This window comes from Callorhinus ursinus, unplaced genomic scaffold (genome assembly GCF_003265705.2).
Source record: "Callorhinus ursinus isolate GAN/ISIS: 27379988/994484 unplaced genomic scaffold, GSC_fseal_2.0 scaffold12, whole genome shotgun sequence".
Classification (NCBI taxonomy): Eukaryota; Metazoa; Chordata; class Mammalia; order Carnivora; family Otariidae; genus Callorhinus; species Callorhinus ursinus.
The window spans coordinates 45,189,128-45,477,485 of NW_027397074.1; the positions used below are offsets into that span (position 1 = coordinate 45,189,128).

A 288,358-nucleotide genomic window follows, 5' to 3' on the forward strand; every position below is an offset into this window, starting at 1 on the left:
TTAAATAAGTGGAAATGCTTCTGCCCGTGTCCTTGTTGAAACCCATCGAGGGGCACCAGTGCCGATGTAAGCCAGCCATTTTTCAGGGTTAGAAGGGCTCCTGAGGGTGATGGGACACAAAGGATACTCACACAGGACCCAAAGCATGCTGACACGCTGTGTTCGAAATGGGGCCTTTCTTTTCTGAGCTGACATTACTAACTAACCTACATAATGTTTTTCTAGTTTTGGGGCGCCTGGATGGCTCAGTCGGTTTTAAGCGGCTGCCTTTGTATCAGGTCGTGATCCCGGGGTCCTGCGATTGAGCTCCTTGCCCAGCGGGGAGTCTGCTTTTCCACCTCCTTCCCCTTCCCCTGCTTGTGTTCTCTCTCACTTACTCTCTCAAATAAATAAATCTAAAAAAAATAATAATAATGTTTTCCTAGTTTTTGTAGCTCAGCTGACTTGATGGGTATTTGGGAAAAACCGCCAAAGGAAAAATCTTTCTCAAATGCATTTTCTTAAAAAAAAAAAAGTAACACCATATTTTTCTATTCATAGAAAACAGGCAGAGAGTATTGCTTATAGAATGCCTCTAATTTGTGTTAAAATGAAACAGCTTTCGAGCTGAAGTGCAGTGATCACCTGCCCCAACTTAGCAAACCCCTCAAAACATCTATATGAGGCAGTATTCTCTCACTCTCCATTACAGTATTTTCAGGTGGCCTCTGTGGTATGTGGTGCAGGGGAAATGAGGATCACCTGCGAGCTAAGCTGGCTGAGGGGCAGACACAGAGCTGACTCTCTATTTTGCCTCTTACAAGTCTGGGGATGTAAATTACATAACCAGTCTGTGCCTCAGTTTCCTCACGTGTAAAACAGGGACACAAATATGGACCTAAGCATGTAGTAGTAAAGATGCAGTGACATAAGACCTAGACAAGCCCTTCACCCTTGCTGGGGTCCCCACAGACGCAGGTATGGGCGCACGCCGCACTCTAGGGTACAAGTTTGCTCATTACAGGCTGAGGACCCGAGGGCTCGCGCTGCCTGCACCCCCAGCATTCCACTTCGGTGGCTACGGAGCGGCTCAGAGTGCACACCACTGGCTCTGCTGCTGGAGAGCAGGGAGGGAACACTAATTACATTTCACAGATGTTCCCGAAGTCTCATCTAGAAACTAATTTCAAAGTGCACTGCCACACACTGCCTCCTATTTAGTGAAGGACCTGACTTGTTTTCTCTGCACTCTCGTTAGCAGAGGTAGAGAGAAGCTCTTTCACGACCGAAAGGGCCAGTCTGAGTGGAGAAGAAAAGCAGCGGCCCAAGATAATTGACGAAGGGGATGAAGGTCAAAGCCATGGACTGCGGAGCTGAAGGAGCCATACATTTAGGCACCCCTGGTGCAGTGAAGAAGGGGGGAAGGTGGTAGCTACAAGGCTGAAGGAAGCAGCTTCATGGGCAGGGCTGTGACCTGTGACCTCCAGGAGTGAATTCCAGTTTCTCCCAAGGGGCCCCAGAGGTTTGGGCGTCCTTCACGAAGCTGCTCTGTTACGGGTTGAATTACGTCTTCCAAAAATTTGTCTGTGGAAGTCCTAAGCCCACATCTCAGTGTAACCTTCTTTGAGAATAAGGTTGTTGCAGATGTAACTCGTTAAGATGAGGTCATAACGCAGTAGGGTGGGCCCTAATCCAGTCCGACTGGTGTCCTTTAAGAAGGGGGATTTGGACACGGACACAGGGACACTATGTGAAGATGACAGATCGGGGTGATGCTGCAGGCCAGCAAACCACCAGAAGCTAGGGGAGAGGCATAGGACAGATTCTCCCCCACAGCCCTCAGAGGGAACCAACCTCACGGACACCTTGGTTTTGGACTTCTCGCCTCCAGAACTGTGAGACAATCCATTTCTGTGGTTTGAGCCAAGCACTCTGTGGTATTTTACGATAGCAGCCCTAGCAAACGAATGCGTGCTCTGTCGCTGTGGAGCTTTGTGGGAGAATGTTATGTTTGTGAATAAAGAGTTGGAAATAGGTTTAAAGAGCTAGCTGTTCCTTGTCATATAAATGGGGCAGCTATCTTCTCAGACCTTGACATGAGTCACTTGTGACCCGTGACAAAGCCCTATCTTCATGAACAAGCTACTCAGTTGCCTTTTGCCTGTCACAGTGGAGACCGAATCATGGGAGCAATCTGGCATTTCTAGGTCACGAAAGTGGGGACAGCTGGTCTTTCTCTTTAGTGGCATCTTTAGTGGCCGTGCCATGGCTTTAACATAAAGATGCTTGGCATACATAGCACCAGCTGTTCTGAGGATCAAGACTTCCGTCTCTAGTGTGGTTTTTGTTTAACTGTGGTAAAATATATGTGATATAAAGTACTCACCATCATAAGCACGTTCAAGTGTACAGTTCAGTGTGGTTAAGTATATTCACGTGATGGTGCAACCAATCTCCAGAATTCTTTTATCCACTTGCAAAACTGAAACTCTCTATCGCCTTGACAGCAACTCCTCGTTCCCCATTCCCCCAGCCCCTGGCAACCACCATTCCACTTTCCAGCTACTACTCTTGGGACCTCATGTAAATGGAATCATACAATATTTGCTTTCTGGATACCGGCTTATTTCACTCAGAATAACATCAATGGACACTTGGGTTGTTTCCACCTTTTGGCTATTGTGAATAATGTTGCTATGAACAGGGGTGTAAAAATACATCTGAGGCCTTGCTTTCAGTTCTTTTGGGCATATACTCGGAAGTACAATTTCTGGGTTATATGCTAATTCTATCTTTCCAACTTTTTGGAGGAACAGCCATACCATTTTCCATACCACCTGCACCATTTATACTCCCACCAACACTGTACAAGGAAGGGCTCCAGTGTCTCCACATCCTCGTCAACACCGGTTATTTTCTGCTTTTTTGATAACAGCCATCCCAATGGGTATGAAGTGGTGTCTCATTGTGCTTCTGTGTTTATTTTTTTTTAAGTTTTATTTATTTATTCATGAGAGTCAGAGAGAGAGAGAGAGGCAGAGGCAGAGGGAGAAGCAGGCTCCCCGCCTAGCAGGGAGCCCGATGAGGGACTCGATCCCAGGACCCTGGGATCATGACCCGAGCCGAAGGCAGATGCTTAACCATCTGAGCCACCCAGGCACACCTGTGTGTATTTTTAAATATGAGTTTAATTCTGAGTTATCCACAGAACGGTACGCCGTTCGCCGAAACGCTGAGCTGATTGGGTTTTCTGAAGATGCCAGTCAGAAAAACATATCCCCCTTCGTACATTTTCTGTTTTGTGACTGATGCCCACATTTACTCATGAAACACAAGGACATTTATTTCAGTGGTTTTTTTTTTTTTTTATTGTATGCTTCATGTATTTAGAGACAATTCCAAAGGCAAGCACTGGATTGGGAAGTTATCTGGTTCATAGATATTTGTACAAAAGGCTGTTAAGACTACACGGTCAGTTCCCACTGCAGGAAACAGAAAGATTTTCTTTTTTATTATTCCCTGCCAATAGCATTTTCCAGCTCACACATTTAACTTCTCACAACATGATTGCAAACATGTACATATTCATTCCCATGAGAAATCTGCATGTGACATTTCGGAATGTTTGAAGTCAGTCAGATAAAGCACATTTGACACAAGCCATAGGAGGAGAGCTGGGACTTGGGACTGTGCAGAATAAAATGTCACAGCCACAGGGAGGCACAGGGTGGTGCTGGGACAGCACGTGCATGTGACCCGCCACACAATAATGGCCCAGGCTCCCCTCCCTCCTTCTTCCATGTGCTTCCTTCCTAAAGCTGAGAGCTCAGCTGAACACCTCCCCTACAAATGACTTAACTGTTCTTCAGACAAGAATGCAGTTTGTGGTTTCCTAGCAGACACCTTGGTCCCACCTGGCTTCCCTGCTGGGCCAGCCAGAGTGGTGTAACACCTGTACCAATGTGGGATGATGTAAGTTAAAGAGCAAAGTGGTTTGCCTGGTTGGTAATTATTTTTTATACCTAACAATTCACCCAGTAGTGAAGGAGCTTCACTGCTAATATCTAATAGGCATACACCTGCTCTGTTAGCTTGTAAGAAAGACTCTTCCTAATAATAACACTGTGTCTTATGTTACTGGGCACTAAAGAATCACCATAATTTCAAGTATATCCTTATTCTACCTAGAATTCTACCTAGAATTCCAAACCAACCTCCAAGAATGAAGAGCACTACTCTGCTTTGCTAATTTACTTTCATTGCAGCCTCTTTCCCCTTTAGGGGATGAGGGCTGTCTTCATCTATGGTAAATCCCATCTACTAAACAAGACTAAGTAGCTTATGTTTGGTCATGGGGCATAGGAATAGGGGAGAAATTCTATCCTGGCCATGTCTTCTTTCTGCACAAAGCATGCACAGCTCCCCTATCCAAGTCTTAATGGATACTCCAGGGGTATTTCAGGAAGCTTATTTACACACTGACCTTTAAACATTGCTTTCATAGTTCATCTTGAATATTCATTTCCCCACACTGCCTTTAGAAAAGCAATCCCTGGTAAAGAAATCATCCACATAATGATAAGCATTTTTCAAAAGCAGAGTCTGTTAGGAGCATTTAAAAAGAAACATCTTGCCAACAGCCTGCTCAAAATCCAACAACATATTTTAAGCAGTTGACGTAAGTAGATAAAAGTCACTAGAAGTGAGTCCAGCCACAGCAGCAGATTCCTTACTCTCTTCTTGTCTTTCCCTGCAACCCCCAAGGCATAAAGAATTTGTCCACTGCTATTATTGGGGGTTTGACTGTACACAGACCCCCTCCGAGCGGGAGGGAAGCCTCCCGGCCCCATTGAACTTCTGCCAGCCTGTGCCATGGAGGGCTGCCACACCCCCTGGTGGTAAGAGATGCTGGACAAATGTCCCCTAACAGAAGTAGCCATTGTATTTCCCACTTCACAGTGGCTAGGGAACGCATAGGCTGGATGGGTGATCCATGACCTTTGTTTGGCCCGTAACAATGAAAGCAGGCCTCTGTGTAATTTAGTCTCACTAGACTTCTTTTGATAAAACCCCGAATCACCTTGGTATCTCAGAGGTGTTAGGTCTGATGAAATGTTTCTGTAACAGGTGGAGGTGAAACCACGTGGTGAAATTTTAGGGTGGCTTTCCACATCACCTTGTCTTAAATAACCACCGAGCAGGTGGACTTAGGAGGGGCGAGGTACCTGTGTCACTAACCCCCCAAGTTTAGCATCTGTAAACTGATGCTCTGAGGATGGCCACTCCCTCTAAGAGGAGACCCTGCATTCATCAACAGAGAAAGCCCTGGATGAGACTCAGCAACTACAAGCCACCACAAACGGCTGTGGTAACTCTGTCAGCCCAAACATCCTTTCCATTCCCTACCACTCATCGTTTATGATTTCACATACAGAATTCACAAAACTGCTGGCCCAAAAGCTCGTGGCGCTCTGATACCCACACTCTTAAAGGAAAGTTGGTAGAACAAGATGTGTTCGGATAAGCCCCGTGGCCCTCCGTGCCCACATCCGTGTGTGGGACCACATTCCTTCCAGCCCGCCTGGCCTGTCGCGCATCGCTCTCAGTGCAGAGTCACTGACCCTAGGTCACTTCAAAGATTACTGACGCTCACAGTATTTCCACTTGCAAATTCCTACCAGTGACGAAGCGTGATTGGGCCCAACTGGTATGGGTGAGGCCGGAGTAAGGAAGGGGCCGTCCTTCCACTAGCGGCCACACCTGCTTACTCGTCTGTTCATCATCTCCTGCCCCCAGAGCATTTCACAGTGCTTGAGAGTTTCAATGGCTGGGGCGAAGCCCCCCTACACCTGCCCCCTTCAGCTACCTTCATTCCAAGAGCAGCTACTGGGAATAAAGGGAAGGGCGGGGAGAGCCAGCTGCATCCCACGCAGCTTTGTGGGATTGAACAAGCTGGGCAGGAAGGCTGGGGTTGGATCGCTACCCTGCAGCGAAATGCTTCTGCATCCATCTGTCACCTCCTTGCCCTCTGTCTTCCCAATGCTGAGCCCATCTGGTCCTCCTCACACGCCCGTCTATGCTCTGGTGGTAAGTCAAATCCTCCGTGTGAACACGACGTTGGAAACCGATCAGTTTAATTAAAGTCTCTGCTGAGATAATGTAGTCGCTGCTCAGATTCCAGCTACTTTAACAGAAATCTAAACAGTCAAGAGTTTCTCCTTTTCTTTCCCTCGCTAGCTGGGGAAATTCGCAGCCTTGTGGGGTGGAACTATGCCACGGGGCCATTTAATTAATTCTGAAGAAGTTGGCCATCACCAGGCCCGAAATCGTTTCTACACAAAGACATGTCCAAGGGGTGGGCATGCTTGCTGTGCAGGGAGAGCCAAGCGGTAATGCGGGGAAGCCACCGGTGTGGCTGCCTCCGAGTCTCTACCGTGGGTGCCTCTAGCTGACTCCCCTAACCAGCTCTCCCGCGCAGGGGCCGTCTGTGGGCCCCCCGCACACAAGCACGGTGTAGAGAAGACAGGCTCTTTGGGATCACGGGAATTGAGATGAGCTGGGGCCACGGAGGGGCCCCCTTTGTTCCTCCCCATTGGTTGTGTCCCTCAGCAGACACATCTGGAGAACTCTGCATGACAGGCATGCACCCATGTGGAAGGGAGGCCTGGAAGCTTCTCCCTCAAGTACACACACAAGAGCCCTGGGCCTTTTGTTAACCCAGAAGAAACCAGTACTGAAAGAAAGAATAAGACTTTCAAAGATTTTGCTTTTCCTGCACACTTAGCACTGTGGAGCCCCCTTCCAAGGCCTGATGAACCGTCGTCCTCCATGAGAAGGCTAATGTGTCCACGGTCACTGAGATGCAATGAGAGCAGCTGAAAATCCACAATTAGTCATACAATCGAACGACAGGCTAATGGAGACGCGTTACATTGCAAAAGAAGGGAAGCTACGTGGTAGGAGAAGGGGTCGTTGTTGAGCTTCAAGGCAGAACACAAGAGTGTGACTTTAACACATCTGAACTTTCTCATTTTACTCACACAGGAGAGTGGTTTGTTTTGCTGGTAATTTAGTAAGGTGGGAACGTTTAAATAAGAAGGGGAAAGGGAATGCTTACTTCACTTAAAGAACTTAATCTCCGTGTCAACACAGTCATAGAAAAGATCCCCCACTTCGGTGGGGTCCAGGGGGTCAGAGCTGGTCAGGATTTCTTCCATGGCCTCCAGGCCTTGCTTCTCTAGTTCCAGCATGGTCTTTCTCAGCTGGCGACCCTGCTCCTGAGGAAGGACGGAAACAGCGCGGGTCACTACAGTGGACAAGAAAGCCTCCCAGGGGCCCACCCACCCCATTCAATCTGTTTCCCCACAACTGCTACAGGGATCATTCTAGAATGCCAGGGTGGTTATGGTACTCCTCTGCTTGGCGTCCTTAAGTCCTCACTGCCTTCAGGATAAAATCCGGCCTCCTGAGACACACTCAGGAAAGGCCTGTTGTAACATACGAGGCTCTTGCTTGCCTCACCTCCTGCCATGGCCCCCGCCTCTCCTTTCCCTTCAGCCAGACTGAATTAACTGCATTCTTCCAACCCACAATACTGCACCCTGCTCTTCCTCAGCACTTGTCAACTTGTGCCCATCTCCAGGCTTCTTTGAACCTCTCTTCTGGGCTCCCTGTCAATGCCTTTACTTCGGCCATGGCTGTTCTTTTTCTGTCTTATACGGGTCAGTCGACTTGCCTGCGTCCGCCATTAGACCATGATCTCCTGAGAGAACTGAGCTCATCACTATGCTCCAATGCCTGGGTCACAGTAGACATTCCCAATAACTGTTTGTGGAATGAATAAATGGATCAGCGAATAAACACGTGCCACACCTATCCCCCAACTCACTTTCGTTCTGAGGTGGGGAGATTCCTTCCACTCACTCACAGTGGATGACCGTGAAAAGCTTTCATTTGCCCAATTTGTCCCAGAATGGAGAAGCTGCTGTCACCACAGTCACCACTTCCTAACAGGGCTTTGACTCAAACCAATGGTCATTTCTCAATGTCAAAGCCCACCCAACCTCATCAGTCTCATCTCTTTGACATTTTGACAAGGGCCGTTCAAGCACACGGCCCTTTCTCCCTCTGCCTTCTAGTTGCCAAACAGCCATAAAGCCATGCACCGAGGGGCATTTTTCTTCGGGGCTTGCTGTCCTCCGCCTAGAAAACACGCACAGTCGGGAAGCGAGGTGGACCGCCCTGAGCAAAACCCAGTGCAGCGTGGTGGCCGTGCTCACGCTTCCAGGGAAACATTCGGCAGGCAAGGTGGATGTGAAAACCCTTTGACTTTGACACGTCCAAATGGTCGTTTCTGTGGCACAGAAAGGCAAATTCTAGGAGTAGCGAGGCTGCCTTCTCTGAGATTCTTTCTGAATTCCCCTGGATTTACTGTTGATGTTGCCCTTCTTTCTGTGCTTTTCATAGAGTCCACCATGCTAAGCAGGAGAAAATAAGCTCGCCCAGTCCACACAAAGGCAGGCACCAATTTATCTACAAGGTGTCCCTTTCTTCAGGACAAACAGGACCTGTTTCAAGTTGTTAAATACCTGCGTGGGAGGCAGATGGGCATTTAACAACAGTGTTCCTTCCCCTGCCCTTCAGCAAAACAGAGGCTTGGGTTTTATAGGTGATCTATCACTAATGGCTGCCATGGGCAGAGATAGGGTGTGTGTCTCGTTTGAATTGATGTCTTATAAACTTCATTTACCAAAGCTTGGGCAAGGGGGGGTGGGGTGGGGAGTTGCACACTGAAGAATAACATTTTTAAAAAACTGGAAATTTGAGAATCTTTTTTTGAAACTTTTTAAAATTATAGTAAAATACACATAACATAAAATTTTCTGTTTTAGCCAGGTTTAAGTGTACAAGGTCAGTGGCATAAGGACATTCGCCTTGTTGAACACCCAACACCACCATCCATCTACAGAACTTTTTCAAAGGATTACTTTTTTTTTTAATAACACAGGATTGCACCTTTAAATAAAATTTTGCCATCCTGTACAACTTTCTACCCCCAAAAGTATACAAAGAATTTTAGACAGCAGGAAAGCAGTTATCCCTACTAGAACCGCACATTTCTGTTATTCCCAGGTCAACAGTAAACGAAAGAGGGATATTTCGAGCCCACTGAGTTCTGGAACAACGTCACAAGTGGAGGCTTTGTTTCATTTGGATTCAAGAGACTGGCTGGAAAAATTAACAGCAGCCTTCGAGGAAGGACCTTGGGTACCTGGATTTCTGGAAGGAGGCAAGCTGGCGAGGAGGAAAATGATGAGCTCCATAACCGCTCCCCTGCCTCCCCTCTCAAGGCCTTGCCCCTCCCCCCCCACCCCATCCCCGCGGGCCCGGTGCCAAGCTCACCTGGTCGCTTTCAATGACAGCACGTGCCCACTCGTGGGCCTTGTACAGCTCATGCCGGCGGTCTGGCTTCTCCAGGAACCGAGGCTCCTTCTTGGCAGGGTCGTTGTCCCCAAAACAAGGAGACTGTGCTTTGGGGACAAGTTTTACATCATCAACAAAGATGAAAGGCTTGAATATGGACCTGGAGAGAAAGGAGAGATGCTTCAGCCAAACTGAGCTTGAGGCTTGAGGACACCAGACTGTCCTTTCATTCAGCAAACACTGCCTGAGCCAGCTCATGGTGGGTGGTGGGTGGTGGGTGGTGGGTGGGTGCCAAGACAGAGACACCACTGCATATTTTAGTAAATATTTTAGTAAAACTGTCATTTACCAGCTGCAAGCTCTTCTATTAACAGCAAGGAGACATCAAAACAGACTTGCTTTGTTCTGGGAAGACCATTTGAGAGGCCCCTTTCAGTTATGTAAAGTAAGGCAAACAGACACATAGTGTCCAGAGAAAAGGGTGCAGTGGGCCATCTATCGGCATTGAAAGAGGTCTGCCTTTCTCTACCACGGCTCGCTGGACAGTGGCCTCCTGGAATGCAAGGCTCTGAGACCCCATCTCTCTCTCTCTCTCTCTCTCTCTCTCTCTCTCTTTTTTTAAGTTCTACCTGTTTTGCAGATGCCACAAAGGTTCCCAGAGTCCCCGGAGAGAACACACTGCAGAGAAACAGAAGCCCAGCTGTGTGAAAGAGGAGCTCTGGGCGTAGGAGGTGACTAATGCAAGGACCCATTCAGCTCTCTGCCACGATGGTGTGCCTTAGGAAAAATGGCTGTGTGCGTGCACACACATCTGTGCATGCCTGGGCACATGTACACACACACACACACACCCTGAAAGAGCCATGTTTCCAAAAAACTGCATCCTGGGATCCCAAGCCAACAGGGCACGTGGAGACCACAGCTGAGTGTAACATAGGGAGAGAGCCTTCTCCTCTCTGCACCCAGAGCAAACACTTGTGAATGAAAGCAGTGCTCCTGGGCCCTGAGGGTGGGCCGCGTTCGTTCAGCTGCACCGTGGGGCAGCGCCTGCAATAACAAGAGGAGAGAGAAGACTACACCCAGACTCCCGTGGGTACTGATCGGATTTGGGTTCTTTTCTCTCCCTTTAGCTGGTGCACCTCGGCCACTCCATGCCTCAGGTGGGATGTTGACCCCTGGGCCCTGAGGTGGCTGGGCCTGAGGTGGCCACAGCGGCCTTGCCAGTGTGCCACACAAACATTTCCAGGTGTGCCACGATCTGCAAAGAGCCAGGAACCAATGACCCTGACTACCCAAATTGTGTCCTTGGACGGGAAGCATCAGCATCCCCCTCAGGCCCCATCCCCATCCTGGCGAATCAGAATCTGCATGTGAACAAGATCCCCGAGGGACTCCTGACACCCTAAGTCTAAGGAGCACAGCTAGGTTTGCCCAGCTATTCGAAGGTAGAGCGTTCCTGAAGGTAGAACATTCCTCGGAGACCTCTCATAAGCCAAAGTGGTATAAGGCAAAGAAGCAATTACCATTTCCTAAAAGCAAAAATCCTTTTGGGATTTCTTGTGGTTAGTGAAAACAGGTACCATACTAAGTCCATCTTTCGTAAAAGTGAAGTGGGGTAAAGCTAACTTACGGATAGTGGGGGAAACCTATAATGAGAAGTGACCTCTTAGATTGGTTCCCTGAGGTTATCAAGGGAAGGAGGGCTCAGGAGAGGAAGGAAGAGCCTGAAGTCACTCTGCAAGACTGGGCTCCGGCTAAGGTAATGTGGATATTAAAAGCAGTGAGACCTTCATGCCTCCCGCTGGTAAAATGGATGGCACTGATGAGGGACAGGTGCCAGGTACCCTGTTCTCTGCAGGGCATGCAGACACTCACAGGAGACTAGACCCATCTCCTGGGAAGCACACAGCACGCCAGCCGGCCTACTTCCACCAGGCCAAGGCCGCCCAAGGACCCGCCCTGCCCAGGACGGAGTGGGGCTACCCTCCGCAGAGGGATCACAAACTGCCAATGGCCACCTCCTACAGCCTCCTGAACATACATCGGTCCTTTTCCCTTCTACTCAGTGTTGCATGGATGACCCTGAAGGTGAAAGCAATCGATGCAAAGCTTTAAAGGGTCTAAAGCAATTCTGATTACATAATGTTGAATTATCCAATGAGTCACGCGGTTGATTCTGCAGAAGGGCTGCTATGTGAGGGGGTCACTGGAAAAGGGTAACGGAAGGGGGAGAAGGAAGCAGGAGGGAAATGGCAGGAGGAAGGAGAGTCCCGCACAAAGCCATCCAGAACTAACTGCCTCTGGGTCCTTCTGGTCTCTGACCTCACAGCAGGCAAGCACCCCACCCTTCAGGGCTAACAGCACGCGGGGCTCTTGAAAAGTCCGTGTGCAGCATACCGTCCACCAGCCGACGTTCATCTGCAGCTTCCCCGGCCAGCGCAGACACCCTTCTGTGGGAGACGGGGTCTGGGCTCCTGCTGCACAGCCCGGAGCCTGTGCAGTGCACATCTCAGTTACAGGGCCTGGGCTGGCCAGAAAGGGCCAGAGCCATGACCTCCACAGGCTAACCCTGAGTGATGGGGCTGGCGGCAGGCCCGACCTCTGGCAGGGCTTTACTTGACCATGCCTCTCAGGACCATCTGGCACAGCGGCCCCGTGGGCGAGCACTGTGGCTCTGGGGACCCCGGGGGGCATAGTCTGGGAGATCCCAGATCTGCCTGACTCATGACAGTGAGGCCCCACTGGGACTGAGGATGGGCTGGGCTCAGGATGAGGGTGGGCATCCCCTCTCGACTCTGACCAACCATGGGGACACTTGTGTTGCCCCTCTGTCCCTCATCTGGACTAAAATGATCTCTAAGGTCCCTTCCAGCTTCTAAACCTGTTAACTTCTCTTTGTATGTCGTGCAGCCCATGAACTTGTGAGTCTGACTTCAAGAAGTTCATGGTAAGCACAGTCGTGGTCTTCCACATCCAATATCCAGGATAATAGTGTAGTAAAAATCAGGACATTCCATGTAACTTCAAACCCATTCCACACCTGCTGGATGGAGGTTAGTTTAACATCAGTAAGGGTGTCTGGTGGCTTTCTTAAGACAAGAGGCCCCATATGTGTATCCTTCCTATCTATCAGTTTTCCTTTTTAAGATAAGTAGTAAATATGGGGAGGTTCCCATAATACTCTAAAGCAGCCAAAGCTCTCCACGGATTTTTTTCCCCAAAGTCTGTGAGGAAGCTGGCATCCTCAACTGCTAAAAACATGAGGCATAGATTTGTCAAGTGGTCAAAGGGAGATATTTTGAGATTGAATAAAAATTACTGCTGATGACAAACTGCAATGATACTAATATTTCTTTAAGTCAGAATGTGGGAATTATAACTCAGTCTTGATTATTTGTGCCTACGTATCCAAAAAAAGCAGAATGTGGATAACTCAGTGGTCCCCAAACCTTCTGATTTCTTGCCAAGCCTATAGAAAATCACACTAAACTTCCAACTAGGTGAGGAGAGCCTCTGCCAATTTCCCACACTTAAAGCTCAAAGGGTAGCTTCTTAAATGTCCCTTGATCGAATGTATGTTCATTAATGGCCCAGAAAGTAAATGACGTGACCAAGGTCACATGTCCAGCCAGTGGCAAAGTTGAAACTGCCACAGGGGTCATGAGGCACCACCCCTCCCAGGCCACCTGGACAGGACAGGACCTACTTCGTCATACTTTGGAGCTCTGCCAGGCTGTCTCAGGGATGGCTCTGAGGCAGGACACAGCTGAGGGGGCTCCAGAAAGCCGGTTCTGCTCTGTCCTCGGTTTCAGAGAAGGCACCTACCCTGGAATTCGCTCCAGGCACTCAGCCCCTCCATGGTGCGCTGTGACAGGAACACAAGATAATAGGCCCAGAAGCAGGGGAGCGCTTCCAGTGGCAAAGGGCAGCCCAGCAGCCTGGTTAATGAGGAGGTTTATAGCTGGCTGAGCTGCTCTGAAGGGACAATCCAGCCTCATGAGGGACAATTAAACAAAGGAAGCCATGAGCAACACAAAAGAAACCACGTCACCACAGCCATCAGCTCTCCCTGAGACAAATCTCAGGTCTAAGACACAGTCTGATGACAGGAAACACAGCAGAGGCTTCCACCGTCTGGCTCAGAGGTCTGCAGAATGTTAGCCTTGGGTGACGCTTGGAGCCACAGCCAAGAAACACGCTCCCCTAGAGGCATCTTTGCCTTATCTGTCCTTTCTGTCTTCCAAAACCTCGTGAGAGATGCACTGAGCCAGTGTTTAAAAAAAAAAAAAAAATCTGTTTTCCTTTCAAAACACAATTACCATGAAAACCCCTACCATTTTGTAGTTTATCGTAATTTTCAAAGTGCTTGCATTCAGTTCTCCGGGTACTCCTATTTATCCATTCATTCACCAGTAAAAATGTGCTGAGTGATGACTGAGTAGCAGACACCTGTTCTAGGTGCTAAGGATATGGCAATGAACAAAGCAGGGCAAAAATTGCCATCCCATTTTACAGATGAGATGAATAAGGCTCACAGCAGCTAAGTGCTTGGTGCACAGGCACGTTCCCAATAAGTGGCAGATGGAGAACTAAATTCAGATGTCCAAAGCTGAGGTCAGTTTTTCCCCACTACTTCTCACCATTATATATCCTTCTGTTGGGTTTTTATACACATTGTGCAGAAAAACAGAACACTTTTTGTGCTTTGGGGTTTGGAATTTTATTATCAGTGGCCAGCCAGCAATTCTGACCTCAAACATGGTTCTGTTCTCACCGAAGGTGCAGAAAGTCCCTTAGCGACTAAGCCAGGCTTATGCGGCGCCTTGGAGTCCCCGGCAGATCCGCTGAGAGGAGTCTGGCACAGGGCAGGGAGAAGCACAGGCTCCTGCTCAGATGAGTCTGCTAAACTTTCAACCAAGCTCAGAAGAACCCAGAAGAGCCAGTTTTCTCTCAATTGCAGGTGTCCCTCTGGCTTTTCACTGTGAATCACTTTCATCACACAGTCACAGCCACATCTGGCTGAGAGGAGAACCTACCAGTGCAGAGCCTTTCTATTTAGAGGAAAAGCGAACTAGTACTTTTGGAGCATGGGACAAGCTTGGGGCTGGATCCAGATACTCTGGAAGGGTTTGAAGTCAAAATTGTAGGGTAGGAGAGAGATGGTGCTGGATGGATCTGGGATGAAATCATGGGGCGGGGGGGGGGGTTGCTATTTTGCGTGGGGCCCTCAGCTCTGTGGACGTCTGTGCCCTGCATGGCACAGAGCTGTATTTACATAGGCTGTGGTGTGTCTTCACCAACAAAGAGGTGCCACATTTGAATAAACCAGATGAGACAGTCTCAGTCAATCCAATTTAGCCTCTCAAGCTTAGTACACTGGGAGAAGAGGAGGAAACATGCCCGCACACACGCACACATACTCCAGGTCCCTTGCATCTCCCCTGCTCTTTGCCACTAGTTAAAAAAGGCCAAACACCGTATTTTCCTAGAACTTCCTCTCTATTTTATATTTCCTAGGCTTAAGTACACAGCCTAAAACAATGAGAGAAATGGGTTAGGAAATAGCCTTCTAATATTTAAAATGGAAAGGTTTTAAATTTTCTCCCCCTCTTGGTTTATCCATCCCGTACATTGAGTATTTGTGGGCTTTCTCAGAGCTGGGGGCCTCTGGGTGATGTGCTGGTTGGACAACTGTATCTGAAACAAATAAGCCCTGACCCATGATGTCTGCCAGTTTCTACGGTGTGACCCACGGCAAGTTCCCAGTGTGATGTCACTGAACACAGGGGTTGGCAGGAGAGGCACATAATCATCTCTCACTGGCTCCAGCACCCTGCAGGACTCTGAATGTCACGGTCTCAAAGGGCTAAGGTACCTCCCTACTCTTTCCTCCTCCAATTCTTCAGGTCGCTGAAGCTTTGGCAAGTGCCGGCTTCCACCGAGGAAAAGCCTTACAAAGGTCAGAACCAGAGCGCTAACGCCAGTTGGTGTCACGACGTGGGTGACAGAGGCACCGACTGACTCAGCAGAATATTAATATTATGGAATCTGCCTTCTCAGTAAAATTAACGAAAGGTCTTTTGCATCTCCCTGTATCTCTCAATCTCTGACTTCTGCATCTCCATCCAGCTCTCAAACTTGCATAGTACCTGGTGCATACTGGGAGGGAAGGAGAAAGAGAAAAAGAGAATGCGAGAACAAATTATCTCGAGAGAAGGATCTATAATGAATGCAGTGAGCAAAGGGCAGAGACGTGCTGAAGCAGACGGAACAATAGTCAGATCGCATCCTTTGGTTCCAAACATGAATTGGGAGGGATAAAGAACACAGTCTTGCTCTTGGATCATAATCTTCTGCAAGCCCCCTGCTCTGAAATGATTTCCTGAAATCATCTCTCTAATGTTTTTAGCGTCAGCAAAAGCCAGCTAAAATTTCCCCGATTTACCACCTAAAAGCCCAAGAGTAGGTAATTATGTTTCCTGCTGACAAAATACAAAATGTTAAACATGCCCAATTAGAGAGAAACATGGAAATGTTCAATGTGTGACAGTTCTCATGGTCACAGTAAGAAATGCCGCTCACTTAGCACTGGAAGATAGAAATCAATGTCTTCCGGAAAGCCCTTAATCGTCTTTAAGGTCTTTTCAATTAATTTAACCGTGAATAATTTTCTTTTAAAAATTACTTGAAATTTTCCATATTCAATAGAAGGCTATTTCCCAGCCCAAGTTTAGAACTGTACGAGACCATGTACTTCAGTCTAGGAAATGGCATTCCTTATATTAGTGTCCTGGCCTCACAGAGCCCTGTCTTCTAAGCACAGTTGGAGCAGGTGCCTGAGGCATCAGAAGCAGAAGGGGTGGTACAGGCCTTCTTCGGTTCAACCCACTCCCTCAAAGGCTCCTGCTCCCTAATGAACATGTCCAAATACGTTGGCAGAGCATTCCCGTCACTTTAAAGTAGGGCCCCAAGTGACCACATGGACCCCTGTGAGCCAGCAGAGTGTTCTCAAGATGCGGCTGAGCCACCAGCGATGGGGGCATGCTGAGTCAGAGTCCATGAGGGGAAGCCCAGACGACAGGGAAGGACACACCCCAGAGCTGGTGCACCACAAAGGGGGCGAGAGCCGGGCCATCCATGAGACCAAGCATCGAGCACTGGGAGGTAAGATCAAGAGGAGGCAGCTGGGATCAAACAGGAGCACATCCTGGGAGGCTGGCTGGAACACCGTGGGGCTGAGGCCAGCAGAGGGGCCACGCGACAGTGGCTGGGCTTGTTTACTGGAGGAGTGGGGGGTGGAGGAGAGACGGAAACCTACTCTACAACAGGACACTGCTTCAGGGCTCTCTGCATTTGTGCATGTTCCCTCTACCAAAATGTCATTCCTGCTTTTTGTACCCAACGAACTCTTCCTCTTCCCAGAACGCCTGGCACTCAAGGGATCCTTCCTCCGTTGAAGCTTGCTCCTTCAACATCTCCTCCAAGCCACCTGTTACCTTGTGCATACTTCATCCCTAGTACCCAACAAGCATGATATTTGGTATATAGTAGGTGCCTAATAAGTTTTGTTGAATGAATAAATGAAGGAAGGAAGAACTAAGAATAGCTTATACTGAATTTAATAGTCAGGTCCTGCTAAAATTGATATTGGCAGTAGTTTAAAGGTAAGGCTGAGAGGCGCCTGGGTGGCTCAGTCAGTTAAGCATCTGACTCTTGATTTCAGCTCCGGTCATGACTTCAAGGTCGTGAGATCACGCCCCGCGTTGGGCTCTCTGCTGGGTGTGGAGCCTGCCTAAGATTCTCTCTCTCCCTCTCCTGCTGCCCCTCCTCCGCACCCTACTTGCACACATGCTCTCTATCTCTCTCTAAACATAAAAAAAGAAAAAGTAAGGCCAAAAGATCAAGAGAGGTACTGGGCTTTCCCCTGAGTCATCTAAGAAACAGTCCCTAGCTAGACACCATCACTGTCTTATATTCCTGAAACAATAAGAGAAGAGTGAATATGTTCAGCTGGAAGGAATGAAATTGAATAGCTACAGACTTCCTGGTAGCAGTCAAAGATCTGACACCCAATATTCAAACAGTGATAATGGTTTTCAGCCAATGGAACCCTTAAAAATTACCAGGGAAACTACTGGAATAGAAAGTCTTCTAGAGTTTTCCAGGCTGAGGATCAGTCACAGTTGACAGATTCCTGAGCCCACCTTAAAGATTCTGACACAGGAGGTTTGGGTCAAGGCACCTATACTTTTCAAAAACTCCCCCAAGTGATTCTGCTAATGAACAGAATTAGAAACCACTGGATGGTTGTGTCTAAGCCACTGACGATGTGACTTGTGGTATATGGGACTGAACACTACCAGGGAGCGGGACTGCTGTTTGCCTGGCAAATCAGAGATAGTCTTAATAAAGAGAAGTTAAACCTACTGTGTATTTACTTGGATTATCTCATTTAATCCTCCCAACAAGCATACAAAGTAGGAGCCAGTGTTATCCTCATTGCACGGTACAGACACTCAAGCTTACGGAGGTTAAGTAACTTACCAGCCACTAAGTGAGACACATGGAATTCAAAATCCTGGCAACTTATTCTAGAGGTTGTGTTCTTAAACACTGAACAATACAAACCCTTTGCTGAAGTATGTGGGCAGAAAGCAACCCCCTGAAACACGGCGTCTTAAGGAAGTGGCCAGTGCACTTGACATTGCTTCCAACCGCATGGCCTCTGGACCATTTTGTCCTCTAATTTATAGGAATTGATTGCTTTGATAAATCTTGGGCATTTCTGCATCTGTCACACTGTGTGGTTATTTATGCTTGCATCCCTCAAATATAGCACAACACCTGGCCCATGATATCAACTCAATACATATTCGCTGAATTTAAAACAATTTGATTGCATGAATGTCATAAAAATGATGTGACTAAGGGCACTTGGGTGGCTCAGTCAGTTTAAGTGTCTGACTCTTGATCTCAGCACGGGTCTTGATCTCAAGGGGCATGAGTTCGAGCCCCGTGCTGGGCTGCATGCTGGGAATGGAGCCTACTTAAAAAAAAAAAAAAAAATTGATGTGACTAAAGCCAAGAGCTTCCCTTAGTCAAAGTTCTTTGTGCTGCATCGGCCACATTGGACCACGACTGAACAATGTGACCCAGCTACAGAAGGGGAGGTACAGTAACATAGTATATACTTATTGGATGAGCTTTCAAGGGAAGCACATACTTTCTGCCAGCACAGCTGTGTCTCAGACAAACCTGGAAGGATCTGGGGTCCCAGTGAAGTAGTGAATGCATGGCGAGCTTCTGTTCTGAGGCAGAACAGACACTACACTGGCTGTAGTAAGGAAAGACTCGGAGTCTACACAGACTCCACTGGCTTTGTCCCGTAAGATGTCAATCATAGTCTGCACAGTGATGCTTTCTGTAAAGAAAAAAAAAAAGACAGAGAGACAGAAAAAGAGAAGCTATAACAGTGGCAGGTTGTTAACCAAAATCCATTCATTCCTTTTCCATTTTAGTAACAGAACCCTTGAACGGATAGCTGGGAACATTAACTGCCCGGCTACAGACTACATTTCCCAGCTTCCCTTGCGGCTACGTGTGGCCACATGACAAATCTTGACCAATAGGAGATGAAATAATATGTGCAACTTCCTCATCACCCCCATAAAAAGGACAGTTTGCCCTTCACTTTTCCCCCGCTCTTGCTGCTGCCGAGGACATGCCTGCAAGTGGACCACAGATGGGAAGTCCTGTGTTCAAGCAGAATAACCCACCAGCTCTGGACTGTCCATATACATCTAGACTGTAACATGGGAGAAAAATAAGCTTCCATTGTCTTTAAGCCATATTATTTTGGAGTCTCTTTGTTAGAGCACTTAGCAATTCCTCAACAAATGCAGTATGCAATAGAATGATATCCATAGGAAAGTACATGCAATCTATGCACACCACTAAGCAAGCTCTCTCGTACACTCTTGCTGGTTAGAGTTAATACGATATTTGGAGAATGGCCTCTGCAATGGGAGAGATTCACATAGAGAAGTATTTAGAATAGTCAGAGCCATTATGACTATTGGCTCTGACTTCAATTAAATGTGTCAACAATTCCTTGACTACACAGGACCCCAGCTTTACATTTCTTCTCTCTGATTATAATTCATTAAAACACTATTCTTACGGTCTGTGTTCAGAAAGATGGAATCAAAGCATCACATAGGGAAAAGGTGTCTTAAACTTCACTAACACAACTCAAATCCTTTTTGTAAGTTTCTATTTATAATATATCATAACCTAAAAATATTAACTATAAAAGCCTTGATTTCTTCAACAACTTGATGCCTAGTGTTCAAATGTTCTCATTGTCTCATAAATGAGTTTATTGATTTAAATCAGGATCCAATAGGTTAATAATGTCTCAAATCTCCTCTAATCTGGGCCTCTCGTTTTACTCCCTTGCATTTTATTTGTTGGGCCGTTTCTCCTATAGAATTTCCCACAGTCTGAACTTTGCAGATGGCATCCCCTGGTGTTTTATTTAATGTTCCCCCATCCTCTGTATTTCCTGTAAACTAGTAGCTAGATCCAGAGGCTTCATCAGATTTAGGTTTGATGTTTTGGCGAGACTATGTCACATCTGGTATTATATACTTTTATCAAGCTGGTTTTCTTTTTAACTCTTAGGGTTTTTTTTTTTTAAGCCCTCATTTTAAAATGGATACTTTCTTACCTTCCTACCCATTGTATCCATTAATTAAGCTCCACAGCAAAAGTCCTTGAAGTGTTCTTCTATATTAAGCGTCAGCAAACTTTTTCTTAAAGAACCAGACAGTAAATATTTCAGGCTTATGAGCCACACCATCCCTGTTGTAACTTACTGTGAAACTGTGCCACTGTAGCATGGAAACAGCCATGACAATCCCTAAATAAGTGGGTATGTTCCAATAAAATTCTGGCTGCCAACAAGTCATAGTCTGCCAACCCCTGTTCTGAATGATCACAGGTTTAACTTACAAAACACAAATATCACTGGCAAATATAAAATGTGGCCACGGTGGCTTCTTTGGAAGGGTTTCCACTCAGACACCAAAGTAACAAGCTATCCAGTCACCACATTTACCTCAATTTGGATTCTGATTGAGTCAATAACTGGAAGGAAGACAGAGGGTTTGGGAAGAGAATTCAGGTCAACAGTTCAACTCAATAAATGTTCCCGGAGCAAAAGGCTGTAATGGGCACCACAGGGGGATCCCACAGTGAATAAAGGACAGCGCCCCGCCCTCAAGGCCCAGCAAGCTAATGAGAGAGGTAAACACAGAAGACAATAAGTCAAATATTCAAAGTCTGAGGTAGAAGGAAGGCTGCAACAAGTATCATGAAGACACCGATGTTTAAAGGAGAAATCACGTCAGAAGGAGAAGAACCTCCCATGGATAAGGAAGCGTCCTACAACAAGAGACACACGTCGTCACCCTGCCGGCTCCTCGGGGGCGTCAGCACAGGTCGGTCTCTATGTACAGGGTCTATTCTCATCTCCTCCTCTTGGCTCACCGTCCTAAGATCAGACAAGTTCTCTGAAACAGCTAGAGATGGCAGGTATGAGCAGGAGAGTCCCAGGGGTATGCAAACTCACCTTCTTTCTGGTCCATGCTGTCTTTGCCTGCACAGCAGTCTAGATGGTCATCAGCTGAAGAAAAAACTTCAGAAAAATTGAACTCATCCTCTGCCGTCCACCAGCCTTGACTCTGAGCATAACTCCTGAGTTCAGGGTGTTCCGCATCGATCTTAGTGGTGAGTGAAAGCTGATTGCAAATGCACTTCACTCCCTCTGTAGAGAGTACAAAGCCCCGTTAGCTGGAAATGTGCTTAGACTTAGTCAAGAAATGGAAATTCACCGGGAGTCCCTTCTCTGCAATTCAACTTTAACTACAGAGAGGAATCGATTCTATTTTTGAAGAGAGAAACACACAATCCTTGGTCCTCTTTTAAGGAGACCTCCCAGAAGGTGTGACCAGTCCTGACTGGGCATTACCACATTTTAAATGAGCAACGGTCACTTGATTTACAATTCGCATTCAAAGGGAAACATGTGAAGCCCTCATTATGGCTAAATAAGCCCCAAGCATTTATTACTTAAAAGAAAAGTGAACGGTTTCTTGAAAGAGACACGGCACGACTAACAAGACTTATGAATGTCACAACTATAGAGTCCTCCTCCCCAATTCAGCCTTCCTCCACTTGAAGGAACACTCTACACCACCACCCTCTGCCCAAATACATCATTTTTGGAAAATACAAATATGATACTTCTTCATTCGGCTTTTTTTTTCAAGCCCCAACATTTAGAAAAACACAGTGGCACTGATAATGAATGGTTCTAAACTACTGGAATACACCTGTCGATCATATGTGTTTGAGTCTATCAGTAGGGGGTGTGTGTGTGTGTGTGTGTGTGTGTATACATGTATAGCCATGTATATGAGTATGGAAACTCTATGGGAATATTTTTCTCATAAAAATGTAAGTGTGACTAAAGAAGTCTAGAATCAGAAACACCTGCACTCAGGAGGGGAAGAATGAAGGGGGGTAAATCGGAGGGGGAGACGAACCATGAGAGACGATGGACTCTGAGAAACAAACTGAGGGTTCTAGAGGGGAGGGGGTGGGGGGATGGGTTAGCCTGGTGACGGGTATTAAAGAGGGCACGTTCTGCGTGGAGCCCCGGGTGTTATGCACAGACAATGAATCATGGAACACTACATCACAAACTAATGATGTAATGTATGGTGATTAACATAACAATAAAAAATTTTAAGGAAAGAAACACCTGCACTCAGAGTACACTGGGCTTGATGGAGGAGGGTGAGGCCAGAAGTTCTCCCATCTGCTGACAGGCTCACTCTGGCTCCTCCCAAGCCTCAGCCACAAACACCCTGAGGACGACTTGGCCTTCAAGTTTCCAGATGCTGTCTAGAACACTAAGAAGTTATGAGTTGTAGTTCAAAAAGGCCCTCCATATTCGCTGCTTCCAGGGAGCATGTTGATCTTCTACATTCTTGGAGAATGAAATAGAGAGCTCAAACCACAAGCTGCAATAAAGCCGTTACTGCCTGAAAACCAGTTCCTACAGACAAGGCCAGTACTGGACTGAGTTCTTCCAGTATGTTCTACTTCACTGACTTATTCTTCCAAAACAAGTATTCCTAGCTGATGGGCATTGGCCCTCTGCCATTCATCTTTTCAGAGGACAACACAAGAATAAAACTACTTTAAAAAATTAAAAATAAAAAGTAGCTTTGGCCTAAATAAGTGATTTTGGCATTCTTCATACTAAGCTATCAAAAAAATATTGTGAACAACTCCACAGACAGTATTTTTTCCTCTAGGGCTGATTTATAGTAGATGTTTGCTTCCAGGAATGTGAGCATTCAGGGGCCAGATTCACAAACTCCTACGGCTATCACACTGCTGCAGGGAGCGAAGACATGAAATCAATGAGGCCGAGGAATGGCTGGGGTTTTATGTCAATAGTTGGTGAAAGACAACATGCATTTTGAGGAGATGGATTTTTTTAAGCTATATCTTGAAGGGAAACTAAGCTTTTGAAAGGCAGGTACAGATCATAAAGTTTTAAGTTCTACTGAAAAGCAACCTATGATGGCCTTATCAGCACGGACCCCTAGCCCTCTCGATGGAACCATTTGATAGTAAGGCTTCGTCCTAGGAGAACGTTTTTGGGAAAGGAGTTTGAAGCTCTTGCGCAGCAGGAGGCTTGGTGACCCAGCGGCCCACCCGGGCCCCAGCAGTCCTGAGGGCACACGTGGGTGGATGCTGGGCACGCAGCGGTGCAGAAACTCTCCGCGATCGTTGCAAGGGCTCCCTTGTGTGAATGAGGAGAAGCTGCCCTCCTCCAGGCAAGCACTGCAAGCCAGCCTCGTTCGGGACCCAACATACCCATCGTCCGCCGCAACCCTGATCACCGCACTGACTTAGGCCACAGAAAACAACGGGCTTGATTCTCAACTATTGCAGTAGCTCTTCTGCTTCTAACTCAGGTGTGAATTGGTTCCAATCCCTCCTAAGGCAGAGATGGAAAACAGGTTTCATCCCTAGCATCGATTCTGAGGAAACAGAAGAGACTTCCTTGCAAATTCAGTCGAGAAAAATACATAGGCCAAGTAGAGGTCCCAAACGGGAGAATGTTATGACCCACCAGCTGTGTCTGCCATGGGCACAGGTGGGGAGAAACGGCAGCGCCCGGTCCATGTGCTTGTCATTCAGTCCTAAGGAATGTCAGTGGGGCTTCACTGGCCAATGCTCTCCTCGAACTCCTTAGTCCTCTAGGAAACCCTCTAGCCCATTCTGGGACCTTAGCTGCTCCCCGATATGAGGGTGCTAAGTGATGAGACAGGACAACCACAGCCCCAACATGTCCTCCCTCAGAACCGTCTCAGAACAAATGCTGCAGGGAGCATGGAGCAACCACTGAATGGGCACTCCACACTTCCGAGTGCATTCCCTAGTCCTCTGCTTTTCTAGAAACACTGTGTCACAGAGAAATGAGCTTGTCGGCCCAGAGGCGGTCAATGGTCCCCACACGGATCCAAATTCCTCTTTCAGAGGAACATTCCAAGCACAAGATGCCACGGGGCTGGGGGTGACGAAGGGGCAGCACCCTGCCCTAGTGGTTCATTGACCGAATGGAATGGGAAAAATCACCATTCCTTTGGCCAAGTCAGAGTAACCATCTGGGTCATGAAACTGCTGGTAGTCAAAATTGGGTCCTGCCCAGAAAGCAAAAACAAAATAAGAAATGTCAAGGGTGTGTTTCCCAAGTGCTGACATCCCTGCGCCCCAGGTTCCTCCCCAGAAGCAGAGCCCAGAAGACAAGGTCTGGCACAGAGAGGGTGTGTGTCAGCGGCGGGATTCCTACGCGCCCCGGCAGCACCCGCCTCGGCCGCCCCACCCACGCGGGCTCACCTGTGATCTGCTCGGCCGCCCCACCCACGCGGGCTCACCTGTGATCTGCTCGGCCGCCCCACCCACGCGGGCTCACCTGTGATCTGCTCGGCCGCCCAGTACTTCCCCACGGTCTCCAGCACCCAGGCCTCCTCACGATCCACGATCAGATACGCACTTTGGAAGCTGTGGCAGGAGTCTGCGTCTTCATAGTAATTCCCACCTTGCCCGTGTTCTTGCAACAAGGCAACGATGACATCTAAGGCTTCTTTAGCTGTCGCTCCTCTTTCTAAACCAAGCCTGGAGCAAGAAAACCAGAGGTATACCTCAGTCCCTTCCTACCATGTGGTTTTTGCCACAGCAACCAAAGGCTGGGACGAAGCCGAGGGAGGAAGCACGCCGACACGCATCACACGTTCGGTCCGCGGGCCGAGACACAGATGCACGCCACTTGAACGCAGAATATCTCTCTCCCACGTTCGGCTCAAAATCATGGGAGTGTTTTCTGTCTTTGGGCACCTCCCTCCCACACAGACGGAAGAGTCAGGAACCCAGCGGCTTCTCCCTCCTGAAGGGCAGCTCAGCCCTCTCTCTCTGTTCCTTTTCTAACTCTGGCTCCCTTGGCACTGGCCAGCTCAGCTCCAGCCTTATCAAGACCCCCTTTCTGGGGCTTATCCTCCCTCCTGCCTCCGGGCAAAAGGAAATCTTCATACACCAGGTATGTGGGTTGGTAATAAAAGTGTTCCATAGCCAGCCTCTGTCCTCGGTGCATATAATTTACGCAGAGATCTCACCAGGAATGGGTGCCTGGTTGGGACATCCGTGCTTTTCAACATATCTCTCCTCCGACCTATCAGCCTCCCTCTACTGCTGTGGCTTACAGCTTCACTTATCAAAAAGTACATCCTTCTTCTGAAGTGACACAGCAATCTCCTCCCAGCCTTCCAATTAGTTGGCCCCCTAAAGAGGGCACAGATACTGCCCTCTGGTCGACTCTGGGCAAGTTGCATACTATATTTGAACTCAAATTTATGTCACCTATAAGTACCTACATCATCAGGTTGCTCTGAGGACAGGTTTATGAGATAATGAACGTGAAAATATAAGCACAACTCTCCAGGACCACGTAGGTGGTGGGTATGCTTGAGAGGCTGCCCCCTCTGGCAGAAAAACAGTGACTCAGAGAGAGAGAGGGAGCCAGCTTCCAATTCTGGTTGTGCCACCCACTGGCAGCATGACCTTTGGTAACCTAACCTTTCTGAAACCTGATTTTTTCATTTGTCAAGTCAAAAAGGCAGTACGTCCCTCTGGGGCTGATTCGAAAGAGGGTGGCACATAATATGTGCTTAGTACATGTCCATGTATCCATCTCTTCCTCCACATTGTAATTCTGGGGGCAGGAGCACAAGAACTTCGGAGCAGAGGCAGTGGTGCCTGCTAAGATGGTCATGTCAGCCAGTTCTTGGTGAATTTACAACAGACCAATCGTTACTAAAATTCACCCGCTTGATTCTTTTTGAAGAAACTTTCCCCGTGCTGCCAGGGAGAGGAAAAGATTATGCTACAGACGTATTCTTATAACAGGCTTATTTTCATAGTCAGATCATTATATATGAATTCATTGGGCATTTCTCAATTTTAGTTTATTTAGGAAGACTTGGTGACAAACCACTGATTTGGAAAGCTGAACCCTAAGACCTTAGGAGAGTGATAAAAAATAAACTCACTAGAAGATCGGATTAAGTAGACTTTTCTGTTGGTCAGTGTCATCTTCTCCAAAGAGGAATAGCAGAAGCAAGCACTCATCTGATCTTGAATATCCAGAGCAGATAAGTGTGCTATGAGCACCTCTATAGGTCTGCCCAAGCTGTGCCCCCAGGAGGGCCCCTTCCTCCCTCCACAGGTCCCTGGGAGCCTCTGGTCACATTGCCCCATGCATGCATTCCAAGCAGAAGCCTGTCCCCAGGGCTTCTGTAGGGCTCCAATCTGGCCATGCAAACATGTGCTAGGAGCATGTGATACCTAGCCAGGGGCACGCCGCCTTTGGAAGCTGTGACTTCTTTTGTGCGGTGTCTAGCTCCCTGTCCCGCTGTTCCGCCTGCTGCGTTCCACACTGAGACGCCCAGCACATGCACTTGCCCTCCCACGCTGACTTCTGTGCCCGCCGTGCACAGCACCTGCAGCGGGACCTCGACACTCATCCACAGACACGACTCTGATGTCACTCTCCTACGCCCTGTGCTGGGACCACGGGAAACGATACTCCTTTGTCCACCCTGCCCCGCCCACCTCGCCTCGGTGCCATGGGGCAAGGACAGGACAGCCTGCTCCACAGACTGTGAACAGCAGTGGGGTTATATGCTGTCCGGCCCCGATGGGGGAAAGAGGTGCTAGGGCCACAGCAGTCTAGGGCCACAAGTCACCCGATGTCAAGACGTCTGTTCCAAAGCCTTTCACGGTGGTCTGGCCTCTCAGATGGGGCAGATTAATGCGATTTAAAACCAGGACAGCATCTTTCTGGCCCTCGTGCCTACTTCCACACTGGCTGCTTCACCTCATTATGGGCATGACCAGGGCAGGCAAAGGGATGAAATTTCCTGGGCCAAGGTTAGAGTCTCACTCTGACATCTACCTTCAGTACAATTCAGATCCTTCAAAAGTGTGTGCTTGGTCCAGGTTTTTCTGCGTCTTGGAGTTAGCTGCTCCCAAATTCAAATTCTTGTTTCATGGTAAATCCTTGGAAGAATCCCTATTTGCGGCCCATGACTCTCACACAGGTATGTCAAGCTCACTGGGCCCTTTCCCGAAAGGTTAACAGACCTGTCCATCGGTTGGTGGAAGCTACAGACCACAGAGGTCTCAGCATAAATGTGCACTTCCTCCCTACACAGCCTACAAAGGGTCAAAACCTCTACTCCTTTGCATAGAATGTTGGCTTTGGGAGGTTCTTTAGAGGTCATCCAATCTAAGGCCTCCCTTCAAACAAATGTAGAGACTGTGGGCCAGAGATGTGTTACATCTTGATGTATTCACACTGAAAACCAAGGCCCCTGGCTCCCAGCCCAATATTTTTTCAACTCAGTCATGATTCTATTGCATTTCACGATCCCAGAAAAAAGAAAGTCGTTTCAGAATGTCATTTCACTCCAGCCCACCCTCTCCTTTGGTCATTCAGTCCAAACCCAGTCATTGATCAGCCAGCACAGGCCAGGCACACAACTCTTGAAGCTTGTGACGCAACAGAAAACAAGCAAAGATCCCCAACCCACCAAGCCTACACATCCGCTCCCACTGTAATGCGGAGCAAGGAAAGGGAAACAGACGACGGAAACGAAGGGGGGACAGGAGGGACATATGTCTCTTCTTTTTTCCTTTATATCTTATGTATTTTATATGACTCCTTTCTTCTTTCCTGTATTTTAGATGTATTTCAAACCATAAACTTCACCCACTTAAAACAGACAGTTCAGTGATTTTTAGTATATTCGCAAAGTTGCGCAGCTATCACTGCAATCTAAATTTGGGACATTTTCAACATCCCACAAAGAAGCCCCATATCCATTAGGAATCACTCCCCATTTTCCCAACCCCAACCCCAGGCAACCACTAATCGACTTTCTACTACTATGAACTCGCCTCTTCTGGACATTTCATGTAAATGCAATCATACACTATGTGACCTTTTGCATCTGGCTTCTTTCACTTAGTATAATGTTTTCAAAAATTCAAGCATGTAGCACTTGGTTCATTTTTATTGCTTTAATAATATTCCATTGTAATCTACTCTCTCTTTTTTTTCTCTATCACCTTGAACTTCATATCAAAAGGCACACGTCTTCTTTGGGAGGCTTATGTTACAAAATATGAGGTTTGGAGAAACATAAATCCTGTCCCCATTCCCCGCCTGTTGTGAGCAGTTGTTCCAAAGAACCACCTCGTACCTGACCAGATCCATCCCCAGTAAGGCTTCCGTCTCCGCGGCTGGTTCTCTGGCATTCATGGCTTCATTGGCTATGCACACTCCGTGCTCGTTGGCTCCCATTTCTGCCCCCCAAAGCCAGGCAGGCCTGCTTATCACAATGGCATGGGTCCTGGGGACTTGGTCGATTGAAATGTAAGTGCACTAAAAAACGAAGACAGGAAAGAAAAGACCATCACCTGCCAGGATCCACTTAGTTTCCACCCTGGTACTTACACTGAACCACCCCAGGAGTTACAAACAGAGCCAAAAAAAAAAAATGAAAGGCCTCAGGAACACCAGACTTAAAAAGCACCCCAAGTCTCAATGCAGCTCAGAGGTGTCTACTGGCGAGGGGCAGTTTTGTCGATCAGGTGTCAGATCTGCCTCAAGCCCAGTTTATCCACAGTGCTCACGGGTCCAGCAGTCACCTTCTCAAACCAGGTATTCAGCCAACCTCTGCCCCAAATATTCTGTCTGGTCATTTCAGTAGGCACAGAGGGCACCAGCGTTCCAAACATACATAGCTATTTATTCTCAGAGGCAAAAAAAATCCTTCTGGATCAGTGGTTTTCAAACTTCTTTAAAGTTATAGAGCCCTACTATAGAAGAAACTTTACCTGGAGGCCTAACATAGAAAGTGGATTAAAGGGAAAATGTGTTGCCTGAAGAACGGGGGTTCTTATGCCCCTGGCAATGATCCCAAGAGCTCCCTGGAACCCAGTTTGACAACCTCCACAATTGCTCTAGTGGTAGAAAAGGGAACATGATGATAATATTTAACATTTAATGAATGCATTAAATGCTCTCTTATACACTGTGCTTCCCTGTCTGTCTCATTTGACTCACACACTAAGCCTGTGCGGTGGACACACAAGGAGACTGTCCTGAAAGGGCATGTCTCTAACTGTTGTCAGGCCTGCAAGACATACCCCTTGGTGTTGTATACAACCTTCTCCAGGCCGCTGTGTCTGTACCTGGAAAACAAGTGAGCTACTCCGGATCAAACGATTTTTCGCCTCAGAAGCCTGCCTTCACACGACTTCTTACATGGAAGTGTGAAGACAATAAAAGTGGTCAAGGTGTGTTGAGGCAAATGGAAGATGGGGCATGGGACGAGCTCAGAGCCTGGCCTGCTGGTTCATCCCTCTGCCTCCCCACATTGGGCCCATGGGAGAGCTCCCTTGGAGAAACTGGAAAACCACTAAGCTAGGTTATCCGTAAGGAGCCTCCTGACTCTGGCACTCTTATCAGTCTCCGTGTGGTGGATGCAGCATGGAATTCAGGACTCTAAATTACACAGAGCTCTTTGGCTCTCGGGGGAGAATTTTATCAGCAGCAGCAACCGTTTACATTTTAAATTGGGCACTGAAAAGCCTTGGCTCAACTGGGGCCTTGGATCTTTTTCTGATTCAAGACCCAGTTATATCGACTGAATGCAGCCCAGAAAGTTATTCTGCATTGATTTTCCATAATCTCTAAACCTCAGGTAAGAGCTGAAACGAGTGTGGCATGCACACTCATTGATCAGGTGACACACGTATCCTCATAATCCCTGTGGGGTGTCGCTCTGCATTGGGATAATGTTATTTCACTTGATAAATATTGGTAAACTTACAGCTAATTAAATCCAGAGGCTGTCAAGAGACTTGAGTTTTTCATGGCAAACTGATAATAAAATACACTCTTGAAATGTTTTCCCCTATTCAGTTCCCAAAAGTTGTTTACTTTGAAAAATGATTCTGTTAGAGCAAAAACCTAGCCAAAGCAGCAAACTATGGTCCTCTGTGCTCTTCTAATTTGTAATTGAAATTTATATCTTATAATTGTGTTTTTTCATGTAAAAAGCAGTTCAGGCATTTGACCAACATTTTCCAAAACCCCTGTGCACACTGAGCTCCAGTGACAAATTCTGTCTTGAAAATAATGAGGAAATATGGACGGAATTTAAGATTTTTTTTTAAAGATTTTATTTATTTGTTTGAGAGAGCTCACGCACAAGCAGGGGGAGGGGCAATCGGAGAGGGAGAAGCAGGCTCTCCGCTGAGTGGGGAGCTTGACAAGGGGCTCGATCCCAGGACCCTGAGATCATGCCTGAGCCAAAGTTAGACGCTTAACCGACGGAGCCACCCAGGCGCCCCTTAAGATTCTTAAGTATAGATTTATCATAAAGGATTTTTTTTAAGGGAAGGAAAAAAGTAAAAATAAGAATGGGTTTATCTGGGGTGCCTGGGTGGCTCCGCCGGTTCAGCGTCCGACTCTTGCTTTCGGTTCAGTTTGTGATCTCAGGGTCCTGAGACTGAGCCCCACGTTGGGCACCATGCTCAGCAGGGAGTCTGCTTGAGGTTCTTTCCCCCTCCCTCTCCCTCCCCTTCTGGTCCTTCCCCTGCCCCTCAGGCACACACACACACACACTCTCTCTCTCTCTCTCTCTCAAATAAACAAATAAATAAAATCTTTTAAAAAAATAGAATGCATTTCCTTATTTGTCTTCAAATTCGTTTTTACACAATTCATTTCCATTTCACCATTTACAGAGCACTAACCACACACAAGGCATTTTGTGCTAAGTGCTACTGGCAGATAAGTCAGTAAGGATGCCCAATTCCTATCCTTCCAGTTGGGAAAGAAGGAGAAGGTACACATGCAAACTACCATGGCCACCAGGCCGACCTCAGTAGCTGTCACCGAGGCTATATCGTCTATGGCACCCAACATATACTGCATCTTCCCCTTCCTCCCACCTTGTACATCTGATCAACCTGATCCTGCTTTCTTTTTCACATTCCATTCCATTGATCCCTCTCCAAAATACTGTATAATTGACTCATGTACTGCATAAGCTGTTCATTATGTCATCTCCCCCAGCTACAAGGTAAGCTCCATAAGGGCAGGGAGACATCTCCGTGGTTTAGTTCACTGATATATCCGAAATCTGGCACATAGTAGGCATCAGTAGATCTTTTTTTGAAAGAATGAATGAAGGAATAAGTGAGTAGCAAAGATCAGAGGGACATAATACAGGTTCAAAGAAAGAGGGAAATTATCCGAGTGGGCAGAGGCTTTATCAAGTGGTAACATCTGAGTTGATCTTGAAAAACGGGCTAGACATCAAGGTATTCCAGAAAGAGGTAAGAGCCAGAGAAGAGAGAGAGATGGGGATGTCAAAGGTGTGTTCATGGTCCAGGGACACCCTTCTCTGTGACGCTCAGGGTAGCTACCGTGATGGCACTGAGTAATAGGACTGCAAGAGCTCAGTAAGTACTGACTGATAAAAATGTTGAAAACTGAATCCAAAAGACCATATGGTCTTCGTAGGAGTTCAAAATATTTGCAGCCAACTTGACACTTTTTGGCCAAACTCAGAATGAGGGGGAAGAAAGGAGATGCCCAACTAGCCAGATGGGCCAAATCAGCCCCTCCCAAGCACGTGGCTGAAAGCCAAAGCACCAGATCCCCTCATATGCTACAGAGTGGGTGGGTAGGGAGATGGGGAAATGGGGGGGGTTGCGCCCAAGCCTCAGTGAGCCTATTACACACACCCCTTAGGGCATCTCTGTCATGGACTGCAGCAGCCTGGGCCTAACAAGGACCCTTCTGTGGCTGCAATTCACACACATGCTATTGTGTTTGAAATGTGACTGATCACACCCAGGTCAAGGCAGATGGTCACGCTTGTCTCATATAGATTGGTTATTTAAGATCCTAGTCTGGGAGCAAACCTCATAAATAGGAAACGTTTACACAAGAGGTAATTAGCTAAAGTTTGTAAAGTCAGCCATCTAGAACGTGACCTGTGCAGGCAGTCATTTCTTTTTAAAATAAAATTCACCGACCTTCACAACTGCCACATCATTAATGAGGCAGATAGTAAGTGCGATTTGAGGCAGCAGGGAAGGTCTCACCAGGAAAAAGAAAAAAAAAAAAAATCCAAACAGCACCTGAAATCTTTCAGCATGACAAAAACAATTTAGTATCAAGTCAAAATTCATAGTCAGATTTCTATAGAAAACAAAAAGAAGAACACGTTTACCGCTCAAAAGATCAATCTTTGCAGGGATGGGTTCTGGCCTTGACTTTGGTGATGAAGCTGTTTAGGAGGTCTGCAGAGAAAGACAAGCAAACCTTCTTGCTGCCCTACAGCCTCTCCCAACCTGCCTTTAAGAAAATAAATCTGTCAGCTAGCACAACTTCCGGGTCCAAGGCCGCATAACAACATAAGAATGTCCACAGTGGGGCACATGGTTGAGGCATGCTTCTAAGTGTCGGCACTGCCTAATGCTAATCGTCAAGGTTTTAAAGGTGCCGCCTGCACTGAGCCTGTCACTCTCTCAGGTGGCTCCAGGGGACCCGTGCCAGGTTGGAAGATAGAAAAGATGAGCCTTGACAAAGCCCTAGAGACAGAGACAAAAGACAATTCTTCTGCAGAGCAAGCCCTTTCTTATTTTGTGTGACTGTGTCAAAAATGAAAAAGCAAAATCAGCTTCATGCTGTCGCCTACCCTTTGCACATTCCAGCACACTCTCTTTCTGGACATCACCCAGTGAAAGGGGAATAGAGACACTCACACAATAGATGTTTCAATTAAAGAAATGCAACCATTGTGCTTCCTACTGTACTCAGATGGTGAACACAACCCTGGCACCACCAGTGAAAACCACTCTGAAATGAGTTGATGAGTCAGCCAGACTTCCTAGGGTGGGGGAAAAAAAAAAAAAAAAAAAAGAGCAGGGAAAATGGGACGCTTTGGAGGAATATTTTTAGTTTTAGAAAATTTGCTCCTAAGGCAGCATTGCTAATTATCACTGAGGTTTTGGGGGGTTTGTTTTTGTCTTTTTTATCCCAATGTCTTGCCTGCTACTTGACTGGTTTTTGAAAATGTGCCCTTAAGGTTCATATGATTCCAAATAAAGACCAAAAAAAAAAAAAAAATGTCAGCCACATTTTAGAAGAGCTGCTTTTTTATTTCCCTGAAGCCACAAGATCTTTGAGAATGGGAGGTGCAAAGGCCTGGGGCCGGAAACAGGGTTGGAAAAGGGGACACCGGAAGGAAGGCCCCTGCTAAGCCATGCTCCCATGAGGCGAGGGAGACATGTCTGGCTCCACACAAGGCTGGAGGCTCCTGCCACTCCTGGGGCCAAAGAGAGCCGACAGGAAGACTAGGGCACAGTCTGCCCACAGCCGTGGAGCTCTGCTTGGCTCTCTTTTATTCCAGAATAACCTGTGCTCTCCTACTGTATAGGAGAATCTTCAGAATTAATATTCAGACACTCTCCCCTGCAAAACACATGTACATCCCAAAAAGCCACAAATATAGCTGCCATCTGGACGATGTGACTAACAATGTTACCAACTCTCATTAATGGGTAATTTTCTATTCTTCTTAGAAGTATTTTTATCCAGGAAGAAAAAGGAAGTGATCTACCAAAAGACTGCCCCAAACTCTGAAAGTTGTATAATCTCACTGGGGATACTGAACTCATACAGAACTTCATGTGGAGGAAAACATAAATAAATTAAAACTCACTTTCCAAAAAAAAAAAAAAAGGAAACAATGAAGACTTTAAACTTTAAAGGAAGGGGTAAAATGGAGATGGGGTTTATTATATAATAATAAGAGACTCTTTAAAAAAGCATTACGTGTCAAATCTGAGTTGGCTATCAAGAATTCCGTCTCGGGGCGCCTGGATGGCTCAGTCGTTAAGCGTCTGCTTCGGCTCAGGTCATGATCCCAGGGTCCTGGGATCGAGCCCCGCATCGGGCTCCCTGCTCGGCAGGAAGCCTGCTTCTCCCTCTCCCACTCCCCCTGCTGTGTTCCCTCTCTCGCTGTGTCTCTCTCTGTCAAATAAATAAATAAATAAAATCTTAAAAAAAAAAGAAAGAATTCTGTCTCAACTGAGGGTTGCTGGAGGGGTGGAGAGTGGGGGAATGGGCTAAGTGGGTGATGGGCATTAAGGAGGGCATGTGTTGGGATGAGCACTGAGTGTTGTATGGAAGTGATGACTCACTAAATTCTACTCCGGAAACCAATATTATACTATATCTTAACTAACTTGAATTTAAATTAAAAGAAAAAAAGAATTCTGTCTCCACAAATTGGGATATAATTATTCTCTGGGGGCACCAAGTATAAATGATGTCAACTTTACCTGAAATTCATTGTTTTCTGGAACAGTATTCTAATGTTGGATCCCTTGTTTCTTAAATAGAAGATTCAACCATATAAGAATAGAAACACATACCCATCTACAGGCATACGCACACACACACACACACACACGCACACGCACACGCACACCCTGCACTCACAGAACGTCATAATCCAGGAAATTATTCATCTGCTTCCTTGACACTCCTATCTATAGGAAGGAGCAGGGCTTGAGGAGAAGTTGAGATGAGTTCCGTGATGCACAGTGGTACAGCATCCTCAGAGAGGACAGAGGGCCCTTCACAAATGGATACGTGTTTATCTATCCTACCCCGCATCCAAAAGTGACGTTGTTAAAAAAAAAAACACCTCAGAATCCACGAGAGAAAAACTAAAGAACATAAAATAAAATGCTCCAATCTTCTAACTGTGCAGCTAAACAAAAATATGCAGTGTAATTTTAGAAACTGAGGAACTCTGTTAAAGGACCCTATTTCTTATTCTTCCAGCCTCAAGCAAAGAGAACTTGCCATAGAATAGAGGATCGATGGACAGACTGAGGGAAGGAGGAAGGGCGGGTGAGGGGACGACCTGAAAGGGAAGACTGCCTGGAAGGATGGGCCAGCTGGAAGGGGAGGCGGGTCGGTGGATGAGTAATCAGGATGACTTTTAGCACAGAGTTATTCCCAGAAAAAGAATTCCTGGAACCTCAAAGCTTAAGTACGAGGCTTCTAGGGAAACTGCAGAATATGTAAGTTTAAAATGTCGTGAAATGGCTGAGAAATAGATGGGGTTTTATGGGAACTTCTCAGTCTTCATGGTTTAGAAAAATAATTTCCATATGCTAATGAGAGCTTTTCTGAAAGTTACGTGATACTTGTTGTGGATCATAAGCCCAGCTGTGGAAAAGAATCCATCATTCTGTTCTTGGGAAAGTTACAGGTGTAACTGTGAGGGAACTAAAGGGGTAAGAGTGAATTTGAAAAGCAGATTTAGAACCATCTGCTAAAGACAGGAGTTTGGGAACTGAGACCCGGAGTCATAGAATCTCTCAACACTACTCAATTCTTTAAAAAAAAAAAAAAAAAGAAAAGAAAAAGAAAAAGAACTCTTCACAATGTTCTCCTTAGAGTTTACAAAGTACTTTCAAAAGTCAGTTCCCATGTGCTTCACAAAAAAACTCTGTAAGGCAGACACAGTGGGTTTTATGATTACCATCTGGCAAATGAGTAAACTGAGTCTCAAAGAGGCTCAAAGACCCAAGGTGCAGGAAATGGGGACAGCAAGACTGGAAGCCAGGACCTCTGCATCTGGGGCCAGATTCATTCCACTGGTTTCAGGCAACTGTAAATTTCCATTGATTTATAATGGCAGAACATGCATAAAGTACTACATGTTCATAGAAGGAGGGCAGTTTAAGGGCACCTGGGTGGTTTAGTCACTTAAGCATCCGACTCTTGTTTTTGGCTCAGGTCACGATCTCACAGGTCATGAGATAGAGCCCAAGTCAGGCTCCACATTCAGCAGGGAGTCTGCTTGAAGATTCTCTCCTTCTGCCTCTCCCCTTATGCTCCCGTTCTCTCTCTCTAAAATAAATGAATAGATCTTAAAAAAAGGGGGGGGCAGGGGGAGGACAGACTAGAGGGAGGTGAGGATATTGGTATTTAGGCCTTGAAGGATGCCTAAGAGTCCACCAAGTAGATGAGAAGAGGGGAGAGGAGGGACCTTCTTAGCAAAGGACAGAATGAACAAAAGCACAGAGAAATGCAAGTGTGTTATTTATTCAAGAAACGATGAGCAGCTCAGTGTAGCTGGAACCTATGGTACAAGCTGAGAGAGGAAAATTAAGAATGAGGATAGAAAAGTAAGCGGGAAATTGTACAACCCTACGGAGGGCAATTAGTACAAAAACTTTACCCCATGACCCAGCGATCCTGCATCTGGAAGTGTATCTAGCGACTATACTTGCACCGGTGCAGGATGACTCATGTTCAAGGTTCTTCAGGGCTGACTTTCTGGACCAGCAAACAGTCCCAGTGTCTACCAACAGAGGACTGACTGAAAAATTATGGGATAGCTCTACAATGGACTACTGTGCATCTGTAAAAAATAATAATAAGGACAATCTCTGTGTACAGATGTAGAAAATATCTTTAGAAAATATTATTAAACAAAAAAAACATTGTAGACCTTTTTCGTGAGTTTGAAATTTTCTATTTAAAAAATCAAGCTTCAGAATAGTATATATAATGTGTTACTTTCATGAAAAAAGTGAGAAAATAAGGCTAAGTATTCATATTTGTTTGCATTTGCATAAAACACTGGAAGGATGTGCAAAAAATTAATAAGAAGGGTTATATGGGATGGGAACCAGAGTGAACAGCAATAAGGGGGAGTAAGACTGCTCACAGTAAATCTTTTCAATATCACTTAATCTTTGGACCAAATGAATACATCACCTATTCACAATGTAAAATTACATTTAAAAGCATCTTTACTTTTTAAAAGTATTCCAAATGAGTTAATAACTATGTCCATACAAAGACCTGCACGTAGGAGGGAAGCAGGGCTAAGAAACAAAACAAAACAACAAACCAAAAAGAAAGCCAGAAGAAAAAAAAAAAACCTGCACACAAATGTTTACAGCAACTTGGTTCATAATTGCCAAATCTTGGGAACTCTGGTTCCCATCCCATATAACCATATATTTTAATAGGTGAACGGAAAACTAAACTGTGGTTCATCCAGACAGTGGGATATTTTTCAGCACTGAAAAGAAATGCACTACCAACCCGGAAAAGATATGGATGAACTCTGAAAACATAACTACTAAGTGAAAGAATCCAGTCTGAAAAGGCTACCCGCTATAGGATTCCAACTCCATGATGTTCTGGAAAAGGCAAACACCATAGAGACAGTGAAAAGATGAGGGGTTCCCAGGGGTTAGGAAGAGATAAATGAATAGGAAGAGCACAGAGGATTTTTTAGGATTTTAGGGCAGAGAAACTATTGCGTACGATGCTTATAGCATCGTGGATACATGTCATTATATACATCTGTCAAAATCCATTAAAATATACAACACAGAAAGCTGACCCTAATGTAAATGATGGATTTTAGTTAATAATAATGTATCAAGGTTGGCTCATGGATTGTAACAAATGTACCACATTAATGCCACATGTTAATAAAAGGTAAAGCTGGGAGGCCTCAGGATGAAGGGTTAATATGGGAACTCTCTGTACTTTCTGCTCATTTTTCTGTAAACATAAAACTGCGTTAAAAAAAAGGCTCTCAAACATTTTTGTAAAGATTTTATTTATTTATTTGACAGAGAGAGACACAGCGAGAGAGGGAACACAAGCAGGGGCAGAGGGAGACGGAGAAGCAGGCGTCCCGCGGAGCAGGGAGCCCGATGCGGGGCTCGATCCCAGGATCCCGGGATCATGACCTGAGCCGAAGGCAGATGCTTAACAACTGAGCCACCCAGGCGCCCCAGAAGCCTATCAATTTTTAAAAAAGAGAAAGGAAAAAGGAGCCCGGTGCCAGTCAGGACGGGTTCTGAATGGCATACAAATCAGCCCGGACTCTCCTCCTGTAAACACAACCATTTTTAAACAAGGCAGTGACAGAGTTGTGCTCTGAAAATTCTGGTGACCCCGCAGGCTGAAGGTTCTACGAAAAAGAGAGCCAGCGACCAATAAGCAGATGATAGCGGAAGGGAGACGGGGGTGGTTCTGAACGAGCAGGGGCCCTGGGAGGAGACAGGAACTCGGGAGCGTAAGCAACAGGACTTGGTGGCAGCCGTCCTCATGCATCCAGGGATGTGTGGGAAAATGAGGGTCAAAGTTTTCCTCTGGTTTCTAGATTAAACTATGTGGCAGACAATGGTGCTGACAGAGGCAGAAGAACAAACGAGATGGGGAAAATGAATCTGGTCTTTGACCTGTGACGCTATTTTATTACCTGCAGAATACGGATGTGGAAATGTACAGAGGCAGCTCCAAACACAGGTATAGGCAACTCAGAAAGGAGGTCAGGTTGCCTTGGAAACGAATTCCAGTAGGTATCAAACTGCACTTATTTATGCCAGGAGACGTCATTGAACCTCCCCAGTGTAGGGGAGTGATAATATAACATGGGTTAACAAGTGAAAGAAACCTAGTCTTTTTTTTCTACCCTGACTACCTGTGAAAGTAAAATACTGAGTTATTTAGCCTATCCCTCCCAAAAGAAAACACATTCTTCTAAAATATCTATTTCAGACATATTTATAAATGGCTTTTGTATGATGCTGTGGTCACTATGGCTACTAACAAGTGACCCCAAAATTTAGTGGTGTAAAACAACCATGTATTATGCTCATGAATTCGGCGGCTCAGGAGTTTGGACAGGGCACCACAGAGATGGCGTGTCTCCACTCCACAGTGTCTGAGGCCTGGAATTGTCTGAAGGGCCGTTCACTCACACATCCGGCAGTTGGCTATGGGTTGACACCGGTTGTTGGCTGAGGGACTTCGGTGCCTGTCCATGTGGGCCCCTCCCTATGTTCTTCATATGTGGGCTGGTTTGGGTTCCTTCCAACATAGTGCCTGGATGCTTAGGGTCAGATCCCGAGAGTGAGAGACTCCGTGCTGAATTCTTTTAGGACCCAGCCCTGGAGGTCACATCGCATCATTTCCACCAGGCTACACGGGTCAGAGCAAACACAAGCCCTCACCAAGATTCATGGGGGGGTGGGGGCATAACCCTCACCTCTCCACAGAGGAGTGTTCATCACACTGTAAGAAGTGCATGTAGGATGGGATTGGCTGCAGCTATCTTTGGGAAATTAAATCTGCCCACATGAAAATCAAAGTATTGTTTCAGTCGCTATGACTCTGAAAAAAAGCAACATTAAGGGAAGACAGACAGGGAAAGTCGAAATAACTCAAACCTGCAAACTTCACCTATGCCCAGTGCACTTGGTTCTGTGAAGAGAGAAACATTCAAATCCAAACAACATGGACATTGAAATATTAATGAATACCCATTTAAAAAGCAGCATGATCAAGCACCTGGGTGGCTCAGTCGGTTAATTGTCTGTCTTCTGCTCAGGTCATGATCCCAGGGTCGTGGGATCGAGTCCCGTGGCGGGCTCCCTGCTCAGCGGGGAGTCTGCTTCTCCCTCTGCCCCTCACCCCGCTTGTGCTCACTCTCTCACTTTCTCTCTCTCTCTCAAGTAAATAAATAAAATCTTAAAAACATGTATATTTAGGCGTTGCTTACAACATTAATAAATAAATAAAATAAAATAAAATAAAATAAAATAAAATAAAATAAAATAAAACCTAGCATGATCACCAGAGAACCTAGCACTCTTCTCTGCCTCTACAAAAGAAAAGTCCTGAAGTTTAGGGGCTCAGACCCAGTTAGTGGTGCAACACGAGAGGAGAGTGGTTCTGAGAAAGTCCTACGGGAGACAGGCTGTCACTGCCCCAACCGCACACAATCCATATGCCAAGTCATACTCCGTGCTGCCTGGCTGTGTCACCGCCTCTGCTCAATCCACCTAATGTCAGCAGCTCCTTACAGAGCTCTGTTGCTCTTTGGTGCTGCTTAGTTGCCTTTAAAAGACTGAAACAGATAAAGATTCAGATAAGAAAATAAAACACACGTTGATGAATACCCTTTTAAAACTTATCACAATTACCAGAAAAAAATCAGTTTATCTTAGAAAGTATAGAACACCAATGAATAGAGGTTTACATCAGTGGAAAGAGCTCATTAATTTACCCACCCCCAATTTTTTTCTCTATATTCTTCATCCTTTAACAAACAACTACCATTGAAACACACACACACAAATAAATACACCATAACCAAGAAGTTTATTCCATGAATGCAAAGATGGTTCAATTTATCAGATAAATTGAAAGAAAAAAAATCAAATGATTATCTCCATCTCACTAAAAAAAAAAAAAAAAAAACCTTTAACAAAATTTAACACCTATTCTTGAGGGTTTTTTTTTTTTAACCACAAAAAGTAAAAATTGATGTATACTTTTAACATGATAAAACTATATAAATCTCAGTCCTAAAGCCAATATCTGAGTGACTGGAGAATCACTAGAGGCTGCCCCACTCAGGTTAGGAACAAGACAAAGATAACCACTACCACCACTAAATATTAACACTGAATCCAAGCTATCGGCCAATCAGACAAGAAAACAGAGATGTAAGAACAATCAGACTATCTCTGTTTGCACGTGTTGATAACAACAAACCTGGAAAACCCAAAAGGATCAATGATAAAAGCTGACACAACCAATGAAAGAATTTAGTAAAATAGCAGACTATAGAATTGACATACAATAGCCATCACAAAAGTCTGACAGTACACTCTGGGAATACGGAAATACAGGCATTGTTCCATTGTTAGTAGAAATGCAAAAGTACACCACCTGTGTGAGGAAATAAGATAATATCCAAAAAATTACACACTTATTTACTCTGTGATCCAACAATCCCATTTTAGGTATCTATCCCAGAGAAGGACTGACAAAAACTGATTTGTAAGCACTCAGAATAGGAATTGATGGATAATTTTTTAACATGATACATTACATAAACCAAGGCCAGATACTGTAACAGATACACCAGGCTATCAGTCCCTTCAAAATACAACATATCTGTAATAACAAAAGACTGGAAAACAACCCAAATGTCCAGCAACGTGGGACTGATTAAACCATGATACATCCATAGAATGGAACACTCTGTAGCTCTAAATGAGGAATGAAGAATAGTACCTCTATTTACCATATGGAGTGATCTCTAAGATATGTTTTAAGTTGAAAAAAGCAAAGTGGACAAACGTGTACATGGCACACCACCATTCATCTAAGAAAAGGAAATGGGATAAATGTGTGTGTGTGTGTGTGTGTATAGTTTATTACATACATAGGTAACTCTTTAAATGGAAGGACAAACCAAAGGAACTTTCAAAACATGGAACATCTATCTACAGGAGAAAAAGTAAGTAGAGTAAATGAGACAAAGCTAGATACCAGACTTCTACGAATACACCTTATTTTGTACATTTGACTTTGGAACCATGTTAACATTTTACTTAATTATAAAACAAGGGCTATAGCCACGAGTAGTATTATTCCCCATGTGATCCTGTTTTTAAGGCCGTGAACAAACCTACGTGGGCTCAGGAATCAACAGAACCGACATGCCAGTTCTGGCCGGTGAGCCGACTTAGGGAGAGGTGCGCTGGGCCAAGCCGGAGGAAGGGAATGAGCGCCAAGGAGAGACTGTAACACGGGGCTTACCTCAACCTTGCTCTCAGGTTCATGATCAGCAGCTGAGAAATACAAGACCTCCTGAACTTCATCCCTGGGCCGAGCCGAATTTTTCCCAAACACCACCAGCCCATCCTTAGCACGCGGTGGGAAGGCCACGAAACAGTAACTTGGAGGAGGGGCAGCCATCCTGCAAAGAGAGAGAGAATGCCAGGGACGGCCTGGAAGCAGCCGTGACGTGGGACATTCCAATAGTGAGTTCTTCAAACACATTGCACCAGTGAACATCGTCTTCATATTGATCTCTGTGCAGCTAGCGCATTAAGAGAAGCCAGCTGGGGGGGCGCCTGGGGGGCTCAGATGGTTGAGCGTCTGACTTCGGCTCAGGTCATGATCCCAGGGTCCTGGGATCGAGCCCCGCATCTGGCTCCCTGCTCCACAGGAAGCCTGCTTCTCCCTCTCCCACTCCCCCTGCTTGTGTTCCTGCTCTCGCTTGCTCTCTCTGTGTCAAATAAATAAATAAAATCTTTAAAAAAATTTTAAAAAAAGAGAGATGCCAGCTGGCACATGAAGCTGGGCGCCCGGAGTAGAATTACAGAGCCACCGAGACCAGATAGTGTTCAGTACTCCATGGGAGTAAACGAGCTCAGGTTTGCCACAAACTGCAGTCAGGGGCAGCCCAAAGCTCCATGATGTAGGAGAAAAGAAAGGAGGTTACTGTTCCCGGCAGAAAACACAGACTGCAATCTGTCACAGTAATAGAAAAATAAATAAATACACTTGTAACAGTGTCCCACGCAAGTGTCTCGGATCTAGAGTTGTGTGGCTTCCACCTAATGGATTTGGGGGTAGTGATGGGGAAATGGGTCTAGAGAGAAAGTGAAAGATACTCCCCCTATTTTATGTATTTTTGCTCTACCTCAATGACACGACGCTCAGGGATCTCTTGGTTTTCCTCCAACCTCTTCAGTGCTCCTGGGCTGGCTCGTTCTCTTCGACGTGGCCACTGAGTTTCCTCACTGCTTTACTCCTCTTTCCTCATTTCACGTTCCTTTCTCTCTGGGAGAGCTCATCCATGCCCACTGGTCACTCATGTGGCCGTGACCTACACAGTCAATCCCAGCTCAGTTCTCTCCTGGAGCTCTGGACCCATAGATCCAAATGCCTTCCTGATACCCAAAGCTGATTTCATCTTCTCTCCCAAACATCCGGAACTCAAAAACTATCTTTATCATCCACTTCTCTGTTACCTAGCATACCACCAAATTCCACCTGTAGACTTGATTTCCTAAATCCCTTTGGAAACTTGCCACTTCTCCCCATCTCCACTACCACCACTCTGCACCAAGCCGCCATGTCTAGCCTGGATCCCCATGGCAGTCTCTTAAGGGGTTACTGCATACTCACTATTAATCCCCCTCCAAAACACTGGCACATGGCAGCCAAAGCGATCTTTTTAAAAGAAAGGTTTGATCATGTTAGTCTTGTCACTCTGCTTAAAATCCTTCAGAGGTTTCCCATGGTTCTTAAAATAAAGACCAAAATCTGACCAAGCTCGTGCCTCCTTCCCCAGCCTCACCTCCTGCCACTTACCATTCTGCACTCTCAACTGCAGCAACCAGGCCTTTTTCCAGCCCCTCTGATCCTCACAGGGCCTTTGCACATGCTTCACTTCTCTCTCTGAGCGCTCCTCTCTCTGTTCCCTATACCAAAACCATTTTTCCTAGTTAACTTCTACTCCTTCATGTACCAGCTCAAACATCAGTTGAATTTATGTTACCATACTGTATGCTCTCATAGAATCCCACCTTTTTCCTTTATAGCAAATCTCAATCGGAAATATTTGTGTAATGATTTTATTACCAACAATCAATACTTGGTCTTTCCCCCCAAAGTCTAAGTTATATGAAAGGGGGAGGACCATGTCTCTTTTGTATACCACTGTAAACCCAGCTATACACAAGGTCTTCTGCAGGGTAGCTTTTCAAAAAATAATAAACAAGTGCTTTTTTCTTCTTTCTTAAAACTGAAGCCAACCATGCCTCTGTACCTGGCTAGAATGCCCTGCCCGTAGTCTGTGCATAACCTTCAGGATCTGATTCAAAATCCCTTTCTTTCAGGATGCCTTCTATAAAGGAATCTGTCATTTTCTCAGCATCTATATGCACTAAAGCATCCAGTTTGTTCTAGGATGATGTGCATTCGTTTCTTGTAAATGTACTGCTTCAAATGTTTCAAATAAAGATCCCTGAGGGCAGGGCCCAGACCACCCAACTACAGCAGCCCCTTTCCCAACCCCCTATTATGGGCAGTCAACAAACATTATCTATTAAACCAAATATCATATTTGTGTCCTCAGTTATCCGACTTAGGTGTGTTTTATTTTACAATTCCAAAATATGAATGAGAAGGAAAGCAACATTCTCAGCAAAGCCAGTGGGATTCAAAACAGCCTCACCACCTACTGCTGTGTGACCCTGAGCAAGTCACTTCACCTCTCTGCGCCTAGGTTTTCTCTTCGGCAAATGTTTGGCCCCAGCCCGTAAGTTTATCATCAATATGAGAGGACATAATGCTTGAGAACAGATTTTGCAAACTGTGGAGGCTACATGAGTATAAGATATTCTATTTGGGTTTAGACTGTTCAAACAGAGCAGCATCTCAACATTTCTACAGGGCAGGCAACCAAAACCATCTCACTCATAACTGGAGCAGTTATCATTCTGAGTTTGCAACCATCTTTTTGAGGGGCCCTATTGCTATGTCTGCGTCCACGCTGCTTCACGTCAGTCTGTCCCTGCACACAAACATTGTGTGAACTCCCAGGGTCCTGAGAAGCAGGGGAGCCCATAGCTCTGAAAATCACTCCCCCCCTCAGCTCAGAAAAATCTCTCCCCGCCCTTTGTGAGAAAGAAAAGGCAGGAAGATAAAGAAACTCCAGTTCCTTCTCCCATTATCCTTTTCTATTTCCACAAAAACACCATTATCTTCAGACTTGAGGGGTAGGAAGCGATCAACCAAGACCCTGTATGTGTAAGAAAAACCTAGAATCATTGTAAGATAAAATGCATTAATAGCGAGTTTCTACATTTGAGGATGGGAAGAATTGCTGGCTGAGCGAGATAAAGTGAAAATCCAGACAACAAGATGGAGAAAGGGTACCTTCACCTGTGTCTGTCTGCCTCCCATGTGTGAGAGAACTTCCCTTCCTTCTCCAACATTGGGTCATTTCAAAAGTGCTGGTGTCTCATCTATGAGCCGAACCTTACTTTACTTGGCCCTTAAAAATAGTAACAATCCACTGGTCTCGCATTTATGAGATACATCTATAAAAAATAAATAAAACTCACAGGGTTTTTGACAAGCACCTATTCTATTCTTCAGCCAGGACATCTGCCTGGTTAGCAAGTCATACGAATCACGTGATCATGATCTGGATGTAGGCAATAGAAGCCCAGGGGTATGTGGGCCCAGAGAGGCTGGCTTTTCCATTGCATCTTGTGAAAGACTGGGAATACCAGAAGGGAGCAGAATTTTAATGTCTATTTTTTTTAATGCTAAATGAACCAGCAAACTGTGTAACAGATCCAGTAGCAAACTAGCCAAGGATAATTGTCCCTTTATTTTTCCTGGATCACCATTCTAGACACTGACTAGCCTCAGAGATGACTTAGCTGGATCCTTTTCTACTCTCTAGATCAGTGCTGAGCCAAAGAACTTTCTACCTTGATGGAAATGTTCGATCTCCACTGACCAATATGGTGGCCATTAGCCTCATGCAGCTATCAAAGTATAGTTATAATTAAGGAACTAAATTTTTATTACAAACTGTAACTAGTTTAAATTTAATTAGCCACACATAGGTAGCAGGAATGCTATTGGACAGAACAGCATTACAACTTCCCAATAAACCCAGAAATGAAGATTTTCACATGAAGCCTTCCAATAATCCCCAAAGTGTTTCTTTGTGAAGCCCTCCACATATTCTAATGACAAAATATGCTACCATCTATATAAACTGAATTAGCAAAGAGGAGGTAGTACACTTCCAGAAGACTGAAAACAAATGTTAGGAAGTAGCTACTAACTCACCAGGTGGACTGAGTTTAAGCAAGCTCTTTTCTCCAAAAGCTAAAGGTAATCATAGCCCTGGATGCCAATTCCATTTCTCTTGATGTGAGTCTCATATTCCTAACTCTGAATACACCATGAGCATGTTCCCCATCGCTGCCTGGAAATCTTGGGGGTACCTCTCCAGTCAATTCCACTCTTTACCTCCTGAATGAACTTTTGAGACCTTCACTTCTCGTCAAACCTCCACCTACCTCCTCTAAGTGGACATCTCACCTCCTCCTGCACAAAGAAGAAATGGCCAGGGGAGGGAGACTGTTTCAGAGGTACAATAAGCAGCTTTGAAGGTCCTGTGGCTGGAGGAAGGGCAAGCAGCCAATAAATCAAAAAGCCAATGCAGCTGAGGCCAGAGAGAATGGGGAAGAGGCTAGAGAAGCAGGTAGACAAGCCGGTCCACGTTAAGCCTCGCAGACCACGGCAGGGGTTGTACTGTCTATTCCGTGATAGACATGGAGGTCTACCCCACTGAAGGCTTTTAAGTCAAGTGTTAGGTAGGGGCTGGGGCCGGTGCACATAGACAACTTTTCAAAGAAGGCAGCTTTGAGAGAGAAGAGACAGCTCATTAGATGTAAATGAAGGGGTCAACAAGTAATTGTATTTCTATGTATCTACCCTAAGAAAAGATCAGGAACACGGACAAGTTTCATGCACAAAAATGTTTATCACAGTGGTATTTATACAGGTGGAAAACTGAAACCTAATTGTCCAGCATCAGAGTAATAGCTTAAAAATTCATGCTACATCAATGCTATAAAACCATTAAAAACGTTTGCAAAGAATTTTTAATGGCACAGAGAAATGACTGGGGAGGAAGATCCAAAATGAATTACTTTAATTATGTAAAAATACACATAGAAAAGGAAATGTGCCCAAAATATTAACAGTGGTAGCCTGACCACTGAATTCTAATTTTTTCATATTTTCCTTTGATTTCCAATTTCCCTACAAGTATTTATACAAACACAAAAATGATTTTTTTAAAATAAACGTAGTGGATAGCAACAATTTGGGAATTTTTTTTTTTAGATTTCTTTATTTGACAGAGAGAGAGAGGGAGGGAGGGGCAGAGAGAGAGAGGAAGAGAGAGAATCCTCAAGCAGACTCCCTGCTGAGAGCGAAGCCCAACGAGGGGCTGGATCCCACGACCCTGAGATCATGACCTGACCTGAAATCAAGAGTCAGACACTCAACCAACTGACACAGCCAGGCCCCTGGAATTTTATTTTAAAGAAAACACTTTGGCTCTACTTCTATGTCCTGATACATCTAAAGTTTCAAAACTGGCCAATTCTTTTTTTTTTTATTTTGGTGGCTCAGTTGGTTAAGTGACTGCCTTCCGCTCAGGTCATGATCCTGGAGTCCTGGGATCGAGTCCCACATCGGGCTCCCTGCTCAGCGGGGAGTCTGCTTCTCCCTCTGACCCTCTTCCCTCTCCTGCTCTCTATCTCTCATTCTCTCTCTCTCAAATAAATAAATAAAATCTTTAAAAAATAAAAAAAAACTGGCCAATTCTTATGAGTTATAGTTAGGATGACACTTGTTATTGAGGTCTAACTGACATACATTATATTAGCTTCAGGGGCATAATGATTCAGTATTTGGATACACTGATTCAGCATTTGGATACATTGCAAAATGATCACAGTATGTCTAGTTAACATCCATCACCACACATAGTTATAGAATGATTTTGCTTGTGATGAGAACTTTTAAGATCTACTCCGTTAGCAAGTTTCAAATATGCAATATAGTACTATTAACTATAGTCACCATGCAGTACATGACATCCCCAAGACTTACTTATTTTGTAAGCGGAAGTTTGTGCCTTTTGGCCACCTTCAGTCATTTTGTCCACCCCTCAGCCCCAAGGATGAAATTTTTTATTCAGCATTGTTACAGTTATTCTCTGATACTTTCTTCTACTTTTTTCTACAGCCTGCCTACTTCAGTGTTGCTCAAGGAGTAATTTTCATTACTATTATGCACACAAAGGGCGGGCAGGCCTCTTACAGTGCTATCTCCTCTATTAAGGTGAAAAAAAAAATAGGCCCTTCAGGAAGTCAATTCTCTGCTGACCCCAAGATGCAATGCTTCTGAAAGTGATTCAGGGAAATTCCATTTTGTTCCTATTATCTGTCAAAATACTAGTTACCATACCAGATAGTTACACTACAAAAGAAAAAAGAAATCTGACAAGTTGACACATCTATATACTGTATAAAACATGCATTTTGAAATCTTTGTTTACAAGATTTTTATAAATTATTAAATTGTTCGTGCATGACACCAGAAATTAAGATCTTTTTCCCCCCCTTTCCCTCAGTAACCTGATATAGTATTATGATGCAATATTCTCCTCTACAAAGAAAAGTAAGCTAAAATTCAATGAGCTCCCAAACGCACATGCTAATATAGAAACTTACTGCATGAAAAAGTGTTCACTGTTTATATTTGGCTTTGGAAAACACAGTATGACCATTTGATAACAGATTTTCTATCATAATACTCTCTACTTAAACCAGCATTAAAATGAGTACACAGAACTCACTCAGAAATAAAGCTATGATCGATGGCTTTTTAAAAAACTTCCTTGTTTTGGAGCACCTGGGTGGCTCAGTCATTTAAGCGTCTGCCTTCAGCTTAGGTCATGATCCTGGGGTCCTGGGCCCCGGCTCAGCGGGGAGACTGCTTCTCACCCGCCCTGCCATTGCTCGTGCTCTCTCTCGCGCTCTCTGGCTCTCTCTCTCTCTCAAATAAATAAAAATCTTAAAAGAAAAAAAAACCAAAACAAAAACTTGCTTGTTTTGAGATGTAATTCATAAGCCATTTTCTGAGTCATGGGGACCTGAAGAGGGGATGGGGAGCAGCATTACACTCCAGGCCTGAAATGGAACCTAGGTGGATTTAAAACCATGTTTTCCAAAATGCATGTTGTGGCCCTTTTGAGGGTTACGAAATCATTTTAGTGGATAGGATCAGCGGTTTTTTTTGAATAGGCAAGCATTTTTTTAATAAAAGAATATATGCATCACACTTAATAAGGGTAAGTGTTGTTACAAGAAACTTTAACTTCGGGTATATACATAATCACATATAAGCGTGTGCATGCGCTGGGTTGAGATACAACATCTCTCTTACTGTGGGTCTCATGCAAAAATCTTTAAAAGCAACAGCTTAAAGGGTAGGTCTACTGAATAAGGCTTCTTTGTGATAGATACCAATTAGGATTCTTGCCAAGTTAGCGATAAACTAATAGTTCCCATTAATGAAACACTCCAATTGAACTTCCGTAGATGGTTAAACTGACAGACACTTCCTAAGATGTACTTGCTAAGAATATTTTAAAGTACATTCATCTGTAACCTGTACTGTATATTTTCTCAAACTGGATTATTTTTCACGTTCTATGCTGCTGGAAGACTGGAGGCTGGGAGAAGGATGTGAGTGGCAATTATTAAAACATCAGGTAGCCAGTATTGTTTCTGTGGTGGAGAAAAGGAGTCAGATTATTCACCAGCTGGAATGGTAAGAAAAATTCCTTCTCCCAGCCCCCACCTCCAGCCACATCTCTGTATAAGCCGCCCGGCTTCCTTTAGATGAGCCCTGTCCAGGAGAAATTTCTTCAATAATGGAAATATTCTTTGTCTGTGCTGTCCAATACAGTGGCCACTAGCCCGATGGGGCTACTGAGTACTTCAAATATGGCTAGTGCACATGAGGAGCTGAATTTTTAATTAATTTAAAATTAAAGAGCCAACATTATACTAAGTGAAATAAGCCAACCACACAAAAACAAATACTGTATAATCTCACTTCTATGAGGCTCCTAGAGTAGTCACATTCATAGAGACAGAAAGTAGAAAGGTGGTTGCCAGGGGCCGGGGTGGGGAGGGGGAATGGGCATTGTTGCTTAATGGGGACAGAGTTTCAGCTTTGCAAGCCAAAAAAGTTCTGGAGGTTGGTTGCACAACAATGTGAATATACTTAACAAAACTAAACTGTGTACTTAAAAATTGTCGTTAAGATGATAAATTTATGTTATGTGAATTTCACCACACTTAAAAAAAATTTTTTTTAATTAAATAGCCACATATGGCTAGAGGCGGGGGAACCGCAACCCCACAGCTTTAGAGATGGTGCTGTCCGTTGTGGTGACGTCCCCCTACGCTGTTTCTAACCACCACTGTCCTCCTTATGAAGCTTCTTTCAGGAGTCGCAGCTCCTCATGGGAACAAGATGTTCAAGCATCCCCGGGGCTCCCTGCACAGAGGCTGCATCTTCACGCTCTGGCTGGTGACTGCAGGCGGGGTGCAGGCGTGCAGGGCTGGAGCATGGTACCCCGGTAACTAGGAGACCACTTACAGAATGTCTAGACAAGGAGGAAGGAAGCCGCAAGCGAGAGAAGGTCTTTGTCCTCAAGTCCAGTGAGTTGTTATTGCAGGGCATGAATGCTCTCAGCCTGAGTCGAGCAGGGGTTTTCTTTGCCTGACTGCCAAACCATCTTGCCCTTTTATCTCCGTGAAGCTCCCGAGGGTCTGTCCCTCATCAGTCACCTTACCCAATAAGAAGAAAGCCTTCAATTGCCTGAGAGGAAGAAAATGACTGTCTCTATAAGCTAGAGGCTTATTAACTGTCTTGCAAGGAACTGTGACAAAGTGCTTTTACTTGCACACAAAAATGAAACCCAAATGTCCAACAAGGTTTCCTTACTCTGCAAGCTCCCAGTTTTACCAAGCGGACCGGGTAAGCTTAAATCCAGGGTGTGTGAATTACCAGCTTCCAGAAAAGTCAGGGAGACATTATGTTATACTATTTATTGATAAATTCATTTAATTATTGACATTCCTGCTGAAGCGAAAATAGGATAAAGGGTAGTCACGAACTGGTTTTTCTGTCATAGATCTACTGTTGGGATTGTAAAGAATGTATAAGGTGTTTGGGAAAGGAATTATCTAACTAGAAATTGGATGTAAATGCTAACTGAAACCGATGAAAGGGTCCTCAAAGGGTGCCTGGGTGGCTCAGATGGTTAAGCGTCTGCCTTCAGCTCAGGTCATGATCCCAAGGTCCTGGGATCGAGCCCCACATCGGGCTCCTGGCTCAGTGGGGAGCCTGCTTCTCCCTTTCCCTCTGCCTCTCCCCCTGCTCATGCTCTCTCTCTCTCTCTCTCTGTATCTGTGTCTCAAATGAATAAATAAAATCTTAAAAAAAAGTGTTTAAAAAAAGGGTCCTCAAGCTCTGCCTCAAAGAAAGAAAGATCCTACTAAGTGTTTTGTTGAAAGCTCAAGATAGTAGAGCATAAGGCTTTGGGAGCCCACAGCCAGGGAATTCCAGTTTCTAATACTCAATGCCTTGAATGAGGAGCTATTTCACAGAAGAAAGACCACACAGGGTAGTAAGTAAGCAGGCTTTGGAGTCAACCTAGGTTCGAATCTCAGACCCCTGTCACCTTTCCATGACGGGGCTGTGGTGAGGCGAAAATGAGCTGAAATTTGCAAATATGTACCAACTATTCAGAATACCATCCGGAACACAGCAAGGACTCAGTCCTCAAGAGGATGAGAAAAGGTACGTGAGGAACGCTGTTCCTTTGTCAAGGTCTGATCTGTTCAGACTTCAGAAATTGGCTTTTTCCTTGACGTATCTAAATGCTCTGTCATCTTTTGAAGATTTGGTTCATTGTCACTTGATGTCTTGGCCCCTTCTCTAATTTCAGGGGCAACACCTCCCTGTGACAGTTAACTGCCTTGGTCATCAGCACAGTCTTCAGCTGACATACCTCTGAGGTGGGACGGGGGTGGCAGGCTGCACGCTGGTTTGGTTTGGCCCAGGATGTTGTCCTAGGTAGTGTTTTTTAAAATCTGAATTAGCAGCTAGCATTTTTAGATCTAGAGCTTTTTTATAGAAATTCAGATACTTGACTTCAGAAAATTCAAAAGATCTGGCAACACTGGGTCCACATACCTGCATGACATCAAGACTGGAGCTGAGTAGGGGCTCCTCCCTACAGTCCTCTCCACGCCCTGACACTGAGGCCAAAGAGAGTGCCCCCTAACCTCATCCTAGGGCTATTGCTTTTCTCGTTCTTTCGTTTTTCAGTGTTGGGTCAGCTGTACTCATTTACCATGCCTACTTGGCCCTGTATCCCCGTGTGTACAGAGGCAAGAGAATGACACACTTTAAGACAGACTCTTGCTCGTATCTGACTCCACCCGCCATCTGCAAGAAACAGGCAGGTTATGAACTCTCTGCACCAGAATTTCCACATGTGAAAATGGAACTAATCCCCCATACACAACGTAGCACTTGCATTTATGTGAGAGCATATGGAAAGCACCAGGTCCTGTGGCTGTATACAGTGGGCGATTAATAAATGTTTACTTTCTTCCCTCTTACTCACTGGTGATGGTTTGCCACCATTAACACCAATCCTTACTATGGCTCCTCACCCTTTCTCACCAACGGTTTACACCTGGCACATCAGACACATGGTCCAAAGTGTAACTACAACATGCATAAAGAATCAAACTGGAGTGATAGAGCCTCCAGATCTTAACCACTGGTTTACAGAGAATGCAGATGACACCAGAGGGAGGCAATCAGGAAAGTCTAGACTGGGAGAAACTATAGGACAAATCTGATTTCTTCAGTAACAACAACAAAACCTGCAAGGAAAGAAAGATTAAGAGACAAAGTTACTTAAGAGATATATCAGCCAACTGAATGGAATTTATTCGGATCCTGATTTAAACGATACAAAAACTTTATAAGACAATAGGGGAAATGTGAACACTGATTGAATATTTGATGATATGGAGGAATTCCTGTTTTAGATATTCTGACATTGTGGTTATGTCTGAAAAAAGAGCCCATATCTTTTAGAGATACATAGTGGAATATTTCCATGTGAAATGATATAATGAAAGTAATCCAGGGTGCGAAGAAACAGTGAAAGTTCAGATGAGACAAGTATGGCTATGTAATAAAAATGGCTGAAGTTGGGTAATGGGTACACAGTGGTTTAATATACTGTTCTATACTGTATATGCTTGTAATTTTCTATAACAAATAACTTTTTAAAGCAAAGCACACGAGGGGTGCCTGGATGGGTCAGTTGGTTAAGCGTCTGACTTTTGATTTCGGCTCAGGTCATGATCTCAGGGTCCCTCTCTCCTCCTCCGAGATTAAAAAATAAATTTTTAAAAAATAAATAAAATAAAATAAAGCATAGCACATGATGAGACGTTCAAATTTCTTTTAAGGTTAGAAATAGCACTGGACTGATCTAATATGGGGAATGTTTTCTTGGAGTTATTACTCGTAACTTGTTTGGGGCTTAGATACCTCTTTGAGGGAGGATTATTGGAGTAGGGGGATGGAGAAGGATCTTGGTTTGGTTTGGTATGTTAGTGCAATGGGAAAAAAGGTGAGCCCCTGGTTCGCACTACCCTGCTGTATCTCTTTCCCTCAAGTTTCAAGATACCTGTCTCTGCTCATCAGACTGTAATTCCCATGAAGGCAAGAACTCTTACATAAACCCTTACTTCCCTGGCACCTAGCACACAGACTGGCACATAATAAGACCCTGAAAAATGTTTGTTGAGCAAATGAGGGAGAAGGGACATATCTATATTTTACCTTCAATGAGAGAAAAAGAGCAGGAAAATCTCATTTTGCCAACGTGCTCCCATGCTGTGGTTCCATGCATGATACTCATATTTGACCACGCATCAAAATCATCTGGAGAGTTTGTTAAAATGGCAGATTCCTAGGCACACCCTCCTTGTAGATTCTGTTCTGTACATCTAGGCTGAGATTACAGACAGGAGATTTCTAACAAATGCCCAGGTGATTCTGACGCAGCCAGTTTAGACTGGTGTGCAATACCCACAGGTGCAGGTTATTTAACCTCTTTGCTCCTCAAAAGAATTACTCATTTTTTCTGCCTGGCTCTTTGTGGAAATTTGCAGCACACACGTAACAGTACTATAAACCCCCTTAAGGCATCCACCAGCCTCAAAGGCCATCAACTTTCTGCCTTCTTTCTCAATTTTATTTATTTTTTTTAAAGACTTATTTATTTATTTGAGAGAGCGAGAATGAGAGAGAGAGAGTACATGAGAGGGGGGAGGGTCAGAGGGAGAAGCAGGCTCCTCGCTGAGCAGGGAGCCTGATGTGGGACTCGATCCCGGGACTCCGGGATCATGACCTGAGCCGAAGGCAGTCCACCTAAGCAACTGAGCCACCCAGGTGCCCTCTCAATTTTATTTTTAAGGAAACCATTTAATTTTAATTGAATGTTGCTCCATTCAGCAAATACTCTCTGCCTTCAGGACGAAAGAGGGTGAAACCCATCTCTGGTTACTTGAGAAAGCAGGGTTTTCTTTTCCCTAATATAACAAATGGAGGTGTAGGAGGCTATGCATTCCTGGTCTCTAGCTTTAACACAGGGAAATCAGAGTGCATGATAATCAGGAAGATTTGGATTGTTAACCGTTATTTCAATGTTTTGCATTTTTACTACTTTAAAGAAGTAAAGTTTCATCCAATTCTTTAAAAATGCCTTAAAAAAAGAGAGAGTTCTTCATTGAACAGATCCAAGATTGGGCAACTATCATGAAGCCTCTGCCTTGGATAGAAAGTGAGAATTTGAGCCAGAAAAAAAAGAAGAGTTAAATATAATCTCAAGTAGCTGAATATTTCTAACTCAGTAAGACGGCTAAGAAATATCCTCTGTGTACTTTTTTCTTAATGATTGAAATGATTGCAAACTGTTGTCATTCATTCCAAAAATACTACAATAAAGGTTATTAGCTAGAAGAAATGAAGAGTGTCTATTTAAAAACTGCAAAACTGGCGTGCCTGGGTGGCTCAGTCAGTTAAGGGTCTGACTCTTGGTTTCGGCTCAGGTCATGATCTCAGGGTAATGAGATCGAGCCCAGTGTTGGGCATGGAGTCTGCTTGAGATTCTTTATCTCAGGGTGCCTGGGTGGCTCAGTCAGTTGGGCATCAGACTCTTGGTTTCAGCTGGGGTTGTGATCTCGAGGTTGTGGGATCGGGCCCCGCGTCAGGCTCTGCACTGGGCATGGAGACTCTCTCTCCCTCTCCCTCTGCCTCTCCTTCCACCCTGCCGCCCATTCTTGCACTCTATCTCTCTCAAATAATAAATAAATAAATATTTTTAAAAAAATTCTCTCCCACTGCCCCTCCCCACCCCACTCACAATTTTAAATAAATAAAAATTGTAAAACCAAAATTCCAGGCAATTAATGACTATTCAACTTCATCATAACCCCTGATAATTTAATGGAACACTGCTGCTTCATTCCCCTCCCCCAAAATACAGCATTTAGATGATAATAAGCATCAAAAAACAAAACAAAACAAACATATGATATGTAATTGGCTATCTATGCATATCATGGAAAGCTGGAAAATATATAAAACAGAGTCAACCTGGGGAAATGAAAAGAGGTCACACAAATTAAATATGGTATCATTCAAATTATGTATATTATCTAAACAGATGATGTAAAAAGATCATAAGGAAATGCAACAAAATTTTTAAAAGTGGTAGTATCTCTGGGTTGCAGAATCACAATTTCTTAACCTCCATATATTCAGGTATTTTCAAATTTCCCAAAGCACAGAATTTGTAATGAAAATATTAAAAAAAAAGAAAAAAGAAAAGGAAGAGTTGCAATCAAAATAACCTATTATCCTAACTCACCGCAGGTAATAAATATAGTCTTGCAATGGGGCAGAGACCCGGGAATTGGGGAGAACTGTAAAACTCAGTCATGGCAAATGAACTCACTTTTACCTTTGGGCCAAATCTGATTCTGCTTCATTTGCAATATATGGTCACAATGAGAAGTATGAATAAGGCCAAATGTCTAACTTAATGATTCATGTGATAAACTAAGGAAATGTAGAGCTTTCTAGATATGGTCAAATGGATTGCTGTACATCAAAATCTGCATTTATTCATAGAATAAGTTAAGTGGTAAATGGTCACTTCACAAAAGTATTCTTCAAATCACTCCAGGAATTTCTCTATAATGCAAAATATTCTAATATGATGTTTTCCAACTTATAAATGTCAAAAAATTTTCATGGAAACCCCCACATTAACAGTCATTGTAGTTGGCTTTGGTAACACTTCCAATGGATTTGTATGTACTAAATGGCAAGAGAGTCCTATACTATTTGAAAAACAGTAGTGCAGATATGTATGGCTCATTATTTAGTTTGTGTACATTCAAGGTTGGGACACATGTAAATTTCAGGACCATCTGCAAAAACTCCACCACACCCAGTGGTCTGTCCATCACTCTGGGGTATTTAAAATACGGTATCACTTACCAGAAAACTCATGGCTGCATGATTGGCAACTATCATGACTCCTCTACCTTGGATAGAAAGTGAGAATTTGAACCAGAAAAAAGAAGAGCCTTTTTAGGGATTTTATTAGAGTGAAGAAAGAGGAGAGATTAGTTGAATGGCCTCCATTTCTCATGGATATAACAAATTTTTTTAATTGCAGGAAAGAGTAGATAAATAGCACAAGCAAGATTAATTTTCCACTCAAACTTGCCAAATTAGAAAAATATAGTCATATCAAGTTCATTGTAAGGAAGATGTTTTCCAATATGTGGCAGGTTGGAAGACATTTTCCATCTTTCACAGTAACACAAAGAAAGCAAATGACTTGCATCATATTAATGATATAGGTTAGACTGTGCAGTTAAGTTAATCTCTCTAAGAGGTTACATTATAGCTTCTTAAGAAAGGATCTGGCAGGCCCCAATTCCATGTACAGTTGCTCCACTTACTAAGTTCTTCATCTATAAAGTGTAGACATGATGTCCACCAAGAACTATTATGGGGATTAAATGAGATAATATAGATAGCATATACAGAATACAGAAACACTCAAGGCTTGCTCCTTTAACTTGTTCTAAAAAAAACCAAAGTTCTTGAGACATAATGATAATGGAGATAAAGGAAGAATGTGTTTGAGGTAGGCAGGTACGTGGTTAGCTGCCAAAAGCATTCTCTGTGGGAAAGATCTGGAAGCTACTAAGTAAGCCACATCTAGGGCCCTTTCATTTCCTTCCGTTCTCATTTCTGACATTGCTGCCATGGTGTCCACTAATTTGGCAAGGTTGCTTTGAATTATGACCTTCCTATTCCCACCATCTGCTTTCGTCTCCCATCTAAATAATGCATTGTCTATTGTGATCTTTTCCCACTAATGTGATTTGATACATACCTGCTAACTCTGCAAACCGGGATTTCAAAAACTCTTCTCAATCATTCTTAAAACAGTGATTCACATTCTGTCCCTGTAAAAAAAATTGGCTAACTATTCATTTCCTACAGAAGAAATAAAGTAGTAAGACTAAATCTTGCTGGTAACCAAAGGATAACTTTATTACGTCTAGCGAAATTTGACTTAAGAACTACTTTGTAAATACCCATTAATGCTAGTGCCATTTGCTGTGCTTTACCATTAGAAAATGTATCCCATTTAATTATCAAAAGAAACCTGTATTCGTATATGTGAATATATGCATGTATATATGTATATACAAATGTACGTATATACATACATTTATGTAAATATAACTATATACAAAAGGGGGGGAGAAAGAGAAAAGAACCTTGAAGGATTAATATCTAACTGAGAATTGGCAGTGAAAGTAAGGATGGGATACAGAGACAGAAGCTTTAAATTTTACTTTATCTAGTTATGTCATTTTAAATTTATAGCAAGCTCATATTACTTTATTGGGTTTTTAATTATTTAAAAAATCCGATTCCTTTAGTGCTTAAGAAAGACATTTTAAGACATTTCCCTTAATTCTTTTAGGTCACTAGGGCACTTCTAAGTGCAATTTTAAAAATACACTAAGGTTTTACTTTGAGAGGAGAAAAAGATATTCAGAGGAGCCTCTGATCACTACTTTACTTTAATAGAATTTTTAAGAAGTTAGATCAATTACCAAAACGTATTTTGAGCCCCTAACCACCTACAAGCACCTTGTTCAACCCAAGAGAAAATGGAACTAAAACAATGTTTTCAAGGTCTTTACCACCTAGAAGAGGTGCTCATGAACACAACCAAGAGAGAAGGGCAGCAACCCAACTTAAAATAATGATTGGAAATGCTGATAGGAGCTTTCAAGGATATGTAGCTCACCTTAGGGGAGTATATTAAGCACTGGGAGATTTAGGCTATTAAGAACAGAAGAAGGGAACATTAACCTGTCTCTGCTTCAGGTGAGGCTCAAGCTGGTTAGCCCTCAGCCCCCTCCCCTCCGAGTCACCCTGACTGAGTGACCTGACATTTCATCCAGTTCAGCTCACCACCATCCTAAACGTGGGGAGCTTCTAGAAGAGGGTGTGATTAACACCTACATTACTCTTGCCTTCTTGGATGGCAGGTTGCTCCTCCGTCCCAAGGAAATGGGACATGTGATCTTAGCCATCTCTTTCACTACAAGAGCTTTGTAACCATCCTTAAGAGTTGCTCAGAAGACCATTCCATATAAGGCCCAGGCTGGGGGTAAGGATGACATTGAGGGTAGAAGAGACCCACAGAATGATGGTAAAGGATGTGCCTATCCCTAGTACAGGGCAGGAACAAAGTGCTAGAGGGTTGTGGCTGATCTACCTCAGAGACAAAGCAAGTACAGATCCTCCCTCACCCCCAATAACTATCTTTTACATTTCTTGGCTCTTCCATCCATTTCTTTCCCAAGTTCCATTGAACTTTTTAAAAATTTGGCAAAGTGTTTCCAGAGTCTCTCTGGACCTATGATCCAAAAATGATACTGGCTTTATAGATTCATTTGACAGGAGCAACTAAAATAATTAAAATCACAAAATCTTACATTATTATACATAATAATGTAAAACGTAAAATCTTACATGAGAGAGAGAGCACGTGCATGAGCGGGGAGAGGTGCAGAGGGAAAGGGAGAAGCAGGCTCCCCGCTGAGTGTGGAGCCCAACACAGGACTGGATCCCAGAACCCTGAGATAGTGACCTGAGCCCGTTTAACCGACTGAGCCACCCAGGAGCCGCTTATTATCCCCTTTTTAAAGATGAGAAAATTGAGATCAAGAGTGGTTAAGTCTTGTCCGGAGTCATATAACAAGAAAGTAGGAGAGAGAGAACCCAGACTCCAAGATGCCCTAATCATCCCAACTCTACCTGCCATCCAAAGGTAGGAAGCATGTCTGTTGGTGTGAGCTTCTAAGCCCATCATTGGAGTTCTGTAGTTTTCTTTATAGGGCTTCTGCCCATTTTCTGATAAGTTTACTAGAGAGAGATTTTCAATTCCTCAATGAAGAAAACTGTAAGGCTTTATGGGGACATAGGAGAAGATCTGAAGGGCAGGGAGAGATGACTGTGCTTTGCTGGGAAGATCCAATGCTATATGGAGGCGTCAGTCTTCCCTACAGTAATCCATGGAGGCACGAGGCAGCAATCAATCTTGGATACAACCTGACCAAAAATGATCCTGACGCTCATCTAGAAAGGATGTGGGACAAGCCAAGAAGCTTCATAAATGAAAACTAATGAGGGGCGCCTGGGTGGCTCAGTTGGTTAAGCGACAGCCTTCAGCTCAGGTCATGATCCCGGAGTCCCGGGATCAAATCCCACATCGGGCTCCCCGCTCAGCGGGGAGTCTGTTTCTCCCTCTGACCCTCTTCCCTCTCGTGCTCTCTGTCTCTCATTCCCTCTCTCTCAAATAAATAAATAAAATCTTTTTAAAATTTAAAAAAAAAATGAAAACTAATGAGGAAAAAGTAGCCCTGCATGGTATGAAACCATGTTATGAAGTTTCAGTAATTACAACAGTTCAATACTGACACAAGAATAGACAGATTAACAGAGTAGACACTACTGAAATATACCCATATAATGTAGGAAATTAGCGTATGATGAAGGCTGAATGTGAAGGCAAGGTGAAAGGATGTCTTGAACAATATATGTTGTTGGGATAATTAACTATTTGGGATAGGGAAAGCAGGCGAGAAATCTGTGCAGATCCCCAACTCAGTCCTAATCCCCCCCAAAATATTATTACTCAAAATTTTTACTTTTTAGAACACATATTGGTAGAACCAGAGGAAGGCTGGTCTTTTTGTTGTTGTTTCCTCGTATGCACATGTGTAGAAGTAAAAGTGATCTCAAGGTATAGTGTTGTAATAAAGCAATATAAATTCTAATAAACCCTTATGTTTTAATATGCCGTATCTCATTCCATGGAAATCACCTAGCAAGTTTGTGGACAGCTCTTGTTCATCCCATTTTAAAAAAGAAGGAGACTGAGAAGTATCTTGATGAATGACTTGCTCAAGGTCACACCCTTAATTAGAGGCAGAACCAGAGCTTGGACCCCGAATGAGATGTGTTCATCTCATTTTGATGTGTTAGATATATTTGTGAAACCAGACATCTCAGACTTGGAAGTTACTTTCCAGTGTGACATGTAGTTGTGTCCATGCTGACTTCCCACCACTCTGGTTCCTGTCCCACCACCACAACCCCTGCCAACCACAATTCCATTGACTTCAAACCCTGGATAACTGCACACTCTGCTTTTTCCACCTCAGAAGTCTCATAACTCAGCAACCCTAGCACACTTCATATTCATGCTCTCCAACTACCAAGGATCCCTGAGCACTCCCTCCTGGTAGTCCTTCTCCATCCACTCTGTCTCCCTCCAGCTTCTATTCAAGTGTCTCTCTCCTTACACACCCAGTTCTGTGCACAGTACCACACACCTCAACCAACCTCCACTCTCTGTTAATGACCTAGACCAATACAGTGTAATGAAGGATAGATGCAAACCACATCATGTAATCTTATGTTTTCTAGGAGCCACATCCAAAAAAATAAAGAGAAACGGGTGAAACTATTCTTACTAATATATTCTATGTAAACTGAATAGACCTAAAATATTACTTCAATATATAATCAATACACAAATTATTAATGAGGTATTTTAAACTATTTTTTATACAAATTTTGAAATCTGGGGTGTAGTTCACACATCTCAGCTGGACTAGCCACATTTCAAGTGCTCAAGAGCCACATGTGGGTAGTGGCTACTGGCTATTGAATTGGACAGCACAGACCTAGGCTCTCATTCCAATGAAAATGGCCCCAAACTTTCCTAAGGACTGATTATTGCTGGATGAAGAGATCATGGGTGACTTTCTAAAAATAACTTTGTTTTATTGTTCTCTAACAAACACAAATTGCACATGGGTAAGTATTTCCCAACCTTGTGATTTTAAATATCTTTGGCATATCAGGGGAGTTTAAGTGAATGAATCTTCACATTCATGTTCTAATGCAAGTTCTTTTTTAAACAGCATGTGCGGCATCATCATCAGTCTTCCCTTGCACATAATCATCCATACCTAGCTCCCATCCGCTTCACCACTGCAAATTATTCTTCTATTCCCTGCAACCCGCGTACCTTCTCCTTCTACAGATCATTGGGCTGAAGAAATGGAATGCCCAGAAGAAATATTTTGTAACCTCACCACTTCTGCGCAAATATTAACCCATGCACACTTTCCAGTTGGCTTTAGTAGATCTGTGGTTACTGGTATATGACCAAGAGAATTCAAATTAAATTCTAGAAAAAAGCCTCTCTATCCAATGCTGATTCAAAGTTATTTTAAAATAGGTTCCTTGTTTACCTTTTACTTATAATTCGACGAACTCAAAAGCTATTACATATCCCACTTGGTTTCTTTTAAAAAGAAATTGACCTAATGATTCTCCACAAACACAAGCCACCCATTTTTTAATCAAAGAATGTGTTTTTCACCTTAAAGGATATGACTAAAATTATGTTTTTGGTGCTTAAATATAGAAGCAGTCTAGTCACTGGAAAATGTGGACATGAGGTGCACACAGTTTAAGAAGTTAAATGGTTTTGGGGCGCCTGGGTGGCTCAGTCAGTTAAGCATCTGCCTTCGTGTCCTGGGATCCAGTCCCACATTTCATCAGGCTCCCTGCTCAACTGGGGGCATGCTTCTCACTCTCCCTCTGCTATTCCCTCTGCTTGTGCACACACTCTCTCTCTCTCTCAAATAAGTTAATTAATTAAATCTTTAAAAAAAAGAAGTTAAATGGTTCTGAATTTGGAAACTAAGATGTAGTCACTTACTTTAAATACCCATTGATTTTTAAATTCATGTTATAGTTTGTTTTTGAATTGCTCTGTTTGCCATCCTCATAATGACAGGTTTGTCCCTTTTACCCAGGCTGTGAAAGGTAACATGTAGAACCCTGACCTGGGCAGTTACGAGACCTGGATTTCGATCCTCACTGCCAGTTGCCAACCAGCTATATGACCTTGGGTGCAGCCCAGTCACCCTGCTGGATTCAGCCTCCCAGGCTGTAAAAAGGGAGTTGACAGCAGAGTGCTTCCAGCTCGCCATTCCTGACCATAGCACTCATCTTCCTCTATTCCATTATCCCTGAAACACTTGACTCCTCATGCATCTCCCCCTTCCTAAATGAGGAGATGGCTGGCAGACAGCAGCAAAACCAGAAAGAAAGGCTGTTAAAAAAAAAAAAATCCTAAAATGAGTCACCTTTCAAGAATTTATCATTCTCTGATGCCTGGGTGCTTGATCATGGAGCTCTATCAGTTCTTCCATTGAAACTTGCTCTAAGAACCTGGTATTTGTTATGTACTGTTCTCCGGTGATGTTTACACTAGACACGCATTTCTTTTTTTTTTTCTTTTTTAAGATTTTATTTATTTATTTGACACAGAGAGACACAGCGAGAGAGGAACCACAAGTAGGGGGAGGGGGAGAGGGAGAAGCAGGCTTCCCGCGGAGCAGGGAGCCCGATCCGGGGCTCGATCCCAGGACCCCGGGATCATGACCTGAGCTGAAGGCAGACGCTTAAGGACTGAGCCACCCAGGTGCCTGGACAATCATTTCTTTTAAGAGCCACTCGTAGGTATAAAATAAACAGAAGTCATAACTTCAAACATCAAACAGACACAAGCAGCCACATAAATCATCCTTAGTGGAGCCTGGAGAAAATCAGATCAAAATCACAGAGAATTCTAATTAGGTCTTACACCAGCTTTCAATAAATTAGAGAAGATAATTACAGCTCCCTAAACTTCCCACTTCACCTCCCCACGATCCTACTGTACCCTAAAATCTAGCCTGCTGCTAGAATCACTCCCTACCTCTTAGGACCAGCGGCAGCAACACCCAGGACAGCCTTCCTGCGGCCGATTTCCTCACCAAGGCTTAAGTCAGGGGGCAGCTGATGTCAGCTGTGGTTTGTACGGCTTCCGCCTGGCCTGGTTTTTTTCATGCTGCCATTTTGAATTAACATAGGTTTCCTCTGCAACCCATGGCATCTTCTGGTCAGGCTTGGAACACAGTTGGCACACACACACACACACACACACACACACACACACACCCCGGGGAAGCTGGACACAAGTGTAATTCAAGACAATCGCAAGTCAGAATTAAATAGCAAATCCAGAAAGCCCATATGTGAAACCCTACCAACTCAGTTTTGAGTCAGAGAGAATGACAGCTTCCTTTGATGCACTTGGGTTTAATGGACATTTTAAACCCCTAAATCCGAGTTCTCCTCAATTCCCTAAAAGTTCAAGCTTCCCCCCTGTTTTGCAGACCACACTAGTCTCAGACCTCAGCAGTGATGACGCCAAATAATCAGCGCTCGGACATTCAAGCGAACCGAGGACTGAAGTGCATAATCATAGGAGAAATGCACGAGTACCAGCAAGTGTCCTGGCGCCATGGCGTACCTGTCCTGACACCCCACACACACACCCAAGAACCTTCCCGTGTGTGGCTGGCGGCGGGGAGGGGGGGTGTTGTTGTGTCAAGTCCTGCAGCCCGCATAGACGGCAGCAACAGCCCTTAGGGGAGGGCAGTCCCCTGGACAGGATTCGCGATCGCAAACCGGTGGACGTAGGCGCCGAGCCAGGTCAAGGACAGCGGGCCCCACCAGGCAGCCATGTTCGCGCTACCCGGGTGGCAGGTGAGCTACCTCCCGGCAAGGTGTCAGGCCCACTCCATCACCAGCACTGCCACCACCGAGCGAGCTGCGAACCCCGGGAGCAGCCCGAGAGGTGGTGGGGTTGGGAGAGGGGCACAGGCACACACGCCAGCGGGGCAGCAACTTGGCTACCAGGAAATGGAAACACAGGAAAAGCACCCGGAGGTCAGGGCAAAGGACGGGGTTGGGGTGTAGAGCGGGGAGACAGGCTCAAACCAGGCGGCAGTGCCCGCGCCCCGGCGTGGGGCGTCCCTCTCCTGCGCCCCTTCAACCTACTAGCCCGAGTCACCCCCACCCGGGCCGAGGCCACCTCTCCCCCGTTCCCCCAGAGACGCCAGTCTGCCCTAGCCACCACCCGCCAGGTTTCGGCCCAGGGTAGCGCTACCCGCGGGTTCGGAGGGACAGGGGTTGGCAACGAGGCACAGGGGACCGCGATGGCGGACGCGGCTGAAACGCTCGGGGAGAAGTGGCTGCGGACGCGCTGCTGCGCTCCCAGCCGTGCCCGCCGCGGCTCACCTGCGGGGCGGCGGGCTCCGGGCTCGGCTCTGCGGTGCTGATGCTGCGGCCGCCGAAGGTGCGGATGCTGCCGCGGCGGCGATTACTGTGGCGACATCGGGGGCTGCAACTGCAGTGGCGGAGGCGACCGTCGGGCGCTTCCCCCTCCCCAGACTCCCGGCGCTCGGGCCCGCCGCCCCCCACCAACAGCTGGCCCGGCTCACGTGACCGCGGGGCCCACCCCCGCCTCCTCCACCCGGGCCCCTGGGCCGCGCCGCACCCGCAGCGTCTGGGCGCCGGGGCTGCAGCGCCGCCCTCGGCCTGGTAGGGGACCGCGCCTGGGAGCAGGGGAGCGGCCGAGAGGGTGACTGTCGCCGCGGAAGTAGCTCCCTCTTGGCTCGATTTTTAGTTCTTGGTCACGGCCCGGGATTGCGGCTCTCTCGAAAGGGAGAGCTCGGCCTTTACGGAGCCAGGCCCCACTTCCTCCCCGCGCACTCCCGAACTCCGCAGTAGACTTGCTACGTGCAGGCCTCGGTGCCTAAGCAAAATTTCCCCACGGAAAAACGTGTCCTGTACGTCGTTGACTCACAAGTCCAAGCCGACTCCCTGGTTTTAAAGGTGCTGTCCTGCGCCATGTTGCTAAGCGAGACCCTATGCTGGGTATGTGGACACTGAAGCCCAAAGAGGTTAAGAAACTCGCCCAAGGTCACACAGCAAATAGCAAAGCCAAGATTCCATACCTGGGTTAATAAATCCACAGACAGGTGACAGGTGTGTTGATGCTGGCATCAAGGTCATTGGTCAGAGCATGACCATCCGTCTGTTACCAGTTCACAGACTCTACCTCTTACAAATTGACAAGAAAAGACCCAACTCAAAGGATGTGAAGAGATAGTTCACAAGAAAACAAACGCAATACCGCTCAGGCACATGAAAAGATATTCAGGCTCGCTTAGCTGCAAATAAAATATACAACGCAGCATTTTCCATCTATAAGATTAGCAAAAGTAAAAAAGCTTTTATAACCTCCACGGGAGACAATTTTGCAATATGTCCTCAAATAACAAATACATATATAGTCTTTGATCCAAGGATTCCACTTCTGTAATTTTTCCTACGGACATACTGATCAAGGTGTGAAGTGATAGGAGTACAAGGTCATCCATTGCTACATTATTTGTGCTAGCGAAGACTGGAAGCAAATGTCCATCAATAAAGGACTGTTAAATATATTACAGCACATCAATACAATGGAATGCTATCCAGCTATAAAAATTTAAAAATGGGGAAGATCTAGCTCTATGTACTGATATGAAAGATTTCCAACCCATATTGAGGGAGATGAGGGGACAGAACCATGTGCACAATACTGTGTGTGTTATCATTTGTGGGGGAAAAATATGACCGTACTCATATTTGCAAATGCATGGGATATCTTCAGAAGAGTACAGAAGAAACTGTAATAATAGATGCCACCGGAAAGGAGAATTGGGAGACAGAATTCAGGGGAGGCAAGGAGGCTTTTTTTTTCATGTCTTTGGATGTTATCCCTGTGCTTGTGATTTGCCACGAGTGAATGGATAGTGGGAGAAGGCTGCGGGAATCAGTGGAATTCTGCAGGATGGAGCAGTGGTCATACACTCTTGGAGCACAAAAGGACCTTATTGTGCAAACAGTCCAACCATGGAAACTGCTCTTTTACTTTTAACCTATTTCTCTCTTTATGTTAGCATAGGTTTTTTTTTTTTTTTTTAAAGACTGAATATAATTGGATCCTGCTTTTCATTCAGACACTCTTTGCCTTTTAATTAGAGTGTTTAGATCAGCATCTCTTAACATTTGGCAATGTCTGGAGATATTTTTGTTGTCAAAATGGCAGAGGTGGGGGAGGTCTCTACTGGTATCCAGTGCACAGAGGCCAGGGATGCTATTAACGCCCTAGGATACAAAGCACAACCTCCCACACCAGGAATTATCTGGCCCTAAATGTCAATAGTACTGAGGTTGAGAAACTCTGGCTCAAACCATTGATATTTAATGGAATTATCAAGATGGTGGGTTATAAATGTAACATTTTCCTACTTCCATTTGTTCCATCTGTTCTTTGTATCTCTTTTTTTCCCCCTTTTTACTTGCCTTCTTTTGAAGAACTGAGGGGTTTTTAAGTATTCCATTTTATATCCATCATTGGTTTATTAATCATACTGTGTGTTTTACTTTTGATAACTCTAGGATTTACAATATGCATCTTAAACCTATCACTGTCTACCTTCAAATAATATAATTTCAGGTACAATGCAAAACACTGTCAACAGCATCCTTCAAACCTCCACCCCTCCTCACCTTCAATGTCATTGCTGTCATTTATTGTAGGTGCAATTTGATGGTAGTGAACTCTCACCAGTTTTGTTTGTAAAAGTCATTACATCCCTTTCATTTTTGAAACATTTTCATTGGGTTTATGATTTTTGGCTGAGAGTTTTTTTTCTCTCAGCACTTTAAAGGTACCATTCTGTTATCATAAAACATTGTCAAAAGACTTGCAAAGTTTCTGAAGAAAAGTCTGTGTTTGATTATCTTTCTTCCTTTGTATATAATCTATCCTTTCCTCCTATGACTGCTTTTAAGAGTTTTCTCTTTAACACGGGCTCTGGGGAAAAAAAAAAAACAGGCTTTGAGCGATAGGATTATGATGAACCTTAGTCTGTTTTGTTTTTTTTTTTATTGTGTTTACCCCACTAGGGTTCATTAAGCTTCTTGATCTGTAGGTTTAGTTTTCATCAAATTAGGAAAATTTTGGGCCATTATTTCTACACATATTTTACATACTGTACACTGCCCCTCACAAATTCAGGGACATATATATATATATATATATATATATATATATATATATATATATTAGACCACTTGATATTGCCCTACAGGTCACTAAGTTTCTGTTCTATGCCCCCGACCTCCATCAGTCTTTTTTCTCTCTGTGCTTTATTTTGAATATTTTATTTTAAATAATTAGTATTTCTTCGAGTTCACTTATCTTTTCTTCTGTAGGCTCTAATCTACTATTAATACCATCAGTGATTTTTTTTTAAGATTGTATTTATTTGAGAGACAGAGAGAGAGCACAAGTAGGCAGAGCGGCAGACAGAAGGAGAGGGAGAAGCAGACTCCCCACTGAGCAGGGAGCCCAATGTGCGGCTCGATCCCAAGACCCTGGGATCCTGACCTTTGCCAAAGGCAGATGCTTAACTGACTGAGCCACCCAGGCGCCCCAACCATCAGTAAAATTTTTATATTGGATATTTTATTTTTCATCGCTTGAAGTTCTATTTGGTTCTTTTTATTTATATCATTCATTTCTCTCATATATATTTTCCTTTAAGTCTCTGATCATACTTATATTTTAATAGCTGTTTTAAATTACCTTATACTAATTCCATCACCTGTCAGTTTTTAATCTATTTGTATGTATTGATTTATCTCCTGCCTCTTTGTGTCTCTTGCAATTATTCATTGGATGCCAGACTTTGTGAATTTTATGTTGTTGAGTAATGGGTTGTTTTTTTTTTTTTTTTGGTATTCCTTTAAAGGTTGTTGGACTTTGTTCTGGCAGTCAGTTATTTAAGGATCAGGTTGGCCCATTTAAGGCTTGTTTATAAACTTTAGGACAGGTCTAGGGTAGCTTTAACTCTACGGCTTCTTTAGCCCTTCTACTAAGGTATGACTCTGATAGGGGCTCTAATAACTGTTCCATGCAATCCATAAGTTGATCCTGGCTGGTAGAAATGTGAACAAGTACCAGTTTGCTTGAGCTCTGGAAAGTTTTGGGTGCCCAGCTCCCAACAGTTATTCTTTCCTCAACCTTGAGGAGATTCATCATCTGCATGCATAGACTGGTATTCAATCGCTGACTAAAATGCAAATGTCTGAATTTCTTTTCCATTTAGTTTTCTGCAGAATTCTGCCCCACAAACTCTAACTGCTTGGACCTTCCTGAACTCTGATCTGTTTCCTCAACCCCACAAGACAACTGGGCTCTGTTTTGTTCCCCTTCTCTTTGCTGTTTATGGTTCAGGAATTGCCTCCAAGCCAAAAGCTGAGGTAATTGTAGGTCTCATCTCATTGGTCTCCTTTCTCTTTAGAAACAGTCCTGTTCTGCCTGCTGTCCAATGTCTGACCCAAGTTGTCTTGTGTATTTTGCCCAGTTTTCCAGTTGCTTACAATAGGACGGCAAGTCTCATAGCAATTTTCCTTCATGGGCAGACGTGGAAGGCTAGCAACACTGATCTTAGTGCCTGTAAGGAACCAAATGTACTGATATAGAACCAGCTAGGCCCATTATTTTATGAACTACAAATGCATAGTTTACTTACAGAAGTTCTTCAACATGCCTAATTTAACAAGAGACATTTATGGAACACCTGTACCAGAAATTGCATTTTTGCTACAAAGATGTAAAAGGCATACCATAGCCTCTTCTCTCAGAAGTCAGAGGCAAGCAAGGAAATTAATTAAGTGTAAAGGTAATATATGCAGGGTGCCTGGGTGGCTCAGTTGGTTAAGCGACTGCCTTTGGCTGAGGTCATGATCCTGGAGTCCCGGGATCGAGTCCTGCATCGGGCTCCCTGCTCAGCAGAGAGTCTGCTTCTCTCTCTCTGACCCTCTTCCCTCTCATGCTCTCTATCTCTCATTCTCTCTCTCTCAAATAAATAAATAAAATCTTAAAAAAAAAAGGTAATATATGCATATATCCCATGTTCCTGTCAGGGTAACCTAAGAGCTATGCACAGATAAATATGTTGATCTAGCATACTGGGAAATGTGAACAAGTGTGAAAGACGGTCATAAATGAGGGTTATCCAAAGAGACCATTTAAGAAAATTATTGATGACAATGTTGCCTTTTCTTCTAACTGGAGTTATTGTCTAAAGAATCCTACCCTGGGCAATGATTTTGAGGAGCCGAAATACATGTGTAATTGAGAAATCTTTAACACATTACTCATGGAGGTATTTTCCACTTAGTGCTTCTTTTAGTGTATAATTGTAGCAGGAAGAAAAAGATCTGTCACTGGGCAGATCTCATGGGGATGAACAACAGACAGTATTATGTGAATGAGACACTCACAAACGGGTAAGAAAGCCTGTGTAATTGCTTTGTATGTAATCTTATGAGACCCAGAGAAAGAAGCTGAGAGAAAAGCCATGGAAAAATGAGAAAGAAAAGCACTAGTTAAGATTAGTCAGCCACCTGCTTTAATCCTATGACAACCATCTCTAAGAGGTTAGTTTTCTGAATTTGGTTGCCATAGAAACAAACCTTTAGAATGCCGTTAAATCAATTTACAGAATTACTGCCCATATTGAGTACAGGCAACACCAAGAGATTTTAAGTATTAAAATCCATTTTTAAATTATTTTTAGAATTTAAATAATCCATTAAGCCTTTTGAATATGTAATTTAGATAGCCATAAATTGTATTTTGGCGAAAGGTACAAAATCCTATTTATTATAATCAGGTGATGGGTTTTTAAGTTCAATTATTCAAATGTGTCATTTCAATGAATGGCTCCTATTTAATTTGAAATAACAGTTCATAAATGTTCTGGGCCTGGTTTTAAGAAGAAATGATTATGTATGTTTCACACTCATTGCTGTACCTCTAGCAGTCATTCATGGGTTTAGCCAACTGTACAGATAATTTAAAGGAGAATTGCTGAGACCTTGTCTTGTGATCATCAAAGAACAGACTAGAGGATTCTATGATCAGACTGGGAGTTTCAACCTAATCTTGTCTTGCTGATGTTTTCCCGGTTTATGTGTGTGGAAAAGGTCCGAGCTTGTTTTTCATATTCTAGTGACACCTGAGGCCACCTTTTAATAGGTGAAAGCTGATCCAGAATTATAGAAGTTGAGCCTCCTATATCTGCAATTTTAACACCACTGATCACTTGAGATAATATAGGACTTTAAACAGAATTTTTGTTATTTTCCAACCTTCCAAGAACTAAACAAAGTCTGGCTAAATTGCTGTAGAAATTTGGGGTTCAATTAAAGGAAGACTTCCTTCATGCTTCCAGTGATTAAACAATGATTTGAGACTGAGAGAATGTATAAAATTTCTGATTCCAGAGGAAGACTATTTTGTTTTGGACATGCTTCTATTTTCCATGAAAGAGCAGAAAATTGGTATCATTTTGTTTCCTGTTGGATTAATTACCTGGCTTTCAGAGAACTGCGAATAATCTAGGTATGTGGAGATGTTTTAGTTTTTAAATTCCTAATTATTCTTCACTCTCTTTTCCATTGACTTTCTACTATTCAGTCATAAACCAAGCTCTAGGTTTTTACTATTATTACATCCCTTATACCATTGGTTCCAGCTCTTACATGCACAAAAGATTTGACTTTTTGTGTACACAGAGTGATTTATTCCATGGAGTTGGAATCTGTGTCTGCTTCATTTTGATTTTCAAAAAACACCTATTTTTGAAACAAAAATTAAAAGCAGAAATGTTTTACTGTATGAATTTCTCAGATAATCAATTTTTCTTTACTATGAATATAAAGAAAGAATTGAGCTTTAAGAATTATTAGGAAATTTCTAGAATAGGCAAATAGATAAAGTAATTTGGTAGTTGTTTAGGGAGTTGGGGGAAAGGGGGGGATTGACCACTAATGGGTATGGGGATTTCTTTTTGATAAGAAAAATGTTCTTTTTTTTTTAAAGATTTTATTTATTTATTTGACAGAGAGAGACACAGCAAGAGAGGGAACACAGCAGGGGGAGTGGGAGAGGGAGAAGCAGGCTTCCCGCGGAGCAGGGAGCCGGATGCCGGGCTCGATCCCAGGACTCTGGGATCATGACCTGAGCTGAAGGCAGACGCTTAATGACTGAGCCACCCAGGTGCCCCAATAAGAAAAATCTTCTAAAATTAATTGTAATGGGGGCGCCTGGGTGGCTCAGTCGGTAAGTGTCCAACTCTTGATCTCAACTCAGGTTTTTATCTCAGGGTTGTTGAGTTCAAGCCCTGAGTTGGGCTCCATGCTGGGCATGCAGCCCACTTAAAAAAAAATATGTAAAATTAATTGTGATAGTTGTACAACTCTGTGAGTATACTAAAATTTATTGAACTGTACAATTATTGTATTACATACTAATTTAATTTTTTTAAAAGTACCCTACCTCAAAAAAAAAAAAAAAAGACAACCACTGGACATTGCCCAGCTTAGAAGAAATAGGTCAATGATAAAGAGTGAATACCTTTGAAGAATTATTGCCATAGTAATAAAATGTTAGGAAAAAGGAATCCGGGGAGCAGAGTTGATTTACTGTTCAGTCGTAATGTCAGTAAGAATCAACTTTAGTAGGCTGCTTAATTTTCTTAAAAATTATGATACAAAACAGAAAACCTTGAATACTAATGCATGTGGCAAGAAAAAAAAAGGCACGTGACATTTTGTAAAAGATTATATACCTTATAAAATTTAGCCAAAACAATGCATGGAAAAACAGGAGAGAACAACTATGTTGCGGGGAAATTTGACAATTCAAGTGGGGATTTCATAGAAAGATCCTTTTTAGTTCTTCCCTATTTTCCTGCAAGTAAAATGTTTCTTATTTTAAAGAAAATTTCCTTTATTTATAGTAGTCCTCTTCTTAGTTAGTCTACGCAAGTATATTACCCATTTAATTTAATTTAGCTCCTAACTTAAGAGCTACTTAAAAAAATTCTAGAATGTCTCAAGCTAAATGTGTTCTGCACAAAACAGCTGCTCAACAATTCAAGGAGATATGATCATAATAGGAAAAAAACCACCAGTATGTGGTTGAATGTTATATCTTAGTCTCCTGCCCAGAGGTAAAATTATAATGTTATATTTTTTTAAAAAGATTTTACTTACTTATTTGAGAGAGAGAGAGAGAGAGAGCACATGAGAGGGGGGAGGGTCAGAGGGAGAAGCAGACTCCCTGCTGAGCAGTGAGCCTGATGCGGGACTCGATCCCAGGACTCCAGGATCATGACCTGAGCCGAAGGCAGTTGCTTAACCAAGTGAGCCACCCAGGCGCCCTATAATCAGTTATGTTAACATAAGATACACTCTGGCAGAGTTAAGTCCAACAAATGAATGAGAAAGTGCTCTAAGAAATTGGAATTAAGGTCTAAAGGGTCTCCCTACCCTTACTTCATTCTTTATAGTAATGAGAACTGTCCCTCAATGCCTCAATTCACATCGTGTGTGACATTGTCTCTACTGCAACTGTTTACTAGGAAGGAAATTACTTTTATCCTATGGCAGTGTGGAAATTTAAATTAAAGAAATGACCTGTAAATTCCCTGAAATCCCCAAGTGGGATATAATTTAGCTGTTACTACAGACCAAGGGGACAGCATTCACTTTACTCTAGATTTTTAGAGTAAAACCTCAGCAAACATCTCATGCAATTTGTGTTTAGATCATAAAATAAATTTAATGTTAGTCTAGCTCCTAGGCACTTAGATTGGCTTTGTAAATTATCGGCTGACTCACACTCACTAAAGTCATCCATTTTATGCCAGACGCTCTATTAGCAGTACAGGACCACAGTGCACTGGTAAACAAAATAATCCATGGAGAGTGTGCTAGGTGTTGCAGATCTCCTGAATCTTCCAAATGATTGTATCTGTTTCTTTTCCTTAACAATAACCTACGTATATCAAAATGAGTCACTTAATCTCTTTGGTAAACCAAAGTTGAAGGGATTAAAAAAATTATTGTTGGTTTTACATGGAGAACTACTAAGAAATTTTCTCTAAATTGTAAGTGAAACATAGAAATGTAGGCAAAGTACAGAAAGGTTCCAAACTGACCAAATGGAAGTTTAACTGCATGGTAAAGATAAGTCTTCAGAGAGGGGAAATCATGTACTACAGAGAGCATGTCAATGACAATCTTCGATACAAAACTATATACATACATACACACATATGTATGTATACATATATAATCCATTCATTATATATGTATATATTATACACAGCACATAGTTTATACACTATACACACATACATACATATACGCATATTTACGTTTTTAGGAGAATAGTTTTATTTTTTCCTAAATCTTTTTTTAAAAAAAAGATTTTATTTATTTATTTGACAGAGAGAGAGACAGTGAGAAAGGGAACACAAGCAGGGGGAGTGGGAGAGGGAGAAGCAGGCTTCCCACTGAGCAGGGAGCCCAATGTGGCGCTCGATCCCAGGACCCTGGGATCATGACCTGAGCCGAAGGTAGATGCTTAATGACTGAGACACCCAGTTGCCCTTATTTTTTCCTAAATCTCTTGACCATAGATTCTTCCCAAGGGATAGGCTATAGATAATTCTGAAAAAATAATATAGAACAATAATTTTGGGAAAGTCTGGGACTCTCTTCTCTCTTCTAGTAGGAAAGATGTTCACAAAAACATATTTACTGATGATCTAACTTTTTGCTGTAAGAATTCAGAGTCATAAAAAAATTTCTAACTCTGGGGAAAATACTATCTCTACACAACTTATCCTTTTGACTGTATATTCAGTTTTAGGCACAATTAGTTGCCCCAATGACCAACACTTTACAGAAGACAGAAAAAGACTATTAAGGGAAAAATATAGGAGACTGTATATTCAAGGGCAGGGAAATAGTCAATTGTCTCTCAAATTAAGATTCTTAGACCACCTGCATCTGTATCATCTGGCAAGGGGGTTAAAATTCAGATTCTTGGGCCCAATCCAAGAATTAATCAGAATCTCTGGGGAAAGGGTTCAGGAATCTGCATTTTAAACACATATTCCATGCAATTCTGGTGTACACTAAATTTGAGTGACTGTACATTTCTGCAACATTTAGGAACCAAAGCATACCTCTCCTTGTATTTGAGGGTGGAACTATGAAACCAAGATTTGTAAGGGTCTTTCTCTGCTGTCAGCCTGGAGCTGGAGGTAGAAGAGGCAGGGCTGAAAGCAAAGGCAAAACAGTATTTTTTTTTTCAAAATTTTTTTATTTTAGAGCAAGAGAGTGAGAGCACAGGGTGGGGGTGGGGAGGCAGAGGGAGAGAGAGAATCTCAAGCAGACTCCCCACTGAGCATAGAGCCCCAAGACCCAGGGCTTGATCCCACGACCCAGAGACCTTGACCTGAGCTGAAATCAAGTCTGACTTAAGCCACCCTGAGTCCCAAAGCAAAATAATTTTTTTTTAAGATTTTATTTGTCAGGGAGAAAGAGAGCACAAGCAGGGGGAGCAAGGCAGAGCAGGCAGAGGGAGAAGTAGGCTCCCTGCTGAGCAAGGAGCCCAATGTGGGACTTAATCCCAGGACCCTGGGAGCATGACCTGAGCCAAAGGCAGCCGCTTAACCAACTGAGTCACCCAGGCATCCCCCAAAAAATATTTTAAAGAGATAAAAGAATTTACCTTCCAATAAAGACTCCAAAACCAGATGTAAGAATGTATGGATTTCATTGTACTGAAGGGAATATGCAAATCTTACTAAAAAGAATGCTACAGATATTAAGAGACATAAGTACTATAATTTTCATGTTTTCAAATGGGCATATGAATGTATAATCATGTCTTACATTTTAGATCTCAATTCAAACAAAAGTGGGTAAGAAACAAAAACTAAACAAAACACCCTTATGACAAAGTGCTCTGCATCTCTTGACAATAAATTCCTTGTTATTTTTCCCAGGGTGACTATTACAATGATAATTCATTTTTTTAATAAAAAGGTGAGAGACGTAGTTTTTCCCATAATACTCCACCAAGTTCCTTTTTCTCCTCTTGCAATTTCCAAACAACACTGAGAAATCATCCATACACTCAATTCAGTGGGGACAGATAGATAGCATGCTGATATCTAATAGCATTGTAGATATCCAGAATATCCTATAAATCATGAATGAGTATAAATTCATTTCCACAAGATTCAAATAGCTAATTCCCCATCTGAATCAGAAATCATTGTTTCTTGTTATTTTTATGGCAACCCAGCATTTCCTTTAATTACATAAGGTATTTTATAGTGCTCATTTACTCACCGGGCATTAATCATGATAATGTCCTCCTCTTACAAAATAAAATCCCAAACCAAAACAATAGTGATAACTACCACCAAAACCAAACCAAACAAAACCCAACACATACTCTTTCTCCAGTACCAAACATTCACTATTAACTACTGCCCATAATGCTCAATATTTAATGCTTATTTCAAAACAATTTTAAAAGAACCACAGCTTTCCTTCCAAATATATCTAAACGGGATAGATAATCAGAAGCACATTCAAAGTGTCAGTAGACCCCTCTCCTATGACAACTTGTCCATCTTGCCCATCTAGTTTCAACATAAAACCTAGAATAATAGGAACATCAATAAAGCTGCTAAGGAAACAGGCACTTGAAGAATTTTTCACAAAACCAATTATTCCCCAAATAAAGTTTATTTTGAAAATACAACATAGTCATATAAATTTAAATAGGACACATCTAGCAATATTAATGAGTCAAATTATATTACAAGTGAGGTCGCCATTCATGTCTGATTATTCCCATGAATGGAAAGATGTAAAGTTGCAGCTAAACCAAAGGCAGATACTTAAAAACAATCATAACTTATTTATTTACTTTCATTTCATACTTGTGTCTAAATATTTAGATGGGCATTGATATAAGTTCACATGAGATAAAGAAATATGCTCCCCGAATAATCAAAATTCTTTTGACTTTTCCTGCTCAGAGAGAGCATCGCAGTAATGTCTATACAAGGTAACACCACATGACAAGCTCATTCCTTCCCAATGAACACAGCATAAGGCTTTCAGCATTGTGGTTCCTAACTCCTCCAGGTTGAGGAAAATAGCAGTGACAATTTAAGAGTTTTCTACATATAGCTGACTTCATCAGAAAAAGGTGTTACATATGTTCTTCCCAAGACCTTTATGTTTTAGTGAGGAAAATGCAATATACAACTAGTGAAAATAGCCTGTATATGATATAATAATTATTTGTAATTCTCGAAACACACACACACACACACACACACACACACACACACACACACACACCTAGAGGTAAACAAGAATGAAAGAACTAAGACACACACCTGGACCCTCTCACAGTACAGGGTTTTTGAGGCAATTCAGTGCTAACCCCAACAATGAAACCAGAGCCATTTCTAGATCGGGGGAGCATTCAAAAGCACCCAAAATAGCCAGTAAACCATCTTCAAAGGATAAGGACCCAAAGACAAAAAACAGCATTGACTGGTAGAACACAACTGAAGAGAGAATTAAGCCCAATAAAGTCAAAGGAGGGCAATATAAGATACTGAACTTGGGGACTGTAATCTTGTTGCACGCATTAGCTGTTGACCTCGGGCAAAACAATCTCTTTGAAGAATAATTTCCTCATCTATAAAATAGGTACACTAAGATCCACCAGCTTTGTTCATAGGCTTCAGAACAATGAAAATCAAAGACAACGATGCACTTGAGATCACTCTGTAAACGATAAAGAACTATTCTTAATAAAGGGAGATTTGGGGGCTTTTTCAAAAGTAATAAGGATAAAAGCCAATTACAGGTAAAATTATAAAATCATCCACTTTTTTAACCCAGAACAGATTTCTATGTAATAGTAGCTGCTGTGGGTCTATGTCATATTTTGATAAGCAGAAATGGGAAATTTTGATTGGCTTAATAAATTTCGCTCATGATATAATGTTATTGTAGTATAATGCACTAGTTATAGATTTTGTTCATTAATAAACCAGGAAGGGTCATTGGCTAGACTTAAAAAGTAAGCACTGACTCAAAAACTAATGATGTAGTGTATGGTGATTAACATAACATAATAAAAAAAAAGAAAGAAATATTATGGAGATTAAAAAAAAAAGTAAGCATTGACTAAATACACTCTCTTCCTCAGTTACAAAATTTTGACACCTTATTACAAAGAACCAGACACATAAATAATTTGTCCTATTAATCATTATAGGTTATTAGTCACTAGGAACAGAACCTTATACACCTTAAGTCTTGGGCAGAAGGTTTCAATGTATACATATTTATAAGTCATTATTAACTTTGTTACTCACTTCAGCATTGCACATCTCCTCCGTAGAGCAGTAACTGTTAACAAGGCCAATTCAACAACCATTTCCTCTTTGCTTAAACAGACTCAAAGGCAGTTACAGACACACTGTCTCATTATAACATGAAAATAGTAAGCCTTGGGCTATTGCACAAATGTCAGTATCTAACTTGGAGAAAATAGAGGGAAGTAGAAAGAGAGGAAGCTGATTTGTGCTATAACCTGGTCTTATTTGGACATGCTCCCAGCTGCAATATTTTAAAGTTACAAGTAAACAAGTAAAACAGAAGGCTTCATATGTGAAAGTAGAAAATAGTCCAGAAGTCTTCTATTCAAAGACAAATTAATTTTTTCTTCCCAATAACTCACCAGAAAGAAATAGGCATTTAGGAATCCTAAGGGCTTCTTCAAATAATATTCAGAAAAATATATAAAAATAAAAAACAGAACAAGAACAGCACATTATTTAAAAGTAAGACTTTTTAAAAAAATGGTTGCCCTGTCTTTAAGGATGCATGCCATATAAAATGGGAACATGTATCTCTATAACTCGTCGTGTTTATATGTAAATTCTCTGGCAGATATAAATCCATCTTTGTCTTCATCTTCTTTATCAAAAATATCCTCCACCAAAACATCATGATGACTTTCATTCACCACTGCACCATGCTTTTCAAACTCCTTCTTTAAATACACTTTAACCTACAAAATAATGGGTCTCATTAATAATTCTAATTCATAAGATACCCACATCAAGCCAGTTAATATCACAGAGTGGACTGGTAGTTCATTTGATTATATAGCACAATGACTAAACAACTACAATATATTTCTAATGACAGTAAAAGAATTTTAAGGAATTTTTCCCCTTAAAAACAGTTGTTCTGCTACAGTAGAGACACAGAATATTGCTCAGAGGCAAAGATAAGGCTTATATTATCTGAAAAACACCTAATGAAAGCATATTATCTATTCTTAATCTGAGTCTAAATAAAGCCAAGCATTTGAAAGACCGTAGTCTTTCACTCCATTGAATTATCCAGATCTCATTTTCTAACTAGGGTCAGAATTCCAGATAGCTCTCTTAAAATAAGATTAAAGGATGGCATTTTTTAAACTTATATTTTAGAATTTTTTTAATTTTATTATTTAAAAAAAATCCAGTATGACATACAGTGTTACATTAGTTTCAGATGTACAATATAGTGAGTGATTCAATAATTCTATACATTACTCACGGCTCATCATGGTAAATGTACTCTTAATCCCCTTCACTTATTTCATCCATCCTCCACCTGCCTCCCCCCTCTCCTAACAGCATTTTTTAATTTAAGTAAGTGTCTGGTAATAGTACATGCCATGGACCTGACTATGATCATGCCTCATGACCTTCCAATCTCAGAAATTAAAGCAAAATCCAGCCTAGTGAGTGCTTAGACTGAAATTTTCCACTCTCGTTCAGACATTTAAAGATATAAACAAAATACTGCTCTTAATTACCCACTAGATTCACCATAATGCAGTTCAACCTGTACTTTCATTTTTAATCAGATCTCTAGTACTCCTTCTGTTAGATCAGTAATTTCAAATCCTTCCCCCCTTACGACCAATATGCAAACATATGACATACATTTACTTTTAAGATTCAGGAGACTTAATGAAGTTGTAAAAAAAAAAAAAAAAGGATGATTAAAGCTAAATGGATTAATATAGAATGTATCTCTAGGATATACTGTGTGAATAAAGCAAGATGCCAAATATTATGTATATCATGCTACTTTTTGTGTAAGAAAAGGGGAAATAGGAAAATGTATTCATGTTTGTTTGTATTTGCATAAAGAAACACTGGAAGGGTACATTAGAACCCAACAAAACAGCATGCAGAAGGGGGTAGATCACACAGTAGAAGAGGATGTGCGTGGGAAAAAGACTTATTAAACACCTTTTTTAATTGGATTGATTTTTTTTTGAACCATGTTAATGTGTTGTATATTTAAGATTTTTGTTTAATGAAAGGTAATTAAAATTTATCTTGGACAGAATAAAGTCCTATGACTGGTAATACTATGAGGTGTTATAAATTGAGTAACTGTAGATCATGACCCTGTGACTTCATAACAACTGCACTTATTTAAGACTTAATCATTTCCTGGCCATTATAATGAAATCGATCAAAACAGAAAAAGGGACTTGATTTCTGACCAGCCAAGGAGGACGGAGAACATGGACAAACAGAAAAACACAGAGTAGATGTCTACCTCCACTTCTTTCCCCACAGCAGCCAGACCAAGACAGGTATATGTAAAAATGGCTGCAAAAGCCTAAATAAATTATAGAGAAAAGACTTCTTGCTTTCTCCTTACTCAGACAACAGGACTAAGAGGGGGCTGGGAAAGTTCTCCTGCTCTGGAAAACCCAGCCTGGAGTCTCCTTTCTCCAGGTGTGAACCAGAACAAAACAGCATGTTGAGTTGTTTGCTGCTAATTGCTAGGAAATTACAAGTGCATTTAACAGACAGTTTACAGTTTACAGTTTTAAACAGAAACCTGAGATATTTCTCAGGACATCTATGTTTCTTATATAGCAACTCCAAAATGGGAATTGTCTTAGCAAAATGGATCTTTCAAAAACTCAGAGTGAGGACAAGATACAGTGAACCTTAAGCATGGTGGGGGTGAGGGGGGCAGGGGCAAAGGAATGAATGATGTTTCTTAAGTCTCAATATATTTCTCACCAAAACAAGGATTTCCTATTTAAAAAAAAAAAAGCCAACATTCAAAGCATCAGTATTTTAAGAAAATTTATAAATAATGTTTTATCCAAGTAAAAATACATTTTCTTTAAAAATATATTTTTTAAAAAGGGAGAAGAAAGAAACAAAGAAAGAAAGGAATATGAGGAAGGAAAGATCACCTCAGCTTTAGAGAGTTTCCAGTCATCATTAAGATCCATTTCTTGGAATGATTCATGAGATCTTGGTCCATTTCGAATCTCCAGGAGATCAATGTTGAATATCAGTGTACTCTCTGGGGGAATTTTACCTGACATGAGGAGAGGGAGGTTAAATTTTATTTAAACAATCCCAGAGTTTTTATGACACAAAACATGTGAAACTGAATAAAATATTCTTTTGATTGAATTAAATGAAGAGCCTTCCTAACATTATCACATGTAAATTACTTATAATTATATTTTACTCAAACAAATAGAATAGAGAAGGAATAATCCAAATTAGTAGATCAAAAGCAGTCTGTTTCTGGCTTTGCAATTACAAATTGCTTTGTACACACAAACACACACATACATACAGATATACCTAATGGCCGGGTATTAAATTTCAAATATAAGTAAGATAGTACATATTACATGCCAAGAATGACTTAAAGGGATTTAGATAATTCAGAGTTAATTACAGTACAAGTGATTTACTAACTTTGGGGTCGCCAAAAGTCCTGACCTAGAAATACATATAGTACTGCCATCTCTACCACTGGGAGGCAGCATCTAGCTGAGTGAGATCTAGTGTCATACCAGCTTCCTAGCTGGTTGGAGAGCTTACTCCTGCCCTTCTTTTAGCCTATTTCCTCATCTGTAAAATGCAGAATCTGTTGGGAGGATGAAGGAAGATAAATCCATGCAAAATATTTAGCATTATACTTGATAAATAGTGAGCTCTCAGTATATGTTAATAAGATATAACTCTCTTACAGGCTTTAAAAACAATACAGAAAGCTTCAACAATTTCAGAAAGTTAGGCAACACCCCCTCTGATATAGAACATTATACCTATTTTGAAGAAATTTCATTAGAGAAGAAATTAAAACAAATTTCTGAAAAGGGAGATAAAAATCTTTAAAAATGAAAAGAGCTTTGTTAAAGTCCCAGGGACCTTAAAAAAAAAAAAACTTTCTGGGAAGTATGAACAATTTTTTTTCAACTTGTTTTCTTATAACTATATTTAACATACAGGTCTAGGTAAACATTACAAATATTTCTTAGCCCCCACCACCACCACCCCACACCCAAATCCCACATATTTCCATGAAAGAGCGTTTGTTAAGTATTAAAGAGAAAAAACTTACACTGTGTGCCCAAGCTTACCGCTCCAGATCTAGACAGAGAAGGGCCATGCACTAGGTCGTTGACAAAACTGATTGTCTTTCCGCAGGAGGCATGCAAACATGATACCAAAGGACTACAAAATTAGTGTTTAATACATATTAGCAGAGTTAGTTTCATGGCTCTCAGTTTGGAGGAAATGACTCAAATTTAGATCTCTACTTGTTATAAAGTAAAACTGAGTTAAATACAGTAGGGAGAAAGAGTAATGGACTAATACTACATACATATTATAGGTGAGACAATACAGATACAGCAGAAAGATAAAAGAATACATTTGAACATCAGAGAAACATTTTCTCGATACTTGATTTTCTTCTCTAAAGAGATTATTAAAATAAGAATTGAATTTGGTTAGTAAATTCCATTCTGTGCATAAGATTTATATAGCAAGTTCCATTTTAGAATATACAATGCTTCACAGATGGCACTTACTTTTTTTTTTCAGAAAACTGGGGCTAGGATTCTCACTTTGTAAATGCTTAAGCTTAGACCTAGGGATACTGTGAAGTCTATATTTCTACAGAATCAGAGTGGTTCCCTGTCTGGTTCTGATGACTACTTAATAATTTTTTCAGGGCACCTGAGTGGCTCAGTCAACTAAGTGTCCCACTCTTGGTTTCGGCTCAGGTCATGATCCCCTGGGTCATGAGATTGACTCCTGGGGAGGGCTCTGCACTCAGCGGGGAGTCTGCTTGAGATTCTCTCCTTCTGCCCCTCCCCCCACTCACTCACCCATGTGTACTCTCTCTCTAAAATAAATAACTCTTTAAAAAATAATTTTTTTCTTCATTATGTAATACATGCCCATCATACAGAATTTGGAAGAGGCAGAACCAGAAATAAAAGTAAATTCCCAGTAGGGGCGCCTGAGTGGCTCAGTTGGTTGAGCGTCTGCCTTCAGCTCAGATCATGATCCCAGGGTTCTGGGATCGAGCCCCATATCAGGCTCCCTGCTCAGTGGGGACTCTGCTTCTCCTTCTCCCTCTGCTTCTCCCCTGCTTGTGCTCTTTCTCTGTCAAATAAATAAATAAAATCTTTAAAAGAAAAAACATATTTAAAAATAATTCCCAGCTGTCCATTGTTATCATTCTTAATTATATCCTTGCGATTCACTCTGTATGTGCATATACTTTTTTCTAATACTTACTCTTATATATTCTACAGCTTTATTTTCCAATTTTACATATAACATTATGTCATACACACTTGGATATAATTTTTTAATCTTTGAAATGCCATTTTTAAATAACTGGGCCCTATTTTATTTAGCTAAAGCCTTCTCATTATCCACTGAAGTTGGTTCCAATTATTTTTGCTATTAGGAACAATGTAGTAATGGACATCCCTGTTCATAAATCTTTCTCCTGATATCTGATTATTCCCTTAGGTTAAATAAGAGAAGAATTATAGGACACATACATATCCTATACAGGAAACATCATCTGGCCTCTTGTAAATAGCCCGAAGGAAAGCTACATGGCTTTCCACCCAAACAGCAGGTGTGCATGCCCGCCCTGCAACAAACTAGCACAAAGTCTCTTGGAAGCAGCTAGCCCATTTGCTTCTGTTTTATCAAACTCATTTCATGTCACTCCATTTATTTTTATAAATGAATGATAAAAAAAAGTTATAAAACAACTTTAAAACAAGAGTGGAAACAACCTCCAAAAAAAAGCTTTGTTGTAGAAAACTTCAGTTGTGAGTCACCAGCAGCCCACATCTAACCCTCATTCAGTGCCTTAATCATCTATATTTTACATGTTCAACTCATCAAAACACGTCTGTGGAATAAATTTCTTTTTGCATTGTTAAATTGATGAGTTTCAGCTGGGGAGGATGAAAAATTTCTGGAAGTGGATAGTGGTGATCCTTGTACAACATGTGAATGTTCAGTGTCACTGAACTGTACACTTAAAAAATGGTTAAAATAGTAAACATTATGTTATGGTTATTTTTTTTTTAATTTATTTTTATTTTTTATTTTTTTTAAAGATTTTATTTATTTATTTGAGAGAGAGAGAGAATGAGAGAGAGAAAGCACGAGAGGGAAGAGGGTCAGAGGGAGAAGCAGACTCCCCGCTGAGCAGGGAGTCCGATGTGGGACTCGATCCCGGGACTCCAGGATCATGACCTGAGCCGAAGGCAGTCGCTTAACCAACTGAGCCACCCAGGGGCCCTAAAAAATATTTTTTTTAAAAAAACCCATTATCTGGGTTAATATGGTGGTTAATTGTTAATGATAGAGTTGAAGGTTCCAGAACTTATCATTAGCTCAGTTGACTATTAAGATATGATGGCTTTAATTTGACCATTTCAAATGATAATCAAGACACAATCATACTTCCAAAAAAATTACACATCCTCTACTTACTTTTAGGGAAAAAAAACACATAGTAGTTACTCTGATTTCGGTCTCCTAATCCAGGGAAGAACTCCAACGCTATAGTAAAAATGTAGAGTTGTTATTACCTTTTCCTTCTTTTCCATAGCCCAGGGCGGGAGGAATGGTGAGCTTTCTCTTCTCTCCTACACACATTCCCTTCAAGCCCTGGTCCCAACCTTTGAGAGCCTCCAGGATGCCCAAGGTAAACCAAATGGGCTGACCATTGTTATGTTTGTGACTACAATAGAAAGAAAACACATTAGAACTGTTTAGAAACTCTATTTTTTTATTGCTGTGGTGTATTTTTTTTCCACCCATAAGTGATTCAGTTTGGAAATTAACAAAAACAGCTATATACATACACACAAAACCAAGTCAATTTTGTAATTCATTGCCCATATTTCTTGATGCAAACTTCACACAATTGACTCAGGTAGAGAAGAGCAGAGGGAGTAATAATAAAAACAGTTAATAGCTATTTGCGATTTATTGTGTACCAGGTATTCCCCTAAATGCTTTTCTTCTTTTAACTCTGACAATAATCATCTGAGGTAAGTACCATTATTTCCCTATTGTACAGAGGAGGAAACTGAGGTTAAGTGTGCCAGTATTTGATCCAACTCCAAAGTTCAAGGTCTTAACCACACTGATGCTGTCCCAGGAAAATCTTAAGGGGTCAGAAGAGGGAAAAAATAATGGAAAATGTGAGAGTTTGGGAAGGAAGATGAGAAGCTAAGGAGAATTTACTGCCAAGACATGTGGGTCCATACCCACATGGACACTGGACAGTCAGGGACACAGCACCTTCTAGCCTACCCACAAACTGTCCTGATGTACAGCCTGGTGATGGCTCTGATAGGTGGAAAAGGCTGTTCTTCAACCCTTAACCCTTAGATACTAGCTATAGGCATCTTCTGTGGGGCTCTGCAGGGAAGCCTGGAGGAGTGGCCCCTCAAGGACTGACAGAGAAGGAAATAGTCAAAGTATCCTGGCTCATGAGCTGGAGAGAGGCCAGCCTAAGAAACCTAGCTGGCAAGCTACTAGGGAACTTACAGGCTGAGTAGTGCCTGAGCCCCAAATAGCTCCCTTTCAGTGCAATAAGGGAAGTGTTCTCAAAGATATAGGTGAGAAAGAGAAATCACTCTGTTAGGTTTCATGGGCACCATTGTTACTAAATCCAAGTAAAGGCCATTACTTCTTCTTTTCCTTAATTTCCCCCCATGACTAAAGAAACAAATTACCAACTGTAAAAGACTTGGGAAGGCTAGAAAAGAATAAAGAAGGAAGAAAACAATCTGACACCCAGCGCTGACTACAGTTTTGACACATTTCTTTCTTGTCACAGCTAAAGGATTTAAGCTCTTTACCACACAGGCTAGCGTTCTAGAAATGGCAAACATGCTTTACAGTGGACCATTTGATGGTAATTCTTCACAATACTCAGGGTTAGCAGTTTCTAACCATTTACACTGAGGCCGCATGACAACAGTCCCCTCATCAGGTACTAGAACTTTAGTAGCCAACTGCCAAATAATGTCTTATGGCTACCACTAAAGTCCACATAGATTCTGAGACCTGAAAGGAATCAGGCTGTGTCAACATCGGACTAAAAATAAAGACGTGAGGGGCGCCTGGGTGGCTCAGTTGTTAAGTGTCTGTCTTCTGCTCACGTCATGATCCCAGGATTCTGGGATAGAGCCCAGAAGGAAGCCTGCTTTTCTCCCTCTCCCACTCCCCCTGCTTGTTTCCCTCTCTCTCTGTCTCTCTCTGTCAAATAAATAAATAAAATCTTAAAAAAAAAAAAAAGATGTGGTTGAAAATTTAAAACGCAAATCTTAATACTGTTTAACGTTCACTGTGGCACTGGCCTTGTTGATAAGGAGATAGAGCTGTTGAGAATTCTATGGCAAGCCACTGTTTTGGAAAGTTTTGGAAGGGCTAACAGAGTTCAGAGAAGGGTGCCATTCACTTCTCCAAAGACATACCAGGACTGAATGCTTAATGAAGGCAGGTCATCAAAAACCAGATCTAGGAGGGTCCACAAAGTTTCACTACTTTAGTTCATCCCATTCTCTCTACCTGGAATGTCCTCTCTGCCCCCATTCTCGACCGGAAGGAACCCTCCACCCATCTTTCAAGGCCCATCTCAATTATGATCTCTGGGAAGTCTTCTCTTTCTCCACCTCTCAGAGATAAATAATTCCAGACTCCATTATGCTTTGTGAACATTTGAACATTCTGTACTATACAGCATGAGTTATTGACTTTTCTTCCTCTGTAGATGATGGACTGCTGGAGGACAAGAATCCAGTCTTAATCACTTTTGCATCCTCAAGGCCTGACTTGTGGCCACTCAACAAGGGTTTGTTAGATGGACAAGGATGGAAAAGCCACAATTTTTCAATCTCCCTAGTATCAAGCACAGGGCCTAACATAAAAGAAATGCTCAATAAATACTTTTGGAATGGAATGAAGAGAATCAATGCCTAATTAGAAATCAGTACACTTGGTAGAACTTTTCCATGTTGCAATTTCTTTGTTTATAGAACAGAAAAAATGATAGTGTAACCACCTGAAAATCCTTCACTGTAGGTATTGGATTAATCTTCCATAACCACACCCACACCCATCAATGAAGTCTTTGAATTTCTAGAAAGAAACAAATAATGAAACAAATCATGGTACTGTGCCTTGACCAAAATGTCATCTGTAAGAACAATGATTAAATAGATCAATGGACTAGCATTAGCATACCCTACAACAAGCAAATAAATGATTGTGTAGTCTTCTCATGAAGTTGCTGTGAAAAGTTTTAAGTAAATTTCACCTACACCAAATAAAAAATGGAATTAGGTCATTTCCCTTGGGAATGGAGTTTGAAAAATGAGAATTCCTTTAAGTTTTTTTTCTACGTATTGCCTAACTATGCATCTAGATATTTCTGGAGTATTTCAACGATTCTAGCGCTAATTTTTATAATAAAAATTAACCCTTTATCCTTACCACATGTTTCCAATAAGAACTTCAAAGGCCCCGTTATATAAGATTGTCGTTAAACGATTTCCCTTCCCAAAGAAGGAAATAATATATTGCAGTTTTTTTTAAAAGAGAGGTAAACCCTGGTACAGGCTACCTTTCCTGCCCGAGAGCGGGCATAGGTGGGTGGGTTCTTCACTATTTTACCTTCAAGGTATAATTACTTACGTAGAGTGAAATAAGGAGCCATCCTTTTCTAAGTAGCCTTCATAATGGACCAACATCAAATCCCCCCCTTTGGTCTTGCGATGGCAGATGAAAGGCTTCTGAAGCACCTCAATCTTCACTTCTGGTTCAGGGATCAGAGCCCCACTCAAAGAAGTGACCAACAGCGTCAGCACTGCGTTGCACAAGAAAAGCCTCATGTTGCTGGAGCAGGAAAGAAGTTCCTACAAAAACAAAGAAAGGGCCCCCGACCTCATAGAGCTAAGAATGTAGTTGAAGCCTTAAGGACAAACACCTCTGGCACGTTCATAATTCTCTGTTCCTAGCAGACGTGGCACATTTACTACAACTTTCCCACGCACTGCGAACCCACCTATAAAGAGTTAAACTCCAAACCCGGGTCTGACTGGCTCTCACAGCTCGGCCGCCGGAGAAGGACGGCTTCCCATTGGCTTGCGGTGCTGTCCGCTGGAGCCTCTCAAACCAATGATGCTGCAATAATTACAGCTGGGCGGAGCCGGGCACCAATCCGGCTGCGAACCGCAGGGAGTGGTCCTAGAGTTCGGCGGATTAAAGTATTCCACAACCTCGGACTTCTGGGGACAGAGTGACGTGAGGACCTAACCGGAAACGCCTCCGGCAGATTTACATCTGTAAAATATGCAGGATTAGTTTGCGCGGAAGAGTCCTAGGCCAGGTGAAAGGGTAGCGGTTCCCGGAAACACTCGTTTACTCTGGCGGATGCTGAGAGGCCGCCCCCAGGATTCCACAATCCTGCTGCTGCGATTATTTAATTTACGGTATAAACGATAAAGACTTCAATAGTTTTGTAGGGTTCGCAAAGCGCGTTCCGTTCCCGTGCGTAAACCCCACAACACGGCCAGTAAAGCAGGGTCTTTAATCCCAGCTAAATGATAAGTGTATCTGGGCTAGGGGAGGTTAAGTGTCCTGCTTAAAGTTGCTCAGCCTCAAAGAAGTTGAGCTCCGCCTTCAAACCAGGTCTTTGATTCATTCTACAACACCGCATAATGTTATGGCTGCTAATAATTTATCACTTAGGTGGTGACCGTAGGGATAGCGTCTATCGTGAAAAAGGACGTACAGACCTCCACTTTAAAAAAGAAACAGTAATCACGCTTATAAGGTATATTGGTTCATCTTAGCTTAAAATTATTGGCTTTACCTTTTTTGCCTAATTTCAAAAGCAAAACATATTCATTATAGTATAGTAGATTTGGAAGAAACTGGAAAGCACGAAAGTAGGTTTTCTGGTTAAAATACAGGAGTCGAACTAAATACGAATTTCAGACAAACAACGAATTCATCGTTCTGTATTTTATTTGCTAAATCTGGCCATCTTATGCTAAAGAAAAAGAGAGAGAGAAAAAAGATCGTCTATAGCGCCACCATCTACAAAGAATCACCTTGACATTTTTGGTGCATGCTTCTGTGACATACGACTAAAATAATCTGGACCAGATTGTACACTTGGGTTTCGTAACCTGCTCTTTCCACTTAATCTGTTGTTAACATTTTCCCTGGTCAAATATCCTTAGCACAGTACCTTCTCCCACTTTAATATGCTTAGGAATCCCCCGGAGAATCTTGTTAAAATACAGATTTCGACTCAGGAAGCCTGGGCTTGGGGAGACATCCTGCAATTTCGACAAGCTCCTAGGTGATGCCAATGCTGCTGTCCATGGATCACACTTCCACTAGCGAGGCCTTAGGGTTTAGACATGTTTACTAGCCGCACAGTATCCTATCGTGAAATTCCTATCAACTCCGTAGGCTCTATTGCTGGCTACCTCGATTTTGTGGGATCAATTAGCCTTGAAATAAGAATTGGACCCTGTCTGGGAACTAGAACGCAGGAGGCACCCCCAAACATCGAGAGGTGGGTTCTTCCCAATCTACGGTACCATTAACAGTCAGGACTGTATCCCACACTGGTCCCCAAGGATCTCCCTCCTTCCCGCAGACCCGACGCCTACACCCAAGCCCGCCTCGCAGGACTCAATTACCCTGCCAGCCCCTCCCGCTGCGACAGCCCCGCCGCCGCCGCCAACGCCGCGGTTGCTGCCAAACCCCGGAGTAGATTTCGGGAACGTACGCGCGGACGGCGCATTGGGCATGCGCAAGGGGGCCCCGGGCCCGGCGGGCTGAGGACTCAGGTTGCTCGCTGTTGCGCCGCCAGCTCCCCTCGCCAGCGGCAACTCGGAGGTTGCAGCCACCACTCGGGCCCACCGGGGGCTTGGCCTCCTTGTGAACAGTGCGCCGGCTCCACAGCGTGGGCCCCCAGGCCGGCCGCGTCCTCACGTGCCGAGGCAGCCGCAGTGACCCCGCCCCCGGGCCGAGGATGTGAGACTGGCCGGGCGTCCCCGCACCGGGCCCGGGCGCCGGGAGTCGGCGGCTCGGCAGCGCTGGGCGATGGCCCTGCTGCCGGTGCTCCTCGCCTCCTGGGGCTTGGGGCAGTGAGGGGGCCGGCGGGCGAGGGGAAACGGCCCCGGCGCGGCGGGGACCAAAGGACCTCGGGCGCCATGGAGGGGGTTCTGTACAAGTGGACCAACTATCTGAGCGGTGAGTGGGGGGCGCGCCAGACGCCGGGTCCTTTGTTTGAGCGGCCGGAGGGCGGCGTCGGGACGCGAGCCCTTTGGGTCGGGGTTATGGTCCCTCCTGAAGCCAGAGAGGCCTGCACGGGCCGGGAATATTTCCCCAAAGCTATTCTTATGGGTGACCGTGTCACCCATGCTGTACGGACACAGCCCCTTGGTGCTGGGTGAGGGCCGTAGCTGCCCTTTCACTTCAAGGGAAGCTATGAAATACTGAGCTTTGCGGTGGCTTGAAAGGCAGGATGCCCTCGGTGTCAGAGGGAGGGGGGCGCTGACTCTCGCAGTGGGGTCTTCTGGGAGTCTGTCGAATTCTGGCGAAGGAACCGGTCTCGCCTGGCCCTCAGATAGGTTGGAGGGTTTCAAATGAATGCCAAAGGTGAGCTGGAATTCCAGAGGCGAAATGTCCTTTTTCAAACAAAGTCCCCAGTGCAAACACTTTCTTTTTGTCACCTTCGGAGTCATCTGTGCGGACCAACGTATCAGAGTTCCACCTCAACAGTTTCAAAGATCCAAAGCATGTACACAGTATTTGCTTTTCTCACTGAGCATTCTTTTTGTTTTACAGACTCAGAAATTACCATAAGATGAAACCGTAGCAACTGTTTCGTTGCACTTCTGAGCAGAATGGCTTAAAAAGAGTACCCCGCCCCCTTTCCAATGTGTGGAAGTACTTTATTTCGTATCTTGGAAGGTCATAACTATTCTCCAGCTGTGAATATGATTCAGAACGAGCATTTTTTTTCATTTGTGCAACTAGTGTTTAGTAAAAGCCGCCTGCTTGTTAGAAACTTGGGTTAGGCACCTTTTGGGAACTAAGCTTTATTATGGAAAATAAGCTGGACACTTTTAATTTTAATAGCAGTGTATTTGAAACCAGAATTATTCCCAGTATCTCTTATAGTGGGAGAGATATATTGTCCCATCCTTTCTTTGACAGAACAGTTTTTTAAATGTTGTGGTGATGCTCTGGAGTGGTTTAAGGACTGATGTATCTGGGAGCATCAGTTGGCATAATGACTTTGATGAGGTTATATAGCACAGCCAAAAGTGCACCTGTTGGGTGTACCCAGAATCTCTTCCTTATGCAAACTGTGGTTAGAAGTGAGTTTATGTATTTTTCTTATAATCATTAGTAGAGACTGAGAAGTGTTTTAGAAGATCTGGCCTTTGCTTTTGAGGATTAAATTGGATGTGGATAACTTGTGTCTGGGCTTTGCTGAATGTCTGATGCTGGTTAACACTCTACTAAGCTAAAGGGAACATGCTTGATTGGGTAATTTTTCCTTTGAGGTATCTCTAAGCCCCGAGATGTATGGACCTTATGCCCTAGAGTAAAATTTAGTTCCTGGTCTTTCACCCTGTTCCATCACACATGCTATTTAACTTTTTTTCTTTCAACCTGAACACTCATCGTTCTTTTCTTCTACCTACCCCCCCACCTTTTTTTTTTTTTTTTTTTTTTGCTTCACCTTTCTTACGCTCCTTCTCCTTTATATAGAAAGGTTAGTCTCTGGGTACAGTACCTGCTTCCTGTTGTGAAATGCCCTTTTTCCGCTCTGTTTTTATGTATCCTTCAATAAAGTAAAATTTCTCTAGAAGGATCTTTTGGAATTTTATCATGTGATGTCTGTACCATCTGTCCTGTTGGAAAAGTCTCTCTCTTTTTTTTTTTTTCCTGCCCCAAGTAAGAGAAGTCAATTCTGTGAGTGTGCCAGAGTGGAAGCCCTAAAAAAAGGCGGCTGGAGCCATTGCCAGAGCCAGCTGTCCTTATATCATGCTGCTTGTTCCCTTGACCCACGTGCCTCCTCATTGTGGGCACACTGTTCATAGAAGCCCATCACACCGCTGGGTATTTTTCCTGGATATACTTCCAGTTATGTTTCAGCACGTTGTCTTTCATTAGGAGATAAATTTACTTCAGAAAGGAGCAGTATAGCCTAGGAGGAACAAATGCATTCTTGTTTCTTTTACCCTCCTATGTGAGTTAGTCTCCCAAAAGAGCATAGCGTGACTGTTAATGACAAGCTTTGATGAAAACATTGTTACTTCTTTTCTGAAGCTTGTTTTTTTTTTGGTTGGTTTTTTAAAGATATTATTCATTCATTTGATAGAGAGAGAGCACAAGCAGGGGGAGCAGGAGAGAGAGAAGCAGGCTCCCCACTGAGCAGGGAGCCCAACACAACAGGGGGCAACATGGGGCTCGATCCCAGGACCCTGGGACCATGACCTGAGCCACCCAGGAGCCCCATGAAGCTTGTTTTTAAAAGTAATATTTTTTCTTAGGGTTTTGTATGTTATAATTTTAAAATATATATAATCTCAGCCCCAGTTTGTGTTCATCTGAATTTTTCTCTAAACCATACCTGTTTTTGTAATTTTGTCATGCCCACAGCTTGATATGGGAAGCCTTTTGTCAAATTTGAGTGGAGAAATTAGGAAATCAGTTTATTAGCTGATCCTTTGACTACTTGGAGGATATTGTTAATTTCACTTACCACCTACTGTGTCCTGGGCACTATGTTAGCCACGGGGCAAGCAACATTGAGTAAGACAGACACAGTCCCAGCCTTCCTTGAGCTTATAGTCTAGTGGGGGAGAAGACATTCTTTGAATAAGTACTTAGAAACATGCTCCAAGTGTGTGTGATTTGGGGGAAGGTGAAGGAGAAAAGCTAGTTTGGGTCACTGGGGACTGCTTCTCTGAAGAAAAGATTTAAGCAGAGCCTAAAGGATAAATAGAAGTGAGTGCGGCCAAGGCAGAGCTGCAACTGGAGGTTGCAACGAAGAATTTTTAGCTACAGGGAATGTCAGTATGAAGGCCCCAAGGCAGGATAGAGACAGGTGAGTGAGGACAGGAAAGAAGACCCACATGGCTGCAGAGTGTAGAGTGAGGCTAAGCCTCCAACAAGGCTGCAGGGGTGGGTAGGAAGCTTGATAGGCCCCTGCAGGGCCTCTTACGCTGTTAGAAACACCATGGAGTGGTCGGAGTGCGTGAGAGAGAGAGAAATGATGAGATTGTTTAAAAGCTTACTTTGATTGCATTTATTGTATTTTGCTAAATACTGTATTTATTTTGTGAGTTTCTCTTGCTTCTTGAATTAAACTGGTAGGTATCAATTACTGAAAGTTGGAAGCATCATCAAACCCCAAGAATAGCATCTTAATTGCTTGCATGAGTGTAGTGCTAAAATACAGAAATAGAAGCAGTCCCTTTTCCTAATACACTAGGTATTATACTCAGGTACCCTGTGCTCCTTAAAAGCAAAATGAAAAAAAAAAAAAAAGGAAGCGAGAGAGAAAGCAAGAGCTTATGTGTATTTTATTCAACAGCCCTGAGCCATCGCATTTTATAAGCATCAGAACATTGGACATTCTGGGATTTAGTGTCAAGCCCTCTCTTCAAATATTAGATTACACCTGGAATGAAACGGAAATGGATCAGATATTTCACAAATACCTGTATTGTGTGAGACCCAGAGCTAGGCATTGTATGTTTGTTGGTCCGGGAATATTATACATGCTTGGTTGTAAATTAATGCTCTACAGTAGAACCCTAGTTGAGGAGTCAGTTGATAGCAGCTCTATCACTGCCAGCTTCAGAGTCACTTTACCATTCTGAACTTAGCATCTTCCTCCATAAAAATGATGAGATTTACCAGTTAATTATGAAAGTAGTAACTCAGTAATGTTCCAGGCCCTATTCTAAACATTTTACATGGATTATCTCATTTAATCTTCACGGCAATTTTAAGAAGCAGTTGCCTTTATTATCCCATTTTCCAGATGAAGATATTGAGACACAGAAAGATGAAGGAACTGGCCCAAGGTCACACAGTTAGTAAGTGGCTTCAGAGTCATTGCTCCATTACATAATACTTTGAAAGGTCCTTCCTGCTTGATCATTATATAATTCTAGCTGATTCATCATGCACCTATATTTAAAGTATGTTGACCTAGAATAGCAGACTCTGTTTGGGGGTAGGAGGAAGGGAGGAGTTCAGGAGTGAGGAAGACTTTGCTCAGCTTTGTGCATATGTTTTGTCACAAGGAAATTTTCTGAGCTGTGCTGTGAGCTTTCTGCTTTGCAGTTTTAGGTCCCTTTCCTGCTCACTCAGCAAACAGGAGGACTGCTGCCCTGAGCTCTATCCAGCTGCAGGCTTCATGGGCCCAACCAGCAGGTTAGGGCACAAGCACATTGCAGTATGCATTCCAGAAATAACAGAAGCTTGCATAATATTGACCAGATGGTTGTCTGAGGAGGTGCTATAATTTTGCTTACTATCCCCCCCAACCCAGGTGGAGGAAGGTGACTCTTGCCCATATATGTTTGTGCTGTAGAAACAGTGCCAAGAGGACATCTAGAATGTGAGTGATCCAGAGCAAGATTCTCATGGTCTCATAACCACTGGCCAACCTTTTTTTGTTGTTTTAACATTTTTATTGAGATAATGATTCACTTATCGTAAATTTCACCATTTAAAATATACTAGTTAATAGTTTTTAGTGTATTTACGGAGTGTAACCATCGCCACAATTTTAAAACATTTGCATTATCCCCAAAAGAAATCCAGTTAGCAATCATTCCCACCCCACCCCCTCTTGCCTTTGACAACCACTAATCTATGTCTGTGTAAACTTGTCTATTCTAGACATTTCATATAAAGGGAATCATACATAATGTGGTCTTTTGTGACTGACTTCTTTTACCTAGTTTTACCTAGTATAATGTTTTTTGGGTTCATGAATGTATAACATGCATCAATACTTCATTTCTTTTTATTACAAATAATAGTCCAGTGTACGGATATACCATGCCATATTTTGTTTATCCATTCATCAATTGGAAATTTGAGTTGCTCTATTTGTTTTGGTTATGAGTAAAGGTGCTGTGAATATTTGTGTCAAGTTTTTGTGTGTACATGTTTTCATTTCTCTTGAATGTAAACCTAGGAGTCGAGTTGCTGGGTCATATGGTAACTCTGTTGAATAGTTTGGGGGAACTACCAAGCTGTTTTCCAAACTAGCTGTACCATTTTACGTTCTTAACGGTAATGAAAGAATGTTCCTATTTCTGCACATTCTCACCAACACTCATTATTGTCTGTCTTTTTTATTATATCCATTCCTGTGAGTGTGAAGTAGTATCTCATTGTGGTTTTGATTTCTCTTTCTCTGATGACTAACTGTGTTGATCATTTTTTCATGAGCTTATGAGCCATTTGTATATCTTCTTTGGAGAAATGTCTATTTACATTCATTGCCCACTTCTTGACTGAGTTATTTTGTCATTATGGAATTGTAAGAGTTCTTTATTCTGGATACAGTTTCCTTATCAAATATATGATTTGCAAATATTTTTTCCTGTTCTGTAGATTACCTTTCACTTTCTTGATGGTATCATTTGCCGCACAAAAGTTTTTAATTTTGATGCCCAGTTTATCAATTTTTTTTCTTTTTTTGCTTGTGCTTTTACTGTCGTAGCTTAAGAAACTATTGCCTAACTTAACCCAAAGTTATGAAGATTTACTCCTGGTTCTTTCTAAGTTTTTATAGTTTGAGCTCCTGCATTTAGGTCTGTGGTCCATTTTGAGTTAATTTTTTTGTGTGATGTGGGAGTTAAGGGTCACTTTTATTCTTCACATTCTCTGTGGTATCCATTGTTCAACTCTTTATTCATGATTTCAGTAACAGAACCATGGGCCAGTACATTTGAATGTTTTAAATGCAAAGGTTTGAAGTCAGAAAGCCCTGAGTTCAAAGTTCTGCTCTGCTTACTAGTGCTGACACCTTGAGCAAGTTACTTACTCTCCCTGACCCTCGGTTTTAAGATGACAGCAAGAATAATAGCCATACTAGGTTTATTATGAAGATGAGATGGATAACATATATGAACCTGCCTGGTACATAGTTCACTTACTGTTAGGTTAATTGGACAGCTGTTTTGATTAACGATGCCAGAAAAATTCAGTTGTTTATTTTGTCTTTGTGCAAACTGTGGCTCCTCATGGCTTCTGAGAGTATATGTATCCTGAATTCTTTCAATCCTCCTTTTGGAAGCTGGAGTGGTATAATTTATAAAGGAAAATATTCAAATGAACCATCAGAATCTTGGAATTGACTGTGTAGTCTTATGACAGTCATTCTTTTAAATGAATGCTGATTACAGGTCATGTAATTTTGTGTACTACTTTACTTTTGCTTCTAGCAAAAATGAATAATCTGGTAAGGAACATAAGAGATGTTAGACCATTGCCTCATTGGCACTCCATCAAAAGCAGCACCAGTCTTTCCATTGATTCTAATGTGTGATGTGGTTAGCGATGTTAGGGGTGACCGTGGAATCTTATGTCATTGAAGTGGTCTGTAGATTGAAGAGGGTTGGGGACCATTTCTGTCGGACTATACTCTCAGTGTTTAATCTTTGCCAAATCCTGTTACCATTACTTTCATCTTGTTTAGAATTGAGCAAAAGCCAGTTAAATTCCATTAGGAAAAGATTTGAGACAGATAAGAAAACAGGCAATGGAGCTCTGTTGGACACAAGACAGATGAATGAGACAACAGGAAGGGTAAGTCCAAAAAAATACCATGATGCTTGGGCATTTCTCTCCCTGGATCTATTTTTCAGGTTCGTGGAGGGTATGACAGTACCAGGAGAGATGGAAAAATGGATAACTTAACGAGTTAGCCAGAGAGGGCTGACCTTTCTCAGTATTCCTGTTACATCAAAGAAGGCAAAATATCATTTGCTTGAGAATCCATTCCACATCCTTTGGATAGAATTGTTCCTGTATAATCCAAGACAAGGGTGGCTCTGTCTTGATTTTTAAATACCGGAGGAATGGTCTCAACAATCTACTTAACACAGTCTAATAGCCAGTCAATCATTCATTCTCTGAGAATGAATGAAACACTAAGTATCAGCTTCTTACTAGACCCTATGTGGGTATTAGGGATGCTGTTTTGAGTAAAACATGATCCTGTTCTCAAGGAGATCATAGTCTAGGGGATATCCTTCTTAACTATGAAAAATGCCCTTCTAAATTCATGATGTTGACCCTTAAGCTTTTACATGGTTGTTTCAAGGCTGTGGCTTGACAAGGCTTAGAAGAACCGCATTGCATATAGCTGGTCCCTAGGTGTAGTTAGCTATTACCTATCACCCTCCAGTGTCTTTATTGGAATTTTAAAGGCAAATTTGGGGCAACCCTGACAGGGTGGAATGTTGAAGTCTTTGGTTGTCCAGGCTGACATCACACATGTCCTTTTGCTTTTCTGCCTCTACTGGCCAATATATGCAACTTGGGTGGAGACCAGCCCCTAATCTTCTGAGGCCCTTGTAAGCAGCAAGAAATGATATAGAGAAGAAAGAATATGAGTAAGGTGTAAAACTGGTCCAAGGAGACAGGCATACCTTTGTTAAGAAAAATGTAAGAATCCTAAAAAGAGGGAAGGAAGGAAGGAAAGGTGAAACTAAGAGAGGGAAGAAGGAAGGGGGAGGGAGGGGTGGGAAGGGAAGGGAAAGGAAAGGAAAACGTAGGAATCCTTTTTCAGGAGTGGTCGGGGAAAACTTTCTTCAAGAGGTGGGATGAACGGGTGGGTGAAATTTACCTGGACAGAAGGGGAAGGGGAGTGACCCTCAGTGAGGAAACCAGCAGTACTAATAAGGAGAGTTCTGTCCTGACCCTCAGTGAGGAAACCAGCAGTACTAATAAGGAGAGTTCTGTCCTGAGAGCAGGAGGTATTACTGGGTTAAGCCAGGTCAAGCCTGAGAGTTTTTAATTAGTAGGGAGTCACTTAGGGTTTCTGAATAGGAGGGAAGAACAGGTAAAAACAGCACATAAGGAAGATAGAGCTGGCTAAAACATGATAAGGGAGGAGGGAAAGCTGAAATACATGACAAGATGATGATGGAAGGGGAAAAGGGAGGCACCCTTTCACAAATGAATAAACCAAGGCTTTTAAGGTAAATAATTAACTTAGAATCACACAGCATGGGCGCCTGGGTGGCATAGTCAGTTGAGAGTCCAACTCTTGGTTTTGGCTCAGGTCTGATCGCAGGGTCATGAGATTGTGTTCTGCGTCAGGTTCTGCGCTCAGCGAGAAGTCTGCTTGGGTTTCTCTCTCTCTCAAATAAAGAAATCTTAAAGAATAAAAAAAAGAATTGCACAGCAAATAAGTCTTGAGCCAGGCCTGCCTGACTTCATGTCCTTCCCATGATTTTACACCATATACCTCTGTGGGCACGGTATACTGTTGAAGCCAAGAGTGAAAATGAGGGCAATTGGGAAAGACGTAGGGACTGACCTGGAGGGATGGGGCCCACAGGTTTGGAGCTAGGATAGTAAGGGATGCTGGGTTTGTAAAAAGTGACATTATAGTCAGAAGGAAGATGACGTGTTAAACCTTAGATATTCAGTTTAGTCCATCTCTCTCATTTATAAGTTGGAAAATAATGCCCAGAGGAATTAAGTAACATGGTCAAGATGACACATCTAGATGTTATAAGTCTGAACTTGAACCAGTTACCTGACTGTTTTCTTGAGTAAGGTGATGGTGGGACGTATATGAGAAGCATTGCCCAGAACAAGTAAATGTGACAAATATCCAGTTTGATAACAGCAGAGGTGACTTACAGCAGGCTCAACAGAAGGGAATTTGATATGATATATTGTAATTATGGTCTCACCATCTGCATGCCTGACTCCCCAGTAGACTATTACTCTTTGAAGGCTGGGATCTTCTTCTCTAAATCTCTAAGCCTGGCAAATTATAAGTGCTCAAAAAATGCTTTGTGAATCAATTAATGGTAAATTGAGGAACCTATCCTTTAGTTAATGCTTGGTTATTATCTCTTACCATTAGGGATGTCTCTTCCTCCCTCCTTCCCAGCTGCCACAAAACTCTTAGGACTGACCTGGCAGAGGCGCCCACAGCCTTGTTATCCCCTGTCGTGTCTGAAGCTCCCAGACGGAAGCTGAGTTATGGGGGAGGGCTCTGATGAGGTGGAATATGGCTGCGTACCCACAGCTGGACATGGAAAACACCAAGACTGTAGAGGTCAGGGGTCAGTAACTGTGCTTTCCTTCTGTGTAAAAATGGTAGGCTTTCTCACCTTTAACATATCTATAAAACATCCATAATATACTGTATGGTAACCATCATATAATATATATGGATTATGACTACAGCAACCATAATTTATGGTGAATAAATTAAGTCTTGACTCACCACTTCAGAAAGATTGTTGCTCCTATGAAGAAATTTAGTCTCCCTTTATTTTCTTGACATTAGTTAACTTTCTCTTGAAATAGATTCTGCAAAAGAATTGACTTTCCTGTTACTTTGAATTAAGATAGAGGTTTACAGGATTTGAAAGCTGAAAGAGACTATTAGAGTCATGCTGTAATTCTATAGAAAAAAGGAATTAAAGCTGAAGGTAGAGGCTCATTCAGCTTTTTTGCTTCTTCTCTTCTGTTCCTGTTTAATTATGCTCACTAGTTTTCACCTCTTATGGTTGTTGAAAAAGCACCTTTCCTTCTTTTTTTTCTTTACATTTAGCTTAATTTTCTTTTTTTTTTTTTTTAAGATTTTATTTATTTGAGAGAGTGGGTGAGAGAGCAGAGCAGGGGCAAAGGGAGAAGAAGTAGCCTCCCCACTGAGTGGGGACCCTGAGATCATGACCTGAGCGGAAGATAGATGCTTAACTGACTGAGCCACCCAGGTGCCCCTTAGCTGAATTTTCTATAAGAGATAAGTAGCCCCTTCTTGTGTTGTTCTGCTTTTCTACTCAGCAGTATTTCATTATGGACTTCTAAAAATTCGCAACATGTTAATTTTTTTATCTTGTTTTTTTTTTCCTGTTAAACAATAAGATTGTAAACTTCTAGTTTCCTATAACGCCTAATTGGCAGAAGTTCTGAAGAAACTATGATGGGTTTATAGGCAGAGTGATGTACCTTAGCATGAGGTTGACATTTCACTTAGTGGGTATCCTACTAGTTCTATTTAAGAGTGTTGTTATTGGGCTAAGATGGAGTAAGTTCACTGTAGCCTCTTTTCCACTGATTACACTAAAAACTGAACGAAGTACTCAAGCAACTACCCGAGAACTCTGAAAAGTAAATAATACCAAGCAGACTGGGGAGGGAAAACAAAACAACCGCCATGGTAAAGATGAACACTCTTGAAACAAATGGAAAGGTATAGATTCTTAGCAGAGAAATATAAAATACTGAAAAGGACTAAATGGACATTTTAGAACTAAAAATTATAATTTTTTTTAAATCACTCAGTAGATGGGCTCAGTAGAATATAGATGACACAGAAAAGAAACAGTGAGCTTGAGGATAAGTCAATAGAAATTATGCAGTCTTAAGAACAGAGGAAAAAAAAATGGTAGAACTGAAAGGAGAAGTAAATCCACAATTATCTTTGGAAACTTCAACATTCTTCTCTCAGTAATCCATAGAACAAGTAGACAGTAAATCATCCAAAGATACAGAAGATCCGAACACTATCAACCAACTTGACCTACCTGACATTTATAAAGTAATCCCTCAAACAACAGCTGAATACTGCATTTTTTTTCTTTTTCTTTTTTTAAAGGATTTTTTAAAAGATTTATTTGCTCATGCTCATGAGAAAGTGAGCATGAGCAGGGAGAGGGGCAGAGGGAGAAGCAGACTACCCCTGAGCAGGGAGCCAGACATGGCGCTGGATCCCAGGACCCTGGGACCGTGACCCCAGCTGAAGGCAGATGCTCAACCGACTGAGCCACCCAGGCACCCCTACGGCATTTCTTTTATTCAAATGCACATGAGACATTCACTAAGATTAACCATGTTCTGGGCTGTAGTAGAAACCATGCCCAGTTGAAAAGAATGCCCTTGTCTTTAACAGAAACAAACTAGAAATAAATGACAGAAAGATGTGGGAAATCCCCCAAATATTAGGAAATTAAACAATATACTTCTGAGTAACCCGTGGGTCAATGAGGAAGTCTCCAAGAAAATTGGGAAATATTTTCAACTTAAAATGAAAACACAACAGTGGTTAGCTAGGGATAAAGTGTGGGAAGAGGCCTTGACTACAAAGGGGCAGCACAAGGGAATTTTGAGGGGAGGATAATGGAATTTTTCTGTATCTTTATTATGGTGGTTGTTAGAAGATTATGCATTTATCAAAACTCAGAACTGTTAACCAAAGAAGAAATTTCAGTACATGTAAATTTTAAAATATTTTTAAGAATTTAAGTGTCAGGGTGCCTGGCTGGCTCAGTCAGTAGAGCGTGTGACTCTTGCTCTTGGGGTCGTGAGTTTGAGCCCCATGATGGGGTAGAGATTACTTAAAAATAAAATCTTGGGGGAAAAGAAAGAATTAAAGTGTCTTTTTAATGGAGTACCCTTTTTTTTTTTTAGTGAAATGTTTGGATGAGTTACTTGTCACAAGGGTGCTGAGTAAAAAAAGGAAGCTACAGTATGTTTTAGACACGGGTATGACTCACAAGTAATCACTTTTTGGTTTGGATCTTTAAAGGAATAAGAACATCTCTAGAAATTCTGATTTAAAAATGGTAGTTGTGAGGGGGGGCGGAGCAAGATGGCGGAGGAGTAGGAGACCTAGATTTCGTCTGGTCTCAGGAATTCGGCTGAATAGGGAATCAAACCATTCTGAACACCTACGAACTCAACAGGAGATCGAAGAGGAGAGTAGCAACAACTCTCTGAACAGAGAAGCGACCACTTACTGGAAGGTAGGACGTGCGGAGAAGTGAATCCGAGGCGATATTCGGGAGGATAGACGACGGGGGAGGGGGCCTCCATCGGCCGCTTCTGGCAAGTGATAGAGCCGCGGAGCACAAAATCGGACCTTTTAGAAGTCGGCTCCGTGGAGGGACGTCGCTGCAGTGGCTAAGCGGGGGGTGGAACCCTCGCGGGACAGTGTGGTCTCAGGACCCTCGGGGTCACAGAAAGACGGGGGTGCCTGAGTGCGGCAGAGCTCCCAGGTATCAGAGCAGGGAAGCCAGCTGCAGAGACAGAGCCGAGGCGCGGGCTCTCAGCTCAGGGTGGCCATAAACTGTGATCCGCAGCCCAGTCAGGCCACTGCTCCTCCAGCAGGAACCCAACAAGCGGCAGATCCGGGGAGACTCCCCTTCCTTCCCCGGGAGGAGCGGCGCGGGAACGCAACGCAGGGATCTGCTGGGTTTGGAGACGCCACACGGGGTCGGGTGCCAGACATAGAAACACTCGGTCACAGGCTGGGTGAGCACGGACTGCGGCCGGAGACCAGGGAGACGGGAGTGACTGCTTTTCTCTGGGGGCACAATGAGGAGCGGGGCCCCGAGTTCTCAACTCCTCCAGGTGGAGATTGGGAGGCCACCATTTTCACCCTGGTCCTCCAAAGCTGTACCGAGAGCTTGCAGGGAACAAAAGCTCCTGAGAGCAAACCCGAGCAGCTTGCTTTGCCCGGACTGACAAGGGCGGGGCAATTCAGCATCTGGCAAAGACATTTGGAAACCATGGCAACAGGCCCCTCTCCCAGAAGATCAGCACGAACAGCCAGCAAGCCAAGACCAAGTTTACCGATCAAGGAGAACGGGAGAACTCCAGCGCTAGGGGAATACTGCACATAGAATTCATGGCTTTTTTTTACCATGATTCATTAGTTCATCAAAGTTAATTTTTTTTAACTGTTATTTTTTAATTTTTTTTCCCTTTTTCAACCAACATCTTATCAATCCCTTTTTTAAAAAAACATTTTTTATTTTTCATTTTTAGAGTCATATTTTATCCCTTCATAGTAGTTACCCTTATTTTTGGCATATATATATATATACATATATATATATATATATAAGTTATTGTCTCTTCAAAATCTTGAGATACAGTTTCTTCTAACAGATCAAAATATACCCTAAATCACTAGTGTATGGCTTTGTTCTAGTCTCCTGCCTGATCACATTCTCTCCCTTTTTTTTTTAAATCTTCTTTCTTTTTTCAAACAACTTATCAATTCCTTTTATAAAATCGTTTATAATTTTCATCTTTACAGTCATCTTCCATCCCTTCATTGTATCAACCCTTATTTTATACATATATGTCTTTCTTCCTTTAAAATTTTAGGAGGCACTTTTTTCTAACAGACCAAAATACGCCCAAAATCTAGTGTGTGGCACTGATCTATGCACTAGCCTGATCATATTTGATCATATTCTGCTTTGTTTGTATTGTTCTGTTTTTGTTTTTATCTTTTTTTTTCTCTTTCTTTTTTCTTTCTTTTCCTTTCTTTTCCCCTGGTTTCAGGTCTTTTCTGATTTGTATACAGTATATTTGCTGGGGACGTTGTTAACCTGTTAGCATTTTGTTCTCTCATTCATCTATTCTCCTCTGGACAAAATGACAAGACGAAAAAAATCACCTCACCAAAAAGAACAAGAGGTAGTACCGTCAGCCAGGGACCTACTCAATACGGGCATTAGTACGATGTCGGACCTAGAGTTCAGAATCATGACTTTAAAGATACTAGCTGGGCTTGAAAAAAGCGTGGAAGTTATTAGAGCAACCCTTTCTGGAGAAATAAAAGAACTAAAATCTAACCAAGTCGAAATCAAAAAGGCTATTGATGAGGTGCAATCAAAAATGGGGGCACTAACTGCTAGGATAAATGAGGCAGAAGAGAGAATCAGTGATATAGAAGACCAAATGATGGAAAATAAAGAGGCTGAGAAAAAGAGAGACAACTACAGGATCACGAGGGCAGAATTCAAGAGATAAGTGATACGATAAGACGAAACGACATTAGAATAATTGGGATCCCAGAAGAAGAAGAAAGAGAGAGAGGGGCAGAAGGTATATTGGAGCAAATAATAGCAGAGAACTTCCCTAATGTGAGGAAGGAAACAGGCATCAAAATCCAGGAGGCACAGAGAACCCCTCTCAAATTCAATAATAATAGGTCAACACCTCGACATCTAATAGTAAAACTTACGAGTCTCAGAGACAAAGAGAAATTCCTGAAAGCAGCTCGGGAGAAGAGATATGTAACCTACAATGGTAGAAACATTAGATTGGCAACAGACCTATCCACAGAGACCTGGCAGGCCAGAAAGGACTGGCAAGATATCTTCAGAGCACTAAACGAGAAAAATATGCAGCCAAGAATACTATATGCAGCTAGGCTATCACTGAAAACTGAAGGAGAGATAAAAAGCTTCCAGGACAAACAAAAACTAAAGGAATTTGCAAACACGAAACCAGCCCTCCAAGAAATATTGAAAGGGGTCCTCTAAGCAAAGAGAGAGCCTAAAAGCAGCATGGATCAAAAAGGAACACAGACAGTATACAGTAACAGTCACCTTACAGACAATACAATGGCACTAAATTCATACCTTTCAATAGTTACCCTGAATGTAAATTGGCTCAATGCCCCAATGAAAAGACACAGGCTATCAGATTGGATTAAAAAACAAGACCCATCAATATGCTGTCTGCAAGAGACTCATTTTAGACCCAACGACACCCCCAGATTGAAAGTGAGGGGGTGGAAAACCATTTACCATGCTAATGGACACCAAAAGAAAGCTGGGGTGGCAATCCTTATATCAGACAAATTAGATTTTAAACCAAAGACTATAATAAGAGATGAGGAAGGACACTATATCCTACTTAAAGGGTCTATCCAACAAGAAGATCTAACAATTGTAAATATCTATGCCCCTAACATGGGAGCAGCCAATTATATAAGGCAATTAATAACAAAAGCGAAGAAACACATTGACAACAATACAATAATAGTGGGGGACTTTAACACCCCCCTCACTGAAATGGACAGATCATCTAAGCAAAAGATCAACAAGGAAATAAAGACTTTAAATGACACACTGGACCAAATGGACTTCACAGACATATTCAGAACATTCCATCCCAAAGCAACAGAATACACATTCTTCTCTAGTGCCCATGGAACATTCTCCAGAATTGATCACATCCTAGGTCACAAATCAAGTCTCAACCGGTACCAAAAGACTGGGATCATTCCCTGCATATTTTCAGACCACAATGCTTTGAAACTAGAACTCAATCACAAGAGGAAAGTCGGAAAGAACTCAAATACATGGAGGCTAAAGAGCATCCTACTAAAGAATGAATGTGTCAACCAGGAGATTAAAGAAGAATTAAAAAAAATTCATGGAAACCAATGAAAATGAAAACACAACTGTTCAAAATCTTTGGGATACAGCAAAGGGAGTCCTGAGAGGAAAGTATATAGCAATACAAGCCTTTCTCAAGACACAAGAAAGGTCTCAAATACACAACCTAACCCTACACCTAAAGGAGCTGGAGAAAGGACAGCAAATAAAGCCTAACCCCAGCAGGAGAAGAGAAATAATAAAGATCAGAGCAGAAATCAATGAACTAGAAAGCAAAAGAACAGTAGAACAGATCAACGAAACTAGGAGCTGGTTCTTTGAAAGAATTAACAAGATTGATAAACCCCTGGCCAGACTTATCAAAAAGAAAAGAGAAATGACCCAAATCAACAAAATCATGAATGAAAGAGGAGAGATCACAACCAACACCAAAGAAATACAAAGAATTATAAGAACATATTATGAGCAACTCTATGCCAGCAAATTAGATAACCTGGAAGAAATGGGTGCATTCCTAGACATGTATCAACTACCAAAATTGAACCAGGAAGAAATAGAAAACCTGAACAGACCTATGACCACTAAGGAAATTGAAGCAGTCATCCAAAATCTCCCAAGAAACAAAAGCCCAGGGCCAGATCGCTTCCCAGGGGAATTCTATCAGACATTTAAAGAAGAATTAATACCTATTGTCCTAAAACTGTTCCAAAAAATAGAAATGGAAGGAAAACTTCCAAACTCATTTTATGAGGCCAGCATTACCTTGATCCCAAAACCAGACAAAGACCCCATCAAAAAGGAGAATTACAGACCAATATCCTTGATGAACATGGATGCAAAAATTCTCACCAAAATACTAGCCAATAGGATCCAACAGTCCATTAAAAGGATTATTCACCACGACCAAGTGGAATTTATCCCTGGTCTACAAGGCTGGTTCAACATCCGCAGATCAATCAACGTGATTTGTATCACGTGATACAATACATTAACAAAAGAAAGAACAAGAATCATATGATCCTCTCAATAGATGCAGAAAAAGCATTTGACAAAGTACAGCATCCTTTCTTGATCAAAACTCTTCAGAGTATAGGGATAGAGGGTACATACCTCAATATCATAAAAGCCATCTCTGAAAAACCTACAGCGAATATCATTCTCAATGGGGAAAAGCTGAGAGCTTTCCCCCTAAGGTCAGGAACGCGGCAGGGATGTCCACTCTCACCACTGCTATTCAACATAGTATTAGAAGTCCTAGCCACAGCAATCAGACAACAGAAAGAAATCAAAGGCATCCAAATCGGCAAAGAGGAAGTCAAACTCTCACTCTTTGCAGATGATATGATAGTGTATGTGGAAAACCCGAAAGACTCCACCCCAAAACTGCTAGAACTCATACAGGAATTCAGTAAAGTAGCAGGATATAAAATCAGTGCACAGAAATCAGTGGCATTCCTATATAGCAACAACAAGACAGAAGAGAGACAAATCAAGGAGTCGATCCCATTTACAATTGCACCCAAAACCATAGGATACCCTGGAATAAATTTAACCAAAGAGGCAAAGGATCTGTACTCAGAAAACTATAAAATACTCATGAAAGAAATTGAAGAAGACACAAAGAAATGGAAAAACGTTCCATGCTCATGGATTGGTAGAACCAACATTGTGAAGATGTCAATGCTACCTAGAGCAATCTACACATTCAATGCAATCCCCATCAAAATACCATCCACTTTTTTCAAAGAAATGGAACAAATAATCTTAAAATTTGTATGGAACCAGAAGAGACCCCGAATAGCCAGAGGAATATTGAAAAAGAAAAGCAAAGCTGGCGGCATCACAATTCCGGACTTGCAGCTCTATTACAAAGCTGTCATCATCAAGACAGTATGGTACTGGCACAAAAACAGACACATAGATCAATGGAACAGAATCGAGAGCCCAGAAATGGACCCTCAACTCTATGGTTAACTCATCTTTGACGAAGCAGGAAAGAATGTCCAATGGCAAAAAGACAGTCTCTTCAACAAATGGTGTTGGGAAAATTGGACAGCCACATGCAGAAGAATGAAACTGGACCATTTCCTTACACCACACACAAAAATAGATTCCAAATGGTTGAAAGACCTAAACGTGAGACAGGAGTCCATCAACATCCTAAAGGAGAACACAGGTAGCAACCTCTTCGACCTCAGCCGCAGCAACTTCTTCCTAGAAACATCGCCAAAGGCAAGGGAAGCAAGGGCAAAAATGAACTATTGGGATTTCATCAAGATAAAAAGCTTTTGCACAGCAAAAGAAACAGTTCACAAAACCAAAAGACAACCGACAGAATGGGAGAAAATATTTGCAAATGACATATCAGATAAAGGGCTAGTATCCAAAATCTATAAAGAACTTATCAAACTCAACACCCAAAGAACAAATAATCCAATCAAGAAATGGGCAGAAGACATGAACAGACATTTTTCCAAAGAAGACATCCAAATGGCCAACAGACACATGAAAAAGTGCTCAACATTGCTCGGCATCAGGGAAATCCAAATCAAAACCTCAATGAGATACCACCTCACACCAGTCAGAATGGCTAAAATGAACAAGTCAGGAAACGACAGATGTTGGCGGGGATGTTGAGAAAGGGGAACCCTCCTACACTCTTGGTGGGAATGCAAGCTGGTGCAACCCCTCTGGAAAACAGTATGGAGGTTCCTCAAAACAGTTGAAAATAGAGCTACCATACGATCCAGCAATTGCACTACTGGGTATTTACCCCAAAGATACAAATGTAGGGATCCGAAGGGGTACATGCACCCCAGTGTTTATAGCAGCAATGCCCACAATAGCCAAACTGTGGAAAGAGCCAAGATGTCCATCGACAGATGAATGGATAAAGAAGAGGTGGTATATATACACAATGGAATACTATGCAGCCATCAAAAGGAATGAGATCTTGCCATTTGCAACGACATGGATGGAACTGGAGGGTGTTATGCTGAGTGAAATAAGTCAGGCAGAGAAAGACATGTATCATATGACCTCACTGATATGAGGAATTCTTAATCTCAGGAAACAAACTGAGGGTTGCTGGAGTGGTGGGGGGTGGGAGGGAGGGGGTGGCTGGGTGATAGACATTGGGTAGGGTATGTGCTATGGTGAGCCCTGTGAATTGTGCAAGACTGTTGAATCACAGATCTGTACTTCTGAAACAAATAATGCAATATATGTTAAGAAAAAAGAAAAAGAAGAAGATAGCAGGAGGGGAAGAATGAAGGTAAGTCAGAGGGGGAGACAAACCATGAGAGACGATGGACTCTGAAAAACAAACTGAGGGTTCTAGAGGGGAGGAGGGTAGGGGGATGGGTTAGCCTGGTGATGGGTATTAAAGAGGGCACGTTCTGCATGGAGCACTGGGTGTTATGCACAAACAATGAATCATGGAACACTACATCAAAAACTAATGATGTAATATATGGTGATTAACATAACAATAAAATTTTAAAAAATGGTAGTTGTGAAATAAAAAAGGAAGAAAATATGTTTGAATTAATATGAGCTATGCTATTTTAGATCCAAATATATATACATTTTTATCAAGAAAATTATGCTCATTGAAAAAATACACATTGTTCAACAATTAGTTGAGCTGAAAAAAGTGAATTTTGCGAACAGTTGCTGTCAATTAAGTATAGAAAGATAATTGCACTATGTGAGAAAAGAACAAGCTGGTAACAGTTTTGAAATAATGATATTCAAATCTTTAATTTCTTTGAATAATGTTTTACAGTTTTCAGAGTATAAGTTTTATACTTCTTTTGTTGAGTTTTTTCCTAAATATATTATTCTCTTTGATGTTATAAAAGGAACTGTCTACTTAATTTCATTTTCAGTTCATTGCAACTGTAATAGAAATACAGTTGATATCTGTATAGTGGTCTTCTATCTTGCAACGTTGCTAAACTTATTTATTCCAATAGTCTTTTTTATTGGACTCCTTAGGCTTTGCTTTGTTTTGTTTTGAAATATACAAGAGTGTGGCTGCAAATAGTTAGATTTGTTTCTTCCCTTCTAATCTGGATACCTTTTATTTCATTTTGTACCCTAATTGCCCTGGCTAGAACCTCCAATAAAAGGTTGAGTAGAAGTAGAGAGGAAGCATCTGTGTGTTGTCTGGGTCGGTGGGGGGACATCCAGTCTTTTGTCATTTAGTATGATGTTAGTTGTGGGTTTTGTTTTGTTTTGTTTTTTTAGGTGCCTTAATCAGGTTGAAAAGGTTCCCTTCTATTCCTAGTTGGTTGAGAGTTTTTATTATGAAAGGTGTTAGATTCTGTCAGGTGCTTTCGCTTTTTCTACATTTAGTGAGGTTGATCATGTGATATTTAATATTCTTTTATTTAGGAAAAAAACCAACTCAGGCTTGAAGTAAAAAAAAAAGATAATTTATTGGCTCACTTTTTTTTTTTTTTAAGCTCACTTACCTGAAAAGTTCAGTGAGTATCTGGTCTATGGTTATAACATGGTCTTACTGTGAATGGTGTTCAGAACTGTCATCTGGATTTGCATCCTTTCCCTGCCTCCCTCAAGTCCTCCCACACGCATTCCCTTTATGTGTGAATCATGTTTAGGTCCCGTGTGATGGCAGAATGAGTGCTGGCAGCTCCAGGCAAACATCTGCAAGACCAAAGAAAAGAGAGAGTCTCCATTTCTTTCTGCCTTTGTCCAGACCCAGCAACAGTCCCAAGTTTATCTTTGGTTGGGTCACTTGCCTGTTGTGGAGTGTATCATTGAGGACAGGGGATGTGAAGCTCCATTTAAGCCTGAATCACATGTCCCCCCTGGAGCTGGTCAGCCCCACCCAACTACATGGATAGAGTGTGGAGAAGGAGATTTTCAGTAACAGAAATGTGAAGGGTGGATGCCAGGTTGCCAAAAATAAATGTCCACTCTACCTTCTGTAGTGAAATAATCCAGGATAATGCAGTGTGTGAAGTTAGCATTTAAATACTTTTATTCCCCTACCCCATCTCTGGCAGGGATAGCTTAAATAAGCTAAAACTTTTCTCTGCTCATTGAAGTTTCTTGTCTAATCCTCCCAAGTGGGGAGTTTGGCTGACACCACATTCCATCTCCAATAGAGAATGGCCAAAAAAAGGAGTGGGGGTTGGACAGGAAGATTAATCTAATGGTAATCTAAGAGAGCAGGGACTGGTTACATCCACAGTTTTCATCTGCTCTTCTGTTACCTTGAATTATTTTATCATTTCCAAGTGTGTTAGTAAGGGTTCTCTAGAAAAACAGATCCGATAGTATACGGAATCGTGTATGTATTATGTATATACACATATATGTGTGTATGCATACATAATCCGTGAAGGGTTTTATTGTACGAATTGTGTCTCGCAGTTATGGAGACTGAGAAGTCCCATGATGTGCTGTTGGCAAGCTAGAGAACCAAGAAAGCCGGTGATGCAATTCGGTGTGAGTTCAAGGGCCTGAGAGTTGGAGACGTAGATGGTGTAAATCCTGACCTGGGTCCACAATCCGGAGAACCAGGTGCATCGGGGCCCTAAGGCAGGAGAAGATGGATGTCTCAGCTCGAAGAGAGAACAGATTCTCCATTCCTCTGCCTTTTGTTCTACTTAGGCCCTCGTGGATTGGAGGGTGCCCACCTGCAATGGTGAGGGCAGTCTTCACACAGTCCACGGAGTCAAATGCTAACTAATCTCTGCCGGAGAGACCCTCACAGACATACCTAGAAATAGCGTTTTATCAGCTGTCTGGGCATCCCTCAGCCCATCATGATACATAAAATTGATATATAAAATTAACTATCACATCAGTCAAGCTAACTGCAGATTAATTTAAAACAGGAAATGGATTAATGGCCTCTTCATTCTTGCCGCTTTTCTCATACAGTTATTTTTGAGCTGTATCTCAGCTTCCAAGGACAGGACATCATGAAAGAGGCGTGTGTCCCAGTCCCTCTCTAGACTCTGCATTGCTCTGCCTGTAAATTTCATATAATGGGAATGAGACCTCTGTGGTCTCTTAAATGTGCCTTCTGAAAATCCAGTAACTTTATGCTTTAAAGAAAAGTTATTCTTGGTCATGGTTTTTCTAGTTAAAAACTATAGGATAAAATAACGATATATGTAACTTCGAGGTAAATGTAGAACCCATTATAGGGAAGGTGGTGGTTCAGTTGTTATTACGGTTTACCAGCTACTTTCAAAACTTAGCTGCAGCTGTGCTTCGTTGGGGGGAAGGGGGGCGGGGAGCTCTTTAACTTTTTTCAGATTACTGTAAGATAAACCTAATTTAGGGCCACATTTTTTTCAATTTGTAGATATTTTTTCACATTTCAACAACTGAAATCAGGAAGCATCTTAGAATCAGCACCATGTCATACTGCTTAATGGGCAGGTGTTTTTTTTTTCCTTGTGTTACATAAAATAATGGTATGTCTTAAAATTGATGGTGTGTGATGATTAATTTTTTTTTTTTAAAGATTTTATTTATTTATTTGAGAGAGAGAGAGAATGAGAGATAGAAAGCACGAGAGGGAAGAGGGTCAGAGGGAGAAGCAGACTCCCCGCTGAGCAGGGAGCCCGATGTGGGACTCGATCCCGGGACTCCAGGATCATGACCTGAGCCGAAAGCAGTCGCTTAACCAACTGAGCCACCCAGGCGCCCATGTGATGATTAATTTTATGTGTCAGTTTGCCTGGGCCATGGGGTGCCTGGACATTTGGCCAGACATCTTTCTGGGTGTGTCTGTGAGGGTATTTCTTTTCTTTTCTTTTTTTTTTTTTTTAAGATTTTATTTATTTGACAGAGAGAGACACAGCAAGAGAGGGGACACAAGCAGGGGGAGTGGGAGAGGGAGAAGCAGGCTTCCCGCCGAGCAGGGAGCCCGATGTGGGACTCGATCCCAGGACCCTGGGATCATGACCTGAGCCGAAGGCAGACGCTTAACGACTGAGCCACCCAGGCGCCCTGTGAGGGTATTTCTTGATGGGATTGACATCTGAACTGGTAAAGTAGATTGCCTTCCCTAATGTGAGTGGATCTCATCCAATCAGTCAAAGATCTAAACAGAATAAAAAGGCTAAGAAAGAGGGAACTTCTCCTGCCTGCCTGAGCCCGGACATTGGTCTTTCCCTGCTTTCTGACCCGGCCTGAAGCACAGCTCTTCTTGGGTCTCAAGCCTCTTGATTTGTGTGAATCAGGCATCAGACATCTGTACCTAAGCAGCGCACAGGGCTGTGCTCAAAGCTCCTACTGGCCCTCTCTCTGTCTGCCTCAGCCACAGAAGAGTCTCATCAGAAAAATGTATCCCTAAAGGGCTATAGCATTTCAGAGAAAGAAAAATATACATCCAACTGAGGACTCTGACAAGGCTTATGCAGAAATAGTCAGAGATGACATTTTAGAAAGAAGATCCAGCTCAGGCAACAGCCCAGAAGCAGAAAATAAGTTTGGTTTGTCTAGAATATAGATTGGGTAAGAGCACTAGATAAGATGTATATTTCAACCGAATATGGTGTGTCCCCTGAAATTCTCCAAAGTAAAAGTAGTTAAGCCCTTGAATGTTTTAAGATTATTTCATTTCAGTGGATCAATACTAAGTAGTAAATCAAAGTTCTTTTCTCCTACAGCTCATATGCCCCTACACAGGCTTATTAGCACTCTGCAACTCTGAATGACGTCGAAAGGGCTGTAGCCAGGGCACAGGGGCACAAGAGCACCTGGCTCATTGAGGGGCCCACACAGACCAGGTTCAGCCACTCGCTGCTGACAGAATCTAAAGACAGAGAGACGAGTGGTGGTGAAACAAGAAAATAATGTATTTCAGTGAAGACCAACACCAAAAAGTCAGCGGACTAATGTCTCAAAGATGGCCTCCAAAGTGCTGAAAATACTCCTGGGTTTAGATAAGGAAAATGGGGGCAGTAAAGGTCAGGTCGATCGATCACTGTCTTAGGGTCAGTTGTGCAGGGTCTTGCTGAAGTCAGAGCAGTGGTTAATGCTTGAGGGAGTGGTTTCAGTTCCTATCAGGGAATGCTTTGCCTGTGGGGTCTTTTGCCTGAGTTCAGAGATAAGCGGGAAAGACGAACTTAATCAGTTAAGAAAGTATAGACTGAGGTCAAAATGGAGGTGGTTGAAGTCCTCTTTCAGAGCAATATAATGTTCTGCCTCATTTCTAAGTTTGGGATAATCTTTCTTAACCAGAGGAGAGGAGATCAAGTGTGTGATAACAATGTCCAGGAGACAATAATCTTTTATCTTAAAAAAATTAAAAACCAGAGATTACTAGTACCATATTAAAGGAAAAGGAAATAAAAATCATCAGTAATCCTGTTAACTAGAGAATCATTCCTATGTTCCTGATCCTTGCAGACTTCTTCTATACCTTATGTGACTAAAAATCTATGGCCCTGTGGGTGTTTGTTTTTAATTTAAAAAATGGGATCATGCATACAGGTATTTACTAATCTACTTCTTTCCCTTAGAATTTCCCCTGGAATTTAAGCTCCTTGGAGCTGGGACCCAGCCTCCTTTGTCAGGTCCCATTCCTGTGTCCTGGGAGGCACCTCCCATGCAGGCAGTAATTGAGACCATGCTTTTGCTTCTGTTTACAGGTTGGCAGCCTAGATGGTTCCTTCTCTGTGGGGGGATATTATCCTATTATGATTCTCCTGAAGATGCCTGGAAAGGTTGCAAAGGGAGCATCCAAATGGCAGTCTGTGAAATTCAAGGTGAGAAACCAAAAGATTTGCAGGTTTTCTTTTTCTTTCTGTCTCTCCCATAAAATAAAAAAGCACTGGCCTCTGTGTGTCTTTCTCTGACATTCTTATGGTACAAAGATACACAGTGTCATGTCCCAAAGAAAGCCTTGCAAATAAAACCTAAAACTGCAGCCAGTTTTTACAAGGAGGTTGTTGAAGAAGTAGTCAAAATAAATGAGAGCAGTGTGCTTCACCATACATCTAGTGCTCATTTTTTAGTCACTTGCTCACCTAAAGCCAGTGACTATGTGCAAAGCTTAGTTAGGTTTTTTACTGCATCGTCTAACACTTCTGTGCTTAGATCAGGACATACACACACCTTCTCACCACCACCACATACGTAAAACAAGCAAACACATAAAGACCTGCAAATAGCCTTTACTTCTTGGTTTGGGGACATCTTGAGACATGCTGAGAAGATGTGGCTCTGAAACAGATTAGAAGAGAAACAGATTAGAAGGGTATTTTGCAGCCTGGTGGGAGGTGAAGGAGAGTGTGGTTTTCTTATTTCTTTTCCCAAAGGTCTCACACTTTTGCTCTAACTTGTGAAGAACAGTAGAAGAGGAGAAATAATTGTGTTCTTGATTGCTTTCCAATAAACCCAAGAAGATAGAGGCGCACCCTTACTGTTGGCATGCAAGCCTTTTTGGCCTCAGAGCAGTATTACTTTATATACACAAGCCAAAAGAGAGATTCTGTCTGTATTCCGATAAGGAGAATTGAGTGCTTCTTTTTTAGTCTTGGTGATATGTTGGAGCCAGCCAGGATTTTTCCTCTTCATCAGCAGAAGCATCGAGGAAGAGATAAACTAGGGGAGGTGGTAAGGGCTAGCTAGCATCCTCCTTTGGAAGAAGCCTTTAGTGACTTGCACCAGTTGAGCTTAAGAATTTGGTTGGGGTGGAGGCTACCCAGATAGGGCTCTTCTAGGTTTCTGACCTCCCTCTGCCTTGCTCCCAGTTCATTCTGTAGATAATACACGCATGGACCTGATAATCCCTGGGGAGCAGTATTTCTACCTGAAGGCCAGAAGTGTGGCTGAGAGACAGCGGTGGCTGGTAGCCCTGGGGTCAGCCAAGGCTTGCCTGACCGACAGTAGGACCCAGAAGGAAAAAGGTAAGTATTGATTGTCCTCTGGTCTGGGAACCTTGGGAATCACCCACTGGCATTTCTGGATTCTCATATTTGTTATCTTGCCTCTGACCACCTAGCCAGCGTTTTGTATCATGCAAATGCCATATACCTCTGGAATTTAAACCACAGCCTATATCTAACTCTTCTCTCTTAGCATATCATAATAGAAAGATCACAGGCTTTGGAGCCAGATACAACTGGATTCAAATCATGGCTTTGTAGGTTACTGGCTTTTTGACCTTGGCGTAGGTCACTTAATCTCTCTAATCCTCAGCTTCCTCATATTTTAAAAAGAGGTAATAACCTGCATTAGAAGGGTTGCCATGAGGATTAGTAATGATATGAAATTGTTTAGTACCCAGTCTGGCACAAAGTTGATCTTTGGTAAAGAAGCCTTGGAGCAGGGTACTTTTTGTAGTAACACCCCACTTTCCCCTCCCTTTCCCTGGGGTGGGATGGATACTTAATTGTCAGGTTGCTACTGCTTACTGCTCATTAACTCATCCTCATTAGGTCTCCTGAGAACCCTGGCACAACTTTCTATATGGGCCAGGGGAAGAGTGCCAGGGCTTACTGCCTGAGCCCTAGTGCCACCTTCCCAGCCCCCATCCCCAGGATGTACACCTGAAGAGATTGGCGGGAGACGGGGGGGAGGGGCCTCTTTCTCGTAACAGGTGTGGTAGATGTGCTTGACTCTTCAAATAGACACAGGAAAATGTCCTCTTCCTTGGTTGTTTTTTAATGCTAAATCAGGAGCATATTCTAGACACTGTCAGCTTTGACTCAGATCAGATTGTAATGTGCAGCTCTTTCATGGGAAAAAATCCAGAAGTGATAATGACTAGCTGAGCCCTCAGCGCCAGAGTAGCTGGAGTGCTGTGCTAATGAGGGAGCAGCATGTGCTCTGAGGGTGCCATTAGCCTCGATGGGTGGCATGCTGGACCAGTTCTGTGAATTAATGAGCCATCTTATTAGTGATAATTGCACGTTACAGAACAGTTTCCCAGTTTTGGCTACTGTTAGCAGATAGATAGCTATGACCCCATTTTACAGATAGGGAAAACTGTGCAGCAGATGAAACCAAACCTCTAAACCCTTGACTCTGCTCCCAGTTCTGACATGAGGGTTTGAAAAGTATGCTTTATCCTTCTTCCTATACTGGTGATCTATACTGGTGATCATTCAGTATGTTGGCCCAAGAAATAATATAGATTACAAAAGACGAGAAATCTCCTTTTTCTGTTTTTCTTGCTCCCATTATCATCATCTGTATCTTATCTATAACCCATACCATCATCATCTGACTTTAGGTATAGGTTATATATTGCATTCTGCAGTATGCTAACTAGTAAATTCCTTATTCATCCTGGTAATTACACTATCATCATTTTGTTATTTAGAGTTTGCTGAAAACACTGAAAACTTGAAAACCAAAATGTCGGAACTAAGACTCTACTGTGACCTCCTTGTTCAGCAAGTAGATAAAACAAAAGAAGTGACCACAACTGGTGTGTCCAATTCTGAGGTAAAATATTATTTGTCTTAGTGACAGGAAAAGTAGCACCAGATGTTGCTTACAGGTAATGATTACTCTCACACAGTCCTTGACTATTTTGGAATTTACTATTTTTTGGAGAAAAAATGTAACAAAATTCAACAAAGAGAAGAAATGTGTGCATTTCAGCATATGGAAGCATTTGTTTTCCTTCATGGAATGAATTCAGGATTAATTAGTTGATAACATTTGGAACCTTTAACATTGGTGCCATTAGCTTAGCTGATGTACTAAAATACGTTTTTCCCCACTTTGCATCACTTTATAAATACAGCCTTACCTGTCTAGCTGCTTCTATAGGTGTGGCTACTAACATGCCAACATCATGTCTATCAATAATGTGTACCTGTCATCTTTGATGAGACTATAACAAGATTTTATTTTATTTATCTATTTATTTATTTTTTAAGTAAGCTCTACACCCAGCATGGGGCTTGAACTCACCACCCAGAGATCAAGAGTTGCATGCTGTATGGACTAAACCAGCCAGGCACCCCTGTAACAGGATTTTATTGGTGACATAATAATTGTGCTTTACTATAGACTGATGCTTTCAAAGTTGGAGACACAGCTTTTTTTCCTGCCCATTGTCAGTAAGGATTGTGATTTTTAATGTTTATTAATGAAGTTGTCATTTACTCATCTTAAAACATGTATTAAAAGATCTCTCTGGTGTTAGGCTATGTGTTGAATGGCTCATACTACCCAGGGAAGGTCTCTCTCTACTCTCAGGGTAGTTATAATCTGAACAACAATGCCTACAAAATGAAGAGTCTATAGATTCTAATTAATGGTTTTAGTAAAAGAACATTATGCTACTAGTGGTATATGTGCTTTCAGTTTTTCTTATAAGGGTGATTTAATTCACTTCCTTTTGGGCTCTCTTATTCGTTCAGCAACTGCCTTTTGTGTACAAGACACTGTGCTGGAATGGGGTGGGGAGGGGGGCGGGAGGGAGGGATACCAAAAAAACATTTCAGTCCTGCTCTTGGGATGCTTACAGTTCACAGCAGTGATTCTCAGCCCAGAGCAGTTTTGCCCCTTAGAAGACATTTGCAGTGTTCGGAGACATTTTTGGTCGTCAGGATTGAAGGAGTGCTATTGGCCTCTACTGTATGGAGGCTAGGATGCTGCTTCACATCCTGCAGTGGGTAGGAGGAGAGCGCCCCCACCGACTTCCCCCACTCCAAAAATTCGTCAGCCCCCCATGTCAGTCGTGCCACGGGTAGGGAAACCCTGGCCTAACAGGGAAGGGAAAATGTGAACATAGCAATTTTTAATCCAAGGAGATGTTTAGAGTGCCCTGGGAACTTGCTAATGAAACTGTGGCTGTGATATTGTGATTTATAATAAGAAATATGTATATTTGGTCTTTATAAGAGATATATATTTAGCAGACGTCCTAAAACTCTTGGAATTTCCTGTGATGAGAAAGATAAAATTGTCTTTTGTTATGTTAGTGAGACGACTTTTGGAAAGTGCCTAAGGATGGGGGCTGGTTGACCCAGAACCCAACCAAGTGTTTAGAGGGTTAGAACTCTCAGATCCACCCACCCACCCCACTCTCATCTCCTGGGAAAGAAGAGAGGCTGAAGATTGAGTTTAATCTCAGTGGCTGATGATTTCATCAATCATGTCTGTGCAGTGTAGCTTCCATAACCCAAAGAACAGGGTTCAGAGAGTTCCTGAGTTGGCGAACACATGGAGATTCAGGGAAAGTGGTGTGGTCAGAGAGCATAGAAGTTCTGAGCTGTTCCCAGCTGCCTTGCCCTTTGCATCTGTTTCTGGGTTGTATCCTTTTATAGTAAACTGTAGTAAACTGGCCATCTAGTAACTAGTAAAATGTTTCTCAGATCTGTGAGCAGCTCTAGCAGATTAATCAACTGAAAGGAGGAGGGAGTTAGAACCTCCAGTCTGTAGCAGATCAGTCAGAAGCACAAGTGACAACCTGGACTTGCCATTGGTATCTGAAATGAGGGGTGGGGAGCAGCCCTGTGAGAGCTGACACTGTCTTCAGGGAGATAGTGTCAGAATTGAGTTGAGTTATAGGACATCCAGCTGGTGTCAGAGAATTGTTTGGTGGTATGGGAAAACCCACACATAATTGATGTCAGAATCATAGTGGTCCACAACCAGTAACATCATTGGCTAGCTTGTTAGAAATACAAAATTGAGGAAAATATAGAGACCACTCTTGGGAGAAAAATTCAACTGGGTAAATTTTTAAAATCTTATTGGCTTTATTCAGCAACTCATGAATCAGGCAACATCTCATCTAACAGATAAAAAGGAACTCTGAAAAGCCTTATGAGGCTAGAGATTGTTATAGACAAAATGAACAGGAACAAGAAATTCTGCTGGGCCTTTACTGATTGATTAAAGCAGGGTTACTTTCTTCATGTGGAGCAAAAGGAAATCTTGGAGCTGGGTCAGGTAACTTGTGCTGATTGGTTGACCTAGGCCTGCCTTTTTTGGGACAACCAGGCATAGGAACTGAAGTTTTTGGTTTGCTGATGTGAGGCTTAGCATGAGCGACTCCATCTTGGGCCCGGTCTGGTTTCTTTTGTACCATTAAGATGTGTTTACTATACACTCTAGTCAGGGTATGGCCTCAGTTTCCTGAACAACGTATTAATATCAGTATTCAGGGGAAAAACACCCTGAACAGGTAAAATAACTGGGAGAACAAGTGATTAGCTATTCAAAAGAATTCCAGTTGCTAAAAGCTCTTAAACTCATCTGTACCAAAAGCCAAAAACCCCATTCTGAAAGTAAATAATGAATGATTTATGGTTTCTAATTCTTCTATTCTGGAACCTCATTTTTACTCAGGCAGTGGGAGACATTTTTCCATTGATTCCACTGGTCTTCAGTCCGTGTGATTCCCTGATTCATGCCTGCCACCCCTTGTAGACTGGAAACTCCCTGAGGGCTGTGCCGAGCACCTGGCACAGTGCTAGCATATAATACTTTTGAATTGAAAGAAGTTGTTGCCTTCAGCTGGAACAGTGGGGTCAGATGGAGGCTTTATAGGGCTAGTAAATAAAGTGGACTCAGTATTTTCCTTTTGTAAGTGATGTACATATTTGAACTTCAAAATAGGTGGGTACATTATTACTACATTGTGGATAAAAACCTCTTAAGGACATTCCACCATTGGGGTCTTTCTTTTTTGGCAAGGTAAAGGAATCTTCCACTCTCGTTGTTTCGTAGGAAGGAATTGATGTGGGAACTCTGCTGAAATCAACCTGCAATACTTTTCTGAAGACGTTGGAAGAATGCATGCAGATCGCAAACGCAGCCTTTACCTCTGAGCTACTCTATCGCACTCCCCCAGGTTCACCACAGCTGGCCATGCTCAAGTCCAACAAGGTAAAAGCCAGCTCAGCTTGGCAGCACCAGGACATAATGAAAAGACGAAAAGTTAAAAAGTGATCTAGTGAACCATGTTATCCATCACCCTTTGGTGACTGAGAAAGACATTTTTTTTAGTGGCCTTCCCTTTATGTCCACTTACATATTTCTGCCCTCAGTCCTCCGTATCCATTTATTTTTAGCAATTTTACCACCTAAACCTGTGTCTGATGTAACTAGGTTCTTTTCAGCCTCCTTGTCCAGCAAATCTTGCCAAGATTTGTGGTGACCTTCTAACTAGTTACTTTCAGCCTAACCCTTCCAGGCTGCCGACGGTAGTTCTATTCGTGAAGTATAAACTGGACCACTTTACCTAAACTTCTCAGTGCCTCCCTCATTGCCAAAGGTTAATGTCAAAACTTCTTAACCCACTCCCACACCCCCAGCCTCGTGCTCTGTCATTACCTGGCTGAACATACTAACTGCATAGAGCTCCCCTGACATCTTCACACCATTTCCCAATGCCAAGAATGTTGTTCTCACTTATCTTCCCCTAGTTAGCACTTCCCCGTCCTTCAGTATTTAATCTCTCCTTCCCTGAATCCCTCAGTTGGGCTAGGAGCTCCTCCTCTATGCATGCCCCTATTTTTTAGGGTTACTCTTTATTGAAATTACCTTAAGGGTAGGAACCCTCATACTGTTTATCTTTATACTTTTAGTGTTTGAAACAATGCTGCATCATAATATTTAATGAACATAACTAAAATTATGAGAAAGCCAACCACCAAGGGTTTGGCTATGGTAATTAGATCCTTCAAAAGAGCCATCTTCCTTTTCCTTAGAAATATGGGTACACTTATTTGAAAACATACAAAGGACCGGTTAAGATCAATGACTCCCTTCTTTTGGGAGGATCTAAAATTGTTCCTGTTGAGTGGGGCAGTTATGTTATGCTCATATTTATCACTTTTTTATGTGATGAAACTCTAAATATGCTCTGTTGGAAGTTTAACATGAAGCTTTCTTTCTTTCTTTTTTTTTTTTTGCTTCTTTTAAAGATGAAACATCCTATTATACCGATTCATAATTCATTGGAAAGGTACAGTAACTATTTTGGTTTTTTCTTCTTTCTAAAAATAAATGTTTTTATTGTTTGTTTAAAAAAAAAGAATATTTTGATCATGATTTGAGATAATACCAGAAGGAAACAGTATCTGATTTTCCTCTTCGGGGTGAGCTTGAAGCAATGCAGACCTTTCACTTAGCACAGACTACCTGGGAAGTTTGCATTTTCCCTCAGGTATGGATGGACCTGCCCACCACATGTGGTAACTTTTAATTGCTCTAGTGTGCTGAGGGTTGGAACCTCCTCTCTTGTGGAGGAGCCTGGCATTAACTTAAATGTGCTTTTATCCAGAAAAGACAGTACTATTTTGTTTTATTTAAAAGTAAAAATGTTAGGTAGCCTTACAGCTTATAAAAAAACAACTTAATATCAAAATCTAAATTTCTTCCTCTAATTGCTCCTTCAATTTTAGAAAAAAATACACATTTACATAGTTGTGTTCCTATTATTTGGGGTCTTTAAGTCAGTTACTATTTTATATAAGCATTCCCATATTTTGACATACTCCATATATTTGTCCTTTCAAATTAGTATTTAACATTTCATCTCTTTGTATACTATTGTTTGCTTTAGTACAAGGATTGTTCCAGTTTGGTTAACATTTTTATCTTGTTCTAAATATTTCTACTAGAAAAAGAGTAGACTTTTTTCTCATGACATTTCCTTAATAAACACCTACATTTTTAATTGCTAAGTTGAAATATGGCATTTCTTTAGGAAAAAAACAAGTGCTTTTCCTGGAGTCACCATATAGCTTGGACCCTTTCCCTTTGTTTTTATTAGGAGAAAATAGTTTTGTTCTAATTCGGTTGGATCTAATCACTTACAAGATGTTATGATTGTCCCTTCAACAGAATTAGCTGTTCCACTTGCATGTTAAAAAGGCTTTTCTGTTACCCTGAAGAGCAACAGATCCTCAGGAGGTATCCTGTGTCCTCCTGGGTTTTTTCTGTCAGACATACTTTGCAGGGAGTATTCTCCCCTGACCACAGCATGTAGCTTCTAGACAGTTAAGTGACAGGCAAACATATGGGAGTGGCCAATGATTTTGACTGCTGAAGAGAGAGAAAGACCCCCAGGGGGGAGCTGAGGAAAGTGAGAAAAGTGTTCAGTGTGTACGGGGAGAAAGCTGATTGAAAACCGAAGAGCTGTCGATGAGTGTTTCCTGTTGCTGGTGGGGAGCAGGAAGTTTAAGTCACCTGAGGGTCCTTGAGAAGCCAGGAATGGCTCTTAGATTTCAGACCCTCAGTTGGGAGACAGGCCTGCTCCCATCACAGGCGGATACCTGTCTAGGAGGCAGGAGGCTGAGAGGTTTGGCTGATTCAACAATACTGGTTTTTAATCACTGTTAAAAGGAGTTGGTGCTTGTGAACCCCTCCCTCCTTTCTCAGAATAAGATCTACCTGGGCAGTCTATTTAAGACCAAATAATTGGACTTTTTGGCTTTTCTCCTTATAAAAAATTTTCAGGCAAATGGAGTTGAATAGTTGTGAAAATGGATCTTTACATATGGAAATAAATGCTGATGAAGAAATCCTAATGAAAAATAAGAGCTCCTTATATTTGAAACCTGCAGAGATAGATTGCAGCATATCAAGTGAAGAAAATACAGATCATAATATAACAGGTAAAAACAAAAGTAAAGTATGAAACAAACCATTGAGCCCAAACCATTGATCTTGGGAGTTGGATTGTATATCCATGATGTGATACTTGATAGGGATTGGCCTCAAGACAGTATACTAGTAGGGGCGCCTGGGTGGCTCAGTCGTTAGGTGTCTGCCTTCGGCTCAGGTCATGATCTCAGGGTCCTGGGATCGAGTCCCGCATCGGGCTCCCTGCTCAGCGGGAAGCCTGCTTCTCCCTCTCCCACTCCCCCTGCTTGTGTACCCCCTCTCGCTGTGTCTCTCTCTGTCAAATAAATAAAATCTTAAAAAAAAAAAAAAAAAAGACAGTATACTAGTAGCTAGGAAGGCAGACATTAGCTTGGTAACACAGGTCACTTGACCACATGGTGCCATCCCATCCGACCCAGTGTTGAAAAGGCAGAATGGAGAGGTTTTTTCCCACTCACTGTTCTTATCTGTGATGTCTGTGGGCTGTGGTGAGCAGCAGCTGTCTGTGCTGACTTTGTAGAAAATATGAGTGCTTCATTGGCCTTCTACTCTAAGTCTCAAAATCCTTTGAACTTAAAAACTATGATGTCAGACTTAACAGAGCATAAAGGTGTGGCAGTTCAGGTTGCTCTCCTCATTTCTGGCAAGGCCAGAGAATGGCAGAATTCACCAACCCACCCATCAGGTTTTCACTCAGCCTTCTCTGTGTCCATCAAGCCCAAGTCCCACATTTCAGGTAATAGCTTGTAGTTGAAAATGCCACCCTTTCAAATTTGCTAATTCCATTGGCTCTAACCACTAAAACCAGCTTCAGATTAGTCCAAGACAACCGTATTAGAGCTTTTATTTGTGTTGTGTTTAATAAATATTTTTGAAAATAAAATTTTAAACAAGTTTCTTGCTCCTCTCCCCTGAAATAAGACCCTGTTTTTTCCAGATGAGTTGGGGAGAAAGAAGATGCATTTCATAGCTGTTAATCTGAGGCAAGCAATCCACTGAATCACTGAAGTTTTATCCCTTGAGTAAATAAAGATAGGAGATTTTCTGTGGAAACAGTACTGTTCTTTGACCAATAATTTTACTTCTAGGAATTTGTCTCCAGGGAATAGTCAAGTTTAAGGACAAATATATGTGGACAGGGATCTTCTTTATGACATTACAATTGATTCTCATTATTCATGGTTGTGTTCTATGAAGTTACTGCAGACACTGAACCATTGCTTCTAGGGGAAATACAGAGTTTGGTCCCTACAAACCTCTGTTCACATTTTAGTCAACTGATCAGTATATAGATTTGTTTTATGTGTGTTTCTGTTTAAAGACACCTTATTTAATATGTATTGTTGATTCATTAACATTGATCCCACGGCCAACAGTACTATCACTCATGCCTGAATGAAGCTTACCTGACACATGTCTTTTCTCCATAAGGCACATCACAGCCTTCTTACACATAGGAACAGTAGATAGCACTACACTTGGAGGCATCTGTAAACAGCAAAATCAATAACAAAATGCACAAAGCATGACCCTACAGAAACACCCTTGTGTATAGTATAAGAACCAAAGCAAGAAGGCAAACTGTTACCATGTTTGACCTTAGCTGGGAACATGTATGTCAGGCGACTCAAATTTTTCACCATCTACACATGTCTAGAAATGACTGCAGATGTGCCACAAGCATCGATTTTAGGATTACAAATAAACTATCATGAGAAGGCAAATTCACAAATACAGAATATGCTAATAATGGGGATTGACTGTATTTATAACACTAAAATTTTAGAAACCACCTAAGTGCCCTGCACATGAGCTTGATGCAATATATATGGTCATTAAAATCACATTTTAAAGAGTATTGAATGATAATGAGAATATTCCTGATAAACTGTTGAGTGAAAACAAGCAGGATACAAACCTACATATATTTAAACCCAATTTTGTTTGTGTATATAGTATTTCACTGATTTTTATTTCTGTAAACTTCCCTGTTTTAGAAATATTCAACAATGAATATATATTAATTTTTGTAGCATGTAAATAATAGTTTAGTAATAGGTATTTTCTATGTGTAGTCCAAGGTGAGATCATGAAGGAAGAAGGAGAGGACAACCTGGGAAATCATGACAGCAGCTTAGCCCAGCCTGCATCAGACTCCTCAAGTAGCTCTCCGGAATCCCACTGGGAAGAAGGCCAAGAAATCATCCCAACTTTCTTTAGTACCATGAATACCAGGTATTCTATACTTTCTAAAATCAGGGACAGTTGGATACCAGCTTCCCTTCTGGAAAATCAGTCATGGTGTTCCTTTCAGGTGATGGCATAGTCTAACAGAACAGAGGATATGGTATACTAAGTATCTGCTTTACCTTTCTGAAGCAGTGAGGAATTGGGTTATGAGACTATACCCTGAACACATTTTAGCTTGCTTTGGTAGATTATCTTTGGAAAATGATTTTATTGGACCATATTATAATAGAAGAACAGTCACTGAAATCAGACCAAGTGACTTGCTCTACAGAGGGGCAACTGTTTTCATGACTACCTCTGAACTGCAGAGAGTGTTAATGTTGTATTTTCAGTCTTTCCCTTTCTGTGTCACCAAATTGTTTAGCTTTAGTGACATTGAACTTCTGGAAGACAGTGGCATTCCCACAGAAGCATTCTTGGCGTCCTGTTATGCTGTGGTTCCAGTATTAGGTAAGATTACTGCATTTGTCTTAAATTCATTAGTCTCTAGACTCTGTCTCACTGCTGTTATTTTGTAGTAGAAATATCCTGAACTATATGTACAGTGAAATGACCCTTCTTGGCTACCTCTCCATATCACCAGCCACATGCAATTAAAACTGTATGGTCTTGAGCATTATTGCATATTTGCTTTTTATTCCTACCTATGAATAAGTATTGACCACAGAGTAGTATAAGGATAAAAGGGAATTTTATTTTCAAGAAATCATACTTAAAAGCAAGAGTAAAAGTAGTTGAGGAACAGACCTTCAAATCCATTGGTATAATGATACCAGTTAAAACATTTTTTGCAGGGGCGCCTGGGGGTCTCAGTCGTTGGGCGTCTGCCTTCGGCTCGGGTCATGATCCCAGGGTCTTGGGATCGAGCCCCGCTTCGGGCTCCCTGCTTGGCGGGGAGCTTACTTTTCCCTCTCCCACTCCCCCTGCCTATTTTCCTTCTCTCACTGTGTCTCTCTCTGTTAAATAAATAACTAAAAATCTTAAAAAAAAATTTTTTTTTGCATAGATTTAAAAATTATATATATAAATTTAAGTTCCAATTACATTTACTTTTTATATAGTCAGTAGAACAGACATCACTAATGTGTTGAAATTTGTTTTATGAGCTATTCAGCTATGCATCTTTTTTTAATTCATGTTTTAAAAATTTTACATATCTTTTTTGGAATTGAGATATAACTTACATAGAACTTAAGTATTACGATTCAGTAAGTTTTGACAAATACATGTACCCCTATGTAATCCATATATATCCCTATTAAGATGTAAAATGTTTTCATCACCCCAAAATGTTCCCTGTGCCAGTCAACCCACAACTATCACCCAGCCCAAGGCAACTATTTTACTGATTTCTGTCACCATAGATTAGTTTTGCCTTTTCTAAAGTCTCATATAAGAGAATCATACTATCTACTCTTTTGCATCTGTTTTTTCTCTTTCAGTGTAATGTTTTCATCCTTATTGTTAAATGTAGCAGTAGTTCATTACTTTTTATTGCAGAATAGTATTCTATTAAATGAATATACAATTTGTTTATTCATTCTTCTATTGATGGATGGACATTTGGGTAGTTTCTTATTGGGCTATTATAAATGAAATTGCTCTGAATATTTTTGTGTCTGTGGGCATATTTTTTCGTATCTTGAGTAAATACCTAGGAGTAGAATTGCCAATTCACTGGGTTCATCTGTTTAACTTTATAAAAAGTGATTACACAGTCATACAGTTCCAACAACAATGTATGAGTATTCTGGTTGCTTCACATCTTCACTAACGGTTGGTATTGAGGTTTTTTTTGTCTGGCTGTTCCTCTAAATGTTTAATGGTATCATTGTGGCTTTAACTTGTGTTGGGGAGGAAGAAATTTACTCTGCCCCCAAGGTCCTTCTGGCTGGACCAAGAATCAAATTGACATGAGATAGAGTAACAGGAGAAAATCAGATTTAATTCTGTACATACAGAGAATCCACACAGATAGGAAATTTCCAAAGATAGGGAACATGAGGCTTATATGACATCCTGGCCTAAGGAAAGAGGTAGGGGCCTGGAGGTGGGGATACAAAGAGGAGGAAAACCATTAGTAGGAAGATGAGATGGTTGGAAAACCAAGGCTGCCCTGTTAATGTGCATAAGTCTCTTAAGTAAAGAGGAATCTGTTAATTGCATTCTTCCTGGGACAGGCTTTCCTTTCCAATGTAAATTTAAGCAGTCAGGGGGAAGATAAAGAATTTTTCCTGAATCTGCTGGGTTTTGATTGCTTTTAACTCAATAATCTTCACATTCACGTGGCCCACCTTGGGGTGCCCTTGCCCTTTACACTTCCCCAATGACTAATGATGTTAAGCACTTTTTTATATAATTATTGGCCATTGCTGTCTCCTTCATTGTGAAGTCTTTTCAAGTCTTTAATACATTTTTAAAAGTTGGTTAATGGTCTTTGTATTGAGTTGTAAGCATTCGCTATATATTCTCAAAAGCATTCCATTGTAGACATCATGATGAATATTTTCCCCCAACTATGGCTTTCTTTCCTTGATGTCTTTGAAGAGCAGTTTTTCATTTTCATGAATTCCAGTGTATCTATTTTCTTTCTATATATACTAACTATAAAGATAGTACTTCCAGTGCCCTAAGAAATCTTTGTTTACACCCAAGGTCATGAAGATATTCTCATGTGTTTTCTATTCCCTTTAGTCTTGATTTATTTACAGAGAGAGACACAGCGAGAGAGGGAACACAAGCAGGGGGAGTGGGAGAGGGAGAAGCAGGCTTCCCGCGGAGCAGGGAGCCCAATGCGGGGCTCGATCCCAGGACCCTGGGATCATGACCTGAGCCAAAGGCAGACGCTTAACGACTGAGCCACCCAGGTGCCCCTTTAGTCTTGATTTTATGTTTACATTTATACATCTTGGAATTAATTTTTGTATATGGTGTGAGGTAAGGGTTGAGTTTTTTTTTTTCTTTATGATATCTAGCTGTTCAAAGACCATTTCTTGAAAAAAACATTATTTTCCCTTTTATACTATTTTGGCAGCTGTGTTGAAAATCAGTGGAACTTTTAGGTGTGGGTCTGTTTCTGGACTCTGTCTTCTGTCCCAGTGGTCTGGTTATTTTTTTTTATGCTAATACTTAATATTGTCTTAATTACTGTGCCTTTATAATAAAGCTTGAAATCAGATAATGTAAGTCTTCCAATTTTGTTCTTTTTCAAGATTTTGGCAATTGTAGGTCTTTTGCATGTCCATATAGCTTTCCAGTTTCTATTTAAAAACCTATTGGGATTTCGATTAAGATTATATTGAATCTTTAAACCAATTAGGAGGAAGTTTACATCTTAAACAATTTTGAGTCTTCTAATCCCAGAGCGTGCTATATCTCTCCATTTACTTTGGTCTTCTTTATTTTCACAATGTTTTGTATAGTTCTTAGTGTAGAGGTTGATATAAGAAAGATGTTAGGGTTCGAAGCCAATGGCTAAGAATTCTTGAGGCGTCTTTGGCGCAAAAAGGTGGTTTTATTAAAGCACGAGGACAGAACCCGTTGGGGAGAAAGAGCGGCACCGGGGTCATGAGGAGCGGCCCATTATATACTTTCAAGTTGGGAGGGGCGTGGGGATAGCGTAAGTCTCTAAGGAATTTGGAAGCAAGGTTTCCAGGACCTTGAGGGGCTAGCTGTTGTTGGGAAAAGGTCATTTACATCTGAAGGATCTCACGACTAAGGTTTTATTAATCATGTATATTAGTGGGCCATATGCTTGGGGATGATTGCCAACACATATCTTGGGGGGTTAGAGATAAAGGAGGTTTCCAAAGGAATTTTTATATGTTGAAGTAGACTTACAGGATCTTGCGGGGTGGGTTCGGGCTAGGATTGCCTTTTGCCCTTAGCAAGGTGTTAACATCGAGGCAGTTGAGCCCCTAGAAGAATGTCACTGCCTGTTTCAAGGACTTGTCAGTGGGCTCTAGGTAGTAAGGAAATTTAATAATTTTTCTTCTGCCTTTGTTTCCCACACCAGAGGTCTTACACAGTTTTTGTTAGGGATACATTTTAGAATTTTTTGATTCTTTTTCTTTTTAAGATTTTATTTATTTATTTGACAGACAGCGAGAAAGGGAACACAAGCCGGGGAAGTGGGAGAGGGAGAAGCAGGCTTCCTACTGAGCAGGGAGCCCAATGCAGGACTCTGATCCTGGGACTCCAGGATCATGACCTGAGCCGAAGGCAGACGCTTAATAACTGAGCCACCTAGGTGCCCCAGAATTTTGATTCTTTTTTTTTTTTTAAAGGTTTTATTTCACAGAGAGAGACACAGCAAGAGAGGGAACACAAGCAGGGGGAGTGGGAGAGGGAGAAGCAGGCTTCCCGCCGAGCAGGAAGCCCGATGCGGGACTCGATCCCAGGACCCTGGGATCATGACCTGAGCTGAAGGCAGTCGCTTAACGACTCAGCCACCCAGGCACCCTCCAGAATTTTGATTTCTTGATGCTATTGTAAAGAGTATTTATTTTTCCAGTTGTTTGTTGGTAGCATACAGATACAACTGACTTTTGTGTTTGAGTAGTTTTTTATAATCATGAGTGAGTTAATTTTATAAAATACATTTTCAGCATTTATTGAAATTGTGGGTTTTTTTCCTGTACTTTTATATATAGTGAATTACATTGTTTGAATAAATTTACATGTATTATCTTAACTATTCGTTTCTACCATCGTACTATTTATTTTCTATTTGTCCTATCTGTTCTTTGTTCCTTTTTTATTTTTCTTAAATTCTAGCCAATTACTCAATTATTTTTTATTCTGTTTTATTTCCTGTTTTAGCTTTTCATTTGTTCCTTTATATTTGTTCCTGTCTCGGTTCCCCCCCCTTTTTTTTCCAACAATCAAGTATTTTTTAGAATTCCATTATTTTTTCTCTTCTGGCTTTTTAGCTGTACCCCTTTGTTATTTTTTTAGTTGTTCTTGTCCAACAGAAATATTTGAACCATATATATGATTTTAAATTTTCTAACAGACACAATAAATAGTAAAACAAAACAGATAAAACTATTTTTTAAACTAATTTCAATAATATATTTTATATAACCTAGTATATCCAAAATAGTATTTCAGTATGTAATCAATATAAAGGAATCATCAATGAGATATTTTGCATTATTTTTTTGATATTGAGTCTTTGAAATCTAGTATGTATTTTGTGATGACTGTATCTTAGAAGCCTTTGAAAACTTATGTTTGGAAAATGATTTAAAAACAGGAAATAAAAGTTTTGGGGAGAAAAACATGCTAAATTTTTTGTTACTATAAAAATATTTGCCATTTAAGAAAATTGCTTTTTCAGAGATGTTTTCAATCTTTTCCTCTAGACAAACTTGGCCCTACGGTGTTTGCTCCTGTTAAAATGGATCTTGTTGGAAATATTAAGGTGAATATACTAGCATATCTCTATGGAGACCATACATTTGGAGGGAGTAGTGCATGAAATCTCATTCAGAAACACGTAATTGTTGAGTTTTATACTCAAGATGAAAAGTCTAGGCCAGCTGTGAGAAAGGTTCTGAGGCAGAAAAAAATACTTTAAAAACAGTACTTTAAAGCCTTGAGACTATTTAATTCTAGCTTAAGCCTCATAAAAATTCTCAAACAAGAACACATTACCTTGAAAACAAAAGAAAAAAGGTAATAGAGGCTTAATTTATTTTGATTTCTTAAAAGCCTGCTTGACAAGCTTATCAGTCTCAATACTATACCGATTTACTTGATAGCTTTAGCATTTTTAACTTAGATTGTTTCCCTGCTTTTCCTGCAGAAAGTAAATCAGAAGTATATAACCAACAAGGAAGAGTTCACCACCCTCCAGAAGATAGTGCTGCATGAAGTGGAGGCCGACGTAGCCCAGGTTAGGAACTCAGCTACAGAAGCCCTCTTGTGGCTGAAGAGGTGAGGCAGCTGGGATGGGGCAGCAGTTGAAATCCAGCTCAGTTGAAATGCTACCAGCAAAAAAAGTATTATGCAAAGACTACTTCTGAGTGGAGGATCTAACACAATAGCCTTTTCTAGAAGACCTGATGAATAGAACACCAACTCTTTTTTTCCTCCCTTCTGATGAACATTGTTAATATTAACAGTGTATATAAGAAAGGAATCGTAAAGGATGATAGAGTTGACTGGTTCTCTTTTAAGTCGGGTAGTAGATCACAAACTTCGGTACCATCCGAATCACCTGAAGGGCTTTCTTAAGAACACAGATTGCTCCACTCCAGACTCAGACTTTCTGACTCAGTAAGTCTGGAGTGGGAGCCCAGAACTAGCATTGCCAAGTTCCCACTGGCCCCAGGACCACTTTTTGGAAACTGCTGTTTAGGTAGATCAGATGAGAAGGGTCTAGAGTAAACTAAAAGGAAATGACAGGGAAGAAAGTCAGAAAGGACTGCCATGTGACTTGACCTGTTTGCTGCAATATTTAAGATATTATTGAAGAAGACACTGATGTCTGCCATTTCTTTATACCCATTCAATGTAAGCGAACTTTGAAAATAATATTTCTTCCTCTTTTTGTTTTAGAGGTCTCAAATTTTTGAAGGGATTTTTGACAGAAGTGAAAAATGGAGAAAAGGATATCCAGACAGCCTTGAGTAAGTATCCTTTACATTTTGTTCATTGCACTGAGTAGGATATGGAATGGAGACCCCTAGAGGCAGCATATAGGGGAAAATTTCTGCTTTTCCGAAGTTGATTTTGTTTCTTTTCTACTTGATTATTATTGTTTGTTTCTTATATGCTCTGTTAAAAAAAAACCCATGAGATAATGACCTTGTAATGTAGATCTAACTTATTAAAAATCAGTATATCTTAAAGAAGAGCTAAATTAATGGAGAGCCATCTCTTAATAGGAAAGCCTAATATTTTTAAGAAGTGAGTTCTTCCTAAATTAATCTTCAAATACAGGGCAGTTCTCCAGAATCAATATCCCAAGAGAAGCTAGTTTTAGAGACCATAACAGGGAGGGTTTGGGGAACCCTAGGAATTTGCTCTGGAGTGAGAGAAAGGGTGGATCATTATCGTCATCATCTTGTACTCCTTAAATGCCTCGTGTTTGTAGTGGTAGAGCTGAGACCAGGATGAAGGCCTTGGTCAAAGGTCATCCTGTATCTTCAGCATCTTTTAGCAGGGACTGGAACCTCGTAAGGTTTTTAGTAAACACTGGGTGGGTGAGTAGAGGTGGATCTGTCAGATCAGTTTTGGAAAACATTAACCTGGGAGCATCCTCATAGTGCTCTTGACAGAGTGCCTGAACTCTCACTCTTCGCCTGAAAGAAATTCTGCCAGCATGGGCCTTGAGGCACGAGGGGTAGGGAGTGGGTATTGAAATCCATATTACTTTGAAGCCCTCTATTATTGTGATGTAGAGAAGCACATGGTCAAGCTCTAAGTAGCCATAGTTAAAAATAATGAAATGAATGAATTAGATGCTTCTGCTGTGGAAGGGCAGCCAGTATTCACTGCAGCGTTCTGTTGGTGTCAGGAGTGAGCTCTTCCCTCTGGGCCATGAGTCCTGAGGGATTCTGCCCCAACGTGACTTTCTCAGGCCTTCCTCTCTAGAAACCTCCTGATATGCCGTGAAACAATAAAAACTGGTTTTTCTGTAACACTTTATGAAGAATTTAGACAGCTTAACCCTTACATCAGTCCATTTTTGCAGGTCAGGTATCCAAAATTCAGAGAGATTAAAATACATGCTAAGGCCACAAAAGATCTGAAGCAGTCACTTTGAGCCCCCTGCCTCAAAACTCCTCATTTCAGGGTGCCTGGGTGGCTCAGTCGGTTAGGCGTCTGCCTTTAGCTCAGGTCATGATCCCAGGGTCCTGGGATCGAGCCCCGCATCAGGCTCTCTGCTCAACGGGGAGCCTGCTTCTCCCTCTCTCTCTCTGCTGCTCCCCCCTGCTTGCCTGTTTATGCTCTCACATGCGCGCGCTGTCTCTCTGTCAAATAAATAAATAGAATCTTAGAAAAAAAGAAAAAAAAAGTCCTCATTTCTCCCACAAAAGGTCTTCTCCACCATCCCTGGGCTACCTGTACTTTTTGGGCTTCTCATACATCCCTGAATTTCTAGGACAGTCTGTTGTATTCTCCCCACACGTCCTGATTTCAGTACTAAAAGTATTTTCACTGTAACTATTCATGTCCCCTAATCAGTATCATGGAACTTTATGACATGTGGACTGATGAAGATCTTGGGCTCTCTGGATTCTACCACTTGATAGCATTGTGTCCTTAGGCAATCTACTTACCCTTTCTGTTTCCTGGTTTCCTCATCTATAAAATGGGAATGATGATACCATTTCCCTAAAAAACGTTTTTTGTCAAGATTAAATAGGTTCATGCACATAAAAAGATTACTAAAGTGGTACATAATAAATACTTAATAGAGGTTAGTTTCTCTTGTTGATATTTCATCATCATGACATAAGTTGATAACTTGTCAGAAAATGGAGCTTATTTGTCCCAAATCAGAAATGAGAAGTTTACAAAGCTCTGGTGCCAAGCCAGAAATTTCTCTCCATAAACTTCTTAGTGCAGAAATTTTACACGGGGACGAAGACTCCTCTACTGCAGGAAATACAGAAGCTGTGGGATTCAGCAGTGTGCCTGGTGGGCTCCACGGGTCCCATGATGCTGTTGCTTTGTTATGGCTGTCTCTGTGAGGGACCGGGCTGTCTGTGGGCACTGACCTCATTGACCCCTCCGCTGGAGTGGAGGCAGAGTAGAACCCAGCTGCTTACTGGACGCACAAGTGAAAAAGAAAAGCTTAGCCCCTGGAGGTATGGAGGAAGTTGAGGATGTCCCCTTTCTGCTGTACATCTGCCCCTAATTCTGTCCTTTTTCTCACTTTCTTTTTACTTGATTTGGAGTCTGGACCCTTCTGAAGTGAGAGGAGACTAGAAGGGGAAATGCTGCTTTGAAATCAAACTAAGCACAGTCAGTCTCAGCTTTTCTTTCCCTCTCTTCCCCCTTCAGCACTGTTTTCAGTGGGAGGGAAACTAGGGCTGTAAACATGAGATTTTCATTCTGATGTTCAGGATTATTTCAGAAATTTTCATGATTTAAATCATAGTTTTACTTCTAGGGGTCCCTAGTTTCCTGCCATTGTTCAGTGTAAAGAAAAGTTCTCCTGACCACCCACCCTCCCTTCCAGTTGTTGACACAACAAGCTCTGTGCAAACAAATACAGCTTTATAAGAAGTGTTTGCACATTAACTACTTAGAGCCCATAGGCTCCTTGATGCGGATTTCTCTGGGTCAACAGCTTCTCTTCTCATTTTGAAATCATAGCCTTTATAAGTAGAACCAATACCTCTGAAATGAGGGACTTTAGGAATGTAGGTAAAAGAAAGGGTTTATGCCTATATTTATATAGGCAAATTAGCTTGCATATTTTAGATTCTAAAATTGAATTTGAGTTATTGTAATAGCAGCTACCATTTATAGAGCACCCAGGGTAGGAATGACACTAGGTTCTTGAGAAACATTTCATTTAATCTTACAAATACTCCTTTTTGACAGTGAGTAAACTGAGGTCTAGAGAGGATAAATACCTTCCCAGGGGTCTCAAATCTAGAACAGTGGTTCTCAGAATGGTCCAAGGAGAGCATCTTCATTACCTGCAAACTTATTAGAAATGGAGGCTGCCAGGCCCCACCCAGCACCTGCTGATAAAAACTCACCAGGGATGGGGCATGGCAATTCATGTTAGCAAGTCCTTTGGGTGATTCTAATCCAGGTCAAAGTTTGGGACCCACTCAGTAGAGCTAGGACATTGAGGCTAACCTGTACTAGGCTACATTTTGATTATTTGGGAATTTTGATTGCTTCTGAGTGATTAATGAATAAACTGGAATAAAAGCACTGAGATTAGTGCCACTGCATCAGTTAATTTTGCCTCCTTTTCATGATAATTAGCTAGTTCTCCAGTGACAACATTTTTCCTAACTTAGAAACAGCAAGGTAGTAGGGATAAATTAAGGATAAACCTTGACTGGCACTCCCAAATTTGAAAACACTGCTTAAAAGGTAAATGTTCATAAATGTTGATAAAACTTGTGTAATCTTAGTGGCCTTGGAAATGAGAGGTGATAATGTAAAAAATCCGAAATGACACAATGGAAACCTTGACATCTATTAAATCTCTGGAGAATATATGTATAGTCATTGTATTGCTGAAGTTCTGTGACCTAGAATGAGTTCCCAGCATCTGGAAAGAGGCCTTAGGCTTTATACTGCCCCCTTTTGCATTTGAACCACCACTTGGATTTCCTGTCATGATGGTCAGAGTGGACTGTTTGGGTGGTCTCGTGTCAAGAGCTGCTCTGAACCCTTAAATGTCCTATGGCATTCTCTTAGAGTTCATTCTAAGGGAAGAGTTAGGTCCACAAGGCAGATATGTTGAATAGCCTACCCTCTAGCTGAGCCCCTCCACTCACAGACGCCACATCAAAAAGAGCTTTTGGAAAGCCTCTTTGTAAGTAGAAGGCAGAAAAGTTGCTCTGGCATTTCATGCACCATTGTACTAAGTGTTACATGCTCTGCACGGTCCCCTCAACGGGACAGCATATTGCCGCATCCCTCACCTCAGAATGATTCCATAAATGTCAGGTAAACATTCATCCAACCAAGATCTCTAGCACAGAATGGGAAAATTGGTAATAAGATGCTCAGTTATGTATTTAATATAAAAAGCTTTCCCAGACAAGGAGGGCTGTGTGAGAGAGCTAAAGTCAGAACTCATGACCTGATACTGACAATCAAATCGTAACTTGACTAGTTATTCTGAAAATACTGTGGAAGAGGAATCAAGTCAGGACCTCTCCCAAACTACTCACCACATGCACCTTTCTCGAATGGCAGACGCGGCTTATAACACGTTTTTGTCTTGATGACGCCTAAAGTTAACAAAGGGTGTGTCTCTGGATACTTGTTTCACTTCTGTCCATTGGTTATTGATTTGGCTTTTCTTCATACAATTAATTTTGCCTGAAGCTTAGTCACTATTAAAGAATTCAGTACTTTCCTAGCTAGCTCAGTTTTTTGTTGTTTATTTTTTTGTTTTATTATAAATATTTAGACATTTAGCAAATATCTACCACTTGACCAAATATATAAAACAGTTCAATACTCTACCCATGTACCACCCCTTAACCCTGTTACTCCTTCCATTCTCCAGAGAAGATCTTCATCCTGAATTTGCTATTTATTATTATATAATACATGTTTTTATACTTTTACTGTATACTTATGTATCTATAAATAGTATCTAGAATTGTACTGCATATTTTAAACTCATATACATGGTGTCACATTGTATACATTATTTTTCACTCAGTTATTATTTTTCAGATTTATTCACTTTCCAACCTCTCCTGGTTCCTAATTCTTGCCAGGGACTGACTGCATAGTTCATTACAGAGCTAGGGTGATTGTCATCTCCTAAACTCAGTGAATGATTGACTCCACCTTTCCCCACTTTGCTTATCTACTAAGCTCTCTCTTAAAACTTAGATTGGCATTTCTCCTTTGTCTTCACTACAACCCCAAGTAACTTGACAAATTCTTACCAATTACAGATTGACAATAGAGAAACACTGTCATATATGCAATTCCTGGACAGAACAGTTATCTACCAACAGTAATTGAAAAGTTGTTCTCTCTCACATGCTACAACAGGTTTAGGCATAATCAATCTCTAAATACCTCAGCAAATTTCTGGGGCGCCTGGCTGGCTCAGTCCGTGGAACAGGTGACTCTTGATCTCAGGGTTGTAGGTTCAAGCCGCACATTGGATGTAAAGATTACTTAAAAATAAAATCTTTTAATACATGTTTACATACATATGTACCTCAGCACATTTCTGAGTTACCAGTAAAGAAATCACATTTATTTTGTTTCCATAAATAGAATAAGGTTCTACTTCTTGCCGGAAAATGGACATTTTTCATTTTCATTATTTTGTCTCACAAAGAGTGAACATTAGTTTTTTAGAATGGTTTAATGTGACAAGAATACCCCAAGTTCTCATTGTTTTTAGCTTTGTGACCTTGGCCAAGTCACCATCTCTCTGGGTCTTCTGTTTCTTGTTTTGTAAAAGGAAAAGAATTGGGCAAGGTGGTTGTCAAGGCTTCCTACTGAGAAATTTGGATTCAGTCTCTGAGGAACTGACACATCTCAAAGATCTGGGAGAAGGGGATGGGATAATTTATGTCTTTCAGAGGCCAAAAATACTTGCAGATTATAGAACACCCGTTATGATAATAAATGGATATTACAGTGAAGATTAATGTATTTCATTATCTAATCTTCTCTAGGTAACCAAAATAGGTCACGCTTAGACTTCATTTTATTTAATGTAGCCTCATGTGGCAGGGATATTTGCAGCCCTAGAAGTCAGCTAAGGACTTTTGGCAAGTTGTGTGTGTGTGTGTGTGTGTGTGTGTGTGTGTGTGTGTGTACGAGTTTTCTCTCATTTGTTGGTTTTAAATTGTAAGAGTGGTCTTCCTGGACCTGAGTCAGGACCTAGCCCAAATTTTCTGATTGATTCCTTCTTCTGTTAGACTTGCTGGCGCACATTTTGCACTGTGGCAAACTTGGCAAGGCGCAGGCCCAGCAAAGAATGGCTGCCTCCTCTAGGAGGGCCAGGCAGGAGTATACAGACCATGCTGCTCTACAGACACTCCCCCTTCCGTAGACCAGACTGCCCACATTGTTGGGACTCACAGCACCCTTGTTTTCCGGCTCTCCTAAAGAAGATGGCACAGAGAAGGGTTTCTGGGCTTTTTTGAAAGGTTAACTTAAACAGCAACATGTAGGAAAAGTATAGAGCCCCTGAGGTTGGAGTAGCACTGGAGCCAGAACCTCTGTAAACGGGTAGATTGTCCAGCAATGTGGAGCTGAAGACTGAAGGACCGAGACAGCTGCATTTGCTGCATACCGTCAAGAAATGTAAATCTCACCTCGTTACTTCCCTACCACAGTTCCCAATCAGAATGATCATGACTGTTAGATCATAGGACAGACTGTGTAGGAAAAAAGGCTAAGAGAATATGCCCCCAGAATGCCCACTGTGGTTATCTCTAGGAGGCATGATTATAGGTTTCTTTAGTTCCCTCCTTTTTGTGTTTTCCTTACTTTGAACAATGAGCATGCATTACTTGTGAAATCAGAAAAAATCAGGTAAGTGTTATATTTTTTAGAAGTGCCACTGGGCCTCCAGTGGGAATTTCAGAATCCCTGGCATGGCATATAAAGGTCCTCACCATTTGGCCCCAGCCCCAGTGATCTTCAGCCTCAGTGAACTACTCCCCATTGCACAGCATGCCCCCATCTCTCACAGCTCCTTGGTGCTTGCAGGCTGCACCCCCAGCCACCACCCTTCTCTCTGCCCTACCCAGCCTTTGAGACTTCTTTGCCCACATGTCTTCAGGCTGGGTTCGTTTCTGTCTTCTTTTTATTCCTACAGAAAGCACTGTATACACATCTTTAGCAGTTGTCAGTTTATATAATATCACTTTGTTAAATGGCTGGCTCTCATAAGCCCAGGGACTTTCTGAGGGCAGTGGACTGTCTGATTTTAAAATCACCCAAGGATCTCCCCCACCTTGCACAGTATGGGGTGTGTGGTAGAGCCTCATTCCATCGTGGATGTCCGCCAGATTTTAATGTCATTGAATTCCATCTGTTTACTTATAATGTCATTTAATACTTCGTCTAGATTAAGATCACAAGAAATAAAGTATTCCCACTATCTTATCTCTGTGACTTATTTCAGGAGTGAGCACCCATGGACCTGTACAATATCTTGCCAGCCCAAATGGCTTCTTGGAAAGGATGAGTGGAAAGTTGATTGTCTTCCTGATTTACCTCAGAGGCGGTGCCTACTATTTTCTGCCCATCTGCACTATCCACTTAGTGGGCCAGCAACCCTTTCTTCGCTCAGGTCTTACACCGCCTGCAGTGTCCCTGATAACATCTATCCCCTTGGAGAATCAGATAGACTTAAAGTGTGGCTCACATTGAAGACATATCTATGAGCACACCCTAAGTCTATTCAGACTGTTCTCCTAAGAAAAAAATTAAATTGAATCTTCAGTTCTCCTTTAAGCTGTTTGTAAGAGTCTTCATACTTATTGGGTGCTGGCATTTCCACCTGTTCCTAAAACCTTAGATAACCAGAGAAACCTGTTACATTTCTTTTATATAAAATACAAATTGTATTTTGTGCAAAGTTGAATTATGTACAATTGATAGTGGGGGGTGCTAAAAGTATTAATAAAGCCTTGTCCAAATTTTAAAAAGAAAAGTTGACAAGAAGTACATGATTTCAAAGCTAGAGGGCTTGAGTAAATTGTAAAATGTGTTTAAGCTACAGCCACATGGCCAGTAAAATGCAGATATCTGACATCCTTTGGTAGTATTTTGTGAGCCACATTGTTAACTGCATAAACTTGTGGCTGTGGTTCTGGTGTCTGCTTTTCTGTTATCTTAACATCTGCTCTTATAATTTGAAATATTTCTATATCCTATTATAATGTCACTTAAGCATTGATTAAATGGTGGTGGCACTTATACTGGTGCTGAAACTAGCACATGAAAATACTTAAGTTTGGAATAAAGTTTTTGGGTTTTTTTTTTTTTTTAAGATTTTATTTATTTGACAGGGGGTGGGAGCACAAGCAGGGGGAGCAGGCAGACAGAGAGGAAGAAGCAGGCTCTCCGCTGAGCAGGGAGCCCAACATGGGGCTCTATCCCAGGACCCTGAGATCATGACCAGAGCCAAAGGCAGATGCTTAACTGACTGAGCCACCCAGGCGCCCCTGGAACAAAGTTTGGATGTGATAAAGCATGATGAAGAAGGTCAGAGGATCCCCGTGATACCCTGTGCTATTATTTAGGAATGAGCACTCTGTAAACACTGAAGATGCCACTTAGAAATGAAATGGAGCGTTGATACATGTGCACTGTGGTGATATAGATCTGTGCCTCCGGAGGATGCATTTCCTCCTGTGGAAAAAACAGTTTTGAATTTTGCGTTGTGTTATTCAGATCCTTCAGGAACACATCCCTTGCATAAAATGCAATTATTTTGTTCTTGAGATTTTTTTTGTAATTAAAATTATTATATGCCAGTTTTTGAATCTCATTTTAAAACACATTGGAACAAAAATCATAGGTTTTTAACTTTAAAGTCTAGAATATGAATGATTTTCATTAATAGGTCTTACAAAGTCCTTTATAAGTAGCTTAGTAACTTAAGGCCATTCTTTCCATAGTAGTTTTAAAGGTTTCTTGGTTTAATACTGTATCTCCAGGGTCAGAGGGACACCTGGGACAAACATTTGACATCTCAGAAGAGAATGTTACAATTGAAAAGAGACTCAGAGATCAGGTTACAAAGAGGGAAACCGAGAGGACATCTAAGGGACTGACTTAGGGTCACACAGCATTCAGAGAACTGCATTTTTATACTCTTATAGTGTATTTTTTTCCAATATTCTCCCCCCCCCCTTATTTCCTGATATGGATGGGACTTTTCCCACCATGGTAATAAACTGAATTTCAGATACATTTACAAAAGGTAAGAATGGAATTATCTGTTTTTCTTAAAAAAAAAAAAAAATCTGTGTAGGCTTTTTCCCTACTCAAGACTTTTAGGGGCACATAATCTTGTAATTAGACTTTTCTCGTCAGTTCGTAATACCAATAGGATCATGCTACCATGTACTTGAGAAAGGAGGTGCTACAAATAGCACATCAGATTGTGGTGAAATCGTGGTTCATGGAGTTTTTCTTCTTTTCAAGATAACGCATATGGTAAAACATTACGGCAGCACCACGGCTGGGTGGTTCGAGGGGTTTTTGCGGTAAGTAATCCTCCTGCTTTCTAATGTTCTGATGGTCACAGCAAGATGTTTTGTTTGTTTTGTGTGCATGGCATTTCTGTTTGCTTTGTTCTCAAGAATAAGAACACAGTGTTGTCTATTTAAGTCTGTAGGTCTTTGTTGTATGGAAATGTTGGCAATAAAAAATGTCTAGACTAGAAAAGTCTGTTAGCATGCTTTTCCCTGTCCAGCTCCAGTGACCGTGTGGAGGTTTTGGTTGCCTTTCTGATCAGTGCAGAGATAGGCAGGAAGCTGCTGAAAATTCAGCAGTGATGAGAGACCAGTGGTGCCTTCAAGCTCATAGCTTCCTCTACTGCCCACTGTGTTCCATCCTTTTAATTCTCAGGTTTTAGTTGATTTTTTCTTCTGCTTAGTCAGATTTTATCTTTGAATATTAATTCAGTTGGCTGTGCCAGCAGCTAGAGCTTCTGAGAAACCTCTTGTTAGTCGGTTTTTTTCATTGTTGAAGGTGTTTGTCTTCATGTGTTTTGGCTCCTGTTACCCCGCTACTCCTTCCTTCCCAGCATGTTGACCTAAGAAGAACACATACCTGGGAATCCTAGTCCCCTGCACAAATCAAGTAGCCTGCTTTGTAAAATAGCAGGAGTAGAGGCCCCTTTATGTCAGCAGTCCTCAATGATTCTGTCATCTGAGGAGAGGTCAGCCTGAGGTACAACCGTGAAAAGGTAGAGTCTTGTGTAGGCACACTAGCAAACGCCACAGAGTGAGTGTTCCATGGAAGGTCATAGGGTAGAAATAGCTTGGCACATGTCTTTCACTAACTTAAAGGATAGGAGACATTATTTGCCTGATGTAAGGACTGTTTAGGTCATGATTTATTAGGGGGTAGGTAAAGAAAGTGGGAAGAATTGACAGTGGAAGAAGTAAAGTTCAGGGAAATGAAATGTGTTTTGAATGCGTGGAGATGACCAGCTCCATACCCCGGCACTCATTGCAGTAGGAGCCAGCGCCGTTGCAGCTGCAGAGTGCTCACACTCACCTTCAGTATGTGTGTCATAATCGTCACGAGAGCTGCCACTTGGCTGGTGGACACCTTCGTGGACCAGGCACAGTGCGAGGTACTCCCACATTCATTATCTTAGGTAATCCTCAGGATGTACTCTCACTGTTCTGCAAGTTCAGAACTGTTCACTCGAGTCCTAGAGTGAAGCTGTGGCAGAGCCCGGGTCTACACCCAGCTCCGCTGTGGGCAGGGCTAACGCGCATTGCCCGCATCACTGCGCTCCGCACTGGAGGCTGTGATGGAGAGGCTGCCGCCGAGGAGTTATGCAGTGCAGGGGTACATTCAGTGATCTCCCTGAGTAAACTGATTGCTCTCAGGAGCCTGAAACCCAGCTTCCCTGGTGAGATGACAAAGCATAAAAACACTGAATTGCCCTGTTTGCAAGAAACATAAATATCTTGTTGTAGTTGCTGTGGTCTAGAAGTCAGAGTTTAATCCTGACATGGTAAGGATCCAAGAGATGTTGCCGACAAGAATGCAAGTGTAGCAGAAAATTTAACCTAAGCAAGAGTCTTTAAGAGGACTTCTTAATTCATAGCGTTTTCCCCAGTATGTAGTAATCTAGACTCATAAAAAAAATATAGAAATCATGGAAGAATAGAAAGGGAAAAAATCAAAATGTCCATATTCTCACCACTCCATAATAACCATTTTTAACATTTTTGTGTTTTACCTTCTTAGTTTTTATTTTTATATATATTTATATATTCTTTTAATATTGTTCTATTTAATTTTATATATTTATATAAGTATATATCTCTATAGATATTTATAGTTTTATATCTACATGTTACATTTGTAAAATTGTTTTGTATAGTCTGTATGTGTATGTAAATTTTTTGATTATTATCTTGTATAATTTTGTATTATTTTCCTCCCACTTAACAGATTCTATCTTGGCCATTTTTAAATGCCATAAGGGTCTTTGAAAATCATTATTTTTAGTGACTGCATAATATTTCCCTAGTATGGAGGTGCCATGATTTATTTGCCAGTCTTTTGTAGAAGTTAGAAATTTAAGCTCTTTCCGAGTCTGTTGTTAAAATACAACAGCATTCATTTACATACCTTTTTTAGTAAAACTCTTTTATTTCCTAAAAATAGGTTCCTAGAAGTGGAATTGTTATGTCTAATACTAAGAACTATTAGAACTTAGAATTTTGAGCACTTGCCATGCACCAGCTGTTAAGTGCTTTACATACAGTTAGTAATCTCATAATTACAAAGTATGTTCTCTTACTTACCCTATCATAGACAAAGAAACCTGAGACACAAGAGGTGAGGTGATACACCCGAAGTTAGAGAGGAAGAACATTCTGAAGGCTCTTGATATTATTGCCAATAATTTTTAATAGTTGTTGGTTTTTAAGAAAATAGATTATGTTGAGCATTTCCCAACAGCCATATACATAGAAGAGCTAGCTTGGCCCTTCCAGACTCTCTTCTGTTACTCCGCGAGTCATCCCTACTGTACAAAGTATACTGTTTCCCATTGTGCTAAGTGATCAGCAGGGGGCAGAGTCTTTAGCTGCTCTCAGTTGCTCCAGGAATCATCATCTACACTCCAGGAATTTGAGTCATTTACCAGCCAGATAGTGAACTTTCATCTTCAGGCGGTTGTAATTCAAAGGACGGAAGCCCAGCCCAGGCTCTACCTCCAGCATGCATCCTAACCATTTGTCATTTGACCTTTTTCGTTTCCTCCTCAGTTGAGTTCAATCACTGGTTCCCAAGTAGACTTGACTGCATCACAGTCCTCTGGGAACCTTTGAGAAATACATTCTCGAGAAAACTTTTCACAAATTATATTGTACCTAAATACACGGGCAGAGGGCTTGATTTTGTTGTTCTATTCAAAAGTCCAAAAAGGTTATAACAAAAAATAGTCCCTGCCTTCTGTCCACACTTTCCCAGACTCGCTCCAAAGAGGCTGCCACTTTCAACTACTGTGACTATTTCTTCCAGTACCTCCATAATCCTAACAACGTTTTCTGTTCTTTTTGGCCTCATCAATTTTAGTCAATAATGTTGACTTTCTGTTATGATTAGAATTTAGCTTTCTTTAGACCTCACTATCTCTACCTCCCTTCCCCTGCCTCTACCTTCCCAATATAATTATATCACAGGTTAACATGATGAAGATGAGCCAAAAGTCACCATCATTCTGAACTCATAGATATATCATGTTATCTCTGTTGGTTTTTGTTTGGTTTTTTTGGAGACTTCCCTTCCAGAACTTTCTAAACTGAATGCCAATCTTAATTAGCTATTCAGGCCTGTTGTACTGCTATGACCTAGGACTCTTCTTTACAAGTTTTCCTGTGCTGAATCCCCATCTCACACCAACTTCCCAGGTTTTGTTACTTCCTATTTGTTGATCTAATCCCTTGTTTTAGTGGTGTCTTCTAGTAGCTTCCTAAAAATGGTACAAGGGAGCTAAACTTCTGAGTTCCTGCATGCCTGAAAATGTCTTTATTCTGCCCTTCTTTTCTAGAGAGATGCTTTGGTTCTTGTAGAATTCTAGGTTGATAATAATTTTCTCTTAGAATTTTGAAGGCAGTCCTCTCTTGTCCTTTAGCTTCCACTGTTAACTGCTGTAGAATCTGTTGACATTCTAGTTCCTGTTCCATTGTATATAAACTGCTCCTCACCCCCTTCATGCTTCCAGGATCTTTATCCATTCTAAAATTCTAAAATTTCTAAATTTTATGATATTCTCCTTTTAGTCTTTATCATTCATTCTGCTGAGTTACTGGGTAGGTCTTTAAATCTGAAGACTCATATCCTTCAGTTCTAGGAGATTTTCTCACATTATTTTTTAGATAATCGCCTTCCCTTCATTCTCTGCTCTCTCCCATATACTTCTACCATTATTTCAGTATTTGGCACATGTCAGAAAGTGGGCTAAATATGTCATACATATTCCATTAATCTTTCAAATAAGGAAAGTGGTACCAGTCCTCTTCTACAGATGAGGAAAGAAATGGAGGCTCTAAGAGGTTAAGCAGCTTGCTTAAATTTCTCAAGCTAACGTGAAAGATTTGGGATTCACGTCTAGGTCTCCTTCACCCAAGCCTGTGCTTTAACCACTGCATGATCATGCCAGTCACTCTCCAATTGCAAAAAGGCAGTGGCTTGATTCTCAAAGACTTTTAAAGAGTAAGGAAGCTCAAGAAGAGTGTAGAGTAATTAATTCAAGATTCCAAAGTCTCCAGAGCTGTCAGCAGAGCCAATCCAGTGGATCCCAGACAGCAGATTTTGGCACACTTAGGGAAGAGCTGGCCTACAAAGGGAAGAGAGCTATCCGGAGCCTAGGAACTATTCCACCAGGAAAGTGGTACGGTGTGGCAGCATGATTGAAAAACACACAGAGTCGCTTCTAAGTTCAGATCCTGGCCCTGACACACATTAGCTATATAATGTTCATCTGTAAAATAGGGATATCTACTGCACAGCGTCCTTATACACATTAACTGGGATAAAATATGTTACAGCATCCGTGCACAAACAACAAGTGTGAGCTCCCTTCCCTTTTAGAAAATATTCAAGGGTGCAGAGGAAATACCCATGTGGGGAAAAAGAGAGATAGGCCTCTATGGAGATGGGACACAAATGAGTGAGGGGCCCTGGAAGGCTGGCTACGTGGGAACACGACTGTGGGAGCAACTTGCACGTGATGGATTCTGAGGATGCAGAGGGAATAGTCTGGATCACACTGGGCATGAGGAGGGAGCTTTCCTCAAACTCGTTTCTCTCAGCACTCCCTGATTTGTTGGCATCGTTCGTCCCCAGGATGGCCCAATACACACTTGCTTCTTCCAGCCTTAGCATTTGTTGTGTTGGTGTTTGAAATATAATTTTAGCGTGCATGGATTGGAAGGGTATATTCCTGCTGTTTTCCTCTTGCTCTCCTAGTCGCTGTGTACGTGTGTGAGTGTGTGTGCGCGTGTGCACTTGTGCATAAGAGGATGGCGGGCAACAGCAGAAGACGTGCTGCGGATTCTCACGGGCAGTTCTTTTGCAGTTAGCTCTGAGGGCAGCTCCATCCTATGAAGATTTTGTCGCCGCATTAACCATAAAGGAAGGCGACCACCAGAAAGCAGCTTTCAGTGTTGGGATGCAGAGGGACCTCAGCCTTTACCTCCCTGCCATGGAAAAGCAGCTGGCGATCCTGGACACTTTATACGAGGTCCACGGACTGGAGTCTGATGAGGTGGTATGACGCCTGCAGGACCGCGCCGCCTCCTAACTTCAGGGAATAAAGTCTGCTAAAGTGTTTCATTGCCCTGCTTGATTTCCAGCAGCAGCTTCAGCCCTCTCCAACCCCTTCCTTGTGGGGATGGAGAGAAGGAGGCAAAGCCTAGTGCTTTTATATATAATTTTTAAAATGCATATGTCTTTTGTGTGTTTAAAAATCAAGGTGCTACATATTTCAGTTCAAAGGGCCTCCTGGAAACCAAATCATAGCTGTTCTATTAGAATTGAACAGCAAGTTGTAAGAGCAGAGTTAACAAATGAATTTGTCGGTATTGTGTTTTGTTTTTACCTTTTACTTTTAATGAGCCTCCCAAACCCAAGCTGAAGATGAGCAAATTCTGTATCAAGGAATATAACACATAGCCAGTGTTTCAGTCCACTTAGACTAAAAACTGGGGGGAAGCTAAGTCCCTTTGTTGAAGCTATTGAAATGTAGAGTCTGGTGTTCCTAGACATTCAGAGAATCCTCTTCTCCATGGCTTTGTAGGCAAGAAGAGCCTGTGTCGTCCAGGTGTTCGGGGCACTGGTGTGGGCCTGTCAGTGTGGGAGGAGGAAGACACAAGGAATGCCATCCCTGTTTATGTGAGGGGAGACTGTGGCTCCTAAGGGATGAGTGGTGCCCTAACTCCAAGCCAGCGAAGCAACATGTCATCTGTGATGACCCCTATCTAGTGGGGTCTTTGCCAGCGTGCTTTCCCGTGTGTCATCTGAGTTGGACATTACAGTGAAACTGACATCCAGGCTTATTATCCATTTCAGAAGTAAGGTTGAGAGATTGAGGGATTTGCTCACAGTCACACAGCTTCTAATTAGAGGATGCAGGTCATTGCAGAGTGTGATCTGGACCACTTCTGCATCAAAATCACACGGAGTGCTTCTTCAAAAAGCAAATTCCCCAGCCTTACCCCGACCTGAAGAACCAGAATAGTTCGGGTGGGACTTAGGAATCTGCATTTGAATAAACTGTACCGGTGATTCTCCTGCACCCAGGGTCGAAGATCCACAAGATTGAATTCCAGTTTAAATTCTAATTTACAGGACTCCCCATCTTCTGCATGAACAAAATGATAGGTCCTTCTTTTCCCAGAGAGGAAGAGGCTTTCATCGAAATAAAATAGTTAAAGGGAGAGCGAGAAGTGGAGCAAGTTTACTCACAGTTTTCTTGATTGCATGGGCCGCAGCGCCCAGCCAGCAGGCTTGGACGTTGCACTCAGGGACCACAGTTTTGAATGTGCCATCTGACCAATCTCGGGATGATTGCCAGTCGTGAAGGGCAAGCCAGCTACAGCTGCTTATCAACCTCAAAAGCTTTGGGACTGTGTCTGAATTGAAAGGTGGGATTTAAACTTGCATCCAGCAGTGCTAGGTAGGCATTCTCCTGGAGTGTGTGATGCCAGGAGACTCTAGTAGGCCAAGCGGCCATGAGTGGGTGTGGGCGGGAAGTCATGGTGGCTTTCCCACCTGGGGCTGCTTCCTTCTAGTAGCTAGAAGAGAAGTTCCAGCAGGAGGTGGTGCCCCAGAGTAGAAGGGGAGCTCCTTCAAAGGGCACAGGTGAATGCTACGTGAGCAGCTTCAGATGATACTTTCCTGGGGCAAAGAGAACCCTCTCTTTAGGCAGAGGTAGATGTAGAGAGGGGTTTTGATTTTGTCTTTTGTCTTTAAACAAATTAGCATTTATTTAGCTCAGGTTAATGAAACAGGTACTCCACTCACTAAGGACTTCTGGAAAATGCTTAAACTTAGAAAAACAAATGTTGTAAGGCTGGGGAAAAAGGTGCTAAAATAATATTGATTCTTTCGTATTTTAGCACTTGCTGTTGGCAACTGCTGAGGGGGTGTGTCATTTCCCCCCCTCCCACGAGTAGTTAGCGTGGATCTCCTCTGGTTAGTGTGAGTATGATGGCAGAACTAGAGGATAATTCCGACTTCCTGCCCCTGACTTAGCCTTCTAAAAGGGAAAAAGAAAAAAACAGCCAGTTTTTGCTTGAACCTTGGATGAGGACCCTTTAGGCATTGTGCGGTTGGGAGGGGATGCCCCCGGGAGACTGTAAGTGTCTGTCCTGAGCAACCGCCACTGCCCCCTGTCACCTCAGCTGACCTCGCGTCGGCTCCTGGAGAAGGGGCCGGCACACTGAAAACACCACAGATTGGCCGCCGAGGCTCCTGATACACACAGAAAGCTGCTCAGCATGGCCCTTTCACATTTATTAGGTACTGCCTTGGTTTATAGAACTCCGTTTTCTGGGGAAGAAGGGTTTAATATTCTCTAGGACCCTTGGGAACCCAGATCAGGATAGCTTGAATAACTTGAATAGCTTGTATTTTGTACTCCGCCTTTTCCCACTCCTGTAGAAAGGGGGTAAGGTTTTTGACAGGTATTTTCCTCACTGGAGCATGTTCAGTTTGCCTGAGATGTATAAAGCTCGGAGGGTCCTAAATAAAAGCTTAGATTAGGTGATATACTAGGTGATAAATTCAACTTGACCGGAAGTTTGGCACAGTCCGAGCTTCCTCCTGGATCTACGGCGTCAGCTTCTAGTTCAAGTACTACTCTGCAGGTACCGCCTAAGATGGGAACAAAGTGAAAAGATGGGTAAGACCTTTTCTCTGTGCTCCTCCAAGCTCTCTGGGGCGTCTCAGCTTTCTTACCCCCAGCCAGTGAGGGGATGAACACACGAGTATGCTTGTGCACAGAGAAATCACCTGGCTCTCATTGCTCAAAACATTTTTAGGAGTCCTTTTTTAGAGTAACCTTTAGAGAGATCCTGAAGAAAAAGGTAATTTGTCTTCTAGGTATCAGTAGAAGCTAAGAAACATTTGGATAATCCCTTACGAAGTGCTTGCAAACACAGCATCTCATCATGTGTGCACCTGTCCCCACAGGAGAGGCCAGACTTGACACGTAGGAGGGATCAATGTATATTTGTCCAGGGGAACAAAATCCTTTCTGTGATGGCAATTTTTTTGTCCTTTGAAAGTAAATTTGATTCACTGTAGCTAATCCTGGTGAAAAATGTTAAGTTGGAGGGATACCTGTTGGGGGCAAAACCAACTTATGACTGTGAGATGGAGATGATTTTCTTGTCAGCTCTTGATCCGGCCCTGCAGGGGGTTCTAGAAGCAGGGCTCTCAGGATGTGGAACATCTCAGTCCCTGGGGAATGGACTTTGAAAGGTGGTGTTCATTAGGATGTGTAAGTAGTGGCTTGAGGCACCTTGTTATCACTATTTGCATGTCATTCTGAACATAAAGCTTCCTCAGATGCCAGTTTGCACGAAAAGGGGTAGCTGAGCCTCAACTGCTTCCCTCTCCTGTTTTCTCTTACGGAAGATTGCCAGCAGAGCCCCCTCCGAACACCAAATCCATTGCCTGTCTTAGCTGGTCTGCCCCATTCCTCGCAGCGTCCCGTAACGCGTTTGGGGAGCACCTGGTACAGACCTAACCCAGGGTGAGGTGTCCAGTCAGTGCAGATTCTCTTCCCCTCTTGGACTTCCGGAGCTTCTTTAAAGACCCTCCATTCCCATTTGTAGCTATAAAGCAGGTGGCCACCGTGTGCGGGAAGTGACGTCTCCTCCGATGAGCGCTGCTGGAAAAGTGTGCGGGCTTCTCTTTTTGATTCTTAATTGGACATACGTGTATTTCCCAAAAGTTAATGCTTTCAACTTTATATTTTCGGAACAGTTCTTTTAATTAAGAGAAATACGTGGTAGGAGCCAGTAAATACAGTACACCTTTCTTTATTAAATTTGAGATAAGGGAGCTGAAGTAAGAGGCATCATGTTAAGGAGACTTAATCTGATGATGAAAGTCATACATGTGAAGAAACATCTAAGGCAGTAGAAAGAGTCAGAAGGTCATGAGCAATATAAGATGATGTGAGGCAACTTTCTGAAAGAAAACTATTTTTATGGTTTTTTTCGATTTAAATGACTACATCCCACGAGAAGTTGGTTACTTAACGGTGCATTTCTGAATCATTGATTAAAATCAGTTGCTTCTGGTTTTAGTCCTAGGTTTTACAACTCTTCAGCTTCCCTATTCAGATGTTTTGTGTTTTTTTTTTTTTTTTAAGGTAACCTACCAACCTTCTTTACGTTTTTAGATTTAGAATTTGTAAGTAAAGTATTTTTTAAGCCATTGTTCTGTTAGCTGAGCTGAAGTGTTTGGTCTGAGAGGGCCTGACTTCAGGTGCTCTTTGTGATCAGGTACAGGCTGCACAGCGGCATCGGTGTGTACGCTAAACCTGTATCCCTGGGAGGCGCTTGTCGAGGGCTTTACTTAGAACTACGTTCTGCTTCCGGATGTCCCTTTGTAACCTGCAGTTGCTTACTCAGGGCTTTCATAGTAATGACATAAAAAGATACTTAGTAGCTCTCTGATGGTATTTTAAGACTACTTATCAATTATAAGGTTGTTAGGGATCCATTCAACAACTCCATGAACATACTGTTCACTAGACCCTCTCTGGAAACGCTCCGGTCCCCATCCTGTCGCAGCCAGTAGTCGTGTGTGCCGAGGCCATTTGCGTGATTTCTCGCTGCACTGCTGCACTGAGGGACTCCAGGGCATGATTCAGGAATCAGTGGCAGTACAGTTGACGCATGCATGGGTCTTTCTCCTCTACTGTCTTGATATAGCCTTTCATTAAAAGGAAAAAGACCTACCACTACTCTGTAATGCAAGAGTTTGCGAGATTTTTTTGGTTTCCCTTTTTAATCACTTCTCTTTCAGAGTGAACAGATGTTTTCAGCTAAGCTATGTGAGAACACAAGAAAGAAATCCTGCTTGTTTTGAGCACCATTCTTTCTATTACATAGATTTTAAAGTGTGATCAGTATTTCCTCCCTGTACTTTATAAACAGCAACCACCCTGGGATGGCTGGCACTCCTTGGGAAACGGATGACGTCCCAGACTCCTGTGTACGTGTCTCTCCATAGGTGTGTGTGGAGTCAGGGATGACAGGAAGGGTGATAGAAGTATTCTGTTGCTTCCCAGAAGGCTAATGAGCCAGTGTCATGGCATGTTTGATGTCTGAGTCCCCAGTGTCATGACAGTTTCACTAGAATGTCAATAAACAGCCCAACTACCTCACGTGAAATTGGCTGTGGACAATCTGTGTCAGATGAGACATGCATTTAAGGTTGACTTAGTCTGGTTAGTAGATTGAACAAAATGATGTCTCTATAAAGAAGAAAAACATTAGACCAGATGCCAAAGGCTACCATGTACATAGATTTCCTCGGATTAATTTTGTAAGTCAGTGTTGAATTCCAGCCCCAGCATTCTTATCTCGAGTGTTTGTGGTCTCATAGATCCGTGCACTTTGAATACCTGTCACGTGCAGTCTTGTGTTAACTGTCCTTGTTCTAAAACATTTTGAATGCGCAGCATAATGGCAGTAGAAAGCAAGTGTCAAGTAGTTTGTTGGTTTGTTAATTTTAATGGGCCTTTACTTAGAATATAATGTGTTGGAGCCATTGGGGACCAACCAGTGAATGAGAATTTCATGTTTAGTGTTCATGTTAAACTCTGTCCAAGTTCTTACTCTCTATCTTGTGGGGAGGGTTTTACTTTTTTTGCAAAAATGTTTGAAAACATCTGTCAGATTTTATATTCGTTAGTTATAATAAACTTATTTTTAAAGTATTTTATCAAGTGCTTCTCTTAAAGATGTTTGTGTGCATTTCTGCTTATTTGAATAAGCCAATTATAAGTATCATTTGTGGAACACATACTGTTTGCCAGGCATCATTTTAAGCCCTTTACAATATTAACACATTTAATTGTCCTACTTTCTCTGTAAGGCCAGTACTGTTGTTATCCTCAAATCACAGATGAGAACACTGAGGTGCAGACTGAGGGAAGCCCCTAACCTAAGATCCCACAGCTGTTAGGGAGGAGAGGCCAGGCTACAAACTCAAGCAGCCTAGCTCCAAAATCTATATAAAACTGGTTAAAACCGGGCGCCTGGCTGTCTCAGTCCGTTAAGCGTCCAACTCTTGGCTTTGGCTCAGGTCGTGATCTCAGGATTGTGGACCAAGCCCGTGTCAGGCTCCGTGCAGTGGGAGTCTGCTTGAATAATCTCTCCCTTTGCCCATCCCCCACACTTGTGCTCTCTCTCTTTCTCTCTCATGCAAATAAATAAATATTTTTAAAAAATGGTTAAAACCTAAACAAAAATTAATTTTTGAAGCACCAAAAGACCTCTGTAATGGCATTGCCCTGGGTGTTCCTAGCATTCTAGAAAGATTAGCTCCTTTCATGGTAGCTGTGTTCTTTGGCCTGGTTTAATTCTGTTTTCAGAGAAACCACAAATGCAGAAGAGAAAGAGGAGTTTGCTATGCATAATATTTGAGTGGCTTTGTGATTAATAAGTTTACATTCCATAGTCGATACTTTTTGGCTTAAATCATTCAACGCCAAAGTAGGGTTGAACCTGTTGGGTGTTCTGTCTCATACACTTGTTGGCGGATGTTAGGATACCTGCAGATATAGATAGATCTGCATGGCTGGTGTTGGGGTGCTGCCTTGTCCATGGAGAGAAGCTTCCCACGTATTGCCCACATGAGGCCTCCTCTCCAGCCACCTGTTTAAATACATGAGCCGAGCCAATTCGAAGTGGAGGAAGCAGGACAGAAGGAAGAGAAGAAAGTGAAGAAGTGAAGTGTGGTGGGTACTTGAGCACAAGGAGTCGGCTGGAGTGGCCATGTTGAGCCACACGCAGGAGAAGCAAGTCTCACTGAGGAACTGTGTAGTTGCCAGGGCAACCACAGACATTCTCTGAAGGCCACCTTTCCCATTCTGGAAGCCTCCTTTCCTGCCCTGGGATTCCTCCCCTGGAGAAACCTGGACCTTTACTACATAGCCCCAACCTTTTTGCTTACACCACCTCTGGTGGGCTTCTGTCCTTTGAAACAATCACTATGATGAGCATGTGTGTCTTTGTTCCACACCGAATATGGGCAAATCTTAAAGAAAAAGCAAAGTGACATTCATTGAAGAACCACCACCACTGTCTTCCTTGCTGTATAAAATGGGAGTACCTGTCCATACCTGAAGTCAGTCTGTATGAGCTCTGCTTATTCTAAGTTATAGACACGTCCCCCACAGAACCCTAGGAGCTTTTTTGTAATGCATTTGTTCTTAGAAATCTTAAACGTCCGTACTGCCGGAGATGGCTGTGTGAGGACCAGCTATCTCTCTCCTGCCTTCACCACACCTACCAGGAGCAGTGCTCTCAGCTCCTCCCTCTGGAGTACTTGGGAGCCATGAAAAGATAAGCTTCCTGGAGGATGAACAAAGGTGTGACAACCGACAGAATGGGAGAAGGTATTTGCAAATGACAGATCAGTTAAAGGGCTAGTATCCAAAATCCATAAAGAACTCCTTAAACTCAACACCCAAAGAACAAATGATCCAATCAAGAAATGGGCAGAAGACATGAACAGACATTTTTCCAAAGAAGACATCCAAATGGCCAACAGACACATGAAAAAGTGCTCAACATCGCTCGGCATCAGGGAAATCCAAATCAAAACCTCAATGAGAAACCACCTCACACCCGTCAGAATGGCTAAAATTAACAAGTCAGGAAACAACAGATGTTGGGGATGCAGAGAAAGGGGAACCCACCTACACTGTTGGTGGGAATGCAAGCTGGTGCAGCCACTCCGGAAAACAGTATGGAGGGTCTTCAAAAAGTTGAAAATAGAGCTACCATATGATCCAGCAATTGCACTGTTGGGTATTTACCCCAAAGATACAAATGTAGGGATCCGAAGGGGTACGTGCACCCCCATGTTTATAGCAGCAATGTCCACAATAGCCAAACTGGAATGAGCCAAGATGTCCAACGACAGATGAATGGATAAAGAAGATGTGGTGTGTGTGTGTGTGTATATATATATATATTATATATGCATGCAGTGGAGTATTATGCAGCCATCAAAAGGAATGAAATCTTGCCATTTGCAATGATGTGGATAGAACTGGAGAGCGTTATGCTGAGTTCGCTCAATCAGAGAAAGACATGTATTATATGACCTCACTGATATGAGGAATTCTTAATCTCAGGAAACAACCTGAGGGTTGTTGGAGTGGTGGGGGGTGGGAGGGATGGGGTGGCTGGGTGATAGACATTGAGGAGGGTGTGTGCTATGGTGAGTGCTGTGAATTGTGCAAGACTGTTGAATCACAGATCTGTACCTCTGAAACAAATAATACATTATATATTTTAAAAAAGAAGAAGAAGAAGATAGCAGGAGGGGAAGAATGAAGGGGGGGAATCGGAGGGGGAGATGAACCATGAGAGATGATGGACTCTGAAAGACAAACAGGGTTCTAGAGAGGAGGGGCGTGGGAGGATGGGTTAGCCTGGTGATGGGTATTAAAGAGGGCACGTTCTGCATGGAGCACCGGGTGTTATACGCAAACAATGAATCATGGAACACTACATCAAAAACTAATGATGTAATGTATGGTGATTAACATAACATAAAAAAAAAAAGACCACGTTTGAATATCTGTCCTGAGTTCCAATGGGTAGGAGAGTAGAGCAGCCTCGATCATGAGGAACCAGCTACGGAGAGGCTACATCTGCTGTTTGGTATTCCAGAATCTGAATACTGGTACATTTTCTGTCCTGATATTATACAATAACATGGGTTCACCTGGAAAATCTGTGCTTAGTGGCCATGATGGAGAAACCAAAAGAGGAATTAGGACCATCCTAGAGTTGATATTTTTATTTCTTCTTACATTCATATGTGTCAATCAGATGCCTGAGACCTTTTATACAAGCACACCTCACGTGTGTATTTACATTTTACACACACACACACACACACACACACTGACACTCATCATCACCACCCTTCTTTCCATAGGCACGAAATAGAGATCCGCCTTTGGAGCAGGGTGCTTCAAGTTGATAGAGAGTTGATGAGTGTGGACGGTCCGACATCAGCACTGGGGACACAAACCACATTTGGGCAGTTTGCTGGGTAATCACATCTTTTTCAGAGAACAGAACTGTCACATCGTTGCTAACACTGAGTGTGTGGCCAATTTTAGGGCTTTTTGCTTTGGCTTGACAGTCTAAGTTGTCGAAAAGTTTTTAGATGTTTTAAAAGTCAAATCTTGCTTCAGGGTTCTGCATGAGATCGCTTTCAACAGTCCCTTTCACCTTTCCCCTGACCATTACGTGTCACTGACCAAACCTTCCCCTGGCTTTTGTGAATCACGGGGGCAGACGGGGTGACTTTCTGCCTGGTTCCTCCTGATTGAGACCTGGCTTTCTACTCCCTTTCCTGCAAACATGCTAAATGCATTCATCTCCAGATAGCAGCCTCCTTAAATTACACTTCAGGTGCAGGTCACTCACCTGGGCTGTGGTCTTGAGCTCCAGCCAGACCTGATCTTCCACCTTTGGATGTCCTACCTTCCTCTGAAAGCCCAGGTCCAAACTTGGTTGCCACTTAAGCTTTGCCATTTAAGTCAGAGTAGCATCACCATGATGTCGGTCTCTCAGGCAGGAGATTCAGACACCGTGCCTCACGTCCGCTCTCTCCACCCAGTTGGTTATGAGGACCTGCCTCAGCCTCCAAACTCCAATGGCTACAGCCTCGACCTCTGAGTTCAGAGATCTTTCAGCCTGTCTGCTACTGCCTACCAAATCTGAAAACACTTTACAACGACTCCATGCCGTGGTTCAAGTTCCTTCACAAACTCGGAATGCCTTTTCCCTGGCCCCTTCCTCAAAGCCCAGATTGAACCTCTCCTCAAAAGCTGCCCCCCACAATAAATCCCAGCCATCAATTTCACCTCAACTCCTCCTGCATTTTTAAATAATACCGCATAAGTTAGAATTTAGGGATGGAAAGCATGACTCCAGGGGAATTAGACTAATACTTTGGTGTCTTTGTTTGTTGGTTGTAGCACCTTCCTCACCAAATCCTGAACTTCACCTTGTCCAAGTCAGAGCGCCAGCAGCCAACAGTGCCTTCCTTGCCCATGGGAGGATTCTAGAACTGTCTTTGAAGTTGGGCATTACCTCACACAGTGTTCCCCTGGTTCCTCCAGATGTCTTAGTTCCATTATCCAGCTAGTTAAAAATACTTGAAGCAAAACCATACACATCTCTTCCTTTCTTTGCTACTCAAGAAATACTCTGAGTACCTGACCGCTCAGAGTATAAATAATTTGTGTTTTTTAAAATATTTTGCCTTGTTAATACAGGTATAAAATGTTTTCTAAACGGTGCTTATGTGTATCACATTATGAACAATTAGAAGACAAAGTCCAGCTCATGGGTTTCAGCTCTGCTTGTACGTTTAAATAAATCACTAGAAAGACTCAAACAAGCAAATAAAAACACTGATGTCTAAGCCTCTCCTAATCACTTAAATCAGGCTCTGAAATGCCGCCTGTCACTTGTATTGGTAAAATCTCCCCGGCGATTCTGATACACAGCCCAGATTGAGAACCCAGAGCTTCTGGTTTAGACGTTTAAAATGGTGCTTTGCAGGGCACATGGCTGGCTCACTTGGTAGAGGATGCAACTATTAATCTCAGAATCCTGAGTTCAAGCCCCACATTGGGCATGGAGCCTAGATAAAAAAATTTTTAAAGATTTATTTATTTGTTTTAGAGAGTGTGGGGAGGGGGGAATGGGCAGAGTAAGAGGGAGAGAGAATCTGGAGCAGACTTCCTGCTGAACGGAGAGCCTGACACGGAGCCGAATCGCATGACCCTAAGATCATGACCTGAGGGCGCCTGGGTGGCTCAGTTGGTTAAGCGACTGCCTTCGGCTCAGGTCATGATCCTGGAGTCCCAGGATCGAGTCCCGCATTGGGCTCCCTGCTCAGCGGGGAGTCTGCTTCTCCCTCTGACCCTCTTCCCTCTCATGCTCTCTATCTCTCATTCTCTCTCTCTCAAATAAATAAATAAAATCTTTAAAAAAAAAAAGATCATGACCTGAGCCAAAGTCAAGAGTCAGATGCTTAACTGAATGAGCTACCCATAATTGGTGACCAATTTTTATTTTTTATTTTTTTTAAAGATTTTATTTATTTGAGAGAGAATGAGAGAGAGCACATGAGAGGGGGGAGGGTCAGAGGGAGAAGCAGACTCCCTGCTGAGCAGGGAGCCCGATGCGGGACTCAATCCCAGGACTCCAGGATCATGACCTGAGCCGAAGGCAGTCGCTTAACCAACTGAGCCACCCAGGTGCCCTGGTGACCAATTTTTTAAAAATTTTTTTAATTAATAAAATTGTGCTTTGGGTTTTTTTTTTAAGGGTAAATAAGACCACATCACAGAATCTCCATCCCCTAAAACCTGACAAAATGAACTACCAAACTAAGTAAAAATTTTAAAGGTGAAAATCAGTAAAAAAAAAAAAAAAAATTCACAATTGCTTGCAGAGAAGCAAGGGAAGGAACCCGACCTTGTCATTAAGCCCTCAACGTCAAAAGATGATCACCAAAGAAAAAGACCGGATTTTCTGGCAAGAATGAAAAGAAATCCTAATCCTGCCACCCCATTGGGGGAATTTGCAAAATCCAGAATTCTCATTAAAATCTCAGGTTTTAGAAAGAAACTGATTGGAGAGTTGGGTCAAGATGAGTAGACATCTCTTCCTTCCTCTGAGTGGGGCTGGCGTGTGTGTGTGCGTGTGTGTGCGTGTGTGCGTGCGCGTGTGTGCACGCGTGTGAGTGTGTGCGTGCGTATGTGTGCGCGCGTGTGTGTGTGTCAGGGGAGGAGGGGGCTGTTGCTGGAGAGAGATGGGTGAAACAGGGACAGGAACAACCAGCCCATCCCTGAATTAAGACAAAAAAAACACATCCCAAAGGTCTCCATGGGAGATCTACATGGTACAGTAGATATGTCTCCTCACCATTTGGAATTCACCCTGGTGCAGGACTTGATGCAAGTATCAGAAGACAGAGCCGAGTCCGATCCCGCCAACAAAAATGTGTACCCACAGCTCATCCTTTCTTCAGCATGCAGACAGACAAGCAGGTTGGTTTGACTGGTCCGCCCTGGTAGGCTGTACTGGTCATTAAAATACCAAAATACTTCCATATCAGGAGGTAAATGACCACTAGCTGAAGTATCTTCCACTGCTCTGGCCACCCCAGCCCCTCTCACAAGATACCCCCCAACTCCAGACCCCCGCCCCCACAGTCTGGCAACTAAAGAAGTAACATGTTGGCCCACCACGGAGCCTTCGGGGGCCCCTGCCCCAGAGCTGTGGCTGACCTCTCCTGCTTCCTCAGTGTCTGTGTCATGCGGGCTGTTAAGGACTCTGATATCATTCATGCCAGAAAGTACACAGAACAGAAGCCCACAGAAGAGAATCGTTGTCAGGTAAGATGGGAAGTGTGCCAAGGGAAGTGCACCAATAGTATACCAAAGCAAACGAGCAGTCTGCACAGAGCTGCCACCTTACATGTGAGCAAATTTAAATAAAACGACCCGGTGACTACACAAATGCACAGCCAGCAAAAGGAGCGGCGGGGGGAACAGATGAAAGCAACTGGGAAGAAAAGCCAACCTAAACAACAGGTATACTGTGTTCTCAAAAGAACGTGAATTCAGTAAGACGAGATCTGATATATGAGCTGATTAAACAACAGAATGAAATAAAAAGGCAGATCGCAGAGCTCAGAAAACAACTTGGGCAAAATAACACTCTTCTAGAACAAATAAGTGAATTAGAAATAGCAAGAAACGTGGTTGAAAACAGGGTAACAAGGGAGAAAAGGCTTGAGAGGGCTGCAAAGACCAAAATAATTCTTGAGAGAATAATTGTAGGAAGACAGAGCTACTCTAAAATGTATATGCATAATTGGTGACCAAGAAAAGACCCGAAGAAAGTATTAAAAGATAGAATTCAGGAAAGTTCTCCTGAAATGAAGGAATGAGTCTTCCGATTAAAAAAGTGTCCTATATTCTAGGAAATCTGACAGAAAGCCCTTGACGCCAAAACATAACCTGATGGAGTTAATGAACTTCAAGAATGAAAAAACTGAGGCAGAGAAAGCAAGTCATCAAAGGGTCTTAAACTTCTTTACCACAAGATTCAGTGCCAGGAGGTAATAGAGAAATGTCTCCAAAATTCTAAGTAGGAAAGAGTGACTAAGTATATGGTCACCAGCCAAGTTGTCAAATACAATGTCAAGTACTTGGGCATGCAAGAGCTCAGGAAATGCAACATCCGCAAGCCGCCCCTTTTTTTTTTCCCTCTCCTTATTTGAGAGAGAGAACACAAGCAAGCATGAGCAGGGGGAGAGGCAGAGGGAGAGAGAGAAGCCGACTCCACACTGAGCATGGAGCCCGATGTGGGATTCGATCCCAGGACCCTGGGATTGTGACCTGAGCCGAAGTTAAGCAACCGACTGAGCCACTCAGGCACCCCCCGCAAGCCCTTCTTAAGGAAACCTTTTGATAGGACAGTCTAACCAAATAGCTCAATGAGGCAAAAGGGCTGGTGGTGAGCATTGAATTTATATAAATAACCAAGACCAAACTGGGAATGATAGATACAGGTTGCACATATTATAAGCCTTAATAATATAACTAATATAATACAATACAATACAATATAATGTAACTAATAAACTAAAACTGAAACAATATAACTAATAATGTAATAAATTGGGGGTGGGGAAGGAAAGTATGAGTGTCAAGCTCTTATTTTCATAGCAGAGAGTTGATATTGTCTAAAAAAAACAAAAAAAATATGACTAACATCTTTGTTGGTAACTTTTTAATAAGCTTGAATAGATTTTTAAATAGCTGTTAAAGGAAAAAATTTTAAGTTTAGTAAATTGCTTCAGTTTACTTTGGTTTCTTGTCTTAAATGCAAGCAAATTAGCTGAGTGCTATTTTTTTTAAATAAATGTAATTAGAAATAAATATGTTAAATAAAAATGAGCATAAACCTATGTTTATCAAAAGATCCTGTGTCCTTTTATTTATGTCTGCATAAAAAAAAAGTCAGAAATGATATCCAACTAAATAAAGTTAATGATGGTTACTGTTAGATGGGTATTGATTTTGTTTTACTTTCTTTTTGTACTTTATTTGCTTGATTTTTATTTGAGAACCATGCTTTTTATTTTAAAATAAAGGGAAGGTATTTTTAAAACAAGTTTAAAAGCACTATATAGTGTAGATGGACACCTGGTTTATGCTGCTCCTTGTAATGACATTTGCTTCGTTAACTCCTAGCAAGATACTTTAAGTTTTTAACTTAATCTCACCACACTTTCTTTTTTTGCACTGGTTATTTTTCACTCATGAGCCACTCTCCCTTTAAGCACACAAAGATATTACTCATCTAAAACTCCCATTTTATGCAACTCATAAATGTTGTATTCTTTTGGGGCTAACCAGAAAAATCGACCACCAGGATGATACCTAGTGACTGGCCCAGTACATCTGAAACAAATGAGAAGATGGAAAAAGAGGCCATTTGGAGCGGCTGACAGTAAATCTCACAAGAGGAAGCCAGAAAGACTCAGCAACATAGGAATTTTGCACATGCATTGGCTGCAGTCCATCGGAGGAGCTGAGAGGTTTCTATCTCTGTGCCTCTGTGAGTTTGGAAATAAAATGTCAGCCCCTCCCCCACCCGAGTGAAGTGCCAGCCAGTAGAGCTATGCCATGACGGTTGGGGTGCCATGTGGCACCCTGACCTCGGGCCTCCAGCCCTGGGAGAAATAAACGTCTGCTGTTTAAGCCGCGCGGACTGTGGCATTTTGTTAGAGCTGCCCGAGCTGATGAAGACAGTCGCTTTTCTCTCGGGTTACAAACTGGGATGGCAGGAGAATGACTCATCCGCAGCCCGCCCTCCCTTGGCTGCGGGGAGGTGATGAGGGCAACAGAGGAGCTGAGAGATGGCAGCACCGAGGGGCGGAGAGCAAGAGCGATAGAGAATGTGGGGTGCTGGATCAGACCCTGCCTGGGGCCAGCTCCACAAGTAATACCTCCCCCTTTATTTAGATCTAATTGGAATTAACCTCTGTCACTTGTATCTGAGAGAAGCTTGAGAAACTTTTAAAGATTTTATCTATTTGACAGAGAGACACAGCGAGAGAAGGAACACAAGCAGTGGGAGGTAGGAGAGAGAAGCAGGCTTCCCGCGGAGCAGGGACCCCGATGCGGGGCTCGATCCCAGGACCCTGGGACCATGACCTGAGCCGAAGGCAGACGCTTAACCGACTGAGCCACCCAGGCGCCTCAGCTTGAGAAACTTTTAAATAAATCCGAGACATTTGCCTTTGGCCGGATTTTCATATTTCTCTCTCAATGCTTTCCGCCTCCATAGAATATATGGACGTGTTCTTTTGTGGTTAACAGAAGAAAATTGAGCATCAGGCCGAAACGGGAGCCGCCTGGGGGTCCGATTCCGTCCGAAGGATTTGGTACCGCTACAGCACCAGGACGCTGGGCTGAGGCTTTGGTTTCTCTTAGGCTTTCCCTCCTTTCCCTCCTTCCTAAATAGCAACAATAGTGATGAATATTTATGTGCTACCCGGAACTTTGTGAGGAACGTCAGATAGCAAATCTCACGTAACCCTCAGAACAACCATGAAGTATAGGCTGCCACTAACACCATGATTATATAACGAACTGAGACTTGGAGCCGTCACTCCGACTGGCCCAGCAGCATGTGTGTGCGGGGTGCAACGGAGACATGAGGCCACGCGGGCTGCCCCCGGGGCCCCCCCTCTGACCGCTGCATGTGTGATGTGGCCCCCGAGACTCTGGGACCGGCCAGACCCGGGGTCACTTCCCAGTCCTGCCGCACCCCACCCGCGGGGCTCTAACTGTGCTCCTTACCTTCCTTGAGCTTCACTTTCTGCCCTATAAACCAGGAGAAGGAGACTGCACGCCCTGCCCAGAAGATGCTCGCAAGAACTGAATGAGGCCGCGTGTGAAAATCACTTAGCATGTTGTCTCACTCACCTGGCCAGGCTTGGTGGTGTTTTCATCGTGGCCCACGTTCAAAGCTCTGCACATGGGGGGTTGCTCCCCCTTTGTACAGGTCGTTCTGCAGCCTTCTCATCCTCCTGGGTTCAGTGAGGGTGGAAGCTGCACAGGACTTGGAATGGACAGATCTGGATTCTGGTCCTGCCCTTGCAGTTTGCAGTCTGCGTCACCTTGAGTGAACCATTTATCCTCTGGAGTCTTTGTTTCCCCATCTGTAAGACTGAGATGGTGTTGTCATGAGCGTTGCGTGAGGTGAACGTGTTTCTAGCGCATGGCACTGTGCTGGCACATCGAAGATGATGGTGGAGTGGTTTGAGAAGGTCCCTGTTTCCTTCTCAGCTCACACCAGATGCACCTCGACACCAAAGAACTTACATCCTCGGGAGGGACATCTTTAGACTGTTCATAAACGCCATCACTTATATTACACTTCAGGCTTTTTATTATTACACTTATTACACTAAGTTCCTTTTAGTTGTTTGGATTTAATTTTATTCAGGATTACCAGGAGAGGAAGTTTCTAGTAAAAGAATATTATTTAAAAATCTCGCATTTTAGAAAGATACTTAATCAGACACCAAAACAGAGATCTCTAATATTAAATACAGCTTCTTGCCAGTGCCCACATTGTAAGACTGACTCTGTGTTTCCATGCCCAGGTAAGAAACAAAACGCTGCAAACAAATGAATACCCATGGTATGCAGGCATTGTGATAGGTGCGTCGCCGACACAGAAATGACTCAGATACACTTCCTGATCTCCAGGAATTTGTAATCTAGGAATGGAGATAAGATGTGTTCTTGAATAACTGTGCCATAAAACAATGTAATACACGCTCTATAAGAAGTATAAACAGGGCGCCTGGCTGGCTCAGTAGGTAGAGCATGCAACTCTTGATCTGGGGGTTGTGAGTTCAAGCCCCATGTTGGGCATAGAGCCTACTAAAAAGAAAAAAAGAAAAAAAAATCATAAATAAAATGCTTTAAGAGCCCAGAGCAAGGAGTACGTCTTTTTAGATGAGGGCATAGGACAAAGGCTTCCTAGGAGGGTGGCAGTGAAGTTGAGGACTAGGAATGGTGTGCCAGTTAGCATTCTTTTGGTTGCAGGTGACTGGAGACCAAACACTATCAGCCAACTCACCTCACTGACATGTGTAGAACATGGCGTCTGTTTGCAGAATACACATTCTTTTCAAGTGCACATGGGACATCCACAAGTTAAGCCATATGCTGGACCATAAACCATTTAAAATCCCTGATGTGAAGAAAGATTCTGGGAAGATGAGAGTGTAATAGTGCAGTCTCTGAATTCTCACGTGAGAACAGAACAACTAGACAGCAAAACCAAAAGTTCATGAACAGCTACAAAATGAGGTGTATTCATTCCCTAGGACAATAGCAAGTCACCACAAACATGGTGGCTTAAAATGACAGTCACTTATTCTCTCCGTTCTGGAAGCTAGATGTCCAAAATCAAGGTGTTAGGTGGGCCATGTTCCCTAGGCTCTAGGGAAGAATCGTTCTTTACCTCTTGCTGGCTTCTGATGGTTGTCAGCAATCCTTGGTGTGCCTTGGCTTGTAGCCGCGTAACTCCAATGTCTGCCTCTATCTTCACATGGCTTTTTCCTGTGTCTCCAAATCCCTCTCCTTATAAGAATACCAGTCATTGGATTTAGGGTCCATCCTTACTCTGTATGACCTCATCTTAACTTGCTTATATATCTGCAAAGACTCTATTTCCAAATGAGATCACATTCACAGGTACCAGGAATTAGAATTTAACTGTATCTTTTGGAGGGACACAATTCAACCTATAATGCCAACACTAGGGGGCATTATACCTAAGACTATGGTAAGGAAGGCTTTCCTGCAAGATCAGGAACAAGGTAGGGATGTTTGCTCTCAGCACACCGGGGACTCCTATTCATGAAGCAATGCAGTAAGGCAAGAAAAGAGAAGAAAAGAAAACATATACAGGTTGAAAAGAAATAATACCTTTTATCTGCAAGTGATGTATGTAGAAAACCCTGAGGACTCTCCAAAGACTAGTAGAGTTAATAACCGAACTTAGGATGCTTGTAGGACACAAGATCAGTATATAAAAATAAATTGTATTTCTACATACTAGCAAAAAACAGAAAATGAAATGTAAAAAATAATGCCACTTAAAATATTATAAAATCTATAAAGTAATCAGGAATAAATTTAATAAAATATGTTCCAAACCTCTACACTGAAAACTATGTAACATATCTAAGACCTCAAATAGATTTTTAAAGGTATGTCACGTTCCTAGAACATCTGATAACGATAGGATGTCTCTGATTGGTGGTTTTTTTCACTCCACCAAGCAATTCTCCAACAGCAGCTGGGTGTCCGACAACTCAATTCAATGCTGCTACTGTCTACCCACAGGAAGCATCAGATTCCACCAGTTAAGGGCTCAGTCCTACGGGATTGCCAAACCCCCTTCAGATGCCCCTCACAAGTCCAGGTTGTGTTACAGGTCCAGCTGTAGCTCAGAGGTTCCCACAGCCTCCTTCTTGAGTTTGATTAGTTTGCTAGAGTGCTTCACCGAACTCTGAGAAACATCTTCTGGCACTGAACAGCTTATTATAAAAGGATATAACCCAGATGGAAGTGATGAATAGGGCAAGGTACCCGAGAAGGTGCAAGGATCGTCCATGTCCTCTCCAAGTGCATCCTCTCCCAGCACTTGCCTGTGTTCAGCGCAAAAGGTCTCTGAACCTCATCCTTTTGGGTCTTTTAGGAAAGCTTTGTTACTGGCTAAATCATTGAACTCCATCTCCAGCCCCTCTTGCCTCTCTGGAGGTCAGGGGCAGGGACTGAAAGTTCCAGCCCTCTAATCACATGGTTGGCCCCCTAGCAACCAGCCCCTGCCTTAAGTGCTTTCCAAAAGTCATCTTATTAACATAAAATCAGGTGTGGTTGAAAGAGATTTGTTATTAATATTAAAATGCCTTACAATTTAGGAAATTCCATGGGCTTTATTATCTCTGTGCCAGAAACAGAAGACCAAATATAAATTTATTCTAAACTGTAGTACCACAATGTCATTTATTCCAAAATTCATCTAAAGATTCAGTGCAGTCCCAGTAAATATACCAGCATGTGGATATGACACCAAAGGCATGAACAACAAAAGAATGAAGAGATAAATTGGACTTCATCAAAATTTAAAACTTTAGTGCATCAAAGACATTGTCGAGAAAATAAAAAAATATAGAATGGGAGAAAATATTTATAAATCATATATCTGACAAGGGACTCGTATCCAGAATATGCAAAGAACACGTAACTCACAAGACTAACAATCCAATTAAAAAATGGACAAAAGAGAAATTCTCCAAAGAAAATATCCAATGGCCATTAAGCACATGAAAAGATGCCCAACATCATTAGTCATTAGAGAAACGCAAATCAAAGCAAAAGTGAGAGTCCCCTTCACACCTACTAGAATGACTTTCATGAAAAACAAAACAGAAAACAGAAAATAACAAGTGTTGGCGAGAATATGGAGACATTGGAACCTGTACATTGCTGGTGGAAATGTAAACTGGCCCCGCTGCTATGGAAACAGTTTGGCAGTTTCTCAAAATTAAACATAGAACTACCATAAGACCCAGCAGTTCTACTCTCAAGCATAGACCCAAAGGAGCTGAAAGCAGGGGCTTGAAGAGACACTTGTACGCCAATATTTATTGCAGGTTATTCACAATAGCCAAAAGGTAGAAATAACCCAAGTGCGTATCAACAGATACATTGATAAACAAAATGTGTGTCTATGAAAAGAATGGATTATTCAGCTATAAAAAAGGAATGATGTTCTGATACAGCCTATCACAGGGATGAATCTTGAAAACATTATTCCAAATGAAATAAGCCAGATACGGGACCCCTCAGTGGCTCAGCTGTTAAGCGTCTGCCTTTGGCTCAGGTCATAAGCCCAGGGTCCTGGGATCAAGCCCTGCATCGGGCTCCCTGCTCGGCAGGGAACCTGCTTCTCCCTCTCCTTCTACTCCTCCCCCTGCTTGTGCTTTCTCACCCTCTCTGTCAAATAAATAAATACAATCTTAAGAAAGAAGCCAGATACAAAGGATGTACACTGTATGATTACAGTTATATGAAATATCTAGATTAAGCACATTCATAGAGACAATTAGAAACTACCATGGTCTGGGAGGAGGGAAAATGGAGAGTTACTGCATACTGGCTACAGAATTTCTGTTCGGGACGATGAAAATGCTCCAGAACTAGATATTGATGATGTTCATACTATGTTATGGATGTACTTAATGCCACTGAATTGTTTACTTAAAAACTATTAAAACAGCAAATTTATGTTACATGTATTTTACCACAATCTTTAAAAATTAATAAAGTAATATGCCAAAAATCACTTGTGAGTTGTATAATTTGAATTATGTACTTGAATTTTACACTTATACACTTTAAATGGGTAAATTGTGTTTTATCTCAATAAAACTGTTAGGGGAAAAAAACACTAGTAGGATTTTGTAGAAAGTGATGAACTAATCCTAATGTTTATGCGGAAATGTAGACGACCTAGAATAACCGAACAATCTTGGAAATTAACACGTTGGAGGACTTACATTAGCTTAATTACAAGATTTTCTATAAAGGTGTGGTAATCAAGATGGTATGGTATAAAGATCCGTGGAACAAGGGAGAGTTCAGAAATAAACCCAGACTTATACAGTCAAATAATTTTTGGTCAAAATACCAAAGTAATTCAGTGGTGAAAGGAAGACCTTTTCAACAAAATGTTGAAAGGAACAAATGCCTATCTGTATGGGGAAAAAATGAACCTCGACCTATATCCCACACCACACAAAAAATAATTCAAAATAGATCATATAACCAAGTGTAAAAGTAAAAAGTCTAAAGGTTCTACAAGGAAACCTAGGGCAGTATCTTTGTGAATTTGGGGTACACAAGATTTCTTAGGACACAAAAGCACTAATTATAAATGTATGTAAATCATATTCAGATTTAAAAAATTAACAATCATGTTCTCAGGAACAACAAGGTTAAAAACAACAGCAGGGCCAATATTGCAAGCAGCGAGTTCAAAACAAGGTATTCCCACACATCAGTTAGGAAATTACACAAACAATACTTACCTGGCAGGGGAGATACCATGATCATGAAGGAAATTACACAAACACCTTAGGGAAAGTTACAAAGGATATGACCAGTTATTAACTGGTCATATTAACTCACAATTGAGAAAATACAAATTGGATTAATAAGGGAGGCGGCTCGGCGCCTGGGTGGCTCAATCGGTTGAGCATCTGACTCGTGGTTTCAGCTCAGGTCCTGATCTCATGGTCCTGGGATGGACCCCTATATTGGGCTCCACCCTCCACACCAAGTCGGCTTGAGGATTCTCTCCTTCTCCTTCTGCCCCTCCCCCAGCTCTCAAATAAATAAATAAATCTGTAAAAAGGGGGGTTGGTGAGCATGGTTTCTTATGTTCACTGGCCATTTGGGGTTCTCCCTCTGGGTATTGCTGATATTGACACTGTTGGTCATTTTTCTCTTGGATTGTTGCTTTTCTCTTGAATTCTAATTATATTGGTTATATGAGTAGCAAATATCTTCTCTTGGATAGTAGCTTGTCTTTTCACTTTGTATCTCATGACTTTTGTTATAAAACAATTTTTTAATTTTAATATCAAATGTATCAGTGTTTCCTTTATGATTAGGGCTTGTTGCCCTAATTTGGTTTGGTTTGGTTTGGTTTGGACATTTGGTTTGGTTTAGAAAATAATTCTGTATTGCAAATATCACTAAAACGTCATGGGATATTCTTCCCAATAATTTTGTAAATTTTCACCTTTAGGTCTTTAAACCGTCTGGAAATTATTTGTATATGGAATGTGGTTTGGATTAAATTTTTTTAAAGAATTTATTTATTTATTTATTTGACAGAGAGATACACAGCAAGAGAGGGAACACAAGCAGGGGGAGTGGGAGAGGGAGAAGCAGGCTTCCCGGGGAGCAGGGAGCCTGATGCGGGGCTTGATGCGTGGCTTGATGCGTGGCTCGATCCCAGGACCCTGGGGTCATGACCTGGGCCAAAGGCAGACGCTTAACGACTGAGCCACCCAGGCTCCCCTGGATTAATTTTATCTTCTCTTTATGGACAACCACTTATCTCAGCCCCATTGGGGCTATCCTTTTCCTATAAGTTAAATGCCACTGCTACTATATGTAAATGAGTTTAATTCTAGACTCTGTTCCATTCCATTTGCCTAATTGTCTCTGTCTGGGCCAATACCACAGTATTATTTAAAGAAATTAGTGTCTGTTTGGAATCTGTTCCCTCCATTCTATTCACACACCTCTTGTGTGTTCTCTTAAAAAGTGTTTTGATTATTCTTCACCCTTTAATTTTCTGTATGAATTTATGGATCATCTTGTCAAGTTCTGAAACATACCTTGTTAAAATTTTTATTATGATTATACTAAATTTATTAGACTGATTCGGGGGGTTACAAATTGTTACTGTTATTATAAAATTGCTTCTTCCCATCAATAAATATGGTTTATATTTTCATCTATTTAGCTATTCTACTATGTTCTTCAATAAAGTTTCGTATTTTTATTTATAAAAGTCTTGTACATCTCTTGTTATATTTATTCCTAGGTGTGTTAGACTTTATTTTTGCCATTGAAAAATATCTCTCTTTTAAAAATCACATTTTATAATTTTTGTTGCTGGTGAATAACAATGTAACTGATTTTACATATCTGCTTTACACTCAACAACTTTGATAAACTCTTATTTCTAGTAGTTTGTAGATTCTTTTTATTTTTAAATTTTTTTCCTTTCCAATCTTTATAACTTTTATTTCCTTTTTCTTGTCTTATCACACTAGTGAAATGTTCTAGTACAGTGTTGAGTAGAAGTTGTGGTTGAACAAATCATTGTGTTCCTGATCTCCAAGGGAATACTTGCAACATTTCACAATTATATATGATTTTTGCTATATAATTTTGAAAATTGCTGTAATTTTGGTAGCTACCATTTACCAGGCTAAGGAAGCTGCTTTTCATTTCTAGTTTGCTATGAATATTAATTATGAAACAATGTTGCATATATTAAAAGGTTTTCTACATTTATTGAGATAATCATATGGTTTTCTCCTTTAACCAGTTAATAAGGTAAATCTCACCAATAGATTTTTTAATTTGAACCACCTGTGCATTCCTAGGATGAATCCAACTTGGTAATGGTGTATTTTTAATAGGCATTTCTGAATTTAGTTGACTAATGTTTTATTTCGGATTTTTGCATCTCTGTTTAGAAGTGAGATTAGCCTTTAATAATTAGTTTCTCATCCTGTCCTTATCTAATTTTGCCATCAGGATTATTTTTACTTCATAGAATGAAGTGGGCAGTGTTCCCTCATTTTATATTCACTGGAACAGTTTGTTTAAGATAACGATTATATGTTCTTTGAAGTTTGGGTCTGACTGGTAAAATCTTCTGAGCTTAATGGGTTGTTTTATTTTATCTTTTTTTTTTTTTTTTGAGGGAGGAGGGTGGATTTTAAAACTTCTGATTCAAGTTATAAATGTAACCAAAATTCTATTTCTTCTTGACTAGTTTTATTAAGTTATATTTTCCTTAAAAACTGCATTGTGTGTATGTTTTCAAGTTACTGATTATGAATGTCAAGTAGAACTGTGCACAAGTGACCCTGAGAGCTTACTCTGGGTAGGCTGGACAAGAAGCTGGCTAGTCCCAGCCTTGCCTTCTCTTCGAGGAAGAGGCTGTACCCAAATTCAGCTTCCCACAGGACCGGGAGCCCCCTTCCTTTGGCTCCCCACAGGACCCGCCCCCAGGTCTCCAGGTGCTGGACAACCGGTTTCCTCAGCAACTGCTGTAAATGTCACTCTGCCAAGCAGTGTGTTTGCCTCCCATTGACAAGCTCGTCACCCAGGTCCTGACATGACTCCTTACCGTGATAGGAGGACAGTGATCCACATATCTTGTCTCGTCTTGCTGGCCCTTGTGTTGTCGTTTTCCCCCCAACAGAGCCTGTTCCTTATCTCAAACTGTGTCACATTGTGGAGTTCATCCTGAGCCCAGACACCTGACAGGTGGTGACAGTGAAGGAACCTACCTTGCACAGCACTAGTACCTAATTATCTTTAGTATTATGATGGCATCTCCACTGTTCTGTAGTTTATATTTCATGTGTCAGTTCTAGTTATTTATCTGTGCCTCCTCCCTCCTTTCCTCTTTCTCCCTGATCCACTGCATCAAGTACACTAAAGGTTTGCCATGGTGGTTTTTTACTGTTCTTGTAGAGTGATTTCATATTTACAGAAAAGTTGCAAAGATAATCCAGAGTTCCTGTATAACCTTCAATTCATCTTCCCTAATGTTAGCAACTCACCTAACCATGAACATTTGTTAAGAAGTTAACGTTAGTACAATTACCTTAGTACAACACTATTAACTACAGTACAAACATGATTCAGATTTTTACAAGTTTTTTCACTAATGCCTCTTTTCTGTTCCAGGATCCAATCTGGAATACCACATTGCATTTAATGTCATCTGGCTTAATTTTTCAAAATGCAATTGTATTGGGTAAAATTTACACACCATAAAATTTACCCATTTAAAGTGTACAGTTCAATGGTTTTTATTTATATTTACAAAGTTATACAGTCCCCACCATAGTCTAACTTTAGAACATTTGCATCACCCCCAAAAGAAGCCCTGTACTCATCAAGCAGTCACTCCCCGTCCCTCCCTCCTCCAACCCTAGGCAACCACTGATCTGCTTTCTGTCTCTATGAATTTTCCTATATTGGGCCTTTCATATAAATGGAATCATATGGTATGTGGTCTTTTATGACTAGCTTCTTTCATTTAGCATGTTTTTGAGGTTCATCCATAGTGTAGTGTGTATCAATACTTCATTCTGCTTTATTGCTGAAAAGTACTCTGTTGTATGGATATACATTTTGTTTACCCATTCATCAGTGGTTGGGCATTTGGGTTGTTCCCATTTTTTGGCTATTATGAGTAATGCCGCTATGAATATTCATGTACCAGTCCTAGTGTGGCACATATGTTTTCATTTCTCTTGGATGTATACCTAGGAGCAGAGCTGTTTGGTCCTGTGGTAACTCCATGTTTATCATTTTGAGGAACTGTCAAACTGTTTTCTAAAGTGGTCACACCATTTTTTAAATCCACCAACGTATGAGGGTTCCAGTTTCTCCACATTCTCACCAGCACTTGTTATTACCTGGGTGGTTTTTTTTTTTAATTATTATAGATATTTTTGTGGGTGTGAAGTGGTATCTTGTGGTTTTGATGTGCATTTCCGTAATGACTAATGATGTTGAGTACCTGATCAAGTGCTTATTGGCCATTTGTGTATCTTCAAAAGAGAAATGACTATTCAAATCCTTTGCCCAGTTTTTTGAGTTATTTATTTTCATATTATTGAGTTGTAAGAGTTCTTTATATATTCTGGATACAAGTCCCTTTTCAGGTGTATGACTTTTAAATATTTTCTCATAGTCTGTGGGTTGTCTTTTCACTTTTTTATATAATTTCAAATTATATAATTTGAAGCACAAATTTTTTTTAATTTTGATGAAGTTCCAATTGATCAAATTTTTTATTTTATTGCTTGGTCTTTTGCTATTGTATCTAAGATCATGAAGATTTATTCCTGTGTTTTCTTCTAAGAGTCTTATAGTTTTAGATTTATAATCCATTTTGAGTTAATTTTTATATATGATGTAAGACGGGTCCAATTTCATCCTTTTGCATGTGGATATCTAGTTGCCCCGGCACCATTTGTAGAAAAGACTGTTCATTCCCCACTGAGTTTTCTTGGCATGTTTGCCAAACTTCAGTTGACCATTAATGTAACAGTTTATTAATGCCACACTGTCTTGATTTCTGTCACTTTGTAGTAAATTTTGAAGTTGCAAAATCTAAGTCCTCCAATTTCACTCATTTTCAAGTTGGTTCTGGCTATTCTATGTCATCTTATTTTCACTTTTTTTTTTTTTTGTCTTGTGATCGTTCTCTATTGCTTCTTGCTTCTTGGTTTTCTATTTTATTGATTTCTGTATTTATTTCTATATGTATTTATTTATTATTTCCCAGCTTCTACTTTTCCTGGGTTTGTCGTATTTGTTTTATAATTGGAAAATGGACATTTCTCTTACTATTTTTCAGGCTTTTGTCTGTTCTAACATATACAGTTAAAGCCATGAATGACTGAAGTCCTTCTTCAGCTCCATCCCATATGCTTGACTCTGTATTGTTGTCATTGTCTTTTGGTGCTAAATATATACTTCCAGTAAGGGTTCTTTTTTGACACATGAACTCTTTAGAAATGAGTTTTTATGTTTTTTGAGGGGTTATCTTTTCATTAATTAATTTCAAATGGTAGTACATTGTAATCAGAACACCTTGGCTTTTCTGGAGCACACCGAGTGAGGTAAATTATGTTGTTCAAATCTTCCCTATTTTATTTTTGTCTGCCACATTCTGAGCGTGACCTTGTCTGTTTTACTACCTCAGTCTTGCAGTTATGCTATGTGATTTGGTGCCCAGAACAGGGGAACGGTTGAATATTTCTGGGAAATTCCTCGTGTTTTCATTTTGCACCTTCTTACCCCTAAAAAATTTTAAAACTGTCATCTTTTTTTTCTCAAATATCAACATAAATACACTGTCTTCTGGCTTCTGCTGTGGCTACTGAATAATGTGCTGCCAGTTTATAAAAATGTGTATTTATATGGTATAATTTTTTTGCCATTCCATTATTTTCAGTCTTTCTGAGTCATTAGATTTTAAGTGTGCCTACTATGAACAGCATGTGGTTGGGGTTTTGTGTCTGATATTTGAGAGCCTCTCTTTAAATTAATGGATTTAGAACATACATACATACATACGTGTGTGTGGGTATGTGTTATTTATTGTTTCTGCTGATTGTCATGGAGAATATTTCCTTCTGCCTCTCAACATTGTTGCCTGTGAGCTCATCTTCACAGGAGTCTGTTTTCTCCGTGAGAAGCCCCTGTAGCCTGAGTTTTGGGTGTATCCCTCAAGAGCTGTCTTGCATTTGCCCCAGAGAGGTCACCATACCTGTATCACCTTTTTGGTCATTGATCATCATGTTCCTGGATCATCTGCAAATTTGAACCTCCAAGTTTGGGGTAAAACAGATCTGGAGATTTTCTTTCTCAGATGGACATTTTTCCCACCCAAGCAGAAGCACACAAATACCTTTTTGTCTCTCTATGCCGGTGGATCGGTGTTTTTCCTAATCTCTTCTGGGAAAGCACAGCCCTTTAAAAACTGCTTTATTTGGGGATCCCAGACCTAACATCACTTGCAGCAGCCTCTCACACCCTAGCCCTAACTTTCCTCTTTGTTGCTGACATTACTTAGGCCTTCCTTTCTCTCTTGCCATTTCATCCACACATTTAAAATAATGTTTGCTGTATTGTAGCAAGTGTTTCTAGGCAATGTGGCAGGAGAGTTTTTAGATTCTTTTTTCCTCTCATCGTATGAGAATTGGAAGTCTCGTTCCACCCTTTTAAAAAATATAATGCTAATCATTTTCTCTTTATAAGAATAATAAAAAATTGACGATGTGTATAAAAGTGTTAGGAGGAGGGGCCCCTGGGTGGCTCAGTCAGTTAAGTGTCTGCCTTGAGCTCAGGTCATGATCTCAGGGTCCTGGGATCAAGTCCTGCATCAGGCTCCCTGCTGAGCAGGGGGTCTGCTTCTCCCTCTGCCCCTCACCCACCCCACTCATGTTTTCTCTCTCTCTCTCAAATAAATAAATAAAGTCTTTTAAAAAAAAAAGTGTTAGGAGGAAAACGTAAGCTACTTGTAATACCACCACCTAAAAGTGACCACTATATAATATATGTGGTTAGATATAAACACATATATATGTGCATGTATGGATGTTCATATTACATAGCTGTATTAATATTTGTCCGTTTATTGCTTTTTTCACCTGATATCGCATTAGATTTTCATTATATCATTATTCATTAAACTTACTTTTTGATACCCTTCGACCTAGAAATGAAAACTGGAATACCTACTTTAAAAGCCCTATAATCCTAATTGACTTTTTGCCACTGACAAATGATTTGCATTTAAACCAAGGTAATGTATCTCTCCCACAGAACTGATTTTCATTGACTGTTCTGAATAACTAGTTATATTTTAATATATTTGCTGCAGTCCAATCTTAGATGCTCCCCCTTCTAGGTTTCTTATTGAAACTGCTCTCTCAGTGAAGGTTGGAATGTCTGAAGCAGCCCCCCAAAATAGTTGCTATATATTACTAGCAAGACTCTCCCTGCCAGGGTATAACGATGATCCGAAACCAAAGTTGGGGAATGACAAGTATGCTTGATGGAATGCCATTCCCCTCCTCGCCTTCTAAAAGTAGGCTGGCTTCAGGAGAAGGGGCATTGTGTTCCACTTGGCCTTGCAAATGTAGGTCTAACTTTGGCATAGCCTTTCCAACTGCCCTCCCAGCATCCATGCCCCAGCTGATATGATTGTGGAAGGCAGGCTGCACATTACAGAGGAGAAAATCCTGGAAACTGTAAGGGGCAGGTGGGGTCAAAGGATGGAAAGCACTCTTGGGAGACCAGGGTTTTCGCCTCACGGCAATCAAGAAATCAGCTCACACTCATGCAGCAAGAAGAAATACACATTTCCTGGGCCCTCCCCAGTTAAGTCACTGCTATTACATGTCTCCGCCAAATGGATTTCAGTTCCAGATTAGGTTCTTGAAACTCAAATTAGTTCCAAGTTAGATTTGTGGTATTTACAGTAGAAACAATAGTCTTAGAACCCAACACTTTTGATTTCCATCAGCCAGGATTTATGAGGGAAAACAGCATTTTAAGTTTCAAAAGGCTGTCCCCTAAAAAGACCAGTGCACAAAGTCTTTGTGGTAAACAGGATATTAGAAATAAATTAGAGGGGCGCCTGGGTGGCTCAGTCGTTAAGCGTCTGCTTTCAACTCAGGTCGTCATCCCAGGGTCCTGGGATCGAGCCCCACATCGGGCTCCCTGCTCGACCAGAGGCCTGCTTCTCCCTCTCCCACTCCCCCTGCTTGTGTTCCTGCTCTTGCTGTCTCTCTGTCAAATAAATAAATAAAATATTTTTTAAAAAAGAAATAAATTAGAATAATAATTGGACAGCTCTATTTCCTGCAGATTAAAGATTGCCCAGACTTTAGTCAAAAATATCTTTTTATTAAAAAAAAAAATTACCAAAGGCTCAGATGCTGGTGAGTTCGTAAGAGGGGCACAAAAATGTCTGTCCGTGGCCAAAGAGCTGTGGAGGGCAGCCATGCAGAAGAAGGTGGGTGGAGGGCGGCCTGCCAGACTTGGCGAGCTGGGGAGCTGGGATGGCTGGAATTCATCACGTCTCAGTCACACCTCTCTTCAGGGGGATGGGCACAGACTAAATGCTTCCCCTGAAGCCAGGGTATAACAATATGGAGAGCCGGAAATGTGTGAGAATATCCTGAAGTGAGTGAAACCTAAAAGGCCTGAAAAATGCCAAAATGCCTGAGTTTACCTGGAGTTACCTGAATGCTTTTCTGCCAGCAGCTGGAACGAGGGCTCAAAATTGAATTGTGCTACAGGAAAATAAAGTTCAACTGCTTGTGCATTTGACTTCGTGGCCTATGAAAGTCTTGCCCACCAAACGTTGAGGAGCAAAATAAGGGAGTTGATTATAAGCATGCAGGTGGGTGTCTCGTGGAATTCAAGGGGAAAAGTATGAGCTGGACTCAGAAAGAACTAGAAATGGGAGCTGGCAAGTCATCGAGGTCCTTTCTTAGCTCCCATTCTGCTTCTCTCTGCATATCTACTTCCCTCTTCTCTCTTTGAGCATCAGCTTTCTCCAATACCCCCATCCATATGCCAGAATATAGTGGCATCTAGATCTTAAGTTATGTGGCAGTTCTAGCCATATACAGATTCTAACTTTGTGTTTCTTGGTCTCAATTCCAAATTCTTACACAAGAATCTGAATGGCCCACTTTAGCCCCATGTCTGTCTCCCTTAATTCAATCCACAGTGACCCAAGGGGCAGTGGCCAGGGGTACAGGGAAGACTGCAGGGGGTCCATCACTCTGATTCAGACCTCAGTCCCCAGGGAGCCGGAGATGGTTGTGAGCTGGGAGGGCACCCCAAAAGATGATGACTTCTCATTCACTGTGAGGCTTGTGCCTCACATTCCCATCTACAAAGTAAGAGGAAGAATATCTATAACATCCCTGCTTCTAGTGAAGGCAAAGGGAACTCATGTACTGACTTCTCTTCACGTACCAGCCACTGTAGTAAGTTAACCAGGTTATCTTAGCTGCTCCTGGAAACAACCCTAGGAGACGGGCATTTTTATTTCTTTTTTATAGATAAGGGAATTGATGCTCACTGAGGTTAAATCTCCAAGCTGGTCAGTTGCAGAGCTCAGCTGTGAACAGAGACACAACCAGGGCAGCAGCAGGGGAAAGGGCTATTAGTAAGACTGAGAGGACATCTGGAAGCTGTGCATTACACTCCCAGCTATTAGTAAATTGCATGGGACAGTATCTTACACGTAGTAACTGCTCAGAATTAAAAGGCTCATTAACGAGAGCACTCGACCCTTCAATTACAGCAGAAGTCTTATCATCATGGAGTGTTCGGCTCACATTTATTTACCAGACACTTCTGGGAAGTGGGCACCCATCTGCCTGAAGAGGCTTCTGCCATTGGGGCGCCTGGGTGACTCAGTCTAAGTATCTGCCTTCGGCTCAGGTCATGATCCCAGGTCCTGGGATCGAGCCCCGTTTTGGGCTCCCTGCTCTGTGGGAAGCCTGCTTCTCCCTCTGCCACTCCCCCTGCTTGTGTTGCCTCTCTTGCTGTGTCTCTCTCTGTCAAATAAATAAATAAAATCTTAAAAAAAAAAAAGAGGCTTCTGCCAAGACACATTTGATTAAAAATGAAAAGAGAGATGCAAACAGCAGCAGATACCTATTTTAACTGTAACTGATGTTCAGCCACCATTTGGTGCAATGGATGAGAGGTTCTAAAGCTTCCATTGCTGCTCCTTGTAGAGGTGTGAATGTCCCAGCTTCCCGGACCTGTTTTCACAGCCTTTAGAATGTGCTCTGATCTGCTGACCTCCTGAAGCTAAATAGAACTCTTTTTGATTGGTGCTGAGCAGATACACAAAGCTCAGGCTCTCTTAGTAAATGTTTGCTGAATGAAAGGTTTGTCAAGAGGTAATGATTAATCACCTACTGTATTCTCAGCCCTGAGAATGTGAAACCTCTAAGGTAATACTCCATGCCTCTGGAACAAACAGTTTTCTCTGTGCAATAAAAAAACCTAAGAACCTAAGTAGTAGGGAAATGCAAATCAAAACCACAATGGATACCTCTTCAGACTCACTAGGATAACTATACTCCAAACAAAAAACAAAAAACAAAAAAAACAAATGGGTAATAAGCGTTGGCAAGGATGTAGAGAAATTGGAACCTTCATACATCGCTGGTGAGAGTGTAAAATGGTACAGCCGCGGTGGAAAACAATTTGGCAGTTCCTTAGTAAGTTAAACATAGGATTACCATGTGACCCAGCAATTCTACTCCCACCCAGGTATACACCCAAAAGAATTGAAAGCAGGGGTTCAAATAGAGTTCACACACAGATATTCAGAGCAGCACTATTCACAACAGCCAAGAGCTGGAAACAACCCAAATGTCCGTCGGCTGATGAATGGATAAACAAAACATGGTTTTATTTATATATACTACGGAATATTATTCAGCCATAAAAAGTCATGTAGTCCGGACACACACTCCAACACGGACAAAAATGCTGTGCTAGCTACAAAAGACCACATGTTCTATGATTCTGTGTCCATGAAATGTCCAGATTTATTTCTTTATATGCACAATATATACATTTATATTTCTGTACCAAGAAATGCAAAAGCTATGGCCAGACATGAGAATGTCAATGTCAAATGCCCTGTGGTTCTGCCTGGGCATTCCATCAGATGGCCTTTCTTCTAAGAGGTGGAATCCGAACACGTGAGCCTGGGAGCTACTGTTAGAAATTGGCGTACCTGCTTATTCTAATTGAGTTCAGAAAAGAAATACCACCAGATGCATATGTTGATATATCAGTAACCTCATTGCCAAATATATACATAAATCTTACAAGACCCTAAAACTATTTATGTTTTATACTTTGGGTTACACTTCCCACTGTGTTTTTTTAAATACTGTTATTATGACTCATGTGCAGTTTCCTATACTCTATGAATCCACCCACTTCCAAGAAGATTGTTTAATCATGTTCATCTGTCTATAAGTCTTATAGTTGGGAAGTTCTTTTTTTTCCTTTTTTTATTATTAAGGTATAATTGATAGATAATCTTATGTTAGTTTCAGGTACACAACATAATGATTTGATATTTGGATATATTGCAAAATGATCACCACAGTATGTCTAGTTAACATCTATCGCCACACACAGTTACAAATTTTTTTCTTGTGATGAGAACTTCTAAAATCTACTGTCTTAGCAACTTTCAAATGTACAATACAGTATTATTAACTATAGTCACCATGTTGTACTTATATCCCCAGCACTTATTTATAACTGGAAGTTTGTACTTTTTTTTTTTAAGATTTTATTTATTTATTTATTTATTTATTTATTTATTTATTTATTTATTTATCTAAGAGCAAGAGGGAGCGAGTGAGTGTCCTGCCCTTGGGTTCTGTGAAATTCTGTGGATTTTTATCAAAGTTCTCTTGGCATTTTATTCTGTTGCCTAAACTAGCATGAATGAGTTTCTGTTATTGATGAACAGAAGACCCTTGCCTAAGACTGCTAGAATCTACTTCTGTATATTGTTTTGAGCCCCAAAACAAAAGAACAGACCTTGACTCTTTCTGAATTAATGAAATGCAGTTATAGACATTCAGATCTGGAATCATCTAACCCAAACCATTTATTTTATAGATGAAATAGTGGCGTGTGAGGAAATGAAATCACCCAAACCTTTCCACTGCATCATGAATCTCAACCGCGCTCTGCTTGACAGCTACTTTCCCTGCATCATAGCTGAGGACACGCACACGCTCCCAGGCCAGGCTCGGGCAAAGCTCACTGTGCTGTCATCTGGATCATCATATCTCGTAAGAGATCAGTCTGTAATATGATGACAGCAGCTTCTGGTTTAGCAAATTACCTGCATACACGCCTTTTCCCAGAGGAGATCTACACCCTCAGAGGAGTTCTGGAGTAATGCTGTTGGGATCCCTTTCTAGAAGATGAGCTATCTAATCGGGTCCTAACAAGCCTCAACAGACAAATTAAATAGAAGCAGAACTATAATCTTTATCAGAAATGGAAAAGAGAAAAATGTTAAAACAACTGTTTTGCCACCTTAAAGTCTGTGTTTCTCTCAGCAGCACTAGTGAGATATTGCTGAAAAGGAAGTTTTGTGTGTTTTACTGAAGGAAGGCAACACAACTGCTTAGAAATAGGGAGTGTGAGAAACCATTTTAGTTGAAGATAAGGGCAAGGAGGGGGAATGATTGAACAACATAGAATATTGAAATGTTTTGGGAAAAAAAACTTAAAAAATAACCTCAAACTATTTGTTTCTTTGACACATATAAAAGGAAAATATCTACCAGGTGAGTTTGATCAGATAGGCATGTTTTGAAGGCAAATGTAACCAAATTGTGTAACCCAGAGCTTCCTCGAATTTTAGATGCACACTTTTTAGAGGGTAACAAAAAAAGAAGTGATTTTGTAAAAATTTAAGATTGACAGAATCGGAAACAAAATTTGGAATAAATTTTTCTGGCCAGAGGGCAGGAATGCTGGAGCAAATCTTTCTCCTGAGCCTGATGGGATATTTGGGTCACAGTGACTCATTTATGTAGATTTTTTAATTTTTGCTGATCTTCCAATTTAACTTTTTTTTTTTCAAACTCTAGTTGCAATGAAACAAACTTGGGCACACATGTGTCTACCCTCCATCCTCCCCAGCCCGCTGCCCGGGCGTCCCCTCTCCTGAGTGTCTTGGGAGGAGAGGGGACAGCTCTCATCCCTCCTGGGTTGCCCTCTCCAGATCCTGGGCTCCTTTGACCTCCTCCATCACCACGATGACAAATCACACACTTCTCTACTGTCCGCCACCTCCTGAACCTTGGGGTCATCTGTCCCTCTTGATACCGTGTGACTGCCATGGGCTCAAAGGATGAATGTGGAACCAGCCCCACTCCCCTCTCTGCCTGATTCCTCATACCATAGAATCACAAAGCTGTGTGGATGAAGCAGATTGGCTAGAGGGGAGGGCTCATTAAATGGACTTACACTGTGGGAGTAAATAAAAGGTAAAATTATATGGTAAAGTAAGCCTTACTCACACTAGAATAAAAGCCACAGAGGACTTAGAACAGGGCTGCGTGGAAGAGTCGGCTTGAGCAGGAGAATCTAGGGTGTTATTGGCAATTCCAAATTGGGCTCCTGAGACATTCCAGCCAGCATGGGGTTTGCAGACGCCTTCTCGTCTTACCAACACACATCTCCCAAAGACAAACAGTGGTTCAGAGATCGAAGTCAAGCTTTGAGCTTCGTGTAGAGAAAAGAAACATTTCTCTGTATGCAATGAGTGCTACACAACTCTCCACCCACCGATGGGGATCTGTTTTCACTTTCCTTCTGCTTCCAGAGGCAGAACAAGAAGGGGGCTTCAGGAGGCCCTAATGTTTCTTCACCCTCAGGCTACATGAAAGACCTGGCTGAGGTTCTGGAATGACCACTGTCCTGTACCTGGAGCCTGAATACATCCCTACTTGTGAGGCCTCCCAGGACGCTGTCCAAACGGGTGGGAGGCAGAGTGGTATCATCTTCTGGCCCAAGCAACTGACTTTCCAAGTTGCGTTAGGGAAACTAAGGTTTAAGCGACTTGTGTGGATGCACTTTCCAGGACTATTTGCACTGCTTTCTGTGCACATCCCTTCCGTTAGTTAATAATAATAAGGCTTGCTTCAGCCTTGTGCAAGACTTTTCTCTCTAAATCTGTAGTTCTCAAAAAGGGGCAGTTTTGCCCTCCAGGAAACGTTTGGTGATGTCTGGAGACATTTTCAGTTGTCACGAGCTGGGGGGACTTGGGGGAGAGGCTGCTGGCCTCTCTGGGTAGAGGCCAGGGATGCTGCTAAATACCCTATGATACACAGGCAACTCCCCACAAGAAAGAATTACCCAGCTCCAAATATCCATAGTGCTGCTATTGAGAAACTCTGCTCTAAGTGCTTGGAAAAAAACGAGGTTTTCCTTCATCTGTGACCACTATTCACTAGCTACTCACCCTCATGTCACTCCTGAATTTTACTTTAAAATTCATCAGCCAGGGGCACCTGGGTGGCTTAGTCAGTTAAAAGTCAGACTCTTTATTTTGGCTCAGCATGATCTCGGGGTTGTGAGTTAGAGTTCTGTGTTGGGATCCCTGTTCAGCAGGGAGTCTGCTTCTTCCTCTCCTTCTACCCGTCCTCCTCTGCTCATACTCTATCTCTCTCAAATAAATAAATTCTTAAAAAAAAATTCATCAACCAGTCTTCCTACAAATCATCTTCCAGAAGCAGATTAAGAGTCATAATGGCATTTACTGAGTTCTTACTGTGTGCCAGCTTCTGGAACAAGGAGTTTACATACTTTATGTCACTATTGTCCCCATTTTGCAGAAGAGAAAATTGAGCCTCCAGGCAATTGAGTAAGTTGCAAATGTCTATAAAACTGAAAATCTCAGAGGAAATTAATCCAGAATTCCAAAGTTTCTGCTCTTTAACTCAATGCCTTTCTTTCTTTTCTTCATTTTTTTGTAATAAGCTCTAAGCCCAGTGTGGGGTTCGAACTCATGATGGCATGATCGAGTCACATGCTGCACCAACTGAGCCAGCCAGGCCCCCTCACTCAATGCCTTTCTAAGGAAACCAACAGTATTCAATTCATTAAGCACTTGCTTTATACCCAGAATTCTATTTTTCATCATGAGAATTTTTCATCTTCTGACAAAAAGTATGTTACATAAATATGACTTCATAATTATGGTCATCCATCACTTAGAACAAACTTCATAGGTAGATTTAAAAGCACCGGTATTTTTTAAACTCCCTCCTTTCCAAGAAAAGCTATGTATTTTATATTTTTTTTAAGATTTTATTTATTTAGGGGCACCTGGGTGGCTCAGTTGTTAAGTGTCTGCCTTCGGCTCAGGTCATGATCCCAGGGTCCTGGGATAGAGCCCCGCATCGGGCTCCTTGCACTGTGGGGAGCCTGCTTCTCCCTCTCCCTCTGCCCCTGCTTGTGTTCCCTCTGTCTCTCTGTCAAATAAATAAATAAAATCTTTAAAAAAAGATTTTATTTATTTTTGCAAGTGAGTGAGCAAGAAACACCGCATGAGAGCATGAGCAGGGGGAGAGGCAGAGGGAGAATCAGACTCTCCTCTGAGCAGGCAACCCCAGACGGGGCTCGATCCCAGGACCCTGGGATCATGACCTGAGCCAAAGGCAGACGCTTAACCAATTGAGCAACCCATGCGCCCTATATTTTATATATTTTAGTCTCAAATTTAAGGAATCTTTTCATTTTTGGAACTTTCAGACTAATGTAAATAATGCTTTCAATGGCAGAACCAGAAACTTGCTCTATCCTGAGGTGCCCGTATTAAAAAAAACAAGGAAAAAAAGCAACATTTTGTAACATTTACAAGAGCATATTGAAATTTTTTTTATTCATCTGCCTGTCCCCTCCCTTGTCTTGTGTACTGGTTTTCGAATGCTACATAACAAATTAAAACAAACTTAGCAACTTGGGGCGCCTGGGTGGCTCAGTCGTTAAGCGTCTGCCTTCGGCTCAGGTCGTGATCCCAGGGTCCTGGGATCAGCCTCACATCGGGCTCCTGCTTCTCCCTCTCCCACTCCCCCTACTTGTGTTCCCTCTCTCGCTATGTCTCTCTCGTCAAATAAATAAATAAAATCTTTAAAAGAAAAAAAAAACTTAGCAACTTAAAAAGCAGCCATTTATTAGCTCACAGTTCTGTAAGTCAGGAGTTCCTGCACAGCCACTACGGAACTGTGTTCTCTGCTCAGGGTCTCTCAAGGCTTACATCATGGTGTCAGTCAGGCTGACTTCTCATCTGGAGACTGCAGAAAACCCACTTTCAAACTCATTGAGATTATTGGCAGAATTCAGTTCCTTGAAGTTGTAAAACTGAAGTCTCATTTCTTTGCTGACTGTTCGCCAGGGGTTGCTCTCAGCTCCTAGACTTGGCCGCATGGTCTTGCCAGATGGCCCGCCCCTTCCATCTCCAACGTCATTAGTGGAGAATCTCCCTGATGATGAATCTACCTCATGCTTTGAGTCTCTCTCCAGGAAAAGCCCAGTCCCTTTTAATGTCTCACCTGATTAGGCCAGGCCCACGAGGACAATCTCCCCATCTTAAGGTCAATTGATTTGAAATCTTAATTACATCTGTAAAATCCCTCACAGCAATACCTTGATTAGTGTCTGAATAATTGGGAGAAGGTGCGTGTATATCAAGCAGGCATGGAGCTTGGGGATCAACTTAGAATCCTGCCTAGTTTATAGTCTGTAAATTCCTTGGTGGCAAAAATTGGGCCTTGTATGTCTGGTACCCAATGGATGCTCCATAAATGTTCACTGAACTAAATTGTTTTAAAGGAATTGGGAAATTCTGAAGTCAGGAAATTGTTACATGGGAGCATTAACTTCCAGGTGAGGACAACTCCCATCAGGAAAAATATAATAGGCAGTGCTCAGAATGCCTTTGGGCTGATCACCATCCTGACCCAGTCTGCCTCTACCAAAAGATTAAGTGGAGTTTCTACTTTCAGTATGGGAATGCAGCTGTGATTTAGTAAGGGAAGTCAAGGGAAAAAGAATCCCTATCCCAGAAATATACAATAGAACAATTTTCCAGAATCACACCCATTCTATTGAGTAAAGGGTGTGTTCAGAGGGTTGATGGTGTCATGAGCTTACCTAGGCTAGTCTGCCAGCATTTTCAGGATGGAACTACACATTATTCATATTTATATCCCTAGGGCTAGCATGGTGCCCGGTTCAAAAGACCAACTTTAAAGACAAAAGCTGATTGACCGCTTGTAGAATGAGTGCTATTTAACGTGTCTCTGCTAGTAGTCGTTCAATTCCTGTGGGCGAGGGCTCTTCCAGTGCATTTTTTGCAATCCGGCAATGCCTGTCCCATTCCGGGCAACCAGTGAGCATTCAACAGGTGCAATCATGGGGCTGTGTACACTTGTACATTTATGTACTTTCTCCTCTCCAACCGAGTAGTTGGTCATTTTAAGTTATGCAATATGAATTGAAGGTGAATAATATTCAAGCTAGTAGTCTTACTAGGCTTATTTTTTTTTAAAGATTTTATTTATTTATTTGACAGAGAGAGATAAGTGAGATCAGGAACACAAGCAGGGGGAGTGGGAGAGGGAGAAGCAGGCTCTCCGCAGAGCACGGAGCCCGATGTCGGACCCGATCCCAGGACCCCGGGATCATGACCTGAGCCGAAGGCAGACGCCTAATGACTGAGCCACCCAGGCGCCCTAGGCTTATTTCTAAGAAATATTCAGCTTTATGGTCACGCAAAAAAAAAAAAAAAACCCAAAACCTTTCATCTTTCTTCCAAATGGATACTCATATCAGTGTCTAGTAAATGTATTTAGGAGAGACTTTTTTTTTTTTACATCAGAGGACAGAGCTTTGATTTCTGAAAAAGAAAAGCTCCGTTTCCCTTAGATTTTCTCAGCTCCTCCATTGCTAGCCTCAGACAAGGTACAAGTTATCTGCAATTCTGTGGGCGCCCCTGCACTTAAATCGCATTTGGGAAAACACTTTTCCCGACAAGGCCTTCTAACAACGAATAAACGCTAGCCAGGGCTACGAGCATTCCGGCTTCACTGTAAACTGGAAAGCCGCGGATTTCGGGTCCGCGCTGTGACGTCACCGGGCTGGCCGACAGCGGCGCCCGTCTCAGCCTCCGGTGATTGGCTGGGGCGCATGACGTCACGGGACGAGGCGGTGCCGGGCTCGGGAGGACTCCGGGATGTTCCGATGCACCGGGTTCGCTTATTTAAAAAAAGAGAGAAAGAAAGAAAAAAAAAAAAAAGAAAGAAAGAAAGAAAAAGGGTGGTGGGGGCGAACCGAGGAGTCCGCCCTGCCCCGCCCGCCGCAAACCTTGCCGCCCGAGAGGGGCGGGCAGGGAGGCGGGGCGGGGCGGAGCCGGGCGCGCCGCCGCGCCGTCCAGGCCACCGCCCACCCCGTACACACAGCATGTAAACAGTCCCCGCCGGGAGGAGCCCCGGGACCGGAGGGAGCCGCGCCGCCCGGCCCCGCCGCCTGCCCGAGAGCCCGCAGAGCTGCGCGCTGCCCGCCCGGGAGGAGGGCGCCCGAGGAGAGAGGAGGGCGGGCGGGCGGCGGAGGGAGCGGGAGGCGGGCGGCGCGCGAGGAGGCTGAGCGAGCGGCGGGCGCGGCGGGCCAGGATGGATTTCCAGCAGCTGGCTGACGTTGCGGAGAAATGGTGCTCCAACACGCCCTTCGAGCTCATCGCCACCGAGGAGACCGAGCGCAGGATGGATTTCTACGCCGACCCCGGCGTCTCCTTCTACGTGCTGTGTCCGGACAACGGCTGCGGGGACAATTTTGTGAGTGCCGGGGGGAGGGACGGCTGCAGCGGGCGGGAGTGGACGCTCGGCCGCCTCCCTACGCCCGAGCTGCCGCACGCCTGGGAGGCTGTGGGCGCGGGGTGGAGGCGTAACCGGCCCGGCGTGGCGGTGTCAGCGCTGCGTGGGGGGGGGGGGGGGGGGGGCAGGGGCGCCCTTAGAACCCGGGAGCCGGACTGGGGCGGGCTGTTTCGGGGACGCGACCCTGCGGCCCGTGCTTGGTGCTCGGTTGGGAGCTTCTGCTCACCAGCCCGGACCGGGGCGCACGGACCGTCCCGCAGGGCCCGGAGTCTCGAGCTTCCTACACCCAGGCGTCCCGTCGGGGTGAGGAATCCCGTTCCCCTCGCGATGCGCTGACACAACTCCTCGAGTTGTCCCCGCCCGGGAGAGCCCCCGCCCCCGTGTGATCCCCTGCGCTGCCGGTTTGGACACAAAGCCTCGGTCCACACTAGCGATGCCCCATCTCCTGGACCTTCTTTGCGGAATTACACCTCGGATCTTAAAAACGCACACGCGCGTGCGCGCGCGCGTGCACACAGACACACACACACACACACACACACTCACGGGCACGCCTATCCCCCCTCTCCTATGCTTCCATTGCTCCTCTGTGAGCTTCCAGCGAGGTGTGCGGGGCCCGAGCAGGTTCCGTCCGGCGGAGGCGGCGGCCGAGGCCCTGACGAAGCCCCCGGGTTTTTCCAGATGAGGGGAACCCCCCTCCCCCACTCCACTCCCGCCCCGAGCTAGGAGGGACCGGGACCTGGAACTGCGGGGTCCACCTCTTCCACTTTGTATCCTGCGCCCGCTTGGGATCTTGGCGCTGGCAGTTTAGGAAGGGGATGCGGCGGGCAGGGGAGTTGGCAGGGGAGGTGCGCAGAATGGGCGAGGATGGCGCTCCATGAAGTGTTTGTAAGGCCGGGGGAAAAATAATGGTCCCCAAATGTAAGATGGAGGCGGCTGTGGGCTCGGGTTACCGTGTGGTCGCCGGCTGGAGCCTGGAGCTGGCGCTGTTGCCGCCCCTGCGGACCGAGGTGGGGCGGCGCCGAGGCGCGGCCTGGCGCTGGCCCCTCAGGTGGGGGAGACAAAGCCGGGCCCAGGTCCAGGCCGCCGCGCAACCCTGCCCGCCGCGGGAAGTTCGCAGAGGAGTTAGAGAGACAGCAGGATCGCCTTCCTTGCCCCCCCCCCCCCCGAGAGACGAAGGCTTGTGTGTGACTTGCCGGGAAGGCACGCCCCTCCCACCACCGGCACCCTAGCCCCGCGGACGGGAGGAACACACCTGGGCTCCAGAGTGGGGCACTAGAAGAGAGATGCCTTGGGTGACAGCCAGATTTGAGTTCTGCCTGTGTGACTCTGGTCAGATGCCTTCCGGCAGCTCAGCTTACACATCAAAAAAATGGGCATAATACCAGCATCCAGGTGATCCATAGATAAAAACACCTAACCACCTCTGTGCAAAACAGCAAAGGCTCCTCAGAGACCTGGGCTTCCCCAGAGTTTAGAGCTTGTCTTTCTTAAGAGCCTCAATTTTCTCACCTGTAAAATGAGGTTATTCAGAACACCTCTATCGTAGGGACTTGGGAAGAGCAAGTAAAGTATAAATATATGTAAGAACACTTAACTGTAGTTAAAATAATTGTTATTTGTTATTGGGGGAAAATGGGAGATCGTTAAAAAGGGATTTACTCCACAGCAAACGTGAGAAAACCCCAGGGTTATACTGGAAAGGGCCCCAGTGTCCAACTAACTGCCACATTAGGGTTTGATTAGGAGTCCCTCCTAACCCTAGTCTGCCAGTGGCCTTTCCCACTCCTTACTGTGTGAGATAGAGCAAGAATTACCCAAGGTTCTGTATTTTATGGGGGAGAGTTCCACACAGCCTTCTTGCTGGAACTGCCGGAGACATACCCAAAGAAATTACTCCACGGAGAACCATTGTTGAGAAACATTATGTATATCACAACTTTTTTCAAGGCCATTCATAATATATTTTAAATGTTTTCCCACCTGTGTGAATAAAATGCTTGAACATATTCACTTTCTAACAATTAAATGAAATAGATAAGGAAGAAAGTGGGTGGAAGGAAAAAGTAATTTCTTGGGTAGACTGGAACATTCTTAAAGTTTCTGGAGGCCATAATGAATAGCATGCCAACCACCAGAGATTTCTTAGCCCAAATCTCTCCTCAGATCTGTCCCAAGCCAGGTTTGTCAAGCTGCCATTTGCCCCTAGTTACAGGGACTCAGGCATGAAGTAAGTGTCCTACCTCCATCGTTTTCCTTTTCCCAGGAAAATCCTGTTAAGCATTAGAAGAAATTTGAGATGAATGGAACTCCTGTAATCTGAAGGATTTATTAACAATAAGAATATTTACGTGGCTTTTCTCAATTTACAAAGTATTTTCACGTGACTCATTCATTCATTCATTTATTCATCAAACATTTATTGAGGGCTTGCTTTGCACCAGGCCAGAGCTACCTAGAATATAAATAGGACCTCTGCCCTCACTTTCCTGGGGCCATTCTGCCCATCTAAGAGGCAGTGTGGCACAGTGGTCAGGCCACATGGGCTTGCACCCCAGCCCCCATGTCTAACTGTGTGCGTTGGGGAAAGTTCTTTAATCCCTCTGTGCCATGATTTCCACATCTGTAAACAGGGGAATGATAACATTAGTACCTTCCCAGCAGGCTTGTTTAGAACAGTGCCTAAAATAGGGGTGGTGCTATTAGTGACTCTCTGGCAGTCTCCATACAGCAATCACTCTGGATCTATTTAAAATATAATCCAGGTCATGACCTATGGCTCTCCACCTCACCTAAACTGACTTCCTATAACTTTGACCATAAAACCTGAGCCCTTGCCCTGGCTTCAAACCCCCACACGGTCTGTCTCCTGCCACCTCTCTGACCTCATATTACACCAGTCTTCCTCCTTGCTTACTGTGTTTGTGCCATGCTGATTTTTCTGGTCCTCAGACATGCTGAACTCATTCCTGCCTCAGGGCCTTTGCATTTGCTGTCCCCTGTGCCTAGAATATTCCTCCCCCACATCTTTGCATGGCTAGCTCCTTTATGCCATTCAGGCCCGGTAGAAAACTTCCTGACCATACATTCCCTCATCTCACCTTCTTTTATTCAAATTACAGCACTCATTAGTACTTTATACTCTCTTGTTTGTTTTCTGCCTGCCCCATGAGGCTGTAAGCTTCATAAGAGCAATGGCCTTATCTGTCTGATTTATCACTGTATCCCAGAACTTGGAGTAGTATCAGACCTTTGATAGGTGCTCAGCCCATGTGTATAAGTCACTATCATACCACGAATGATAGTGAAGAAGGCAGATATTAAATTTCAAGAATGACAGCTTCAAAGAACAGTAACTACCACTTATGTGCAATTTACTGTGTACCAGACACTGTTCTACTTTGTGTATACAGTAGGTACTTTGTGTGTATGTGCTTGTTTAATCTTAGTAATCCTACAAGGTCCTCTCTGTGATTTTCTCCATTTTACAGATGAAGAAACTGACACATAGCAAGGTGTACTAACTTTTCCATAGCTAATAAATAGTAGAGCAACTTGAACCATAGCCCTATACTGAAAACAGAGCGTCCCTGGAATGACAGCTGGAGACCCAATTCAGACCGTGGGTTCAAGGGCGGCTTCTTATTGGGCCTCACAAAAAGTCTGTGAGTTAGGTATGAACCCCACTTTATAGGTGAGGAAACAGGCTCCATTGAAGGGAATCTATCCAAGACTATGCCTCTAAGAAATGATAGCCAGGACTTGAGCTCAAGCCCAGAGGCCTGTCATTTGCACCATGCAGAGTGTCAAGCCAGGAGCTCCAGAGGGCCTGAGGAACAAGGGCTTCCTTTTATTTTCCGTCCACTTTGGCAGCTCCTCTGTCCCTTGTGCACTGTTTCCTCTTCTCATCTCGCAGGCCACCCTGTTCACGCCGTCCCTTTCCGCACTGCTGCCCTGATTCAGGCCTGTCTCTGTGGACAGTGCACAAGGTCAGCTCCTGGGATAAAATGAAGCTGCCTTTGCCCTCTATGTTGAGCAATCGGGGACAGAGGCAACCCTGTCTGGCTCTGCAGGTGCGACAGGGAGGGGCCGGGAGCTCACAGACAGGTGGCATGCTCCCTTCTGCCAACACAGAAGGTCCGGAGGGCTTCGTCAGGCTGCAGGAGTGGGGGGTTGGCATCCACTAAGGTACCAGCCGGACAGAGGGGCACATGTGCATGCTCTCCTGGGCATGGCAGCACCAGCTGCTTTCCGTCCTTGTCCTAGGCCAGGAGAAAGGAGCTCTAAACCAAGAACACTGCCCTGCGGCTCCCTGGCGCCTGGGTGCTCATGACTGGAGAAGGGGAGGGCTGCCTTATTGTCCTATTTTTTCTGCCAACCCATCAAAAACATGTTTGGATCTAAAATTTTGTACAGTTTAATCCCTCCTCAATGTGAAAACAAAGATAGCAGTTGTCACTCTATTAAAGAAAAAAGGCTCTATTTATAGAAGGACCATGTGATTTAATTTTATGTGTGTGTATACATGTATCTGTATATATTTTCCCCCATTTTTGTTCTAGGCATGTCTCTATTCTTAACTACGTGACCAAATAACAACCTTTTCATTTTGGAGAAGAAAACAGAACTTGTCTAAATGAGATTGCATCACCTCATGTGGTGGGACAGTGGAGAAAAAGCACCTTCTTGTCCAATTTAAACTCACCCTCAGTTTCCTCCTATGTCAAATGGGGATAATCATACCTATATTAGGTTATTATTGTGGGGATTAAATGAGGGGTTGTGGTAACTGTAAAGCTTACCACAATGGCTGTGCACTATTCATACAGAGATTCTTTAGGGGAAAGTGTATGTCTTTAGTATATTCATGAAGTGGTCATCCTGAGGAGAGTGAAATTATGCTAATATGAATTTCAACAGATAGGAAGAAGCACTCTGGGCTCCTGCTAAATGAGAGGCAGTCTATAGGCTAGCCCCTATCATCTTGATAACCACACTATATTATTATTTTCTATGACTTACAAATGAAGGAGCTGAGGCTCCGGTTGAATATGTGCTCACCTCTGTTGACATCTTGGCTCTGCCCCTTGCTCTCTGTGTGGCCACAGACAAGTTGCTTAACCTCTCTGAGCTTCAGTTTCCTCCTTGGTAAAACGTATCAGTGGTCGGCACAAAGAGCAGATCGTAGGTATGGCCAGCCACACTCTTCTTACCCTGTGCAGAAGTATTTTGGGTGGTATGAGATGGCTTGTAGGTTTTCTCTTTTAGCATCTCTTCAATGGGCAGCAGTCAGTTTTGGGTTAAGCCACACCAACTCAAAATCGACTCACCAGTACTATTGATGGCAGAAACCCCTCACGGCAGTACTACAGTGAGAATGAGGCCCCTGGCAATGAATTTTCACTCCGATGACTGAGTCCAGGAGGAGAAACAGGTGTGTTCTTTGCCCCCCAGCCACCCCCCACCCTGCCTAAGCACCAGGAAGCCAAGCGCCATGCCCACAAGTGTTAGAACAGTAGGAGCACACAGACTGTGCTCAGAAAGATATTTGCAGGATTGAATTACCATAGTGGTCTAAGACCATTTTTGGATGAGCTGGATGTTCTCATCTATACTACAGAAAACAGAAAGGTGCTCATTTTCCTGTGTGCAGATGCCACGGTTCTAATGTCTTAAGCTGGACAAACTTTGATGCTAAACTCTGGTCCAACTTAATGACAGAAGGGCCACAGATCGCCTGTTTTAAAATCAAAGTTCTCATCAGGGATTTTCACCCCCGCCCCCAAATGTGATTCGTCAAAGTTCTGCTCTGGTTCTTGTTCTCAAAGTGTGGGCCCGAAGCCAGCAGCATGAGCAGCACCTGGAAACTTGTTGGAAATGCAGATTCTTAGCCCTACCCCTAGCCGTTGTGTCTTAATAAGTTGGGGGATGGGGAAGGGGAGGGTGTTGTGGTGCTTGCTGAAGCTTGAGGACCCCTGCTGTCCTCTCCTTCAGAAGCCTTCCCTTGGTATTCCTCCTATTATAAGGTGCCTTAGCTCTCACTGAATGGTTGGAAAGTCAATACATTCTGTACCTGGATTTATATTTGCCGGAGAGTTACATTGTTCAAAGCCACAGGTTCTCTGACCTGTGCTATAGTTTTGTCATGGCCAGAGTGGCTGTTTGGTTGAACTTCCAAGTCGGAGTCATTGCGGACACACCCGGTGGTGCAGGGTTCTGGGTCTTCAATCACCCATTTATCTTTGTTTAAGACTAGACCCCAGAATCTGCTTTCAGGAGCATCAGCCCAGCCACCAGACATTCTGTCTGCCCTCTCCGGGTTTTCGAATGGGCCCCTCTCTTTTTCCAAAGGAATGACCCTCAGTCTATCGCCTGTTCTGAAGAGCTCATCTGTTTTTTTCCGGGGGCACTGCCTCGGGCCACTGATGGAACTTCCTTCCCTGCATAGGCCTGTGGAAAGCGTAGAGGCGGTCTGTGTCCCACCCACAGCAAAGGGCCAGGCCTCTTTATCTGGCACTGTTGGTCCTAACCTCACTTGGTTTCATATTCTTCTCCTTCCATTGTTTTCCCTCTGTCCTTATTTTCCCAACCACAGACTCTTACCTTGTCTTTTATGGGTCTTTAATGACTGCCTTGATTCATTCTGGAAGGAAACAGTTTCAATAAATAAACCTGAATACTTTCTGTGATGAGCTACTGTGGGTATGAAACAATTAGCATTAACTAAGGGATGTCCTTTAAGCAGCCACAGGCACCTGAGTTGGTCTGACTCCAAACCCCACGCACCTTCATGTTATCATAGGGGCAGGGATTTGGTTAAAACTTTTTTAAACCCACAAAACCAACACGACTGAGAGTTAGACAGCCAAATCAAGGAGATTTAGGCAGACTAGACAGAAGGCCCTTTAGCAGGTGGTAAGTCTTCCTGCTCCAAAATATATTCATAAGTCAGCAACTCCAGAAGTGGAGCAATGAAAAATTGTGGCCTGAACACTCTCCTCACGAGGTTAGAAATGCCCCAGAAACACTTAGAGAACCTGTCTGATTTCCAAGCAGTAGTGGATATGAGGCAAGTCTGTTGCCTGAGTGATATACTTTCCTTAGTTTACTTTGTAATTTAAAGCCCAAATATACTTTCAAAAGTAGATATCCAAGATTCTCATAGCTACACCGACTTGTGAATGAACGAGAACTCAGGCTGCCTTGGGTACTGTTCTCACAGTGGGTGTCTCATTTGGTCGGCGCGTGCCCTTCGGCTTAGGGCAGGTGGAAAGCCAGCCCATGCCCTTCCTCCCCCTTCTCCTGCAGACACAAAAGAGTCAAGGGGGTGCTTACACCTACCGCCCACCGTTTATTGAACATCCACTGCATGCCAGCCAGGCACTTGATAAACTTTTTCCTTTTTCTCTAATTGTTACAAGTCTAGGAAAGGCAGGATTATAGTAGTTTTTTATTGTGCAGTGCTAGATATTAATCCCGTCTTTCACTTGGTTAAGAATTTGAAACATGCTGGACCTTTTAAAAATGTGAGCATGAAAATGGGTGCTGAGCAGAGCTTATATGAAAGCAGGACTTTATTGTTCTTGTTGAATCCCTGCCGCTTGAGAATCGAGTGTGGTGATGGATCTAAAAGCACTTTGTGCTATTACGCTTTTGTACCATGTAAGAGACTATTACATAAATGGCATTTTGGTGGCTCGACAACTGTAAGGATCTCTAATTAATAGAGAATTGTGTTTGAGCTATTGTCTAAAGTTAGAGAATCTAGAAGTTATCTTTGTTAGATCGGGGCAGAAGTTCCTCCAGAAGTCTGTTGGAATTAGAGCAGTGTGTGTGTCAGAAATGGAACTTTACTTCTACAAAACACAGATAATTTGGGGGGGAAGTGGCACATTAGCACCTAGTTAGTCTCTTGGATCTGAGCAGTATTTTAAGTCTGTAGGTCCCATTCTTAGAAAAATGCTGCAAGGAGAAGGAAGGAGGTGAAATGTGTCTCTTGAGTGACTGACATAGAACTTTCTGGCGTGATGCCCTAACCATTGTATTAATGGAAGGGAGCAAGGGTGTGCTTGGCATGGACTATTTCTCCAAATAGATCTTGTCTCCTGCTGCCTCGTTTCTGCTGCTTGCTTTGATTTGCCAGATGTCTTCCTCCCTCCCACGCCGCTACACTTTTCCACCAGCGGTGGAGCTGTCATGGATTGGTCCCCTCTAAACAGTGACTCTTGGTCAGGTACCCTGATGTTACCCTGGTAGCCCAGTGCCTCTCCCTAGCTCAGAGATGCAGAGCAGGGGGTTCTGCACTTGGATCCCTCAAGCCTGTTTCTTGGGCTTATTCCAGATCTTTGAACATTATGGGAGAGGCTCGTCTGGTCTTCAGGAGGTGCTAAAACAGATATCCTCGTGCGGGAAAACAAACAAACAAAAAAACCCACCAAACCTTGTCTAGCCTTAAGAAAAACTAAACCCTAAAACCGGTCTCCTCTTGGTGCATGTTACCATTGGGAAGCAAGCCCTCTTGGAGCATTTGTAAAGAAGGTGAGCTTTCAGAGAGCCTTTGCTTCTCTATGACCCCGGCGATGGCTTTTCTGGGTGTTCTTATAAATTCATTTCATTTTTGTTTTGTTTTGTTTTAATTCATTTCATCTTAAAGTAAATATACCATCACCCCCACTCACAGGCTCATCTGAGTAAAGAATGTCTCATTGCAAGTTAGTGGTTACAAACAGTGCTTAATTAACCCTTCAGCTATGACTGAAGGCAAGGTTAGAGATCCTGCAGGCTCTTGGTTTTTCCCCCCTGCTGCTTTAAAACCTGCCTTACCCAGGTCGAGAAGAAGGACTGTGGAAATTGTGGGCCTTTTTTGATCCCCCCGCCTTTTTTGCTACTGCTGAGCAGATCCGCTGGTGAATCGAGCAGGTGAGATTGTGGATGGAAAGCACAGGGATTTTCTACGGGGTAGGCATTTTCTCATCCCCTTCGATGCAAGCGAATCGAGAATGAACGTCAGAATTTTACTTGGGAATAGAGGCCTTCAAATTTCCGTCATTCAAAAAAAAAAAAAAAAACAAACCTCTTTTCGGGCTTTTCAGATTTCACACTGAGGGTAATGACTGTGTGTCTTTTTTTTTCTTCCTTCCCCCCGCCCCTCCCCCCCGGCCGCGGGCACGTAGCACGTGTGGAGCGAGAGCGAGGACTGCCTGCCTTTCTTGCAGCTCGCACAGGATTACATCTCCTCCTGCGGCGAGAAGACGCTCCACGAAGTCTTGGAAAGAGTCTTCAAGTCTTTCAGACCTGTAGGTGCCCGCTTGGCTTCCAGAGCCGTCTTGTTTTCTGCAGTGGTTGTGCTCAGAATTGCAGGGGTGGTGGGGAAAGTGGGCAAAACCTGGGGTGACTAACTGTTTTTCTCTTGTCTGCTTTGTGGCTTAAAGATAGCAGCTAGGGGAAGGAGGGAGAGGGCGGGGAGGGAGGGGGGAACGGGATGTGACACAGCTGTTTGTCGCGGGAATGATGGTTATTTCTAGCATCACTTGAGAATCTCTGATAGGGTGGGAAGCAGACAGAGCCTTGACGAGACTTCTGAGTGTTCCTGCGCTTGTCCAGTAGACTTAGGGCCAGAATGCTTGGAAGCACTATGGAGGTTCTCTTACCGTAGTGAGGCCTGTATCTGGGGAGCTGCCGGAAGGCTATATACAGGATGTGCCTCCATGTCTCTGGGTACGGAGAAGGATGAAATTGGATACTGGTTGTGTTCTTTTCTCTTTTTATAAACTCTCTAGTAGAGAGCTTACTTTCTGCCCTCCACCCCCCTGCCCCCCGCCCCAGTGTAGGATTTAAGAATCTGTATATCCGGGGCTAGCTGACAGTTCGTTTTCATTCTAGCTGAAAAGCATGTAAAGTGAATTCTCACCCCTATTTTGAAGATTATCTATTGCCCTTTATCTTTATTGGAAGGTAAATTCACATTACTGGTGTCATGACCCTCCCCCCCCCCCCCCCAAGTTCAGTTTCCTGCCCACCATAAATTGTCTACACCTTCAATGATACTTGCTCTAGAATTTTTTTTCAGATGTTTTAAAAGAGTATCTACTTCTCCTTTGCAATTTTCAAGCTTGCCTTTTCAGTGCTCTGAACATAGGGAGCATGATTGCCTGGTTGTGTGAGAGACTGTGTCTGACGTTCCAGTATTTTAAGGTTTGTAAGTGTGTTTTGTCGTCTTTTGTTTCAACTGGCTCTCACTCTTGGTATTTGGTCTCTTTGCGTGTTGGATTATCTCTGTGTACTGGTTATAGTATTTGAAAATGTGTATTTAGGAGTAAATTGAAGCCTGAGATGATGGTACCTTCCTCAGAGGGGATTTTGATCTGTTTCTGCTGGGGCTTGGGAGGCCCTATCAGCCTGAGACCACCTTCAAATGATTTAAGACGTGTGGTTCTTAGAACTCTCCAGGTGATGAAAAACCAGGCTGTACATCTGCTTTCTTCTAGTCCACTCTTGTCCTGAGAGCTGTCTTATTAGTCCATTCAGGCTGCTGTAACAAACTGTCGGAGACTGAGTGGCTCCTAAACAACAGACATTTATTTCTCTCACAGGTGCAGAAGCTGGGAAGTCCAAGATCAAGGGGCCAGTAGATTCGGTGTCCAGTCAGGGCCCACTTCATAGACAGACAGCTGTCTTCGTTGTAACCTCACATGGTGGAAGGAGAGGGAGATGTCTCTAGGGCCCGCTTTGTAAGAACACTAATCCCATTCATGTGGGCTCCACATTCATGACCTAATCACCTCCCAAAGATCCCACCTCCTAATACTGTTTCCTCAAGGGTTAGGATTTTAATATGTGAATTTTGCAGGGACGCAAACATTCAGACAATAAGAGGTCTTTGGGATCTCAGCTTAAAGTGGGGATGGCTTATCACGGTGTGCTCCTTTGGAAGACCCTGGGTTTGACTTTGGTCCCCCTAGCTCTTAGAGTAGGCCAGGAATGCAGTGAAGTTTCTAGCTGTTTCTTTCTAGGTCAACAGATACCCTCAGTACAAAAGCAGCTTTTTATGTTTACCTCTTTAGGTTCTAATTCTTCAGTATATTTAAGAAGGCATTTTTCACATTTAATCCAGCTTTTTTAGTTCTCTGAGGAAGAGTTGGTCCCAATCACTCAATCCACCATTACAAGAAATAGAATTTCAGTGGCTTTTCTCACTCTTTCTGATCTGTATCATTTGTCTAGCCAATTCGTTTTTTCTTTCTTAATTTTCTAAGCCTGCTTGGCTCGTTCAGAACAGAGTCATGACGGAAAAGTACTGATCTATCCTTCATTCATTTCATATATATTTATGAGTACCCGACTACTCTGTTCCTAGCACTTAATTCAAACAGATGAAAATCTTATCCTTATGTTCTAGTGGCGGTGGGGGACAAGGTAAATAAGTCCAGCACATAAAGCATTAGTGATAAGTGCCAAGGAGAAAAAATGGGTAAGTCAGGGTAAGGCAGTAAGGAGTGTCAGAGGTACTGGATTTTTTTATTAGGAGACGAGAGGAAGCTTTGCTATGAAGTTCACATTTGAGTACAACTTGAAGCATGAATCATGAGGAAATCTAGGGGAGAGCTTTCCAGGTAGAGAGAACAGCAAATACAAAGGCCGGGAGGGGGGCGGAAGTGGGTGGGCAGAAGAATATCAGTGTTCAGGGAACAAGGAGGGCCTGATGTGGCCCAAGTGGAAGGGTGGTGGGGAAGAGCAAGAGGGGAGCCTGAGGTATTTCAGGGTTTTGCAGGTCACAGAAGGATTTAGGTTTTACTCTGGTGTGACGGGAGCCATCGGAGGAGTTTGAGTGCAAGGGGGATCCGACTTGGGGCGCCCGGGGAGCTCAGTCGGTTAGGCATCTGCCTTTGGCTCATATTCATGATCTCATGGTCCTGGGATTGAGCCCTGCGTTGGGCTCCCTGCTTGGCGGGGAGTCTACTTCTCTCTCTCCCTCTGCCCCTTCCTCTGCTCCTGCTCTCTCGCAAATAAATAAATAAAATCTAAAAAAAAAATAAAAATAAAAAAACCAACCAGAGGTATCTGACTTCACATTTTGAAAATCTCCCCCCTGACCAGTTGAGAATAGGCTGCAAGGGGCAGGTGGGAGCAGGGGCACCAGTGCGGAGGCCGTTGGGTCACACAGGTGAGAGGATGCGGGTCACAGTGAAGGTGGAATGAAGGGCTCAGACTCTGGACTTGCTGGCAGGGCCACAAGTGGGGAGTGAGAAGAAGAAGGCAAGGGTGATCCAGAGTTCCTTGCCCGCGCAGCGAAGGGAATGGCGCTGTCCTTTACTGAGATGGGGGAGGCTGCAAAAGGAATAGTTGGGCGCCCATACTACCAGGAGCTTGGTTGGGGCACGTCACTGTCAGAAATGCCTATTAGACATCCAAGCAGGATATCAAAGTAGGCAAATTTTTTTTTAAAGATTTTATTTTTTTAAAGATTTTATTTAGTTACTTCACAGAGAGAGACACAGCAAGAGAGGGAACACAAGCAGGGGGAGTGGGAGAGGGAGAAGCAGGCTTCCTGCAGAGCAGGAAGAGCTCCACCCACGTGGAGCTCCATCCCAGGACCCAGGGATCATGACCCAAGTCAAAGGCAGACGCTTAACGACTGAGCCACCCAGGCGCCCCACTGGGTCTTATTTCTAAACACAAAGCTCCCTTACATGAAACTGACAGACAAATAGCAGCAGTGGGAGGAACCACACCCGTGAGTGGAGGAGAGCGGGGAAAGTTTCCTGTGGACCTCCAGGAGGAGGTCCTTGTTGTGGGCTGTCGCGTTCCTCGAATCATCCAACCTGGGGCACATCCTGGCTGAGGGAAACCCAAAGCCCTGCCTGCACTTCGCCTTCCCTGGCCCTCCCACCCGCCTCTCCCTGAGGGGCAAAAAAGCCCAGCCAGAGGGTGCGTGGTGCACATCAACTCCCCCACCAGAGGGGCGCTGTACCAGGGAGCCTCCTCTCCTGGGGAGCACAGCCCTATCTAGAATGTCAGGCTCTGCTCTAGAAGGGGACCCTGGAAGTCCGACATCAGAGCAAGTCTGTGTGTCTCCAGGGCACGTGGCAGCAGAATCTGGAAGAAAATGTTCAACAACCCACTTGCGTTCAGCTATGCACCTGGATTTTCTTGGACTGCATTCATTTCTTTCCCTTTTCATGTGGCTGCCTGGTTGCCAACACGTGGCCAGGTCTTCTTGGTAAAGAAAAACAGCAAAACGAGTTCTGGCGGGACCTCGCCTTCTCCAGTGAGGCCAGTTCTGTAGGAATTTTGCTTGCCATCCAGGAGAAGGGGCGCAGGAAGAAAACCAGGGGGCAGGCCATGAATGCAACCCCCATGAGGACACCAGCTGCAAAGTAGATCTCGCTGGCAAATAGATTATTTTTCTGGTTAAGACTTGAGGGGTTCAATTTTTTTTTTAAGATTTTATTTATTTATTTGAGAGAGAGAGAGTGAGCAGGAGGAGAGAGAATCTGAAGCTGACTCCCCGCTGAGCACAGAGCCTTGGGGGGCAGGGGGGCTGCATCCCAGGACCACAAGATCATGACCTGAGCCAAAATCAAGTGGGATGCTTAACTGACTGAGCCACCAGGCACCCCTGGGGGGTTCAATTTTTAAAAACTTTGCCTACTTTGCAGGCTCCCTGCTCGCGGGGAGTCTGCTTCTCCCTCTGCCCCTCACCCTGCTTGTGCTCTCTGTCTCTCAAATAAATACGATCTTAAAAAAGAAGAAGAAGACGCAGCACAAGGGCTTGCCCAACTTTGCACACTGTGCTTTTCCCCCTTCTCCTCTCGCGTGCGCCGTCCCCCCACCAAAACGAGCAGTATCACAGTCAGAGTCCTCCCCCGACATGTAAAGAAATCTGTTGTTGGATTTGAAAAGCAAAAAAAGTTTTTCTTTTCCTTTTTCTCCATCTCACTCCTCCTCTTTTTTCTCTATTTCTTCATCCCATTTTCAACAAAACATATCGATCATTTGCTATTTGCCAAACACCACTTTGGAGAGTGAAGAGCAGGAAGCAGGATGCAGTGCCCAGTTCTTGCCCTCGAGGGGCTGACTTTCTGGGAGGAGAGACAGCTGCGAAAATGTACGTGCTACAAGGCAGAGTCCAAACACTCTCCTAGATGCTGTGCAGAATTAGCAAAGGAGTTCCGTTCCCTGCTGTGCTCACGCCCCTTTGGGGAAATATTTCCTAAGAGGACGTTAGTGACCTTGTACCGCAGGGTGTTGTTTGTAGTCTCTTTACCTAGTTGTGGAGGCTCAGGATATTACATGTTGAGGGACCCAAGCTTGGTGGGCAGGCCGCTCTGGCACTTGCTGGCTGTGTGACCTCAGCCAGGTTACTTAACCTCTCTGTTTCTCATTTTCTTCACTTGTAAAACTAGGAAACAAATGCTGATCGTTCCCTCAGGGATCTATGAAGATCCGGTGATGCGGTTCTTGTCAGGTACTTAGTACAACACATTACACAGGCTCAGCACTGAATGAATGCTGGCAGTGATACGGACGGGGTGAGCACACGAGGCAAAATACTGTTGGGAAGTGAGTAGGCCTTAGTGAAACCTTTTGCAGGACTCTTAGATTTTTGTTGGAGAGAGAAAACAATTGCTAAGTGATTTCCACACACGCTTTCAGCATGTGATTTCAACAGAAGCATCCAGCTAAGGTAAGGGATTTTTAAGGAAGTATTCTTGGGGTATTATAGGCAGAAGTTTATCAACACTGGTTTTGGCAAAATAATAAACATCCACATTCAGTACCTCATCCGTGCATCTCACTGGTTAGAGGCTGGTGCTGCAGAGAGGACGGAAGCGGCCATCCCCTAGAGGGGCATGTGAGCAAAGAGCCTCTGGGCGCCAGGGTTATGGCTGATACTTTTTTTCTTCTTTTCTGTATTTCCTAAATTTTCAGTGTTGTCACAGAAAACATTATCAGAAACTATGTTGTGTTTTTTTTCAAACCTATATTGTCTACAGTGTGTAAGAAGGGCTAGGAATATCAGATGTGAGTGGGCTCACCGAGGAACAAAGTGCTGGGCAGTGGCTTCCTGAGAAGTTGACACCTGGAGACGTGGCAGGATCCAGATGGGCTCAGAGGGGAGGAGAGCTGGCCAAGAAGGAAGTCCAGAAGGGCCCATCATGGCCCTGCGGCTCAGAGTCCTCAGAGATGCCCCCTGGGTGGGGGAAGGTGGCTCAGCCTTGCCCGGGCCTGTCGGGCTCCCCTGCGCTTGTGGCCTCTAGCAGGTCACTTGACCTCAGTGTCCCCATCTTTAAAACGGGGGTCATGCCTGTTTTGCTGTCTTGCGGATTCTTGCGGAGCTTCAAAAGCAGACTAAGAGTGCAAAGGACTGTCAGAGCCCGTTCACACAGCTGAGATTCGTCTCAATTTCTGGTTCCCTGGGTGAATTCATGACTCTGGATGCAGCCGGGCAGCTTCCCTCCCAGAGGGACACACCTTTGGCTCCTCCTCCGGGGGCCTCCCAACTTGGACCTCGTTCCTGCTAAATGTCCTATCCAAACCGTACCTGTATGTAAATGACAGCACCAAGCAGGCTGTCACTGGCATCCGCAAGTGGGCAGGTTTCTCCCTGTCATGCAACCAGTAAAGGCCTCAGAGACACCCATCAAGAGCCTTGATAAATGCGAATTGGAGAATCACTGGAGTCTTGCATTTTTCTTGTTTAAGTGGCCCTTGGTTGACAGTTGCTGGTCATCACATGATTGAGCTAGGTAATAAAATAGTGGTTATGGATCTCAATAATGGTGATTGTGCCACTTATTTTTTTCCTCAGTGTTTTCATATCTTTTATTTACTGACAACTGAAAGGCTTCCCCTAGTTAAACAGTTCACAAGAGAAGAGAGAGCTCACTGTGTCCAATTTAGTTGCAGAATCAAACCTTATTGGTTGCCCTTTCTGTTTCTCTCAAAGCTTTATTTTATTTTATTTTATTTTATCTCGGAATATTACTCCTCCTCCTTTTACTAACGCTATGGACATTTAGGGTCGTGAGGCATCTGTTGTTATAACAACATTGTGTGCTGTTCGGTTGATGTTGCTTTGATGGTCCTACCTGGAGTTAGAGCCCATGGTTCCCCATGTTTTCTTGCTGTCTTTGACCCTGGTCCCCTCCCTGGGGTTGCTGTTCCAGCTCCATGTTTTTTCTTTCAAAAAACAGAAACACTTCTTTCTACCAGCAAAATTCCCCTAGTTCTACCTCGTGGGCCTGAGCAAGATTAATATTTTCAGTTTGCCACTAATGGGTGAGGAGCCAGGGATTAAACCCCACAGGAAAACCCTTTGTGACCCAGAAAAAGTCCAGTTCTTGCTTCTACTCTCATCGTCTGGTTAAGAGCCTGGAAGAAGAGAAAGAATCCACCTGTGGGAAGCTGTCCCAATGGGTCAGAAAGTCTGATAAGAAAAGATGATGCACTCGTGTGGGTTTTAGTAAAAGACACTGAATGTTGATAAGCTTATCATAGCTTTTGTTTTCTGCTCACGTATGAAATTTCAAACGTGTGTATTTTTTAGGAAATACAATGGCTCCTGAAAGTAGGAGAGTACTTACTCGTCTTGCCCATTTGGGTCTTACCCATCTTGCCACTTACCCCTTTTTTCTCCTTTTTTTTGGACTGACTGACCAGGATCTTGTTGTAGGTTTCTTGGTACCCCCAGCATCGTTGATCATTAAGATAAACAGTGGCAAATTCCCCAAAGCTCTAGGTAATACTTAATACTCAGAGTATGGTTTTTGGACCAGTAGTATCCCCATCACCTGGGAGCTTGTTAGAAATGCAGAATCTCAGGTCCCACCCGAGACCAGCTGAATCAGAATCCACATTGTAAGTAGATCTCTGGGTGAATCCCATACATTGTAAAGTGCTCCAAGGAGTCCTCTGGGAGGAGCTTCCAGGGACCTCTGAAGCCATAAGACACTTGCTAAAAGTACCCTAGCTAACTGTGCCCTCCAAAGCAAAGACGTCCTCTCCTCTCCCTTTCTTTCATAGACCCCTGCTAGCCCCTGTGCTGAGCGAGGGCCACCTTTGGAGACAGCAGATGCGAAATGCCAACCAAGTGTGTCCTCAGCTAGTTTACCCCACTTTCTCAAAGACCTGGAGTGAATCCTGAAGATCACTGATATTCTCCTGGATCTAAAGAACTTTCATTCTCAAGCATTGGCATTTCTACCTTTTAAGTACAACCCTGTTTGGATGGATGGGCCCCCAGAAGTTTTTATGTGATCATAAGTTGCCCAAAGGCACCTTCATGCACAACAAATCCCTGGAAATGTCAACACCATTGTTCAGGGTTAGCATAAAGATTTTTTTCCAGTCAATCGAAAAAAATTTACTGAACAGAATTAATGATTATGACTATTAAAGTAATTTAAGTGAATCAGATAGGATTTCTTGGCCTGTATTCTTTTCTTTATAAGAATGTACACACACAGGGCGCCTGGGTGGCTCAGTTGGTTAAGCGACTGCCTTCGGCTCAGGTCATGATCCTGGAGTCCCGGGATCGAGTCCCGCATCGGGCTCCCTGCTCGGCAGGGAGTCGGCTTCTCCCTCCGACCCTCTTCCCTCTCGTGCTCTCTATCTCTCATTCTCTCTCTCTCAAATAAATAAATAAAATCTTTTAAAAAAAAAAAAGAATGTACACATACAGTAAAACCAAGAACGCCAGGATCCTTACCAGTCTGTCTCTATTCCTGTGTTTGGCATGGCTTCTTCTTTTTTTTTAAAGATTTTATTTATTCATTTGAGACACAGAGACACAGAGATAGAGAGAGAGCATGAGCAGGGAGAGAGGGAGAAGCAGGCTCCCCACTGAGCAGGGAGCCCGATGCGGGGCTCGATCCTGGGATCATGACCTGAGCTGAAGGCAGACGCTTAACCATCTGAGCCACCCAGGCGCCCCTGGCATGTCTTCTTGACTGTTAAAAAAAATTTGGATCCAGGAGCACCTGGGTGGCTCAGTCAGTTAAGCATCTGACTCTTGATCTCAGCTCAGGTCTTGATCTCAGGGTTGTGAGTTCAAGCCCCACGCTGGGCTCCACGCTGGGTGTGGAGCCTACTTTAAAAAAAAAAAAAAGTGGATCCAGAAGTTAAACGTCAACTTAACCTGCCATAGATGGGACTAGAGACAGAGGTGGGATTGCTGGGTTATTACTTGTCTGTATGGTATTCTTTGCAATCCCAGGCAAATTATAGTTCTAGTGCTTTTTCTGTTCTCCTCTGTGCTTTTCTCAATTGTACATACTTTAAATGTAGACATTAACGTTGCACATTGAATTTTTTAAAGGGTGTATTACTCAGTAGAAGACATTGAAGCCTCCAGCTGTAGGAACAGCCCTGGCAGCTGGAAGGGAGTCTTCCGGGTACCTGGTGGTGAGGTTGTAGTCTGTGATCTGATGGCCTGGGTTTGAATTCTGGCTCTGACGCTAGGGGACTCTATGCAACTTACGCAGCCTCGCTGGGTCTTATCTGTAATAGGGGGATAATACCTACCCCATAGGAATGTAATGAGGACTAACGGAACTAGTATATGTAAGGCTGCCTAACTCCGTGCCTAGCAGATGGTAACATAACCAATATTAACTATCATTATTAAATCTGAAGTATGACCAGATTGATTTGTTGAATGGCACGCTGGCTGTGAGTCTGAGAATCAAGTGAGGAGGCTAATAGAGTTGAGTTCCTTATTCCTCTTCCTGCTTGTTGTATACTGATTAACAGTGAGCTGGTTCAAAAGCAGCACAGCCAAAGGGAGACGGAGAAGCAGGGGCTGGAGGCCATCTCCCCTTGAATAACTGAACTGCTGTGCTTTAAAACGAAAAGCCGAGATAAGAGGACCTAACTCACGAATCCACCTAAGGCTCTACAGCTTGCAGCCCACGGCAACATTCACTTTCTCATTTCCTCTCCGTAGTTTCTCTGGACATAGAGCAGGTGTCATGGTTCCCACTTTACAGAGAGGGATGCTGAGGCTTGGCAGAGGTCCCCAACTAGAGCCCTGACTTCTGGATGCTGGGTCCAGTGCCTTTTCCACACAGCCTCTCAGTGAGTCTGCAGACCCTGCACTATGATGCCTTGGAAGTCGGGAAGGCCAGAGAGAACTGCTTCTGTTCTTTCGTCCTCCTGGAAGGGTCAGGAGTGAGCAGTTCTGGAAGTCGCATCCCAGGGAAGGGCCTCACATGTGCTGATGCTCTAGACCTGAAACTATGTGCTTTGGGTTCACACCAAAGGGAAGGTGGGGAGCTAGGCAGAGGAGAGAGGGGAAGAGAAGTAATGGTTTTGTACTTGGCTTGCTGGAACCTCTTCTACAGACCACCCTAAGCCAAGGAGAGGAAGGGTGTTGAGGGGTACCTGTGGTTGGGGCCCGTGTGAATTACTCAAGTGTATCATGAAAAAGAATAATCAGTGGTACATGTCTTTAGGACAAGATGGCAGTTGTGTAGATGTGTGCTTCGACTGCACTCTCTTTACCCATGGCTGCGTGGTGAATTGACCACAGTCTTTCCCACTGAGCCTTGGAATCCTCAACCCAGGGCTCTAGGCAGCAGCTACCACTCACATCTGTTAAGTGAGAGGGAACCCACCGGCCATTCCTCTTTTAAGGGGTATCCCTTCAGTGCAGTGAGGAGTCACATTTATTGTTGAATTAATGCATCCTCTGCTGGCATCTAGGTGATTCTGGGGTTTTCGGTAGGGGCAACAATATTTCTGTTTTATCAGCGATTTAAATATCATCACTCATTTGACACTTTCACCTTGCTGTGTCACCAAGCAGCTCTTCAAATAAAAAATGGAACATCAGAATACTCGCCATCTGTGTTCATTGTCGCCATCTTTTCTCTCTCTCTAGAGACAAACGTTATCTTGTGCTCATTCCACTGAGATGTGAGAGGGTGACAGCAGGAGGAGCAAGGGGCTTCTCACTTCCCCCAAGCATACACGAGATTGCTCCACACTGTCCGGGCTAGCAGAGATGCGCTCCTCCCACGCAACCCCTCCAAGTCAACAGTGGCCCTTTGAGACAGCTGCGGTCCTCTGGGCTCGAAGGGGAAAGTGTGTGTCTACAGCTAGTCATGGCCAGCTTGCCAGGCCCCATGGAGAATATGACCAAGGGCCTGGCAGATGATCTTGTCCGGAGCGTGTTCATAGGGCTCTGGGAGACTGCAGGAGTTGGGGTTGGAGAACTTCAAGGGAAAAGCATTATTTCGATTGGGACCTAGGGTTTCCTCATGTCAGCATTTGGGCGGGGTATGGGAAGAAGGGGAGGGGTTGCAGGGCACTAGGGAGGCAATGCAAAGCAAACAGAATGGTCCATCTTACTGTAGGGGCTTCATGCAGTTAGCTTGGGTCCCAGGGCCATTCAGTGAAGTTGCCTGAAAATGACCAGTCGAGGGGGCCACCATGTGAGAATGTCAGGGCCACGTGCAGACTAAATCGGATGGAGGAGCTGGGGGACGGAAGCACAGTAATCATGGGCAGGGCCCAGGGGTAGCCAAGGCCACGGCCCCCTGCCAGCACCAAGGCTTTTTGTTCATAATGATCAGTCCCAGCAAACGGCACTTCGTTTCCAAGCAAAGACCAATCAGTGCTTTAAGAAAATGCTTCCTGGTTATTTATTGTGATTTTCCCCGATGATAATTATAGAGCCTTTGGAAAATTTTACAAAAAGACAAAAAGGAAAAAATTTACCCATAACCACGCTGCCTGAAACAATACTCTTAAAATTTGGATGTATCTCATTCGAAGTCTCTTTTGCTATGGGGTTGTGTATAAATTTTAAGAAAATCTGTGTCATAATGAAAATGTAGTTTTTACCATGCTCTGAGCATGTTTTTGTATCAAATTACTCAAAATACTATTTTAAATAGGTATATAAGATCCCATCTTACAGATGCACCGTAATTTAACCAAAAAATTAAACATTTCAGTGGTTTTCACATTTTTACGTGTGTGTTATGTGTTTTTTGGGAAGAAAATATAGGGGGGGATAGATTTTTGAGTCGTGATGGAACAGTCAGTACTGTTCATCGTACTACGGCTGACATCCCAGATCTGTGTGTGTGTGTGTGTGTGTGTGTGTGCGCGTGCACGCATACATTCTATATTATTCTACATTGGTGGTGTGTGGTGCCATGTTTTGATACTTAAAAGTAGAGAGTCTCCAGGCTCCCTAATAAAACCTGGCCCTTTGGGTACCAATCCATTGAAGGATTGACATTTCCCATTTAACATGTTCATAAAAATAGTTGTAGGGATGGTTGACTCCAGTGGGAAATCCACAGCTGCTGTGCTAAGTCCTGTTAAATGCTGTTGAATTTTGATCCGATGTCTTTGGTTATCTGGCTGCCCACGGGCCATTTGGCACTCATGGCTGGTTCTCTTCTCTCTCCTCCAGTTGTTGGGGCTTCCGGATGCGGACGATGATGCATTTGAAGAGTACAGTGCAGATGTGGAGGAGGAGGAGCCCGAAGCAGACCACCCCCAAATGGGGGTTAGTCAGCAGTAACCTTCCGAGGGCTCCCGCCTGAGGAGGAGAGTGAACCCCCTGGTACCTGAGGTGGGGTCGCGTGCTCCTGGGTTAGCATTTTTGCATTAGCACTTCGAAACAGGACGTCTGACTCCCAGCATCTAAATTAAAACTAGGTACCTTTTTATTGACCGCAAAATATCTGGGATGAGCTTTGCTCAGAAGTGACCTGAATTTTACTCCCGTTTCAGTGGGTTTCTATGGGGTTTTCTCAGTAGCCTTTGCCATTTTGAATTTAGAGTCCATTTTGTGGCTGACTGTTCTCTCTTGAGTTTGTGTTGGAGAACTAACATTAGCGGACTCGAATGTAGAGAACTCTGAATGTATTAAGGATATGTTTTGAGTCCTCAAAGGTGACATTATTGAGGGAAAGCATGACAGAAGAAATGCAGTCTGCACTTTTTATGTACTTTTTAAATGTCCATGAGTGAAGGAATTTGCTTATAAAGCATGAGTTTTAATATCTAGTCATTAAACTGCACAAGTGCAAATACAAGGGCAGAAAAAGATAATCACTTAGCTTTGGACTAAGAGGGGAAGGGAGGCAGAGAAGCCTTTGTCAAAGTGTTCTGCCATTACTAAGTTACCTGGATAGATAGCAGCTGGTTCATGGTTAGTATAAACATTACTTGCATGTTCAGTTATTTTAAAACATGCTAATTCCAAAGCCACTTTTGAAATCTAATAGTGGAAAATATCAATGGGGTGACAAATGATTGATTTCTCTAAAATCTCTATAAACTGTCCCACATATGAAATGAAACATCTACATTCTCTCTTTATAACCAGATGGCAACTTGTTAAATCATGAAAACATTCAGAATCCAAGTGCCACTTAAACTTTGAAGCCATAGATAAATTTAATGGGGGAAATAAACCAGGATAAAATTTTTTTAAACATATGATGGAATCCTTCTTTAATTTCTTAATTTGTCTTTTATTCCTTAAAAAAAAAAGGTCAAGAAAAGGATCCCACTGTATAATTTATTTAAAAAACTGTAATCAAGTCCTTGGAGGGACCTAACTATAGTGAATTTTTAAAGCGATATGAAAGTGGGAATCTTTCAGTCGTGGGTTAGCTTGATTCAAATGGGAACTCTCAATGATCAGAATACTAAGACAACTCACAGAAACAGCTACTTAAGAATTGAAAACACTGCTGTCATTACTTAGCCAACAAATACTTACGGGGGAAGTCCTTTGTAATGCCAACGTGGAATTATTTAAAGTATTCATTTTCTTGGACCCTTCTGGATCTCTCAAAGCGGAATGCCTCTCTCACAACCCTTGACTAAACATAGCATCTGGGATGGGAATGTTTTTAACATGCATACACATGCCTGTTAGGTTGTCATAGTTTGGGACTTTAAAAACAAAAAACAAAAAAAAACCAGCAGCAGCGAGCACAGAGCTTCTGGGAGTCTTGTATATCTTCCAGGCATGTCAGTATCAACCTGATGATCTCTCCATTTTCTGCTTGATTGATTGGTGCCATGGAGAGTGCGGCTACTTGCGGTAGAACAGGGTACTGCAGTTTTAAGTCATGGTGGGGGAACAGTACAGTGGTTTCCATCCATGCTTCAGTACCCACATTTTTTCTTTTCTTGGCAAAGCGTATTGAAGGTTAATTTCAAGTGAAACGACTTTCCTTCTGAGTAGCCTATTCCCACCGCAAACCTTGATGTTTCATCCAGCGGGGAAGCATATTCTGTGCTTTGCTCCCTTGCCTGTGTCCCCATTGGCTCCGTACCTGAGCGCAGGTAGTTGTGAGCTGCGTTCTCTAGATAGCGCTCGGGTTTGGTAACCTCTGTTTTAACACAATAGGCTGAAAGAATAACTTCTGCCACTGGGATGAAGAAGCTTGACTAGCTTGCTCCATTTGAAGGTAAACTGGAATTTTATACATAGAGGCTTAAGCTCAATTTACATATGTTTGCAAATGGAACAGACATTAATATAAAATGTATTTTATGAAAAAGCGTTTAGGCTTTGACCAAATGCATTTTGGTATTATTATGTTAATGTTCTATTTATAAAAATTGAACTGAGATCAACTCAGCCATTCAGTGGGCTGAGGAGAAATCTCGTCTTTGTTCCGCCCCAGGGGTTGAGGATAACAGTACTGTGTGTTGCTTATTTTCATGGCAAAACCCCAGAAGGCATTAGCAAATCGAACCGTTTCCTCCAAAACTTCCTTGTTTTCTGATGGTGCACCGCCCCGGCCGCCCTTGCTGCCACACATGCCCGCTCCCTCCCACCGGCCGTGGGTTCGGCAGTTTGGCTTGTATGCGGCATTAAAGCTCGCCTGGCGCAGAGCTCCTCCCCACCCCGCATGGGCAGTGAGGCGGGCAGCCGGCAGCCGACGTTGTTTGGGAAGAGGTTCCGTGGTTTGACAAATTCCTGACTTTCACAAACAGATAAACACTTACAAAGAGGCAGTGTGGTGCGGTGGGAAGAGCATGGACCCGGGAGTTGGGAGAGAGACTCGGGTTCTAGCCCTGGCTCTACCAGGGACTGCGTGACCTTGGGCAAGTCCCCCAACTCCCCTGAAACAAGGGCTGTTTGCCCTTCCTGCTTTCACCACTGTCGTTCCATAACTGCCTTATGGTGTGTGTGTGTACTAAGAGCAACAGTCAAGGAAACTTTTAGGGAAAGGAGAAAGAAATACGTTTTGAATTTTGCCAGGAGGCTGTCCTGAGCGTGCTGGCCACCGGACTACCTTAGAATATGTTTCTGATGGTCTGTGAGTGTCCGGACCCCCTTGAGCCTGATCCTGAGGGGCTGATGACTTCCGGTTCCTTAGGCGGAGGACAATGTCAGGCCTCAGAGATACAGAAACAGACTTGTCCCAGAGGTGCAGGCTCTGTCTGCTGAAGGCTTGGCTTTCCCTTGTGCCCCGACAGACTGGGGCTTCGGAAGTGGAATGAGTTTAACTTAACTGAGAGAGGAAAATTTGCATGAAGAAGAGCTGGGAGAGAGTGAAAGGGGAGTACTTTGACTTTCTGCCATGTCATCCAGGAGAGAGAAAGAGGAGTGAGAGAGAGAGAGAGACTGTGTGTGTGTGTGTGTGTGTGTGTGTGTACGCGAGAGCGTGTGAGTGTGTGTGAACGTTGGGGGGAGGGGGATGATTGATGGCTTGTTGATCACTGTGGGCCCGCCGTGAAGTCCTGCCTGTGATAACCTTACCGAACCTTGATCCTGGGCTTGAGTGAATCACAGAGACATTTTTCTTATGGCCGCCTAGTCACTGGCTCTGCCTGAGAGTCATACTGAGCACACTTTGGTGAACCGGAGAATGAGTTAGGGAGCCAGGGAGGGAGGTGGGACCCCACACGACACCCGCCACCACTCCGGCTCTGTTACACTCACGTCTCCCAGACTCATAGCAGTATGTAGGACTTTGGGTTTTTTTCTTTTTTTATATGACTAGAACATGAAAAGTCTTGTATTTAGGAATTTTCCCTGTGTCCTGGTGCCAGAATTGGTTTCTGGGGTCCTTAAGTGAAAAATTTCTTTCCTCTCATGGCTACTGTCATTTTTCACATACAAATGGAAACCTTTCCTCCAGCACAGCGACATCTCTAAACATTGTGTCTTTCTCCTAAGAGCACAAAGTGTATGGACCTCGGGGAGCTATGCTTCCAGAGCATTGCTGGAATTTATATTTTAGAAATCTACCTTGCATATTAAAATTCACAAGTTGGGAAACTGATATGAACAAATCTGATTTCCCACAGTTCAAGAGGCACATAGGAATAGACAGGACTTAATCTGGGGTGGGAGGAGATGAGAAAGGGAGAATGGGAGAGTTAGGGTCTAATTCTTTAAAAAAAAAAGAAAAAAGAAGCCAGAAGACAGGTATTATGTACGCTACAGGAAAACTGTTTTCATGGCTATGCCACTAGGAGCTGGCTTTCCTCAAAGGGGCTGCCTGCACGTTGAGAGGCAAGGCCTGTGTGGGAGATGGATTTGTGGCTCTACAAATGCCCCACAGCCAAGGACATAGCAGGTGTCCCGCAAATCTGGTGTGGTTTTCCTCAGTAAACCAGCTGTCAGCCAGAGAAGCCTGTCTTTCCCAAGTGCGACCACATCTGCGGGCTCTGATCACCTGGCAGGCAGCAGGTGAACCCGACTTGATCTTGCTCTCAGTGTGGTTGAGGCCATGGGTCAGGAATGCCCTCGGGGGCTGGGGGGCAGAGCCCGCCTACTCCACTTGCTTCAGGGTTGTAGAAAGAGCACAGTTAAAACTCAAGTGGATCACAGATCCCTCTTCCATATAGCGACTGTCAACCCCAAAGAGGGGCACTGCCTACTACTTAGTCTTTACCTACTACTTAGATTACCAGAGAAGCCTAACTTTTTTTTTTTTTTAATGAAACACGAATGCTCTTCCACAAAGACCCAATTAGTTATCTTGGTTTTGTGACACCAGGTATGACCTGAAAGGCTGCAGTCTTTTAGATGTTATTTAGAATATCTACAACTTGCTGGGATGCCCGTAGCCTCTGGTGTCCATGGCAACGTGGGGTCCGTGGTAAATATCTATAGCTCCCGTCCCCCTGGGTAAATCGTTAAATAAGATGGTGTCGTTGATATTTTTATTTAGATTTGTATTACAAAAATAGAGGACCCATGAGCATCACATGTTAGAAACTTCATTTACGGCACTGTGTGGCTGAATAGACCCAAGCCGTTGAAAGCATGCGCCAAGCCGCATCAAAATAAACACCTCATTTACTAAGAACTGTGTTCAAGTGATTCAGGCCCACCGAGAAAGCAGATAGTCTGTTCTTTGCACAACTGCCTTTCCCTGGTTCTTTCTTTTGTTTTTGTTTCTTAAGAGTCATTTTTTACCTTTTTTACTCTGAGTACCTTCCGATAGCCAGGTGGATAAAGACGCGGCAGTCCTGCGTACACACGTCACCTTTCTAGAGGAGAAAGCAAATTGTCAGTTCTTGGGAAAATCGGAAACGATTATTGTGAGCCAGTCTTTGTTTGTGTATGAGAGCAGAGTTGAGCCATCCATGTGAGAAGCAAAATCAAGGAACGGTTTTGGGGTTCTTTTTCCTTAGGCAAAAATGTTTCATGCAGGGTGTGGATGTTTTCTTTGCCTTTATATTTCCTTTCCAAGAAATCTCTTGTAAATGACAAAACTGTGAAATGGGTTGCCAAAAAAATTGTTGCCCTTTGTTTTAGATGCCTCAAACAGTGTAAATCCTAAACTGAACCCTGTCCACATCTGCTCCGTCCTCCCTCCCCAGAGAGTGAGGATCTCATCCGCCGATGTAATTACCATACGCTTGCTATTAAAGAGCCTTCCAAACTCTGGTGATGTTTGCGTCTTTTTTACTCCGTCCACAGTGTTTGGTCCAGAGGACATCTCATGGGACACAAATGGGGGACAGAGAATGAGGACCGCCAGCTAGTTCTGCGGTTGTCTGGGTTGGGGCTGGGGGTGGGGGCAGCCGGGGGGAGAGAGGGAGGAGGTTGTTTCCGGAACCACTGACACGGTTCAAATGTTAGTAATTTAAGACATTCGTGTATCTGTTGTGATGTGGCTGGTAGTGAGTGATTTCCCAGCCTTCCTTCAAACCAGTACTTGAGGTGTGTATATGAGGAGCCTGTTCTTTCTCCCGTAGTGAGGTGCCATGTGCATTCTGTGGCACCAGTTAGAAAGCTGTGGTCACTCTGTGACAATGTGACACAGTTTCCCGATAACTGTCCTCCCAGTGATTGTTGTACAGTAAACAGTGGTATCTAAAGAATAAATCAGGAGTTGGCGGTGAAGTCCCATTATTTGATTAAGAACAAGTTTCTTTCCCCAAGTGAATAGGTCACCACGGATTGTTAGATGAGATTTGAGATTGCCTTAGCAGATGCAGCATAGAGGTTTGTGTGTGTGTGTTGGCTACCGTCATTGGTGGTTCTCGGTTTGGGACGTGGCTCTCGTCAGAGACTGGACCCGAGTGGTGGGCTGTGTGCAAGCCTTGTGAGCCTCACTCATCAAAGATTCTGGTTCAGCAGGGTGGTGGCATGATCTTCCCCAAACAAAGCCTTTCTTCTGGGGGAATTTCTTTGTTACTGTTATTTGATCACTTGCACAGATAACCTTTATAAAATATAGCTTGGCTCCTTTATCTAAGTGCAGGGCTGGTGTTAGAAAGACCCACATTTTCCCCTTTGCAGTGAATCACTCTGAAATCGGTTGGCTGGGGAAAATGGTTCTAGCCCTTGGGGCGCCTGGGTGGCTCAGTCGTTAAGCGCCTGCCTTCAGCTCGGTCCTGATCCCAGGGTCCTGGGATTGAGTCCTGCATCGGGCTCCCTGCTCAGCGGGAAGCCTGCTTCTCCCTCTCCCACTCTCCCTGCTTGTGTTCTCTCCCTTGCTGTGTCTCTGTCTGGCAAATAAATAAAATCTTTAAAAAAAAGAAAATGGTTCTAGCCCAGTCTCCTCCCTGACCAGCTGTGTGGCCGTTGGTGTGTCACCTCTCCCCACCCCCCACCTTTGTTCCCTCCTCTGTAAAAATAAGAGTATGGGACTCATTTCCAAGTTCCCTCCAGGCACTAGCATTGGGGGAATGTATCTTGTCTTGGCTAGTGGGGTTAGGGAGGGTGGGAAGCAAAGTTTATAAGGAAAATGCTGTCTCATGAAACCAGGGCTGGGCAACCGACATCAGCAAAACTATTTCTCTGATTTTGAGCCCATCTTCCTTAGAATCCCTTTTAGAAATAAAAACCCCAGCCAAAATAGTGGGTGTATATTAGCCCAAAGGCTGGCATCCCAGAGTACTTTCTCCTGCCTTCCTGCAATTCTCTTTGTGATCAGTGATATGGAATAAAGAGCTCTAACAAAATAGGAAGATTTGGAGTGTTTTGCTTAGGGATGTAACAAGCAGCCTCATTTCCTTTAGAAATGAATCTCGTTTCCATAGGGAAGTCAGGTCAGGTGGGATGCTTCATTGTTTCTAGTGTTCATTGTGGACATGAATGGGTCGAACGAAGTCAAACAAAGTAAACCAAACTAAAGCCACTACCCAGTGCTTGGACCCTGTGCCGGGGCTGGAGGGGGCAGGCTTGTGCCTGTATGCGGTGGGGGGGTGGGGTGTCTCAGGGGGCTGGCACATAGTTTTGCCTGGTGCCCTGCTGAGTCGGGGTGAGCGAACATTCCTTTCCCTGTGGCAGGCCAGGCCATGCATTACTTTGGAAACTCAGGAAATGGCCGGCAATGTACTTTTCCTCTTAGAGCCACAGTGGGAAAGTAACTTTGAAATGCTTTGCCTATCTCTGACCCACTTTTTTCCCTTTGGGAGCAGAAAACATTGACATTTATAAAAAATCTGGGCAAGCTGTAGTTAGGCAGCCTAAGAGTGGGGTAGGCATTTCCCATTAGGTAACATTTAAGGGAGCCAGAGACATTTTCTCCTCCTGATTTTCTAGGAAAACGTGGCAACCGCACAGATGGAGGAAAAACAGCAGTAAAAATAAGTTGGTCCTTTGGGATGCTTTTTAATTGGAAGCCTCTAGAGGTCAGCACTGCATAAAAAAGGGCTTTCTAGTTCTGGGTCAACCCGGTGCCCATTTCTTGGGGGGAGCGTTTGGGAGAGGAGGGCCACTAGGCCCCCAGCAGGAGGAAAGAGGGTGAGCAGCCCGGCCGTGCATGGGGGAGGAAGGCGTAGGGTCCTTTCCTTTATACAAAATCCTAACATTTGTCTCGGGTTGGTTTTTTGTTTTGTTTTGTTTTGTTTTTTTAATCCCCTTCTCATCCATCTTTCTGCACCGCTCCCACACCCTGGTATGCACACACTGTCGGCTCAATAAACACTACTTATTGACCGATAGATGAAGCATGGCATTTAGCTCCCTCGGAGAAGGGCTGGGGAGATGCCAGAGAGGAGATGGACGGCACATTGCATTTTGCTTCGAGCAAGGGGAGAGGCCTCTCTGTTCCCAGGCAGCCTGGGCCTTTCTCATTATCAGCCAGCAGGCTCTGCCAAGCCCCGCAGCTTCCAATCAAACTTCAGGATGCCATGGGCAGTGCTGGGACCCCAGGTTTCTACTTGGAACCCACTTCGGGTGCCCTGAGGCTCCCAGAGTGGGGCTGGGTAGAGAAGGATTTGAGTATCTTTAGGAGATCTGGATGGAACTGAGGTTGTTGGGAGCCCCTGAAAACTGGTGGGACACGCCTGGGGCTGGGGTACTCCGGAGCGTGAGATGCAGCGGCAGTATGCAGCAGTAGCTCAGACTGCCTGGACTGCGGCAGGCCAGGGGGCCCCCCCAAGGTGTCCCCAGGTTTCTCTTTAGCCCAGCAAAGAACAGGAAAGCCTTTCCTCCCGTCTCTCTCTCCTGCCCAGGGTTTTTATCATTCCTGTCTACTGAGTTCGGCCTAACCTACACGACAGACAGCGTCTGGTGCTGGGTGATTTGATGTACCCTGGGACCCACTCACTGGAAAGGGACATTGGTGGAAAGAACAATCCACATGTCACAAGCACCATGGAAGCCCAGATCCCCCCAAAAATATCTTAACACTTAGCAGCTTACCAGTATTCTCACTGCTACCATTAGGTTTCAAAATGATGTTTTTTGATCCTTTTAAGTGTGGACAAGGCCCAAGGTACCCTGCTCCCTGGTATCGGCTGTATTCTGTGCAAGTATGGAATGGCCTGATGACCCTTCAGTCGTCTTGTCATGAAGCCCATGATCAGTGATATGGAATATCACTGTATTCTGAGTGCTGAGTATGTCCCAGCTGTGTATGCCGTTACCTACAAACATCTATTTTAACAAACTTTCATAAAGCCCCTTGTACGTACCAGGCACTGTACTAAGTTCCTTTTAACTCCTCATATCCTTCCAACATGAGGTAGATGTTACGAGTGATGGCCCCCTTTTACAGATGGGGAAACCGAGGCACACAGAAGTTAAGCAAATTTCACAAGATCACACAGCTAGTAAGTGTGGGAGCTGGGATTCGAACCAAGGCAGTTTGGCTTCGGGGCCCTTTTAAACTACTCTGCTGTGAATAGGTATCGGGGTTGGTCTTACTTTTAAGGAAACTCCTGGCTCTTTTTGTTCAGCACGGCAGAGGCCTACCCTTAAACTCTGTGCAGTGAATGCCGTCCGTCTACCTGGTTGCTGTGCACAGGGCAGACTCGAGAAAACGGTTCATCAGGTCTCTGCCTTGCCCAGGATCCGGTTGGGCACGCAACCTGGTTGAGTGGGTTAGGACGATAACATACGTTTTTCCCAGTATCCACGTGTTTGCAGAGATTTGAAAGTGATCGGAAAAACTGGAGCAACAGGTTTGTTAGAATCGTTTAGTGACTGGTAAAATAAGAGAATCTCTAGGCAGGGGGGACGCTGTGGAAACAACCAGTAGGCCCCCCTCCCTTTCTGTACCCTTCTTCCTAGGTCTCGGCCCCTGAACAGCCCTTTCTAAGGCCATTACAGTCTCTTCTACTAACAGAAGAGGCTTTTACGGACTCGTGGCCATGAAGGGCCTTTCACCCAAGCTTACCCTGAAATAGCCAGGAGCCCAATTCACTCTGTAGCCAGGCCAGGACCTGAGAGCAGGGAGAAAGTTCTCGTCCACTCCTACCTGATACCAATCAGTAGAGTCACCACTCCACGCTGGAGACGTGAGTCTCCATGTATGTCCTGGAGCCATCCCAACATGCTTCCAGCCCGCTCTCCAGCCCTGGCCTTTCCCCGTCGGTGCCAAGGCCACAGGGTGCACCCCTTCCACCCCCTGCCCCTCTGCTTGTCTTAGCACAGCTTCACGCAGAAGGAATGCCTGGCAATCAAAGAACACGTTCAAAGGCAAAGTGAATTTGCTTTGAAGCTCATCTGCTTGTTTAGATGACCTCTGCCATAGTTTCCTCCACTAATGCAGGGGAAGAAGAGCCGGCCAGGTCAGAGCCCATAAGAAATGTTGGTGTCCCAACCCTACTTTCCTTGGTTCTGAGATCCCAGGGGTCATCACATAGATCCCTCATGATGGGGACCCTGTGGTCTTGGCATGCCAGCATGGGCTCGTGGGTGAGCAGCTGCAGGGAGAGCGTGCCATACCCCAGGAGCAGTGCTTTTGCATTTTCCAAATAATGCACAGATGAAAGGAAGGAAAGCAGAAAAGGTGAGTCCCTTTAGGGGCGTCTTGGGTGGCTCAGTCGGTTAAGCGTCTGACTCTCAGTTCCGGTTCAGGTCATGATCTCAGGATCAGGGGGTCCAGACCCGCGTCTGGGTCTGTGCTCAGCATCGAGTCTGCTTGAGATTCTCTCTCTCTCTCCCCCCCTGCCCCTCCCCTTGTTCGCACTTGCTCCCCCCAACTCAAATAAATAAATAAATAAATAAATAACAATAGCAACAAAACCCAATCCTTTAAACCTATCAATTGCCAAAGAACACGAAGCTACACAGGTTTGGACAGAGAAGGACACAGTGTCACAGGGTAATGAAGACATGTTGGTTTTCTGGATCTGGCTCTTCCTTCCCATATGGCCTTGCTCTTTTAAGTCTGTAGTTTCTTCTGCTTTGAAGGGTTAAGGGCCACTTTGAGCCTTGGGCTGCAAGGGGCAATAAAAATACAAACTTGTGGAGAATCAACTTTAAAACGGGTCTGGGAAGTGTCAGAGTTGACCAGTTTCTGACTCCAGGATTCCCCGTTATCAGAAATGTAAATCTAATAACTAGAGAGGATAGGAGCGACAGCCTTACCCCAAATCTCACTCTGAGATAGGATTTCAAGTGGAATGCACCCTTCATTAGGTGCACCCTGGTGAGGGCTGTGTCGGGGTCAGCCTCTGCCCGCACCCACCCTCCTCCATTCACTCCTTCCCCACCTTGCCTGATGTTGAGCACTTTGTAATTTGCAGTCCGTCTACATTTAATATGGGGGTATAATTACGTTCTTTATTAGACAACACTACGTCTTCAGAAGCATGTCCTTTGTATTTGCAAGTGGCCTTAGCTTTTAAGCCAAACTCAGAGGAAAATCTGTGTATGAAACAGAACTGTTGCGTAGCCTGTGCTGTTCGCCAGTTGACTTGTACTGCGTCGTTCAAACTGGTGCTTTGGCTGACGAGTTGGGCTGTACTTCGTGATGGAGCTAAACCGTCCTGATCTCTTTTCTGACTCTTTCTGACTCTGGCCAGCTCCTAAAGGACTCCCGTAACTGGTTATAAGAAGGGCGAAGCGGGATGACAGGACTGGTTTGGGCTAAAGCCCCCGCCGTGCTGGAAACATAAACCACGCTGTCCTCAGGGTGGGTGGGAAGCCTTTTCACATACAGCCTTTAAGCTTTTGAAAAAGATCTCTTATCCAAACGCAAGCCAACAATGTCATCTAAGTCCGTGCTAATGAACTCATCAAACCCATCCGCAGAGTCTGTTCGCTTCAGAAGAGGGGCCAGCCCTCTGCTTGACACATGAAAGCATGCTCCCCGAGCTGCCCTTCAAACCTTGCTCTGTCCCCATCCTCTTCAGCTCTAGAAGAGCCCACACAACATTGGCCGTGTGCTCTTGAAAATCGCATTTGGAAGCTAGCGTGGGTGAGTCTGGGTAGGATTTTGACGAAACAGACACTGAATCAGGTATGCTGGTGGCTGCTTGGAGTCTGTCTCCCCAGGGCAGGGGCGGGGGTGGGGTCCTGCCTGCTGCTGAGGGAGAGGGTTCCAGATGTGGAGCGGGGCCGAGCAGCTGCTGGGAAACACAATGACCACAGTCTCTTGGTCTGTCATCAAGACAATGGCACTTTTGTGAATCTGCTAGAAATAGAACTTTTAATCTGGCACCACAGTGTGCTACCCTCTGGAGCAGTGATGTCACAAGGAGGCAGAAACTAGGGAATTCATCCTCTTGGGCAGGGTGACTAATCTTGTTTCCCAACCTCTGCCCGTGTACTCATGTCACCCATTTTCCCCAAACCACACCAGCCGGGGGTGGGCAGAGAATCACGACTGCAGACAAATTCTCATTTTTCTGGTGCTGACACTGACTTTGGGGATTCCCAGCCCTCCTTAGGTTCCTCCCACCTATTTTGGCAGAGGCTGGAACTTGCCGTCCTCCTGAAATAGGGTGGGTAGCTCCCTGGGGTAACCCCTGTGGTGCTGAGTAGGGGTGGTTTAGCCCGGGCAGGAAGGCTCAAGGTCCTGGGGGATTTGAAGTCTCCCTTCCCATCCAGGAAGTACTTTACTGAAGATGTGTGCATCAGGTGCCTCCACACTATAAAAGCTATTATGCTTGGTGTTGATCATTAAAAAGTGATTTCTTGGCCCTCAAAGTAACAAAAGCCTGGGCCGCCAATCAAAGCTGTAGATAAGCGAGTCTCCAACTTCAAGCTCTTAAGGGAGCCTGTGAAACATGCAGGTTCTGATGGACAGAGATAGCTGTGTGTTTACAAATACTCCAGGTGGTGCTGTCTCAGGGGGTCCGTGGACCACACTTTGAGAAACGCTGAGGTTGAGCTGGCTTTCAGGCTAGGAATCATTCACTGTGTTGAGAGGGAGCCAAGATTCACCATGCAGTTCCTGAGTGCCAGGTGCTGGGCAAAATGCCTTCATGGTCCTAATACATCTTATTCCACAAAGAGAAAATCCTTACAGAGATGCCAGTTTTGTCTCCATTAAAATCTCATGACTTGGAGGAAAAAAGTCACTCTTCTAAGCTCACACGGTGGCAGAGCTGGGAATAGAAGCCAGTTCTGTCTGATTGCAAAGCCTTAGTCTCTTGTCACAAGGCATCCTGCTGCTCCTGTGGCATTTGGGGAACAATAATGGGCAGAGGCCAAGTCGTGTTTGGCAACAGTGCTTTATTACAGCTAAAAACGATTACACTGCCCTCGGTACAGCTGTCAGCCCCACAGCAAAGAAATGAGAGTATTGTAAAGAGACCAGTACGCTTAAGAATCAGAGGACCCCCCCCCCCGCCACCTTGAAGTTCACTACACTTTCCATGATATAAATGTACCATAAGGCTGGCCAACCGAAGGTGACCCTTCCCAGGAGAGGACAGAAGGCAGGGACTTCATTATCTAAGTATGACATTATCTTCTCATTTCTTTGTTTACTTATTTATTGCCTGTCAGCCCCACTGGGTAATAAGCTACATGAGAGCAAAGATGGTATCTGTTCTGCTCTCCATTGCATCCCTTGTGCTTAGCACAGTCCTGGAATATCGAAGGCTCTCCTGAAACCCTCGTGGAATGAATGAATGAATGAATAAATGAGGTATGGGGAGAAGAAAGAAATGCTACCCTTTCTCTTGGGAACATAGGGAGACTGCTTTGCTCTGAGATTGACCTGCTCTCATTCATTCATGTGTTGAGTGGCAAGCATGGAGGTAAATAACACAGTCCCCCAGACAGAAGTTTCGGGGACTCACCTTTGTCCCTACATCTCAGAGAAACCATTTGTGTTCAAGAGTTGGGAATGTTGTTGGTAACTCTCCAAGACTTCTGCATTTTCCCAGGGAATGGGAACAGGAGTGGGTGGATGTCACAGGTGTCTGTGCCCCTAACCCCATGATCCCTGGATGACCTTTAGGGAAGTGTCATCAGTAGATAGGAAAGTCAGAAAGCAGATGCAGCCCTGGACACATCCTGGTGGGAAAGCAGGAACATACACTTTCTGCACGATTTCTAACCAAGGATAGAGGCTGCTCAAGACTCAAGACACCCACTTTCTGGTGCTCTCCTAGGCAGCCTGCCTATACACCATCTCCAAGAAGACTTAGAAACTGCCGCATTCCAGCAGGACAGCCTGGGAGCAGAAAAATGCCCTATGGGTCTCCTAGGCAGCAGTGAGAAATCGGTATGACATTGCTCTGTCAAAGAGTCTTAATCATTAAGTGTGAGAAGATTGAAATCATATCGTGTATCTTTTCCAGCCACAATGGTATGAAACTAGATATCAATCAGAAGAAAAAATCTGGAAAGAACATAGTGTCTTAATTAGTTTGGGCTGCTATAACAGAATACCATAGACTGAGTGGCTTATAAAAAATGGAGATTTATTTCTCACAGTTCTGGAGGTCCAAGATCAAGGCACCAGCAGCTTCAGTGTCTAGTGAGGATCTGATTCTGGGTTCATGTGTCCTCACGTGGCAGAAGGGTTGAGCTCTCTGGAGTCTTCTGTAAGGGCACTGAGCCCATTCAGGAGGGCTCTGTTCTCATGACCTAATCCCTTCCAAAGGCCTCACCTCCAAATACCATCATGTTGGAGGTGAGGTCTCTACATATGAGTCTTGGGGGAGCCCATTCAGTTTATAGAATAAAGTCACCTAGGTTTTTGCATCTAGAATAACATACATGGAGCCCCCTATCGCCTGTTCTCAGAGTCACAGGAACCCTGGAACTCGAGAGTTTCTTTTTCCAATTCTCTAAGAAAAAAATCTTCCAGAGGTACTCACCACCCTCCATGAGATCCCACAATTTCATGATCATCAAGGTGGTAGGGTGGGTCCCTAGGCCTCCCAGAGCCGGTCCACCAGGGCGGGGCCACTGATTCTATGAAAGCCATTGGCACAAATGGCCTTTGAGACTCAGTGTCCTCAAACCTTATTTGTTTCTCGCTTCCATTTTTCTTTTCCTGTCGCTTAATTCCATTTGATTCCTCGTTTACTACTCCTTCCACCTCCCTTCTCATTACTGCGCTGACATTCTTCCCATGACAGACCTGCCTTTCTCCCTCATGACCCTTTGAGCAGGCTGGGCTACCAGGTATAGGTAACCAAACTATAGACCTGACCCTTCTGCTGCAGACCCCACAGAAGACTGAGTGGCCTTTCCCTGCTCTTTCCAAAGATGGGAACGGGGATTTTGCCTTGAGAGCGCTGCATTAGAGCTAACACCTTCTCAAAGCCGGGCCACTGGGTGGCAGAACTGAGTTCTCACTGGGACCAGGCTCCACCTGTAGTATGAGCCGGCAGTATCTGTGTTGACCTCAAGGAGCACCAAGCCAAGGATCAGTGAGTCTGGAGTGATTCAAGAATCCGGTTCATTGACTTGCCAGTCAAACAAAACCCCTAAGCTGCCTGGTTTCCCTGCAACAGTAATGGCAGCCACCTTCAGGAGGGGTCGCCTGGATGCTGGTCGGTGACAGCCCCAGGCTATGGGGTCCTCTGCCCATCCTCTGCCCAGATTATCTTTCCCACCGTGCCTGCAGCTGGTCCTGTGCAGAATGTATAAACATGGTGTGATGCTCTTAAGGCTGCCAGTCTGTGGAAGCCCTGCAAAGGACTTCTATTTATAGGGAAGGCATTCCGTGGGCACTGAGGCGCTCTCCGGCCTGCTGAGAAGTCGGCTGACAGATACCAAAGGGCAGGGCTGCAAACTGCCTCCACCAAAGAAAGGCATTGTTCCTGCCACAAACAATGGCCGGGTGGCCCTGGCGTGATGTTCGCGGACTCGACAGCAGCTGCTGGTGCATTCTCTCTCCACGTTTGCAGCTGAGCTCTGCGAGATCCAGAGTAGTCTTGGATTTGGATTTTGGAGAATGAATCGCACCCAAAGCCAAGGATGGTCCAGCTCCAGTTGGTTTAACTAAAGAAATGGCAGTAAGCCAGAGGTTGTTATTTCTGGCTGCCTATGTCTTTAGGGGCAACGTAATTGCCAAATGTGGTGGCGTGGGCAGCCAGGGCCAACGTGGGCCCACAGGCACGGTGGTCAGCCAGGTGGCCCCATAACCTCCCCAAGGGCCTTCCCCGTGGAGAGCTACAGCATAGAGCCCGGCGCTTTCGGGCAGAAGCAGAAAGGGCCACGCCTCTGCAAGCGAGTGAGACTCCTGTGCTTATGCAGACTTCAGGTTTTCATTCATCAGTTAACCTTGACCATAGCCGAGAAGCAGACTCCCCGACCTGGTGGTTGAGAATGTGCCCTTTTGAGAAATAGAGTCAAACTCAAGTCCAGCCCAGCCATTTACTAGTTGTGAGACTTCAAGCCAACTAACTTAATTTCTCCAGTCCTGGGATTTTCCATTAGTAATTTGGGATAAATAACCCATAGAAAAACAAACCAAGGATACAGAGTGGCAATTCCCTGAAGAACGAATACAAATGGCCAATAAATATGTGAAAATGTATTCAAGCTCTGGTTATCAGGAAACTGTAAATTAAGACAAGACCTCCTTCTTGGAAGTTCTTGAAAAGATTGATAATGTCCAGCATTGGCACGGAGGCCCTGTCGATCACTGGCGGTGGGAATGTAAACCACATTAAAGGGTCATTTGTCAGTCTCTACCAAACATTTTATGTGCAAATCCTTTGACTTCGCAGTCCCAAATTCTAGGAATCTATCCTAAAGAAATAATTGTGCATATGGATATGGATGTTCATTATGGTATTGCTTGTAATGTTCTCTTTTAAAAAAGGGAAAGAAGTGATCTGTTTGGCAGCTGCAGAAAGGTAGTAAGTCACGGGCAGGTGACTGCAGGTAGCCCTGTAAGTTCTGATACGGAAACAATATGAATATACATGGTGAGAGAGGAGTGAGGACAGCCAGACAGAGGGAGGAAGATGTTCACTTTTTACTCTTTTTACTTAAATCTAGATTTTTGCATCTTTTACAATTTGCATTCTGAGGTCATCCCTGCTCACTACAGAGCGGTCAGAGCAAGACTGAAATGGGCAGAGTGCAGTGCCGCAGAGCCCTGAGGAAGAGTCGGCAATCAGGAGTTCGGGTCTGGGCATGTGAGATCTCAGATGCCCCTTAAATATCCCAGGGGAGATGCTGAGAGGACAGAGCTAGGGAAGTCTGATGTGGGGCTTGGGAATCACATTTGAGGAGGAGTCCCCTGGCATTTATAGGCAGTATGGAGAGGAGTTCCATCAATTGGGGGGGGGGCACTCAGAGCCAACCGTAATAGGTACTTAAGCCCTGGATTCCAGTGTCCTTGGCACAAGTTGACTTCAGCTATGCATTTAAACACTTGCTATGGCTTAATCGCTTCTTCCCACCCACTGGCATCACTGGCACCTTGTGAAAGGCTCCCTCCATCTTAATGTTAGCACTATTTCCTGCTTTCCCTTCGAACCTCCAGCTCTGTCTGGCTGAACTCTTTTGATGGTCTCAGGAATCCCCAGCTTTGCCTTCACTTGACACCCTGTCTTTAGCTCCCCGAGCTCCAAGCTTTGTAGCTGCAGGGAAAGCCCTTCCCACTCTTCCCATTGAGAAACTCCCCCCATGGCTCTTACCCCCAGTCCTCAAGATCCAGCCGAGGTAGAGCCCAGACCCTTTCCTCACTCAGATGTCAACATTTATTTACACACTTTTTTTTTTTTGCAGTTTCTCATTTAATTCTCCAAAGGCAGCCATATTATTCTTATCATCATCATCACTTTTATTATTATCCTAGCCATCTTGACAGATGAGAAAATTGAAGTTTAAAGGGAAATAACCTGCCCAAATCCACCCAGATGAGAAGTGTCTTAACATTCTATTGCTGTGTGAAAAGTTGCCACAAACTCAGCAACTTAAAACAGTGCACATGGACTATTTCATGGTTCCTCTGCTTCCGGAACCCAGGTGCATCTTAGCTGGGTCCTCTGCCTCAGGGGGTCTCCTGTGCTGCAATCAGAGTATCAGCCAGGGCTAGGGTTTCATCCGAAAGCTCAACTAGGCAAGGATTTGCTTCCAAGGTTCTCAGCGGTTGTTGACAGAATTCAGTTCCCTTGAGCTGTTGGTCCGAGGGCCTCAAATTCATGCTGGCTATTGGCTGGAGGCTACTCTCCTCTCCTTGCCATGGGAGCCTGTATGATGTGGCTGCTTCCTTCATCAGTGTGTGAGCTGAGAAAACAATAGATAGAGTCTGCTAGCAGGACAGAGCCTATAATCTCTTACAACCTAGCCTCAGAAGTGGCATCCCAGCACCTTTGATATATTCTGTTACCTAGAAGAAAGTTGCTAGGCCAGCCCACACTCAAGGGGAGGGAGCATGCCAGGAGGGGGATCGCTGTGGAACATCTGAGTCAGGCTGCCCCAGGAAGTCGCACCTGAGGTTTCAGCTCAGATCTGTGAACCTCCAATGTTTGGGTTCTTCTTCCTCTGCACGCCTGGATCATCATGGTCATTCCCTGCTATGGTCTGAACAAAAAGGTAATGGTAGTATCACTTTGCCCACATGACTCCATCAACTAAAAACCCTTAGCCAGTGATATTGAGTAACCTGATTTTAATAAGACATGGGGGTTTCAAATTAATATACTTATCAGAAACAAAGTGTGATTTAGAGCTGAGTAGCTTAAGTGGTGCAGAGAGGTCATGTGGTGCCCTGTTAAAAGGTGGCTGATCCAACTGTTGGCCCTTTCCAAGCCAGTCCTGAAACCACAGACCACTGGTAGACAATCTCTGTATGCCCAACTCAGCAAATTGGCCTTTTATGAAATGCTGCCACTCTGGAGAGGGAGGTGGGTCAGAGGAGCAGGAGAAAACCAGCCACGACATCATCACCCCAGCCTTCTCTGTGAGCCGTCTCCTTCCAAGCCACTCAGTGGACACAGATTTCAGTCTGGGTGATGAACCAGCCCCTGATGGACAGCATGGTCTTCAGTGGTGACAGCTGGGACAGATGGTTAGTGTCTGCCCTCTCTGCCCAGCTCCCCCACCAACACCATCGCTCCCTGAAAACTTCTGACGGACAGTTTCCAGCATGGTGGCTTCTTGGCAGCCCATATGACAGCCTCACACCCCTCTGCTCCCACACCTATTTCTAAAGCTGCTGCTGGGTGGGGCTCTCTCGCCACCGCCCCCAACCCCTAGAATGGTCATTTGGTTTCCACCACCCCCATTCATCTCTTCATCTGGGACCGTCTGTCTCTAGCTTGACCTGGATAGGTATATTTAATTAATAACTCTTTATTAAGAACTCACTATAGGGGCACCTGGCTGGCTTGGTTGGTAGAACATGCAGCTCTTGATCTCAGAGTCATGAGTTCGAGCCCCACATTGGGCATAGAGATTACTTAAAAAAAAAAAAAAAGGAAAGAAAGAAAAAGAACTCACTATACATGGATAATCTTCCAGGCACTCGAAAAAAAGATATTCCTTGTATGTGGACATACATGCACACATTCCTATGATATAGAGGCTAAGGGAGCGGCTTATAAATCAGATCCTGCCACTCGGTGGCAGTGGACTCCACTTTGGCAAGTTACTTGAACTTTCTGAGCCCCAGTTTCCTCTTCTGTAATGTGGAGATCATTATTCCTACCTCGTAGGACTGTTGTGAGAATTCAGTGAGATAATTTGTGTGCAGCACTTAGTACTGTGCCGAGCACCTCATAAATACTTAACAGTACTTCTGTGTGATCAGTGCAGGACCATTAACGGCAATTTCTCATCGCCACCAGACTGTAGGCTCCATGAAGGCTGGGGCCACATCTGTTGTCTTTACAGTTGTGGCTGGCCTCAATACCTAGCAGGACACCTGGCACCTAGTAAGAGCTTCGTAAACATTTGTGGGATAGGTTAATATATGAATAAGTAATACTGCAATTAGTGACAAAATATTTATCTAGTTCACCTTTCCAGGGAGCGTGAAGATCTCTCAACATCGTCTAATTCCGTTTCAAAGTCCACCTTGGATGATAAGTAACAAGTTTGGCCACTTGGTTAGGCAGCCGACTAAGGTCTAAAGGAGTAGACTGAGACTCAGCTTCAGACTCTCAGCTCACTACTCTTGCATGCCAAGTATGCTGACATCATCTTCCCCACCTGATTTAGCAAAAAGGGAAAAGCCCCTCTGAATGGGGACTTTCTAATTTGTTGTGATTATGACTCATTTTGAAAGAAACCAATCAATTGGCCCAGGCTTGGTGCTGAGCAAGTGGTAGAGCACAAGCAACCTGCCTTCTGTTTGTGAGTCCAAGAGTATGATCTGAATGTCCCTGCAGAGCTCATCCCAGTACCCCTGTGGGTAATTGTCCTGCATGGTGAGGTTATCTGCTCAAGCGTGACCAGCAGCCATTCTTGGAGATTGAGAGCAAATCTCAGTATCAGGTGATCTGCCTTCTAGTCCCAGCCACACTACCTGGGTGACCTTGGACACATTTACTTAATGTCTGCATTTTCATTTTCTCCCCTGAAAAGGAGGGAGAATAACACCTTGTAAGGATTTAATGAAATGATGTAAGACAAAAGGTAGTCTGCACAGTTCCTAAAGCACGCTTGTGGGATTGGGATCTGAATGGAGGGCCAGCATTCATCACCCCATGTGGTGACAGGCCTGGGAAAAATCTCCTAGGCCCCTGAATCTCCCCCACAGCTGGCCAGACTTCCATTGGTACTTGGGGCAAGGTCGGGATTTTCCAGATTTATATCGGAACAGAACCCTTTTGTCCCGCAAATTTAACATGGGATGGAACTGGGCGCCTGGGTGGCTCAGTTGGTTAAGCGACTGCCTTCGGCTCAGGTCATGATCCTGGAGTCCCGGGATCGAGTCCCGCATCGGGCTCCCCGCTCAGTGGGGAGTCTGCTTCTCCCTCTGACCCTCTTCCCTCTCGTGCTCTCTATCTCTCATTCTCTCTCTCTCAAATAAATAAATAAAATTTAAAAAAAAAAAAAAAAACATGGGATGGAACTGAAGTATTTGAAGCTGATGAAGTGGAGTCCCTTGTCAGAACAGAGCTGGGCACAGCCTAGATCTTTGCTCGTGACCTGTCCCTTGAGATTCGGAGGTGGCCTACGTATCTCCCTGAGCCCCAAAGCTTCCCAGAACTTGGTTTGAAAACAACTGCACTGAAGTATTTTACATGGTCCCTGGCAAAGTACTAGTCATATCAATGCATTATGATAATATAAATGCTAACTCTTATACTACATTATTATTATAATTTATTGCTGACATTTGCCACAGTGGTTCTCAAACTTCAGCTTGTGTCAGAATCACCTGGAAATCTTGTTAAAACACAGGTTATTGGGCGCCACACCCAGAGTTTCTGATTCAGTTGTTTTGGGGTGGGACCAAGAATTTGCATTTCTCACCAATTCCTAGGGATGCTGATGCTGGAGTCTGGGGACAACACTTGGAGAACCTGCTGATTTAATGTGTGCTTTCCATGGGACAGGCACTATGCTGGGCACTTTACTTGGGTAGTTTTACTTCCTGCTCCCAAGTAGGCTGTGAGGTAGGGATTGTGCTATTTATAACCCTTATTTACAGATGAGGAAATGAAGGCTTAGAGAATCTAAATAACTTGTTCAGGGTCTTACAGCTATTGAGTGGAAGATTCCAGTCCAAGTGTGATTCCAAAGTCCTCGCTCTTCACCATAACATTAAAATTAAAATGTGTTATAAGGAGGGATGGGCACACGTATTGCCATATATTTATTTCCATTCATTGACCCAGTACAAATGAGTTAATGAAATGAACTGGCCCTGTAGAGGGAGGGTTCCAGCATAGTTTGAGGTTTGATGGAGAGCAGAAAAATGAGACAAAACAGGACTGCTTGAAGAACAGACCACAGTTTACTGAGGTCTGCCCATTTGGGGCACCTGGGAAGCTACCAACTTCTCAGGATACCCTGGAGATACGTGACCAAGAGAGGCAGTACTTGTGACAAAAGAAGACGAATTTCACTTGATTGATTACTTCATTGATTACTTCATTTCACTTGATTGATTACTGAATATGCTGGGTGCTATTTGGTGCTGGGAATACAATGGGAAGTAAAAATAGGCATGGTCCATGATTCTCAGAGCCTACAGTTCACTCAACATTATGAAGTCTAGTAACGATTTTGCCCAGGTCTTGAAATCTTGAAATTCAGCTTTGGCCATATGGTGCTTTTATGTCTCAGCCAGTTGGTTCTGACTCTTCCAAGTCTTATTATCTTCTATTATTCACTTTGTCTGTTGACCTAATGACTAATTTCCATTCTGACTCACTCATGCAGTTCAACCCAGCTCTGACATCATGATCTCAAAAGTCTGCCTTCTCAATAGATCTTTTTTAAATTCTTGATTATGGACAAAATTTGGCTGGTGTTTGGTAATTGGTAACTTGTGAATGTGACTAATAGGTGGAGGTTTTTTAACTGGTCTGCTCTTGTCTTCTTACTCATCACTGCTAATTACCCAATGTGTCTGATTTGCCAGGTGGATGCTTAATGAACGGTCTTATTACTGGAGCTGGCACACCATATTCAGGTCCAAGAGACCATGGCCCTGGGAGGCAGACTCCTGCAGTTCTCCATTCTGTCATCTAGGACTCTTCCTTCTAGAGTAGGTTGGAGGCCACATCCGATCCTGGAGATCATGTAACACTGTTTGATTGCAAGGAAATGTCCTCTTCATCCTAGGCCTTATTTGGGAGGACGCTCTGTGTTACTTATCCCAATTTGGATTTGCTCAGTCCAGCAAAGTTATGACCTATAAAAAAAAGTAATAGTATAAATAGTCCTGACAGCTGGCATGCCAAGTTTCAAAGGCTCATGTGAAAGAAAGAAAAATTATAAGGGAAGAAAGGAACGCTAGGAAAGAAGGGCTAGTAAGAAATTCATGCCTGATGTGAAACACGGTTTTCACAGCGAGCTCAAGAAAACCTCCAGGCTGCCTCCCAGAGACACAATTTTCGGCTCTCTAATCTGTAGATTGGTTTGCATTAAAACCAAATCTAAATGTAAGCTTCAAAGTAGGAAGTCAGTATTCAGGGCAGACATATGGACTGTTTGTTTTGAACAAGTGGCTGTGGCCAGTCTTCTCATAGAGTTGGCCCAGAGAAAGTGTGTGAAACACAGACTGTGATAATAGCTGGCCCGGGGTGGGGCCTGTGGAAGGAAATAAGTGTTCTCAGAAAGAAAAAATGAAAAAGAGAGTAATGAGAAGCAGCAGCCCACGCATTCGGTTCTTTTGGTTAATGTCAAATTTTACTCACTGCTCCTAACAGCCCAACCGGTGATTTTTCTTATTTGGGTGTTTCCAGTGGAAAGGTATCCAGGTTCTAAAAAGCCTCAGTAGTTGTGTCATGAAGGACACTACCTCCATTATGGCAAAAAATTAGCCTGGGCTCTTCCCCCCACCCAGATACCCTCACGCTGCCTCCTCACGTCCTGCTCTGCTCTCGATTTTGGCAGGGCACCCCTCCAGCATGACGTCCGGCCTCAGCCCCATCCCTAGGTTGCCTAGCCAGGCCCACATCAGCGTAAGGGGCAGAGGAAAATGAGGGTGAGGAGCTGGTATCACTGAGTGTTTGAGAGCTCAGGCTCTAAAGCCAGAAAAACATCGGTCAGATCTCCAATCTGCCTTTTACTATGTGGCCCTGGGCCTCAGGTTCCTAATAAGTCTTGATAATAACATGAACGTATTATAAAGATTCAGTGAGATGGGATAGAGTAAGGGCTTAGTTCAATGCATGGCACATGATATATAATCAGCAATTGGTCCCTGAGATTACTGGAGTCTTGGTCTTAGTATTAGTCTGGGTGGTTTAAAAGAAGAAAGTGTGGGTCAAGAGCAGTTCTCAGATGAATCTGTACCAGTTATGAAGTTTGTCCAAATTAGTTTCTTTAATATATTTTTTAAAGATTTTATTTATTTATTTGACAGAGACAGAGGCAGCGAGAGCAGGAACACAAGCAGGGGGAGTGTGAGAGGGAGAAGCAGGCTTCCCGCCAAGGAGGGAGCCCGATGTGGGACTCGATCCCAGGACCCTGGGATCATGACCTGAGCCGAAGGCAGACGCCCAACGACTGAGCCACCCAGGCGCCCCTGTCCAAATTAGTTTCTAAATCCATTATACAGCGCTAGAACATTCAGTAGAATATTCTGCAGTAGAACATTCTGCAATAATTAAAAAGGGCTATATCTGTGCTGCCCAGGATTGTATAGCCATTGGCACATGAAATTGGGCTAGAGAGAGTAAATTTTCAAATCTAACTAATTTAAACTTTAGTGACCATATGTGATCTGTAGCTACCATGGTGCAGAGCTCCATAAGATGAAAATTGCCAAGTATGGGGGCGCCTGGGTGGCTCAGTCGTTAAGTGTCTGCCTTCAGCTCAGGTCATGGTCCCAGGGTCCTGGGATCGAGGCCCGCATCGGGCTCCTTGCTGGGCAGGAAGCCTGCTTCTCCCTCCCCCACATCCCCTGCTTGTGTTCCCTCTCTCGCTGTGTCTCTCTCTGTCAAATAAATAAATAAAATCTTTTTTAAAAAGTTGCCAAATCTGTATGAGAAAGGGCAAACATTGTGAGGGAACAGTTAAATGTGAGTATGAGGAAGCATAGAGCTCATAGGATTGAAAATGTCAGAAAGAATCAAATGTTTAATGAGTAATGGACATAATTCTTATTACGGCCCCTTAGCACAAAAACAAGTAAACTATGAAACATCTGTAAACATTAGAAGTCAAACAGCCCAGTTTCTAGAGCTATGTGACAAACTGTAATTCCACTGAAATGAAAGAGATTGAAGTTTGGCTTGGAATGGAGAATCGCAAAATGTGCCCCACTTGGGAAGCAGCCCCTGTGAGTAAATGAGGCAGCATCAGGTCTAATCGCGAACCCCATTAGGCAGAGGAGCTTCCTGAATGTCCTTCTTGCAGGCGTGTTGAACCTGTGCAGGTGAGAGTCATCTGGGGGAAAGAAGCAGTGCTTATATAATCACCGCTGAACTGGCAATGAGCTTGCTCATTGGCAACCTAATGAAAAAGCCCATATGGGGAGAAAATAAAGTTGGTATGTTTTCTGTTCCTAACGGCACAACCCAAGATACAGGTATAAATGGTGTTTGTTCAGTAATAACTGTGTCACGGACGTTGTGACAGAATGTCTAGTGTCTATAATAAGTTTAAATATTAGGAGAATTATAATCCAGAGGGTCAAGGGTCTAAGATGAAAAAAATGTCTCCCAACAGCACTGGTTTCACATAGCACTGAATATTCACATGGAGATCCCAGAGAGTTGAGGCAAAAGTGGCCCTACCTTGAGAATGAAGATACTTGCCTTTGAGACCTGGTTTCTGCTGGTTACCGTGCGAGGGTCCTTTAGCAAGTTACTTACATACTCTTTGCCCCACAGTTTCCACGCCTGTATAAATGGGGTTGGGACCGACTACCTCCTAAGATTCTTATAAGGGTCAAATAGGAAACGATTTGGAAAACAGCAACGCACTTAGCAAGTGTTAACTGTCATCACTGTTTTGACTTTCTCCGTGGTGCTCCGAGAGGGCGAATGGTGCAAGGTGATCACTTTACAGATGAAGGAATGAAGCTGAGAGGAAGGGGTTTAATGACCTGCCCAAGGTCACACAGCTATGTGGCCAGCACTCTCAGGGGGCTACGAGAAACCAGGCGAGGTTTAGCCGATGATCACAAAGGTTTCGTGTTTCTTAGGAATCCCTTGCTTTAGGAGTGCTTAAACTCATGAGGTTGTGGAGCTGGAACAGTCAGAAGTCAGACAGCCTTTAGATTCAGACAAGAGCGGCCCTGCCCAGGGCCCCGTGTGTTAGTTAGAAAGGCCTGCAAACTGGACCAAATCCAGCCTGTTTGGGTAAATCACGTCTGATTAGAACACAGTCGTGCTCACTGGGTATTTACCACAAAGATACAAATGTAGGGATCCGAAGGGGTACGTGCACCCCAATGTTTATAGCAGCAATGTCCACAATAGCCAAACTGGGGAAAGAGCCAAGATGTCCATCGACAGATGAATGGATAAAGAAGAGGTGGTATATATACACAATGGAATATTATGCAGCCATCAAAAGGAATGAAATAAGTCAATCAGAGAAAGACATGTATCATATGACCTCACTGATATGAGGAATTCTTAATCTCAGGAAACAAACTGAGGGTTGCTGGAGTGGTGGGGGGTGGGAGGGATGGGGTGGCTGGGTGATAGACATTGGGGAGGGTATGTGCTATGGTGAGCGCTGTGAATTGTGCAAGACTGTTGAATCACAGATCTGTACTTCTGAAACAAATAATGCAATATATGTTAAGAAAAAAAAAAGAAGACGTAGTTAGCAGGAGGGGAAGAATGAAGGGGAGTAAGTCGGAGGGGGAGACGAACCATGAGAGACGATGGACTCTGAAAAACAAACTGAGGGTTCTAGAGGGGAGGGGGGTGGGGGGATGGGTTAGCCTGGTGATGGGTATTAAAGAGGGCACGTTCTGCGTGGAGCACTGGGTGTTATACACAAACAATGAATCATGGAACACTACATCAAAAACTAATGTAGTGTATGGTGATTAACATAACAATAAAAAATTTTTTAAAAAATTAAGAAAGCTGCTAAATTACCAAACTATATAGAGCTCAGTGGAAGATTGTTCCTGCCAAATGCATGTGAGAATTAAACTCAGGTTGAACACCAGCACAAGAATGGGGGAGGTAGATCCTTGCAAAATGGAGAAACCACTTGGACAACCACATGGCTTATGTCATATGTGTGAAGCAGGCTGAAGTGGCTAAAGGCCCTTTGCAAGTCTTTCTACAAATAAAAATAGTGTCCCAGATGAAAAAAAACAAAAACAAAAACACAGTCGCGCTCATTCATTTACAAATTGTCTTTGGCTGCTTTTGTATTACGATGGCAGACTTGAGTAATCTCAATAAAGACCAAAGCCAAAAATATTTACTCTCTGGCCCTGGACAGAAAAGGTTTGGCCACTCCTGCTTTCCAGGGCCCCCGTATCACAAACCACACAAAAATAAATGTATTGAAGAGCACACGGGCCTTTTCTCCCTGGGGATCTATCTGATCAGCACCTGGCAGAGCGTGATCCATACCCCAAACAGCCTCTGTTGTTACCAGCCCCTCCTCAGGTCTCAGGCCCCAGACCTCCACATCTGCACAGTGTGCCCAAAAGAGACCACCTCTGGATGCCAAGAAGGTTTAGGGCTTCTACTGTTCCTGACTCAGGTGGGCATGGAGAACTTTGGAGTGCAGGGAGGATTCGAGGTGCATAAGTACTCAGTCAACCTAAATGACAAATCAGTCAATGCATCAAGCCCTTCCCCTCTGCTAGCATAAATGTAGTAGTAGGCTGTTGCTTAACCAAGTGTCACTTCCTCATGGAGCTGGGCATCCTTGCTTCTCTTTGAGTTTCAATTCCTGGTTCTGGATCTGGGGGTGCTCACAGATTGGTGTGGTATTTACAACAGATGCACATGGCAACTGGGGAATATTTTGCTATATTAACTCATATTACATTTAAATGATTTTCATTTACATAGATCTTGATGTAACATGAGTAATGTGATGCATTTCTTATATTGGCAACTCGATGGACGTGGAACACTAGAATCATGAACAACTTTATTTTTCTAAAATGATTTTATTTAAATAATTTTGATTGAAACTTCACATATTATATGTTACGTTTTGCCTTTTAATTTTAAAGATAAATTTCTAATTTTTAGAAGACAAATGCATCTTTGAAAACATGAACATTTAAAAATGTTTCATGTTTTTCACCTTTATTTTCATTTGCATTATTTGATGGAAACGTATTCAAATTTTATATACTTTGAATACTGTTTTGACTTATTTTTATAATCCTTTGAGCATTAATGTCAATGAAATAAGATCTAGGTTTCTTATTTATGATGGTAGTCATGCCTTTTGGGTTTGGCAAGAGCAGAAATAACGTGCCTATCTTTGTATTGTTTTTTTTAGACAACAGATGGGAAAGTGACTGAACAGAATCATTAATAGTGTTATTCGTCCCCCATCCCCCAACCTCCTGATAGGAATTCCCTCGTTGGAATTATATTGATTACCTTCTACCTTAGTATTTCTGGGAATCTGTTTTTCAGGGAAAACAATTCTCTTCAGTACTGGGACTACACAATCCCATGGGACTGCTCTCTTGGGGGGTTCAGGTCTCTTTCTCGAGCGGCTAATTTACTAGGAGTCTGCTTCTGAGAGGTTCCTGCAGCTGCCAGTGCTGACCTCCTTGAAGCCCCATCTGAGGCTGTCTTGCCCAGGAGGAGGAGGAGGAGGGAGGACCTGGCCAGGAAACTGGAAACAAGGTGGCCTGCGTCCCTTTGTCCTGTAGAGAGCTGCTTCCCCTGGGTACATTAGGACCAGCCATTCAGGGAGCCAACCAAAAGCCCACTTCTCTTGTGGAGGGGAGAGACACACTTCCAAATCCACCCAGGGCTCCCCTGGAAGGCGGGCACAAGCCATTTTTAATTATCCAAGTGGCTCCAAGGCCAGGGCTCAACTCTGGCACCCCAGCGCCTGGGGGAGCTTCTCCTACACTTCAGAGGAAATACGTATTCGTTGGTTAGTTCACTCATTCACTGAGCAAATGCTGACTGCTTGCCCACTGGGCCAGCCACTGTGCTAGGCATAGGCCACAACTGTGAAACATGGTCTTCTTGTGGTATATAATAAGACATATATATTTGGCCTTTGTCTCTGATTCCTGGTGCTGAAGTTCCAAAAGCCTTGGAACTTCATCGTAGGGCTGTCTTTTGTGTTTCATAACGAGCTCCTTTCTGTCACACTTGACTTTATGCCAGTGAGGTGACTTCAGGTGGGGTCCCCAGAGAGCCTTGGATGGCGCCGATCACCAGAAGGACCCGAAGTTTAGAAGGTTGGTGGTTTCAGCCCCATCCACGGTCAGGGAGCAGGGGGGGGTGGGTTGCTGGAGACTGAAGTCCATGAAAACTCTTAAAACGGGCAAGAGGGAGTCAGAGCAAGAGTGTGATTATAGGACTTGAGCTACTGGGTCCAGCAGTACCTCATCTGAGATGGACGGATGTCTCACTTTGCTGTTACACAAACCAACACACTGCCTTTCTTGTTTAAGTTCATTGAAGGTGGGGTTTTCCTCACTAACAAGCAGGAGTCTTGACTAGTAGAGCAGACAGGGAGAAAATCTGCTTCCCCAGAAGGTGCCGGATGCCATTCTGAGAGACGGAAGACGGGAGGCGTGGGCGAGCAGCTACCCAGCGGCTGCTTTCGGGGCCCTGCTTATCCCCTTCGCCCGCCCTGGGCATCCCCACAGCCTCCCGGGCCGCTTCCGTACACATCGTCAGCTTCCTCCCCAGTGCCCGTGTGTGTCTGTCTGCCATTGGTGGGCTCTCCCTCCTTCCGCTCGGCTCTCCAAGCACAGGACAGACTAAATCACAGTCTCTTAAATGAGAGAGTTGATTTCTTTTTCACGTGACGGTTTATGCTGGAATAGCAGCCTGGCCCGGTGACGTTGTCAGAGGCTCACACTCCCCCCACGGTGTCTTCTCCTCATCCTTAGGGTGCTGACATGGTCCTAAGGGGTCCCGGCTGTGCCTGTGTCCTCATGTCTGTTGTTCTGGTTGTTGATTCACTGCTGAGGTACCCCGTGTTCCCTTCTGTCTCCGCTCGCTCTCTGTGCGAGTTTAGTGCCACTCTTGGGCACCTGGTGGCCCGCTGGCTCTCACGGAGAACTTGGTAAAGCCTGCAGACATCTTCTCTGCCATCTTGCCACTTCCATAAATCTACACACTCCAATCTCTCCCACCTTCCAGATCCTTCCATCATCCCTTGCCTTCTCTAAATCTCAGTGTGGAGTAGAGAGCAGGGCACACCACACCCCCAGAACCCATCAGTGGCTTCCCACTCCTTCCAATCTGCTCTCCTTCCCCCACTGGGAAAACTCCAGTTTGGATGAGGGCGTGGGGATCAGGAGAGGAAACCATGTCCCCTCATCAGGTTTTTTTACAAATCTATTTTTCACACCCTGGGTTTTTCTTGTTGTTCCTGAGACCTAGGCTCTTGACAATCAAAGGCCAAGAACTGACTTCTTCAGGTATTTCTCAGCTTTTTGCAGTGTCTCCTCATCCCTGAAGCAAGGTGGGTGTCAGGCCAATCACTGGGCAAAGGGACACAGCATAGAAGGACAGAGGGGAGGAGCGAATCTCATCAGAGAAAACGCCAGTCTAGCCCCTGAACACCAGGAAAACCACAATGCTGTGACTGAATAGGACGCCTTAGCTTCCTGCCATCAAGATTGGGAAACCTGTCTCACATACCAATGTCTGGTACATATTTTTGCCCTGGGAGCCCGAATAACCCCTGGGACTATTGTAATTTTGCAAAGAAAATTATGCACATTTCCCCATCTAGGCTGCTAGGTTGTGGACCTATTTCAAAGTAATAACAGCAAATACCATGAACATGCCCTCAAATCTCATCTTTGTAGGAAATATGCCGGTCTCTGATCTGCCACTGACTTAAGTGTCAAATGTGTTTCCATTGCTGCGTCTCCAGGAATGAGACCCAGGCTGGGGGCTGGCAGCTCTACCCCATGGTGCCAGCCTTCACAAGACTGTGCAATCAAGTTGCCCACTTTCAGGTCTTTCTGGTCTACCTGCCAAGCCTCACTTGCAGGGTTTGTAGCTACATGTAACTCCTATGGCAGATGGTCAGGGTCACCTTTCAGTAAAATAGGGGAAAAGTCTGTTGGTAGCCAATGACCTGCATGCCATTTCTGGCACAAACATATTGCAGGTTGCAGATCCTGCTCCACCTGCATGAAAACACTGTCAATGAAACTTCAGGCAACAATGTCTTTCTTAAAGTGTGTTCTGTGTAAAAGTGATAGATGTTATATGAATATAGGGCTCTAGGATCAAATATATTTAGCAGGCCCACTTCCCAGAGTCTTTAACATACAAGTGCACGTTGTAGTGCTTGAGATGGGGGCATAATGTGTAACGTTGACCAACTCACTTGGCCCCCGAGCACGTTCTGGCACAGGTAGCTCCTGAGACTGTGGCTGGGTGGGACACACTTTGAGAAATGCTGGGGCAGTGTGCACTTCTCTTGCTATAGTATGTTGTTCTGCGGCTCTGACCGTTGTGGTTTGGGGTCAGAAGACAAGATTACCTTGTAGAAGCTAAGGGACTAAGAAGCAGCAATTTGGAGTCACTGTAAAGGCAGCATCTCATCATTCCTGCAAATGTCCAGATATGAAGAAATCAATGGCTGGACGATTGCCACTGCTCACTTCAGGGCTAGGTTTGTCTGGCTTTGTGACTGTGTGTCCAAGGTCCAAGTTGTTTCTCTTATTTATACTTTTTTTGGGGGGGGAGGGTCAGAGGGAGAGAGAGAGAGAAAATCTTAAGCAGGTTCCATGCCCAGCACAGAGCCTGACGCGGGGCTCGATCCAAGGACCCTGGGATCATGACCTGAGCCGAAGGTAGACGCTTAATGACTGAGCCACCCAGGTGCCCCAGAGAGAGAGAGAAAATCTCAAGCAGGTTCCATGCCCAGCAAGGAGCCTGACACGGGGCTCAATTGCACGACCCTGAGATCATGACCTGACCCCAAATCAAGAGTCAGATGCTTAACTGACTGAGCCACCCAGGCGCCCTATACTTTCTTTTTTGAGACACAAGCACAGTCTTCAAGAACCTGAAACATGGTAGGGATCATACAGAGCCACTCAGAGTCTTTTTGGGTGGTAAAACCAGTGGCGTCTTATTATTAAATTCATTCATCCACCTACTGTTCAGCACCTACCAGGTAGTGGGCCCTATAGAACACACAAGGTTGAATAAGGCAAAGTCTCTATTCTTAAATATCTCCTGTGCTGGCTCTGTCTGATATCTTCAGCCATTTGTGTTCTAGGAAATGTTACAGTAATGCATTTATAGATAAAAGAACCCATCTGGAGATGAAGTAAATAGCTGGTTCAAGTTTTGGTGCCACGAGAGGAGAGGCTGTTCCAAGGCAGCTGAAAAAGGAAGGAAGATCGTTATTTCACTTCCACGTAATTTTAGTGAACTTCTTGGAAGAGGTGGTATTTTGACAGATCTGAAATAAGAGCATTGGACTGATCTCAAGACAAGTCGTTCAATAAATGTATGAGGATCCAGGCTTGGAAATATTAGCACTGTGAACGAAATGAGGCCACCTCCACCGACAGCTCAGAAGCTGGGTATTCTGAATGTCTCTGTACACTGTTGAAGGTTTTTCTGCATTTCCTAATTCCCACCATTATGAGCTGCTGAGCCAGTGTTTCATCATAATCTTGGCCCTTAAACAGTACAGTTCATCCAAAGATGACAGGGTTTTATGAATAGAAATTTGGCCTTGGACCCAGTTTGTAATAAATCATATGCTTCATTATACAGGTGAGGAAAAGGGACCACCTGCTGGATGACAGATTTGCCGTGCGGCGTTTCGGAAAGGGTCCGCTGTGAACTCTGACCCATGAGGTGACTTTCTTTTGGAGGCAGTGGTGTGGAAGGAGGACCATAAGAGGCCAAGGAGAGAAAGAGGGAAAAATGGGGGGTGGATGTTCCCCTCATCCACTACTCCGTCAAAATCATTTGAAGCCCCAGAGAAATGTTAGCATGGTATGATGCTTAATAAATATTAGAGGAGAGAATAAAATGCTTTTTCTATTCAAGCCCAATCAAGATCTACATGAAGAACTGGAGAATTTTTCTCCCACTCAAAATTAACAAAAGGCCTATTAATAATGTTAGGATGTGACCTCACTGTGGTTAAAAAAGATCTGTGTCGCTGGTATGTAAAATGGCAGGTAAACCATGCAGGACTAGGGTGGGCAATGAGAAATATAAACATAAGTGAGAAAAGGAAATAAAAATGCAGTGGCAATAAAAGACTTGGATTGACACCAGTATTTTCAAAGAAGCCCACACAACTTCAGATTCAATAGAAGTCCCTTTGCCAAGGACTCGGACACATTGCATCTATCAGCAGGCTGGCTGCTTATTCCTAAGGAACGTCCCTAAGACCGCCCTTTCCTGTTGGTCCTCTAAGCCAAAGCCCGCCTTGTTCTCGGCTCCTAATGCTGCAGCCATCATTGTACGGCCCTGAAGCTCAGTCAGGCTGCTCCGTATGCTGCCTCACAGTTATAATCCACCTTCTCTGATTTTGCCACACTCACAGACGTTCATTTTTTTTCTCCATCTGTAACGGAGGAAATAACAGATAATTAATTTGGTGACTAATTAAGCCTCAACAAGGCACTCAGACTTGTCTTGGTTTGTTTGGTGGCCTGCTGAGGCAGTGGACCCAAAGCTTTGGTTGATTTCAGTGGCCTGGAATCTCTGCATTTGACTACAAGTGAGAAGTGGTACCTGGTGTTGGAGAGTTCCTGGCGAGGGGACAGGATGCAGGTGGCTGTGCCTCTCTTTGGTTCCACGGGCAGTTTGGGAGCCCTTCTAAGAGAGAAAAGTTAAGAACAAAAGCTAGAGGGCACCTGGGTGGCTCAGTTGGTTAAGCAACTGCCTTCGGCTTGGGTCATGATCCTGGAGTCCCGGGATCGAGTCCCGCATCGGGCTCCCTGCTCAGCGGGGAGTCTGCTTCTCCCTCTGACCCTCTTCCCTCTCGTGCTCTCTATCTCTCATTCTCTCTCTCTCTCTCAAATAAATAAATAAAATCTTTAAAAAAAAAAAAGAACAAAAGCTAGAGAAGTTGTTTTTCTAAAGAGATCTGTGATACTGGGGTGAGATTGTAAGGTGGATGGTGAAGGCAGGATGCCCCAGCAAAGCTGCTAAGTCCTCTCCCCACTGCCCCAGGTGACAGTAGGTCACAGAACAGGGGAAGGGCTACTCCCCACCCCCCCCCCCCCTCACCCACTCCCCCATCCCACTCCCCCCACCCCCCCCCGCTGCAGAAAATGGCCCCTGGAGGCCTGGCAGCTTTGAGAACAGAAGCCTGTGATAAACAACCATGGACTGGCCAGGAATCTAGTGTAGATTTGTGAGTGGGCCATTATATGCTCTGTCCGGAGAGCATAAAGGAAAACGTTAAAAAGAATAAGCCAGTTCATTCGAGATAGAAGCTGCTGGTGCCTGCCAATTATCTGTGTGCTCTGCTCCTCCTGTGGGCACTGCCAGATGACATCTCCCAGCCCCCTTGCAAGCAGGGACCATGTGACTAGTCCTGGCCAATGAAATGTGGGTGGAGCGATGGACACCACTTCCAGGCCTGGCTCCCAAAACCTTCTGTGAGATCCTCCACACCCTCTCTCTTCGTTGATCTGCTGGCTGGATGTAGAGAACCTAGTAGAAGACTCTAAAACCCTAGGTGACGAAAGAGCCACAAGATGGAAGGGGCCTGGGTCACTGAATGACAGCATGGAACAGAGTCTGTCATACACACCACAGCCCCGTCTTCACTGGATGTGATGTGAGCGAACATGTAAACTTTTTTGTGTTAAACCACTGACATTTGGAGCTTGCTCGTTACAGTGGCTACCATACTGGCTAATACTGAACTGAAGGTGAGAAGTCATGACATTGAGAGAGGGACCAAGGCTACCTAGTACCTTCTCAGATGTTTTTCAGTGAAGTTTCCAGAAGTGCAAACAAGAGTACATGCTTATCCCCAGGTCCTGGGGCTCGCGACCCAACTGGTTCACGTCAAGTTTCAGTTTCCTCTTAGCCTTCTGAATGGAAAACTTGTCTTCTTTTCTATAAGATATTCATGTTTATCTTCATATAAAAGTAATCTTTTCTGAGTGTTAGCCCTCCAGTTGAATAGCCTTTTAACCTGGCCTCCCAAGTGGCAGCTTGTTACAGTTGGGCTCCAAAGATCCCTTCCCCATCCCTTTGCCCCGGTTGTTTGGTGCAAAGCAAAGCTCCGTTCGGAAACCCCTGTGCAGGGTTTCAGTGAGTTAACACCCATCAGATTTCAGATGCTTGATTTCGTTCTTTAAAAACAAAAATGAAAGCAAACTTGGTCTCATTTTTTGTTAATGCTGAGGCTATTCAGAATGTTTTAATAATTTGGTTTGACCAAAAAGAGCTTATTTTGGTTTTGGTTTTAGTTTTAGACAGAGCTAATTAAAAAAGAAGAAGAAGAAGAAGAGGAAGAGGAGGAGGAGGAGGAGGAAGAAGAAGACGGAAGAAGGAGGAAGAGGAAGAAGAAGAAGAGGAGGAAGAGGAAGAAGACGAGGAAGAAGAAGAAGAGGAAGAGGAAGAAGAAGAGGAAGAGGAAGAAGAAGAAGGAGGAGGAAGAAGAGGAGGAAGAGGAAGAGGAAGAAGAAGAAAGAGGAGGAGGAAGAAGAAGATGAGGCAGAAGAGGAGGAAGAGGAGGAAGAGGAAGAAGAAGAAAAAGACGAGGAAGAGGAAGAGGAGGAAGAGGAAGAGGAGGAAGAGGAAGAAGGAGAAGAGGAAGAAGGAGGAGGAGGGGGAAAAGGGAGGAGGAGGAGAAAAAAAAGAAAGAAGAAAGAAGACTGGAGATATTTACCAAAGCCATGTCCTTCTTCGAGGTGGGGTAGCCAAGGTGTAAAGATAGCTAATATCGTTTTCCCTGCCTTAGTGGGTTTTCCTCCTGTTCTGATTGAGATCACACTGCCCAGATGGTGACAAGCCAGAGATGTAGCCTGGGCCCTGGAGATTCACCTAGTCAACACTTGATTTTCAAAAAGGAATCCTTCAGGATTACCTTATATCGGGGAAAGGCACCTGAGTCCAGTTATGGACAAATTGAAAGCGCCCAATTCTCTTTATCTTTTCTCAGTGTTATTTGCTTATCTTCAGTGATTTGTCTGGGAGAATCACTGAGAAATTTCCTGCCAGAGGCAGAGCAAGCTCACTGGGCTGCCATCAGTAGAGGTGTGAGCATCAGAAGGAGTCACGCTTGGACCAGCTTCTCCATATCTTACTGTCTTAATTTTACCCTATGATTTTCAACATAGACTTAACAACCATTGTGTCAATATAGGACCTTCAAAAAAGTTGTTGAAACAGAAAGAATGGAAAACAGGGACTTGAAGTGATATTTATGTATCAATATTCATAGCAGCATTATTTACAATAGCCAAAAGATTGGAAGCACCCCATGTCCGTTGATGGATAAACATGGATAAATAAAATGTGATATACACATACAATGGAATACTATTCAGCCTTAAAAAAAGGAAGGAAATTCTGACCCATGTTGTAACACGGATGAACCTTGAGAACATCATGCTAAATGAAATAAGCCAGTCACAAAAGGACAAATACTGTATAGTTCCCCTTATATGAAGTACTTAGGGTAGTTGGATTCATAGAGACAGAAAGTGGAAGGGTAGTTGCCAGAGGCTGTGGGGAGGCAGAAATAGGGAGCTAGTGTTTAATTGGTCAAGAGTTTCAGTTTGGGAAGAAGAGAAAGTTCTGGTGATGAACAGTCGGTGGTGGTTGCAGGGCAATGTGAATGTGCTTCATGCTGCTGAACTGTAATTTTAACATGGTGAAGACAGTAAATTTGATGTTATGTGCAGTCTCCCACAGGTAAAATGGTTGAAGGGACATGACATTGGAGAGTATGTTTAGATGACGGTCCCCTCGTGGTTCCCCTGCCCTCAGATACACCTGGGCAGTTGGAGTAATTTCTTTAGTTACATATTTTGTTTGCATATAACACCCAGTTAGTGATTTATTTTGCTGCTTTAGACTCCTGAGGAAAACAATAAGACAATTTCCTCCCTTTCCCTCACAGCAAAGAGCCAGGCTTTTGTGTTCTTCAGTTCCGTGCCCACTTCTTCCACAGAGAATGATTGGCTTTTCTGTGTTTTAAAAGCTGCTGAAAAGGGGTGCCTGGGTGGCTCAGTTGGTTAAGCGACTGCCTTCGGCTCAGGTCATGATCCTGGAGTCCCGGGATCGAGTCCAGCATCGGGCTCCCTGCTCGGCAGGGAGTCTGCTTCTCCCTCTGACCCTCTTCCCTCTCGTGCTCTCTGTCTCTCATTCTCTCTCTCTCAAATAAATAAATAAAATCTTTTTAAAAATAAATAAATAAATAAAAGCTGCTGAAAAGACAACCCCACCCAGGTCTCTATTTAGTCATTCTGGACCCTTCTAGGGAGAGTTGGGAGTTACCCAAAATGGGGAAGGGTTGGAGCAGGGCGGGTGGAGCCCAGGAGTTTGAGATGGGGGCTGAAGGACGGGAGGGGCTGCAGCCTGAATAGTAAGAGGTGGTTGGGAGGTTGTGGATTTGGGGGGTGTGGGCCCCCAGTGGAAAGTTATATTAACGTCTCAGAGAAGGAGCCACTGATTGCCCCAGAGGGTTTCAGGGCAGGGCCTGTGTCCGTGAGGAGGTGCCCATATGCCCACACTATGGCAGCCTACGGCTTGGAGGAGAGCCCACCAAAGGTATAGAACCAATGCCGGCAGCAGCAGCAGGTAGCAAAAGGAGCCTCATACCCAGGACAACCACAGTGGATTAAGGAGCAGGCACCACCTTTATTCTGGAGGACCACATAAGCTTCCCTTTCAAGTGCCAGTCACTAGAGGGAGGGGGGAGAGCCCAGGCTTGGGGGGGGGGGGGGGGGAAGGAGAGAGGAATAAATGCTCAGCTGGATAGGAGTCAATGGAGAAGAAACAAAGAAGTATGTCGCTGCCTACATCTTTTACAAGTGCCTTGGCACGCTTCCAGCCATCACAATTGTCCATATTTTACTCCAAATCCAATCTGTGGCTCCTATTGTCTTCTTACACTGGGGGACACTTAGGAAAACGTAACAGATGGCTGTGTGCGGCAAGAGCGCTCCTTTCCAGGAGTGAGTTTTGTCATAAATGCCTTTCTCTTTCATCCCCCAAATATTTTTTCTTCATATCAAAAGCAATGTATTGATATTGTAGAAAAGTATAAAGAAGAAGACGTAAATCTCCCATAATGCTACCGGCCCAGAGACAACCACTACTAACATTTCACTGCATTTCCTTCCCTGTCTTCCCCGTGCATTGTTTCATGTCTTTCGCCAGGTACATCCTTCAGGTCCCACTGCCCACATGTGCTGATGAGCCTCTACTAAACCCTTCTGATTCCAGGCCATTCATGAAGTGGCAGACAGAGCCGGGAGGACAGCGTGGGACACTAAACAGAGAGAACGCTAACCCACCCATGACGGAGGCAGACACCACCTTCTCAGCAGATTCCTCATCAAACAGACTTGATCTGAACATAAGCAGTTTAGATTATATTCAGCTGGTTCCAAATGTTTGTTGGCACTTACATGATATTTACCCATAAAAACAAGACTGTAAATGCTGGTTAGATTCACAGGCCATAAAACCTGAGGTGACGGAGAGGTTGTCGATAACTGCTCTGATCACAGGTTCCTCCTAAGCCTTTCTGCATTCTCGGTCCCTCCGAGACCCAAATCCCAGATGTCCAAGTCTTGACCTCTCACCTGGGCACGAATCTCTAAACTCTCAGACTGTGTAGATTTGGCTGGGCAGATGGCAATGGAAGGTCAAAAGCAAGGTGAGAGGGCTCGGGTGGGAGAGACACACACCATTCACAAGTCCAGCACTGCTAATTAGGGAGTTAGCATTGAAATCATGGGCTTTGGAGACAGCCCTGCTTGGGTTCAAATTCCGGCTCTGCCTTTGATTAGTTGTGTGAGTTTGGGCAGCTCACTGAAACTCATCGAGTCTCAGATTTCTCATCTATAAAATGGGAATGATAATACATATTTTTAAGGACTTATTTGAAGATTAGATAAGATAGGACATGATTTCTCAGACTTGAGAATGACAGTATCTTATAGAGTCCCACCATTGATTTGAATTTCTTAAATTAGGACATTTCCTAAATACTGACATATACACTCTTTACAACTACAAAACCAAAGGCGAGATTACAAATTAAAAAGACCCAGCCAAATTAAAATGAATTAGTGTGATTAATGATGTTATTTTGCCAAAATTAATTCTGCTTCTTGAAATACTAATTTCTAGGATGTGGTTCTTTTGAACTTGGCATCCCTAATCCACCATATGCTATGCAGTGGTTCAACTTGCCTCCAACCTTTCTCTAGTCTAGACGTTGTAAACTGGAGAAGAATATATATTAAAAATGATTTTTGGTAGGGCGCCTGGGTGGCTCAGTCGTTAAGCATCTGCTTTCGGCTCAGGTCATGATCCCAGGGTCCTGGGATGGAGCCCCGCGTCGGGCTCCCTGCTCAGCGGGAAGCCTGCTTCTCCCTCTCCCATGCCCTCTGCTTGTGTTCCCTCTCTTGCTGTCTCTCTCTCTGTCAAATAAATAAATAAAATCTTTATAAAAAAATGATTTTTCGTCCAGCATTTCCAAATCAGGGAATTGATTTTAAGGAAGTCACAAGAATTTTCATGCTAATATTACTCATAAAGGACAGATTGAAATTACCTAAATGGTTAATAAAGAGTGTTATGGCATATACATATGAGATTCCACCATCCAACATGAAAAGTCATGTTATTTAAGTGTATTCATTGACATAAACTTTTACAATACACTAATGGGGGAGAGATCTGATTACCAAAACATATAGATGGTATGATCCCATCTTTAAAAAAAAAAAATCTTATGTCCCAAAATACATACAAGAAATCTGGGTGTAGTAGTCACATAGGTGGGTATGACAGAGAATGCTAGTTGACCCAACATCTGTTCTCTCTTCCATGGTGGTAGAATTTTTGACAGGATTCATGGCAATCCAGCTAAAGACTACATTTCCCGAAGATCCCTGGGTGGCACAGTCTATTGGGTGTCCCACTCTTGGTTTTGGCTCAGGTCATGATCTCAGGGTTGTGAGATTGAGCCCCATGTTGGGCTCCACACTCAGTGTGGAGTCTGCTTGAGTTTCTCTCTCCCTCTCCCTCTGCCCCTTCCACTTGTGCTCTCTCTCTCTCGAAAATGAATAAATAAACCTTAAAAAGGAGTGCGGGGGGGGGCACCTAGGTGGCTCAGTCGGTTAAGCATCTGGCTTCGGCTCAGGTCATGATCCTGGAGTCCTGGGAGCACCCCACTCGTGCTCTCTCTTGCTCTCTCTCCCTCTCTCTCAAATAAATAAATAAAATCTTAAAAAAAAACAAAAAGACTCCATTTCCCAGCCTTCATTGCAGCTAGATAGGACCATGTGACTTTGTCCAGGCTAATGGGATGCAAACAGAAATGCTATTTGCAACTATAGGTGATTCTCCAAAAGAGAAGGGGCATGTTCTCCCCTCTGTATTTTCCCCTTTTCCAGTAGTGGAATGAAGTAGTGGTGAAGAGCCATCTTGGACCACACACACAGGTGGAACAGCCAGGAATTTTAGAGCAAGAAGATGGAAAGAATCTGGGTCTCTGACAGTGTCTCAGAGCAGAGCCAAAATACTGAGTCCAATGCTTGCATGAAAGTGAAATAAAATCCTATGCTTTTTAAGCAACTATTTCTTTAGGTCTCTTAAATGTGGCTAAATCAGTATTTATCCTACCCAATGCACATAGGGAAAAGACAAGTTACAGAAGGGAATGATTAGCAGAGAAATGCAGCTGATAGGTCAAGTAAGGTGAGGGCTGGAAAGCATCTGCTTGGTGAAGCAACAGTGAAGTCACTGCTGACCCCAGGGAGAGCATTTTCAAGGGGTGATAAGATCGGAAGCTCAGTTCTAGGAGTGAACTCCAAGTGAGGAAGGATGGACAGTAAATGGAAGCACACTGCCAAGTTTAGCTGGAAAGGAGGCAATAATTAGGTGATCACTGGAGAGTGCCATGGAGCTGGAGAACAATCCTGCCTCACATCCCTTGTCCTCTCTCATGGCATTCTCAGAGAATGGGAGCCTCTCCTAACAATAATCACTAATGTTCTTGGCCTGTCTTTCTTACTGGCAGTTGTGTAACGAGTCACTCCAAACTTGGTGGCTGAAACCACAATAATGTATTTATTATTTGTCAGGATGCTGTGGGCTGGCTGGGCTACCATGCTTCCTGTGGTGTGGGCTGGAGCACCAGCATGCCCAGAAGGCCCAAAGCACTGGTTATTGGTGGACCAGAGGTCTGGTCTACATGGTTGCTTGAGCTTCCCCATGGCATGGCGGCTAGGTTCCAAGAAGAAACATTTCAAGTGCGCAAGAACACAAGTTGCTAGTATTTTCTAAGGCTTAGCCTGAGACTAGCATGGTGTCAGTTTCATCACATTCTATTATTCAAAGTGGATCACAGGGCCACCCAGATTCGAGGGGAGGGGACTACCTCAGGACGCAGATACCAGGAGGCACTGAGGACTACCGGAATAACAGTCTATCACACGGAAATGACTTGGAGGGGAGGGAGAGATTGCCAAGGGGCAGGAGGAAATTTGAGGGGGAGATAGGTATATTTCTATATCGATTGTGGTGAGGGTTTCACAGGTGATACATGTATTGAACTTATCAAACTGTACCTTTTAAACTTATACAATTTATCATATACCCATTATACCTCAATAAAGCTATTTTTAAAAAGAGAGCAATCTACTTACAGAATGGAGGACTATTTCAGTAAATTATGGTATATCCATTAGTTGGATTCTTCTGTAACAATTACCACTGATAAGAAGAGTCTGAAGGAAGGCTGGGAAATGTTTATGAATGAGAAAAGTGGTATGAAATTCAGAGCACGCCGAAAATTTCATAAAAATGTGTAAGTGTAGGCAAGGCTAGAAAAGCTTTTGCAAGATGAAAATACCTTCATTAGGGAGGTAGAATACCATGGCTTTTCTCCTTTAATTGTCGACATTTCCTGCTATGTTGCTGTATTTTCTTTGTCATTAACGTCCCAGTCCGTTCATTTTGCCTTCATTCGGTTGTGGACGTGTCAGGCCTCTTCAGCTCACGCCTGACGGTGCAGATCCTGCGTCTGTCTACAGCCGTCTGTTGCTGCGTGGGCCACTCCTGACACAGGGACACTTGCCCTGGGCTCTAGGGGGGGGGGCCAGCAGCACTGCCTGGAGTGACACGGCACCTCTGTGTTTGTCAGCCCTAAAAACAGGCTCTCTCCCTCTCCACCTGGAGCTGTCACACAGGCTTCCAAACCCAGACAGGTTCTATTTCATAACAACTTCCTTATTAGTCACTCTCTTCCCACTTCCCTTTCCTGCCACCTTCTTCTAAAAAAGCACACCGGCTCAGCAAGCACCGTGTGCCTGCACCCCGGCCAGGCATCCAGCTCCCAGAGTGAAGGGTGGGCAGCAGGTCCCTGATAAAGGATTGCAAGCCGGAGCCAGAGAGGCCCCTACTGGGTCCCTGTCACCTGGCTGCACGCAGGAGCCCGACGGCCAGGGTGCTCCGTTTGCATCCAGCTCCAGCCATGGCTTCTGTCGGGGAGGCTCTTTGGTTGTCAGCCGCCAACTCGGTGTCTGTTAAACTGTTCCTCAAGGTGGCCGCACTAAAACTCAGGGCAACACAACAGAATGACCAGTGTGCTGTCTAATCAATTTGTTCCTAAAATGAGACTTTTTGCTTCGGGCAGAAGACCCGTCAGTTTCCGGTGAGGACAGCCGAGGCGCTCCCAGAGAAAATGTAGGTCCTCGGTGGCTCGTGGGGTGTCTGGCCTCTGTCTTTTGGGTCTCACTCGTCCTCGTGTCTACCCTAAAGCAGGCTTTCAGAGCCATCTTCTCTCATATTTCCCCCCTTACCCTTAGCCTCTCTCACTGTCTTTTTGACTCTCTCCTTTAAGTTTGCACAACACTTTTGGCAGAAATACATTTTGCAAGCTGTAGTCACCATGTAATGGTAATGCCGGGGTGCCGTCTGGGTGGGAGATGTCAAGGAACAGGTGATGACGTGCTGTGTTGCAGCTGGGATCCTTTGCCCTTTCCCTGAGCCCCTACCAGGCAAGAAAATGCAAGCGTGGGAACAGGTGCACATCCGCTGCCCCCCCTTCCCCACATTCTGGAAAGAAAAAGAATACCAAGAAGCCTTCCTTTTCAGTGTTCATGATTTACATGATGAAAAATGTTTCCTGTCTGTGGCCATTTCATTATTATGGTAATTATACAGGATTCCAAAAACAGTGGGGAAATGTTATCAAGTTGGGCCCCCAATGATTTAAAATTACATTTATTTATGCCTCATCCAGAAAGCTTTTTTTGGTAAGAAGAAACTGGGTGACTTGAGGGAGCTAGATTACTTTTTAAGGTTAAAAAATGCTAGTTGTAATATAAAAAAATAAAAGAGGGATGGTGTTGGAAATCCCTCGGACATCCTAAGTACTGGGAATAAAGATTTTAGATGTTACTTCCACTTTCAGAGATGGAGAAGCTTGAAGCACAGATAGGACTTGATTGTCCCGAATTGCGGACCCTTGCCAGTCCCCACAAGGTGATGAGGTCCTTGAAGGTAGACTGCCATGTGGAAACACTTTTGCAGCCTCATTAGATCGGGCACAGTAGAGATTCAGCAACTATCTGTTTATTTATTAATAAACAACTGTTTCCTGGAAAGGACCAACAATATCCATATGTTGAACATGGGCACTTTTCATTAGGACAATTAGTTATGTAATAAATATATCAATTGCGTATGCCCTCCATATTTCAGTCACACCAGGGGTATTAGCTGAGCTAGCAGGTGTAGCTAGGAACGGACAGCAAAAGGCAAATTAAGAATGCCTTAGCTTCTCAGAGGGATACTGTTTTCACATATGGCATCGATTCCTGGGAGTCTGTGGGACAATGAGGAGTATTTGTGCGATTTTACAGAGCTGAGGCAGCTTGCACAAACTGCATTACTCGACCTGCCCGAAGCCCTTGCAGATATAAGTTCAGGTGTGTTTACCCTGTCACATGGCAGGACTGAGTGAGGCCAGTGTTGGGTGTTGGGCGAGCCTGGGACTCTCTGCCCAGGCTGTATGTTAATATCACCTGTGGAACTTCTTTCACTCTACCTGTTGCCCGGGTTCCTCCCTGGACCAATTATATCAAGGTCTCTGGAGCGGAGTCCAGGTATCCTATTTTTTAAAGCTCTCTAAAGGGGTCTCCGATGGAGCCAGGGCTGGCATCTTCTGGAAAGCCACAGGGAAAAAGAGGCACACAGAAGGAAAGGTAGGAGGAGAGAATCCCTTTCTGCTCTCCACGAGCTCCCAGTTTGCTTCCAGCCAGCAATACTGCTCCAACTTGACTGTGTACACAGACCACGTGGGGGTCTGGCTGAAATGCAGATTCTGATTCAGTAGGCCTGGCTGGGGCTTGAGATTCTGCGTTTCTAGTGAGCCCCCAGACGGTACAGATGCGGTTGGGTAGCAGGCCACACTTGGAGTAGCAAGGATCTAGAGCTGCAAGGTCTAATAATGTGCCCATGAGCCACGTGTGGCTACTGGGCATGTGAAACGTGGCCAGTCCAAGTTGTAATCTGCTGTAAGTATAAAATAAACACAATTTTGAAGCTTTATTACAAATAAAAGAATATAAAATATCTCGATAGTAACTTTTATAGTGATTACATGTTGAAATGATAGTATCTTTGATAAAGCAGGTTAAATTTAATATATTGTCAGATTAATTTTACCTGTTTCTTTTTCTTCTTCTTTTTTTTAATGTAGCTACCAGGAAATTTTAAGTTCCTTATTGACTTGCACCATGTTTCTGTTGAACAGGGTTGGTCTAGAGCACTGTTCACGGCAACTGTGTGGTGGCGAGAGCATTTAAATGGGACTGGATGTGAATGCAATTGCAGGGTGGGTGGTTCCCTGCTTAGAACGCAGTCTGTCACTTACCAAGGGCTCACTAAGAGCCCTCACTGTTCTAAGTGCTTTGTATGAATTTGCTAATGTTCGAGGGCTCACAACAGCCTGTGAGATGTGTTACTATTATTTTCATTTAACAGATGGGGGCTTTGAGTCAGAGATAGTGTAAGCAACTTGCCTACAGTTAGCAAGCATAGTGAGTTTTAGATGGCCCTGCTCCAGACCCTCCCTGCCTCTGTACCTTCTCCATGGAGCAAAGAGACCAGGGAGCCAAGAGGATGTGCCACCTGGAGCTCATCCTCCTATGCCTATTCTAGAATATGCTCTGGTTACCCAGAATCTCAGAACTGCCTGCAGGGTTAAAAGCTAATTAGCAAGGCCTATGTGGATCTCTTCTTCCCTAGATCCTAAGGATGGGTTGCTCTCTGATTGACCCGGGCTGTGGCTGAGGGCAGCCTTTTATGGGGGCATGGAGGAAGCTTTGGTGCAAGATGGAACCAGGGGTGGGAAGAGACGTAGGGCAGGCTGAGTGTTGGGGGCTTCCAGTTGTGCTGTTGCTCTGGGCCCCACTAATGTCAAGAGCAGGCCTAAGGCCTGGATCCAGTGCCAAGGACCACGTGCTGAAAGGGCTGACAGAGCTGAAGGTGGGCTGCATTCCAAGACTTTGCAGGTGACTCTGGGCTTGGAGACTCACCCTTACATACAACAGCCACAAGGAAAGCATTGCTACTGCAGTGATTATAGGCCAGTGGGTTTCTGATCTTCAGAAGTCCTTGGCATAAGCCAACTTAGACTTTAAGGGTGGCAGTTTCCCATGCCTGTCTCCCAACCCGCCATTTTCTCAAACTCAGAATGATCCACCTTATAGAAAGCAGCCCTTTTGTTCTGGAAAGCAAAAAATAAAAGTCTCACTGTTGAAATCACAGTGCTGGAACTTATTTCAATACTATAGCACCACTGGGGGAAAAGAAAACAAAACCCTGAGCTTTGATAAAGAGTTCGTTCATGTAAGTGCAAAAAGATGCAAAAAAGAACAAGAGTGTATTTGAATTTTTCTTTCTGTAAAAATACAGAGGGTGGGAATAAATGCCCCTGAGTCTTGTTTGCTGAGGGCCATTAGAGCATTCTCAAAGGAAGATTCTGAAACACAGAGCATTGCTGGGTCCCTACCCTTGCTGGGCTAGTGGCAAGAGATTTTTCAGAACTCTGGTCTGATGCCTCCGTGACTATCGCTGTGAAACACTGTTTTCTGTTGTCTGCCTTGCCCGGGTTCTTTCCCGGGCACTAGACTGGAATTCAGTGATCAACATCAGGAGGAGCCCTTTGTGGTATGTTGCTTTGTTAGCAACACGCAAATATTCCTCTTATCTAGAAGCCCATCCTCAGCCTCATTCTGAGTCTTCTGTTCTTGCAGGATCATCTTTTGAACTGCATAGAAAATAAAGTCTTGACATTCCTCTTAACAGCAACTACAATAAATTCTTGCTTTTCCTTCACAGGAAAGAGAAAGAAGAAAACACAGCAGCAGGGGAAGAATCTAAACAGCCTTCAGGGTCAGGCCCCGGGTGAAGGAGATAATCCTTATCTCCTCCGAGATCAAAATAAGAGGCAATTAATTCACTTGGCCGGGCCCGCGGACTTTGAAACCACTCCCTGATAATGAGGATTTCTGAACTGGGGAATGAATTACCTGGGTGGGATAGAATCTCCTTCCCTTGAGGTACTTAGGAGCTGGAGCAAGAACTGGCAGACTTCAGTGCTGATTGGTTTGCGTGGACAGAGAAGAATTAGCCTTGTGTCTGCTCAGGAGGATGATGGGAGCAGGGAGCGGAATAAAATCAGTTTTTCTCCTCCCTTCTAGATCTTCTCAGGCAATTCAAATAAACCAGGCTAGCACTGGTAAATACCTTGCATTGTGGTATTTCCAAAATGCTTTGATGTTACTTCAGTTGGTTCTTACAGTGGCAACTCCATGAGTTGGATGGAAAATGCTTTTAAGTGTGGCCATCGGGAGGGGACGACTGAATGCAGTGAGCTGCCCCAGCTCACACAGCTGGTTAGCACCAGAGCTGGGACGAGCGCAAGTTTCCCGACGCATTGCTCTTTTCCACTGAAGTTTGCAAACCCTGAACCCGGTGAAGTATTAGGAATGGTGGGGATTCTGCTACAGCTTACATTGCATTTCTGAAATTTTTCAATGTGTTTAAAAATGAAAATAATATAGACTTCCCGCCTTATCTCCTTGTCTCCTTGTTAATGTTTGGCTGGAGGGTGCATGGCTTGAGCCTTATTAGAATTGACACAAACCGCAGATGCAACTACATTGAAAAAAACAGAGAGAGAGAGAGAGAGAGAGAGAGAGAAGGCTGTCCTCTGCCTAACTGCATGGTTGGCTTCACTGTGAGGCATTGTCCCAGGGGCTTGACTCCAAACAGGAAAACTCTGGGGAGTGTATTGTTGGGAAGAGCCCAGTCGCACTGGAGGCAGATAAATCAGATGATCTGATTACAGCTTCATCCCAACTGGAGTCCTGTATGGCTCCTTTCCTTAAGAAATTTAGAGTAAAACTGAATTTAAAAAAAAAAAAATTGAAACCTCTTTATATGTCCCCGATGTATACAAAGTCAAAGAAGGGAGTAGCTGAGTTTCTGTGTCCTGAGGGTTTTTTCAGGGAAGTGGAGGGTGGAGCTGTAGACCTAAGAGGGAAATCCACAGCAAGTATTCACCTTCTAATCACCTGCAAACGCCCAGCTGGCTCCCCACCATTTCTGCCCTCACCTAGGCTGGTTTTAAGGTGCAGGCTTGTTACAAAAATGTCGCGTGAAGGGGCGCCTGGGTGGTGCAGTCAGCTGAGAGACTGACTGCTGGTTTCAGCTTAGGTGGTGATCTCAGGGTCACAAGATCCAGCCCCGCCTTGGGCTCTGGGCTCCATGGGGAGCCTGCTTAAGATTCTCTCCCTCTGCCCCTCCCCTGACTCGGGTGCTCTCTCTCTCTTTCTCTCTCTCTCTAAAATAAATCTTTTAAAAACAATGTCACATGTAGGTCAGCAATGCCTGTGAAAATCAGAAAAGTATTTAGTATGCCATAGTATTTGTAAACATGAAAAAACAAAGGCATATTTAATACTCCTTTAGGAAATGTCAGTCTGGAGCTTGAGAAGAAGGGGTTATAAGGGCGCCTGGGTGGCTCAGTCGGTTAAGCGTCCCACTCTTGATTTCAGCTTAGGTCGTGATCTCAAGTTCATGCATGATCTTAGGTCATGATCAAGCACAGCATCAGGCTCCTTGCCGGGTATGGAGCCTGCTTGAGATTCTCTCTCTCCCTCTACCCACCCCCCAACCCCTCCCCCTGCCGCGCTCATGCTCTCTCTCTTTCTCTAGGAAGAAAAAAAGAAGGGGTTATATTTTTCTGCTTTACATTTTTGGTCACATATGTTATATATATACATACATGCATGTATGCACACACATATGTAGACATGCACATATTTGCATGTGTGTGTAAATCCCTTAGACACATACCTCTTCTATATAAATAATCCAAATCTGTATTTGCCTATGTGCAAAGATACCATATAGATCCAACACACACACACACAGGGCTTTCATGTAGGAGGATTCAGCAAAACTGAGTTCCAGCAATTTTTGTATTGTTTTCAACTGATGATGGCACCTTTAATTTTACCCTTTGTAACAGAAGGTCTGGGGTTCCTGGCTAGGACACCGAACAGGTTCTTTTAATCTGAGGACGGAAGGAAGGAAGGAAGGAAGGAAGGAAGGAAGGAAGGAAGGAAGGAAGGAAGGAAGGAAGGAAGGAAGGAAAGGAGGGAGGGAGGGAGGAAGGAAGGAAGGTAGGAAGAGTTGTAGCAGAGTTAATGGGTGGTAGAAGTCTCTAGAAAGTACCTGGCCTCTCACAAGTAGCAGAGAAGGAAGAACAAGAAACTGGAGGGGAGACTGCCCTACAACCATTTCCCACACAAAGAACCCTGCTCTTGAAGGAAGTTGGTGCCAAGCATCTGCAGGGTAGATTTGTCTTATCCACTTTGATCCCATTCTTCTTTTAGGACTTCATCCTTAGGGGGCAGCTGGACAAGTGTGCAAAGATGAGTGTTAAATGCACATTAGTGACAAGCCAGACCATGATAGACAATGTAATGTCTGTCAAGACAAGACTGTATTTAATGTGTGTTAAATACATCTTACTACATGCCCACAATATCATAATGAACTGCCATTCAAATGGTGATCCATATTTCTTCCCAGAAAGGTAATAAGAATTGCTATTTAATGAGTTGACCATGTGGCAGGTGTTTTGTACATATGGTGTGGTTCGATGCTCATAACCACTCCTTAAATTAGGTATGATGATCTTCATTTTACCGATGAGGAACGTCACCTGAGGTTAAGCAGCCCCAAGTCACAGATTCAGGAAGCAGTCGGTTAAGAGTTAAACTTTACAGCCCACTGCCTCAACATCTTTGCCCACAGCACCTTTTCGAATGAAATAAATACAGGAAATAAAGGGACTCCATTTATACAAATATGTATACAGAAAGAGGAAAGCAAGAGAGTTGGAGAAATCATGCAATGGTTGAGACTTGCAGGCTTGGGGATAAGTATGAGTCAGGTCAAACCCCAGCTCCCCTCATACCAGTTCCATAACCTTGAGCAAGTAACTTGACATCTCTAACACTTCAGTTCCCATAATCACAAAAGAAAGGTAATGCTGCCCATCTCATGAATTTGTTGTAAGATTAAACACTAATTGGGAGGCATCGTATAATGCAGCGAGGCATCTGGAAGGACGTTCACCTATGTATTAACAGTGGTCGTATCACGGGGGAGCAAAATTCGGAGGTGATTTTTATTTTTTTCTTTCTCCTTTTCTAGATGTCTTTTAAAATCACTTCACAGGGTTTATATCATTTTATAAATAGAAAATCCAGTAAAGCTCTATTTGTTTTGGAAAAGAATAATCAGATGGCGAAGAATGAGGGTGAGCAGGAAAGGGGAGAGAAGATGAACGCAGGGAAGGGAAGGGATGTGGCGCTGTCCTCGCCAGAGCGAACTGCTCCAGCCGGACCGGGGGCTTGAATTGGAGCATTCTACTTGGGAGTGAGCATCTCCATCAGCTCAAAGCACATTCTGCAGGAATCAGGCAGGTCTGATCTTGGAGCAGGACTTTTGCTAAGGCTGCTGTTACCAGGCCTGGCCCATATGTCTGTGCCCTTTGCCAGATTCCCTCCTTCTCCAGGAGCTCTGTTCTTTCCTCTGGGGAGGAACGCAGTCTGGAAAAATGATTCATGTGAAGATGTAAGTGATTCATCAAATTATGGGAGTCCTCTCAAAATCCTTATATTAAAAAAAAAAAAAAAAGAATTCAGGGAATTCTTGGCCTGCTAGGAGGAGACTGAATTTGTCTAACCACTTAAAGTTCATTTAGATTTGTACCCAAACTCTTAGCATTATATATACATTTTGGTCTAGCAATTCTACTTTTAAGAATTTATTCCAAGGAAATAATCATAAGTATATAAAATGTTTAGCTATAGGAATATCCATTATAATAGCTCTTTATAATAGTGAAAATTAAGGCCTGCCTATATGTCCAGCAATGGGGGACTGCAGAAGTTACATAGCTCCGTCCAGTGGAATACATGGTCGCCTCTCAAAGTGTTGTAGGAGTGTATTTCTTGTCATGGTGAAATGTTCACAATATGATATTAAGTGAAAAAAATCAGTAAAAAAAAAAGTAATCCCAATGTAAAAAAAAGGTATATTTATATTAAGACTTTTGAAAAATGGCAAAATGTTGGTAATATTTGTTCCCGAACTATATGTGATCATTTTCTTTTGTTCATTTACTGAATATATATCATTTTTGAAATAAGAAATGATGTTATTACAATTTTAGGTTTTTAAAGGCAAAGGAACCCAAAGTATACCCACCTGACACTGCATCACCCTGTGCTGCTAACTTCACAGGGACACGTATCACATCTGCTTCAGTAAGTCAGTGTGATTCCAGCACTTGGCATGATGCCGGACATGTGAAAGTTCTTCCTAGATGTTTGTTGAATGAATGAATGAATGACAGAATGGAAGGGCGAATGCCTGAAAAACAAAGCAGTGGTAACGGGGGGCCCAAGAAAGAGGAGAAACTCAGAACAAACTCAGTATACAGCTGCTTGACCTCCTCGCTGTAATTTGGTAGTTGAGCTCCATGTTCATCTTTGAAGCCCTCACTGTGCCTTGCCTCAATAAATGTTACATGAAATTATAAATGATGATTTATCTTTTTCCTACTAGGATCATTTCTGTAGACTTTCCAGCAGCGGGTAAATGCATGCCTGGTAGCAGATCATGTGCAAGGACTGTACTAATGGCTGTTGCAATAGGAAGCTGTGCTGGTTGGGCTTAGGTTTGTTATAAAGTAACAACAACAACAGCAAAAAGGATGATTTTTTTTTTTTTAATGAAAAGCTTCTTTCTTTCTAATGTTCTGGGCAGGCAGCCCAGGGTTGGAGGAGAGCTCTATGGTGTGAGGGACCCAAGTTTCTTCTATCTTTTTGCCCTGCCACAAGTGGCTTCCATTCCCAAGGTCAACTCATGGTCCAAAATAGCTGCTGGGGCTCCAGTCATTTCATCAGAATTCCAGCAAAGAGGAAAGAGTAAGAGAAGAAATACATGCTCCCTCTCCGGAAGTTGCATATATGACCTCCATTTACATCCCATTGGCCAGAACTTTGTCAAGGGAGCCTGATTAATGTAATTTTTATTCTGGGGTGTCTTGTTCCCAGCTCATGATTAGGAGTTCTCTAACTGTGGAAGAAAAGAAGTACTGACACTGGGAAACAACTGGCAGCTTCTGTCACCGAGGTGTCCTCAGCCATTCTATCACCAGCCAACCAGAGTCTCATCGAATGTGCAACATCTGCTATAAGGATGTAGGGAAAATCACCATCACCTGTGGCTTAGGGTTATCAGGTAGTTGGGGTTGCTGCTGATAAACACTTCTTTAGTTGCCCCTTAACGGCACACTTCCATTTCTAGCACAGTCCCTGCTCTTGTCACAGGGGTGACATGGGTCACTGCTTTCTTCCTAGCAGAGCTGGACCAGAAACTGCAAGTCAGCATCTTTCCTGCTGCAGCAATTGCTTATGTCCTGTGGATCATGATTGGCTGCACCATTCAATCAACAGAGAAATCAAGAAGTGCTGTGAGGGATTCTGATTATACAAATGAGGAAAGAAATAGAAGAGGCTAAAGTTTCTGAGTTTATCTTTAAGGGTCACTCTTGTGGGGCCACGGGGTGCTGCCCTTTCTGACATCACCATGGATGGCACTGGAGGGCCACTAGATGTGAGAGTAGAAACGCAATGCTCAGCCCTTTAGAGCAAAAGAAAAGGAAGCATTCTTTCTTTGTGGAAGTGATATGAAGCAGAGGATCATAATCCTCTTAGGAGCTACCATTTAGCGAGGTGCTGTGTAAGCCCTTGTGGTTGCCAGCATTCAAGGCAGCCCTCAGTGATCCTTGCTTCCTGGTACGCATGTGCTCGTAAGGTCCCCTCCCACACTGAATCAGGGCTGACCTGTATGACCAATAGCATACAGGAGAGGTGGCAATATGTGACTCCTGGGGCTAAGTCTTAAAAAGGCATTGCAACTTCTGCCTTTGGTCTCTTGCATGGATTGCTCTGGGGGAAGCCAGCACCATGCACCAGGGACACGCTAGTCATCCCATAGAGAGGCCCACGTGGAGAGGAGCCAAGACCTCCTGCCAAGTACCAGCTTATCCACCTAATGCAATGAGCAACCCTAGAAGTGGTTCCTCTAGCCATCCGATGACTGCAGTCCTAGTTGCCATCCGGCTGGACAGTCTGAGAAATTCCATCCAGAACCACCCAGCTCAGCCACTCCTACATTCCTGACCCTCAGAAACTGTGAGATAAGGAATGCTTATTGTTGCTTTAAGCCACTACGTTTTAGGGGTAATCTGTTACGCAGCAGTGGATTACTAGCACATCCTTTCTATATAGTGTATTTATCACAACAACACTCTGAACTAGGCATTAGAACCCCCATTTTACTGATAAGGAGACCAAGGCTTAGAAAGGTGAGTTTATTTGCCAGGTCAGAGCAGCTGGTGGAAGCAAAGCTGGAGCTCCGGGTTAGCTCTGCGTGCATGAAACCCATGCGTGGAAAGCTGCTCATTGTGCTCAATGCCATGGGGACAATCCAGGACTTCCAGAATGCCTGGCAGCAGAGAAAAGCTAACTGTTCCTAAATGAACTGAGTGGTCTTGTGACAGTGAGGTTTGCCTGCTAACATTTGGGATTATACAGGCCTAGTAGATCTGTGCCCTAAAACGCACAGCCAATTTGAAACTCAAGGGCATGACTGCCCACCACGGGAGCCCCCATTTAGGTCCTTGGGATACAGAAAGTTTCCTAAACTCCCAGCTGAAATTTAAACAGCCTCAGAACAATGATGGGGTCTCACTATATCAAGTTTGAAAGTGTTCTGAATACAGAGGCAGGGATGGGGTGTATGGCAAGGAATGTGGAATGGAATAATCACTTGCCCTTCACTTTCTTCCTATGATGGGTCAGTTTCCATTTAACAGCGTGGCCTCCTGCCAGCGTGCTGATGGGGCCAAATTCAGTCTGTGCCTGCTGGTCAGCAAAAGAATGTGAGCGTTCCTCTGAAGTCACATCAAGTAATGAGCTTCTGAGCTCCTCTCTTGGACCAACTAGTTGATGTCTGTCTCATTCTGGCCAGAGCCGTCACTGAGAGACCTGTAGCCACTTGATGTCCAGAGGAAACTTCTGCTGTCCTATTGGCTGAGAAATGTGGAGACGTGGGTCAGAGAGGAGCCTGTCCTCGTTCCCCAGGCTTCTCCATCGCCCTCCAGACGCAAAGCTGCTCTGGCAACCACACGGGCAGCCAAGTAAATCAATGAGGAAGGAAAGTCTCTTTCTGAAGGATGAAATGTCACTTCTGAAACAGAATTCATTCTCTCTTTTCAGCTCTCTCAAACTTTCCGTTGTACAGGCGGTGCCAGTATGCCCCCGAGCTCAAAACTTTGGCATCAACATTGATGGTTTTCTCCACTCACTCCTTCAAATTGAGCTAACCATCCAGGCTTTTCTCGATTGCACCTTCAAAATCTCCTTGGATGATTTATTTGCCATTCCTGCTTTGCCTTTGGGTCATGACGTACATCGGTACCTGGGCCCGATTCCCTCTCCCCTTCAGTGGCTCTAAACTACCCACTGCAGTGATCCTCAATGTGGATCTTGCATAATTGTTTCCTACCTTACTTTATTTTCCACAGCTCCCCAGCACTAGTCCCTGTACACACACACACACACACACACACACACACACACACACGTGTATGCAGAAGCGTGCACACAGGCACATGCATGCGCATACACACTCCTGTGTGTGGACACTGTGCTGTGCACCATCCCCCACCTTTCTCTTGGGCTGCCTCCTCTGCAGTCTGGGATGTTCTTTGTAATCCCTGTGTTGTCTGTTGTAACCCAGCCCGGGAGGAAAATTCCTTGACCACCTCAGACACCAGCCAGTCTCCCATACTCTCTCCTTCCACCACCTCCGCAGGCTGTTATTTTCAGAGACAAGCCCCACCTCTGCACTACCCACATTTTCTGGATCCCTCGGGCTTCTGGAATCCCTCAGGACTCAAGAAGTCTTCGAGACAACAGACAAGGAACTGATAGACAGTAGAGCACTGGCCCCGAGGGCCAGCTCACCAGCGCCACTAAGCTAAGGGACCACACTGGGCAGGGATTTGTGGCCTGCTGGGCTGAAGGAAAAGCACCCGCTAATTGGTTCAGACCACAAAGGTCAAGCCCACAAACACCCCATAAGACAGGCATGCTGAAAGCCACAGGAGGCCAGGAGAGATGAGAGCCGCCGTGGTAAGTGGTGCTGGATGTGATTAGAAGTGGCGACAGGAGTTAGGAAGCGCAGTGGAGAAGCAAGGGGGTGATGAAGTGACAGAAGACGCCAGCTCTGTGGTCTGTGGGGGTGGCAACAGGCCCACGCTCGCTTCGCTCGCGTGCTCTCTCTCTCCCTCTCCTTAGAAACCAGGAAGATTCTGGGAAAGCAGCAGCTTCCTGTCCTGCCTAGAGAGCATGGGTCTGCCGCTGCCGGGGAAGGGGGGCCAGCTGCGTGAAGCCCCCAGGCAGCAGCGTAAAGCCCCCTCTGCATCATCTGCCAGAGGCTGCCACTCACGGGCCTCCAGAGACCAAGCAGGTGGTGTAAGTGTGCGGAGTAGGGCAGGAATTAGCAATCGAGAGGGGTAGGGGCCGTGACTGAGGGAAGAGCACGCACACCATTCAAGGGCCTCCCGATGCACATCTTCTTAAGATATCATGGAGGCTAAGCAACACATGTATTTGGTCCACAGGCATCCCACCCATAATCCCTGGGCACCATGGGTGTGTGTGCAAAATACCACGAGGACTGATGATGGGAATGGTGGCCCTGAGTTGCCAACATGTTGGTTAAGCTTTCGGACTGCCTAGAGGGTTATTTTAACTCTCTCTGGGAGGTCAGCTAGAGGAACGGCTTCACCAGCCACAGAGCATGGTCCACGATCCGTCAGGAATCATAGCAGTTCCCGTGGCCGCACAGAACTTTAGAAGGTCAGCCGGGGAGAGGCCCAGCATCTTATGGTTCCCTCAGTAGCAGCCATTGGTGGCTTCCCGCCTTTGTCATAGTTACGATTCTCCTGTTGTTACCCTATAACTTTTTGTCTTTCCTTCTCTCTACCTCTTGGTTCCTACGTGTTCCTGACTTACATTGCTTCGTAGCAACTGCTTGTTTGTGACTTGTCTTGCTTTATGGCTTCTGCCTCTCCTTGCATGACTCAACTTCTGTTTCATAGGTGAGCCAGTCAACAACGACACAGTACCTTTGCTGGAGAGCTCCCATGCCAGACCACCTCGGAGGCTACTCGCTGACCTGCAGATGGGTGCTTGCAGTGAAGTTCCAAGAGTCAGAGTCAACTTAGCTTTGGCCAAAGAATCATGGTCACTTGGTGCAAAGCAAGGGACTCATTCATAAAGAACCCCTGATTCTTGCTCTCAGAAAGGCAGTAGGCATAGAGATACTTGGAGTGTCATGTTCACAACACTAAGATATCTTTTTTTAAAAAGGATTTTGTTTATTTATTTGAGAGAGAGAGAGAGAGCACAAGTGTGAGGGAGGGGAGCTGCAGAGGGAGAGGGAGAAGCAGGCTCCCGGCAGAGCAGGGAGCTCCATGCGGGGCTCGATCCCAGGAACCTGGGATCATGACTGAGCCACCCAGGTGCCCCTAAGATATCTTTTTTTTTTTTTTTTAAGTAACCTCTACTACCCCCAATGTGGGGATCGAACCCATGACCCCAAGACAGAGAGAGTTACATGCTTTACCAACTGAGCCAGTCAGGCACTCCTAAGATATCTTAAATTACATACAGGATACTGTCTTTATTAGGGCAAGGGAAAAAATCAGTTCAAACAGGCATGGAAATCAAAGGTTTACCTCTCAGATACAAGGAAAGTGAGGCTACTCACTTCTTTCTGAATCAGTTAAGGTTGTACCTGCTGCAAGTGACAGAATACCCAGTTAAGAGTAGCTGAAAGAACTATGGACTTTTCTCCCACAGAAGTAGAGATAGGTGGTCATTGGTATTGGTTTAGCAGCTCTGTGATATTAGGGCAGCCATCTCTGAGCTTCCTTTGTCTTGTACCTCATGGTTCCAAAATGGCTGCTGCAGATCTGTGTTCAGGGAAGAAAGAATGAGCAAAGGTCCCTAACAGCTGAGTTTGTCCCTTTTATGAGGAGGGCAAAAGCCTTCTCAGGGCCCACCCACCTTCACCAGTGGACTTCCCCTTAACATCTCACTGGCCTGGACTGCACCACCCTAGCTGCAAGGCAGGCTGGGAAGTCAAGTGCCTCGCTCTCCAACTGGATCGCCAGCACCTTGTTTCTTATGCGTGGAGATTTTCTCATATTGTGTGTGCACCTATATATTTCTGGTTCAATCCACCGGACAGCATTGGGTGCCTTAGGAAGCAAGTATGAGGTAACAAAGAAAGCACAGAAGAAAGTATAGGCTTGAATACCACCAGCTCCATCATTTACTCTATAATCAAAAGCAATTAACTTGCTGAATGTCATTCCCATGCTGGGTAAAAAGGGGTACAAAATGCTTCCTTGCAGGGCTGTTGTGACGATTAAATAAGATAGTGCGTTTTTAGTTCTTGACCCTGAAGAGATACCCCCAAATGATTACTGTTACACTGTGGTGTGTTGTCTTCTGTTTGACAGGCACATGGTAGGTGGATACAGAGTTGGAGGCAGTAGAGTTCAAAGATCAAGAGCACAGGCCCTAAAGTCAGGCTGTTGGGGCCAGACTCATTCTCTCTACCACTCACGAGCTGTGACCTTAGGGAAGTTAGGCAGTCTCTCTGAGCTTCAGTTCTGCTCTTTGAAACTAGAGATAATAGAACATATCTCACAGGGGTACACTTGGAAGGAAAGCGGAGATAGTGTTCCTAAAGCACTGGGCACTGGGCCTGGCACAAAACAGACATGCAGTTAAGTATTGACTATTATTAATTCATCGCATTTTTTTTTTCTCTCTTGCTCAGAACAAAAATCTTTGGAACCAGAAGTGCAAGCGCCTTACTGTCAAAACTCTTTAAAACCAAGTAGTCTTCAATCCCCTAAAATAGACAAACTATTATAAGCAGAAGGAGCAGCATATCAAGAGTAAGGTGTTGGAGTGGGGGGGGTGGTCTGCCCTGGATTCAGGCAACAAGACGGTACATTGTCTGTAGAGAACTTTGTTTAATAATTATTTTAAAGACCCAGGTAAAATAAAAAATTTATTCGCTTTTTATGATCACCGTGTGCCAACATTTCTAAACAATGTAAGTGATCAAACAGACTCTCCAAACCCCATCATGTTTGCCTAAGTTCTAAAGGACGGCCACAATTACTGTTGAGTTGCAATGATAGATAGGCAAGTTCCACATGAGCACGTTTTTATTACTTATCCTTTAATAAATATCGTGTGCTGCTGGAGAATTCCCAGCTATGTAGTCAGTCTCTGACACCCGCCCACGACTCGGACCCTAACTGTTTGGAATCGCGAGAGCCCCCTTCAAACTGTCCGTAAACCACTGCCCCCGCCCCCCCCCCAGTCCTTCACTCTCCTGCATGTAAACCATAGACTGAGTCAACAGTGAGATCTCAGGGCCTCTAGAGACAAAGAAAGGAAACTGGAGTGACTTCAATTCCGTGTGATTTCTGGGAATTCTATTTGGATTGAAAATTAAAACAGCTAACAGACTGTGAACCGAGAGGTGTGATATTTTTGTTTGGCAGATGCAAATTTTCATTCATACATGATATGTTTTACCACAGCGGAGTGAACTTTTAAAGTAAAGTCATTCTTTTAAGTTATGTATCTGTTTTTAAAATTAAAGAGCAAATCAAGGCGAGAGTGCTAATTTCTGATTACTCCAGGATTATTGCTGAAAATCATTTTGTTATATAGAGGAGGATGTTAAAAATTATTTGCTCTCAGGGGCGCCCGGGTGGCTCAGTCAGTTAAGCATCAGACTCTTGATTTCAGCTCAAGTCATGATCCCTTGGTCCTGGGATTGAGCCCCATGTCGGGCTCCGTGCTGGGTGTGGAGCCTGCTTAAGATTCTCTCTGTCCCTCTTCCTCTGCCCCTCTCCCCTCCTCCCACCCTCTCAAGAGTGCAGGGGCTCTCTCAAAAAAAAAAAGGATTTGTTCTGATTAGATCAAGTTTTGCCACCCTGGTGCTGCTATCAGCAAAGATGGGAGAAGGCAGAGGAAGGTGAGCAAACTAAATTTGTACATATTTATTCACATCTCAACCTATCTGAAATCATATGTCCCCATCACCACTGGCTGGGTCGTAGTCATGAAGTGACGTCACTGCAGAGCCTGTGCATCTATAATCAGCAGCAGCATGGAAGCAAATCCTGGGGACAACGGTGACACATTCTTTAAGCCATGCTGCAGGCACGACAGCCTTGACCGAAGGAAGAACAGTAATACCGGGTGGGGGGATGGGAGGGACACTGAAGTGGGAGTGGCTTAGCAGAATCAAACTTGGAATAGGAAATGTTAGAAATACTGAACCAATTTCCTTCCTTCCTTCCTTCCTTCCTTCCTTCCTTCCTTCCTTCCTTCCTTCCTTCCTTTCTTTCTCTCTTTCTTCTTTCTTTCTTTCTTTCTTTCTTTCTTTCTTTCTTTCTTTCTTTCTTTCTTTCTTTCTTTCTTTCTTTTTTCTTTTGCTGTGTAAATGCCTATGAGTGATAGAAGATAAATGTGTAAAGACGCTCTCTCAATAAATACAAAATTTTAAAATTAAAAAAAAAAATCTGCTCGGGTAGCAAACATGCTTAATATGACACTGCACAGGAGGGGCCTCAGAGAGGATCTAGCCCAAGCCCCTCACTTCACAGCTGCCCAAGGGGAAGCTGTCCGGGGTCACCCTGATGGTCAGCAAAGAGAACTGGAAGGAAGTCGCCCAGCCATTGTCGGACTGCTTTCTCCTTTATCCGCTTCCAAGCTAACCAAGTAGCACTATGATGTTGGTGCTTTGCAAACTGTGATAAAGAAGGAATTCAAAAAAAAAAAAAAATACAGTCAAAAACAGACAATTCAGGCCCCTTGTGACTCATTGTGCAAGTTCGTATCCAAACGGCCTCACCCTGCTCAGGAAGAGAAGCCTGCTTGGTGAGGCACATGATGATCCTGGGCACGGGCAGCCATGTCAAGTGGCCACGGAGGTTTCAGTGTTTACTCTCAATTCTGCTCTCGTGTGTCATAGCTGGTGCCGCTTTTCAGACTAGCTTTGAGGAGCTCTGTACCACCATCTTACAGAGTGTGTAACAAAGACTGATGATGGAGAACATCCCTGGATATTTCTGTAAGCAAATGCTTAGTCTTTGGGTTGCTTTGTTTTCATTACATTCCTGAGCATATTCTGTGAGGGTCGGGAGCACATCCTTGAATGAGAGTTACTACTAGCTGTGTGGCCTTGGGCTGGTGTCTCAACCTCTCTGAGCATGAGTGTTCTCACCCATAGAATGAAGGTACGTGAGTACCCAGCTCAAGGTATGTGTGTGCAAATGCCAGGGGGTCTGCTGCACTGTGGGGCCCTCATAAGCATTAGCTGTTATTAGTGTTATTAATCCCTCCCCCACTGATGGGGAATATCATCAAAAAGACCTGATTGCCAATCAACCCATGAGCTGGACTTGGGCAATTAGAGGCTCCTCGCCTCATCCCCTGTCCTGGGAACACAAGTTCTGCTTGCCTTTCCCGCTCCCAGAGGCTGCTCCAAGAACACAGAGTTGAGATCATGATGTGGTGTTGAGAACACCTGCCCCATCTACGTGACTGCACCTAGTTAAAGCCTGTGTATAAACGTCTAAGATCTGGCGAGGGCAGGTGTGGAGGGCCATTCGCCTTGCTGCTGCCCAAGACAAGCCTCCCATGTAAGTTCCTTTGCTTATTAAAAGTGCCCCCTGCAACCTAGAGTGGCCCACCTCTTTCTTTGGTTCCCTCCCTGCCCTCCATGTGTGCGGGCTGATTTTAGATTACACCGGGGAGGCTCCTGAGAGAGTTGTGAATCAACACCTACCGTTTGGGCCGGGGAGGAGATACAGGTTATGTGTCACCGTGTAGCTACCATTGAGAAAGCATAGCACAAAAAGGGAACCAGGCCAGGAGTCAGAGGTGTGGCTTCTGGCCCCGTTCTCCGGTGGCCTGGGATGAGTCACCGTGGTTATGTGCATTCAGTGAGCATTCATGGGGCCTTCTCTGGTGCCAGGCCTCGCCCTGGGTGCTGGCTGAGAAAAGGTCTCCGACCTGGAATCTCTCACGTTATGGAGGAGACAGACACACTGATAGCACACAGTAGGTGCCGTCCTAGAGGCGGCAATCCCGCACACAGGAACCGGCTCTGGTGCGAGAGCAGGAGCCTCTCCATCCCCTGGTTCTGAGTTCGAGCCCACAGAGTGAGCAGGAGTTAGAGTCGAGTTAGAGGGGGACATCTTCCCCTTCTCTGCCTCCCTTGAGGAGAGATTTTGCCTTAAGTTATACTCTTCCCCTCCCCCCGCCCGCCCCTTCCCAATCTGATCCGGAGTGGTAAATCTGGGAAAACAACTGGGTGCTGGATACTCTGCTTAGTTCCTGTTGCCCCTTGGGAGCCTCCTCTTGCAAGAAGTTGAGCTCCAGGGGCAGGCTCCTGCCCATCCTCAGGCCCTTGGGAGACACCCTCCCGGGCCAGCTCTGCCTGCGAATGGGTGGAGGGTTGGCCAATTTGGGGTTTCAGTTCACGGACCCCCTTGAGCCCTCCCACAGAGCCACATCCTCCTACTTCACTTTTGTCAGTTAGAAAAGATGATACATGGTGGACATCATCTGCCGTTACTCCTTGATTTATTTCTCAGTAAGCGTGGAATTTGGTCAAGACAGAGGGATGTTATTTCTCGCACCCCTCAGGGACCCCAGGAGTTAGGCATTACATATCACTAGAAGGACCGCAAGCTCCTTGCCACAGGCCCCACGGGTGTGTTGACAGAGCTGTGTCTCTGCCTGGGACACGCATGATGGTTGCTCACTGATACTGGTTACATCAATTTCACAGTTTTGGGGGGGAGCAGGCAGAAGGGAAGAGGAAAAGCTGCAGAGAAGGGGAAATGTTTTATTCAGGCTTTAAGGGATAAGAAGAAATCTGAAATCTGCCAGCAAGGCAAGGTAGAAACAGGCGCTGGGTGGGGAGTACCGGGGAGCGGGCAAAGGGGGGACTGGGGGGGGCTTGTTCTGTGACCATCTGTGAGTTTCCTTTGTTAGGACACCCAGTTTCATCTGTAGAATGAGGATAAGACGACTGCCCTCACCTCCCTCACAGGGTCCGTGGAAGTGTCCTGCGGTATACCGGGGGCAGAAATGTTTGAAAACTATGAAGAGCTGCACAAATCATTGTATATAATACTCAGCCCCCGGCACAAGCATCAACTGTCTGCAGAGAGGGTCAGAACAAAATTTTTTTTCAAGTTCATGAATTCTTTTACTCTTTCATAAACTGAACCCTCATAGAAGCAGTTTCCCTTAATGGCCAATGCCCACCACTGAACCACCAAGCCTCCCGTCTTTTTACTGAAACATGGGTCCCACACAATCTGGCTTGCCTTTATGGATGTGTTCAAAATGATATTTTCAGGGAGAAAAACAGACAGCGTTGTCAGTTTGACATTCCTGGCTGGGATATTTCCAGGCTGCTGATGTCTATATGCAAACAATACATGTAGAAACCAAATGGGTGCCTTACGAGTTTCTTTCTTCCCCCAGCTGGCGTGGAGGGGAGGCCAGTAGAAAATGTAATGGCAATCAAATTTCTATGGCAATGAAACAAAGAGACGTCTTTGACTGCGGATAGGTATTTAAATGATCATGAAAGTAGCAACTGGCTCCTTTCTTGCTTTTGTCCAACGAGGAGGCGCTTTCTCTGTGAGGAATACTCCGTGGCAATCATACCTGATCCTCCATGTGTCCAGAGTCTGTCTGAAAAACTGACTTCTCCTCAGACAAAGCCATTTAGAAAAGAAACAGCGCGTTTATTTTTCTGTCTCGGTATGATGCCACCTCAGAGGAAGGTTGCTAGCTCTGAGCAGAAATCTTCTTTCATCCCTGGTGTGTCGGTGAGGGCTGTTTCTTCTAGGGCTTGGAGAGGATTGTGCCAGGTGAGGTAAGAACCCAGTAGAGCCAGCTGCTGTCAGCAAACAAAGGGTCTCAGTGGGACAGATGAGACAAAGTGTGCATTAGGGCGAAGAGGTTTGGAGTTGCCACATAGCAGCAGCTCCGGGGAGAGAGAAGCTCTGTAAATAACCTGCTTGCAGACAGTTTAATGCTTTGAGAATAGTAACAGCCCATGGGCAGAAACCACCCCGACAGGGCAGACTGCAAATTTCACTTCTAGGAATCCGGATGTGCTTTCGCTGCAGGCAGAAGTGCTAGCGGCCTGGGGAGGAGGAGGGCTTTGAAATACAGCCCTGGTGGTCCTCTGCTCTGTGGTGCTGCAAGGAAGGGGCTCTGCCACGGAAAGGATCCCAGCTACTGATGAGAGCCGGGTAATGTTTTTTCTACACCGTTCTCCAGTTGCTGACAAACTTCAGAGAGTTGGGGGTATTCACTGGCCACTGCTTGCCTGTCCAGCTGGGTGCTAGTTCTTCTGGGGGATTCAGAAGACATCATCATAATCCCTAGCTTCTGCAGAACGGTGTGTGGCTCACACAAAGTGTTTTTCACTTGAGGAGTTGTATGTTTTTGCTTCCCAGTAATCATACGGGGTAAAAGAAGGGATTTAAAAGTTGTGTCCCGGGGAAGAGAAATAAAAGAATCAGACTTCATAATACTACTAACTCAGGTGTATTGAGCACTGTGGGAGTTATCTTCTGAACTTTCACATTTGATTTCCACAAGCACCTCATCAGGGAAGGACTACTGTCATCTCTAACTTGCAGATGAGAAGTGAATATACAGCTCCTACTACTAGGAAGTGGCAGAATGAGGCTTCCGGCCAGGCCAGCTGAGGGAGTCCCTGTGTGAGGCTGCCTGGGTCCCCTCCTCCCCATTTTGACACTCAGTCCTGTTCCTCTCCCAGGGAGCAAGCTTCCACAAGCATTAAGGGCCTACTGTGTGTCAAAAATAGCTCTAGACACTATTCAACAGAGATTTCGGGAGTTCCCACTGTGTGCCAGGCAACTTTTGTGCTTGGGGTACATCACTGAACAGAGTTCTCTGCCTTCCTGAAGCTTGTATCCTAGTGGGGCAGGCAGACAGTAAACAAGATATGTTCAAGGAGATAATGTGGTATATTAAAAGTGATAATAAGCTCTATGAAAAAAAAGAAACTTCAGGGCACAGGAAAGGGGACCAGGAATGCTGGAGTAGGGGTAAAGAGACAGGATATACTTGTAAATAAGGTGGTGGGGGAGGTCTCCTTGAGAAGGTGACATTCAAGTATAAACACTGACGAAAGTGAGGGAAGTAATCATGCCCTCACATAGGGAAGAGCAATTCAGGCGGAAGGAACAGGAAGCGTGTGGTGTGTTCAACAAACAGCAAGAAGGCAGTGTGGCCACAACACTGAGCACAGTGGAAAGCAAAAGGAGATGTGTCCCAGTATAATGAGGAACCAGGTCATGGCGGGCCTCCTAAGCTATCCTATAGACTGACTTTCGCTCTGAGTGAAATGGAAAGCTCTGCTAAGCTCTGAGCAGAAGAACAGGCTGTTCTGACTCTGGACCACCCTGGTTGCTGTTTGAGAATGGACTCTAAGGGGGCAAGGGTGGAGGCAGGGAGGCCAGCCAGGAGGCTACTGCAGTGATCCAGATAAGAGGGAATGCTGATTCGGCCTGTGATGGTGTGGAGAGGTCTGATTCTGCATGTGGTTTGAACAGGGAGCCCCACTGCAGGGCTACCGAGTTGTTAGACCAGCTGAAACCTGGTGAAAAGAGAGTTGTTTTCATAAAAGAGGAATAGTACATAGGGATCCTGAGTGGTAACTTAAAAACACTGAGCAACTTGGGATGCCTGGGTGGCTCAGTCGGTTAAGTGTCTGCCTTCAGCTCAGTTCATGATCCCAGGGTCCTGGGATCGAGCCCTGCATCACCTGCTGCTCCCCCTCCTTGTGTGCTTGCTCTCGCTCTCTATCTCTGACAAATAAATAAATAAAATCTTTGAAAAAAACAAAAAACACTGAGCGACAGAGCCAGCTAGGAATGAACTACACTCATAATGACCCAACAGAAAGTGCCAAATGGTAAAACTAGAGAACATAATAAAGTCTTTGTTTTTATTCTTTATATCATTAATGTCAGTGTGTTCATGCAAATTAGCAAGCCTGGCTAGCAAAACCACGTCATTTATGACTCTCCTCGTGATGGTGCCATGAGGGCAGTCCATAGAAAGAGTGACAGTATTTTAGGAACCATCACTCCTTTGTTTCCCAAGCTGAACTCTTAACTATTTTAATCCACTGGGAAATGCAAAGAAAAGGAGAATAGGAAGCAAAAGAATGCACGTATTATTGAACTGCTCCTTATCCCTAGGACTAGAACATCTTGTGATTTTGAGAATTCAAAGGAGATTGGGTCTTTCTTTTCTTAGAGGTTTCATCGCTAAGATTCTAATTTGGAAAACAAAAGTGGCCAGATGGACCGAACATCCCTATCTCATGAGAGGAAGGTGAGTTGTACATACTGAGGAAGGCAGTCATCCACAGCTTGGTGTTTTTATCCCCTGTGAATGCGGCAGAGGAAGTGTTTTGCTGTTAGCACAGATTGGATCATCACTTGATCTCTGTGTCACGAGTGAGTGTGGGTGGGGGATGAGCACCAGCAATATTTTCTGGTTGACTCCTCTGTGTCAGCACGTTGCTGTCACATTCACCTTTGTGTACCCAGCGATCGGTCTTTTAATTCAGCCTGATGTTGTTCTTTATTGAGGTGTACACCATCTTCAGTAGTCACAGCTGAATGAAGATCTTGCTTTCTGCTCAACTATATGCTTTAATGGTCTCCTATTAAGGGAATATTACTCTTAGTGGAGCTCACTCCAAAAAGTGGGCTCTGATGCCGGATTCAATTCTGAGCATCAGGAACCAGCCTGGAAGATCCATATGCTCCTGCTTTGCCAGGGGGCGAACTGTACCACCAATATCAGACTGTGGGTTAAGAAAGCATGATTCAGGTTTCCCATCAGGAAACTACTATGGATAAATGTCTAAACATATTCTCTTCCAAATATGTTTAAGTATTCAGAGCATTCTTATTAATCAGGATCACTATTTTTGGAAGTTCTAGCCACCAACAGACAAGAAAATGAGATAAGTAAACAACATGATTATTCTTTGTGAGAATTAATCAGAAAAAAAAAAAGTTCAGTAAGGAGCCACTGCTAGAAATCCTCTGTGAGGGAAAGCTAAGAGCTCACCCCTGGCTGGGCAGAGCCTCAGACATCAGCTTGCTCGCTTAAGGCAAACGGACATTTTTTCTTATATTGAACTTTGTCTATACTCAAAGATGAAATCAGAAGAAAAAAAATTTGTGAACCCTATGTCCAAGAATAAAAATGGAGGGCTAAAAACTAAGGTTCCCTTACTTTTTAACTGTCTCGAAAGGAAGTCAGACATTCCTTTCCATTCCCTCCATCCATCCCGAGGACTATGGCTATAAGAACTTTCGATATACAGCCAAATTTCTCACATTTTTAAAAACTCCATGACCAGGGCACCTGGGTGGCTCAGTTGGTTGAGCGTCTGCCTTTGGCTCTGGTCATGATCCCAGAGTCGCAGGATAGAGCCTCGTGTAGGGCTCCCTGCTTGTCAGGAAGCCTGCTTCTCCCTCTGCCCCTCACCCCACTCATGCTCTCTCTCTCTCTCTCTCTCTCTCTCTCTCTCTCAAATAAATAAATAAAATCTTAAAAAACAAAAGTCATTAAAAAAAAACCCACAAAACCTCCATAATGATTCTTTGTATCCCTCTCCCTATTACTATACACAACACACACACACACACACAGGAATTAGTGATAAACCTTTAATAAGACAGGAACCTATGAGTTTGTTCTCAGCAACAATGACTATAAGATCTTTGTCCTATCCCACAGCCAGGTTTGAGAAACTTAAAAGGGATACAGTAGATGGTAGCAATGACTGACATTGTAGCTAAGCTGGATTTGGGGAAATGGAGAGCCATGTGTTTAAAAATGTATCCCAAATTCTGCTTGGAGGTGGCAGACAGGTCCAGCACATGACAATGGCTGGGGAGGCAGGGATGCTAGCCTGACCTCCCGGGGGTTATCTCAAAGAATATTAGCATAATGTTTCTTTTGGTTTCAAAATATCTCCTCCACAGCTTTCAGTACATAGATCTTTCTAAGTGTGTCTGAATCTAAGAAGATTGCTTCATGGCAAGGCATACTTTTCCCCCCGTTGCCATGGAAACGGCACTGTGCTCATGTATTGGCAGCATGTGTGCACGCGCGCGCACACACACACACACACACACACACACTATATATTCATATATTCTCAGGGAAATGCTTTTTATGCCTTCTCCTTCTGGTGTTCTTTATAATTCTAAAAGATACATTCAGAGCCAAAAATTTTAATTTTACTAATTCTTGCCATCCTGTTGTTATTGATCATCTCCTTTGTTTTGACATTAAAAATTCTTTTTAAAAAAGATTTATTTATTTATTCGGGGGGAGGGGCAGAGGGAGAGAGAGAATCTCCAGCAGACCCCGGAGCCGGACGCGGGGCTTAGTCCCACGACTCTGGGATCACGACCTGAGCCAAAACCAAGAGCTGGACGTTCAACTGATTGAGCCACCCAGGCATCCCTGACATTAAATTTTTTAAAAAATTTTTATTTATTTATTTGACACAGAGAGAGAGAGAGCACAAGCAGGGAGAGCGGCAGGCAGAGGGAGAGGGAGAAGCAGGCTCTCTGGTGAGCAAGGAGCCCAATGTGGGACTCGATCCCAGGACCCCAGGACACTTAGCCGACTGAGCCATCCAGGCATCCCAACATTAAAAATTCTAACTTTAGGTTTTTCTTCAACATAATCTCTCCTGGACGTGGAATAATCTCTTATTTGCCCCTTCATCTACCTCCAACTATTCTACTCCTTAAACGAACATGCTGTCAATCTCAATGCATTTAGTTTATCTGTTCAAAAAGAAACCTATTTTAGATTTTACTCAACTTCTCTGATGGGCACATGATGCATTTTGTATACTTCATTCCCATAAGTATTCTCTACCTAAAATATTGTTTTTAACTGGCAAAGCAGCAATTCTTCAGAAGACTGTTGATGAATCACCAGTTCATATGAGTGCAGGGCTGAGGTTGTCTGCTTTAGTTTTCAATCTGTGTCAACTAGAAAAGAAACTAGGAAGCTCTGATGCAGAGAAGTAATTTATTCCAACAAGTATGTCTTGGGCCCCTACCCTCTGACTATATATGACCCAGTTCCACTGAGAGCTGATCCCGACGACATGGAGAAGCTCAGGAACAACATTAAGGCTGGTGGGACAGCACAGGGTGTGAGAGCCAGGAAGCTGCCCTCGGATTCCACCACCTGCTCTGGGCTTTCGCTTGGACTGAATTGGGCTGTAGAATTGTAACCTGTAAAATGAACGACCTGAATTACACCATCACCCTGGTCCTTCTAGCTCCAAGGCGCCATGGCTATCATTCAGCTTCAGAGCCAGGTCTGATGGAGGTACGTAGTTGATTAGGCAGCTTTAGCAAGGCCCACGGGCCAGGGAGTGACTCAGCTGTGCCGTTGGGTGAGGTCTGACACCCCATCAGTCTTCCTGCCCCCTGTTGTACCCATCTCCACCCAATGTCTTGGCCTACACGGTGGGATGGAGCTCCTTCCTAAGGGTCCCTCCCAGAGCAGACCTTCTCTGGCTTTCATCAGATCCGACTGTCCTTTGTCACTCCACCACTGAGCTAGCCAACCTGATACATTCATTCACCGCAACTTACCCAGTGCCTTCATTTGTGACCTGCAAGGCAGCAGTCTTTAATTATAAAGATCCCAGACCCTGCTAGTCTCCAATTCAGTTCCTACAACTTGGCCTCTCACATGCTTTGATTTAGCCTCAAGGACAATTCCTGGAACTCACCAAGCTCTCAACTGCCCCAGGCCTTGGCCTATGGCCAATGCTGCTGCCAGGGCCCAGAAGAGCTCCTCCTGCACTTAGCCCTCAGTTAACTCCTTCCCACCCTTCGGGCTTGCTTCAGAGTTCCTCTCCTCCAGCTGAGCTTTTGCTCTCCTCTTTTCCTTCTGAGATCATTCCCACCGAGGACAACCAGTTTGTAAGCCTTTCCTGTCCATCTCCCCCAGTCGATGATAAACTCCATGAGGGTGCTGCACCACCAAATGCCCAGTGCCCGGCTCACACAGGGCTTCAGTGCAGGGACAAGCAAATGAATGAAAGCTCTGTCTTAACCCAAAGATGAGACAAAGGGTGGAAATTTCTGGGCCCTGGCACATGCTGATGGGGGAGAGATATTTTTGAACAGGTAAGACTTGCCTCTCACCTCTATCTGCAGTGCTCACCTGGCCCTTGCTGAACAGACACCGGCAGCGCACATATCATTACTCTCAAATGTACCAGCTTGGCCTGCAACTATTTGTCAACAGGAAGGCTTTGACTCACTGTGAAACCTTTCTTTACATAAATCCAAAGCATTTTACTTTTCGTTTGGTCAAACAGATTGGTGACTCTAGCCCTTAGAATATGAAGCACAATGGTAGGAACATCAGATGGAGAATTTCTCCCATCTCATGGCAAACTGTTAGCAGAATGAGGACCAGAAGTTTTGCCCCCAACCCCCCAAGTCACTCTGCCTCTCTGGCCCTTGGTTTTCTTCCTCTATAGACAAATTTCCTCCCTTCCCCCATGTCACTCCTCAATGGACACAGGAACTCCTTGATTAAATGCAACTCTTCTGGGGCGCCTGGGTGGCTCAGTCGTTAAGGGTCTGCCTTCGGCTCAGGTCCTGATCCAGGAGTCCTGGGACCGAGCCCTGCGTCGGGCTCCCTGCTCGGCACGGAGCCTGCTTCTTCCTCTCCCACTCCCCCTGCTTGTGTTCCCTCTCTTGCCCTTGCTGTCTCTCTTTCAAATAAATAAATAAAACAAACAAATAAATAAATAAATAAATGCAACTCTTCTGAAAGCAGTAATGCCCAAACCCCTCCCTTGTAAAAAAAAAAAAAAGTATAGAAGTATGTCAAGTATTAAATAATACACATAGAATTTTTTTAATTTTGTGATGTTTGTGATTTTGTCAGCTCTTAAAATTTTGTTATATTCTCTAAATAAATATTCATGCTTATATCTAAAAAAACCACTCACATGTGAACTTTTCTTTCAACAATTGGCTTATAGAGTACACATATTTTTGGGGATACAAAAAGGCATTAGTGCCATTTTTGCTGCCCAGATTGATGCTGGCAGATTTAAAACTGCCCCACTTGTTCAATGTGTCCTGCCCACGGAATGGATAGACTGCGGGATTGCCCTCAGATCTTTGGACATTTGTTCCAGCTTTAAAATACGGTTTTGCGTCCTGTTTTCACCACCAAATCAATGTGAATTCAAAGAATCATGGAACCCCTTTATGTCTTAGCTTTTTCACATGGGAAATGGAAAGAGTACCTGTCTCTACTTATGTCCCAAGAAATTTGGCAAAGGCTGTTGGAATTCGTGGCTGTGGTCATGCCGATTCCGTGGAGAGGTCTGATCTCAAGGCAGCACAATGACGTGGGCTTGCCAGGGATTTGTGGCCCTTCTGTTACTGGGTGCCATAGAGGATTTCTAGAGTGAGGTGCTAGGTCACGGAGTGCTGTGTCATGAGAAGACAGATTTGGTGTTACTTCTGGAATGGTGGCTCCCCAAAGAACCAACTCCCATTGGGTCTGATCTACAGCCAATGAGAAAAATAAGGATGAGCCTATTGTATGCGTCTGTGTGCGAGGGTAAATGCATATATTATTGCCAGCTGTTCTTTCTTCGGAGGTAATTTCCTTCTTATTTTTTGTATTAAATTGGTGTTTTTAACATCCATAAAATGTACTCACTCATAGATTCCAAAGTCTGCTTAGAAAAACTGACCTGAAGGACAACCCTGTTATTGTTTCTTGGATCTTCTGTGACCTGGTTTTGTCCATCAGTGATTAACTTACCTTGGCTAGCAGAGATAACGCTAAGCTTTGGAAATTTACCTAGCTTCTTCAGTGGAAGGACAGTAACATTTACTGAGCGTAAACTGTGTGTCAGGAACTGCGTTTGGTGCTTCCATTTCCATTATTGCATTAAACCTTCTTAGTAACTCTATGAGGAAGTATTGTGCCCATTTAAAATAGGTGACATCTGAAGCTCAGAGAAGGCAAGTCCCTTGATCAGGGTCCCAAGTTGTTAACCAGCAAAATCTGAATTTGAACTTAGTTCTTCCTAGCCCAAAGTCCACTGTCTTTTCACCTCACTAGCCTAATTCCCCAAATAAAACCACGAGATACATATTTTAATCTAGAATATGCTTGTTTCTAATTGCAGTATAGTTAACGTGCCATGTTATATTAGTTTCAGGTGTACAATATTAGTGACCCCCCCCCCACAATTCTGTACTCATCAGAGTATAGTGCTCATCAAGATAAGTGTACTCTTGGGGCGCCTGGGTGGCTCATCCGTTAAGTGTCTGCCTTTGGCTCAGGTCCCGATCCCAGGGTCCTGGGATGGAGCCAAGTCCAGCTCCTTGCTCAGCGGGGAGTATGCTTCTCCCTCTCCTTCCGCCCTTCTCCCCGCCCCCACTTGTGCTCGCTCTCTCTCATGTAAATAAATAAAATCTTGTATGGTGATTAACATAACAATACAAATTAAATAAATAAATGGAATCTTAAAAAAAAAGACAAGTGCCCTCCTTAATCCCCTTCACCTGTTTCACTTGTCCCCCTCACTGACCTCCCCTCTGCCGTCAGTTTGTTCTCTGTAGTTAATAGTCTGTTTTGGGTGGATATACTTTGGATGTCAGCTGAAGGCTATTTCCTGTCTGTGGAGTGTGTGACAGAATCTAAAGGGGTCCCAAGGCCAGGCACCAGGTGAGACCAAGTGCCCAAGTCACGGTGTGGTTTTGAGGGTACTCCAGCGCTAGGTGGGTTCTGGATTATCGTTTCTTCAGTACCATCTATCCTTGATTCTCCCTCTATCCTTAAGAATTACCAGTGTAGGCTGGATTTCATGACATTAAAGACAAATGATTCATTTGCCCTCCAGGGCCATAACCAGCAAATGGTCTTGTATTCAGTGATACATGGGCCAGTGTTGATCTCAATATCTGATACCTTACTCTATCCATGGTTAAATTCTACTATGAAGATGACAGAGGTGAATGTTCTGAATTTTAAAGACTTCATTGTGAAGAAATCCGTTCAAGAAAAGGCTCAGTCTTTGGGCTGAATGACCAAAAATCTCTAAGCCTCAGGTCTGCAAACTTCAGTTAAAAATGTAGAGTCCTGGCCCTCCTGCCTGAAGGTTCTCATTCAGTAGATCTGAAGTGGGGTCCTAGAACCAACGTTTTAACGAACAAACCAGGGGACTGAGTACAGGCAAAAGATTCAAGGAACACACATTGAGAAACAGTTCTAAGGTACATCTCATCCAAGGGGGTTATAATTATTCACTTACTAGATGTAGGTTTCTTCTTTAGTATTTTTCTTCTCAACTGACAGAGATAAAGGACAGCACCTCTTTTCCCTAAATGCTGAGAGGGGACTACATGAACCTCCACAAAACACCTCATTTTCTGGGCATGTTTCAACATGAAAAATGGGCCAAAGAGAAGAATCCTTGGCTGTGGGGAGAATTAAGAAGGGCGGAGGTGGGGGAGCGGTGGTAATCAAGGAATGCTAAAGATCCAAGAAGAGGACGCCCTCACACATACCCTTCATAAGGACAAGGAGCGTGCTGGGCCCAATCAGCATGAAGGCCATAAATCTGGACTAAGCAGTCACACCAATTCAAAAGTCCTTTGGAATTTCCAGACAGTTCTGTTTTTATCGAGTATACAAGTCAGCATATCTTTCAGAAGCTGCCTGAAAATGCCAACGCTCTGGCTGGCTGCCATGCTTCTCCAAGGTGATGCGTACCGTGTGTGGGGCTGTCCTCATGGTTGTTTATGGGCAGGGAGCCGTTTTGGTTGCCCAGCACCTGAGCCAAACCAGTTGTTAAAAATACTGTCTCCATAACTGTGCTAATGCCTCTTGGGCAAGTTGTGGCCATGGAGGGTCACCAAGAGTGAGGGGCATAAAGGGTGCCTTGAGAAAGGAGAGCAAGAACCTGAGGCAAGGTGGTGGGAGGAGGAGCAGGGAATGCAGTTAAAAATACTTAGCTCGCTGTCCCCAGCTAACTGGGCTGTCAGGCTCTTTGGGAGAGTCATGGCTGAAGCAGCAGGAGTGGCTCCTGGAGAACTTGGTCTCAGCAGTGATCATCTCCAGTGACTGATTACCGACGTCTGCCAAGGGCTCCAGAAGGGCGGTGTGCATGTGGCATGCTCATTAGCCGGGCTCAAGCTGACGTGGAGCTACGTTTTGAACTCCCTGGTTTTTTGCTGATGTCTCCCTTCAGAAACACATACGAGATTTTTCTTTGTCCTCATGAATATACATAGCCATCATCAGCATGCTGCTCAAATATGAGATTTATAGTAGCTTAGGCAGACTCTCTCGGAGGTATCTGGGCTAATGAGCAGTAAATGCCACTCAGCATATGTCTCTAAAAACTATGAACAAGGAAATCCCTATAAGATGGCTTTCCCTGTGTAGTCACTTACTCTCCTTGCAACAGATGTCCAACGCATCAGATTCTCTCATGCCCTGGAACCAACTGTCACCCTCAGATCCCCTGGAGTGGATCATGACTGTGGTAGGATTTATGACATCTGGCACTGGGCTTCACACAGAAGACATGGTAGATTAATATGAATTATGAATGAATTATGACTGTGAGTCCAGCAGCACTTTCCGCCACAACTGAGCTCTCTGGAAACATCTGCACCACTTGATCGTGTTGATGTTCCCAGTTGTGTCCTGCTGAATGGATAGGAAATGGTACTGATAAGGCATTCATCTCACTTCCTTATCATACTCCACAGCCTGGCTTTTGGCCCTTTTTTCAAATTAAAAATACCCTTAAATATTAAATCTTGTTACAAGATTTCCAGAAGGTGAGTTTTCACTGGAAAACATCAGTCTTTGATAATGTAACCAAAGTTTCTAACACCAAAGAGTTTGCTTTACAGTTTGATCTCAAAGTTTTGTGCTTTGGGCTTTTTGGGGATTTTTTGGTGTGCTTGTGGTACTGGACAGGTTGAGTCAGGATTCTCCAGAGAAACAGAATCAATAGGATATATATGAGGGAACCTATTGTAAGAATTAGTGAATATGAAGGCTGAGAAGTCCCACAATCTGCGTCTGCAAGCTGGAGAACCAGGAAAGATAGTGGTATAACTCAGTCCAGGTCTGAAAGCTTGAGAACCAGGAGCGCTGATATGCCAGGGCAGGGGAAGATGGATGTCCCAGCTCGAGCAAAGATAGCAAATCCTCCCTTCCTTGACTTTTTTGTCTAATTCGGTTCCTCAGTGGATTGGAGGATGCCCACCGGTATGGTGATGGCAATCTTCTTTACTCAGTCTACTGATTCAAATTCTAATCTCTTCCAGAAACACCCTCATAGACACATGGGGAAATCATGTTTTACCAGCTATCTGGGCATCCCTTAGCTCAGTCAAGTTGAGACATAAAATTAACCATCATATGGGTCAAGAGCAAAGATCTTAAAAATCACTATGAAAACTCATGGTATTTTTCAGTTTGAAAAAAAGCAGTGAGTTGTTTGATTGCTAATGCTAATTGTAGAAAAATGCCATTGAGGAACTCTGTGGGGAAATACAGAGAGGAAACAGCAGTAGGATGGGGGAAGATAGTTTGGGCCATTTAACCTGTGTTCTGTTAAGTGATGTTGAGACAGTTCTGCTTCTCGAGTTATCAATGTAACGTAGACCTCAAATCCTAACCCACCACTTATTAGCAGTGTGACCTTGGGCTAGTTTTGTAATCTCTCTAAGCCTCGGTTTTGCCAGCTGTGAAATGGGGGTAATAATAATTCCTACTTAATGGCATTCAGTGAGAAGAGCCAATGGGAATGTATGCCAGATAACCTAGCACGGTGTCTGGAACATGGTAAGTGTTCATTAAGTGCTAGCCATTACTAATGTCATTTATTATCAGCACTAGGAAGCAGGAACCCTTTCCTCAATTACTTACTTAAATGAATAATTATGGCAACAACAATAGTAGCAAACACATATCCCAGGTCCGTAATAGGCATTCAACTACAACAACCACCCTATGAGGAAGGTACCAGTGCTATTATCATCCCTAACTTATCATTGAAGAAACTGGGTCACAGAGAGATTAAGTATTTACCCTTTTGTGTCTGGCTTATTTCGCTTAGCATATTTTTTTTTTTTAAGATTTTATTTATTTGAGAGAGAGAGAATGAGAGAGAGCACATGAGAGGGGGGAGGGTCAGAGGGAGAAGCAGACTCCCTGCCGAGCAGGGAGCCCCATGCGGGACTCCATCCCAGGACTCCAGGATCATGACCTGAGCCGAAGGCAGTCGCTTAACCAACCGAACCACCCAGGCGCCCCATCGCTTAGCATATTTCTAATGTTCATCCGTGGCATAGCATGTATCAGAATTTCATTCCTTTTTAGGACTTTTAAAAAAAGTTCATCCATCTGTTGGGGTGCCTGGCTGGCTCGGTCAGTAGAGCATGCAATTCTTTATCTCCAGGTGGTGAGTTCGAGCCCCACGCTGGGTGTAGAGATTACATAAAATATTAAAAAAAACTAAACTTAATTCATCTGTTGATGGACACTTGGCTTGTTTTCACTTTCTAGCTATTAAGAATAGTGCTGCTATGCATATGGGTATGCGAGTATCTGTTTGAGTCCCTGCGTTCAATTCTTTTGGGTATACACCCACAAGTGGGATTGCTGGATCCTATGGTCATTCTGTGTTTAACTTTTTGAGGAACCACAATATTATTGAGCCCACGGCTGCACCACTTTGCATTCCCTCCAGCGATCTCTCTTCAAAGAGAGATTACTATTTTCTTTCTCCCCCTCCCCCTCTTCCTCCGCCTTCTTTCTTTTTTGATACTAGCTATCTTAATGGGTTTTTAATACACTTTTTTAAAGGTATGATAGCTAACTTTATTTTTTTTTTAAGATTTTATTTATTTATTTATTTGAGACACAGAATGAGATTGAGAGACCATGAGAGGGGGGAGGGTCAGAGGGAGAAGCAGACTCCCCACCGAGCAGGGAGCCTGATGTGGAATTCGATCCCGGGACTCCAGGATCGTGACCTGAGCCGAAGGCAGTTGCTTAACCAACTGAGCCACCCAGGCGCCCTGATAGCTAACTTTATGTGTCAATCCTTGGGGTGCCCAAGGATTTGGTCAAATGTTATTCTCCATGTGCCTTTGAGGGTGTTTCTGGATGAGATTAACATTTAAATCAGTAGACTGAATAAAGCAGATGGCCCTCCCTAATGTGGGTAGTCCTCATCCAATCAGTTGAAGGACTGACTAGAACAAAAAGGCTGACCGTCCCCCAAGTAAGAGGAAACTCTTCCTGCCTAACTACACCTGATCTAACTGACTTTGAGCTGGGACGTTGGTCTTTTACTGCCTTTGGACTCAAAAGGAAACACTGGCTTTTCCTGGCTCTTGAAGCCTACTGGCTTTCAGGCGGGAACTACACCGTTAGCTCTTCTGGTTCTCAGGTCTTCAGACTTGGACTGGAACTACCATCAGCAGCCCTGAGTCTCCAGCTTGCCAAATGCAGATCTTGGGGCTTTTCAGTCTCCATAATCATGTGAGCCAATTCCTTATGATAAATCTCTCAACAGATAGATAGGTAGGTAGGTAGATGAGAGAGAAAGAGAGAGAGAGGAAGGAAGGAAGGAAGGAAGGAAGGAAGGAAGGAAGGAAGGAAGATACCTCTTATTGGTTGTTTCTCTAGACAACCCTGACTAATACAAAAGGAAAGAAAAAATAATAAATAAAATCTTGCACTCTTATGTACATGTAACCTGAAATAATAAAAACTGACAGTGTTGGATTTGATTATGCAATCCAAGGAGAGACAGGCACATGTGAGTGCTGAGATTTCACTTTGCCAATGCTTAAAGTTTTAAACTGAAATCTCTAAATTCCAACTAGTTTGAACAAAATGTTTCTTCTTAGAATCTCTAAAGATGGGCTACAGAAAACTGTAAAACAAGAAAGATCATAGTTAAAAACACCACAAGGAAACATTAAGGAAAAGAAGAATGAGGAGCACAACAGAAGGAGGAGAAGAGACAAAATCTTGGGGCAAATATGTTTAAATGAAACTTCCTCTTATATTAACATTCCTAGGTCCCATAGAAGAAACCTCTATGCATATATATTGACAGCTCACTAAAAAGGAAATACAAGAGGTACATACAACATTTGAAAAGAAATGTTCAACCTCATTAACGAAAGAAATGCAGATCAAAGTTAAGACTGAATGCCATTTTCAAAGCATTGAAATAACAATGTTTTGTTTTGTTTTTTTTAACAATGTTAATTCTCACTGCTGGCCAGGATGTGGTATATCTAGTTTATATTATACACCATTAGCAGGCAGATAAATGGATATGAACTTTCTAGACATCATTTGGCAATACATTTTAAGAGGCTTGAAAAATGCTCATCGTTTTGATGCTACACTTTCATTCTTAGAGAAATATTTTTCTTAGGGAGACAAAGCTTTATATGAAAAGATGTTCACTGCATCATTACTTAGAACAGTAAAAAAAAAAAAAAGAAGAAGAAAAGAAAAAGAAAATTGCTAAAAACAGCTTAAATGTTCACCAAGGTAATGATTCAGTGGATTATGATATATCTATGAAGTAATCTATAAAGTAGTTTTTAAAACTGTGTTCATGAAGTGTTTATTAACATTGCAAAGACTTGTAGTGAAGTTAAATGAGAAAAAAAAAAACAATATCTAAACATGTATATTAAGCAGTACCTAAACTGCCTAGGATAGGCCTTCAAATGCCAGCCATTCCTATGGTTCTCTTCTACGGGTCTCCTACCTAGTGACCTTTCCAGCTGACCACAGCTGGGCCAGGGGCAGAAAGCTGCCCAGGCAAAGCCAATTTATCTACAGAAAGGCAAGCAGGGAAGATAGTGATTAACTGAATCATGCAGAACTTTCCTTGGCAGAACCTAAAGCTGAGGCCCAGAGAGAGAAAAGCAGCTGGATGCCAGGGAGAGGTTAAAAAAGCATTGAGTCTCCCTCGTGGTAGTGATGAAGCTGTGTATCCATTATCTATTGCTGTATAACGCACCATGCCCAAACTTGGTGTCTTAAAACAGCAATAAAAATTTACCTTGCTCACAGATCTATAATTTTGTCAGGGCTGAGTGGGAACAGTTTCTGTTTCATGAGAAGAGTCATCAAGGGAGGTTCAGCTGGGGCTAGAGGGTCCCGTTTCAGTATGGCTCACTCACATGGCTGGCACATTTGGGTTGGCTCCTTGCTGTGAGCTGTGGGCCTCCGTTCTTCCGCACGTGGTCCTCTGCATGGACCTCCTCATAGCACGGTGACTGGGTTTCGAAAGGATGAGGTTGAAGAGCACGACCTTCTTCTTTTTTTTTTTTTTTTTTAAACCACATGGCATTTTTATGACCTGAACAGAGAAGTCAGAGTGTTGGGGGTGCGTGGGTGGCTCAGTTAGTTAAGTGTCTGCCTTCAGCTCAGGTCATGATCCCAGGGTCTGCGATCAAGTCCCACATTGGGCTCCTTGCTCAGTGGAGAGTCTGAGTCTCCCTCTCCCTGCGCCCCTCCCCTCCACTCCTGCACTTTCTCTCTCAAATAAATAAAATCTTAAAAAAAAAAAACAAACGAAAAAGAAATCAGGGTTTTTATGGTAGGGAGATTTGTCTTATAAATGGGTCTTCTATCAAGTTATGTCCAGTTGCTTGGACCTAGTCCTCATAATGGCCCTAACTGTACCTGGTTCCTTTCTAAACCTCATTTTTAATAATCCTAGCTTGGGGTCTGTGATTTGCCAGAGATGGTTTTTTAGACATTCTCATGTGCAAAAATAAGCCTGAAATTGGGAGTTCAAGGAAATTATGAGGCCTCTTATCTGGTCTGCTTCTCTTGCTCTTCACCACCCTAAGGCAAGCAGTCCCTATGAAAGGGCAGCCTATTAAGGCTGCTCACTAGAGAACCACTGCATCTAGTTGGCCAGCCAGGCCTGCCAGGTTCCCCAGTGCCCTGTTGCTCGTCACGGAGAATGAGGACATTGCACCACAGTAAGATCCTCATAGGCTGAGGACTCCGTTTCAAGTCAAATCCACTGGAGTGCACCCATTTTGTTGTTTCTGCTTTCCCGTGACTGCCAGCTGGTTCAAAGGTGGTGAGGAGGCAAGTTCAGGCCCAACAGCCTCCATTTTAGGGATCGCCTGGGGCTGTTTCCACCCGCTCGCTCCCTTTCACATGGTCACGTGCGGGGAGGAGGAGACGTACCGTCGGCAGCAGGCACGGCCCCTCGACATGGCGCGAAGTCAGCTCGGCTCCCTAAGATGGTGGGAGCATTCTCTCTCGTCCCCACCCCCACTTCCTTTTCCCCTATCTCGCTCACCCCACTTCACACACTGCTACCCCCTTCAACACCGCTTACGTGTGTAAGCGCACACGAGCACAGGCGCACACCCCCTCTACTGCCACCTCATGCAGATCTGTTCGCCAGAGGATCTTTTACTGGGCTTCCACCGAGTCTTTGTTGTGTCTTGGTACAAGGTGGTTTCCCCTCATTCAAAACCCAAACCTGTTTTATCCTCTATCCTCAGTGCCCACCTACTCTCTCATTGCCTGCAGACAGGCGCTGTTTCCAAGCCTCTGTAAGCTTTGTAAGCTTTGCGTTTGCTGAGAAGTCCCAAGTAGCCAGGTGTTTTCATGGACAAAATGACTAGGGGAAAAGGGGCTGAGGGTCACGCTGGCAGAGGGGATCTGTGACATTTGGTATTCTGTGCGCAACCTCAGGTGGGGCCCGGCTACTTACTAGTGAGATAGGGCTTTAAGATTTGCCCTGTTTTGGGGGGCGCCTGGGTGGCTCAGTCGTTAAGCGTGTGCCTTTGGCTCAGGTCATGATCCCAGGGTCCTGGGATGGAGCCCCCCACATCAGGCTCCCTGCTCAGCAGGAAGCCTGCTTCTCCCTCTCCCACTCCCCCTGCTTGTGTTGCCTCTCTGGCTGTGTCTCTCCCTGTCAAATAAATAAATAAAATCTTTAAGATTTGCCCTGTTTTTATCCAGAAACGGGGAGGACTTCTCAGACAAACAAGATTACTGTATCTTGGATGCAGCTCAGTAAGCATGTGCGCTTCACTCATTTATTTTGGCAAGAATTCATCTTTGCTGTGACCTACACCCATGGGTCCGAGGGCTGGTGTGCATCAACTTCGATGCATTTCTCATAGGCCAGTTGACAAGAGCCGAAGTGTTAGCAGCAGCTCTGTAGAATCATCTAGATCACACAAGCGCAATCTGAAAGCAGCAATTAATTTTTCTCTGGTCACTGCCTCTATGAAGAAGCTTCACCTGTGAGGCCTATGCCCGCTGGCCCAGCAGAGACAGCCCTGCCAGAAAGAAGTGTCCCTTAGTAAGATGGTGCTTTGCATTCCAGGAATGTTGAGATTCAGTGCTGAGGTATTTTAGTCCTTTTGAAATCCGTGGGGAAAAATTAGTTGGAATCATTTTGTAACAATAAATCCAAAGACGGTCGGATGAAGGACCAATCTCTTCCGTGCTTTTTTTGAAACAAAACAAAACAAAACAAAAAAACCCATTACTTAATTCAAGATGCAGCATGAAATAGAATTTGGACTTGAACTACAATTCAACAAACCTTTACTTAATTGCGACGATTTGTTCTAGGCTAGGAGGCAATGATCTTTAAGATACAATTCCTGCTCTCAAAGAGCTCATTTCCTTAACAAAGAAATTAGAGCTGTGTGATAAATACTAGAAGGGTGTAGGAGGAACAGAGAAGGTACAGAGGAGGAAGTAATGAACTCTGGAGTGTTCAGGAAGTCTTTCTGCAGGAAAGCAGTGCCTGTGGTTTTGCAGGATGAATAGGAGTTAGTCTTGCAAACAAGATGGGAAAAGGATGTCTGTCCAGACAGAGGGAATACTAGAGCTAAAGGCACAGACAACCAATCTGTACGGGGAAGGCAGTGAGTTGATAAGATAAATTGGGAGAAAATGGTGGGGTCAAGAGCCTAATGGTGTTAATGAAGTCTTTTTTTTTTTTTTTTAAATTGAGATACTGGGGTGCCTGGGTGGCTCAGATGGTTAAGCGTCTGCCTTTGGTTCAGGTCATGATCCCAGGGTCCTGGGATCCAGCTCCACATCGGGCTCCCTGCTCAGAGGGGAGCCTGCTTCACCCTCTACCTGCTGCTCCCCCTGCTTGTGCTCTCTCTGACAAATAAATAAATAAAATATTTTTAAAAATACAATGAACTGAATGTATGGGGACAGAGAAAGGGGGAGAGAGAATATTTAATGACTTGGCATTTCCAGGCGAGGTGATATGAAGACTAAGGAAGAGAAGAAGAGGAGCAGATTTGGGGAGACACTTGCTAGAAATTGCTGTCAATGTCAGTGTCCCACGGCGGGCAGCTAGGGCTCCAGGTGTGGAGCTCACAGGTGGAGACTGGAGGCAGAAATTGGGCCATTATAGAG

General features: G+C 43.7%; 4 protein-coding genes across 8 annotated transcripts; 2 read left to right on the forward strand and 2 right to left on the reverse strand.

Moving 5' to 3' along the window:
- Positions 1-3,330: 3,330 nt before the first annotated feature.
- Positions 3,331-64,736, reverse strand: SCRN1 (secernin 1). The gene is made up of 8 exons (XM_025873089.2): positions 64,499-64,736; positions 41,786-41,945; positions 28,302-28,483; positions 24,458-24,660; positions 21,035-21,229; positions 18,658-18,823; positions 9,382-9,562; positions 3,331-7,256 (listed from the first exon to the last, which is right to left on the reverse strand). The coding sequence occupies exons 2-8, from the start codon at positions 41,942-41,944 to the stop codon at positions 7,098-7,100; spliced, it is 1,245 nt and encodes a 414-aa protein (XP_025728874.1). The 5' UTR covers position 41,945; positions 64,499-64,736; the 3' UTR covers positions 3,331-7,097.
- Positions 64,737-77,543: 12,807 nt separating this feature from the next.
- FKBP14 (FKBP prolyl isomerase 14) lies at positions 77,544-89,244 on the reverse strand. Its single transcript, XM_025873091.2, has 5 exons — positions 88,862-89,244; positions 87,301-87,521; positions 84,183-84,334; positions 80,505-80,632; positions 77,544-78,293 (listed from the first exon to the last, which is right to left on the reverse strand). Exons 2-5 carry the CDS (start codon positions 87,495-87,497, stop codon positions 78,135-78,137), a joined length of 636 nt encoding a protein of 211 aa, XP_025728876.1. The 5' UTR covers positions 87,498-87,521; positions 88,862-89,244; the 3' UTR covers positions 77,544-78,134.
- A 207-nt stretch (positions 89,245-89,451) lies between these two features.
- PLEKHA8 (pleckstrin homology domain containing A8) lies at positions 89,452-156,847 on the forward strand. 5 transcript variants are annotated; one of them, XR_012380269.1, is made up of 14 exons: positions 89,452-89,877; positions 113,702-113,818; positions 114,806-114,961; positions 116,380-116,504; positions 119,748-119,906; positions 120,947-120,987; positions 122,484-122,641; positions 124,706-124,865; positions 125,245-125,330; positions 130,247-130,305; positions 130,690-130,779; positions 131,445-131,515; positions 140,730-140,791; positions 156,028-156,101. XR_012380269.1 is itself a non-coding variant. In XM_073899016.1 (14 exons), the coding sequence occupies exons 1-14, from the start codon at positions 89,838-89,840 to the stop codon at positions 156,115-156,117; spliced, it is 1,455 nt and encodes a 484-aa protein (XP_073755117.1). In that variant the 5' UTR covers positions 89,452-89,837; the 3' UTR covers positions 156,118-156,847. The 5 variants fall into 5 exon arrangements, 3 of the variants coding, with proteins under 3 accessions (XP_073755117.1, XP_025728877.1, XP_073755116.1); XR_012380268.1 differs by lacking the exon at positions 156,028-156,101 and adding an exon at positions 145,858-145,935; XM_073899016.1 differs by having other exon boundaries at positions 130,690-130,820; positions 156,028-156,847.
- Positions 156,848-185,338: 28,491 nt separating this feature from the next.
- On the forward strand, positions 185,339-212,848 carry MTURN (maturin, neural progenitor differentiation regulator homolog). Its single transcript, XM_025873094.2, has 3 exons — positions 185,339-185,921; positions 195,134-195,256; positions 207,388-212,848. The coding sequence occupies exons 1-3, from the start codon at positions 185,760-185,762 to the stop codon at positions 207,496-207,498; spliced, it is 396 nt and encodes a 131-aa protein (XP_025728879.1). The 5' UTR covers positions 185,339-185,759; the 3' UTR covers positions 207,499-212,848.
- Positions 212,849-288,358: the final 75,510 nt, after the last annotated feature.

Excerpts from the sequence above, each read along its gene's own strand:
- MTURN (XM_025873094.2), top strand. The coding sequence starts at position 185,760 with ATGGATTTCCAGCAGCTGGCTGACGTTGCGGAGAAATGGTGCTCCAAC. Across the intron at positions 185,922-195,133 it reads ACGGCTGCGGGGACAATTTT|CACGTGTGGAGCGAGAGCGA; the intron begins GTGAGTGCCGGG and ends GCGGGCACGTAG. Across the intron at positions 195,257-207,387 it reads TCTTCAAGTCTTTCAGACCT|TTGTTGGGGCTTCCGGATGC; the intron begins GTAGGTGCCCGC and ends TCTCTCCTCCAG.
- PLEKHA8 (XM_025873092.2), top strand. The coding sequence starts at position 89,838 with ATGGAGGGGGTTCTGTACAAGTGGACCAACTATCTGAGCG. Across the intron at positions 122,642-124,705 it reads TACAGATCATAATATAACAG|TCCAAGGTGAGATCATGAAG; the intron begins GTAAAAACAAAA and ends TTCTATGTGTAG. Across the intron at positions 130,306-130,689 it reads ATCTTGTTGGAAATATTAAG|AAAGTAAATCAGAAGTATAT; the intron begins GTGAATATACTA and ends CTTTTCCTGCAG.
- FKBP14 (XM_025873091.2), bottom strand. The coding sequence starts at position 87,497 with ATGAGGCTTTTCTTGTGCAACGCAGTGCTGACGCTGTTGGTCACTTCT. Across the intron at positions 84,335-87,300 it reads GGCTCCTTATTTCACTCTAC|TCACAAACATAACAATGGTC; the intron begins GTAAGTAATTAT and ends TTTCTATTGTAG. Across the intron at positions 80,633-84,182 it reads CTATGGAAAAGAAGGAAAAG|GTAAAATTCCCCCAGAGAGT; the intron begins GTAATAACAACT and ends TCCTCATGTCAG.
- SCRN1 (XM_025873089.2), bottom strand. The coding sequence starts at position 41,944 with ATGGCTGCCCCTCCTCCAAGTTACTGTTTCGTGGCCTTCCCACCGCGT. Across the intron at positions 24,661-28,301 it reads CTGGGGATGGATCTGGTCAG|GCTTGGTTTAGAAAGAGGAG; the intron begins GTACGAGGTGGT and ends TTCTTGCTCCAG. Across the intron at positions 9,563-18,657 it reads GGGACCCCAGATCCTTCCAG|GTCCATATTCAAGCCTTTCA; the intron begins GTTTGTCTGAGA and ends CTTTCTCTCCAG.